General features: G+C 39.9%; 9 protein-coding genes across 10 annotated transcripts; 3 read left to right on the top strand and 6 right to left on the bottom strand.

Annotated features, from left to right (window-relative positions):
* Positions 1–3,320: 3,320 nt before the first annotated feature.
* prkg2l (protein kinase cGMP-dependent 2, like) lies at positions 3,321–21,018 on the top strand. Its single transcript, XM_079473737.1, has 19 exons — positions 3,321–3,324; positions 3,641–4,170; positions 5,599–5,765; positions 5,980–6,093; positions 6,290–6,395; positions 7,230–7,293; positions 7,387–7,464; positions 7,844–7,938; positions 8,427–8,495; positions 8,835–8,933; positions 9,011–9,161; positions 10,985–11,124; positions 14,350–14,439; positions 14,614–14,755; positions 15,730–15,893; positions 16,559–16,681; positions 16,934–16,996; positions 19,854–19,920; positions 20,035–21,018. The coding sequence occupies exons 2-19, from the start codon at positions 3,683–3,685 to the stop codon at positions 20,128–20,130; spliced, it is 2,316 nt and encodes a 771-aa protein (XP_079329863.1). The 5' UTR covers positions 3,321–3,324; positions 3,641–3,682; the 3' UTR covers positions 20,131–21,018.
* Positions 21,019–22,444: 1,426 nt separating this feature from the next.
* LOC306904184 (uncharacterized protein) lies at positions 22,445–44,436 on the bottom strand. Its single transcript, XM_079473937.1, has 8 exons — positions 44,111–44,436; positions 36,461–37,239; positions 30,963–31,127; positions 27,400–27,568; positions 26,776–26,894; positions 26,014–26,135; positions 24,505–24,608; positions 22,445–23,861 (listed from the first exon to the last, which is right to left on the bottom strand). The coding sequence occupies exons 1-7, from the start codon at positions 44,187–44,189 to the stop codon at positions 24,515–24,517; spliced, it is 1,527 nt and encodes a 508-aa protein (XP_079330063.1). The 5' UTR covers positions 44,190–44,436; the 3' UTR covers positions 22,445–23,861; positions 24,505–24,514.
* Positions 44,437–53,349: 8,913 nt separating this feature from the next.
* Positions 53,350–60,742, top strand: hells (helicase, lymphoid specific). Its single transcript, XM_079472959.1, has 23 exons — positions 53,350–53,588; positions 53,671–53,768; positions 53,869–53,972; positions 54,078–54,200; positions 54,544–54,597; positions 54,700–54,724; positions 54,835–54,896; positions 54,986–55,024; positions 55,122–55,346; positions 56,374–56,556; positions 56,660–56,803; positions 56,927–57,123; positions 57,246–57,342; positions 57,468–57,629; positions 57,797–57,948; positions 58,026–58,170; positions 58,256–58,339; positions 58,670–58,789; positions 58,868–58,984; positions 59,086–59,245; positions 59,384–59,480; positions 59,749–59,825; positions 59,947–60,742. Exons 1-23 carry the CDS (start codon positions 53,581–53,583, stop codon positions 60,030–60,032), a joined length of 2,559 nt encoding a protein of 852 aa, XP_079329085.1. The 5' UTR covers positions 53,350–53,580; the 3' UTR covers positions 60,033–60,742.
* cccdc110 (coiled-coil domain 110 molecular ruler complex subunit) lies at positions 60,367–63,361 on the bottom strand. Of its 2 annotated transcripts, XM_079472961.1 has the most exons (3): positions 63,135–63,361; positions 61,085–62,912; positions 60,367–60,791 (listed from the first exon to the last, which is right to left on the bottom strand). In XM_079472961.1, the coding sequence occupies exon 2, from the start codon at positions 62,833–62,835 to the stop codon at positions 61,465–61,467; it is 1,371 nt and encodes a 456-aa protein (XP_079329087.1). In that variant the 5' UTR covers positions 62,836–62,912; positions 63,135–63,361; the 3' UTR covers positions 60,367–60,791; positions 61,085–61,464. The 2 variants fall into 2 exon arrangements, with proteins under 2 accessions (XP_079329087.1, XP_079329088.1); XM_079472962.1 differs by lacking the exon at positions 63,135–63,361 and having other exon boundaries at positions 61,085–62,980.
* Positions 63,362–63,639: 278 nt separating this feature from the next.
* On the bottom strand, positions 63,640–71,378 carry atl2 (atlastin GTPase 2). Its single transcript, XM_079472960.1, has 13 exons — positions 71,250–71,378; positions 69,053–69,390; positions 67,735–67,869; positions 67,553–67,657; positions 67,115–67,165; positions 66,992–67,048; positions 66,217–66,309; positions 65,992–66,130; positions 65,785–65,912; positions 65,527–65,583; positions 65,383–65,454; positions 64,681–65,112; positions 63,640–64,485 (listed from the first exon to the last, which is right to left on the bottom strand). The coding sequence occupies exons 1-13, from the start codon at positions 71,320–71,322 to the stop codon at positions 64,366–64,368; spliced, it is 1,800 nt and encodes a 599-aa protein (XP_079329086.1). The 5' UTR covers positions 71,323–71,378; the 3' UTR covers positions 63,640–64,365.
* A 1,635-nt stretch (positions 71,379–73,013) lies between these two features.
* galm (galactose mutarotase) lies at positions 73,014–77,245 on the top strand. The gene is made up of 7 exons (XM_079473234.1): positions 73,014–73,356; positions 74,084–74,238; positions 74,383–74,589; positions 74,732–74,813; positions 75,053–75,203; positions 75,296–75,470; positions 76,488–77,245. The coding sequence occupies exons 1-7, from the start codon at positions 73,170–73,172 to the stop codon at positions 76,563–76,565; spliced, it is 1,035 nt and encodes a 344-aa protein (XP_079329360.1). The 5' UTR covers positions 73,014–73,169; the 3' UTR covers positions 76,566–77,245.
* dhx57 (DEAH (Asp-Glu-Ala-Asp/His) box polypeptide 57) lies at positions 76,587–87,689 on the bottom strand. Its single transcript, XM_079473233.1, has 23 exons — positions 87,578–87,689; positions 86,862–87,289; positions 86,515–86,724; positions 85,471–86,363; positions 85,188–85,381; positions 84,081–84,202; positions 83,793–83,991; positions 83,501–83,625; positions 83,283–83,416; positions 82,826–82,880; positions 82,516–82,730; positions 82,230–82,346; positions 82,013–82,109; positions 81,683–81,856; positions 81,374–81,574; positions 80,988–81,264; positions 80,809–80,904; positions 78,781–78,864; positions 78,565–78,702; positions 78,384–78,458; positions 78,172–78,306; positions 77,865–78,065; positions 76,587–77,404 (listed from the first exon to the last, which is right to left on the bottom strand). Exons 2-23 carry the CDS (start codon positions 87,260–87,262, stop codon positions 77,261–77,263), a joined length of 4,287 nt encoding a protein of 1,428 aa, XP_079329359.1. The 5' UTR covers positions 87,263–87,289; positions 87,578–87,689; the 3' UTR covers positions 76,587–77,260.
* A 7,246-nt stretch (positions 87,690–94,935) lies between these two features.
* epas1b (endothelial PAS domain protein 1b) lies at positions 94,936–150,686 on the bottom strand. The gene is made up of 16 exons (XM_079473357.1): positions 150,340–150,686; positions 131,578–131,768; positions 127,587–127,732; positions 126,427–126,511; positions 109,745–109,857; positions 109,458–109,660; positions 105,704–105,810; positions 102,395–102,542; positions 100,893–101,059; positions 100,620–100,789; positions 100,403–100,513; positions 99,501–99,961; positions 99,220–99,304; positions 98,919–99,024; positions 98,101–98,253; positions 94,936–97,997 (listed from the first exon to the last, which is right to left on the bottom strand). The coding sequence occupies exons 1-16, from the start codon at positions 150,363–150,365 to the stop codon at positions 97,834–97,836; spliced, it is 2,436 nt and encodes an 811-aa protein (XP_079329483.1). The 5' UTR covers positions 150,366–150,686; the 3' UTR covers positions 94,936–97,833.
* Positions 150,687–151,861: 1,175 nt separating this feature from the next.
* prkceb (protein kinase C, epsilon b) lies at positions 151,862–218,671 on the bottom strand. The gene is made up of 15 exons (XM_079473198.1): positions 217,699–218,671; positions 195,266–195,329; positions 185,937–186,099; positions 184,529–184,563; positions 184,219–184,307; positions 183,910–184,039; positions 183,679–183,821; positions 183,393–183,486; positions 182,896–183,110; positions 182,002–182,175; positions 167,316–167,470; positions 157,983–158,121; positions 157,267–157,455; positions 155,525–155,671; positions 151,862–153,988 (listed from the first exon to the last, which is right to left on the bottom strand). Exons 1-15 carry the CDS (start codon positions 218,044–218,046, stop codon positions 153,842–153,844), a joined length of 2,232 nt encoding a protein of 743 aa, XP_079329324.1. The 5' UTR covers positions 218,047–218,671; the 3' UTR covers positions 151,862–153,841.
* Between the last annotated feature and the right edge of the window lie 1,724 nt (positions 218,672–220,395).

Raw genomic sequence — 220,395 nt, 5'->3', positions numbered from 1 at the left:
CTTCTTTCTCTTTAATGTTATTCACTATGTGAAAGAAAACATTTTAGCACATTCTGTTCATTTGTTAGTTCAAATGAGTATTATTATTAATGTCTGTGATCAGAGGATCCAGCGCAGCTCATTGAACGTGCCGATGTGTGTTTCCAAACAAAGACATGATTCCTGATGCAAACTTTCACTGCCGTCTGTCGAGACTTTCAGGTAGAATGCTATCGCACACATTTCTGCTCATATTTGATATTTATAAAGAATGTAAATGATGGTCATGCTTCTACTGTGAGCTCAGTGCGGTGCTTTTGTGCAAGCATGTAGATATATCCGAATTAAGTTTTTACAACACAATGTTGCTTTGTAACACATGTATATTCATATGGGAAGTGATTTATATACATAAATATAAAAGCAAGTATAACAACAACAACACAGTGAACATTAAAGACTATCTTTATCTCATTTAAATTGCTCAATGCAATTTATTATAGACGGTTTCAGCTGCAACTTCCGGTAGACCTCCACAAAGAATCAATAAGAGTAGTGTTAAATAAATCCATTACAATTCATATACAATACAATATTAATATGATTCATATAAATTGAATATAAAAAATAAAGGTCAGCGTGTGTCCGTTGAAACAGTCTATAATAATCTTTATTAAAAAACATGAGATAACCATTTGTAAGATGGGCATTGAGGTTACAACACAGTGTAACATGTTAGTGCTTTAAATAGCTTAAAGATGCAAATCTAAGTGTATTTTGCAAACCCATTAAAGTACAGAACTGATCACAAACGTTGGGAATTTATGTAGGACCGCCAAGAAATACATTTAAACAATGACATTTATACTTTTGGATTTATTGTTGGTTCAGCACATGTGTAACCATCACAAAAATGATTTGTTTATTGTAACTTGTTTAGGTACGATTGTCATAAAACTAAACCTTTTTTGTTATAAAAAACATATTTCACAACATATAAGGCCAGGGTTGAGCAGACTCTTGTTTCTAAGCTCTTTTCAGCATCTTTAGACAATTTGTGTATTTTTGGATGTCCAATATATAAGTTATCCCACCCATATTACACAGAACTGCTATGGTGTGATCTAACTATTATCATACCAGGATTTAAGAAATCTATTTCTTTTAAATATGAAGCATTTCATTTAATACCAGCAGCTATGTTCTTTTGTTTTCCTTTTTAAAAACCTTTTCATTTGTTACCTAATGCAAGCATTCCTTATGTTTTTGACATCTGTTTGAAGACTTATGTCTATTATTAACCCAATTGAAATGTACAGATCTGTTACAAATGTTACAAATCTGCAAATCTAAATATGTTAAAGCAATATTTGTTCCTATTTATCTGGTTCAAGTCTAAAAAACAGTTGCATTTTCTCATTAATGGCGGACAGTTGTTTTGATTTGATGTCAAGGGCTTAATCACAAGTAATATTCAACTAAAAAAAAAGTTTCAATTTTGAAACCTCGACTATAAAAACATTAAGAAACTGTAAAATTGTATTTAAACTGTATTTCTCTTCTTTACTGTAGAGAAACTGTATATTTCTCTTTCTTTTGGTAGTATAATGAATCAGTTTTGGTGAAAATGTGACTCAATCTATGAAAACCAGGCTAAAGTCTCAAAATCTATTAGGAGATAATGAGTATCAAAGTTTGATAAAAATGTATATATTTGACATGACTTAACTCAGTCGGCATTAAAGATATCAGGGTTATTATTTCATATAATGTTCTAACATTATTTGTAACGATTTTATGTAAACAATGGTAAATCACAAAAAAAATACTTTAGCTGGGTTTTCAAATTTTGTATCATTTTGGAACCACTGTTAAAGAGGAGAATGCTCAAGAGATGTATTCAGTCTTGTGCACTTTGTATTATAATAGCATTAGGTGGTTTGTTTAAAACTCGGGGCATGTTATGATGTGATTTTCCTTTACTTGTATGCACGAGACATAGTTTGTTTCTGTGACATTTTTAACGCCTTGAACAAGAATATAATATTTGTACTGTACATCATGTATTTTCTACACACAACAATTCCCTTTTGAGAAAATATAATGTCTTGATTTTGTGTTTTGTTTCTCTGTACAGTGTACTCTTCAAGAAGTATGTGACGCCCTCATGCAAATATCCTGAATCTGTTCTGTGACAAATCCTATGAATCGCAGACTTTTGTTTTACAGGTTTTTTGTAGCGATTTGCAAATGCAATTCGGGTGTTTAACTTCTATGAAGAGTACACTTTCTAAACAGCTATTTCAGTCCGGCTATGAACAAACCACATTTGCCAGTAATCATTTTTTTATGCCAGTTCATGTTTGGATCATTCTGATCTGTCCATCACTCACTGCCTGTGTGAGCACTCCTGACCCACTGCTCACTTTATAACACATTTATTTCTAAGTTAGATACAGCAGTTGTCTTTTACCAGAACACATTTCTACTATGTTGTTGTAGAACGACAGTAAATGTAATAAAAAGGTACAGTAAGAGGGCATTTATGTGCAAAGACAAAGGCAAAGAAAAATTCAGCCACTTGCGTTATTGAGGTACAGACCACTTTGCAAGATGTAAACTGGTCCAGCATCACTTCCGTTTTCATTTTGATATAATCTTAAATGTATTTGTTTAACATTTTGATCTGGTTATTAATATTCTGTTGGTCAACCGTTTGTGGAGTGTTAAAAAACTGAAACGGAGTGGTGTACCTACTCTTATACATTTTTGGTTACAGTCTTTTAACTAAAGGATTTTTTATCATTATTTTCAATCCAGCATTGAATTAAGATGTAAATGTTTATTAATATTATTGCTGATTGTGTATATGCTTCTGTAGACATCAACAGTAACTATCGTTGTTGTTTTTTCACACTGACACTTTCTGTAACTTTAATTCACAACCTCTTGGTTCTTTTTCAATAAAGACATCCGAACTGTGTCAGTGAAATAAAGAAATAACTGAAATGCACCAACTCTACTTCTCTTTTTGGTTAAAAACTGTTCATGTTTTTTTATGTGAATTTAGAAAATTCTTACGGTGCATTTCTCACCTTAAACGCTTTACCAACTTTTGTAACGCAATATATTAGTTTACATTAAAAACATACATTATATTGTACGAACATGTACGAAGCATTAACAAATCACATCCTATATAGTGCTTTCACCGCCAGAGGTCACTAGGGTTACTGTTTCAGCACGTATTGTAATGAATGTGATCGAGCACGAAGCGCACAGAGACTGGAGTTGAGTCCGGTCCTCGGCGCGAGTGCCAAACACTACACGGTGCGCGGACAGCTGGTGAGTACTATCCATCTCTCTGTCTGCTGGATTTGATCGAATTCAATATCATATTTAAGCTCATATTTCGAATTTAGTTTGGACGTCGGGGTACATTGTAATATGAAATATATCTGTAGCCTTATTGTTTGTTCATCTTCAGCCAAATCATATTTATATACAATTACGAATTTACGTGTGTGCTCTTGCTTTATGGATTTAACTGTACTTGTTGATGTAAATCTACACAGATAAAAAAGGATTAAACATACTACGTATCGTATTCAATGTTATTTATAAGCTTTTCTGAATGAAAAGCCGTATTTTCTGATTTCAGTGGCCATCCAGTAAACAAATCTACAAGCCCAAAGGACTCTCTATGGTGCCCGGTGACTCTCTCATCATGGGGAACGGATCGATCAAAGCCTCTAGATTTGAGGAGACCTGTCTGGCCTCCAGTATAAAAGAAGCCCCTGTACGGGAGTCAGCGGAGCCCCTAAAGATGAGGATTGCCCAATTGGAGGACGAGTTGGCACGGAGAGACCAGGAGCTCCGCGCTCAGGAGAAGAGGTTGCAGAGTCTTCAAAGGGAGTTGGAGGCAAAGGTATCTCAAATCGATAAACTCCAGGATGCTATTGGCTTTAACAGCCTCGGACGTTCTCCGCCGGCCCCTCTGAGGCAGAGCTGCAGGCTCCTGAGTGTGATCAACCAGGGCTCCACCAGGTTCCACAGAGTCGCTGTGGAGGTGCATAGACGCCTTAAGGCCAAAGAGGGAGTTTCGGCCGAACCTACATCAGGACACTTCTGTCACAACCTCAGGGTGCAACACATCTCCACAGAGAGGGCACGGGTACGCAAAGACTCCGGGTAAGTGTGCCGAAAACCTTCTTTGTTTCATAATAGAGTCACTCGAAGGCTGATTCTCTTGGAAGGCGGAGACAGGAGCCTTTGTAGTGTCTCCAACACCAGAGTGGGCTTGAAAGCCTGGATTTCCATAACACACTCTGAAGGGGATGAAGTGGCTCAAGGGTACACAAAAGATGAGGCATCTGTATGCACAGGCAGGAATCATTACTGTTTTCATTAAACACGCTCTTGATGCCGCTCTGCAAATCTCCTGTGATAATTCATTCATAAAGTCCATTTGAGGTCAATGGAGAGACCTCACTGTTTCAGATGATAATGAGTAACAGACACGCCAAATGCAGACTTAGATGTTCAGTTGTGTTGTCAGACTTTTTTAAATGAAAATCTGTCATCATATGAAGAGTTTATTAGGTTTGTAAGCTGTTTTTTATTTGTAGTTATTACTAAATCAAAGCAACCCAAGTGCATTTTGAGCAATATTCTTCGAGTGCTACACTTAGAACGCTCAGAGAAGATTTTTGATCATTTATAAGAACAATATTTAAATCACGATCAAATACAAGAAAGGTCTCAACACACAGTTTGTGCACTCTTTCAGAAAGCCACATGATATCCACCCGGGCAGTGATGAAAATCTGAGATCACTTTTTTGATGGGATAGTTCACCCGAAATTGAAAATATCTCACCATGACTTACTCACTCTCTAGTTGTTCCAAACCTGTATACATGATTTTGTTTGGTTGAACACAGAGAAAGATATTTGGAAGATTGCTTGTAACCAAACAGTTCTTGGACCCCATAGTAGGAAAAATGACAATGGCGGTCAAAAGTGCCCCAGAACTGTTTGCTTTCCTACATTCTTCCAAATGTATTCTTTTATGTTCAACAGAACAAAGAAATATAAAGTAATTTTCCTACTATGGGAGTCAATGGTGACTTACAAGCATACAAATATCTTTTCATGTGTTCATCAGAACAAAGACATTTATACAGATTTGAAACAAATTGAGGATGAGTAAATGATGACAGAAATGGGTGAATGTCTATTTAAATCTGGAAATAAAAGTCAGTAACATTTTAAACAAAGAGAAGTTATAATCTCACACGTTTTTAACATGTGAGTACATGTAGACAACAGAAATGTCACATGTGCAAAAATCCACTTGCAAAATTTGTGGTTCTGGAACTCGTTCGTGTGTATATTACTGAGATCACATGAAATGTAAAACCCCCGAGATCACATAAAACATGCGAATGCGGCTAGCATACAGTATCACCATGTTGGACATAACACAAGCTTTTGTTCACGTGTGTTTCATGTGGCTTTTCTGTTGCTGCTATGTCCAAAAATGATATTCCAGTCTAGATTTCAGAAAGACACACTACTGGATTCTACAGTTAATAAACTTTTCTTCTTCTACCTGGAGCACCAAGAAACTGATCAATGAAGCCATCATGAACAATGACTTTCTGAAGAAGCTGGAGCCTCAGCACACGAGAGAAATGGTGGACTGCATGCATGAGAAGATCTTCGCTGCTGAGCAGCTGGTTATTCAGGAGGGAGAGCCGGGGAACTTCCTTTATGTGCTCGCAGGTACAGTCCGAATGTCATTGACATCTGCTTCTCAATCCTTCATGTTCTCACATAATTGTTCAGGTCAAAACAGCTTTATAGATCAAAATTCTAAAAATGACATTATCGTTTGATCAAAGGACTGCAAATATAGTAATGCTCTGCTACTGTTATTCCTGTTTTATTTCATAAGTGCCTTCTGTTTTAAATGCATTCATTTGGTGTGCTTGTTTAGAGGGTTTATTAGAGGTAATGCAAAACGGCAAGTTGCTGGGTCAGATGCGTCCCGGGACGGCCTTCGGAGAGTTGGCTATTCTCTATAACTGCAAAAGAACGGCCACAGTCAAAGGTGTGTTTTTAAAAGGACAGGGGGACATTTTCATGTGTTTTTTAAGTGTAACTTAAAGTAAATAATCTATCTACAGTTTGATTTATGAACACACAATACATGAATATGCTAATTCTTTTCCGTACCTACTTGTGTAGTGTGTATGTTGTTTAATGGGTGGCATGGAGTGGAATTGATGGTGATTGTGTTTGGTTAGCTGTGACTCAGTCTCACATCTGGGCTCTGGACCGGCAGACTTTTCAAACTATCATGATGAGATCCACTCAGGCCAGACATGAGGAGTACTTCAACTTCCTGCGCAGGTGCATTCATGCCATCAACATTTCTACATGTTTATCACAACACATATACACGTTTCTGCTTGACTGATTGAGTCTGATTATTACTGTATATTACTGTTTAATGCTTGTGGACTACTAAGGATCCCTAGTACAAAAATAAATACTTTTAAAATACAACAATTTATCTGAATAAAGTTACAATTTCTGAAGAGATTTCTTACATTTGTAAAAATATTGAATTAAACTTTATCTACTTGTGCACAATGCGCATTTCTTAATATTTAGCCGAGCACGTGTCAACTCTGTAAAAATAAATCCAGTAAAATAGGTTATATTGCAGCAGCTGGGCACCGGAAAAAAACTGTGAAGTAAAATGACATGTTTTTCATGTTATGTTACACCCAACTTGTAAATTGACAGTTTATTTCTGTAATTTAACATTGTTGCTGCCTTTAAAACAGTAAAATGCAGTTTTTAAGTGTAAAATATGATTGTAGGATATACCTTTTAGTTAGTTCTATATGTCCTTTTTTAATTTAGTGCATATACTTCAGTATATGTTTAGTTGGACCTCTCTGCACGATTCAAGTGCATTAAATACAAAATGAGTTGTTCCAATTTATTTTATAGGTATGCCACATTTTTATATCAAAAGTACAATGCAGGTATTTTTAGTGCGTACATAAATTTAAATCTATTTGCAGTATATTAAGCATGAAATAAATGTATTTCAAATGCATTTTTGTATATTTACAGTATTTTAGTCAGAAGGTTGTAAGAAATCTCTGTATATTTGTATGCACCAAAAAGTGACATGCCATTCTAAATATCAAACCTCGTTACTTTGTTTTTAAGTGTATCGTTATTAAAAGACCTGCCAGAGGAGAAACTTGCCAAAATCGTTGACTGTCTGGAAGTTGTAAGTGTTCAGCATTTTATTGTGCCATGTGATGATGGTGCATGTATATGGTCTAAAATTAAGTGTAATCGGATCACACTTATGTTTGTATAGGATTATTTTGATAAAGGGGAGTATATTATACGTGAAGGTGAGGAAGGTAACACTTTCTTCATCATAGCTAAAGGAGAGGTAAGTATTACAGAATTCTTGTAACTTTTTCTATCAATTCTTCTGACAAATGCATCACTGTAAGATCAGACTGCACTCCTCATTCACATTGTAACAACTGTAACATCCGTATTTTAGGATCCAGGTGGCTAGCACTTAATACAGATGTAAAACATCCAAAACGTATAATTATCTGATGTATTTTAGTCTATGTTTGTGACCAAATGGCATTTGTATTGAAAACAAATCTCAATGCCTACATGGCCGTACTGTACTTGTGCATGCAAAAAAACCTGATATTAATGTCCAGGAACATAGGATGTAAAGCTGCTTTCATTCATTTTTAAACACAGCCATAAAAATGTAGTGATGTAATGAGATTTTCTTTCTCTTTTGACAGGTGTCTGTGACACAGACCACAGAGGGCTTTTCTGAACCTCAAGAGATCAAGACTCTTGGAGTTGGTGATTACTTTGGAGAAAAAGCTCTCATAAGGTTTGGAAAACAATAACACATTTTATATTGCCATTATACCCTTTTCGTGGGCCAAAAACAGATGAACTGTATTGCATATGACAACAACCTATGTTGTTGTATACTGTTCGCCACGACATGAATACACCTTCAGACCGGCAAAATGTGTGTACTGAAATATCTGACCGTTCTCTATAATGTGGTCACTATTGACATCAACACAATCTGTAAACTCTTGCGTTACCGAGGCGACGATTGACGCACTTGTATCTGGAAATGACCACGAAAAGGTACTCCCAACCTCACGATCTAACAAGCGGATTACATTATCAGCACTGTATTTAAAAAAACATTTCCTAAATGGATTTGTCAGTGAGTGAACAACAGGGGGAAAAGCACACAGGAGACTTTGGTCACGTTTGATTATTTGTTGTTTAATGTTGCTCAGATAAAGTGCTCTGCGTTGTCACTGTCACAACAACATTACGTGTCTTGTAATTTCATTTCAGTGAGGATGTCCGCTCGGCTAATATCATTGCAAATGAAGATGACACGCAGTGTTTGGTGGTGGACAGAGAGTAAGTCAGAGAAATTACAATAGCTAGAGAGATTTTCTTAGTAGCATTTTTTATTCTGCAGACAATGCTTCTATGCTGTTGAAACCTATTGTTTTTTTAAATATTATTTTCTAAAAGTATTTTGTAAGTATTCCGAGATCCAAAGATAAAGAGTAATAAAATGTCAAATAAATCTATGTTCAAAGCACACAAACTGGCGATGTAACAATATAATGTGATGTCACCTTGGTTCCCTGATCCCATACACCCCATAATCTTTTATCGACTGATGTGAAATAACAACAAACTATAACCTGTTTCCCTGAATCACTTATAACACTGTCTTATGAACTTCAACAGTAACTTTAACCAGATGGTGGGAACCTACGAGGAACTACAGGCTTACTTGAGAGAGTATGTGGAACAGCTCTCTCTGAGCGATGAGAGGAGAAACGCAGCGTAAGAGCATCTCACACACATCCACAGAGAAGCGTTACATTCCTGTATGTGACTCTCAGACAGCCATCTCCACGCAGGTCTCAGTCACCTCTGTCTGAACGCGGTCCTGAAGCGGCGGAGATCAGAAGACTGAGGGAGAGGGCAGCTGCTTTGTCCTGTAGCAGCTTTCTAAAGGAACTGCAAATAGTGGCAACATTAGGCATGGGAGGCTTTGGCAGAGTGGAACTGGTAAGAGTTTACCCTTACCTCATATACCAAGCACATACAATTCTGCACATAATGGCAGTCAAATGCAGACCGGGCTGTTGTGAATTGTATTGTTTTTATTTGATACACATGCAGATATACCTACACATAATAAGAGCACATTGTTTATTAAAGCGGTCTCTACACTCCAGAATGCTGGGATGTTTCAAACCATGGTTGGATAAAATTTGCAAAAACCCAAACATTTAATTGAACCTAGAAAAGGACTAAGCTATGTATTTTTTTATGTTTTGATGTTTCAGCACCCAGGTGAAAATATAGTGCACAAGAATACACATTATTTAATTACACTTAGTACGCTTCCATAAGTGTACTTAAAGTGCTCTATTTTCACACATTAAGTTTGTACTAAAAAACTTAAAAAGTATTTTTTCTTTCATTTTTCACACTTTCTTATAGATTGATTAAGCACAACGTCTTTTTTATTTTGATGGCAATGACTTACAGCTCAAAATCGTAGCTCAAAGGCGTAGCCATCCGAATTAAAACCAAAAACTCTTGAAATATTTTACTTCGTGCTTAATGAATCTATAAGAGTGTGTGTTAAGAATTTAGAAAATACGAAAGTTTGCTTTTTGGAATTAAATTACAAAAGAAAAAGAACTTTTTGAGTTGTGCTGTGTATTACAAAGATCGTCTTTAGTACTATTAATGGTGTCTCAAAATAGCAAAGGGTTCACACTCAGATCTTAAAAAGTACTAAAGTACTGTATATTCATAAATTAATGTGTGAAAATTAAGCCCTTTATATATGTATATACAGTATAGTTCGGGCATGGAACTCTAAACAAATCGCTAATTGGCTCATTCCTGTCGTGAACGTAGAGGAATGGACGTGGTGGAAGAACCCAAGTGCAGGCAGACACGGATGAAGGGGTTAACAAGACTTTAATAAATAGATACAAAACAAACACCCTCAATGGGGAAAACACTAACCAAACTAACTCTCAAAAACTGAAAACAAACACTTCCCTCAAGGGGGCAAAAACAACCAAACAAGGAGCTTGGAAATAAACGTACAGGACCATGAACTTGTAACACACCATACAGTGCAGGAATCATCTACAGGGGTAACAAGAACAGCATACAAGTACAACGAACGAGCACAGGACTATAGACACGAGGAGGCTTTAAAGGGAAACAAACACAGGATAATTGACAAGGGTCAGGTGCGGCTACTGAAACACTCAGGGAAGGTTAACGAGGAAACGAGATGGCGGGAAACACTGACGAGACACGAGAAAGCACATGGCAAGTCAGAATCAAAACAAAGCCATGTCTTTCTCACACAAAACCTAAGGCTATGCCATGACTCCGCTGCAAGACCAAGAATAAACATGACATGATAGCGGAATCATGACACATTCCAATGTGTCTTGTATCCGAAATACGTACTTATTTACGTAACCGTATACCTGTATATGGCATTCCAACCTGTGCTCAGGATGCTGCGCGATTACGAAAGCTTATTTTATCCCTCCTCCTCCCCAGCTCCAAATCCTTCCTTTGTTTTTTTATACACTGAAGCTGAATATAAGCTGAACTATTTTTTTATTATCTCAGCAACAGCAGCAAATCTTGTCTGCCAAAATCAAGCTTATGTACAGTTCATTGCATGTCCCTGCTAATAAATGCTGTTTGAAATGATCACTCCGAGAGTTGACATGACTGAAATAAATGTACTTGTATTGAAGTGCACTTTTTTTACCTGGGCACAGATTTCCAATATCAATAACTGGTCATATTATTTGGTTTGTTTATAGGAAAATGTTATTTTCTTACAGGTCAAGATGAAAGATTCAGAAGATACAGCGTATGCCTTAAAGTGTATAAAAAAGAAGCACATTGTGGACAGCAGACAGCAGGAGCACATCTATTCCGAAAAAAACATCCTCCGGCAAACCAATTCGAACTTCATCGTCAGGTCAGTGCTTAATGCATTCACCCTGAATTGAATGTGACTGTTGATATGTCCACTTTGAAATTAAAACGAAACGTTTAGCGGACACACACTTTTGTCCTTTGAGTGCCCAGTTCAGAGCTCAGGAACCTTGTAGTTGCTGCTGTGAAGTAATAATAGACCTTCGTCTTTAATACTCCAGACTGTGTGTAACAAGTGTGGTAGAGAAAACAGATATCTACAGTGGTAGAGAAATAAAGTAATTTGGGTTTAAATGGATGCAGTGGTCCCAGTGTGCCAGTGGGTTTTTCGTCTCTTTCTGTAAAGGGGGGCTTGTGCTTTGCATGTTGCTATGAAACTCCCCTGGGAATCTCAGAGCCTGTCTTTGATTGTTTACTCTTGCTCATTTTATCGGCCGTCTGGCATTTGTGGACGAAAGGCTAGAGCTGCTTTACACACACTTCTGGCTCTTTACGAATGCTGGCCTGGTAATGTTGAATGTGAAGGGAACGAATTGCACTACGTCATATATGTCAGGGTGATTTTAGCACCGGATTCACTATCAAGCATCAGGTTCACAGATGTTTGCTGTGCCTAAATAGGGTGCTGGAAAAACATGCAATAGTTGACATGATGTGACATTGAGAGACAGACACCTTAATCTGCTGTTAAATGACTTACAGACAGGTCCGGCGTTATAGGCAGAGCAGGCAGTCCGGGTTTGGAGGTGGCAGTCTCCAACTTCCAGGAATATAACATCAAATTGCTGCAGCAGTGTTTAGAAACCAAACCAGTCTACATGAGTCTCGGCTGCGCGCACCTGTCCTCACATGCAGTGCGAGTCGAGTGACGCATGTAACCGCATATTTCTTTTACAGTCTTTGGCATAGTTTGTCATAACAACATATTGTTTTAACGCGTTTTAAAATGCTTGCTCATTTAAACTTTTTATCTACTTCTAACTCGAAGTGTGCTCACAGACGCAAGTTATCATACAGCGCAAGAACACTAGCAAGTTTTCTGTTGTGTCTTCTTGTGCATTTTTTATACTGTGAAATACAAGGTTATGTCGAAAATAGTCTGTTGTGTCTTAAATGAAAGTACAGAACAGTCGGATTTATCACTATATCTTCGCGTCGTGTCCTTTTTTCCATCGTGGGAAGTTTTCTGTTGGAACTATAACTTGCCCCCTCATGGGTTTTTCTGTTTTATTTAATAAAGTATTTTTGTTATCCCTTCCCGCTGCCTACGTATGGTTTCTCTGTCAATCCTGAAAGTAAAATGTCTACTAAGTTTTTGGAGAATAAAATGTCAAAATTTCACAATATTTATGTACAAATTCAAACAACTTACTTATTCTGACTTGTAATATTAAAATATGTAAGATAATAATACATTTTTATGTATAAAATTATATATTTGTGTAAATGGGCAAAATGTAGGATAGCGACAAACACAAAAACTGTAAATTAGGATTTCGGGTGTAATAATTAGTCTTTTAAATATTTCAGAAATTTACTTTTGTTGTAAATATGCATGACAAGATTGTTACACTGCAATTACATTTTAGTGGACGTCTTCAGGGAAAATGTATGTATATTTATTTTTCGTCTAGAAAAACAAAAAGGCAATTAAATTAAAGTTTTGCATGGAAGCAAGCGTACGCACAGTTCCCCTTCAGTTAGTCTCTCAACTTTGTGTTGAGAGACTGACTGGGGGTTTGATCTTGAAAACGTATCATCTCCGAGAGGAATTTCAAAACGCCAATGGGCTTGGAATGACACACGCACGCCAGTCCCGCCACGTACATACGGGTATAAAAGGAAGATGGCGGCGGCCATTCATTCACCCTTTGGGCTGAGGAACCTGGGAGGTATCTCTCGGTCGCTGCAGTGGTTCGGCGAAGCTTTGTGGCATGAAGACACAACGTGTCGGTCTCTCGACGTTGTGTTGAGAGACTGACTAGGAACCTATCTCTACACGCCACGGTGCTGAGCGACACTGACAAGACTAGCGAGTGCTACTGCGAGACGTAATCTTCCTGAAACCTGAGGAGCTGCGCTCGGGACCATGACGACCTATGGGTGGCCACTTCGCGGCGCAGCAGGATCTGCGTGATCGCCTCAGTCTGCTTCTGGACCGCGGAGAACTGCTGTGCCATGTCCTCCACAGTATCAACAAACAGCCCAGCTTGCAAGATGGGCGCGTCCAGAATGCGGGCCTTCTCGGTGTTGCCCATCTGCGCAAGGTTGAGCCACAGATGCCTCTTTTGGATCACCATTGTGCCGTGAACTTCGTCGCCCAGAGCGTGAAGTGCGTAACTCGATCATGTGAGTTGGGTCGGACTTCCCGCCTTCCCGTCCTTCAGCACTTTAGCCTTAAAAACCTGGAGGACTGCCATAGCATGTAGAGCAGAAGCATCCTGTCCAGCAGCACCGTAAACTGTCAAAGAAAGCTTATGAGCCTAGGACAGAAGTCTTCATCGATCCCTCCAGGTGGGCACAGGTGCCCTGCGACTGCACGTTCCACCTGGGGGATGTCGACGTAGCCCTGGGCCGCACCACCATCCAGGGAAGTCAGAGCTACCGAGCCCTCTAGTCTGGAACACACCAAGAAGGGTGCATTCCAGGACTTAGCGAGCTCCTCATGCACCTCGGGGGAAAATGGGGCTTTTGACCACTCTCCTTTTTGACTGATCCGGTCAAAAATCTAGCGCTATGTAGGACCAGGGTCTCGAAGGGACAGACAGCTGTTGGAGTAACCCATCTGGGGGTCGATTGGAAGTCTTACAGGTGGCAAAAATCGAGCAAGCCAAAACAAAATCTTGAATATCGCGAGACATCACAATTTGAGCCTGGAGATGACTCTCAGGAGTCTCAGGTAAAATATGTTTGGGAGTAGACGGGCGTTCGGAGTGATCAAAAATATGCGATAAAGAATTGGGTTTGATGTTCTTGGAACCCGGTCGGTACGAGAGAGAAAAATCTAAACGACCGAAAAAGGACCCACCGAGCCTGTCTGGAGTTCAGTATTTTAGCAGATTGAATGTATTTCAGCATTTATCAATGTACGATTATTAGCTACCTACGAAAAAGTAATGAATCACACGTAAGCGTTGTCGTAAGGAGGGACATTGTTTTTATGCTTAAACCCTTTTTCATCTTTCACCTATATCCATATTTTCATTGTATGAATTATTATCATTTGCTCCAGGAAAATAGCCCAATATATACAGTGTGTGTTTTTCAGATTGTTCAGGACGTTCCATGACAATAAATATGTTTATATGCTGCTTGAGGTCTGTCTAGGAGGAGAACTCTGGAGCGTGCTGAGGGACATGTGAGTGTAGGTTGTTTTCGTTTTTTAACATATTACAACCTGCTGTCTTTTATTAACATAATTTAATCACATGTACGGTTATTAATGATTATAGCTGAATGATTCTTATCTTGGCACGATGGCCAGTAAGGGCCAGTAAAGTCTCTTAAATGAGCTTGCTGTGATTTCATTTAGGGGCTGCTTTGATGAAGCTACGGCCCGATTCTGCACTGGATGTGTGCTGGAGGCTTTCGATTATCTGCACGGATCGGGCATTGTTTACAGAGACCTGAAGCCAGAGAATCTGCTGCTGGATGCTGAAGGCTACGTCAAAATGGTCATTTTATGTGCAGACGTTCTATATGTACTAGTGGTCAGACAGTGATTTTGAGACAGTGTTATAGAAGCCATTTATGATGGCAAATTTGTATTTAAACACCAACATAACAAAACCGACACATAAAAAACCTCAAAATTGCCAGTTGATTTATAATATTAATCAAATACATCCAACTAATATATTAGGCTAATGGTCAAAAAGGCATTTGTTGACGTAAGCCACACCTACAAATGAAGGAATGTTAATGGATTAGAAAACAAAATAATAATGGTAACACTTTACAATGAGCTAACATGAACTAACATGGAACAATACCTTTACAGTATTTATTAATTATAATTCATGTTCATTTCAGCGATTACTTTTTGGGTGGTCTTAGTCAAATCATACCACAAACTGACATAGATTTGTTAGGGGTCTGGTTACACGAGGCGTTTCAGGTAGGTCTGGGTGAGCATGCGCTTTTAGTTGGAATGCATCTTTTTTTCCGATGCTTTAATTTTTGCAATTTTACGTGTCTAATACATGCATAGGCAACTTATAACACACCAAAGACATAGAAAAACATGTGTTTTCGCGCTATATGACCCCTTTAAAGTATTAATTTTGTTTTAACACCTTTGTATTAGGATTTATGTTCAAACTACAAACTAAAAACAGTACTGCTTTGGCTTAAATGAACATGTTTCAATCAAGTAGATCAAAATAATATGTGATGCTTGTTCAATTTACTAAAATAAATCAAGTATACATAACACAATACGTACTTAATCTTTTGTTCTGAGGAATTGTGTGATATTTGTTTGCAAATGACTGTTGGTTTGATAATGTTTACATTTGTGTGTGTTGTGCTGAAGGTGTCCATGGATAAATACCGTTGGGGCCATCGTTAAGTACATTGTACATTCTGAGATCAATTCACAAATTTCCTCTTTCTCACCTTCACCTTTTGGAATCCCGTGTTTTCTCAGACTGATTTTGGTTTTGCCAAGAAGATTGGACTAGGCAAGAAGACTTGGACGTTTTGTGGAACCCCTGAGTATGTGGCTCCGGAGATCATTATGAATAAAGGTCATGACTTGGGAGCCGACTGCTGGTCTTTGGGCATCCTCATTTTTGAGCTGCTGATCGGCAGGTAATCATATTGTTGTGAAGGTCTTTTAATGTTTTTTTTATTCCCTCTTATCCTAGAATCAACACCACAGAACAAAAGGGTAATATCTCATCCCAGTAAATGCTGAAAACTGAAAATGCTCGACTGGTTTTGCTTCATTAATTGAATGCTCTCCTGTCACCATCAATTCAACAAATTTGCGCAGTCCAGTATGACTGCCGAGGCCAAAAGACAGCGTGTTTGGGAAACCTGCTCGGAAGCAATCATTGTGTGCACCAACTCCACTCGGTGCCCGTAGTGGCCCAGAAAATACACACTTCACCTTTGATGGGCAAAGCATTTCCAGACCTTCTCAGAATCAGTTCTGTAGCTAAACTAAAGAAACAAATGGTCGGCTAGTGTAAAATTAACCTTCATTGGCTCCCAGAGCATCCTTCATATCTTGAGACTTAAGTCAGCATTAGCACGGCAACAACCTTTGTTGTCTAAATGGTTCCATAAAAACCTTTAACATCTGAAGAACCTTCACGTTTCACAAAAGGTTCTTCTATGGCACGCTGTAAAGAACCTTTTAAGCAGTAGCTTAATAATATTTGTTTTAGTGACTCATCTCAACATTTTCCTTATGATAAACTATATTTGATGATGACTTTTCTGAAATGTAACATCTGCCCCACGACTGTCAGCCCCCCTTTCACAGGTTCTGATCCAATCAGGATCTACACTATGGTTCTGCATGGCATTGAGAAGGTGGACATTCCCAAGAGGATCACCAAGCGTCCCGAGGATCTCATACGGAGGCTTTGCAAGTATGACTCGTTCATTTTAGATGCATACAGTATCTATCACATTGCACTGTTTAGTAATCAGATGTAAGACAAGATTCTTAAAAGGTCTCTTTCTGTTTACCTTGTCATCATATACAATATTATGTTCTGTACGTTTAGAAATCCATGCATAGCTGTGCATGCATGTTAATGTAGGCCTATTCATATTCTTTTTCTGTTTCTGGGCTTGTATAAGAGCAGTCAGAAACTCTTACTTATTTCCCCGGTCATCAGACTCAATCCAGCAGAGCGGCTTGGAAATAAGAAGAACGGCATCATTGAAATCAAGAAACACAAGTAGGTCAAAAAATGTGAAAAATCTGTTGGTATTTACTGTTGTTTTACATCTGTGTGACTTTCTTTCTCGCATGCAATACTAAAGGAGGATGTTTGATTTGTATTCTGGCATTTTTCATACAACTAGGGAGGCACCGAAATAAAAAGATCTTGGCCGAAGCCGGATAAAAATGAAACAGTTGGCTGAAGGCTGAATACGTTTCCCTCCTGTATTTATTTAGCCACATTTTCACTATTGCATAAACTGAATGGTCAACGTATACTTTTTATATTGTTTCTTGTTTTTTAATATACGTAACACACGTCTCCCTTCTTGAATAGCGTAAATTAGGCTTTTAACCTTCTGCTGAAAGAATGTACTGTACTCTGTACCAAAACAATTTTTACATATGTTAAGCTTCTAATGTTCAATAACACTTTTTTCTGACTAAACGAAAACTGTTGGATTATTATAGGCTACACTATAAAATGATTCAAAGAGTCCATGCAAGCAATTCTGACTGACAACCATTTTATATCACATCTCTCCTCCAAACTCCGCCCACAAAAGCTAACTGTTCTCTCAGGCCACGTTAACAGGATGAAAAACGGCCTTCGCGTTTTTGAAAAGTTGCACGTACCCATGACAGCGTTATCAGAACGGTCTGCATTTACATGGATCCAGGAAAACGAATAAAAATGCTGTAGTATGCACGCCAGGCCAGTGGATGGCGATGTTGTTGTGTAAAGAAACAGGACGTGTTATAACACATGGACAGTTATAAGCCAAAAGTGCTTTTTAATATGTATATGTGTGTTTAAACGTCAATACATAGTGGAGCAGCAAAAGCTTACAGTACAGAAAGTACTATACTCGCACGACGGTGCGTAATATGAATGTCCATTATATGCATGCGCCTGACGTCATCGTTTTCAGAAAGTTCTTGCAGTTTACACAGAAACTTTGAAAGTTTGCATTTTCAGTCCCCAAAACGCTGTTTCCATCTAAACAGACGGCTTTTTCGTGTAAACGGCCAAGGTGCCATCATTTCTTTTTTGCCATTTTCGGCTGAATATTTTGGTTTCCGAACATTCGGTACATCCCTGTATACAAAAACAGTTAAAGGGACGGTTCACCCAAAAGTAAGAATGATGTCATTTACTCACCTTCGAGTTCCAAATCTGTATAGAGTTCTTTGTTCTGTTGAACACAAAATACAATATTTTAAAGTAGGAAAGCAAACAGTTCTGGGGCACGTTTGACTAGCATTGTCATTTTTTCTACTATGGTAGTCAATGGGGGCCAAGAACTGTTTGGTTACAAGCATTCTTCCAAATATCTTTCTCTCTGTTCAACCAAACAAAAAATAACTAGAGGGTGAGTAATTCGTAAAGTTTTTTGGGTGAACTATCCTTTAAAATAAACCACATTCAATTTTTTATTATACGTGAAGAACTGCCCAAAATCACTTAAATCACATAGTGAACTTTGGTACTGTGTTTGGCACCAACTAAAGTCAAAACTAAAATGAACATGATTGCAAATGAGATTTCAGAGCAGAAGATAGTCAAATAGACAATTTTCTATAATATAGCTGTGGTCAAAAAAATGCTAAAAGGCAAGCATAAGACTGCAAAACTCACAATCTATGAGTTTCTGTGACAATCATGTCTAGCCTATACAGAAATAATGGTACACAAGTTTTGCTTTTGATTTATCCAGTTCTTTTACAGACGTGGTGTTGTTGCTGGAGATAAGCAAATAGCTGCTTACATTGCTTGCACACTTGTGATGATGCTAAATGGGACATCCAGAGACCTTGGAGCCCTTGCTCTTACAGTCTCTACTGTACAGGCTTCTGTGTTTCATTTATCTGCACTGGTGAACATAAGATCCACTTCACTGATCCGTGTGTGTGCTCAAAGGTAGTCTATTGTTGAGCGTGTTTTGCTGTGTGTGACTTTTGTGTCACATTACAATGGTTAGCTGAACCTGCCTGCCAAATTATTCAAAGTGTGTATTCACAGGAGAAACAATTAGAGGCCGAAATGAGAGTCTCAGCTGTCTTCTCCAACAGAGTGTTGAAGGCATAGACAGCACGCTGGGACTTTCCTTTAACAGAGAGAGCAATACAGTGTTTAAAGAGGACTAGGAGAGTTACTCGACCTAAAGCTATACTGGAGCACAGCAGATATATACCGGGGCCCGTGCCCTAGTAAAAGGGGGTCTAGTGACGCCCCTGGAGAGGACCATCAACACATAACTGTGACTGTGGTAGCTTAAAGGGACAATTCACTCAAAATAAAGTTTTTGACATCTTTTTATTCAGACTCCTGTTATTCCACACTTGCATGACCTTCTTTCTTCTGCAGAACACAAAAGAAGATATTTGAGAAATGTCGCAGTTGTTTTGTGTCCATTCAATTGACGTCAATGAGGCGAGTGTGTTGTTCTTTAAAATATCTCATAGAAGAAAGAAAGTCATACAGGTTTGGAATAACACGAGGGAGAATAAATATTATCCCATTCATTTGAATATTGTAGCTACGTGCTGCTGTCTATTGAGATGTGTGTGAATTCATTATTATGCAGTGTTAGACATGCAGTACATTGTGTGAACGCCACAATAGAATTGGAATCTTGAAAAGCTTTCAGGTTGTAAACCTCTAGTGTTTATTTCCAACCTTATCGAACACTTTTGAGTTAAAGTCTTCAGGATTGCTAGAAACTTCACAACAGGCGTGTGTTTAACTTTGTTGTTGAAACCCAAACATCAATATGGACTTCACCATTAGGAAGTGGCGTCGGTTATGCTTAGGTTATTAGGTAAATGTTTTCCTTTGAGAGAAAGTGTCTGACTGCTGTTCATTCTCTTAGGTGGTTTCAAGGCTTCAACTGGGAGGGACTGAGAAGAAGAAAGCTGGCATCTCCTCTGAGGAGAGAGGTGAAGCATAACACTGTTTTTACACGTGTCACATTGTGTTAGAAATAAAAGAAGAGTCGTTTCTCCGTGCTTACTTTACTTTTTTCTGTTCTGTCATGTCTCTTATTTCCCCAGCTGAAAGGGCCACTGGATCACAGTCACTTCGACATGTTTCCCCCTGAGCTTGAAGAACCTCCAGATGAAGTGTCTGGCTGGGATAAAGACTTCTGAGAACAAGTCATATCTGCGAGCATTTTGTGCAGATCATCGCTTTGTTCTCAAAGTATTTTAGACCTCTTTTCTGGCCTGTTTGACTTTGTAAGTGAACAAAGGACCACACAAAATCAAGACAGCCCACATACGTGCTCAAACCTCATATCAAGTGATTGGTGAAGAATGTCTCAGAAGTCTCAGTGTACCTCAGAATGGATGTTGACTCCCTGAGCTGTTTGTTGTTTTGTACTAATGTTATGTTGGTAACAGTATCTAACATTTGACATGGTTAACTAGACAAAAGTCCACATTTAATGGATTAAGTTCAATGGAGAAACACTTCGAAACCGAAAAACGATCGTCTGTGAAATGCTTTCGAACTAAATCTGGTCCAAACTGTGCATAATTTCGGTGACCCTGTGCGGAGCAAACATGAATATTAATGAGATCCCAGTTTCATATTAAAGCGCATAGGTGGCACTTTAAAGGTCCCATTGGTGCCCGAGGTCACTGAAAAACTCAGGCATACAATATTTCAGGACACCGGTAAACATCTTCGAGCCACCATTTGGTAATAAGTATGCTCTGATGCTCCGCCTTATTTGACACGGGAAACTATACTGATTTCATTCAAGAGAAAGTCAGGGACGGAACACAGTGAAAAGAGGAGAGCAATCCCAAAGCGGTTTATTATTGTTATTATTAATGCAATCTTGATTTAGAATTTTATTTGTAGCTACTAAACACCTTTTCTTCCATGAAATATAGGTGCAAAACAATCCTCTCCGAAACTTTTCACAAAACCTTCTTCAAAAGAAATGGTTGATGTATCATCTTCAAAAACAGCCGTAAGCCAGATATTTAACTTGGAGTTGAGATGTAATATATTATTAAAAACAACCTGAGAAAATAATTCCTGTGATGTCTAATGATTTTATCATTGTATTGATTTTTTACCATTGACTATCATAGTAGGAAATTTTACTTTATATATATTTTTTAAATATTGAAACCTTTTTAAGTTTTAATAGGCCTATTTAAGAGTACATTTTGGTTGAAGTCCCATTGCTTTTCATGCTAATTGAACATTATTGAAGCAAAAAACATCTTTCTGTGATTAATAATTATGATGTGCATAATTACTTATTCATTTGCATGTTTTGTGCTCTATTGGATAATTCGGTGTCATCATACTATAGATTTTGCACTGTATCAGATTCTAGCAGTCCTTGGTGGCACTGTTGACAACTAACACAGCACTGACCTCTGCTGGTAAAGCTTTGCAATCACAAACCAAAGGTGAGAACAGATGTACTGTTGTTCTGTTGGCTGGAATGCATCCTGAAAGCAGCCCTGATGCTCCATGGACCTCACAAAATGTGGTTTGTATTCATAAAGGAGCTCAGCTTTCATAAAAAAATGCATAAGTTGCCACCAACGCATTGATTGACATAATTTTTTTGGTATCGGTAGAGAATTCAATAAAGTTTCTCATATTTGTGTAATAACACTGATAGTTTTGTTCCTAGTAGTTCAACCCAAAACTAAAATGAAGTCTTTATTTACTAACCCTCGTGCTGTTCAAAAGCCTGTATATGGCTCTTTCTTCTTTGAAACACAAAAGGAGATCTTTTGAGAAATGTCTCAGTGGTTCTGTGTCTACGATGGAAGTCAATGGGGGTCAATGTTGTTTGGTTACCAACATTCAAGATATCTTCTTTTGTGTTCTGCGGAACAAAGAAAGTCAGGTTTGGAATGACATGGGGTGAGATGACAAATGATGAAATAATTGTAATCTTTGAGTGAACCTTATCCTGTTAAAATAAAACTTGAAAAAGAGACATGAAGAGCAATGCTTAGAGCAGGGGTCTCCAGCCTTTTTGTAAGCGAGGGCGACCAAAATATCTAAAATCCTCTATAGAGGGCTACTTGTTGATAACATACTTTCAAACTTAAAACATGTGATGCCTTATTTTTACGCTCACAGAACCAAATTCCGTTTTCTTTCAGATATTTTTGCACTTGAATATATGAAAGCTTATAACACGTGATAATAATAAACTTTCATGACGGTGTAGCACTTGGCTGATCGGTATAGTCACAGATTTGTCAACTGTCTTGAGCATTATTGGTGAGCCCTGTATTTAGATGGCACCTTACAGAGTTCACGCGGGCTACCAGGCGCCCACGGGCACCACGATGGAGACCCCTGGCTTAGAGTATGTGCTGTCAACTCTTAAAGAAATCTATTTTTAGTGACTATATAAAAACTAAATATGAACACTCATGTATTTTAGCAACACATCACCAAAATGAACTCACACCAGTTAATGCCATTTAGAAATATCATGTTTTATTTATTAAAAAATAACTTTGAATAACAATGCAATATGCATATTGTATTATTCAGTCGATTTGGTACGCTGCAATGCACAAAATAAGTACAAGCCTTTTGTCTTCTGTCCTTAACCAGACAAACCAGAAAAATTCGTCAGCAGCACTCATCCATTTTCACACACATTTTACTCAATAAACCCAGAACAGTTACTACTAAATGAAACAGAACGTCAAGCAAACATTGGGTTTAAATACAGTTTCTTGGTCAAACAGGATCGTGATGGAAAAGTTTATTCTTTTTAACTAGAAAATCAATGCATGTTTCATGTGTAAGATTTCTGAAGGTGGTCTGCAAAACAGCCTGATAAACACATCATATCAAAATTGTAGTACCTCACTCAAAGTGGCAATACCAGTCTAACCGTTGGGTGAGTGGTTACATGTTAAATTTAGGATTTGATATAAGTATTTTAATTGACGGCGTAAAGTTTCAAGTTTTAAAGTTAAAGGCTTTTATAGTTCATAGTTCTTTTTATATAAAACAGCTGTAGCAGATTTGTTTATGGTAACCCTTTAGGCAACTTTTTGTTTGGTCCAATCGCTGCAGTTCATCAGAACAGCAGTAATGTATTGCAGGCACATATGGTAGAAAGTTAATATCAAAGGATAATTGTACAGGTTCATACACATTCCTCAGCGTTGAGAGAGGTGAAAGATCAGAAATGTTATATAACATCTGGCAGATGAGCTGCCATAAGTCATAAATGTGTTATCATACGGCGCGTCATTCGAGCCATGCGTGTGTATGTGGACGTAGGAATTCAGGCTTGGGAGTTTTCCTCTTCCGCTCTCATCTGTACATGTGTTTCATATCTTGTGGATTCACATATTTTTTAGATACAGTATGCACATACATACATACACAAGTCAACTCTGTGGTATAAAAGTTACACATTCCTCTTTAGGAAATACCTGTATGATAGATATACAGTAACATTAGCATGCATATTCAGCATTTGCAATTTTTGTTCATTACAAATATTTTACAATTAGAGCATATGGTAAATTGTTCCGGAATGAAATGTAAATTAGACTATACATTATTATTATTATCATCAGCATATATCATAATTCTTAATTCATATTCTCAGAATGCACGTTTCAAGTCATATTACACAGTTGAGCTCCATCAACAGATCAACTTAACACGTCCATCGACATATAAACATCCCCTGTGGTATTATGTACAAGCAAAACCAACATTTCCATTATCAGTGCTCAATTCCATTTCATTTTGTCATCTTTGTTGCATCCGTTTCCCTTTTAGTTTGTATTTCCAGGCTGGACTGCAAAAGCCCTCGCTTTGTCCTTTCATGAAAAGGCAGCTCCATGGCGGACCATCTGCTCAATTTCTGATGAGAAAACAAAAGACGAGTTAACATGTTGCTCATTCAATGTGTGGATGATATCAGCTGTACTGAAATAACACAGCAGAGAGATACAGCTCTACTGTCTAAACAGTGCTGAAACAACACTGAGCCTGAGACCGACAGTGCACAGAAACCATCTCTGAAGACTGGACAACATTAGGTGCCTGGCACCAAAGGGATAGTTGTCTGTTCTGCCATGGAAGTCTAAGGTAGCCCATTCAACTTATTGGTAAAACGTTATATAATTTGGCACGATATTTGACTTTGGCTTTTTTATTCAGTTCGCAATTTAAACAAACTTAGGATGTCTTTGAATTATATATGATGACCACAGTTGTCATGGATGTGCTGCTTGCAGCTATATTTGACTTTTATGTTAAGCATTTGCGCTGCTTGCAGCTATATTTTACTTTTACGTTTTGCATTTGCTTATCGCTTATGTAAAATTATTTAAGGACGGACGAACGCCCCCAATATACATCTTGTTGTATGTGTGTCCTTGACCATCAAACCCAAGACCTTGTCATTGCAAGCAGTGTTGTTTGAATGTAAGAACTATAGTCCGTTTTCAATGTCTATATTTCTGACTCAAAATATTATTGGCAAATTTATATTCTTAGCCTACCTGATAAATGCTACTGGGGCCACAGATAGTCCACCTTCTGATGTCCCAGAGCGATCATTGAGTTCCTGTTTATACTGGGCCGCTCTGATGACATCATATCTGGCCTGTAAAATACACAGAGGAAAACATTAGGTCTTAATAATATACCTTTCAGCTCATTTCTTCTGAATGAAGATTTTAAGCATTCTTTTCAAATTGTCAAATGATTCAATAAGTGATTTATAATGTATGAAATAAAATGTTTTATGTGGCACTCAAGCTAATGCAAATGCCCCAATAATTCAGCTTGAACTTTGGAGGAATGTCCGACCTCATTTTTTCTTAACATTACACTTACACAACATACGTGTATTGAAACACACAATCACAATCGTCTTATTGTATGAACTTGTGGTCCATATGGATCTTTCCCTCAGAATGTTTCTGTTCTTGGGAGGAGAGCACGTTCAGCATAGCTCCCATATCTCATCTAATGAGTGAAATACATGGGGAATTCTTCTACTCCCACAAGCATACCTCCGTCCTGACACTGCAGCCCCGTAACTATTAATTCTGCCTCCTTCCCAGCTAGTGTGCGCAGAATCACACCGCACTTGTGGAATAGGTTGAGGGGGAAAGGAAACCTGTTTATTTTATCCACGGGCTGTGTGACTCCCACTAGATTCCTCGAGCCTTAAAGCCGGATCGGTTTTCAGCACTTCATAAAGAGTACTTGCAAGAGCATTACTTTTTGCAGTACTCAAAATGTGCAGGTTTTCTTTTGCAAAAGCTGCCCAAACGTAATGATGACTCATCTTGCACTTAAGGGTGAATCCAGTTTTTTGTCCAATCAAATCCTGCAGAATGAGACTCCCCCAATGCAACCTACTGGCACCCTGACTGTGTTTGATAGATAAGATTTGTTTTTCGATGTTAATAATTTTTTATCTGTTTATCCTCTTCACACTTTTTCGTGTTGTATCCTGCTTTGACACAAACTCAAAAGACTGCACAGCGATTGAACTGTGGGTATCATTGTTGTCATCCATAAAATCCCATCATAGTAGAAGCTTTGTGACTGAATGTGACCCAGCGCTCATTCATCCAGCGTTGGTGCTAGTCACCGACTACCACACGAGTCCATGCCAAGACATTTAAGAGGAGGCACACGAGATTAGGAAGCCACGCTGTTTACAGTTTCAGCATGCACATGTGATGAAACCTTTATCTCCATCGCAAGGAAACATAGTGAGTCATAACATCAAAGGACCGGTCCCATTAGTACTACTTGTTTGTGATATGGTTTCCCAGAAGTTGCCGTAGCGCTCCCATGGGAACAAGAGAGGCGTGCAGCAGGACGAATTACTGTCTGTTCCAATATCCTTTAATATCAGAACTAACCATCTGTCACATGTTTGGACTGAGTTTTAGAAATAATAATAAAATATTCCCCTTATTTAGAAAACAACATTTATAGCCTGCAGGGGAGATCAAATCTGTTGTTTTGAATTCTAATGAACCAAAATTTACCGGTAAAGCTGTGGACACGATCTCTTCAAGGATCCCGAAGACAGTCCCAATCTACTCTGGTTCCTCAGTTTGGTTTTCTTCACCAGTTCTTTCACTCGACCCCAAGTATAATTCTCACTTAACTGTGGACAAACAAATACAGAATAAAGATACATGTACCATAGTATACTGAAATGACAAACTCATATAAAATCAATGTGACTGAGGCTGTCAGGCATAAAAGCACAAAAGACAGGTTGCAAACTCTGATATCTTGTTTACGTTTGTGTTTAGAATCATGTCAAAAAGCTATTGGTTCTTACGTGTCATGAACAAACTGGCCGTCAAACCAAATTTCAGTCATTGTACAATATGACAAAAGCGCTGGAATATGTCATAAATCACTAATTATGTTATGGTTCATTTAAAGTATTCTTACAGTATATTTACAGTATACTGTACAAAAATGAATTTTACAGAATTTCCTGTTTTATTTTACATAATGTTTTAAATGCTGTAAGAAAAGTAGGTTTATTTCAAATTATATCAAATATGGCATGTGGCATATGGCAGCTTCCTCTACTACTATGAACTGAGTTTTTATTCTGAGATAACAGATGTGTAAAATAGATTGGATTCAATTTATTGTCATTACACACATACAAGTACAGTGCAACGAAATGTAGATGGGCTTGACCATTAGCCGTAATTCCACATACCCTGAGTATTGAATCATGTGAAATAGTGAGTCAGAGAGGTTTGTTTATATGTCGAGTGACTCACCCTTCTGTGAGGTGCAGAGAGAACCTCAGCGCTGTCACTCAAGTACTTGGCCTCTCCCTCTGTGTAGCTCCTCCTGTTTAAGCCCCGCCTCCAGAGGGGCTGGCAGCCCATCTCAGTGTCTGTGCAGGTGAAAAGTTGCATCGATCATAAACACATATTTCTCGTATAAGAGGAAAGGACTATTATGATGTTGTGAGCTGTATCTGTGATCTCTGACCCTGATGGGTGTGATGTGAAATATGAAACATTAGCTGATACATTAACTCCAGTTTCGTGGTCACCAAGAATGCCTAAATCCCTGAGATATGTTTTTTTTTCTTATTATGTGGAATACCAGAAATTCCACCAATTGCTGAAGTATTAATTTTCCATTTCCGCACAGACTAATGTTTTGTCGCCCGCCCGGCCGATGGAATGTGAGATGGGAGGAAAACAAACCGAGAGAAGTGTAGCACGGCGGGAATATCACAAGTTTCTATGTGCCATTTTGACTAACTCTTACCTAATCATAATTTATTCCGTCATCAAACTAATGTGGTAGTTAAATAGCTCGTGTATAGTTTTTCTTTAGGTTCAGCAGTATACACAGATACATCTCAGTTCCAGGTGTGTTTGCACACTGACCTCTCACCGCCGCCCTGAGGGGGATGCGCGTGACCTCAGGGATTGTGCTGAGGTCGGACAGAGTGCTGCTTGATGCCGTCAGGCTGTGGTGGTCACTGCGAAAGTGTCTCTTGAGTTCCTGGAAAGCCAGACCGGCTGCTCCACAGCTACAGTGCTGCAAAAAAAAGTCCTGAAACAGACACGGAATAGAGTTGAGAATAAAGCAAGCGTTCTGAATTTGTTTTGTTATTCGTTGTTTGGTATGTTTTTATAAATGTGTGCCAGGATACAATGTAATAGTGCAAAAGACTGCTTTATCTAAGTCTTCAAACCATAGAAAAAGGTGCGTGTGACCTGTTGGGACAGAGATGGCTGAAATAGTTTACTTTATAAAGTCTAAATGTGTTGATGTTCACGCCCATGGGTCAGGGCAAGACCTCTGATATCACATAGTTGGCCTGTTGAATAGACATCTGTTTCAGATTTGTGCGGATTTAATTCCCTCAAACAAGTGCATTGATGACAAAGGGAAAGTAAAACCATTTTAATCGAATTGTAGTGCTTGTGATAATATTTTGCGAAGGGCTGCTGATTTGTTAATGTTTATATTACACCCTGATGTTATGATTATTGGATGTCATAGTTCATAATTCATCTAAATGTGATCTAGAGTATATCACTCTCAACCATTAAAAGCATGAAAACACACCAGAACGACAATGAATCGCTATGGGAAAACTCTGGATCTCTATTTTAGGCAGCTCCTAATGCATCATCACCTGAATCTACTCGTGGTCAAATTCGCTTGTGTCATTTCCACCAGTTATTCTTGATGCTTTAAATTGGACTGCCAGATGTATTTACAGTATAGATATGAATTGGCATTTTGGAGAGTGTGTATTACAAATACTATATAAGACCTGGTGCTCATTTTTCAAAGATCACTCAGCCTGTGAAATTCAGAGGGCAGTTTTTCTTACAATGTTAATGCCAGTCAGACTGATAAGGTGTTTCCTGAATCTCTGTTTATTCAAGATTATCCTCTTATGAGGTGGCATTACAGCTGTATTTGCATTGTTAACACTGTTAGATTGATGAGGTGAAGATGTTTTTGTTGAGGATTTGATTGACTGTTGTTGACACTTGGGCTTTACTCTCTTCGATTGATTTGAACATGGGGTCACTGATTCTGCGGAAGGTGTCCATCCATCCTAATGATTCACTGTAAAGAAACGGTATGTATTTTTTAAATACAGTCAAAAAAACGCACAATTACAGAAAAGACTTATTTACAAGGAGGATTTTTTATTTTAGTTTATTTCTGGCGCCCCAGCTGCCAGCAAATTTCCGTTTTTTTAACAAGATTTATTTTGTTAAGTTTATTTTTTAAATACGATCAAAATTTAAAAAAATTACAGTAAAAAACAACAAATTTACAAGAGATTTGTGGAAAACGTTTTAATATATATCCTTATCTCCTATAATTGTACAGGAAAAACATATTTTACGTTTCTTTCCAGTTTAGAGATTTTGTTTTTTACGGAATAAAATGCAATGCCTTATAGATGGATGAAAATGTGATCATGCTGAATACAGGCTTTGTGTTGGATATTATTTTTACTTTAATTGAAATGCTTAAAAACCAATTTACAATTAAACAGTGTAATGAATTCATGCTAAATGTCCCATAAATCAAAGCAACAGATCTGGCGTATTGTTATATCCATCCTGGGTGATGACTGAAGAGATCGGGGTCTTGGAATAACAAGAAAGATCGTAGACACTAGAATGGTGATAAGTGCACATTATACTGTATGTGTGCTGAATGCTTTTTAATGAGAACAGATGAAAGGGTGCTGTTAAGGTTTAGAGGGGGGTGACCGGTGAGACTGTTTGGTCTATTATGGTGGAGACTTGGATGTGTTTCAGCGGAGTTCCCCTGCTTTCTGATGTGTAGAACAACACGTTGCTGCCTGTTGCTCCGTCTCCAAAGACACACATCCAAGAGTCAGTGTGCTTCACAGGCCTATAATAGTTTTTCACCAGTCTGTTCATATTTTTTTTCAATAAAAGCTCTGTCTCATTGTATGAATAAAGCGATAAAATATATTTATCTCATTGGTTGATCATTGCAGTACCGATTCATAAATAGATTATTTTAAAAGTCCTTAAGAATTGCATGTTTGTGTGTGAATCAGACTGCACAGGTTGCTGTCGTGCGCAACCCATGAGAACAAAAGAACAGAAAGATATTTTTCTTATTTGTCTTTCGGAATATTTCATAGAAACACATTTACAGTAGTTCTAATATAATTGTGTGTTCTGAGTTTCTCCAAATGCTTCTCTTTATCTCTTGGATTCTTTGATGACTTTGAAGCGCAGGCCCCCACTGAGCTCACTCATTGTGACGGTTGAAGGCTTTTCCGGCCCCAGGACTCGTCCTGACAGAGCCAGTTCAGAGCCGACTGTCTGAAAAACCCTGATCCCAACTGCTCGCATTCAGAATGCAGAGGTCAGAAAGAACGTCTACACAATATTCTGTGACACAAGCCTTAAGGCGGTAAGCAGAGAGAGGACAGGACTGAATGGTGTAAACATTGCAGTGTTATGTTTCTAAATCAAGAACGTTATGCTAATCCCGATGAAAAACAAAAAAAACATTCTCGAGCAACATGCACAACTTAAAGGAGCAATGTGGAGATTGTAGCAGCCTCTAGCGGTGCGGTTGTGAATTGCAACTAACGGCTCATTCCACTCCACCCCTCCATTTCAAAACACTATGGAAATATTTATAAAACACGCAGTTTCATCCTTTGTTCGGTTTACTACTGTAGAATCGACATGGTGAATTCCATGTAAGGGGACCTGCGGTTTATGTAGATAGAAATAGCTCATTCTAATGTAAAAAGAAAGTTAATACTTCATTATGTAAGGTCTTTATACACCTCTTTAGACAAAGTTATGTATATTTCATTGCATATCTGTCAATAGATCGTACCCAAATTACACACTACACATTTAAAAAACTGAAATGTTATGTTTTTCCCTGGCTTGAAGTTTTCTGCTTTATATTTGGGCATATTGTAGTGGATAACTCTATTAGGATCTTTAAGACTTTCAGTTTACCCTTTTAGTTTAGCAAATCTGCTCTATTTGTTTTAGTTTGGGGAGTATAAAAGCTAGTGTGACTTTACAAGCATCAAACAAAACACATTTTACGCCTGATTTCATCAGTTAACCATCAGACAAAAAGGAAAATACTTTTTGTCCTGTGTATGTCAACATGAGATAGATACATAAAAACAAATGAAATCCATTTGAGGGGACATCGGGTCCTTTGAAACCATCTGTGTATGGGTATGAACTCGGCACCCCTGTTTATTGAGACACTATATGAGACAATAATCCTTCGCTCGGGGCATCGATTTGAAGTTGGACCTACAGGAAATCCGTGCTTGTCATTTCTCAGGCCCACAACGACAAAAGACTTCTTCGGGGTGAGAAGTACGGTGGAGTGGTCACACGGGTTGGGTTTTAAAAGACACATGTTCTGCAATGTAATAATGGCAGATGATTGATTGTACCTCTTTAGTCTTGATCACGCTGCCTTCCTTCTGCAGGCCACAGATCTGTCTCTGTAGTCTGAGGTTGTGTTCCTGTAGCTGCCCGATCTTCTCTATGAGCTGGCAGATGTGCTCCAGGTACCCCAGTCCAGACCCTAGTGGATTGGATGGATTTGACTGGTTTACCTGTTGTCAAACAAAACAAAGATTTGTATAATTTTGTATAATGACTGATAAACCACACAGTCGGTCTGTTTACCCTTTACATAGTTCTGTGTGCATTTCCTCGTTACGCTCCATAACAGAGCATGCTCATCGTGTTCAGCTGTTACATTGCCTTATATACCGTAATTGTTGTCTACATTTTAATTATAGAAAACAATAATGAATGCTATAAACACACTCACACCAGTCCCTAGCACTGTACTCTTGGGAAAAAAACACCCCACCCTTCTTTGAAGAATAGGGTAGGTGCTAAATAAAGGTATTACCAAACATGTTCACCGTAGGGGGTTAACCAACTTTTGTTTAACAAGTAAATAAAAGCAGTGTAAACTACATCCATACATTGTTTCAAGGCAAGTCATTTAAAGTGCTAATGATTTCACAGCAAAGTCAGTCTTTCCAACAGCCTGAGTTTATATGTGTAGTTGAACCAGAGATTGAATGATAATAGAAGCATCCAGGTATTTCTTTATCCCAGACGAATTCTTAATGGGCTTTAAAACAAATAAGATGGTTAAGTATGCACAGATTTGACCTTCATTAAAAAAGGTGCATTTTAGGATATGAGAGAGAGTACATCATTCACAATTTTATACAGATAGTGCGGCTCTGTTAAGGGATCTCTGTACTGGGCGTCCGTCGAGACATAAAGCGGGGTCCAATAGTCAAAAAGTGCATTCTAATTAAATAAAAGGACATGGAAGATCTGAAATATGTTAGCAAAGTACTGTAAATTTCATTCATTTGCATTTTTGTTTACTGACTTAATATGGTGTAGAAATTAAGTAAAACCTTCAGGTTTAAATGAAAGTTAAGGCAAACTAAAGGTCAGCTGGTCAGCTTTTACGATGTAAATTATTGGTGGGAAAAGCGTTAGGCTATTGTTAGTTTGTTGACTCATTTTTCCATCCTCGCCTGTAAAGATGCAAGTGCTCACGTTCTGCAGCACATTTTGACGACAAAAAGGAAATTTTGAACAAATATTTATGCAATCATCAACATTCCAAAAAACGTCCCAACAAAAGCAGGATGTGAGTTCAGGTCTCAGGCTTTTTTCCACCGAAAGCTTTTCTGTGCCGTTTGCGTCCAGTCCCAAATCCTAACGTTAGTGGAAACAGAAGCCAAACAATAGAGAACACGACAAAGAGCTGAAATACTAGGACTTGACATCATGACTTCCTTTGACGAGTGTGGGATCCTCAGCAAGTCATAATTTTGCTGCCTTGACCATGAACTCTTCTCATGGCTTTCTGGCAAAACTCTAAAAAGTAGCAATGCTTTTAAGGAGATACATTTTATTACATTTCTCCCTGTGTGCCATTAATAATGTCAAGTGTTTATGTCAGAATTTAGTCTAAACGCCATCATTTATTTTTTATTATAATATATATTTAGGCTATATTTGAAGGTGTTATAAAGATATTTTGCAGCTTAACATAAAGTGAAAGAATGCTGTGCAACGCTCACCAAAAAGCTTTATTTGCCTTAAGTCCAGTATAGTCAGCCCCTTCTTGTAATAACAGCTTCACAAAATAAACATTTTGGACTTGGTACAAAGTTTCAATATTTTCATATCTCAATCTTATAAACTAGGATTTCACTGAATAAAAATATGAATTAAACTAAAGCAGTTTGCTGTTCTCAAAACTAGTGAAAGTTAGTTTGGGACTTTCAAGAATCTGGCCTTTCAAAAATGCTCTTTCAGTCTTTGTCTACAATGTTTCAATGAAAGAATGAACAATAAAACGTGACGCACAACAGGCCACATACAACACGTTCTCTCTAATGGGCTCTATGCATGCGTGACTTCCGCGTTTCTCGGGGAAGAACCCTTTGCAGTTTCCGGTTAGGGAGACTTAAAGCAGAGAGAAATGGGGAAACAGAGAAAATAGTTACACTTAGCAGATGCTGTACATCGCGGCAAACCGCAGTGGTATATAGAAGTGGCGTTCTACCGTATTTGAATGTTATAACGACACGTAAACTTATGAAAGTATCAATAAATATACAGTTGAACATACTTCTATATACCACTCCGGTATACCACTTCACTATTTTCTCAGCTTTCCCATTTCTCTCTGCTTCCCAAGTCTCCCCAACCGGAAACTGCCTGGGGTTCTTCCCGTGAAACGCAGAAGTCACGCGTGCATATAGTGCATACTATTCTAAGCTTTTATAAATGTACAAACATGACCTATGTTATCACCTCAGGATCCCAAGTGACCCAGGAGAAGGGAAGACAGAGAGGTTTGGTAAAGTCCCACTCCCTTCCTCCTCACATCCCCCACAGAGAAGAATCTGCGGCGCTCGCAGGCAATTCTGCTCAGGTTTAGAAATAAGGGGGGTTGGTGGATTACTTTACTAGATGTTAAGTTACGTCTTTTGAAACACATTTTCTTGAAAGATGGTGCTTGATGTGAACTATATAAACTGAGCGACATAATCTTAATACCCTCATCAAGATACATTTACAATATTCTCAAATGGCTGAAATGTTTTGTTTGAAGCTGTTAGTACTTTACCATGACAGTCTTTTTAATTGATGGTGTGTCTTGTGGATGGAGTGTAGTTCTTTCTCTCTGCTGTGAGAATGTGCTTTTTTAACCACACACCGAAGTTCAAGACAAACTGCAGAAAACAATCACGCATGTGCCTTTGGCTTGGATTGCAGGAAAAATATTTTTCTAATTGCATAAGCCCTGCATTACCAAATTTGTGGAAAGACATTACAGTATAAACCCATTCAAGGGCGTCTGTGAAGCAGTTTTATTGGAAATGTGTTAGAGAATCTGTTTTAAAGCAATACTTTTCTAAACATGATATAATTGGAAAGGAATGAGGAACCGCGTGCGACCGCGTGCGAAGGGTATGCAAAGATATAGGGTGTATAATTTTTATGGGCATAACTCTCACCGAAATCATTGAAGTGTCAACATTTTACAGCCATTTCACAAAATATATTTAAGTATCTTAAAACAATGATGGCAATGAAGATCATAATTTCATTTTATAAAATTGAATATAACATACGTACAGTCTTTTTCCTTATTTCTAGTACGATTTTCACTCCAGTGACGGATAGGGGTGAAGCGAGGTGGGCTTCAGTTGCATTTTTACAACATCTGTAAGTTGTTATGCGATTCATACTGTATGAATTCATACGAATTAGCCACTTCAAAAAGTAAATTCCTTTGAGATCACACTGGATCGAAAGTCCAAGTTCACGCTTTCTTGTGTTGAGGGGAGCGTGTGTTGACACATCCATTCCATTTTCATTAAAAGCAACACTACATTTTCATTAATCGTAATGGATGTTATAAACCTTGTTGGTCGATATTATGTGTCACAAAACAAGTTTGCGTTTTTATCCAAGGGTGTCCTGCTAAGCTGAGAAGATATGTGTGGAGAATGTGTCAGGAGCTATTATGTCACATTTCAGGGCGTCGTCCAGAAGGTTGAGGTTGGGTAAGGCGCACGCAGCGCTGATCTCCATGCCTCATCCATCATGAGTTTAAAGCCTCACACTAGCGCATTGGAAATGTTCGCTTTGTGGATGTTTATGTGCTACAGCTGACAAATTCAACCCAGCTGAAGACTTCATGGCGGTGGAATGGGGGGGGGGGCGTTTTTCGGGGCAATTAAACTCTCTTTATTCCACACTGATGCTATATTTGCCCCTGCCTCATGCATATGTCGATCAAACTGGTTTTATTCACAGGAATCTGTTGTTTTCAAATGTTGCCTATACACATATTAATCCATTCTGCATAATTTAAAATATTTCCCCATAAAATCGGTGCAGCGAATGCGCAAACGTTTGCAGAATCCAACTGTGCCTGCGCATCAATCACTCTATTGTGATTGGCGTACACCTGGGGTACATTAAACTCTTCATTGTAGCTCTGTGTCCTCCCAACCCTCATAAGCTGGAAACAAATCAGATTAGAACCGAGAAGGAAAGAGGGCTCTTTGAAGTTCCCATGTTTGAAGCGGATGGGAAAAAAACGTACGCTCGTTTTTCAATATCCTCTTCCTCAAGCCACAGAGCTTGAGAAGGCAAGAAAATCAGCTTATTAGCTGTGGTGACAGGTAATGATGAAGGCCGAGTTTACAGCCCTGACTACCTGTCATCGCAACCCCCATAAAGTAGATCATTCGTCCAAAAAATGGCCACTAGAAGACCCAGCCGCTATCAAAGAGGCATTATTTGGGTAAATATGTGAGTAATTTGAGCTATTTGACACCTGTTTGATGCATCCAGGTAGGCATGGCCGACTGAGGCACATGACTCAGATGAGAGAGGCATTGGCTGTACCAGCTGTAATCATCACAGCCATCTGCCCAGTCTCTCAACACAGATGAACAGGTGAGGTCTGATGTGCCGGCCGCTTTAAAAGGACCGAGATGTGTAGCACGCCATACAGTAGATGCTCTCTGTACTGTAACATTGACCAAACATAAAGTTCTGTGTGTCGTTAGAAACAACACCCATAAACTACTGGTTGGGAAGGTGTACATTACATTTTCAAGAGGACAACAGCTTTTCTTTTTGCTGAGATCAATTTTGCTCAGCGAAAGGCTTTTTCCTGTTTTCCTGTTTTCCTTTTTGGTCATTGCCTGTGATGTCAATCTGAGGAAAGCCGTCATTATGGTTAATGAGAGAGGATGTAAAGGTACCCCTAAACTGCACACATTTCACTCAAACACCTTAAATTCACAGCCTGTGCTTGAGTTTGCTGAAGTTTCAAATACTTAGAACGTCTGGAAGCAATTAAGACAAATGATAAACAAAAATCTGAACATTACAATGTTTGCAAATTCCAGCAGCTGTTTTCTTATGTTTTTCATTTCTTGATTATCTTGTGATTAACAGTCATCAACAGTCATTGTGAATGTGATTGGTGGTCTGACAAACATTTTCATTTCAAAGTGGCTTACAAAGACACCCATTCTTATTGTTTTTATGAAATACACTCATTCTTATCATTTGTTCAAATCAATAAAAACATGTTTTACCATTTTTGTCTTGTATTTTTAAATTGTTTCTTACTAAAAACTTTTAAATAAAAAACATATTTTTCACTTTGAAAAATCTTTGAAAAACTAAATATTGCGGTCATAAATGCCATCTTATTGCAAAAAAAAAATTTAAATACCCCTGACCACGAGTATGAACTTCCTGTTTGATCAAATTTAAGTGTTTGCATTGAGGCTGACCATATTTGATTATGAAATCAGATGTAACAACATGACATCAGGTAAATAACAATAAAAGATGTGTAAACTGTTCTGACCTCACTTAGCCTACAGCATTCCTCCATGTACTCGTCCAGGCTGTCACTAGTTGTACTTTTCCTCAAAGGCTGATGTTGAAATTCAAGTCCTGAATTTCCTTCATAATCTTCAACAGTTTCCTTTGTGTCTTCAACCATAGCAGTTTCTGTTATTTCCTCTTGTGATTCTGTGATCTCCATGTCATCCTTGCCGTTTTCCCTGGTGTTCCTCAAGGTTCTGTCCTCAGTCCTCATTGAATTTTCTGCGATGTCTATTAAATCAACATTCAAATCCTCAGCTATGTCTTCAAGAACGGCAAAAGTATCTTGTTCAGCACATATACAAGAAGTTTGTGCAGTTTCCAAAGAGTCCAATGTCTCTTCAAGAGCACTGTTGGTGGGTACAGGAGAGTTTAGATTACCAGAGTCACATGAAGACTCTCTACTGTGGACGACAAAGCTTTGCTCTGAACCTGTTGGGGTGGATGGAGATGTTGCTCCGCTAGTCATCTCTACCCCAGAGTCCTCAGATTCAAATTTGTACAATCTTGGGAGTACAGAATCTGTAAAAATTGTGGAAAGGTAGTCTGTTTTTGATTCAGGTATGGTTGGCTCAGGCGCAGCACTGTGGACAGAGATCACCTCATCAACCTGGAAAGACTCTGTGTTATCTTGCTCAGACATTGAAATGGAGATGGCCGATATGGAATCCTCCAAGTTTAGGATTTTCTCAGGGAAGTTGTTGAGGAACTTCATCTTTGTCAGTACAACCTCATTCTCTAAAACCACGTCCCTTTTACCTGAAAACAAATGAAAAGAAAAAATTCTGAATGATGTTGGAAATTAATGTTTTGATTTGCCAAATAAATTTTTACATCTGTTAAGGGTGATAAGCGTTGAATAAACAGCAAAATATACACTGCTTGTGTGTATATTATGCAATGCATACAGTCTTATAATCTTTATGTTAAAAGCATTGGTATGTGAAAAATGCTCACTTATGTCATAGAGATCAGGGTGAAACCACATTTGACCATAGTATAGCTCTCTTTATTTAAATTATATTAAAAGTGCTTATATGCAGACATGCTTCTCTGTGCTGACAGAAGAAACCTTATCTCAGACTATAAAGCATTCTTCAGCATCAGTCATCCACAAAGAGCTCATAGCACAGTCATGTAGTTCTGTCCTACTCTGAACTTTGATCTGTATATTCTCAATGCCATTATAGGACTCAGTCACATGCCATATACATCTTCTTGCTTAGAATTGGAATGTCAGTCATATCTTACTATTTCAAGTCTGCTTGCATCTATTTTATTCACATACAGTATTACAACAAAAGTTGTGATGGTGTTTTCCATATTGTGTCGTGCATTTGAGTGAAACGGCTTTAGCGGCTCTGGGTTAAGAACCTGATTTTGTTCTTATGGAATAGATTGCAGGGTTGTTTATTATAAAAAAATTAATTAAATATTATTTGAAAAACTTAAAGTAAATGAAAAAAAAATGTTGTCTTAACGGAAAATAAAAAGAACGAAGTAAAAAAAAACATTTGGGTGTGTCCTGAAGTGATATAAGCATCTGGAAATAAAAAAGTTCAGTTAATAAAATAAAAAAATCAACTAAAACTTAAATAAAAATAATAATGTATAGCAATATAACAAGTATATTAAAAGGCGACAAAACCACATAAAACATTGTCTTTAAAGCAGAGGACTATGGGCGTAATAATGGTTCATCCCTTTGCATCTCTTATCACCTGTCTCCTTTTTTCTTTATGATGGTGGTCTCGTGATTAACAATGTTAAAACATTAACTTGATGGCAGGAAGACGTGTGAAGAGAAGCTGTGTGGGAGTCATTATGATTCACAGGAAGTATTGTGGCATTCTGAATGTGTTAGGAAGGAAATGCTTTATTGATAAAACATTTCAAGTTTTCTGAACACTTTTAGCTTTGAGTTTTCCAGAACTGTCACACTGATACAGTGTAAAATAAGATCTCATATACTGAGGTATCGAGTCCTTGAAAATTATAAAAATAATAACAAGTTCACGTGTTTCCAGCTCTCTCATAGGTCAAAACAATTTGCTTTTTGTATCGCTTTGAACAATAAGCAACCATCTGAAGCCCACCCGTATTCTGTGAGAAAGAATCTATTATGATAGCCTTTTTGTTTTTTTCAGATTGGATAACGACTGTGAAAACAGTGATAGCATTTAAATGATGTGGGGTCATTCAAACTGTGCTGCTGGCCCAGGTTTCTTCCCATTCAAAACAGTGACTGTTTTTTTGTGCCTGTCCGTTCTCACAGGCTCTGCTGTCAGAAACAACCCATGTGTACACAACACCGGGTTCTACCGCAAAGAATCATTTCATGAAATACTGTATGTTATTTTGACCGAGACCGTCTATGCCGTGCCAGGACAACTCTGCCAGTTACTTGGGGTTTTCTTTCGTCAGTAAAATATTGTTGTTCTTAAATCCAGATCCACCTGTTGCATATTAAACATCAAACATGTTCAGATTGACCGTGATTGTGTTGGGTCACAAATCATTTGATACGGCCCCCCGTATAGGGCGCGATGTCAGACTGCTCCTCTGTTTGTACAAAAGGGTGAGGCGTCTGTGTTATAGCAATCACGACACACAATACTTTACTTGAGGAAAGAATGTGCTTGTACCTAGAAGACCACACCTCACTCCTTTGGGAGGATGAACATTTACGGTGTACCTGTCACTTAACTGTGTGGAATTGGTAGGCCTACCTCTATTTTGCTGGCTAATTTATCAATATTACGTATCATTTTCTTTCCAGATCTTACCACGAGCTTAGATCTTTGAGGAGCTATGAACCAATTCTCTCAAATCTTTCCCAAGTGTAGACAGTTACGTAAAACCATAAATCCTGTAAAAAACTGAAATATTCTGGGAGCCTTGGGGAGCCAGAAGTAAACCGTAAAATAACAATTCTGTAAAATTAGGTATTTTTTATAGTGTACAGTAATACGTGTGTTCTGCAAGTTTAGCTAATTTGGTATGAAGGTCAATTAGACCGGCCCATTGGGTCAGCTTATTTCACACACCGGCGCTCTCCAGCCGAGACCACAGAACTGCTGAATGTGGGACATTTTTGATGCCACTCAGTAGGGAGCGAGTAGTCAGCATCCAAATCCCCCAAGGTTTTCAATTAACGTCCCTGAGACGTGGCTACTTGTAAAGAGAGATCAAAAAGCCCTCGGCCAGCCCCTGGCAGCCAGGAATGTAAGTAATGCTAAAGTCTTTGGTACTATGGAGTACAATGCATTCATAATAAAAAATGAAAAGTTCACTGACAGTGTTGGCTGGAATATAGAGCCACATAGTTTTAATCCTTATCTTGCTGTAATATCCGCTGAGGAGTTGATTCAGGTGTGAAGGACACTTTCAACACTGTAAGAGTATGTATACATAGTCTTAAGATGTGACTTTTTGCTTGTTTGCTCATTTTCCACCTGTGAAGCAACAATCATGTCCAACCTGCAGCAATGATTTTCTTCTAGACGTACCAGAGGAGAATGTGTTTCGCTGTGTGCAACTGGCAAGTGTCTCACATTTTTGAGCTGATAAAATAATCTGTTCACATTCAAGAAATCTGGAATCGCCTTCCGACGTCTATTTTACAGCTGCGTGGATAGAAACATTGATATGTCCGAGCTGGATCTTCTAGCTCGATGTTTTCAAGCGATGTCTAATAGTTGTGTCATTTAAAGAATTTCTTGTCAGACCTCAAACATGTTTTGTCAATTATCTTTCTTGGAACCGCAGTCTGCTGCTTTTACCAAATGTTGTTGCTGCTATTTGTTTTGCCATCAAGAATGTGAGAATTATCAAAGGGCCATTCGCGAGGATAAAATGTGAAGAATTCACTAGATGTGGACATGTTTACTCCATCTGTCCTCACGCACTCATGTTTAGCACATTTGAACACTGCCGTAGTTCTGCGTCATTGACACGAAATGATTTAGTTCTGCAAAAGTTTAATTCTCAATGACACTAGACAGCAGTAGACTGTGGACCAGTGTCACCACAACCAAAACCTTAATGAACTTCTAATGCTTTCGTTTTTTCCGGCCATGTCAGTATTTCTATGGTAAGGGACTTTTGAGCGTCAACTTATTATTACTTTTTGGGAGGGAATGTTCTCATTAGAAAGCATTTTATTAAAGGCGAATTTTGTACGTATGTTATCAATGTTTTGGTGTGTTTTCCAGAAGGAGAACTGTCTGTCAATGTTTAATGAGTTTTAGGAGTGCGCCAGCATATCTGTGACCTCAAAGCTTTGAAAATTTGACCTAAAATTCACTAAAGTTGGATTTCATGGGGTTTTAATAATAAGCTCTCTTGAAGAAACTATTGCCAATATGGAAATGAAAAAACTCTATTCAGCCCGTAATAACCCTAACAATAAGTAACTGAATATCAAAATCTAGATAATCAACACTTTTCAAGTAAGGTGCGAGAAGGTTTGTGGATATTATTAGAGGATGCTGAAGAACATGTTGTTGCCTGCAGACGAAGTCTTTGTGCTCCTGGGTGGAGAGGTCACAGGCAGACCTCTGCTATTTTTACAGCCAGGAGAATGTCAGAACCCTGTTAGCACTTGGGTGGGCAGATTGAATGACCCCGGGGGCATATAGTATGCACAAATACCCCTACCTTGTTTCCATATATGGACTGAATTTCTTTCAAGAATAATGCATTTGCATCAAAACAGATGATGTTCAAGGAACAGTTCACCCAAATATTCTTCATTTATTCACCCTCGAGTTGTTGCAAATCTGTATACATTTCTTTGTTCTGATAAACACAGAGAAAGATATTTGGAGGAATGGTTATAACCAAACAGTTATTGGACCCCATTGACTACCATAGTAGGAAAATTTGCTTTATAAAATTCTTTGTTCTGTTGAACACAAAATAAAATATTTTGAAGAATGTTGGAAAGCAAACAGTTCTGGGGCACTTTTGACAACCATTGTCATTTTTCCTACTATGGAAGTCAATAGCCAAGAACTGTTTGGTCTCAAGCATTCCTCCAAATATCTTTCCCAGAACAAAGTAAATGATGGCAGAATTTGAATTTTGGGGGAAACTGTCCCTTTAAATTGGATAACACTAAATGATTGATTCAAGTCTTTCACTTAAAAGTAAAGTGATGCTTTCTAAGTAAATTACATTAACTCATACTTTTGATAAAGAGTTAGCATTAAACATATGACTCATCTCGCACTGCTTGTGCCATGGAAGCAAATGACATGACATCCATTTGAGGTTCAATAAGAGTTTTGGAAAATCGAGAGAATATACTGTATATCTTCAGAAAACATAAAGCTTAACTGCATTTGGAACTTTTTCCGAAAATGCATTTCAGTTTTGGAAGTGGCTGTTCAAATGACCCGTTCACCCAAAAGATAAAGGTTCTCATTCATGTAATTTCAGATATAATAGCTGAACACAAACAAACAATGTAGAAAAATAAGATTTATTTAAAAAAAAATTGGGGTTGTGCTATCCTTTTAAAACTCTGAAAGTATGTTACCCCAAGGAGACACACACCGGTGTTCAAAAATGTCATAGGCATTCTTGCTCAGTTGCTCTAGGAGGTGACAAAGGCCAGATGTTGGGTTTGATGAGGTGTGAAATACAGCCGTACACCTTTTTCTCCCCTCATCCTAATCCCCAAAGCCAGCAGACATTTAGAGCCTCACACCTCCCCATCTCTCTCACCACAGTGCCAGAACATTTTCTCCCCACTCTGTCTCGTCTTCCACCAGGCCAATGCTTTTGACCCTTGAGGAGTCTTTCCAGAAGCACATTATCAATGTGAACTAAAAGTACCGGTCTTCCATTATCTTACAGCATTAGGATAAGAGAAGAATGTGCAAGAGTTGTAACATCAGTGCAGCCTTCAGGCAAACTCATCCCGCTAGCCATGGGCTCATACTCACTCCTCTGTCTTCGATTAAATTGTATATTTCGGAAATCATTGAAGTTATTGTAAGATTTGATTTCCTCAACATTTTCTCCTGCGGGTCATAACAAAGATGCTGACTTCTCAAAAGACGGCCAAGAACCTTCTAAAGTGTCATAAACATTTAAAACTGAGGAGTGATTTTCTATGAGAAAATCTTCCTGTCTCTTCAGCAAAACTTCAAATCTATATTACCCGAAACATACATCGGTGACTTCTCACCGGCTGACCTTACACATGAAGAATTCAGCTCAGCGCGGCCGTGCCTGGTTTCAGTTATGAGTCACATATAATATAAGTCAAACAGAGGCGAGGAGCTTCGCTCGTGAAGCTGTCACCACTGAAATATTCATATGTGATATCACTCTGCTGCTTGTGTTGGTTTCGCTTGAGGCTGGAACAGTTGATCACACCTGTTAAACACTATCCATCCTTTTGTCTTCATTATTCTAAGACACATGCTATAACACTATAAAACCCTTGGTTTAAACTGTCAGTTACTGAGAATCACAACTGCTTGTTAATACAGTCTGTTAATATAAAAGATAAACAACATGAAAGACCTTTGGCATTGTGTGCTTTACAAGCTTCCAATTGGAACCAGATATTACCCTTTCGAATAGCCATTTTGATTCCCTAGCTTTTTTTTAAGCATCTATGGTACATCAATGACTTTTTCAGTTGCAGAAGAACCTTTGGAAGCAACGTATTCTTTTGTCATTTCTTTCCATGGATGACTGCTTTTCTTTAACAAAATGTGTATTTAGTCGAATCTTCACATAAGAGCAAACTGAGTATGTGGCAGAGAGCGTACCATAGACTTGTGGCCACTTTTTTGCAATGTAATAAGAGTCTCTAGTGACTTTCAAACATTCCATAAGAAACTCAGAACATAATCACTATAAGAAGACCAACAATTTTGTTTAAATGGCTAATAAATGTTGAAATGTAATATTACATTTTAATTTAGGTTTTGCCAAATGATGACTCTTACTAGCCAGATGTTGACCAGATATATAGGAACTCAAGGTTACACTATCCCTGCTGTGTGTTTACAGACCAAACAAATGGTGCCTAAACTTCCTCTCATTGGGCTCTGATGTGAATTTCTTGATAATAAAGACGAATCTGCCTTCGTTGCATGCTTTTTATATAACATCAAAACACCCCTTAATGTAGATAAAGAGCTAGTTTTTGTTTATGTCATTCCAAACCTGACTTTCTTTCTTCTGCAGAACACAAAAGAGGATATTTTGAAGAATGTTGGTAACCAAAAATTGACCACCATTGACTTCCATTGTATGAACACAAAATCATTGTTTCTCGTCTTTCGTTTTCCACAGAAGAACAAGTATACATGTTTTGAACAACATGAGGGTGAATAAACAATGACAGAATTCAACATCAGCTCAACTTCCCTTAAAAGACTAAATCTTAAACACATCTACCTGTGCGACTGCTTTGATGAATGTTTTGAACATAACCCTGTCTGTGTTCAAGCTAGCACATAACACCTCCGACTTCAAATTACAGGCTGCTTAAAACCCTCCAACACCTCAGCCAGACTAATGACTACCTGTGCCGCAAATCCAGGTGTGACACAGAGCCGTCTGGAACAAGCAACATGACTCCATGCATCCAAACAAACCAACTTACCTTTTCTCCACGGTGCGAGAATGGCGAAGGACTTTTGCCAGCTGAACACCATGCTCGGTTTCCTCTTCTTAAGACTCATCTTGGACGTTCTCAACTTCAGCCTTCAGTGATAAGAGGAACAAAATAACTCCTCTCTGGTTTATTCAAGCACACCTCATACCCAAGTGCTGAGCGATCTTCTTTCTCCTAAATGGAGTGTTTAAACGTTCCAGAAAGGTGCGCAGCTTGTGGTGTATCCTGTTTTAGCCATATTGCCAGAAAAGAGCCTTACACAGAAGTGAACGTGAGAGGAGGTGACTGGTCGAGTCGTGTGCTGTCCTCTCACTGAGGAGAATGAACAGGCCGCCTCCAACAGTACCATCAGCAGCTGGAGGAGGGGGGACGGATCTCCACATGGAGGAAGGGAGGGAGGGGAAAGACTAAGGAGAAAATCTATGTGTGTGTGTCTTGGAGAGAGGGAGAGATAGTGGGAGAAGTTGGAAAATGTGTTTTGCAATCAAATGCCAGTGAATAGGATATCTTTAATTTATTCTCAGAAGTCATTGCTTGAGGAATGCAGCTCATAATGTTGGTTTGGCTAAAGCCAGCATACTAGTATTGTGCAAAGTTTCGTTTTATTTTTTGTTTTAATACAACTAACTTATACGGCTTCTAATGCTTTCAAACTTCAACCATTGAGTTTAAATATAGTTGTGACCAAGTTGGCTTTGTTTTTTTCTGGTTTCCTCATACAGGCTGAAAGTTAAAGAAATCGAAATCTGCAAAGTCTTGGACCTAACGCTGGTTCACACTGTCCCAACAAACACCGAATTCCAGCGGTTGTTTGATTTTGTAGGATTAGCGTGTTAAATCTGTTTGTTGGGTCAGTGTGAAAATGACTTGGGAATATTTCAAATGGTCCTATCCCATTCATCTAATAAGGAGATGTCACAATGAAGGTCTTTCTCTAGTTCAGATGTGGGAGTGAAAGTGAGTTTTTTCAGTGCTAAATGAAGCGTCCCATTGTTCTGGGAAAACAGGCACCACAGCAGTTTGCCACGTTATACAGATTTTTTAAAAGTTTATTACAGCCTAAATATATCTTTGGAATAGCTTTGCTTCTGACACAATGCTGACATCTGATGCCATTCCTGCTCTTTGTGTTGTTTGGGTAAAAAACAGGTGAGGACGTTGCACTAGGGGGGGTGATGGTGCGGCTAGAGATCTCGCCCTGGGCTAGAAGATGAAGCGTTCATGAGTAATTACCTCAAACAGGCCCGGACAATGCTGAGGTCTCCTTACGCTGTCCCATTGTAAACCAAATGAAGATTGTGAAAAGCCACTCTGGTTCCTTGGATTTGTAATGTCTGATGACTGCATAGTTGCCACAAGCTCATGTAAACTCTTTGTGATTCAATCATCAAACTTTTGTTGATGTTTCTTGTAGCTCCTGACCCAACACAGATCCAGAAGGACTCTAATAAAACAAACATATTGCTTTTATTGAATAGAAACCAGCATGAAGAAAGTCTCACTTGTCCTTGGTGGTTGCTTAGGCTTTGCTAGGTGGTCATCGATGGGTTTGACTTTGTCAAAAACAATGCGACGCATGGGAACGTCCTGCATGGGAACATCAGATCAGATGACTTTGGGAAATCACGCACACAGAGCGAGATAGGATGTCCAATGATACGAGAAAGTTGGATGAATATGTGTTTACTTGGGAACCTTCCATGTGATCTTTAGAGTGTCTTGTTGGTCTTGGATTCAGAAGGCCACACTCTATTCAGATTTGATGCTGTGCAATTTGAATTATTATATAACTCTGACTTTAAAATGCGTTGTTTGGAAGATATTGCGCATCTTGGGACCTTCATGGGTGTTTCAATTAGTTTACAAAGTTATATGCGGGGTATAGGAGCGTTTTCTTTAGAGAAATAAGACGTTTAAGTGGAATGTTTCAACAGGCTCGTGACCTTATTACATCATCTATTTGCAGATTTAAAGTGCAGGGGAGTGAGCTCGCCCTAATGGAAACCAGAGAGCGTGCAGGTGGGCCCCTTCTATCCCAGAAATACAGTAAGGCCTCAATAATCGGACTGTACTTGTTATCCCATTTTAAGTGACCATTCTAATTTGAACGGAGAGTATTTCGCAGCAGGTCATAAACTGCTTTTCCGTGCTAGTCGCAATATACTGTATAGCAAAAGAATGTGAACATATACTCTTAAACGATACTCTCATATCTGGTACTGTAAATGCAATTCTCTTGACTGTTTGCAGATGTGGGGAAGTAAAAACTTTCAGCCGGACGAAAATATAGGTTAATCATTTTCAGAACAGGGGCAGTGAGATATTATTTTTGTTGTATAATCCCCAGTTATTGATTTTACTTAACTTGATTGAATGAGTACAATGATTCACAATGACAATTCACAATTATTCAAAAATCATAAGGTGCTATACAGTATGTTGCAGGTGTTCCAATGTTTACAACCTTGAATGTTATTTTCTTTTAAAGGAAGAGATGATCTTGATGTCAGTGTCAGTGAGTACATTTATGGAATGGTGAGATAATTCATAATTTTAAAAGTTTGATTGCCTGTAATGAAAAACCACTCTGATACTTATCAATTTGATACTAAATGCTATAGACCATTTCATCGGGCGCTCGCCTGACCCCCAGTTCACTTCCGGTTTGTGTTTGGCAGTAATATAACTATTTACATTTTATTCTGTTTATGTTAATATTAATTTATATATTCTTTTTATATATCATAAATGTGTTGATTATACAATTTGTGGAATTTTGTTGTATGTTCATTTTATTAAATAAACAATTTGTTAAATGGGTCCTGTTGCTCGGCCGCATTTAAACAAAGCACGCGGTACACTGACATCTAGCGGTTGAGTTTGGTATCGCAGTCTACATTCAAAATATTGGAGAGACAAGTTTGGCCAAGTCCTGGTTCGGTTTCTTTTGATTATTATCAGAAATAATCTACAGGCACTCCATTGTTTGTGAATGTGTACCGGAAGTTAAACTGGGGTCACAAAAGTGCGCTTGCGTGGTAACATTCGTTTATGTTGTCGTAACAGTATGTGTAAAATACATATTTAAGTTGAAAAATCGTTCACATGGTTGTGAATTTTTGGGGGATTAGTTTTAAATTAGCATTATTGTAGGAGGAAAGCTACAAATATTTCATATGTAATTTAGGAGAACATAAAAACCACAAGACTATTACATATCGTTGCTGTCCTTTCGAAACATCATATTTCCAAATTCACAGTTTTTCCACAAATTACAAAACACTGTAGTTTTTAAATGCCAGTCAAAGTTGACAAGCACTTTTTATTGATTAAATATTTACAAAATCCTGGGACAAACATAAAAAGTGACTTATAAAAAAATTAAAAATTAAATAACGAAATATAAAGATACAAGGTTTCAACAAACAAGTTACTACTTGACGTGTCAACTACCAATCTTCTAGATACCAGACTTCTTTACATAATCTTCCACTTACAGTTGAATTAAATCCTTGTGGTTTTATACTATCTCAAATCTCTCTCTCTCAATCTCTATCATCTTGTGGGAACTACAAAGTAGTTTAACATATAAGATTTCCGTCCCTCTTTTGAGAATTGAACATCTCAGGGAGCAAAACAAGCAAAGATGTTTATAAATGATTTGAGAGTTGTATATCTTGGCATATTTATTAAATAATGCAGATTCACTGTAAGCAGAACCATATGGGCCTCCAATAGTGCTGATAAAAAGGGCATATCTGCGTGGTTCAGATGTCCAAATGTATTCCTTTGCATTGCACGTTTCCTATTTTTCTAGCCCTCATATCAGATGGTTTGCGTTTTGGTATCCCCTGCAGTATTGATAAAAATCAGAGCGATTCCTACAACCTTCAGCCACCAAACCCCATGGCACCCTGGACTCATTGTGTTTGATATTCTGTCGCTTCATTTTAATTCAAAATGTCCTTGATGAGGTCAACCACAACAGTGTATTTTCAGCTTTTACAGCTGTGAAGCCGGACGGACCCCCCGTCACGCCCCAAACACAAATTTCCCTGAACTCCCCAAACGTTTACCCTAATCTCATTTCCTCAAACTTGCCCATACAACAAAGACATCAAATGAAAAAGCGGGCATTATTTCCAAGTGGATTTTTCCAACATCTGCCAACATGCCCTCCAGTCAAAGAGGATGTGTTGTTGTTCTCTTTATTATGTTTTTCTGTTTTATTTATTATTTATTCATATATTTTGCTTGTGTGTATGCAAACGTGTGTATGCAATGGTCAGCCTAGTTTTAGGAGACATGAGCTTGATATAAAAGAGAAGGGGATGTTGACTAAACCAAGAATAACCAAATTAGGATTAATTTACTTGCCACTTGAGTAATCAGAAAAAAACGTTTCTTGTTTTGATGTCTTTAGACTGAAAACACGAGACCTATCAGCATTTCCTCCATCCCGAATCTGACACGATTACATTTAGCTTTTTCCTGGATTTTATAGGTGTTGACTTTACAGCAAAGCACTGTTTACATGGCAGAATCTGGGTCAGACTTGGAGGGGCTGTTCTGTTATCCATGACCTTAGTTATTAAATTATTCTTTGTGTTATTTTAAGAAGAACTTTAGAGCACCTTTATTAAACTTGACAAGCCGCTTTTCTGATGGCGTTGACTGGATAAAACCATGTTAGGCTGAAACGTTGACTTTTCACCCTGCAGCACTGGAAAATCTGCTTTTCTTGTAAATTTGCAGCCGTTTTCGTAATTTGACAATATTTTCAAATATTGTCCAAGCACGTTCACAGCATGACTTCATCACACCTGTTTGTACCTCAACAAGAATGAATCCTACACTTGTCATTTGATCTTTAAAGCAGCGAATAAACCTATATTTATCCTGGGTGAGAGGACAATAATGCTGGCCTGCGATCAGGATGATTTATGATGAGTACAGAAAACCTTGAAGTGTTTGCAACAAAGAGACAGACGAGTATCCACATGTGAGCTTCTGTCTGGATTGTTGCCTCAAGATGTAGAACAATGTGGGCAGGGGACAATGGAGACACTGGACACAGTAAACTGTTTGCCAATACATCTTTAAACAGCACTACATGCAACATGGCCAAAATACAATTAAGACAACAAAATGTGCATTTATTTTCTTTATAAATCAGAAAATCCTTAAGACATGAGATGATGAATATCGCAAGTTTAGAGGTCGTAATTAAAAATGAGCGAGTACAGAGGTGACAGATGACTGGCACTCTTTAAACTCTAAAATAACAGGCAGAATGCTCCAATAAGGGAAATGGGTTAATAGGTTGTTTCCATATGTTTACATTCAGCCAGCTGTCTACGATAACCTTCCTGATAACCCGGACGTATCCCCCACTAACTAACTTAACACTCCCTGCACATGTAAGAGCAGCAGAAGGGATTTTCACCCGATATGTGTTATTATTCTGAAGGAATTCATAGCCGAAAGTCACCTCCTGCACCCCATTGTATGGTTATGGCTCCTCCTGCATATTTGAGTCAATGATTTCCTAAGGTGAAGAAAATCAAAGGCATACTACATACTAAGTTGTGCTTTATTTCAGGGTTGTGTAGAAGCACCATAAAAGCTTTATAGAAGCCTTTTATGTCATATTGTAATGTTTATGTTGTATGTATTAAAACGGTATATATTATCTTATTAATGGAACAAAACAATTCGAAGATTCCACATCTTACTATAAACTGTTTGATATAACTAAACCTCAGATTAGTATTTCCTTCAGTAAAAAGTCTGTTTCTAACCATTAAAGATCCAGTGTATGAAATTTAGCAGCATCTAGTGGTAAGGTTGTGATTGCAACCATCGGTTCACAACACCCCTCCCTTTCGAAGCATTATGGTGGATACAGAACTAAGGCCGTGTTCACATTTGACTTCTTTTTTGACAAAAACGCTCGTGGCGTTGTGGTTATAAATAGCAGCCGGCTATGTTCAAGGATAGCATTTGTGCACGAGGGCAGCTTATGCTTCATAGGCAGCATAACGGAAGTCTATTGAATTATAAACAGAGAGCGTCTTTGCCATAACTAATCACATATTTAAAAACTACAATACTAATTTCTCGCAAGAAATGCAATCAGACGTTATTGAAAGTGAAAATTAAACTAATATTTATACAAAACTGTGTGCCAACGGGCCTTTTGGCTGGAATTTTATTGTGAGCCTTTTCGACCAATCACGTTCCTCGCAAGTTGTTATGGGAACGACAGGTCTCTGTCATTGGTTGGCTGTGAAAAAGTAGATTTTAGATAGAAATCGCTCATTCTAAGATAATAAAATCATAACGCTTCATTATGTAGGGTCTTCATTCACCTCTGAACACATAGTTGTATATATATATATCAAATTATATTGTATTTCTGTCAACAAAAAACTACACACTGGACCTTTAACGGTAAACACCTCATCGCCAAGGAATTATAAGGTTCTATCTGCGGTCTGAGTAGTTTTGAGATATTGAGCTTTAAAGTTTTTGAATTTCATATAGCAAAAATGATACGATAAACAATTCTCTTTTATACAAGAAAGATACAGAGACCCTAAATGTATTCCAAATGTACAATATCAGCATTTTTTGACATTTGTAAATGGTTTTTTTTGGTACATGTCAAACGCAGATAGAACCTTCTGAGTCTGAAGGTTCTATCTGCAAAACATTCATAAAAACAATACATTTTCGAGCAACACAAACAATTTACTTATAACTTTTGTTAAAACATGAAATTAGTGTATAACAATGTGTACAAAAGGTACATTTACATTGCTTTTATGAAACTTGTTTCATATTTTAGGATGCTTTTTCTGGTTCATGTTTAGCAAGGCCGTGCTAACTGTTGTATGGATGTTTTATTTTTAGAGATGGGTATGGCTGATAAATCATAATAATGTGTATTGTTGTAATTAAGACTCTTGGCGTTGTTGACTATTTGGCATTAACTGCATTATGAGAGTCTATGTAAACACGGGTATTAAGAAGCGAGTCCTGCTGGCTATTGTTATTGTTGGCTATTATAAAAAAAGAATCTCCTCAACAAAACCTCAAACAAATCAAAAATACCATGGTTTGTGCTGCTCTCGTTGATAAGAGTATCAATAAAACAGTCAACCATGAGGTTTCTTTGAACCTTTCCTCAGATAATGAGAAGTCCGGTCACATGACAAAGAAAGCTGATCCTGATTGGTCCTCTTGTGTGATTTCAAAGTGCTGATTGGCTCTTGCAGATGGAACCTTATATCACAAAATGATAATGCGGTTTCGTAGAACCTTTTTGTTTTCTTAACAAAAGTCCCAAAACGCAAACATTTAACAAAACAAACACGGCATAATGTAAATACGCTTTCACAGTACAAGAATATGTGAATAACTCAATCTTGACCAAAATGTCACCTTATAATGGAACCTTATACTTCCAAGGCGAACTTTTAAATCACTACATTTTGATAATCTGAATGAATGAAGACCTTCCAGTACATATTTTGTTCCATTATGGATGTGAGGATATTGAATTTCAGGTATGATTCGGGCAAGTTTGGCCTCAGGCTCACGTGGTGTCTGCTGCATTCATTTTCAAGAGGACGGCTGAAGGCTCACCGTGCAGACCCTGAAGAGAGCACACACTCTCTCAAAGAGAAGATAAGAGCTCTCGGGGACAGTGTGCAGAAGGGAGACCTGTCCTTTGACGAAAAGCTGTTTTGTAAATGGATCTCCTCTTATCAAGCGTGAAGAATTTCAGAGCCACCTTTGTTTCACTACTGTTGGCTTATGCTCAGAGCTGAGCGCGTACTCAAAATCAAATAAAAGGCCATAAAGCATGAGTTGACATGTTTTTCAGCAAAGTTCAATAATGGTAACCGATGGTGCATTACTGAGATTTTAAAAGACATTTTGAACGAAAGTTGACTTGGATTCATTTTCAATCCTTCGTTTTCTTCTTCTAAAAACTACTGTCTTCAGAATGAAAGTATTGGGATATTATTAGGCTATATTTAATAGTAATCGTACATGGAATGTCATTGACAAATGACTATTTCTAGATAATATCTTTATGAAATTTTTAACGATACAGTAATCCGTCTTAAGTGTTTTTGTGAAAGTGTTTACAAAATATATGTAAGAAATATATACGTTTATTCGTTCATTTTTACAAGTGTTAATTAGATAAAAGTATACTGAAAAGAAGATGATCTGAGTACATCCTTTCTCTGCCGTCCCTTTATGCAGGTTTAGTGGGCTCACCTAGTTTGAACTCGTGGAAAAAACATATTATCACCTCGCTACTGACATCTGGTGGTTAATTCAGGTCACAGCATACAGAAGACGCCAGCGCTTGCTGTTGGTATGTCCACATCGCCGCAAAATTAGGGCACCTTTCATTTTTTCTGTGGGGAGATTTATAATATTTTACATTTAGTCATTTAGCAGACGCTTTTATCCGAAGCGACTTACACATAGTTCGGGGGGCAATAAGCGATATGTCATTAATTAGGTGCTTATACAAAGTTACTAGTTTCAACAAAAGCCAGACCAATACCTGTTGAGAGAAGAGGGTTAGTGTACATAGATTTCGTATTACTTCAATATTTATATCCTAAAACTATGCAAGATAGAAAAAGAACAAGAGGTAAGTTTGTGGTGACGTTACGCTAGTCAAATAACGAAATAACAAATTGAATCCACGTCATGATAAAATGGTGTGCACCCGTCTGAGTACTCTATCAATACTCCATTTTAATTATTTGCACACTATTTTTTACAAATCCAGTAACGTTATATAAGTTTGTGTAATCGTATACAGTCCATGACGGATGCGGTCGACTGACTGACTGACTTTGTTAATTGTAAATCACCCCACACCCCATTTTTGCACTGAATGACCTGCACTTCACTTTCGCGGGAAATATCAACTAGGCCGTTTGCATATAGGCTGCCGTCCAAGGGGTTGCTTCGAAAACGTGTCTAACTTTTCACTCGTGTAGAAATATATCATACAAATTTTGTAATATTCAATCTCACAATATGTGCAAATATGTAATCGTCATTAACTCCAATGCATCAAATACACGGAAAAGAAATAATTCAACAACAATGATTGCTATGCACCCCTCTGATTCGATCGGTAGTGGTTTCGTCCGATGTGGCGCGAAACGTGTCCAGTCTCCACTAACAGCAGTGTTACGTTACCCTCGCCACGCTGTGTCGTGTAACTTCCACGGTCGCTTTCAACGCATTTTGTGCAAAAACGTGCATTTTATTCAGCGGTTTATACGTAATTTGTATTGTGTACGGGATTGTTATATGCTAGCTAGCATTGGTTAGACAAAGTTGCGCTTTGCAAGACCTTCACTGCAGATATTAGGCAACTTTTTCACACAGAAAAGTTCGCGCAGAAAGTAGCGGAAATGAGCGGGTAAGTCGCGCATATTAAACGTTATACCCGAGTATTCGTAAGAGTCGTGGTCGTACTAACACATTGCGTTACGTTTTCGCAGTGTTGTCAAAGATGAGACGCGCAGTGTTTCGCCTCATTGTCCCAAACCCAATGAATCCGAGGAGCCCGAGGGTACTTCAGTGGAGGAGCCCACGACAGGTAAGCGAAACGCTTAGAAAGTTAATCCCATATAGATGAGAGCAGACATGTGTGAGCGAATGCAAGCATCACGTGCTTTATACGTAATCTGCCTTTACAGAAAACTGCAATGCCGCAGAGATGATCATTACCAAAGAGATGGAGGAGGAGGAGAAACAACTCATGGAGGAGGGAGGGAAGAAAGAAAAGGAAATGATGGAGGAGGTAAACATTTGTTTTTTTCAAACGCAATGCTCTTGTGACATTGTCTTGCCTAGTTTTCTAAATCTCAGTGTTGATAGTAATGTATGTTGTGTGTTATGTGGACAGGCTCGACAGTCATGGCAGAAAGATTCCCAAGAGATGCGCTTCAAGAGACTTCAGCATCTTTTGGAGAAAAGCAACATTTACTCAAAGTTCCTCCTGACCAAAATGGAACAGCAGCAGCAAGAGGTGCGTTGTGTTCAAGAGACAGGAAAGAGCTGTCACGCTGCAGGGTTTGAATCCGAAATGATTTGTAACCTGCCTGAGTTGCACGGATGCAGATGTTTGTGGGCAGGAATATGTAAAACAACCAATCGAAAACAGTTGCTGCTTAGAGCCGCCCACCCACCGTTGTCAGATTGAAGTTGGTGGCATACAATAATAAATCTTATAAATCCTGTTAAGTACCTTGTATCTGCTTCAGGGTATAATGCAAAGCGGTATTATTGCCATCGATATTGTACACGAAAAGCAACTGCCTTGGTGTTTTAGATTGAGTCATAGAATAACATCTTTTATTTTGTAAATGCAGGAAAAAAATAAAAAAGAGAGGCTGGAGAAGAAAGCCGCTAGTCAAAGTGAAAAGGTAATTTTCTGAGACTGTTTGCAAGACTTCGTGGCATGAAAAAGTAAAGATTTTGACTTCAATTGCAAGCTTGACTTTGATGTGCGTGTTTTCTTTTTGCAGGGCACCATTAAAAAGACTGCCAAAGGTAGGTTTTACATATTGCCTTGTAATGTGATCCAACATAGGTTATTTGTAAATATATTCTGAATTCTGGTTATTTTGCAATGCATGTCTAATCCATTATTGTGTGTTAAGTTGAGAGAAAGAAGCGAGAGAGAGAAGAGGATTACAAAATTGCTGATGTTATGTCCAAAGAGGTGAGCATTCAGTTTTATGTTTGTTTTAAATCGACATCATAAACGACCATGTGTTGTTACTGATGTGTGTTTTTTCTCTCTGTTTGAAGGAAATTCTCTCCAAGGCCAAAAAACCTAAACTGGAAGCCGTACGATTTTTTTCGTTATTTGTCAGATGATACGTTTATGAATTCAGGTTTTTCAAAACGACATATTCTGAATGTTCTGTATTCTGTCTTTCTGAAGGATGCTAATGTATCTGTTAAACTGGAAGCTGAGGATATAGAGAAGCTGAGCGACACAAACTCTGACATTAAAGGGCGACTGTCTGAGGCTTTGCGGGAAAACAGCAAGCAGATGCTGGATCCAGAAAGAAAAGTCAATGGTCAGCCCGTCCCTGCACAACAACCCAAACTCGTCACTGGTGGGGTGATGAGATTGTACCAAGTGGAGGGCATTGAATGGCTCAGGGTGAGTGTCTTATTAGAACTTGGCCAGCAGATGGCAGCAGTTTCTTGAATTATTTAGATTATTAATCTAATTACTTTAGATTTGTGGCAGATTTATATTTGTATACACAAATGAGATCAACATTTGTGAACTTTTACAACAAACATCAACAATCTTCATCACCAACAAAAATTCTCATTGATCTCACTTTAAGTTTGTTTGGATCAGTGTAAATTAGCTTTTTGTTTGTTTTAGGGATGTAACGATTCACTCAACTCGCAATGCGTTTCAAGATGCTGATCTCTCAGTGGGATTGGTCACGAATCACAATTTGTTTTGAACAAAACGAGTTGGCAAATTAGTATTGAACAAATGCACTTTATTATTTAAAAAAAGGCACGTTTCTTTGTAAAAGAAAAAATTATTTTATATCAAATATAACAAAACCAAATTGCAAGGTTAAATTCCAAAATTAAATAAATGTATTATACAAATTTAAAAGTCTCTTGTCTTTAATATAAACAAAGACTGTGCTTTTCATAGCACAAATAAAGTAAGTCTCTTTAATACAAACAAAACCTAGCTTGAATTTTTTACATTTACAAGTTTTTTCTTTAAATATCAGCTTAGCCATGTTTTCTGGCATAAGATGAGAACTCTGCACATTTACAATGTCCCCTGCTGACAAAAAAAACTTTTGCTACGGACAGAGGTGGCTGGTGTTCACCAGTAGCTGAAATTCTTCATCTTCTGCAACAGAAAATGGCCTAATATCTTTTGCTGTGAAAACACTAATGCCCCGTGTGATCTCCGCAGCTCTCACACTCGCAAGTTTGCAATAAACACAGCGGCCCCTGCTGTTCAAAACATGAATCGCTGTTCGTTGAACGTTACAGCCGACTTCAATCGTCAAATATTTTTAACCGATTACATCCCTTGTGTCTGTATGTAAATGTGTTTGTTAACCTCTAAAGTAAATTGAAAGCAATGTCATATTACTGAATAGGTGTTGATGTGTAACTTTTCTTAACTCTTGTTTGTTTTATAGATGCTGTGGGAGAATGGTATCAACGGTATTCTCGCTGATGAGATGGGTCTTGGAAAAACAATCCAATGCATTGCACACATCGCAATGATGGTGGAGAGGAAGGTTCTCGGGCCCTTCTTGGTCGTGGCGCCTTTGTCTACTCTTCCAAACTGGATCAGTGAATTCAAGCGCTTCACACCAGAGGTGTGCACTTTAAACGTATTTGGGCTGGAAAATACCTTTCATCCTAATTACAGCAAGGTACATGAGGTTTTGATTACGAATAACTGGTCCTTTGTGTTTAAAGGTGTCTGTCCTGCTGTATCACGGCCCTCAGACTGAGAGGATGAAAGTTGTAAAACAAATGCGTCAACGCCAAGGTCCCCTAAAGATGTGTCCTGTTGTTGTGACCTCCTTTGAAATAGCTATGAGGGATAGGAAGTTTCTTCAGGTAAACAGCCTCTCCAGTTCTTTATTCTCAGCAGGATTTACCACTTTATGCTTTAAGACACCACAGTCTGTGGTGTCGTCTTGCAGATGTTTACACGAGTGAAACTTATGCTTGCTTTCTCAGCGGTTACACTGGAACTATTTGATTGTGGATGAGGGCCACAGGATCAAGAATCTGAACTGTCGGTTAGTACAAGAGCTGAAGATGATACCGACAGATAATAAACTCCTCCTGACAGGCACCCCCCTGCAAAACAACCTATCAGAGCTGTGGTCTCTACTCAACTTCCTCCTTCCAGATGTTTTTGATGACCTGAAGAGGTAAGAAGGCACATTAAGGATACTACTCAAGTTGTCCAGTATATCATCTCATTGGTTTTTCTGCTTTCTTTTTGAGAGTTGTTTTTTAACTTAACGCTTTGTGTTTGTGGTGTTGCACTCAGTTTTGAGTCATGGTTTGACGTCAGCACCATCGCATCAGATGCAGAAAACATTGTGGCCACCGAGAGGGAGCAAAACGTCCTTCATATGCTGCATCAGGTATCATCACCTTAAAGTAGAAGCTGTACATCGTCCTAAATGCCATTTGGCATAAAGCACTACCCTTTAAAGCTCTGAAGCGTTCACATTTATATCTTTTCGTTTGTTTTGATGGCATTTTCCAGATCCTCACTCCCTTCCTTCTGAGAAGACTGAAGTCAGATGTCACATTGGAGGTTCCACCAAAGAAGGAGATTATTGTGTATTCTCCTCTCACCAGCAAACAAGAAGAGTTGTACAGGGCTATTGTCAACAAGACCATAGCAAAGCTGCTGGGACAGGAGAAGGTTAAGATTGACTCTGATTCTAAAACTAAATAAATTCTGTTATCATCATTGAAGTTATGTGAGGGCTCTGATTATACTGGGAAGTGTTAGCAAATACGAGGTGTAGTTGCAGTTATGAGTGTGTTTGATGTAAATAGTTCATAACAGCCTTAAAATATTTGCTAAAGAATGATTCAGGGCCTGTTCAGCTGACGTCAAGCGGCCGGCCAAAACGCAGGACCAGGAGACCTGTGGACTATTCGGAGGATGACACAGAATCTGCAGCAGACTTTGAGAAATACATGGAAAGGGTTCAGAAGGAAATGGAAAGTCAGGAAAGGTATGTGTCACATCTTTAGTGTCTGAATTGATGTCATGAACACGAGCTTTATTTTCATACATGGTTGCTCTTCTTAGCTCTGGCCCAGTGATGGATGTGTTTATGCCTGTTGATGCTCAAATCAACCTAAAACTTCAGAACATACTGATGCTGCTGAAAAGATGTTGTAACCACGCATACCTGATTGAGTATCCTCTGGACCCCGCCACAGGAGACTTTAAGGTAATTTATACACAGGTTAACATTTAGCTTTACAGTCAAATTATCTTGCTTGGTATGAACGAAGCGAATAATGTTATTGACACAGATCGATGAGCAACTGGTGGAAACGTCTGGAAAGTTTCTGGTCTTGGACCGAATGCTTCCTGAACTTAAGAAAAGAGGACATAAGGTAAAGTTCACATTCTCTTCTCTGTAATGATTAACTGCTCTATCAGCGAATCTATCAAACTCTAATGTGTGTTAGCCATACCTGTTTTATCTAAGCGCATTGTATAATATTTGTGTGTTTGTGAGAACACATCTATAAACATCGGTTGCTGAGATAACAGCCAAAAGATATATTCTTAAAAATAATTTCCTTTATGTTTCCTGAACACTTATCTTCACATACATTATATAAAAAAATTAAACATTCTGTTCACTGGATGTCACAGTGTTTACATTCTTCCTTTTCACTAAGTGATGAATTATAAAGTGTTGAAATCTTTCTTGTGTGCAGGTGCTTATTTTTAGCCAGATGACGTCCATATTAGATGTGCTGATGGATTACTGTTACCTTCGGGGTTATGAATACAGTCGCCTAGATGGGAGCATGAGTTATTCAGATCGAGATGAGAACGTGAGCGCTGTGTTTAAAGACGTTTTTTAAATCCCTTTGGTCATTTTGAGCCTGTTAATAAGTGTGTTCTTGATGCAGATGAAGAAGTTTGCCAATGATCCAGAGGTGTTCCTCTTTCTCCTGAGCACTCGAGCCGGTGGTCTTGGGATCAACCTGACAGCTGCAGACACGGTCATCATATTTGACAGTGATTGGGTACGGATTAATGTCTTTCTTGTTTGCTTTGCACTTTCGTTAATGAATAAGAGGCTATCACTTATGATCAGTGTGTAATTTGTTCTGAATTACGTTTTCAGAATCCTCAGGCAGATTTGCAAGCTCAAGATCGGTGTCACCGCATTGGGCAAACAAAACCAGTCATCGTGTATCGGCTCATAACTGCAAATACCATTGATGAGAAGATCCTTGAGAGGGCTTCTGCCAAGAGAAAGCTGGAGAAGCTGGTTATTCATAAGAGTAAGCATTGACACCGCAAGTACTCGTACAAACCTTGGAAACAATGTCACACGTATTTTACACTGGTCTTTCTATGAGAGACTTTTAAAATGTTTTTAACGTCTGTTGATGATTGATGTCTCTTATGTTTGTCAATAGATAAATTTAAAGGTTCAAAAGCAGAACTCAAACAGACGAAAGGGTGTATGGATGTAAATGAGCTGGTAGACCTGCTGAAATCCAGAGACTACGAAAGGTAGACAAAGTTATAAATACATTAGAGAAATAGCTTACCCCAAAAAAATTATGCGATCATTTACTTGCCCTTACGTTGATCCACATCTGCAAGTTGTAAAAAAAAATGCTTGTCCATGGTTTAAATAAACTTTACATTGTTTGGAAAGACATGTGGGCCAGTAATGATAGAAGTTACATGTTTGGGTGAACTTTCGCTTCAGGCAGAGGATTGCCAAAGTACTGCAAGTTGCTTCATTCGATACACTTCTGACATGGTTGTGTTGCAGGGCAGTGAAAGGCACTAAAGGAAAGGTCATCACTGACGCAGATCTGGAATTCTTACTGGACCGTAGCGATTTAATGGGTAAATATATCTGAAAAATGAATGTCTTTCTCTGTATCATGTGCCAATAATATTGAATGTCATGTCTTACTAAATATTTTTTGTAATGCCCACCTAATGTGGATCTAATCTCTCGTTTCAGATCAAGCCAAGAAGCGTAGAAAACAGGCGAAGGATGGTGTGTTTAAGGTTATCGAGTCCAAAGATGAAGACATAAGTCTGTCCTGAACTGATTGAGCAACGTCTACATGCACTAAACATTACCTGCTGGTCTTTCTACTGTTTTGTTGATTATTGCAGCTTTTAATCAGTCAAGCCATGTAGTTCTTAACCATTTAGTAAGTTTTATAACATGGTTTTCAAACGTGGTAATTGCAGTGAAGCCACAATGGTAACATGTAAATACTGTTGCATTTATTGTCTAGTTGACTGAATAGATATGTTCCGTTAAAGCACTTTGAAAACTGAAATAGTATGTAGAATTTACTTTGTCTTCAAAATAAATGTCATAATTTTTTGTAGAATCGTGTCTATGCTAGGAATGTGACATTAGACAGTCATTGATTGCATTGGCTTGGGTCACTTTATGTACAAAACTGGTCACATTTACAAGATGGTTACTCCTTTAACAGTGTTTCCCAAAAAAGGCATACGCTTGTGCAAATATGATTTATAGAATAGATTAAGGTAATGTGATTAATACATTAAAAGATGCAGACACTAAATTTTTATCAATCATTTTACCAACTCAATCTCAAGAATATGTAATTAAACAGACAAGATAAATTATAAGAACATTGGTTATCGTGGCTATAGCAACAGCATGTTAAACCTGTAGTTTTAGTTACATGGATAAAGTATGTAACACTTCTGCGTCTTGGTGTATCACAAAAGAAAATGTGACCGCAATAAAATGGCTTTTGTGGTAAGAAGCTCATGACTGATGGATATACTCCTCTTCCATCTTTCTTCTTATGTTCTTTATCACTGTGGGGCGGAAACAAACATTCATTTATAGCAATTCAAAAATATTACCACCATAACGTAATATAAGAAAATCAAAGGAATACAAACACGCAAATGTAAGGATTTTAGACATTGTGTTCATTTAACATGTATAATTTGTAAAAAATGGAAATAGTGAAGCATTTGCACTACACTGCAAAAACCTTTTAACCTCCAAAGCTAATTTGATTTAACTCAAATTAACTTAAAAGAAACTTAAGTTCGATATGTGTTATAAACCCTACTGATACAAATATTTAATAAGGTAATCATACCATCATCAGTAGGACACTTCTTTCGTGTTTTTCTCTGTTGATTTGAAGTGATGTCTGTGATGGTCAACGGAGGGTCAGCTGCACCCATGTTGCCTATCTTCTGTGCGATTCTGTCACTGATGCCCACATAGTCATTCCTCAAATCCTCCATCTCTGCTAACAGCACCTTCCTCTCACCCTCCAGCAGGCGAATGGCCTCCTTCAGTCTTTCGCCCTCCTTTATAGTCGCCCTTGCCGTCACAGTTTTTTCTTGATGAACGGTCTCCAGTTTGTCCGAGAGGATCTGCTTCTCCATCTTGATTTTATTGACCATCTCCATCAAGGTCTCGCATTGTCTTCTCAATCCGTCCGACTGCTGCTGAGAGGCTTTATGCTGCTCCTCAAGTTGAAGCATTTCGACTCTGTTTGTTTTGGATCAATTTTGATTCTTGTTTTATGGCCTCCACCTGCTGATGCACTTCGTCTTTATCTGTCTGGCACTTCTTTAACTCTGCGTTCAATTTTTCAATCACATCTCGAGATTCCTTTAGGTTCTTCTCTTTGTCGGCCTCTTTGGAGCGAGCCAGTTGAATCAGCTCTTTGTTCTTCTCTTGAGTTTTGCACAGGTGATCTCTGAGGTTTGCAGATTGGCTTCTCGAGGCTGATAGCTCCTCCTCAAGCCTCCGATTGATGGACATCTTCCTCTTGTGTTCTTCATCCATCATCTGCAGTGTCTCTTTACACAAACCCAGATCTTTTGCCACTGCATCTCTCTGCTCCTCAAGATGTTTCTGCTTGATTAACAACTCTTGCGTTGCCTGCTGTAATCCCTTCGATGTTTTTTGTGAGCTCTTTTTCTCCTCAAGCTCAATGTTGAGTTGGTCCTTCATAGCGTTTCCGCGTATTCTGAGTCGCTCGTATTTCTCCAGTAGTGCTTTGAGCTGTTTGGTTAACTTTTTGTTGTCGTTTTTGGCTTCAGAGAGTTCCTTCCTGCTTTCTTCACGGGTATGCTCAAACTTAGCAGTGATCTTGGTGTTCTTCTGCTCCTCACATTTTAACCTTTCAGCCATAATGAGGGTATCCTTCTCCTTTTGCTTGCATATCTCCATCATATCTGTAAGTTCCTCTTGCTTGACCAGCAATAAATGGATGAGATGTTTGTTTTCCAAGTCCTTCTGTTGCAGTTGTTCCTTCACAACTTCAAAGAAATCAGGCGGTTTGCCCTTGAAAGACGATGAACCTTTGTCAATTCGGCTTCTTTCCCGACACTTCGCTATGTCTTTCAAAATGACCTGGGAAGGCTTGGAGGAAACTTCTCTTGTTGAATTCGGCCGAATCGTGTAACTGAATGGCATGTGTAAGGATTTAGATTGGAAATGTTTTTGCTGATCTGGATTTCTTTCGTATTTTGGTCCATGGATGCTCATGGCTTCTTTGTTAAGTAGATCTGCAGACAGAATTCTGTGCAGCGATTCCATCGCCTGCTCATCAATATTCCCAGCTGCATTTTGAAGCAAACTCTGACGCACTTTGAAGAATCCTTCAAGACTATCCACACCAGCCTGCGTTTTAGCACATATTAATTCTTGTCCTTTCTTCGGCTGACTTAAAAGTATCTCCTTGTCATTAGATTGCATTTCACAGTTGATGGCTTCTGGTTGATGGGTGTGCGACCTATCAGATGTGGGTTTTTCCAAGTCCTGCTGTGTTTGAACGCTGTCAGGGTTGAACTTGTGTACAGATCGTCTAGTCCGTTTTACCCCTGGGTCCATTGTTACTCCCACATAGAAAATGTCTTCACAGTACAAAAGATTTAGGACACAAAATCTTGTTTGGACAGTTGTTCATCCTGACATGGCAAAAACAAAATTGTAATAGTTTAACAACAGGAACATGCAGCACTAAATACAGACAATGGTAAGCAAATTCCTGTTGAAGACATTGCTTGCTTGTACTCTATTATTATTAGTCTCAAACACACTGAAGTGATTCACAGCTGTGCCAACAAAACAAATGTAGAAATTGAAAAGAGTTTTTTAAAGACGTTAAGACTTAAGCTAAGAGCTCTTACCTTAGTTGCACCAATTCCCGCTGTCCGAACATACTCCAACACAAGCCTACTGTGCAACTCAAATCCTATTGTTTCAAAGCTTTAAAATGCGGCACCATAGTAACAGCACCAACGCTGGCAACCCACAGTGCCTGAAAAGACGTTATAAAAATGAGTTTGAATCGAACCAGTTCCGCTTGAATGGCTGTAACGCAAGACTTTCCTGAACAAAAGCGTTCATTATTACCCCGGTGAGGCTCACTTCACACTTGTAAACACCAACTGAGATTACAGGGGTGTCACGGTGCCAAAGACCTCAATCATAGATTCAATATCTGATCTTGAAGCAATGATATACTTGAAGTTACATCTTTTAGAGTTCTGATAACTGATTAATTGCATACATGCAACGTCCAAGTAGCACAGTTGACTTTAAAAGCGCAGTAAAAAAGGAATACAATTCCTGTCCTATTAAAAATAGGAAAAAAGTAACTGCGAACACTTACTGCTACCAAGACGAGTCAGAAACGGTTTAAATATTTTAATCGTTTAAAAAATAAATTACAGGTCATTACCTTAAAAGACAAATCAAGTGATAACATGCCTTCCACATATCACAAAATGGCACAATGAAGTGCGCTTAACTTTTCACAAATAAAGGCCAAAAGAACATCACAGTCTCCAAACATGTCTCAAACCCGCCCATGATCTACATAGTAACAAGTGATATGTACACTCATTTACATGCATAAAGATAAGATGCGATCTAAAACAACACTGTACAGCCTTACGGATGGATTTACGGCTTCGGCATTCCTGAATGGCTCAAAAAAACAAGTTGCAAGAAATCGTGCAAAAACAGCAGAACAGTTTCACAGTAAATAACTGTGTGTGCTAGAAGGCAAATCTGCAAGATGGAAATAAGCTCTTATCCACTTTCAAAGAAGTCACTTTAACAGTGCAAGTGATTACCGATGTAGTGTTCAAATAGACGTTGTAGCAATTAGTTAACTCCTCTGAATTAACCCTCAACCCCAGAGAAGATCAAACCTGTAGGTAAACCTGATTATTCTACAGCCTGAATGATGGTAATGGTGCTGTTGTTTTGGTGGGTCGTGTGTATGTGTGTATAATTGGTCAGGGTAAATTATGCTGTAAACTTTGGTTAGAGTCTACATAACATCAAAGGAAACGAACACATGACAAAAGCACTGCTTGTTCACACAATGGGCAGAAAAGGCACAGCAAACTGTCAGTTGACCTTCAGCTTTGTTGTCTGTGTCAACTGATCTGTTAGTGTGGCTCTTATAGAGTTAACTACAGTCTGTCGGACGTTTTCTTGCATGTATTGTTCGGTAAGGGGCTTCAAAACCTAGAAAAATAAAAGAGAACAACATTACGATCCTGACAGAGGTGCTTCCTTATTCACGGTTTAAAGTAAATAAACCATTATGAATTACTTGCGTGGAAAAAATATCCAAATGAAATATGACTAGTATGGCGTGCTGATTTTCAAGATAAATGAAGACAGGGTCACGTGAAACTGCATCCAATATACATAACTGACCTGTTCCCACAGAGCCTCTGCTGTCAGGTCTATAGACACGCCCACTTCTCTATACTCTCCCGAGTATCTGACATACGCCCAGGCGCACAACGACAGCAGCGACACCCCCATCACCAGATTGGCCAGAGCGGCGATGGCTGACAGGCCAATGAAGCCCGTTACCGTGGAGACCATGTAGGTAACAAACATGACGGCGAACAGTGTGGCTGGAGTTCTGGCGGCATAGAAAATGTTCTTGCTTTCATTGTTTTTGACGAAGTTGGTGTACACCTCGTCCAGCTCTGTCTCTAGCTGCTGCTGGTAGCGCTGACTGTACTCCGTACCGCCCATTTTCTTCACCGCGCAGAACTGCTTGACAGAGGCGTCCTTGAGCTCATCATGATAGCGTTGGAGGTCGATGGGGGCGATGTAGGCTTTGTCCCCTCCGCATACCTGTGATAGACGAACACGCAGAATAAAAATACCCCATCATCTCTTGAACCTTCAGATCAGATGTGTGTGTTACTAATTGAATTAAACCATATCCGTGACACTCTTTACTTTCAGTTATGTAGGCCAGACTATTTTAGTTCAACGGCATGGAGTTATTTTCAGTTATATAGGCTAACTTAGCTCGAGTCAGGGTTCTGCTATATTTAAAGGCAACTGAGGTCCCACCCCATCAATCGATCCACTTAAAAATGTAGAGAAGACTCAAGTTACCTGCTCCATGGTTCTGCTATAGGTGTCTTTTGCTCCAGCGACAGCTGTCAGGTTATTCGCTTCAGCGGTTGCCTGGTTAGCAGAGACACGATGAGCATTTAAGAGCTTTCATGTAGGCGGCATTACTATTGATGTTAACCATACCTGCAGCATAGATTTAGGATGTGGAAGCTCCTCCCCTTGATATATTTTAATGTATGCCTACAAAATTAAGAAAATATATAATCACTGATCTTCACAAAGTAATGATTTAAACAAGATGTAAAATGAACAAATTTTATTGTCATTATTATCAGTAAATAATAAGACATTGGTCAATAGCAAGGTTGTGCATTTTATTGGTGCTTTTATCGATGTCGAGAGTGCAATAAAACATCGAGTATTAAAGTTTAGCAAACTGACCTTAAAATATTCCAGCAGGTCTCTGCAAGTGACTTTGGCTCCGCCGATCTCTTTCTCCACCAGGTTCTCTGGTGCCAACAATAAGGGCACTAGATCCCGCAGCTCCTTTTTAAACTCATCATTAATATCTGCAAACATACGGTTTACAATGAGCCTGCAGTTTAGATCTGTGCGTGAGCCTGTTTCACAGAAAGAATATGTACCGACCTCTCAGTCTGCCGTCAAAGTGAGGGTTGATGGCCACCTTGAGACCCGGATGTGGCAGTAGAAAGCAGTTGACGCTGGAGAAACAAGCGTGGATGTGCTTCCTAACGTTCTGCAGCTCTTCGTGTTGATTTTGTTTCACCTACGGAGCACAAAAAAGCATGAAATCGCTTTAGCGTGTTGAATGAGTGTAAATCGTGTGTTCGACTGTTGTGAACTTGATCTCGCCTGTAATCTCCGTTCCAGGAAGTAATTTCCTCCATCCAGCCCATAATCATGTTCGTAAGGGAAACACCAGTCTCTAATTAGAAATAACAGTTTCTGGTAGACAGAGAAGAGCAAGACGAAATTTACTCAAAGCAAAACATTGTACATCAAACACAGTAGATCTGGTATTTGGTTTGCACATATGGTGTTTCATAGTGCACAAACTACATAATAACGTACATTGGCGGAAATTCAGATTCTAAAAAATTATTATAGAATATTGTCACGGTTCTTCTGAAACCTTCAATGTCTAAATTCACAGTTTTTCAGGAAACGAAAAAAAACGTTACTTTAAAAATGATTAAAGATGTCCTGAACTGGCCTGTTTGTATTATTTTATAGTGTTGTCTGAGGTCTACTTATGAAGTTTGTGTGGTTTTTACATTCGAAAACATAAAAATCGATAAGTTATAGGCGATTTTCTACCCTGGTTTTAAGGCCGGCTCGACAAACGCTCTGTTTTATGGGCGTGCCGCATTGATGACTTGGAAGTAAGCGTCCACTGCTCTGATTGGATAGCAGTTTGCGTAGTAAACTTAGTTGGAGCCTTCTGTGAATTTGGTTAGACGGGTAATGTTAGGTTACACATTCAAGGACATATCCAGCGATCTATAACAAAGCAGTAGTGATGCATCGTACAGATGTTTCACTCACATAAGAGTGCGATACAAGGTTTCAGAAGGACAGCAGAGATATTATGGTTGCTTAGTATAAAAATCATATTTATTTTTTTTACCTGAAATGGTTTCTCATAGATCTCCTCCATTGCAAGTCGACCATATTCTGTGAAAAGCTATAAAACACACCTGATGTTATTGTCACAAACTAAACTAACAACATAAACTATGAAAGTTAGTACCTGGAGATGCTGTAAATCATCTTCTTGGATATTTTGAGAAAGATTATAAACCTGAAAGTAAAATGATATAGATTTGTATTTCTAGACATACAAACAGTTATTGGCCACTGTTGACTACCATAGCAGGAAATATTACAATGGTAGTCAAAGGTGCCCCAGAACCACTTGCTTTCCAACATTCTTCAAAATATCTTCTTTTGTGTTTAACAGAACAAAGACATTTATAAAGCAATTCTCCTACTGTGGTAGTCAATGGGGTCCAATAACTGTTTGGTTACAAGCGTTCTTCCAAATATCTTTCTCTGTGTTTATCAGAACAAAGACACTTACACAGGTTTGGAACAACTTGAGGGTGAGTAAATGATGACAGAATTTTCATTTTTGATCCATTAACTACACCTGTTCTCCTGGACATTATATTCATATACATGTCCATACCTGCACAGAGCTGGTCATGGTGCTTAGGGCAAAGACAGTAGCACAGTCTCTGATGGTGGATTGACTGTCAAACGCTCCCTGAGTGTCCACCAACAGCACAGCCACCTAAAGGAGCCATATCAAGGTTAGTCTTATCGACAATCAACAAATTATGTTATATAAACAAGTGAACGCCCATCCACCTTTGTTCCATCTGCCTTCTCTACAACAAACACTTCACTCCAGGCCTGGATTCCTGTTGTCTCCCTCTCGCATCCTCCCCTCCAGGAGAAACCCGTCAATGGGTCATCATCACCTCCCATCCATGACTCAGAAGACTAAAAGACACACAGGTTGTTTTTGTGAATGGCTTGAACTGACAGATTTAACATTGTGTTATGCATGTGACACAACTGGTTTTCAATGTGCAGGGAACAGAACGCAAGTTAAGACATGCCAATGATGAGAATCATCCGAAACTTGCTCTCAGCAATGATCATTGGAAGAGTTTCATACGCCTTAATCTGATTTTAATGCATGTGGGTAGCTCATATGAAATATATTTTTATTGTGTTCAAAGACAGTGGGCATTCCTGCGAAATGGGGACAGACATAAGTAAATACATTTCCATCACCTAACTTTTAAATGTGAACAATGTACATTTTTTTCTAATAATATTGGTGTGACGCTGTTATGATTATCGCAATACAAGAACACATCGATTGTTTTACATATAGAAAAAACTCCTTCACAACACTTTCCTGGTGGAACATCCTTCTTAACTCGGTCCGGTCAACCACATCTCTCACAACCTTCAAAAAACTACTTAAAACCCATCTCATCTGTGAATACTTGACAGACAAATGAAAGAAAATGTACACTAACCCTCTGTCTTTCTCTCAACAGGTATTGGTCTAGCTTTTGTTGAAACTAGTAACCTTGGATAAGCACCTATTTAACTATTGCTCTTGTATGACATATCGCTTATTGCTCCCTGAATGCAGACCTTCTGCGAGGAAAAGCTGTTTACTTCAAATGTCACGAACAGGCAATTTGGTTTATTGTTTGTAAATATAATGTCATATATGTTATTAAAAGACATATTCATAATTATTTGTCAAAACACCTGTCAAAATGATTTGCTGCATCCGGGTTCCCGTGTGTTATTAGCTTTAAGAGGTTGTTATCTGGGAATAACGAACATGCGAATGTCTCGACTGGCCAATCAGAATCAAGCATTCCGACGAGTCGTGTAATAAAAAAAAACGTTGAAGGCTGTCAATTCCATAAAAGTAACATAAAAACACGTGTTAACGCTTTGTAAATAAATCTGTTTTTCTAAGTTCATCTTCATTTTGTTAAAAATATCATCCCACTGTGGAAACTTCAATGACAAACTATTTCACCAATACCACTTTAAGCAATCAAGTTCTAAAAAAAACACCTATATTCATGTGATGAAACCTTATTATCCGTTTATTACACGGTAAAGACAGGTGTAGGAGTGGGTCAGCCCTAACCTGACTGTGCATGTAACGTAGCATGAAGTCCAGCAGGAAGGACTTGCCCTTTCGGAAGGCACCGGCAACAGACAGCACAACCACGTTGAGATCCCTGACATGTTCCTGCATCAGAATTCTTTCCAGCGCGGCTGCATCCAACTCAAACTTATGATCGTCCTCATTGGCTATCACGATCTGGATGGGTCGAGCTCCCTCCGGGACAGGGTCCACCTCGGCTTCCAGCTCCTCCTCTACAGCATAGGGTGCCAGCCCATTAGTGTTAGGACTGTCCTCTTCCAATGACCTCAACTCTTGATCAGGGCGGCACAGTAGAACATCCTCCACACCTGTCATATCTGCATGAAAACACAGTATTTTCTATATTTATGTCTTGTTCTAGCCACTGTAGATGATGTGCACATACAGTTGACTATATAGTACGACAGTATGCAGTGTTGGGAGTCAAATTCAATCTTGGCATCATAAACAGCCATATTGTTGGCATTTAAACGGTTGAAACCGATTCCTTTACTCTGACCGATTAAGATAAGCTAAATGATAACGGTTACATGTAAACCATAGCGCAAAGGATTGTGGGTAATTTCGTCAGAAAGCTTCCACTAGAAACCATTTATTAGTATTTCTCTTATCTAGCTTGATACAGGACCTAACTGTGAATCAAAATGGTCCTGGCTTACAGCTCCGGTGTCCTGTTTAACACCCACTGATACACAACTCCCTATAGTCCGACACTGGTTTTCTGACATTACAGATTTGCTTTTCAGCACTTCATAAGCAGCCCATTACGATAGTCACTTTCTATTCCAGGCGTGCGGGTCTCCGTTCTAACCCCATGCACTTAATCCATGAGCCGCGATAAGCCCGGATCCCTTCGGCCACGGGGCTAAATTTGGTCATTTTTGTGCTCGGGTTAAGACACAAAACAAACACCCTCTCCCCTTCGCTCTAGTCTCCTCGGGCACGTGGCCAACCCAACAGAGCTGGACCAGAGTCAAGCAACCCGCGTGAGCAAACACTACCGAGGACAGTTTATTCTCAACCGCTTTAAGGGCAGGAACCCGATATAATATATCCGATATATAATCAAGTATGTCATTAAAGCGGCAGACAATAAATCGTGGCAAGTTTTGGAGGGACACTGCAAGCAACTACAACTGTGCCATTCATGTGTGTTCGGCTTCATTTGCACATGTCAGTTCATTTGTACAATACAAAGAGTGTTTTGCCATAATACACAACCAAAGTCAATGCACAATTGATGTATTTTCTGAAAATACGAGTCATACATGCACATAATTACTTTTACAAATACGTAAACGTTTATTTTGGTTTATTCAAGTTTATGCTGGATCCATAAAATACGGTCAAATAAAGTTGTGTTATCTGTTCATAAACGGGCTGATACGTTTATAAAGAAGATAACTACGTGTCTTGGTCTCTGCGCACTTCAGCATCAGCACAGGGTTGAATGAACGAAGTCTCGCCCTGACAGCAGCCCCATTTACATGGCAAATTCATACAAATAGCACCACTCTTAACCTTCACCGGTACAATACAGACAATAGTACAACTTAAGCGACACGAACGCGGTGTAAATGACAACAATTCAAACAGTAAATAAGTTTCGAGAGGCGCGCAAGACATGACCGCGTGTCGCCAGCCCGCAGCCGCCGAACTAGTGAAGCACTAACTGGGATTTATGGCGGACACATATGTTGTATCGCAATCATGCATAATATTCATGTAAAGTGTATAACATGAACTAAACGAGTGTGACAAAAGCGTTGAGCGAGAAGCTTAAGCAAGCTTCAAAGTTCGCAACGCTGCAAGCCTTCTAATAATAGCAAACATATAAATAACCCGCGAACTCTCCGAGAAGACGGTGCCATGCCGGTAAATGTGCATCGACATTGTTTATCGTGCATAAACACGTTGACAACTAACCGAATTCCCGTATAAAAGCGTATATGCGCGCGCATTCGTTAAATATTCACTCTCGGTGCACCAGGCGGGTTTACCGGAGCGGGTTTACGCACACCTGGTACACTTCGACCATGACCGGATAGCACACAAGTTCAAGTCTCGTCTTTAACTTTTAAACCGACATTAAAATCACAAACAAACAGCGGCGGGTCAAGGGTGCTTTATATAAAAGGTCGTTTCGACAAGACGCGTATTGAAACGAGGTTATCACCTTCGTCAAAGTCGCGGCGTTTGCGTTTGTTGGCTGAGTAATGCCGATTCCTCTCTCCGCTGTCTTCCGCCATCTTGCTCGAGTCTCAACTCTCTCCTGCGTGACGTCACACGGTTTCTCACATACTGTACATCTCACACAAAAACTTGGATCACTTATTCTGGCACTGCCCACTTGCAAGAGCATTTTGGCAAAATGTCTGCGATTTTATCACAAGAAACATCGATGACCGATTTATGTTGTTTTGGAAACATATTTTATTTTCATTTAATTGTACTCTAAATGTTATGTTCACAAATGTAAATTCTCCTGTAATAAACCCGTTTTTTTTCATTCAGGAAAGAAACTGAGCTTTCTATTGATTCACTCCGATTTTCTATGAAGCAAAAATCTATTAAAACATTGAAAATGTGTAAATGCTTTAATATATTCATGTATATTAACAATAGCCCCCTAATGTACAAATCTTTGTTATATTTAAGTTGTATTTTATTATATACACGAATGTTTGTAAAGAATTCTGTTTGTTGATAATAAAAAAGAAATCTCACAGAAAAACTTGAAACATGTTTTCACGGGTGTTTTCAGTTTGAATTACAGAGGAAATGTGTTAAAATACCAAGTTGGAGTCCTTTAAAATGACTGCGGTGCTTGTAATATTGTTTGTAATATTGTATATTAATACGGATGGACTCTGTTTATATTGCCATTGTTTTCATGCCCTGTTAAAAAAACAATACAAATTCTAATGGTTTCCATTACAAATCCTATTGCGACCATCAGCTTTTTGACATCCACAGAACACAACATGTTACCTGAAGTTTCCAACAAAACCATTACAAGTATTATTCATGTGCTGATGTAAACTGACCACATCCTTTATACACTCTATAGAGACTCTTCACCCGTTCTAAATGACACATACTGTTTCTTCTTTGTATTTGATGAAGTGTTATATATGGACAGAATATCAAAGTGAACAAACACCACATACAAAAGCATCACAACTCAAGTGAATAAGAAAGAATGGGCTCATTTATCTCAAATGTGCTACATTTTAGGATTGGGCATTTAAGGAAAAAGCCTCTGAGGTGCAGCATATCTAGGACTGTTCTAGTCTATTCTTGGCCAGGCACATTTGTTTCTTTTTATAACTCTACGGGTCGTAATGTTACAAAAATAACCATAGAACTTCAAGAAGAAATTCATATATTTTGTTTGTATTTAATAAAATGTAGTCAACTATATTGCACCTAGTCTGTAAAACAGAGTTATCACAGCGATACAGATGAAATATCATTGATTGGGCTTTATAAGAAACTGGCAATGAACAAAATATAAATATAGCAGACCAAACCTTAAAGCTTCCATATTCTCTCAATAAGTGCCTCTGTTGGAGGCACTTATTGCTTCTCTACATGTTCAGATCTACCAAGGATGACAGTATTTATTGAGTAGATTTCTTTGCAGTATACTTTTTTGTTTAAAAGGAATTTAGAGGTATTATTTGGAGGAATTATGGATAAATAATAAAACCTTATAATAAAACGTAATTTCTGCATATTACATATACTGTATGTATCGTATGTGTAGCTAATTTGAGTTTATACTGCAGTTAATGTTTTTCCTATTTCTTAAGATTTCAAAAGAAATATGTAAGGAGGACTTTATGAACTAGATAGCATTCATTTCTTGGATTTGTTTTCATTCGTTTTAAATGGGTCACGCACAGTACTGCTCCAATCCACAGGGTGGCAGTAATTTACCAACAAACTATATGAACTTGCTTAAAATACAACAGAAGTGGGACACTACTTTGTAGTTTATTAACTTGTAAGGTGTAGTCGTGTTTTGTTAATTGTAATGAAGTAGTTAGTTACAGCAAGGTTATCGTAAAGCCCGTGTAGAGTAAGTATCAGAATGACAGAAGTGTGCAAAGAGGAGTTTGGTGTTGCAGCAGGTCTGGGACCGGTGGAGAAATGGACCCTGAGCTCAGACAGCGTCCGTGTGGAAATCCTCTCTTTGGGCTGTGTTATAAAATCCATCGCAACAGCAGATCGCAGCGGTCAAAGTGCGGATATAGTGTTAGGATACGATGACTTAGAAGGCAAGTTCTGCCATTGGCTTTCAACTTTAATGTCTTAATCACAAATGTAAATATTTTGTTTTTATGACTTTGATGATTGTTTTATGATGAGGTTCTTGTCTTCTCTCTGCCAATGACGTGACTTGATATGTTTCTGGACACTACAAAGATTCAACGGAGATCGAGTGACCTAAGACGCGCACTTGATGTGGTTCATCTAGTTTCATCAATTATTACAAAAAACCTCCAATCCAGAGCTAATAAAAATAAACAGTTCCTCCATAACCATTACTTATTATAAAACCTTATTGTAAACCAGTTGTTTTACTCGTTCCTATAACACAACTACAATTATACATAACTCTGTAACAATTAAATGTAAAAATTATAATATATAAATGCTTCTAAGCACTCATTTTTATACCATCAACAATGAGGTCTTTTCATAGGAAGCATACACATAATCATAATAAACCCATATGGCGAGTTTCACAGACTAAAATAAATGTTTCAACCCTCTTAACTAAAAATAACTTGCCCTCATATCTTAAAATATGTCTCAAGATGCACACCAGTGATGTTTTTTCTAAGGCATTTGTATAAAAGTGCTTTGAATATCCTAATTTAACCAAGGTCTGGTCTGGTCCTGGCTTAAGCCGCTGTGAAACCAGACAATAGATGAAATCTGTGGCCGCACACTATTTAAAGCTGTAACATTATTTATAACTATAAATAATATTCACTTCAGGTTATATCTCAAACCCACGCTACTTTGGTGCTGTAGTTGGCCGGGTGGCTAACAGGATAGCCAAGGGCCGGTTTGTGATCAATGGGAAGGAATCCAAACTGGCTATAAACAATGGACCCAATGCTCTACATGGTGGGCTACGGGGCTTTAACAAGGTAAAAACAGCACTTTTTTGGAACAGAACCTTTTGTTCTTTATATATATATATATATATATATATATATATATATATGTATGTATAGACACAAACTTTAACTTTGTGGTAGGCATTTTAGTTTGTGGGTTTGTGTGTTTTATAGGCAGTGTGGATGGCAGAGGCCGTGAAAAGTGGAGTGAAACTGAGTCACACTAGTCCAGATGGTGATGAGGGATACCCTGGAAACTTAAGCGTGTCTGTTACCTACAGATTGGAGAAAAACACACTGAGTGTGTTGTACCACGCACAGACTGACCAAACTACACCGGTCAACCTTACTAACCATTCTTACTTCAACCTAGCTGGACAGGTAACACCACACATACTGTACATGACGTATACAGTATGGAACAGCTAAAATCCCAGACAGACAGATCATATACTGCCTATATTCTTGAATATGAATGGCGTTTAACCATAATCACATATTTTCATTTGTCCCTTTTCCTCAGGGGACACCAGACATTTACGACCATGAGGTAACCATCTCAGCAGTATCTTACCTGCCTGTAGATGACACAATGATCCCCACAGGTAGTGTTACTGAAATCAAGCCTTACTGTCAAAAAGTCCTACAAGTATTTAAATGTTATAACCATATTCCTTTACTAACTCTGAGCATATTTGCAAATACAAGATAACAAATTACAAGCCAATGTAACAGCCCGTGTCTTGGTTTGGATTGTCCATTTAGGAGAATGTGTATATGTTTCAAACATCTGTATGATTTCGGAACTGGTTGAAACGGTCTACATCTTGGTCTCCATTTACAGGAGAAATAAAACCTGTGGAGGACACATTGTTTGACCTGAGGAAGCCTGTCCTTCTAGGCAGCAGACTACAAGAGCTTCCTGGTCCTGGCTTTGACCACAACTTCTGTCTGTGCTCACCAGGTGAAACACAGCTGGACCGAAAATGTGCAAGGTAACGTGTATAACGTTAGAATATATCTAGCTGATGGTGTACGGTTGACTCCTCATGTGTCGTAATACTTCTCTGTTCCTTGCTTTCCATAGAGTGGTGCATCCTGGGACAGGACGTGTTCTGGAAGTAAGCACTACTCAACCTGGGGTTCAGTTCTACACGTCCAACTTCCTGGATGGGACAATAAAGGGAAAAGGTGAAGCGACTTACCCCAAACACAGTGCATTCTGTTTGGAGACCCAAAACTGGCCAGATGCTGTTAACCAGGTAATGTAAATAAACAAACAGTTGTGTTCAAAATAATAGCAGTGTGTTTAAAAAAAGTGAGCAAAGCTCAAAATCTGTTTAATAACTTTTATTTCAATACACACATGTATTGGGAACAATGCACGTTCTATTTTAAATCAAAAGACGAAGAAAAAAGTATCACATTTGTTATTACTGTTAGGCTGTTCAAAAAAAATAGCAGTGTCTGCATTTTTGTTTACAAAGTCAAACATTTACTGTATGAAATGAAAATGCTTGAAGATTTAGCGTTCTAATATATTAGCAAACTAATATTTAGTTGTATAGCCACGGTTTCGGAGACCTGCTTCACATGTGTGCTGCACTACAGACCACAATTCCTCTGCATTTCTTGGTTTTGCCCCAAAACAGTGTTTTTGATGTCACCCTACACATTTTCTATTGGATTAAGGTCTGGAGATTGGGATGGCCACTTCATAACGTTAATCTTGTTGGTCTGGAACCAAGATGCTGCTCGCTTACTGCCCTGTTTGGGGTCGTTGTCTTGTTGTAACACCCATTTCAAGGGCATTTCCTCTTCGGCATAAGGCAACACGACCTCTTTAAGCATTTTAATGTACTCAAACTGATCCATGATCCCCAGAATCTGATACATTTATGTTTATTTTGGTTATTCTTTGATCCATTCCAATGGAAGTTTTCCATTTTCTTCCACGTCTTTCTGGTTCCACGTCTCTAATTGAGGTCCACACTGCTATTATTTTTAACACGCCCATTTCAATTGATGATTCAATTACACAGAATTAGCAGCATGCAAGTCATGACTGTTGGTTTTCTATTACTCTACTAGTAAAGACTATATTTGCCATATAGACATATCATTTCTACCAAAAGCAGTGATTGATCTGGGTAGTGATGTTGGACTGCTATTATTTTGAACATAACTGTACATTACAATTAATGTAAAGTGCGTCTACTAGAATAAAAATGAACAAAACTTTTTTAATGAATGACATGACTCTCCTCTTACCCCTCAAGTCTCATTTTCCTGATGTTCTGCTGAGACCGGGAGAGCAGTACACACACAGCACACACTTCACATTCTCAATAATCTGAAGTCACATGAGGCTGCAGTTTACTTCTTTACATCTATAAACAGTGTATTATCAATCATAAATCCGTAACATAGTTATTTCGTTGGCATAAATATTTGTATTGAAGTGACTGCAACAACAGACTGCTCACTTTTCACAACTGAGGCCAATTATTACCAATAAATAATTGATACCAATCAAATAATTGCAAAGTAAATATGATTATGAAATACTTGTTTCAAAGTGTTTGAACGAAAAATATATTAAAGCAAATAAAACAAATATCAGTTGTAAAATAATTGTACTGTGTTTGTATTAAGTAAACAAAGATCATTCATTTTCAACAAAGGTCCACGTTTCATTGTCAGAACAGTATATGAATCAAAACACTTTTAATTTGATTTGACGCATACAGACATGTAGACATAAATACCCCACGATTTACGTTCAAGATTCATGCTTTCAGTGTTTAAATAATTGCAATATTGTATTATTTTACTAAAAAAAACAGTCCAATATGGACTCAGGTTTTAACGGCTGTTTGTGTAAAGTCACACAACACCAAACAAGTTTCAGGCGATTCTATGATTCATCAAGCTTTTGATTTGTTTGTACTGCGATTAAGGCGTTTTTGGCAAACGTCCCACTTTCATTGAATCATGTGTGTATTTGGTAATTGTGAAAATATGATGTGTTAATGGGATGTTACAATGTGTGTTACTGTGTTGAGATGAGTGACACAATAGTGTGAATGATGCGGGACCCTCGAGGGCAGCTGATCAGATCCATGCTGGGGTTTTTGATCTTCTCCTCTAAGAGCTGATCCAACTCCCAGCGAAGCTCTTTCACCAGCTCTGCCACCTACACAAACAATACAAACAACCCAGAATGAATACTAGACGTAGACGACAAGAACAAAGTTTGTCTGTCTGTATGATTTTGATATATGTAACTTGGGGCAATTTGAGGATGCACAGTACTGAGCCGATTTGTTAAACAAATTATTGTGAATTTGAAAGTGCTTAAGGGCTCTAGATGTGCCTTTTATCATTTACATTAAGTGTCTGTGTTTAAAAGAGCGCTTTAACTTACAAGATACTGCACAATATGTGCGGTGTAAGCTGCCTATAATTTTGTGTTATTAAATCAACTTTTTAAAGATGAGTTAAAGCACATTTGTTTACATTGTGAGATGCAGTGTGCTTCATTTACACATTTAGACAAATGCAAGAGGTAGTTTTCACAGTACACAAACTATACACTCATCAAAAAGTAGTAGTGGTATATTAATATGTTATTTTGAACATAGAGTCTGTTTTACCTCATGAGACGCGGCAGCGAATCTGATCCAGCCATCGTCCAGAGAGATGGTAAACTGCCCACGTTGCAGCTCCACGTTGACCTGACCCCCACCGAGCAGCACCATGGGATACACGCACACCATGCTACAGTCACGGATGAACACTCGACTGGTTTTCACTTTCTCATGGTACACTAGGTACGGGCTGTCATAGTGCCTCACCTACACGGATTAAAACATCAGATATTTGTGTACAAGGAATGTACAAAAATACGAAAAATCTTCATAGTTCATTCATTTTCATAATTAGTATGTAAAATAGAATTACAGTAAAGTTGATGGATGAGGGGTGTATGTGGACGGCTCCGTCATTCTTGGTCATAAAACGCAGTTCCTCTGCTTTAGGCTGCATCTTCATAGCGCCCTTACTAGTGAGCTTATACTTCCCCTGAGGAGATCTTACCTAAACACACAACAACTTATTAAACACTTTCATATTGCACAACTAGTGCACTTGTTCCAGAGATTTGAGGCACTGACCTGCACTACATTAGGATACAGGGCTGCACACAACATGGCTGACATCAGCTTTGTGTTATCAGAGTTCAAGTTTGCCTTTAGGAAAGAAAAGAACATTAGTTTAAGAAACAGCAGTGTCCATGGGTTTTTGTCAGCACCATTAAAAACATTATATTTTCTGAATATATGAATGCAGTGTTACCTCATATCCTGTGGCCTCCAGTACGCCATCACTGCCTTTCGAGCTCATTTTCTCAATGACTCTGGCCTTCAGGCCATCCTTCACAAAGCCGATATCAGACAGCAGCTCTGCAAACTGCCTCTTAAGACAAGCTATTTCCTGAGAGATCACATACATCATCAATGTTATCCCAAAATGACTGACATCCACAGACAGCCAATCAGAGAGCAGTCTCACCTGTAAGCCCCGGATGGAGAGGAAGTTCTCTCTGCAATACTGATAGCCGGCATTTGAGCTGCTCTGTGTGGCATTACACCAACCCTGAACAAAACACACATGACAAATAGCACATTTAAGCACACTGTCCTTCCAAAACCTCAGATGTCCAAATTTGCTGTTTTCAGGAAATGGAAAAACACTTTTAAAGGGGTCATATTGGATTGCTAAAACTGACATTTAGTCTGTATTTGGTGCAATACAGTGTTTACGTAAAAATAAACTACATTTATTTTCACCTAGCGTGCATTACTGTTGCTCCTCTGTTCCCCGCCTTTCCGAAACGCCTCGATTTTTAACAAAGCTCATCGTTGTGAAAAGCGCTGTGTGCAATGATTGGCCGAACATCTCAAGCATGTCGTGGAAATGTAACGCCATTACCATATTCAGAACATCAGCCTTGAAAGCATATTGACAGCTGGTAAAGTCACCGGTACCGTGCGAGTTCAAGCCCGAATATGATCCAGAAGTGGATTGATCAACTTTGCCATCACGACTTTGCCAGCGGAGCGTAACTGATCGGTTCGGTAAGGTTTCGTTAAAAAAAAAAAGAAACCTCTTGAGCAGCCCGCTGTGTCAACTCAACACGACAAAATCAATAAAACATTTTGGGGACATGGATTCAGCCTCGTAAATATAAAACCATTTCTGCATTTGTGATCGTAGGACCGGCAAAAAGTTTACGTTTGAATAGTCAGTTGCAAATTCTTTTGTAATGAAAACACACAGGTCTTCATGACATGGCAGCAGCAACAACAACACTACAGCGGGAATAGACACGCCTTCTTTCTTTGGGTCTACATTTAGGGCGGTGTTTTTCAACGCTTCTCACGAACTGACGTAGAAACGTGGGGGCGTGTTTAAACGTGGTGTTTGAGGCAGGTTTGGATGAGCCTCCGATTTTAAATAAAAAAAACTCGTTTGGTTTGAGACTTTAATTTTTGCTATTTTACGTACAAGTTATAACACGCCAAAGATACAGGAAACATGAAATGGCATCGTATTGCTCCTTTAATTGATCGAATTCTGCACAAAGCACGTTTGAATATTTATCATTGGCAAGATATTTGCAAAACCTAGTGACAAACATAAAGGGTTATGAATAATAATGATTTGTGAATATATCGAGATACAAGGTTTCAGAAGGAAAAAGTAACCACTTAGTTTATTGCAACAGAATTCTTTTGCTAAAATGATTTATCAATGGAAATCTGCTCAGTTTAGAGTACTTTTTGTATTGTTAACTGAGCAAATAAATTACACAGCGTGGCAAATTCTTGTTTTGCACAACCTTTTCATAACTCATAACTTATACAATTCTGTGCTGCTAGATTTTGTGGTAATATTCATTTTTATGTAGCATCAATGTTTTAGTGTAAATTTAGCTCATGTAAATTAAGAGCTTATATCATTAATTACGGTATATATTTTTAAAATAGTTTTCCAGTTCTAGACAGTTCTAGACAATTCTAGACATTGCACCAGGAAGGTGAGATGAAGCGATGAAGGCCGACTTTGTCTGGAACTTGGTTTTTGAGGACAGTATTAGTCATAAAAGACAAAAACGATCAAATGTACACTTCTGAGGTTTTGGACGACTCATTTTTAATAACGGTTATATTAAACTGTTGTTTTGAGCTATGCTAGTACCTTGTCATTTCTGCATTCGAGAAATAAAAGCCAAATGATTAAATGTGTGAAAATATTTGTTTTTTATAAGCACTGTCGATGGAATTTTTTTTAATGTGATTTTTGTATGCATGATTGTGGGGAGGAAGGCGGGACGAGAGCCGTGACGCGGGGCCGGTGGCGTGAGTGATAAGTGCAAGCAGCTGTGCGCGCACCGGTCCCGCGTCACGGCTCTCGTCCCGCCTTCCTCACCACAATGATAAACTTAAAAAAGAAACTTTGCGAAACACAAAATAAATTGATCCATTGAGTTATCCATATACATCAAGGATCACTACATTTATCTGAGCTCGTACTGACCTTGTATGCCTGCACCAAGGCTAGATGATCACTGTTACCCAAAGCAAAACTCAGCTTCCTCTCATTAGCTTCCTCTCTTTTATCCCAGGGAGATACCTGTGAGTGTGTGAATCTCTATTAACAAAACACTACGATAAAAGTATCAGCTTCTTGTTTCAACAGAGAGTCTTATGACTTACGAATGGGCTCTTAAAGGCCAGGCTGGCCGCGATGGTGAGGGCAGGGTCCAGACAGCGGAAGATGGCTCCCAGAAGCATGAGTTTACCGATGCGGACGTCTACAGGCAGACAGGCCAAATGCCATCCGAGCGGCGTCAAAGTCTCCTTCTCCGTCAGAGCTCCGAGAGCACACAGTCGCTGTTTAGCCGCTTCCAGACTATCATTTGCAGGTGGCTCGATAAGCTGAGAGAAGACCGAGTCTAAAGGACGTTCTGCAAACACCTCCAGCACCTTAACCCTGAGGAAAAAGCCAGTTTTGCAGCAGTTTTTTTTAATAGCTGCTTTTATTCACCAAGAACTATCTTGACTCTTCACGATCTGAGCTCTTTAATCGGTTTTCGGTTCACCTCAGACACAGCTGCTCTAGAGGAACTCTCTGGATCTCAGGAAGCTGCTGTTGTGTAAGGTGATGTGTGAAGCGATGACTGGTGAAGAGATGGATGCAGACGCCCGACGCCACGCGACCAGCTCTGCCTTTCCTCTGAAGAGCGTTAGCGCGAGACTCCCACACCTCCTCCAGACTCTCCATACTGCGACTGGCATCATACCTGACACACAATCATACACCCGATATGCAATTGTGTATGTAATACAGTGGTATACACTTTTTTCTTGGTTTTACTAAACAACAATGTGATGTGTATAGGCTCTCAAACCTTTTCTCCTTCATCCTGCCTGAGTCTATGACATATACCACGTCATCAATGGTGACGGAGGTTTCAGCAATGTTGGTGGAGATGATGATTTTGGTCACACCCTCAGGTGGGCGGGTAAAGACCGCCTGCTGCTCCTCATTGGACAGGGAGGAGTGTAGAGGATAAACGACACACCTGAAAATGGAGGTAAGGTAATGACAGTTTACAACACAGTTGTGACAAACACAGATGAACTTAAAATCCTTTAGGACAGTTTTCCCAAAAACAAAATGACAGTTTACTCCAGTGATAAGTTTAAAGGCACGGTACAGTTAAAAACATCAACATCACCTGTTAGTTCTTCTGTTATTAAACATCCTGTTAGACTGCAGCTGTTCATATAACTGCTTGATTTCAGACAGTCCAGGCAGAAAGACGAGAACAGCGCCTGCGATCCACCAACAACATACACAGAAAAAATATTTTTGAACATTTCTTTGATATTTAAATAACGGTTGAAATTTCTCCAGACATATGAAGTACCACATGAAATTGGAGTTTGTTGTACCTGGTGGGTAGCCATGGCCTCCATCTACGATCCATTCTAGCAGATTCTCAACCAGGTCCAAGTTAATTTTGTCAAGATCCATAGCAGCCAACGTTCTCAGCACGGACTTTGAGTAATCTTAAAAAGAGATGTCCATTAACACAGTTGCTTACTCAAGTCAAATATACAGCATCAATTGTGGAAGCTTTCCACTCTTTATCATCACTTTAGACTAAAAGATAGACAAGAAGGGAAAAAATGAATTCACAATGAAATGACATAATCAAACTTATTTCAGCGTTCTTACTGGAATATCGGACTGTGAGCTCCGGCAGACTAAGCATTTGGTCTGGTACGGAGTCTTTGACCAAATCTTTTTTTATGAAGTTGGTAATGCACCAGCCACCATCATCGTAAAGATCTTCCACATGAGTCTGCGCTCTCCCAGTCCTGCCACTTTGACCGGGTGGATTGTTCTTCTTTGTGGAACGCCGGTATGGACTATCATCCTCAATGACATACCTTCACAACATGTAAACATTCTCTACTGTAATAAAACTTGTATCGGTGTGTAACGACACAAAACAATCACAGACTATCAGTATAAAAACATGTACCTGCTCTTAGCAAGGGCGTCTTCAAGAAAGAACTGCTCCACTGGAAACGTACGTCCTTCAAACAGGAAGTTCAGTTGTTACAAACAAATAGAAAACGTACAAAAGATCAATATTTTTGGTGACGGATCATAAATAATAAACCAAAGGATTTTTAGAAGGAAACACTAGTCACTGGAAGTCACCAAAAATAGTGTTATGGTCTTTAGGTTTGATTCTTTATAAATAAAAGCTCGTGATTTCATTCAACAGAAAAATCGACTTGCAGTTGCTATGCACTTTCAATTTGGCTAAATACATAAACAAATTCAGAAGAATTGGATAATAGAAAAATTTAACAGTAAAAGATATTAGCATGTAAAGATTACATCGTGATTTGGGAAGTACCGCTTAGTTGCATTAGTGAATAAGACACGGGGCATCTGTATGAGTCTGTGTCAGTGAGAGGAGATGAGTTTACCTGGTATGTGGATGCTGGGGCAGTTGTTGAAGTATTGTGAGAAGAGCTCTGCGTTCAGCGTGGCACTCATGAGAATGACTTTCAGATCAGACCGTTTCACAATCAGATCCTTCAGAACCAGCAACAGAAAGTCACTGTAGGACAGGATTGGATTCATGTTACCTTCGGATTCATGATCAAAAATGGTGCTGTTGTTTCAATGTCAGCATTTTACAAACCTCTCTTCTGTTCGCTCGTGAACCTCATCCACGATCACGTGACTGACTCCACCGAGCTCAGCATCGCCTTCTAACATCCGCAAGAGGACACCGGTGGTGCAGAACAGCAGTCTGGTACATGAAGACTGTCCACAAAAACATTCAGTAACTGGATGATGTAGTTTAGTGGTAAAGCTTGGGAATAAAGGCCCATTTTAAGTAACTTGTAGATAAATACTTGAGCCAGTATTTGCGTCAAATATTTTCCAAGTAAATGTCAATGGTGGATAAATGTAATAAATAAAAGTGTTACCCTGACAGTCTCCAGACGGATCTGGTAGCCTGTAGAGTGACCCAGGGCTTCTGCTCGCTCTTGGGCCACCCGAGTGGCCACAGTGATGGCGGAGATTCGCCGTGGCTGAGTGCAAATAATGTTGGTGACTCCATCCGGCCTTCCAGTCTGGAGGAAACGATCCAGGATAAACTGGGGAATCTGAGTTGTCTTTCCACACCTGTGTTATCAAGGTATGTTCACTTGTCATGTAAATAAATTGTGGTGCAAAAGGTTTGAAATAGAAATCCTGCAGGTCATCTCTCTTACCCGGTCATTCCACTGATAACGAGAACCTGACTTTTATCCAAACACTTCAGAATGTCCTCTCTCTTCAGCCATACTGGTAACTTCTGCCTCTGCTCCTGCATAGACGTGTACCGCCTGGAGGACTGAGAGAAAGACATTTTAAGAAATGAACTGAGACATTTCAGACTGTTAAAGGCTCAAAATGTGATTGATGGGAGTTGTCCTTCTATGGATTCAAATGTTGTTGGAAACATTTAGCATAATGCGTGAACGAAATATAAAACACGGTGGTTTTTGGATACTTTAAATGCAAAAATCGTACATATTTTGCTTTTAATAGCACAAACCTGTTATATGGACTCACAAGACGAATCGTTTCACTAAACATGCAGAGAGCAAACTTTTAAGGGCTATATTTGTCAACTTAAAGCTTGACAGCCCAAGTCTTTAACTTTCATTATATGGAAGAGAGAAAAACATACTTTTTAAATGTCCACCCTTCTAATGTTACAGAAGTCGTGCAGGATTGGATATTGTAGAATTACATGAAGGGATTTCATTTTTGCATTTGATAGTTTTATCCAAAAAAGATAACATTTATTCCTATATGTAGCCTGTGCATTCTTTGGGAATCAAAACCAGAACCAAATCCAATCCAATGAAAATTCTGTCATTATTTATTCACCCCTTCGCCATTTCAAACCTGTATGACTTTCTTTCTTCTGCAGAACACAAAAGAAGATATTTTGAAGAAACTAGTAACCAAACAGCACTTGCCCTCATTCACTTCCACTGTATACACACAAAACCAATGCAAGTGAATGGGGGCCAGTTGACAACATTCTTCAAAATATCTTCTTTTGTGTTCTCTGGAACTTACATAAATAAACTACAGCATCCTGCTCCCACTAGTAAAAAATATATAAAAAATGATATCTGGTGTCAGAATAATTTGAGACATACAGTATGTTATGCAAAGAAGAGATGTTGTTTGAATGAGGGATGTGATGTTTCTGTTTTTGATGGCATATAAATCAAAAAAATGACCCACACAAATAAAACATTTATTATAAACACTGCAACTTATAAAAAAATATGAATAGTAATTTTAAGTGACAGATGTGTTACCTGTTTCTTCTTAAACTCCCTGCAGAGTTTCTTGTTCTCTTGCTGTATTTGCTCAGCTTTGACCCCAGTCTTCTTCACCATCCTCTTCCTCAGGTTAACATAGCTCTCAGTTTCCACTGGGATACTTTCCTCTTCGTCTTCATCATCCTCCCCTTCCTGCTCATCGTAGATATTCTCTCTCAAGAGGGCTGCATCTAATTTCGTACAAATTATAGTTGAAATATTATAATGTATAATTTAAAAGGAAGTATCTTGATCCTACACTCTTTATCCAATCCCTTACCTTCCTTTTGTTTCGATCTGAAATGTGTGCTTTCTATAGTGACGGTTGACTGATCTCTGTTTGCCGTATGGGTCACAGTGATGCTGTCCAAGACATTCTTACTGCGGACCCTCGCTGGAGCGGCAGTGGGAGGAGCCAGCACTGGAGGTGGAGCGCTGTACTTGTGATGAGTAACTGACATCAGCTCTCTGACAGGTCCATCCTCCTCCAGGCTGGAGATGAGGGTGTAGACCACCGGCTCACCCTCCTGTGCCGCATTTATGGACTGCTCGAAAAGATACTCAGTCACGCTGAGGCGACCCGCGCCTGAGAGCTTTTCATCAGTGGTACTGAAGGCAACAAGTGGTGGTTGAAAGGGGTACAAGGTGCCTGTCTGGAACCGAATCTCCAGCTGGTAAACGGGAGGATCTACGCTGTTAAATCCCGGTCTACCCGGTCCAGAAAAATCTCTGGAGGTGCTGGATTCAGTCTGACGTTGGTGCTTAAACTTGCACCGGTTTCCGAACTTACAACCTGCACCTTTCAAGTAAAACCTACAAATCTGATTGGACCTCGACTGCTGTTTATGATTGCTGGAGTCTGAAATCTTCTTCCGCCGTTCTTCCAGCCAAATCAAATCGAGATTAATAGTCCAAACACGACTGCTGATGCGCTCGGAGAAGCGCTCCCCATAGATGGCGGTCAAAGCCAGTGCCTCTTCTTGTCGCAAAGCTACACACTCGTCCTCTGATGGACGGTCAGATGTCTGAAGGCTCAGGGCACTAGACCCGAAGCGTTCTGTGAACATTTGGGAGAGGAGGAGCTCTAATGTCGCTCCAACGTCACCAGGCCCACTTTCTTTTCCAGTTCCAGCCTCCAAAGCTTGTCTACTGCGCTCGCGGTCAAAACCATACCTGCAACATAAAATATTAAATGATGCATCAAATCAATCTTCAAAGTACATCCGGACCAGTGTTATGTTTCACTACATTTATTTCAATGTTTATATATATATTTCCAGGTGTGCAGGTGCAAGTAGATGCTTGCATTAGCAATTGTCTGTACCTGCAAAGAGTGCCCAGAGCAAACAGGGAGATCACTGGCTCCGGTTTAGTCTTCTTCTCCTCGTCTGAGTCCTCCATCCGCTCATATTCCTCAGCACATTTAACTCCATCATCCTGAGTCGACCAGAACTGACCTTCCTCACGATGGTCCAGCTCATCATACTCCTCCTCCTCTTCGTCCTCTTCCTCCCCTACTTCATAATCAGAGCCGCTACATGACAAGATTACATTATTGAAGAATACATGCATCTTCATGTCTTTACTCGTGTGTTCCCTCAGTGACTCATAACTTCTGTGTTTATAATACAAAATATCAGAAACTATCAGGTGTTAGAAAGGCAACCTCACCTTGCGTGATACTCTGGGTTTTGAAGTTCCCGCAGCAGTTCTTTGACCTGTAGCCTGTTCTCAGATGTCATGTGAATCTTCTGTAGAGGCAGTTGCCCTTGTTCTGGTCTGAATCTCTCTCTCTTCGGTGGCTCCTCCTGTTTTCTGGGAGGCCCTTGAGCTCTTCCTCTCCCTCTGAGACCACCACGGCCAGCTCCTGAACCTCTGAATGAGATGGGTTTAAGTGACCGCCTCGGTCCCAGATCCAGGCTGAAGTCATCTCCATCATCCCAGTCTCCAGTGGCAGTCTTCCTGCCACTACCACCACCACCGCCACCGCCACCACCTCTACCACCGCCACCTCTGGGTTTATTAAAGCGTCCTCCACCCCGGTTGGGTTTAGTCGCCCTCCTGCCACTCATCACTTCAGCTCCGTTTCAATGTATCTTCTATCAAAGGAAATATACACTTTCACAAACCAGTTATCATGAAAAGCACGAGCTCCTCTTAATTGTAAATCTGACATTTTAACTATTTAACGTATACATCGTAATGTCCAAGACAGCAAACATATTCACCCAATGCGTAGACATACACGAGTTCAGTAAGCGCGGCAGCAGATGTAGCCTACTGTAAGTTATCATATAGAGCCGATTCTGCACATTGTTCAGATAGCTATAAGCTGTATCTTAACTCAGTACATTCGGGCATAATTAAAACAATGTAAGAACACTCACCGATCATATCTGACGCATCGCCGGTATAACATGTGAGTCATATGATTGAGTTTCGATTCCGCGAAATGAAAACTGCAGCAATCACTTAAAGGCGGAAACCGCTAATGTGTCAAAATAAAAGGCCACTCTGGACCAAAATAAAAGCTCTTTCGTTTTTCATTTATTTGATCGCTCTTTTATAGTTTATAATATTCGTGAGCAAAACGTTTTGTTTGTTTTATTCAGATGATATAAATACGTGAATAATTAAACGTGCAAATAAACAAATATGTTACTTTCTTACATACTCGATAGTCATTTAATCTGCAGTTTATACGCCTATTTATATCCGTACAAATATTCTTAAATATTTGACTGAAACTAAAATATCATATTTATGAGTAGGACTGATATACATTTTGAGTTTTTATAGTTCCTTAAAAATATATTATATTCTAACAGCTACAAAGGAGATTCTTAACATTTCGGTTTTAAGCCACATGTTTGTTGTTTATGGTGTTTGCCTGCCCGGTACACCCGATACACCAGCTTTACAGTTAAAAGATCACTGTTCAGGTGTTCCACATTCTTTAGTTTTGATAGATGATGTAACTCTTCAAGAAGCCAGATAGGGGAGCTGTGTGAATGCTGTCTGTGTCTGGCCGAAGCAAATGGATTTATGAAAGATTAGTAAGTGGGAAAAGCTCATAGGAACAGTAAAGGCCGGCAGTATTGTTTTGGATTCAATTGCAAAAGATACAATTCATGTGGACATGAATACATTTACATATAGTCATTTATTGACGCTTTTATCCAAAGCGACTTACAACGAGTTCGGGGAGCAATATGTGATATGTCATTAAAGAGCAACGGTACATTAGGTACTATTGTACTATTAGGTACTATTGAGTAGAGCATCTTCATTTGTAATGCACAAACAAACAACAACAATAACAAAACCTACACAGGTTGCACACACTGTTGCTCTCAAGTGTACTTCATTTATCAGGCCACACCTAACCAGCAAAGTGGTCCTTTGCTATATACTGCCCACGCACACATCAACATTTAGGCTATACAGTAAAGTACAGTCATTTTTTACCCTGTTTACACTTCAGATTGGATGGACGCGACATAAATCATCTTAATATATGATTGTGGTGAAGTACAAGTACTAGGAGACGGATGGACTGTCTGAGTTGAATGATGACTAGAACTAGAACAAACTGGAAGTTGGCCATATTCTCATTCATTTGAGTAGTTTGTTCTATCACTGCAAGTCTTTGTTTTAAGCTATGTTTCTTTTTAATGCCTTGCGGATACCCTTCCTGCTTTCCTCTGTTTTTATACTGATAGACCGTAACCTTTCGGGTTTCTTTCATTTATATTTGGTGTTTTCCTGACACAGGGCTGAACTTTGAAGAAAGGGGTCAAAGGGTGGGTGGGCTTAGTCATTTCTGTGTACTTTAGTGTAAACAATTAGTGGATACACACAGTAATGACTACCGTGTTTTGTTCAACTTTGGGCCCGAGGGCAGAAGAATGCTAACAAAATGTTTAACTAAACTGTTATTGAATGATGCCTCTTTTGGTGGAGCTTCTTTGAAACTGTGGCTTCTCAAGCTGCAAACCTCCAATGCTCAAATTTCCTATCGTGCTACACTTTAAGCATCGTTTTTGTATATACAAGTTATTCACTAACCGCTGCTTTCATGTAGGACGATGTCTCTTTAATCAACATTTCACGTATAGCAGTTATTTCAGTCAAGTGTCTGTTGAATTCCAGCAAAGTCAAACCTCAGGAGTGATCCCTCAACAGCATGCAAATGGTCTAACACATAGTATAGAATATAAATGTTAATAAGTGGTCTCTTTTTCCAGAGTTACAAACAATTAACATGAACTATTTTAATAAGAGTGACAACCACACAGTGCACCTGTAATGCTGTTGCCCAAAATACGAAACTTGCATGTATTCTTGATCTAAGTGCAGATTAAAGTCTTTAATAAATCAAAACTTGAACGAGAATCCACGACATAAAATAACAAACAGGAAACCATGACAAAGCAACTCATATTCAATTGAATAATGTGCACCTGACACATGAAACTTCCGTGTGTGTGTGTGTGTGTGTGTATATAGTGCTAGAAAATAGTATTAGAAAATAGAATAAGTATGTCCCAAATCATAGTATGTTGAAATGAGTATCAAAGTACCCGGATGTTCTTAGACGTCATGGCGTATAGGACACCTGTAGGGCATCAGTCTCTCGTGCAGGTTCGAACCCTGTTCTGAGCAGCTTGGAGTTGGTATGCCTGCATGTCAAAATTAAATGTTTTTTACCTTTATCGCTTCATTTCTGCATGCATGTCTGTATTTATTATTTCGTTATTCGTGCACTTTATTTATACACTTTATTAAGTCATTTCTCGTCGTCCATAGAAAATTAAGCTCTGATGTAATACACGTATGATGGCTGATGTAATTGATGTAAGGAAGGATGAGATATAATTTGATACATTTAATTCACTGTAAAGAAAATGAATACAGTTTTAATAAAAATGCACAGCGAAATGACAAAATTCCACTCGGGTCCTAAATTGCTCTCCTGAAATCAAAGTACATCCCTATGAATGAATGCAGACTCTACACACACAGTATCCTCTATAAAAGCAAATATGCCTGAGATGGTCTCTTACACTGTTTGTCAATCTCCCAAATGTGGAGGGAAGCTTTGAGAGAAGCTATAGGTGGATGATATCATGGAACCTGGAGGAGGAGTACATATCAAATGCACCCCGATAATATGAAAAGAAAAAGAATGGTGACATAACTGTAGGTTGGCATAGACTAAAAGGCTTTTGCTCCATCTGTGACTCAACCTCCAATTAAATTACTGATGCCCCGCTTGTTGCAAACTGGAAACTTCTTGATGGATACACACTGGCTGTCATTCAAGATGAGCGCAGATCCGCCCACAGACTGCTGGGTTTTCTGGGACACCAAGCTCTCCGGGTGCGGGACAGGCCGGCTTGTAAGAGACAGTGTGACAAGGGCCGATGTACGACATACAAGCCCAGTAAATTATGGTAAAGGATGGTACTGTAGAGTCCAATAATAAAAAAACAAACACATTATACTGAAATACAAATGAGCACAGGCAATTCAGAGTCTTGTTTATTCTTATTACTAGTGTCCCAACATGCTGACGAACAGATTTTTCACTGCTTCTGGCTGCATTGCGTGTAATGTTCCAATAAGACAAGATTGACGACTGAGTACTGTCAAAGAGGAATGGTGGTTGGACAAAGTCCCGTGCGATTGGGAAATGACTTCGAGGCATTTATCATTTGACATTTCTGAGAACACTGAGCGTTGCATTCTCAGCATATTATTGTGCATGCAGCCATGCACTTCAAAAATAATAAATATGCAGTTGTTACCTTTGAGGTGAACTGTGTCTGTTCTGCGAAATGTGGCACCAAAGAGATAAGAACCGTTTTAACAGGTTTCCCGACAAACGATTGCACTTGTCCTCCGTTAGTGAGATAAACAGGTGTTCCAACCTTCACCAAACCAACGCCATTGAATGAGTTAACGTTGAGATGCTCACTTGTTATAAAGAATGAAGACGTAAATCAATGAACCTGTTATAGGGGTATGTTTTATATATGCACTGGAGAAAATGTCCGAAAATGTTGAATAAACTATTTAAAATATAGTTTTTAACATGTTTTATTGTTTAATTGTGGTAGTTATATAAAAAGCGAATTTAATAATAATTGTCAATGTTAGTTAATGTCAATACAAATTGTTCCTGTTAATTTATTGTGCATAACCTAAAATGTTTTTATTAAAGTCCCGCTGCATTCGATAGTGTTATCACTTAAATCTCCTCTTTCAGCATATGTGAAAGTTTTTTCCTGTTCTTCACGCCTTAAAACGACTTGAATGTAACTCTATAACCTCGCTTTATTTAGTATACGCGGATTTATGAATATGCAAATGAGTCCACGCATTCATTCAATCGCGTGAGCTCAGACTATCGTTTATAGAGATGCCTCATTTGATCTTGCTTCATCTGATCTTCAAATATTGTCATATTGAAAATCACATTACATTTATGCATTTGGCAGACGCTTTTATCCAGAGCGACTTACATTGCATTGCACTGAACATTTTTTCTAAGGATACGCAATCCTCTGGTACGGAACCGTGCACGGCCTTGGCATTGCTAGTGCATGATCTAACCACCGAGCTACAGAAAAGCTTGTAAATACATAACTAAATAATTAAAAACCTCACATTTCTCACTTAAGTCATATTTTGTTATACCTAAACCTTTCCTTTTAAGTAGATAAAGTCATAAAAATGACATTTAAAAATGCATTTATTTAAATCAAAGTTTTATGTGCAGCCCACTTTAGGTTACCCCAATTTGATATCGTAGCTATTTCTGTTTATCATATTAAAGCCATGTTAATATTACAACATGATTTGCTTGAATTGGAAATGCAGACTTTAACCGTGAATCAATTGGAAATGTGCGTATGTGGTTTGGGTGTGTTCATGTGGAAATGACTTTCATTATTTGGGGGGCTTATTTCTCAGCCAATTGTGTGATACTCTTGGTAGGTGGTGTTTTGGACTCTTCAAGAAGGAGGAAGTCCCATGGCCTGAATTGGCAGTCGCTCCCATTTTCCTGCGCTTTGTTTTCTTATACACTATATAGATCAGAAATCTCTGAATCAACGGATCCAAAAATGAAATCTTTGTAGTTGGGGAAAGAGTGGAAGTCTGGTTTTCGTAAGGAGTCTGGTTCTCTGTCCATGGGAAGGAAGAGGCACACAAAGCCTTAAGGAGGGAGGGGATTGTTATGGTTGAGATGCAAGCTTTTGCCCCCCCCAGGAGGGTGAAGTCAGAGCTTGTGTCAGCATTCTAAACAGTGGCATTGCCGAGACAGACCGCTGAAAAAAGACTCCAGGGAACACAGAGGAAGAGAAGCCTCTCATCGCTAAACTGCTTTGCTTGTTTTCCATCATTTCTTCCACTGTTTTTTTCCGCTTGTCATTGGTTCCAGAATAAATAATGATGAGGCATGCGTTTGTCCTTTATGGGGGGCAGATTCTTTCATTTACTCCTGCATGACTTTCTTTCTTCTGCAGAACACACAAGAATATATTTTGAAGAATGTTGAGATGCAAATGACATTGAGTTCGATTACATGGACACAAAACCACTCGAAATATCTTCTTTTGTGCTCCACTGAAGATGACATGAGGAGGGTTACAAAATTGATGATTTTTAGGCTTCTCTTCAACACTTCCCACAAAACGTTTCGCATAGTTGACGAGGTTACTGTAGTAATACACTGTTATAAAAACTATAAGTAATTTAAAAAGATTTACAGGCACATGTGTGTTAAAATGATGTAACGTTTTAAAGGATATCATGAATAAAACAGTATTACATCCTTTGAATAATGTATTTTCTTCTACCCTAAAGGTTCTCAGTAGGGATGAGCGAGTACAGCATTATCTGTATCTGTATCTGTATCTGTTAACCATATGAATTATCTGTATCCGTATCTGTACTCGGACTGGGCGGGGCCTAACCTGGAAGTGGGCGGGGTTTAACCCGGAAGTGGCCGGGTTGTCTTGAAAGGGGCGGGGCTTTAACCAGTATGTTATTTTTAATCATGCAATTGCTAGCAGACGTTAATAAAAATTAGATGACCAGCGGAGGGAGGGAGAGAGTGTGTGTAGCTAATTAATTTGAAATATTATAGTTTTATACGTGAAGTCAAAAAACTGGTTAGTCAGCAGACGGTTAAAAAAAGAAAAAAAAATCTCAGACAGGCAGAGACGCAACGCTAGTCGCGTTCTACCAAGCACCACGTCTGAACAAACCCCACGTTTACCAGAACTCTACTGGTTAATAAGTACTGCAGAAAAAACGAAATAAAAAACAAACCTGAAGCTGAAGAAACCCTAAACGTTAACGGAAAAGACCCGCGAACCTGAGTGACTGAGGGAGAGACAGAGAGAGAAAGAGAGAGAAAGAGAGCTGTTCTGTGTGTGAGTGAGTGAGCAAATCTGTATGTGTAAGGGAGGGGCGCTGTGACTAGCCTATCACAGAACGCAGACACAGTCAGCTACCCAATGAGGATTTTTATTCCATCCGAGCACAGATATTGACTCGTATTACTCGTATAATACTTGTACTCGGCAAATATGCTTTATCCGTACCGGATACTCGTTTCAGCCGAGTATCCGGCTCAACTCTAGTTCTCAGCGTGTATCATTAGCTCAGTGAACATTATGTGGTGTTAATGGTAGGCCAACAGATGTGTTGGAGGTCTTTGCTGCCACATTTTGTGTTTGCTCAAACGTGTCCACCTGTGCAAAGACCGGGAAACTGTGTGAAGCAACCTCCATATGTGTCCATTTGCCTGTGGAAGCTGGTGGGGATGTGCGTCACGTTCCAAACAGAAATAACAAGGGCAATAACAAATAAATGAGAAAGGCGGTTGTATTAGGCAAAAGTCCAACAGACATTTTAGTACAAAAGTGACTCCACGTGGACGAGAAGGTTTGGTGTGTCTGTGTGCCTACGGGTTAGCCGAGGACACTGTTTTTTATTGTGTTTTACCTGAATGTTAGTTGACTCAAAGTCTGAAAACAATAAGTGAAGATTTTTTTATAGGGGGCATTTACAGAAATGCATTGACAGTACAGACTTTATGGGTTACCATTATTTTTTTCTAGTCATGGTATTACGTTGATACTAAAGTGTTTTTTAACATACATTAGATATTATTTACTAGGTCTTTTTTATAACAAGTTTAAACTATTCATGTTCTGTGTTGTACCCTTTTTTTTTTTGTATTTTTTTGTTTTTCCCCTGTAAAGCTGCTTTGGAAAAATGCAAATTGTCAAAAGTGCTATATAAATAAAATTGAATTGAATTGAATACTACGCCCCAGAGTATATTTATTTGGTCGGTCTTCGTGTACAATAAGCAGAGAGAGCCCACTTGGATCTTGTAAACAAAAGCAACAACACACGATGTAAACACCATAAACAAACAAACACTGTCAAGACACTGCAATTTTACAGTTTTATTTTACAGATATGGTAAAAATGTCAAATGTCAGAGTGGGTGGGTGCAGATAGTCATGAAAATATGTATGCGAATGTATTTTTGGGAAATCTTTCTGTTATCCTTCACATTTTTCTACAAAAATATGTCAAAGAAATAGACTTACCACTATTAAATGTAATGAAAATAAAAACATGATTTCTTTTGGAATATTACAGTGTAGTAATCATCAAAGGAGACAGCATTTCTACTGAATGAACACAAAGAGATCAGCAATGGAATTTATATGCTTTAATAAGATATCAGTGCAGAGATACAACTTCGTATTCGGTACAATTTCCAATACAGTAATGTCAACAATATTCATAACAACAATAATAATGTCAATATAAATCTAGAATGTTAAAATATGTACGTACTTGGTTAACGTGACTAAAACATCTGTCATTTTAATAGAGCACGCGCTGTCAAAATAAACCGCTTGTTTAATGAATCAGCACCCTAATGTTGTCCTTAAAGTTGTAGAAAAAATTAAAATAAGGTCGAAGTTAGGACAGGCTCATTTGAATTTCAAATGTCTTTTTGTCTAGAAGGGTATGAGACTGGTGAATGAAAAGCTGCAATCTGCACACACTCAGAAGCTCTCAGATCAAAACCAACATCACGGCTGCACAGTGAGAGAGGGCCGCTGAACTAAAGAGTTTTTGTGAGACTTTTACTTTGGCATTGATTTCTGAAAAAAATTCAATACATACATATAAAGCATGGCTGTTTATGTGCGACATTGCTAAAGGGGCCGGGCCCATCGGCACCTACATTTATTTGTGTTAAGGCACCTTTGCCACTCGTTTTAATGTGAGATTATTGCCCTCATTAGGTATTGATCAAATAATAAATAAGGGACTGTAATGCACCGACTTTACTTTTCTTACTCTAGATGTCATTTCTAAAAGAAAACACATCAAATCTGTCATGTACTTTATTTATTTCAATTAAAATATTTCTGGAAAATATGCATAACTCTATGTATACCTAACCACCCCAAACAACCATCTTCCCCCCCCCCGAGAGATTCATATTTCTCAAGATGAGAGAGATCTGCATCGGTGGACAGACTGAACAATTACAATCTCTCCGTCTGTCACTCACCTCTTATACATCTGTTATCGCTCTACATGTATTGTCTATATACTAGAGTTGTGTCTACTGTAACTGTCTATCATGGTTTCAGATAGACTGTCCTGAAAATGTAAATATATTTCCATGATCTAGTTTTAGATCTCTTCCTTGTCTGTGACATTTGGAGAGCTTAGTGTTAATGGAACAGGTCTAAGCTCACTATGACATAAGAACTCAAATTCACTTTTGTAATGGAACTTCATTTAAATACTAAACAGTCTGCTTAGCTGAATAAGGCACATGCTAAACGTTTATGAACAACATAAAGGATCTGTCTGCACGTGTCATATTTAGTTATAAAATTATATACATTTTGCATAAAATAAATTTGATGAATCTTTTATCATCGGGATACTTTGCACTAAATTTTCAATGTTTTCAGGTCAAACGGGAAACATTTTCCTAAATGTTCTCATTGCTATGATTGTTTTGAATTGCTATAATTCTCAGTGTTCATTATTATTGAATTGTTGTTACTGCAATTCAACAACGGCTGTACTTACTATAAAAGTGCCACCACAATATATAGACAAACCATCATTTTCTTCTATGATCTATTTTTACAGGGTTATTTAAAGGCAATATGTACTGAGCATCTTGGGATATTTTTGTGGGTTTTGGGGGTGATTGTCATTCACATTTCTATATTTAGCAATTCTTACTTTTGGTTTTGGGGTGAAGAATGGCCCATGTGTGTATTTGACAGGTTTCGCGACTTCATACCCCATCCTAAATAAGCTTTGCTCAGTTGTGCATGCTCACAAACTGTCGGTGAGCATCTCACACGGCTAATCCACCACGAATGAACATCTCCAGTCTGCAAACAAAACTGTCTCTTTGTACCTTAAATTGTATTTAATCTTTGTCACGTGCCACTCTGTTTCCACCAGGGGTTCAAATTGAACAGAGGAGGCATGAGGATGTGTTTGGTCGTGTGTGTGTGAATGTGTGTCTAAGCATAACAGAACATCAGATCTAAACATCTGTCTTTATATTACTATGCCAAACTAGGATTCAAATAATATAAGCATATTAAAACGGAATGATTCAACTTTAAAGACAACCTCAGAGTAGACGTTAAAACTCAATTACAACGAAGACAGTTAATGCTATAATGTAAGCGTGAGTAAAACTGCATGACGCATGTAGCTATGTATGTAACTGCATATGCTACATAAGGTGTCTAAAAAAAGAGTCGGGGAAACGTTTTACTCCAATCCTAACTTTCAAATCAAATTGTACTGGCCTGCCAATAAACATAGTATTCATTTGCATATTTGCAAATAAATGCCACCGTGAACGACCACAGGACACGAGCACTACAAACTGTTTTTTACTATAAGGACTCCGATTCACATCTACTTAATAGACAAGACAAAGTACCAGGACAAATAAGCGCTACAACACGTAACTTTATCATCAAAGTATAGAAATCTATAGTAGAAATCTTAAGATTAAAGCTTTGCTTTAAATATGTATGTGTACAGCTACTTGTATTTAGAGTGGTCTTCAGAATAAGGCAATAAACCGACACAAAAATGAAGCCACTAAATGAACAAAAAAAGGCACAAAAATCATTCCAACATGAGCATTGAAAGTGGTCAGTGACGAAAAGGCTTAATGTGTCAGAGGTAGGAAAGTTAGAGCAAACTGAAGAAATTACAGTAGATAGATTTACTTTTGTGTTTTTTTCATTGAACGATAGCGAGAAAGACCAAATGAGAATTTACCGAAGCTGGCCAAAGTCACAACGCAACAGTTAAACTCCTCCAAAAATACTTATGTCATTCAGACACTTTCTTTTAACTAAAAAAATAGTACATGTATATAATTTATGACGATGTAGACAATAAAAATAGACTCAAAGCTACAGTTGCCGTCTATACAGACTCTGAGAGACTGTGTATAAGAGTAAATGTGCTAAGCTGGGATGGTTACTATCAGCTTGACGATAGCGAGATAAGCTTAAGAAAGACTGACTGCATTTCTGTTCACTTTACAGACTGCTTAAGGTGGCCTGGTCTAATGCCTTCAGTAGGTCACGACCCTGGAGCAAATGAAGACTTCCTTGCAAGGGGACATTGACCTCGCAGTCATAACGTGTCAGTTCAGGCAGAGAGTAGGTCCCGAAGGAAGGCCCGATCAGACGACTCGCGATTCCTGCAAACACAACCAATTCTGAGAATCAGTATCAACAATGGCATACGTGTGCTGATGAGAAATGCAGATATGTTTGTCTGTTGTTTCAACGGTATGAGCTCACCGTCCATTTTTGAAGAAGTCTGTAAGTTGAAGTCTCTGTATGTGGAGCATTGCTCTCGATAGCATTTCGTTGCGTTCTGTCCGGCCTGATTACCTGGATATTGTGTCTTCCTGTGCTGGTGGTCCATGCCTCCACTATGGGTCATGCCTTTGTCTAAGTAAAAAATATTTTAAATGATTATTTAATGTTAAATAACTAAAATGATACACTTGCCGTGTAATAAGTGGAATAATGTACAGACAGATTTCTGTTATATCACGAATAAACCTCCAAAGTGTATTCACGACCCAACACGAAGAGCTCACTGTAAAGTCTCTATAATATTTTGGTCTATAGTTATGGCTTGGTCCTGCCTTAATGTAAGTTCATTTTGCCCATTCTATCATCCGGCAGATGAAAAAGTAACACCGCACACTTATTTTTCAACAAGCAACAGGATGTCAGGCGTCATGTCGTTAGCACATTTGTAGGCAAGGTTATGTTCATAAACTAATATTTCAATTTGAAAAACGTTTCTGTTTATTGAAATCAATTGGCCTAAAATATATTGGCCAAAAATATTTTGTTTTTATGTAAGGCACTTAAGTTAAAATAATAAACAAAACTAAAATAAACATACATTTAAAGTTAAATTTGGTATAATCTTATATAGAAACATTCAAAATAAACAAACAAATAACAAAATGAAAAAAGCATATTAAAATTGCTAAAACTTTAACGAAAATTTACGCAAAACCTAAAAACAAAACTTGTAAAATAAACAAGAGTTATACAAATTATAAAAATAATTTTTCATTGTATAAATAAAGTGTTGATACCTGATAAAGCGCTATTGCTGAGAACGCTTCTTTCCATGACGGCACAGTTCTCATTCTTAAGTCTCTTCCACATTGACTGATGTGACTTGGTGGACGCTGTCTCAACCTGAGTTACACAGATAACATTTGTTTGACTTTGGAAAATGATGTTTGAACATTAATACAACAAAATCTTTGAAAAACATGTTTCATATTCCCTATGAGAGTTGTAGTAATAATAAAAAAGTAATTAGTTGAACGGTAATGATTTAATTTAACTAAATCTAAATCTATTTGGATTTAACAGTAAACGCGGACAAACCATCGCCATCTGTGTGAACGAGCGCTTGAAGTTGTTAGTGAGACCGAGTTGATCTCTGTAGTTCTGTGCAAAATTCTCCATGGGTCTGCAAAACAAACATACGTGTTATTCAGACTAAACGCTAAGACTTAGGTTCAGCACATTTTTTTAATACCGAATTAAGTGAAATACGTTACAGGTGAATGCATCTTTCAGCACCAAACACATAAAGTGAATAAGTGGTGTGCATCAACTTTATTTGGTGGTAACAGTTACACACTTTACTTTCGAGTCAGAATTACCTTTGCATATAATGCGGCATTCGATTGGGTGGCATGGTTTGGCAAGAACGCTTTGCAGCTAAAGGATCCATCATTCCCGCTTTGTGTAATGGAGGGTCAGGAGGCCACTGCAGATTTTGACGCCCTCCCATAGAAGACAGAGGGGTTCTGGCTGGATCGTGATAAGGAGGCATTTGCATGGGCCCATGACTGTATGGAAGTGCTTGCCATGACTCCACCGAGCCTCCACTGATGGCCTGCTTTTCTCCTCCTGAGCTCATGTTAGGCTGGAACTGTGGAGCTGAGGGGGAACTCAAGGGTTGAAAGAGACTGGTAATGTTGCTGAGGCTCGGCTGGTTAGGTCCCAGGGCTCCGATGTCAGTGGAGGGCTCGTCCGGGCAGATGGGGTTCAGCTGGAAGTCCTCACCGTCCATGGGGATGTAGGGAGCCAGCGTCTCCAAGTCCAAATCACTTAGGTCAGTCTAAACAGTATTAGAGAGATCAGAAGTTAGGAAGGTCACATTCAACGCTGGATTTGTCTTGACTTAACGAAATGTTTCTTTGGCTTTATGATTTCCTTTTTGCTCCCAAGTTTCATTTTGATAATCTGCACTTTACTACTGTAAATACAGCACAGATACTTTGAATTTTTATGATTGGATGGTTTTCTTTTAAAGCCACGCACAAGTTTCATTTGTGGTTGATTGACTGGTATGTTTTGCTTTTGCTGGTAAGCATCAGGGTGAATTTTCCACTACAAATCCAATGTGGTCACATGCATTTCTGAATTCGAGTAACTGGATCACAAACTATTTGGGCCCTCTTGTATCTATATTTAGCATTGTCCACCAAACCGTCTCTTATATGGTGGTAAATACCAGGGCCTGTGTGATCGAAATATCACAGATTGAATATCTTTTAACCTCTTGGTTGTCAGACTTTGTCTCTTGTGTGTCCAAGGAAAATAGTTTTTCGGTGAGCTCCACCTTCAGATCATTGTCCACTGTGCTGTAATAATCATCCGGGCAGCTAGGCTGTTCAACAGAAGAAACACACCATCAAATTCAGCAGATGAACGTTTGAATAAAATAAACAAAATATGACAGTGTTTGAACAATGATGACAAATAGTCTTGTTTACCGTCGAGCAGGTGCTCAGGGTGGGAGTGGCACTGCTTGAAGGCGGAGCTTGAGGCACAGAGAAACTGGCGGCCATTTTGGGCAGGTCTCCAGGGTAGTTCTTCTTATGGGAAGGCTGAGAGGCAGGAGGAGCTTCGCTGTATAATGGGAGCTCCTCATAATGGGGCTGACCTGAGAACGAGAGAGGGAATGTCATGTCGTTGCGTCAGACTTGTTTTGAGCCACCTCTCTGGACATTTACCATTAAAAAACGCTATTTTCTTTCGGCTCTCACCAAAGTTAAGCGGGATAATGGTATCACCAGGTGTAGGTGCCAGCTGAGTCAGATCATCAGGTTCTTCTTTTAGTTTGGAGAAGTGCGTTTCGCCTGCCAAGTGATGACTCTTGAAAAGAAACTCAGTCTGATCCATAGAGAAGATCATGGAATTCTCCTCAATGTCACTAAGAAAAGAGAGCAAGATTTATGATTTATTAGCTCTTGTGCCTTTATCAATAAAACAGAATAAAACACGTGTTTACCTTAATTTCAGTGCTTATAACGCATTTTAGTGGGGATTTGTTTTAAAACCCTAAGTATTCAAATTAAGCAACTCATTATGCCCAAACATCAAATATATGGATTAGATCAAATATTGTATATTAATGGTGTAAAGGTGTCATGAACTGGCCTTTTTTTATAATTTTATACTGTTATACTACTTATGACGTTAACATTGTATTTTTAAAATAAAAAATCAGTAAGGCTTAGTTGGAGCCTTCTGTAAACTTGGTTAGACATAATCAGGACATATAAAGCGATCTCTAACAAAGCGATAGTGACGCATCGTACATATATTTATACTTACAGCATTGCTTTTTAATCTCTCTACAAATCCAGCATAGACATGTGCCTTGTTTAAAAAGGAATCCACAGTGAAATGAAGCGAACAAACGCTCAATGTTTTACCCACGTGAGCTGGAACATCTTTAAAAATAAACTTCAACCATGCATTCCCTAATATCAGAATCCGAAGGAAGGGACTGTGTTCTTCCACAACCAGGCGCTGCCCAATATGTTGCTTGTTTGTTGCTTGGTCGTTCTTAATAAAAATAAGAGTGAAAGAAGTCCTCACTTTTGCACATTTGACACGGGGCTAGCCTTTCTCAAGAGCCCTTCGCTAAAGTGACAGGATTGCCAGATCTTCACAGAAAAAAGTGTCACATACTCACAATTATATATTAGATAATATAATAATAAACTCATCAAATAAATGATTTTGAATGATAAATGAATCAATAAAATGATTATTATAAAACTGATAATAAACTAAATAAAATAATTAGAATTGTAACGACTTTAAGAAGAATTATTCAGTAAGGAAGTTCAAGAAAAAATCTATTAAATATTTTTGCATAATTGATATAGAAGCATATGCCTTCAGATCAAAAGAATAGTAAAATCATGAGACACATTTCACTCAAGTGACCCTAAAATTGAACATGTACTTCGCATGTATAGTCGCCATTTACACAGCGCAGTGTAAAGGTCTTATGTGCGTTCAACCAAAAACAAAACCTGCGCTGATAGTCATGACAACGGCAAAGCTCTGATGTCGCGCTTCATTTACACAAAACTTCACTCTTCAGTTGCTGCATTGCAAGCGCTGCTGTTGGAAATGTAAACATAGTTTTAAAATTCTGTTGGTTTACAGGTGTTGATGAGCAGAGAAGAGAAAGTGCTTTGGTCCAGGGAATCAAACAAAACACAAGCTTTCCCACGTTTCATTCGGGCCTCACCTCAGCACGTAGTTCACACACACAATGCACTGTGGTTGGGAGTTACGACTGTTGTAGATGACGGTACCCTGGGTCTCTACCCACACGTAACCCCCATGCTTAGCCAACATCCGGTACTGACCGCTCACTGCCTGGCCTTTGGTGCACACTGAAAAGGGAAGAACATAGCGCCGTTCAAAATACACTTACTTTTATTCAAAAGAGTGCTTAAATACACCATTTGTAATCATGAATACAAAGTGAACAAGATGCAGAAATGCAATGACACCAGGACGACTACATTTAAACATTTCAACTAAAGTTTCCATTTTAATGACTTTAGGGTACTTTAAAGCATTCTTTAAGTTGCCTTCCAAGTAAAGTTATTTCATTAAACAAACGTATGTTAACTAAATACACATTTCGAACATTGATATTTCTTGAAATACCCCATATTTATAATGCATTTTTCCATTTAATTGTCTTTTTCTGTACTGTTTTACACCTCGGTTCAAGCTCGTGGCATGTGAGGCCTTTGGTTGCTCTAAAACATGAAGACAGACAGCGGGACCCATCAAGGGAACGCTAACACAAGCAACATACATTCAGACAGACACACACAATAAAGGATTGCTAATCTGGTTTTGACAGTCAGTCTCTCTGGCTTTCGCCCTGGACTCGGTCCAAATCTGTCGTGGGAAAGCGCTGGTTGCAGGTCATGCGGTTCATTCCCGGCCTGTGCATGCACGACTCTACAGCGACTTATACGACTGTGCATGTGCACGGAAATCATAAAAAACATCTTGTCTCTAAGGAGCCAGTGGCCTTGAGTGACTATCTAGGCTATGACACATAAGGAAAGTGCTTTTGAATGTTTATACACGTTCTCTGTGGAGAGTCAATGGGTGAATTCTCTACATTTTCTTTGCGGCGGAAGTAAATAAAAAGACTTAATCAATTGAGCCCAGTCAAACATGTATATAAAAAGTGAATATATATAATGTTTTATCAGGCCATTTAATTTACATTCTGATATGATCAATTTAAACTACAGAAATAGTCTGATGTGTTGAATGGTTTGTTATGTGTCGCGGTTCGGATGGAAAAAAGCCAAGCTGGGTGAAAACCTGTCACCCGGTGATGCCCAGCTTCTCAGGGGCGTAGCGTGCGTCTTTTCTGTACTTAAGCTCTTTGCATATACAATCCGAAATATTCGTATGCGTTTATTCGTTTGGCGTTCATTTGTACGGTGTCTCTGAATAGTCATAACACCTCTCAAAACGCTTGTTTCGCATGTGAAAAACACAATAAATCGAACCCAGTCCGAAATATTTGATGACGGTGGCAGTGTGTAAATGTGATTGACACGACGCAAGGTCGTATTTTTATTATTTTGGACTCAATGCGCAATGGCCTTCAGACTTCAGAGCAGGAGAGTGAATGTTGCCATCTTCACCACCCGGGCGGAACTGGTTAAGGAGAGCAGAGGAGAATCGGAATCGTGCGACCATGTAGTGACAGAAATGACACGCCACAGTGTAAATCGCAAAACAGAATGCTATTTAGTTTGTTTAAAAGAACAAGGTAGACATGATCTAGAGGGAAGGGAACCTTAAATGACTTCTCATGTGATCTGGCACTATATAAAATACAATTGACTTGACCTTCAAGAGGGACAGGGCGCCCTAAGGTAATGGTGGGGGAAGCAAACACTAGGTTTTGTTTTAAGTGAAACACACGTCCTAGTTAGGCTCATGGCAGATTAGAGATACATTCATTTTATAGGGGTACTCCACTTAAAAATGAAAAATTCTGTCATTATTTACAAGTGGTTCCAAAAATGCTTTTAGCAACTGACATTTCTTGGCCACCATTGACGACCAGCCAAAATTAAAAAAGTAGTTAATGATGCCATGGAACTGTTTGCTTTTTTATCTATAATAAAACTAAAATATTATATTAATTTTAAAATTTGCAAGAATACCATGTCATCATTTTAGCCATGTCGTCGATATTGGATCAATATCTACATTTTTCACTCATGATTTTTATTTTATTTTGTACATTGTTTTATTGAATTGTATTTTTATAAATAATAATTGGTCATCCTTCATGTTGACTGTGAGTTTTGCAAATACTTAATCTGTTTAAAAGACGTTGTTATCTTTCACAATGCAGTGTTTATTAAAAATGTTTTTTCCATTTCTTAAGAAAGTATTTAATTCCTGCGTTTTTTAATACTTTATTTAATTTAAATCAATTCTTATACTTAAATTATGTTTTCCTTATTTCTAAGTCTGTCTTAAAATACTGTCTTACTATCTAGAAGCTTTGCAACAATTGTAAAAAAAGCACTTAAGAAATAAACATTAATTCAATCGAAATAAAGGACACAGGACTTAGAACTTCTGGGCTGATAAAAGAGCAAATTCTAAGCAATACGGTTTTCCTCTGGGCACACAAATGCGCAGTCACCAGGCAGCCACACCTAATCCAGATCAACAACTTCCTTATTGTCTAATTACACGTTAACGTCACTGTGGACAGAAGCCACTCCACTTCAGCATCTGATTAGGGAGTAATCCGGGACACCTGGCTGAGCCGAGGAGCACCATCCCTTTCTACCGCTGGGTTCTTATCTCTTCTATCTCCCATAATGGGGTTCAAGATGTCCTAATGGGTGCTGCGGTCGTCCCTAATAGAGCCAATCCAATAAGGCTCTTTTGAATCGTATTCATAACTCAAACATGCATGCCTAATGCAATTTGTCTGAAATGCAATTTGACTCGGGGTCTGGCGACCTCTGTATATATATCGTTTTTTGCTGTGTGCGGATGGTTGGTGTTTGTGCGAAGTGACAGATATTAGGTTTCACCTCTGCTTAGCAGGAGAGAATGAAATCCGAAATGTAGAAGCAAATGCAATACGGACTTCCATCTAAATAATAATTTTAGGTTCAATACATATAAAGTGTCCATTTGTTTCTGTATATAAGTGTATATGTACACTTAGTCATGTTGTGAAGTTGTGTTTTGGGTGCGCATGTACGGTATGCTCCCGTGCTCAACTGATCTGTTGGCGTTTCCTAATCGGACCATCAGCACCTCCCCTCTCTAATCGGCTTTCCCTGTTTAACTCACATGGTCCAGTTTGATAGACTATGGACGGAGGCAATGCCAGTGATTACCACCGTGGCCACGTTAAGAGTGTGTGCAGTGTTAGTCATATGATTTTACATGTGAATGTGATTCCACTAGCACACCGTTTGAGGGAGAGTTTCTTACACAATACTTTAGAGAGCTGAATGGACTAAAAATGAATGACACATACAGTTCTGGTGGCTTTTGGTGACATTGTTGGAGTCCAGAGCATGATAGAACTCATAGGCAGATCGACCAAGAAGATCTTCAGGACTGTAGCCTATCAACTCTGTAACTCTGGAAAAAAGTGGAGATAAAATAAACACACACAAACGCACAAAATTATATAAATGTACATGAGCTTAAAAATGTTAAGTCATTTTTTTAATTTATTTTATAGCTACCTGCACCTTTATTTGCACTTTAATGTGTCTTTTATTCTTTCCGTTATGTTTTTGCTTCCATTGTGTTATTAGGAAATTTTGCATTATATTTAAAGTAAAAATGTTAAGCTGTTATACAGTGAAAATGTGTGTTTGGTGTATTGAACTAATCCGTATCATAACGTTACATAACAGCAGAGAGCTACAGGTCACTGACTCTATATTCATGAGTGTGTCTGTCTGAAGGCCTCTCTTCATTACAGAGCCTTTATTCTTCAGTCTTTGAATCAGCCACCTCTGAGCCGATGAGACACACACACAGATTTCAGCTAATGATTTACTAAATCTACGGCAAGAGTAAAATGAGGGGAAAAACATCAAAAGCTATTTTAAAATACAACAAATATGTTATATAATAAGAGCAATGGCCTCTGTTTCTTTCCATTGAGCTCCACTTGGGGCTTCAAAAATGAAATTACCATGTTTAAGATCAATTTTCATAATAACTCTGACATCATTATAATGACCATAATTACCACAAGGTACTTGAAAACGTCTTGGTTACGGATGTTACCTCGGTTCCCTGATGGAGGGAACGAGATGTTGTGTCGAGACTGACAGAATGGGGTTTGACTTGAGAACCTATCATCTCTGATTATACTTTGAAAAGGCCAATGAACTTGGCAAATGGGACAGCACGCCAGACTCCGCCCCATACATACGGATATAAAAGGAAAGATGCCCATTCGTTCACCCTTTTGGGCTGAGGAACTTGAGAGGCACCCTCGTTCGCTGCAGACTGACAGAATGGGGTCCCTTACGAAAACGGCACAGTGCACGATTTCCAGCAGAACAACACTGACCGGCCTAGGCGAGGCACGAATGAGCGTCTTCGCGAATCTTTACCATCCAGTGATGTAGTAAGACATCAATTTGTGTGACCACGACGAGAGGTTCCTACTACCGGCCGTACAAGCGTGGCCTTGCTACTCTAGATGCGAGTAGGCTGCCCGACACCTTAAGGAGCACTGGGAAGCGATACCCCCTCGCCTGAGGGGGGGGGGGGGGGTTGGGGGCGCTACGGAGACCACATCTGCTAAAGGGAGATAATACTTGGCATACCTACACGGTCTCATCAGTGGAGAGACCTCATGGAGTAGTAGTGCAGGGCCCTAACCAGGGGTACACAGAAGCGGTGGAGTCACAGGTTCGCCGACAGGGGAACCAAGAGTGAGAAAGTGTCAGACGGGTCTCCCAAGGAGGGGAATCACTATGTCTGGAGCACTAGCCCAGATACAAGGGTTCACCTTGTGAGGGAAACTCACATATACTGGGCTTGAATACGAGCTGCTCTGTCCGGTTCGTACCCCTGAAGTGCTTAGTGATGGATGGAATGCCTATACTTCGTCCAGTGGAGGAACTTGCCTGAAGAGAGGAGAGGGCGCTTCCCAGGAGTATGCCCAGTCGCCATCTGTCTCACTCAAGACCGGGTCCTACACCTGTGCGAAAAAAGGCTGGACACAGCCCAACCTGCAGCTCTGCAGATGTCTGCCAGAGAGGCGCTCTGAGCCAGTGCCCATGAGGAGGCTGCACCTTGGCGGAGTGAGCGTCACGAGAGGACACGACAGGGAAAGGGTTGGAACTTCCTCCAAGGGGGAGCGCCTACAGGTTCCCCACCTAGTCCCAGGCAGGAGTGAAGGGGGCTCTGGGCATGTGGCCAGGTTGGGGTCTAGCCCATGTGGGGTGCCCACATCTCTAGGCACCCGCTGGACACGGAGAGTGCATGCTAATCCCTTACCCTCCTGATGGAGAAGACGCGTCTTCATCATTAGAGAGAAAGATTGGGTTCTCGAACGGGGCCTTACGCAGGCCCACCAGGAACATGTTAAGGAGGGTACGGATAGCGGACGGGGGGGATGAGTCCCCCCACGTGCCCCTTCAGAATCTGCTGATCGGGTCATGCTGCCCAGCACGACACAGATCGGGGCACTCTGTGCTGCGGGAAGCGCTGCAGGGCGAGTAGAGGTGCCACTTATAGCGACAGTCGCCTAGTGGTTGGAGCTCTTGCCCATGTTCACGAGAGCGGGAGACAGATCACTTCTCATCTCCTCGTCCCGTCCAGGGTCCAGACATTTAGGTTCCAGAGGTCTGGTCTCGGGTGCCAGACCGTGTCCTTCTCAGGGGAATCGGTCAGGGGGAGTGGCCCTCAGAGAGTGTGCTCCGAGAGCCAAGTCTGGTTGGGTAAAGTTAAATTACTTTACTTTTCTCCAGGTGACAGAAGTCAGAGTTCTGGAAAAGCATGCAGTATATTCTTTCAAATGCAAAGATTTTAAGCAATGAAGCAATCTTCACCTTCATTAAACACATCTTCAACATAATATTATTTCACCTGAGCTCAGAACCTGCAGCAGGCTTGGCCGAAAAAAACGCCATTATTCAACACGTGATGCACTTTTTCTTGAGGACGGATTAATTTATACAAATATATTTTTAAATAAAATTGTGCAATTATATAAAATACTATTCCACAGTGAATATATCACTCTTTTTATATATTTTTTATGTTAAGATGATTAGTCAGTACCTGTTCAGAAATTGTTAATTGTTTTCTAAAAATGTTTTTGAATTAAATTATTTCAATATAATTTAATTTCAATATAATTTAGTTTAACTTGTATTTTCATATCAATTGTTGGTAATATACATATCATCCCATTATTTTAATCACTTAGCACAGATTGTGTTTTTTGCAGTATTAAATACATCATCACGTTTCTGAGAATGATGTTAAAACAACATGTCAAAGGATCACTCAGCAGGGAAACAGGTTTAGTGATGTACTCTTATGTTCTGTTTACTGTATGATTTCATCAATCTATCTATGTCAATCTATAGAAACCTTGACAGTCAACACTCTGAACTGTGTGTGTGTGTGCAGGGAACAGTAAGATCTTTGTCGGATGTTGTGAAGTTTATTTTATGGCTTTCAGTGAGTTTGTGTGTTTGTTTAAGTGTAACTTCATAAAATTAATATATTGTGATTTGTGGAAACTGAGACCAACATATCAACAAAATTACAGTTAGAATTTAAAATTATTCAGTCTATTTTCCAAAAAGCATCTTGTGTATTTCTGTGCATGTAGATACAGAAATCTCACATATGAAAATCAGTGACATTTTGATTTTCATAATTTCACAGTCATAATTTGCTTACTTTTTTCTAGCTATAAATCGTACTTTAAATCCAAAATGAGTATTTTTATTTGTATTTATATGTTGTAGAAATCTTATATACAGTACATAATAATTAGTCTGACCTCTTGACATTGAATCCTAAAGTTTTAAAACCTTTCATAATCCTTCATCTAAATTGACTTTTACTTTCTAAATTGGCTTACTTTGTACAATATTCATAAAAAGTGTTTAATATCAAACGTCTGCAGTACTCATCAGATGATGTGGGTTCATGAATGAGTGCAAAGTGTGTCATGTGATATTACAAACATCTCATGTGATATTATTACATCTAAAGAATTCTAACTGTGATGGTGTGTGTGGTACCTGTCATCACAGTAAGTAAACTTCATGTCCATGCTGTGGCGACTCAGAAACGTTCTGCTGTCGAGCGGCATGTCGATGTTTGAGGGATGTGGGATGGGCTCGCACATCATGACCACACAGGTGAGCGGCGGCTCCTTAAAACCACACAGCACACGCGTAGGGCAGCCGTTACACACCTTCAGATGCCCTGTGCAGTGCAGCACCTGAAAGAACAGCCAGTACCTTCATGAGTTACAAATATAGTCTGATTCCAGATCAGTGCTCCTAATGAAAGAGAAGTTATTCACCTTCCAGCTGGCTGACTTTAGGTTGACGGTGCGACCGCGATTCGTGACTGTGCATTTCATTCTCATGAAGAAATCCCTCTCTGTGCTTAGCTCTTTGCCTTTCTTCCCCATGCCTGAAGATTAACACACACAGGGTCTTAGGTAAGAAGTGATCAGGAAATCTCAGAAAAAAATTCCTAGCCTTCCCCTTAAACTGAACAGATATCCTTTTCTATTAATCAAATTTCAAAACATGGTTTTACAGCACTTTTAATGTCTTTCAATCATTAATTTAAAAATAAAAGTTTTAAAAGCTTGAACAAAATAGTTTTAATAATCTGTACATGTTGTTCTTATCGCACTGTTTGTCTTTCATCTTAGCCTCATGTTCTCGCACAAGCAAGGAATGTTAGTTGGAATGGAATAGTTTGACCAAAAAAGAAAATTCTGTTATCATTCCCTCAATGTTGTTTAAAAGCAACACTACTTTACATTTTCTTTGGAAAATTTCCTAGCTGCATATTCCATAGAATGAAAGTCAATGGGGACCAAGTTTTAAAATACCTGTCAGCAAGTATAGATGGAATTGTTTATTTGACCAATGAAGTGTTCAGGGAAAGTTGGACAAGAACCAGATTAAACAATACAACGACTGACAAAGGACAAAATAAACAGTAGGGATATGTCTACATGTGATAACAAGCGGGCAAACAAGGAACACATGACAATAAAAAACACTGAACCAAAACTTAAAGAAACTAAAAAAAGATACAAACTGACAAAGGCAAACAGGAACTCAGGAAAACAAACTAAAAGTACACACAGTAAAACCATAAACAAATCATAACTGAACCCCCCCTAAAAGAGCGGATTCCTGATGCTCTAAAAAACAAAATACAACAGTCCAGGTGGGTGGTTGAGTGGAGGCGGAGCAGAGAGGACCTGGGCAGTGGAGCAGAGGCAGAGGCGGAGCTGATGAAACTGGGGCGGTGGCAAAGGGGTGGAGTCAGCAGCATAGTGGGGGGCAATCAGAGTAGGACCAGAGACAGAGCTGACTGGGCTGAAGCCGGCGGCAAAAGTGGCAGAGGCAGAACAGAGGGCAGCGACCACAGCAGAGGCAGAGCAGATGAAGTAGACTTTCCAGCAGGTGGCGAAGACTCTTGGGTTTGATTAGACTCAGAAGCAGACTCTTGGACTTTACCAGACTAAGGAACAGACTCTCAGACTTGACTAGACTCAAAAGCAGACTCTTGGGTTTGATTAGACCTGTCTCTCTCCTCCCATTTATTGCAAAAACACTTGAAAGGGCAGTTTTCAACCAGGTGTCTTCCTACCTATCCCAGAACAAGCTACTGGATGACAAGCAGTCTGGCTTCAAAACAAAGCACTCCACGGAGACTGCACTGCTATCGGTCACAGAAGCACAGCGGCTAGCCAAGGCTCTAAATCCTCGGTCCTTCCAGACCCATCTGCAACGTTTGACACTGTCAATCACCAGATACTGCTAGCACACCCTGTCATCTCTAGGAATCTCAGGCTCTCCTCTCCGCTGGTTCAGATCCTTCAGGGTGTCATGGAGGGGCTTGCTGTCCACCCTCAGGGATTGGTGCTTGGATCACTGCTTTATTTCCATCTACACGACATCCTTGGGATCCATCATATGGGCACACGGCTTCTCATATTACTGTTATGCTGACGACACCCAGATCTACATCTCGTTTCACCCAGACAATACCACTTTAGCAGCTCGCATAACAGCCTGCCTAGAGGACATCTCAGCTTGGATGAAAGAGCATCACCTCCAGCTATACCCGGCCAAGACAGAACTACTTGTGTTTCCGACACACCCCACGGTGCAACACGATCTCACCATCCAACTTGGCAATACCACAATCACTCCTTCCAAAACAGCCAGTCATATTTGATGAACAGCGGTCCTTCAATGATCACATTGCAAAGACAATGCGATCATGCCGATATGCCTTATTCAACATTAGAAAGGTTAGACCCTATTTCACGGAGCATGCGGCACAACTCCTTGTCCAGGCCCTGGTAATCTCAAAGTTGGACTACTGCAATGCTCTCCTATCTGGTCTTCCTTTAAAGGCTATCAAACCCAGATCAGATTCAAGTCGCTAATGCTTGCCTACAGGACTATCACTGGATCTGCACCGGCATACTTTCACACCCTCCTACACACCGTCAAGAACCCTGCGTTCAGCAAGCGAGCAGTGTCTTGTATTGCCTTTTCATGAGGGCAGAAAATCTCTTTCCCGCTCATTCTACTTCACAACTCCTTCCTGGTGGAACATTCTTCATAACTTGGTACAGTCAACCACATCTCTCACAACCTTCAAAAAACTACTTAAAACCCATCTCTTCTGTGAATACTTATTCATGTACAATAACCCTCTCTCTTTCTCTCAACAGGGATTGGTCTAGCTTTTGTTGAAACTAGTAACTTTGTATTAACACCTATTGTTTATTGCTACAGTATGGCATATCGCTTATTGCTACCTGAACTCTTTGTAAGTCGCTTTGGATCAAAGCGTCTGCTAAATTACTAAATGTAAATGTAAAGGTTGATTAATTCCCTCACAGAAAAAGTCTATCAGGGCACGGTCCGGAAACTCTGACAGAAACGCAACGTTTAAATAAGTTCTGATGTGGTCCTCGAAACAACGCTTACCCTGGCGCAGGTTGATGAGGATAGCTACTGGGTCCATGATGGGTCAGTCGTTCTGTAATGAGGAGGGTTTAACAGGGTAATCGAAGCAAGGGTTGCAGATCCATTTGCAGATTTGAAGTAGTTTATTAAATGATAACAAAATAAAGATCAAAACAAAGAATCTCGTAATCCACATTGCAAACTGAGAACTAGAAACATAACAAAAGATCTAACAGGACAAGAACCAGATTAACCCAATAAAATTGCCGGGCTAGTTTCAGGGCCGTCTCTCTAACATAAAAATTGTAGGAAATTAACAATGATAGATCTTGGAGACGAGTTTGGTTTCGGTCTTGGGAGCAAGGCTCTGTGTGCACACTGAATTAGAAGATAGATATCGAGTCACAGTTCTTTCTTGAGAAGTGCATCCACGAACTGTGTGACTGAGCTGCCATCCTCCGCTCCCTACGGAATTCCATAAATTAAAATGTTGTTCCTGAGTAACCTTGATTGATTGTAGGTCAACTTCTCTTGTATTTCTCAGTTCTTTCGGAGTGTTGTCAGTAGTGCAGCATTCGTTCTGATAGACCATGTCTCCAGCTGTTCAGGTGACGTTTTCTGTAATTCTGCCTCGTTGTTTTTGCATTTTGTTGATTCAGTGAAAGTTTTTAATGTATTTCTTGCTTGAAATGGGCGAATTATCCTTGAATTCTTCTGTACACAATCTCAATTCAGTCTTCATTTCTTTTCTTAAGTCGCTAATTTGTCTGCCTATAGTTTCAAGTCCGATCATTAGCCTGCTCACCTTCGGTTAGTTCAACTGCTCCCTCTTTCCTGTCGCCGTCCTTTCAGACGAAGCACCTGCGTGGTCAATCATCTTTCATTTTTGCTTCCCTACTCATTATAACTGCTCTGCCGCCATGTTAACCTGAAGTTGGTTCTCAAACTTTTTCATTTTTCATTGTCACTTTATCACTTTGCGGCCCCCCAAATAAAGACTTACAATCTTAAAGTAAAAATTTGTATTAAAACAAAAACTTTTTTGCTACCCCTGCTCATTATAATTCAGAATGCGAGTTTAGAATTGATTATACAACTACTGATTATATAACTACTGATTATACAACTGCTCACGCCACCATGTTAACTGGAAGGCGGATCTCAAACTTTTTCATTGTAAGCCCCCCTTTGTGTAGAGTGCATCACGTTGCGGCCCCCCAAATAAAGACTTATAATCTTGAAATTAAATCTAAAGCTAAAATTTTTATTAAACAAAAAAAAAAATTCAAGTTAAACAATGTTGGAACATCAATTATTTTGGTCGGTGGTCTTATTTTTCTGATGTTTGATTGCACAAAATCTATGGCAAATTTCTACATTTCATAAAACCCCTGGATCCATCTTGGGGCCAACCAGTTTGAGAACATCTGCTTTATGTCATTGATAGAACAGTCACAAACGGCAGCATGGTGCCACTGTTCATCACATGCTCATAGCGGGTGATGGAATAGCAGCACGCGAGGGCCTGCATTTGGATACACGACCAAATGACAACACCGCCCTCGCAACAACTCCATCAACAGAGCAAAAACAAAATTAGGCGACATGCTGCCGGCCGCAACATTCTATCATAGTGAAGGAGGCAAACACCTGAAATAGCAACACTGCAACTTGACCTCAGTAAAACAATGCGAGCAATGAGTTACAGGAGGCACGCAAGAGGGCCAAGGAGAAATTAAGGAAAGGAGGTCAAATAAAGCGTAGCGAGAATGAAAGAGCGAGGGCTTGTAGGTCGTATAGATTTAAAAGGCATGATTGTTTTTTCTCCACATAACTAATCTTCTCTTATGAATCTGTGTGTTTGCTTTGCATTTGGCCTTTACAAAGTTGTTTTTGTTATTTCGGAAAGTATGTTTTCATGAAGCGATAAGCACGTTTCTTGAGAGGCAACTGTGCAAGTTTTCAACTCCCACCAGGTCCTCTTCCTTCCATGCTAAAAGCACTTTTGTGAAATGCGTATTTAGAGGAATGTGTGATCTCATGGGCTCAGTTTGAAGATCTGAACCCTTGTGCTGCTCTCAGATCTGTAATATGTGCTTTCACACTTACAGAGTTTTTACTTCAATTAATTTGGATGGTGTGAAACAGTGAACTTTACTATTATTCTTAAATGTTAAACAGTAACGTTTTGATTTGATAGTGTCAAATAGCAAATAAAATTACAAATGATTTATCCCATCCAGAATAATAGTTTGTTTACATAATATATGTCTGGGTACTGTGCATTTTAATTTTGTATTTATATAAACATACATGTATACATATTTTAGAAAATATTTACATGTTTTTATTTATATTCACAACTCATTTAAATTAAATATACATGCTTTTCTTAAATATTTGCATGTATGTGTATATGTGTTTATTAAAGGCCCCTTATCAGCCCTTTTACAAAATGTTATATAAATCTTAGGAGTCAACAGAATGCAAAATACACCACAGATCTTTTATTATTATGTGCCCTACCTGTCCATTTTACCCTTTGAGGAAGAACGTCTCGGTTACGTATGTAACCTCTGTTCCCTGATGGAGGGAACGAGACGTTGTGTCGAACCGACAGATGGGGTTCGCCCCTGAGAACCTATCATCTTCTGACTATTTTGAAAAGGCCAATGAAATTGGCGAATGAAATTTGCATGCCGGGCTCCGCCCCCGGATATCTGGGTATAAAAGGGGAGCCGGCTTGCTCATTCATTCACCTTTTGTGCTGAGGAGCCTGAGAGCATATCACGATAGCTGCAGCGGACGGCTAGTGTTGTGGCATGAGGGACACAACGTCTCGTTCCCTCCATCAGGGAACAGAGGTTACATACGTAACCGAGACGTTCCCTTTCTGTCGGTCTCTCGACGTTGTGTCGAACCGACAGATGGGGTTCCTATTGAAAATGCCACAGCACTAAGCCGCGTCACAATCTCTAGCAAAGAGACGTTGACCGGCCTGGGCGAGCCAGACGCGTGAGCGCTATCGCAAAATTTGTAACCTTCCAGTGGGCAGGCAGGGGCTCCCAGAGCTTTTGGCAAAGATGAGTAGCCCCTGCCCTCGGCCACCACAGACGGAGGCCTTGTTCTCTAAACGAGAAGCCGTCCGGTACCGTAGGAATACTGGGTAAATGCTGTTCCCTCAATGTGGACGTGCGCTACGGAGACCACTTCCCACCATAGGGGGGAATACAGTGGAGACACCAACATGGTCTCACCAAATAGGGGAGAACTCATGGGAGGTATGTGCGGAATGCCGCAAGGTGGATGTCCACCTGGGGGAGGTCATGGGTTGCCACGCGGGGAACCACCTCATGACGACATCTCAGACGGAACAACCCTAGTGGGGGGTTACTACGTGTGGGGCACTAGGTCCGGTTAGAGCTATATGTAATAACTCAGCTTGATACCCGGCCATAGGCGGCAGGGATGCTCCGCCAAGCCCGCCGCCCTGAGTGCTTATTGATGGATGGACTGCCTATTCTTCACCCTTGGGGAAAGAAGGGAGGCAGCCCATAGCGCACTGATCCACCTAAGAAGGGGAATGGCGCTATGCGCAGGCGTACGCCCTACGACCGCTGGTCTCACCTGTTGGCAAGACTCGAGCTGCCGGTTCCCCACGGAGGTTGCAAGCCTCTGCGAGGTATAGCGTAGCCCAACCCGCAACTCTACAGATGTCTGCCAGAGAGGCGCACTGAGCCGATGCCCACGAGGAGGCCACACCCCGAGCGGAGTGTACCGTCACTCAAATGGGCACGGGCTAGGATCGGCACGCCGTAGTGACGGCGTGTGCGATCCAGCGCGACAACTCTCCTCGGAGACAGCACTCCCGTTGCTGACCACCATAACAGACAAGAGCTGCTCAGGGCCTTGTTGCCCTCCGTGTGGTTCGAGTAGAGGCGCAATGCGCTTACGGGACACCCCACGTACAGGTTGGGTCTTTCTCCCGGTGTGGGAGCGCTTGCAAGTTCACCACCTAGTTCCCAAAGGGGGGCGGCGGAACTTTGGGCACGTAAGTCGGCCGGGGTCTCAGGATCACGTGAGAGTCACCGGGCCTGAATTTTGGCAATCGGTGGACACGGAATGCTTGCAGGTGCCTCACCCTCTGGATGGACTCGAGCCTCAGCAGGAGAGCCAACCCCTCTCGCAGAACGAGGAAGGGGGCTCTCCGCAGGGCCCGAAAAAAGGGGACCGAAAGGTCCACCTTAAGGCCCCAAGAGGGTACGGGGCGCGGACGAGGCCTTAGCCCCTCGCGCCTTAGAGGAACCTAATAATCAGGTCATGCCGCCCCAGAGGCTCACCAGCAACTGGTACGTGATAACCGCGACAGCGGGTACCCACACTCCAATGTGGAAGGGGAGAATACTCCCCAGCCTCTCCTGCAATAGGACAGCACATTCCTGAGCGAGCAATTCCGCGGGTCTTCTCCTCGAGAAGAGCACCAGGACGAGAAGGGGCGCCACTTTAAAGGTATCCAGCCTTGTGGGCATGGCCCTTGCCTGAGTGATAGTCTCCACCACTGTGGGGGGTAGATCATCCAGGAACTCCTCGTCCCATCCAGGAGCCAGACCCAAAGGGCCGGCTCGAATGCCACAACGTGCAAGGAAGGAGGCGTTTGGGCGAGTTGCGATGACTGCAGCGAGCGAATGCCACTTTGAGGTTTAGTACGCTACGCCGGTCGTGCTGTCCGGGCCAGTATGCTGGCTCTGCACGAGAGGCCGGAGCCTCATCAGTGCAAGCAGGACAGCTAGCAACTTGAGGGCAGTGATATGCCAACGCAGGCGGGGGCCCGTCCAGCGACCCGACACTGCGCGCCCGTTGCACACCGCACCCGCACCCCGTAGGGAGGCGTCTGTCGTTACCACGACCGGCCTCAAGACCTGCCCGGGGTAAGGATGCGACGGCAGCAGGCGTAATGACGATACGCCTACTGCCAGTGCGCCACGCTCTCCAGGGAACTCATCTCTGTAGTCAGTGCTGTCGCGGTCCCATGTGCGTCAACCCGAGGGGGACAGGCCACCCCCGAGGACACCATGCCCAGGAGCCTCTGAAACTGATTTCAGGGGACCGCTGGCTGCTGCCTGAAAGTTCAAGCAGCTCAGCACTGACTGTGCGTTCTTCGAGAGCGAGCACGCCGTCATGGAGACAGTGTTGAGTTCTCTACCAGGAAAAGGGGAGCTCTGCGCCAGGGAGAGCTGCTCTTTTTCCCGGCTGACCCGTTACTGACATGCCAGCCCCTCGACAGTGCCGAGGGAACTGTACATGAGAGTATGCGGTCAGTTGTCATGAACCACTCCTGGCGTCTGACAGACACCAGGACGCACTTCTGCGCCTGAACGGCAACCTTGCAAGGTGCTGCTCAAGGTATGCAGCGACCCCTGGTTTTGGGGATGATGAAGTGCAGCTGTAGAAGCCACTGGACATCTCGGCCGAGGGGACGGTTCGATCGCCTTCGCCAGAGGGGTGGCAGCCCCGGCCTGGAGCACGGGAACATCCCTGCCTCTGCTGAGGTAAGAGGATGCTCGAAGTCCTGGCGGAGGTCTGGCGAACTGGATCGAATGCCGAGGCGGACCACACTCCCAGCCACCGTGATGGTTTGAAATGCTAACCAGGCACCCAGGGACCTCACAGGGGGGGCTACGATCTGCTTCATCAACCCGCGGGGGTTGGTTCAATGACTAGCAGTTCTGGTCCCCCTAAATCACCTGCCAGGCGGTGGCACAGCTCGACGCACCCTCGAAGCGAAAGTGCTGAGGGCTGCTTTATACTGGCCATTGCGTGCCGCCACGACGCAACGTTGAGTTGCCGAACACCATCTTTCAGAGGGTGAGAGCGGCTGCAAGTGGGACCCAGAGAGAGACCTCTCCTTGTAAGAAGGCGGGCACTAGGCCCCCGGAGGGGCCCAGAAGGTGTTGGGACACGGCAGTCCGACCACCCAGCGACCAAGGCTGGGTCGGGCCCGATGGTTCAATCTCTCTAGGTGGTCCTTCTCTCGACGTCTTCCTCCGGGGGGCCACCTGCGGGGCACCAGAACCGTAGTCGACGCTGGAGAAGGCCGGGGCTGCTGGGGGGCAGACCACGTGCGAGACCCAGCCTGCGCTGCCACCGTGGTCCCCGGAGGGTCAGTCGGTGGCGGCACTACTTGGGTCGGTCTTACCCCGTGGGGGTCTCTTTAGCGCCCTGGCCTGCAGGATGGCCATGGCGTAAGAGTGGTGGCAGCTTGGCCCACGGCACTGCCAGCCTCAACACCAGAGATGTCGAGACCTTACATGCCCTGGAAGGTGAGTCTAGGTCAAGCTCCCCAGGTGGCCGCCGTCTGCGGATACCCGCGACTGCATGCTCCACCCAGGGTGCATTGACATAGTCCCTAGCTGCCTCCCCGCCTCGAGGGAAGAGAGGGCGATAGAGTCAGCTAGACGGAAGCGCGCCGAAGGGGGCGCTCCAGGTCTTACTGAACTCCTTATGCAGCTCGGTAAAACTTGGCACTTGAGCCGGGCACGGCTTGGAGTCGCGCCCGGACCCAATGTGCGAAGTACCCAGCCGCGAGCGCCAGGGCTGCGGTGCACCGCAATCCGACACTCACGGCGGTCCGAGCGAGCATGGCTGACATCTTGACGTCTGCTCTCACCTGTGCTCGACCTCCCGAGGGAGGGAGCTTCAGGGAATTGCCAGAGTCTGATGCCAGCAGGTCGCGCTCCGATGTTGCAAGAGACACCTCATCTCCACGGCTCGTGTCCGAGCGCGTGGCTGAGGAATAAGATGGCTTAGGACCATCCTTGGGGAACTGCTAAACAAGCGAGACGGGGCGCGAGAGGTCAGCGAGCCGGCCGGCTGACGGATTAACGCTCACGTCCCCACATCACCCTCGCTGCTCGCCGCTGCTGACGGCAGGGCCGTAGCCGCTGTGGTCACAGAACGGGAAGCAAACGAGGTGGTGGCTGGATCTTGACAGAACATAGCCACCGTGACGCAACGTCTGAATAGCCATCCGCCCGCAGTGCGGGCAGGACGAATCCACGAGGCTGCCATAGTGGTCGGACCCCCGAACACCTGCGGCAACCACCGTGTCCGTCCCCGTCCTCGATGAGTGCACTGCACCCAAGAGATCAACGGGCAATGCCACGCTGAGGAAATTGCTCTTTTAGAAAAACACCTCTGGAACTGCCAGGACGCCCAGGGGAATCTCCGCTGCATTGCGTCGTATAATTCGGCAATTCGAAGAATGTCATCAGATGCGAAGGCTCCGAAGAACAAAAGGTGAATGAATGAGCACGCCGGCTCCCCTTTTATACCCGGATATCCGGGGGCGGAGCCCGGCATGCAAATTTCATTCGGCAATTTCATTGGCCTTTTCAAAATAGTCAGAAGATGATAGGTTCGCAGGGGCGAACCCCATCTGTCGGTTCGACACAACGTCGAGAGACCGACAGAAAGGGAACAGGCTGTTTTGGTGTCTCTTTAAATGCAAATGAGCTACTGGTCTCCACCCCCTTTCCAGCAGAAAGCGCAGGGCTGTGTGAGCCGGTGCTTCCAGTAACAACAAAACCGAAAAGAAGCAAAATCTTTAAAAACACATGGTTTTCGATAAGTGAGAGTATATAAGACAAACACGTTATTTGTTTAAAGAACTGAGCACGCTATTTTCTGAGTGAATGCACAAACGCGGTACGACTTTAAATCCAGCAAATTGCTCTTATAAGTGAAAGTTAACATGATAAACGCAGCATATCTAAAAACGTCTCGGTTACGTATGTAACCTCTGTTCCCTGATGGAGGGAACAAGACGTTGTGTCGAAGCCGACAGATGGGGTTCGCCCTTGAGAACCAATCATCTCTGACTATTTTGAAAAGGCCAATGAAATTGGCGAATGAAATTTGCATGCCGGGCTCCGCCCCCGGATATCCGGGTATAAAAGGGGAGCCGGCGTGTCCATTCATTCACCTTTTGTGCTGAGGAGCCTGAGAGCATCTCGTGACTGCTGCAGCGGACGGCTATTGTCGTGGCAAGAAGGACACAACGTCTTGTTCCCTCCATCAGGGAACAGAGGTTACATACGTAACCGAGACGTTCCCTTTCTGTCGGTCTCTCGACGTTGTGTCGAAGCCGACAGATGGGGTTCCTATGGAAAACGCCACGGCACTAGCCGCGTCACAATCTCTAGCGAAGCGACGTTGACCGGCCTGGGCGAGCCACACGTGAGCGCTATCGCGAAATTTGTAACCTTCCAGTGGGCAGGCAGGGGCTCCCAGAGCTTTTGGCAAAGATGAGTAGCCCCTGCCCTCTGCCAACTCAGACGGCCCCATTAGCGAGGGCCATCCAGTCGTAGGGCTACTGGGTAAGCGCTGTTCCTTCAATGAGGACGTGCGCTACGGAGACCACTTCCCACCCTAGGGGGGAATACAGTGGAGACACCAACATGGTCTCACCAAATAGGGGAGAACTCATGGGAGGTATGTGCGGAATGCCGCAAGGTGGATGTCCACCTGGGGAGGTCATGGGTTGCCACGCGGGGAACCATCTCATGACGACATCTCAGACGGAACCACCCTAGTGGGGGGTTACTACGTGTGGGGCACTAGGTCCGGTTAGAGCTATATGTAATAACTCAGCTTGATACCCGGCCATAGGCGGCAGGGCTGCTCCGCCGAGCCCGCCGCCCTGAGTGCTATTGATGGATGGACGGACTGCCTATTCTTCACCCTTGGGGAAAGAAGGGAGGCAGCCCATAGCGCACTGGTCCACCTCAGAAGGGGAATGGCGCTATGCGCAGGCGTACGCCCCACGACTGCTGGTCTCACCTGCTGGCAAGACTCGAGCTGCCGACTCCCCACGGAGGTTGCAAGCCTCTGCGAGGTATAGCGTAGCCCAACCTGCAGCTCTACAGATGTCTGCCAGAGAGGCGCACTAAGCCGATGCCCACGAGGAGGTCACACCCCGAGCGGAGTGTACCGTCACTCAAATGGGCACGGGCTAGGATCGGCACGCCGTAGTGACGGCGTGTGCGACCCAGCGCTACAACTCTCCTCGGATACAGCACTCCCGTTGCTGACCTCCATAACAGACAAGAGCTGCTCAGGGCCTTGAAGCCCTCAGTGTGGTTCGAGTAGAGGCGCAATGCGCTTACTGGACACCCCACGTACAGGTTGGGTCTTTCTCCCGGTGTGGGAGCGCCTGCAAGTTCACCACCTAGTCCCAAAGGGGGGCGGCGGAACTTTGGGCACGTAAGTCGGCCGGGGTCTCAGGATCACGTGAGAGTCACCGGGCCTGAAATTTGGCAATCGGTGGACACGGAATGCTTGCAGGTGCCTCACCCTCTGGATGGACTCGAGCCCCAGCAGGAGAGCCAACCCCCCTCGCAGAACGAGGAAGGGGCTCTCGGCAGGGCCCGAAAAAAGGGGACCCACAGGTCCACCTTAAGGTCCCAAGAGGGTACGGGGCGCGGACGAGGCCTTAGCCCTTCGCGCCCTAGAGGAACCTAATAATCAGGTCACGCCGCCCCAGAGGCTCACCAGCAACTGGTACGCGATAACCGCGACAGCGGGTACCCACGTTCCAATGTGGAAGGGGAGATTACTCCCCAGCCTCTCCTGCAATAGGACAGCACGTTCCTGAGCGAGCAATTCCGCGGGTCTTCTCCTCGAGAAGAGCACCAGGACGAGAAGGGGCGCCACTTAAAGGCATCCAGCCTTGTGGGCACGGCCCTTGCCTGAGTGACAGTCTCCACCACTGAGGGGGGGTAGGTCATCCAGGAACTCCTCGTCCCATCCAGGAGCCAGACCCAGAGGTCCGGCTCGAATGCCACAACGTGTCCAACCCCTGCGAGTAGGCCCTTCGCCAGGGGATTTGGCCAGGGGGAGTTGTCGTCAGGAGTATTAGCTCCGAGGACCAAGTGTAGTTGGGCCCGTAAGGCGCAACTAGCAGCACTTGATACTCCCTTCCCAGACCTTGCACAGGACCTGCGCAATGAAGCTCACTGGGGGGAAGCGTAGTTCCGCTTGTCCCGCGGCCAGCTGCGCGCTAGGGCCTCCGTGTCGACCAGGGAGTGACCAGCGGCACTGGGGGGTGTTCAGGGAGGCAACAGGTCCACCTGTGCCCGCCCAAACCACACCAAGCCGGCCGCAGTGGTGGAGTCGTCACTTCGCACGAGGTGTCAACTGACGAGAGAGAGCTTGGCTGTCTGGTTCAGGACACCCGGTGGGCGTGTGACCTGCAGGGGCCTTGCCACCTGCTGTCTCCACTGGAGGCTGCGCGCTAGGGCCTCCGTGTCGAGGGGGTCCTCGTCCAAGGAATGCCCAGCGGTACTGGGTGGTGTTCAGGGAGGCGACAGGTCCCCCTGTGCCCGCCCAAACCACACCCAGGCCAGCCCGCAGGGGTGGAGTCATCACTTCCCACGGGGTGTCAACTGACGAGAGAGCGCTTGGCTGTCTGGTTCAGGACACCCGGTGGGCATGTGACCTGCAGGGGCCTTGCCACCTGCTGTCTCCACGGGAGGAGGCGTTTTGGGCGAGTTGCGATGACTGCAGCGAGCGAATGCCACCGTGAGGTTTAATACGCTACGCCGGTCGTGCTGTCCGGGCCAGTATGCTGGCTCTGCACGGGAGGCCGGAGCCTCATCAGTGCAAGCAGGACAGTTAGCAACTTGAAGGCAGTGATCTGCCAACGCAGGCGGGGGCCCGTCCAGCGACCCGACACTGCGCGCCCATTGCACACCGCACCCGCACCCCGTAGGGAGGCGTCTGTCGTTCCACGACCGGCCTCAAGACCTGCTCGGGGTTAGGATGCGACGGCAGCAGGCGTAATGACGATACGCCTACTGCCAGTGCGCCACGCTCTCCAGGGAACTCATCTCTGTAGTCAGTGCTGTCGCGGTCCCATGTGCGTCAACCCGAGGGGGACAGGCCACCCCCGAGGACACCATGCCCAGGAGCCTCTGAAACTGATTTCAGGGGACCGCTGGCTGCTGCCTGAAAGTTCAAGCAGCTCAGCACTGACTGTGCGTGCTCGTGAGCGAGCACGCCGTCATGGAGACAGTGTTGAGTTCTCTACCAGGAAAAGGGGGAGCTCCGCGCCAGGGAGAGCTGCTCTCTTTTTCCCGGCTGACCCGTTACTGACATGCCAGCCCCTCGACAGTGCCGAGGGAAACTGTACATGAGAGTATGCGGTCAGTTGTCATGAACCACTCCTGGCGTCTGACAGACACCAGGACGCGCTTCTGCGCCTCCCGAACGGCACCCTTGCAAGGTGCTGCTCAAGGTATGCAGCGACCCCTGGTTTTGGGGATGATGAAGTGCGGCTGTCGAAGCCACTGGACATCTCGGCCGAGGGGACGGTTCGATCGCCTTCGCCAGAGGGGTGGCAGCCCCGGCCTGGAGCACAGGAACATCCCTGCCTCTGCTGAGGTAAGAGGATGCCTGAAGTCCGGCGGAGGTCTGGCGAGCTGGATCGAATGCCGAGACGGACCACACTCCCAGCCACCGTGATGGTTTGAAATGCTAACCAAGCACCCAGAGACCTCACAGGGGGGGCTGCGATCTACTTCATCAACCCGCGGGGGTTGGTTCAATGACTAGCAGTGCTGTTCTCCCCGGGGGGAACGGCTCCGCTAAATCACCTGCCAGGCGATGGCGCAGCTCGACGCACCGTCGAAGCGAGAGTGCTGAGGGCTGCTTTATACTCGTCATTGCGTGCCGCCACGACGCAACGTCGAGTTGCCGAACACCATCTTTCAGAGGGTGAGAGCGGCTGCAAGTGGGACCCAGAGAGAGACCTCTCCTTGTGAGAAGGCGGGCACTAGGCCCCCGAAGGGGCCCAGAAGGTGTTTGGGACGCGGCAGGGACCGCCCCAGTCCGACCATCCAGCAACCCAGGCTGGGTCGGGCCCGATGGTTCAATCTCTCTAGGTGGTCCTTCTCTCGACGTCTTCCTCCGGGGGGCCACCTGCGGGGGCACCGGAACCGGAGTCGACGCTGGAGAAGGCCAGGGCTGCTGGGGGCAGACCACGTGCGAGACCTCGACGGCCGAAAGGCGGCCGGGTCACAGCAGGCCGGTCTGTTTCTACACTGTCAAAAGGCTGCTGGAGCAGTCCTTGACAGCGCCACCAATCAGCCGACCTTGCGAGAGGGGAGTCGGGAAAGTGGCCTTTCTCGACTTCGCCCCCCTGCGCAAGATTGGGTCCGAGGCATCTTTCCGGGCCACTGATGTGGACATCGTCCGACCCAGCCTGCGCTGCCACCGCGGTCCCCGGAGGGCCAGTCGGCGGCGGCACTACTTGGGTCGGTCTTACCCCGTGGGGCTCTCTTTAGCGCCCTGGCCTGCAGGAAGGCCATGCGTAAGAGTGGAGGCAGCTTGGTCCACGGCACTGCCAGCCTCAACACCAGAGATGTTGAGACCTTACATGCCCTGGACGGTGAGTCTAGGTCAAGCCCCCCAGGTGGCCGCCGTCTGCGGATACCCGCGACTGCATGCTCCACCCAGGGTGCATTGACATAGTCCCTAGCTGCCTCCCCGCCCCGAGGGAAGAGAGGGCGATAGAGTCAGCTAGACGGAAGCGCGCCGAAAGGGACGCTCCAGGTCTTACTGAACTCCTTATGCAGCTCGGTAAAACTTGGCACTTGAGCCGGGCCCAATGTGCGAGTACCCAGCCGCGAGCACCAGGGCTGCACCGCAACCCGACGCTCACGGCGGTCCGAGCGAGCATGGCTGACATCTTGACGTCTGCTCTCACCTGTGCTCGACCTCCCGAGGGAGGGAGCTTCAGGGAATCGCCAGAGTCTGATGCCAGCAGGTCGCGCTCCGATGTTGCAAGAGACACCTCATCTCCACGGCTCGTGTCCGAGCGCGTGGCTGAGGAATAAGATGGCTTAGGACCATCCTTGGGGACCTGCTAAACAAGCGAGACGGGGCGCGAGCGGTCCGCGAGCCGACCGGCTGACGGATTAACGCTCACGATAATCCCCACATCACCCTCGCTGCTCGCCGCCGCTGACGGCAGGGCCGTAGCCGCTGCGGTCACAGAACGGGAAGCAAACGAGGTGGTGGCTTGCTCTTGACAGAACGTAGCCAACGTGACGCAACGTCTGAATAGCCGTCCGCCCGCAGTGACGCAACGTCTAACTAGCCATCCGCGCGCAGTGACGCAACGTCTGAATAGTCATCCGCGCGCCGTGCGGGCAGGACGAATCCACGAGGCTGCCACAGTGATCGGACCCCCGAACACTTGCGGCAACCACCGTGTCCGTCCCCGTCCTCGATGAGTGTACTGCACCCAAGAGATCAGCGGGCAATGCCACGCTGAGGAAATTGCTCTTTTAGAAAAATACCTCAGGAACTGCCAGGACGCCCAGGGGAATCTCCGCTGCACCGCGTCGTAGAAATCGGCAATTCGAAGAATGTCATCAGATGCGAAGGCTCCGAAGAACAAAAGGTGAATGAATGGACACGCCGGCTCCCCTTTTATACCCGGATATCCGGGGGCGGAGCCCGGCATGCAAATTTCATTCGCCAATTTCATTGGCCTTTTCAAAATAGTCAGAGATGATTGGTTCTCAAGGGCGAACCCCATCTGTCGGCTTCGACACAACGTCGAGAGACCGACAGAAAGGGAACTGAAAACATTTCATACACAATGGTAATTCAAAGTGCTTTACATTGAACATAGGTGGGCTTTAATGCAAAATTCATATGCACTGTGTAAAAACAGACTTCTGGATGTGATTTATCACGATTAATCATTTGACAGCACTAAAATCAATGTAAAAAAAACAGCAGAACAAAAGAGTAAAACATATTTAAATTGTATTTCTATGAAAATACATTATCTATAGATTTAATCTAGGTATACTTTTAGAATTCTTCGTTTTCTCCATTTCTCCATGTCTACTTAGCTGGACTTTCTGTGTCATTCTCAAATGTGTTTGTCAACATATAGCAGAATTTAAGGGCGCGGTGTTAAACTAGTTGTGCTAAATAAATCTTAACTTTGTGAGAAACGACATACCGGCTTTGATGCTGAGGTTCTCGCGGATCTCCTCGTGGTCACAGGGGTGAGTGAAGTCGAAGATACTCTGCCCTGTTAGTTCCACCTTTAACCAAAGAAAGAAAGAAAGACCGATGCTGTTATTTCCTTGAACATCACTTACCGCTTTTCCTTACACAGGTGATTTCACGCTGCTGCCAAGATGATGTCCAGGTCACATTTCACCACAAATTCAATTAAATTTACTTACAATTCATCTTATTTTAACACTATTAAAAGCCTCCGGAGACATTCCTGCTGATGAACACACATAATGTGAGATGAACAGACATAATGGATCTTTTACTCATCACAGTCTATCTGATAACACATAGATAACAGGCTGTAATTCTGGGAAACAGCAGCCATGTGTGAGGAAGCAATCATTAGGCCGTAGATAAGTGTACGAGCCAGAGGCTGAGCTTCTGCACAAGTATGAAGAGCGCGACACATCCTTCCACCCATACAGGCCTTGAGGGAAACAGGCTTGTGCCGTGGTTAATAATGGCATTTCATCGACCTATGATTAAGTGAACCCAGAGGAAATGTACACTATGAATGCTAAAGAGATCTGTCTGCACTGTTACTTTAAAAAGCAATATGTTATAATGTTCATTTTTAATAAATAAAAATGTAAACGTATAGAACAGAATTTGACTGTTAGTCCGCTGACATTCCTTTTCATTTTCTCACAGTCTTTACATTTTAATTTGACCAATTGATCTGTTCTTTACTTTAGCTTCATCCTATGCTGTTGTTTATATTTTGTTTTATTTCTTAAATTATAATACGTAAAAAATTATTTCTATAGAACAGCATTATATTACTACTCGGTTGACAGTTTTTTTCGTTTCCACCTATTACTATTTAATGGTAAATATATACTTTAGTTTAAAATATATTTAGTTTTATTGTATTTTATCGTAACATGTTACCCCTGTCGGTGTTGGTATTACTACTGGACAAAAAACATTCAGCGGTGCGTTTCCCGAACAATGATATAACTCGCTGGTTGGCCACCATAGTACGATGCATCGTTGGCTAAATTAATGATGTAGTTACAACTGTTTCCCTAAACTGTAGGTTTAAACGGTTGATGCAAACAGGTTTTGACCCATTTCACTAAAACCATCCATCCGTACCTGTGTGAGCCCCAGACATTTTTTTATGTTTTCCGATAAGAAGATCATGTCTCCATCTGATGTCACCACGGTAATGAATCCGCCCAGTGATTTCAAATACCAGCTGTCCATAATTCTGTCCATCTTTGATGTCTCCGTGGCACGGCCTGCAACATAACACAAGAAACTGTTTCACCATAAAGCACATGTGTGTGTGAGTGTGTGCATCTTCTTTTGCTCTTAAGTCCTTGGTTGAGGTCCAAAACAAACAACAGCAACTTTATCTTGTTACTCTGAACCCTCCCTGCAACACTGACCTCGGTTCTGTCCCTGCCAAACACACACCAACATGCACTACAAATACCCCCATACACTGACACACCACCCAGAAATGTATTTGTTTTCTTTTTCTCACAGTTTACATATGTTTTGTCCGTCTTTTAATTTTTCTGTTGGATGACTTTATGTCACTTCTGAGGTTTCTTTTTGTTGAAATTCAGCATACACTGAACTGGAATGGCCACAATACATCTATAAACTCTGTTGTGGAATGGTCTTTCAGCGGCTGCATCTTCACTTTATATTGAAAAGTTGAAAAGACTATTTGTGGCCTACTGTAGATCTGGCCAAGGACCAGGAGGGAGGTGGAGTCAACCAGGACATGGAGAGCACGCCGGCTCCTCACCGGGGGGTCGGAAGCCTGTGATTGCTCCAGTGTGCTTCCTCTAGATAAGAAACTTTCTCAAGGCCCATTATGAGGGGCTGGATTCGGGCCGAGCCCAGAGACCGTTGCCGGAGATGGTTACGTCTTTGAAGGAATTCTTACGCCACGGCTTTCATTTCGAGATGAAACGAAACTGCACCCAAATTCGGGATTAGAAACGGGCCATCTGGGCAAATTTTTTTTTTTGAAAATGTCAACCTTACCATGAGCTTTACCGTTTTTATCGTACTAACAGCACAGATATCAGCATTTGGTTGTTCAAATACCCATGTCAGGTCTCTCTACATAATAGGTCTATCATCCCTTCTCCATACATTAGTGATAAATAGAACCACATTTTGGCGCTTCAGTGGTTCTTTGGGGTGACTGAGGTGCTATTTAGAACAACTGAAGAACCATACAAAGACTTAACGGGTTCTTTATACAGAAATGGTGCAATATAGCACCCCGGTCACCCCAAAGAACATCTAAAGAACCACTGAAGTTCCAAGATATGGTGCTATATAGCACTAAAAGTGGTTCCTCTAGGATTACGAGCAAAGAACTACCTTTAGTTCTATATAGCACTATTTTTTTATAGTAAATGGTCTACAGAAAAAAGGTACAAAATCTGTAGCAGGGATGGTACGTTATCAAAAAGTACACTTTTGTACCTAAAGAGTACATATAAGTATCTCAAAGGAACATACTGTAACCAAATGAATACCTGGAACTTTCGCAGGGTAACATCCTAGTACCAGGTGCACAGTTTTTGTACTTTTTTTTCAGTGCCCTTTGGTAAAAATCATGGACTCGATATCTTAGAAACAGGTTTGACGTAAACGTTCACATAAATCTAAAGACCTCTGACCCTTAAACAGTAGGCCAATGTACTGGAGGAAATGGCATGTCATTCTGAGAAATTCCTTAGCAAACAACAGGCAACTTGCCACTTGTGTTTTTGCAGCCTAAAAGTCACAATCCAGTGTTCGTCTTCATGGGTTAAAGATAAAAAAATGATACGAGCCGGAATAGAATAATTATAGCAACGGTGAGTCATAGATTGTAAAGAGATGGTATCTGCCGAAAGATCTATTTCATAACAGGTGTTTTTGAGCCGCTCACACATGGAAAGAGAGATTCAGCGGGTGAGTAAATCAGTGAATCTATATCAGTGGATAGGGGAGCGGCGATCTTATGTAAAATGTGTTTCCCATACACCCTCAGCGTGGGTATAGTGATGTTGAGAAGAGAAGAAGGGGATGGATGGATGTGTGGCGCCAGGGCTCGCTTGTGTTTTGGCTGGCTGAAGATGAAGAACGCCAGGCTTAAAGAAAGCACCAATCGTGGATCTCACAGACCAGCTGATAACATCTGATGTGTCATGTCAAACTGACAGGGCTGCCTTTCAATCTCCCTCTCTCTTCCTTTCTGCATGTACCATGCACTTGAACACTCTCTAGTCATTTCAAGTCCAAAGCTTCAAAAATGTTACTTCCCGCAGACATAACTGCGAGCTAATTCTGTTCTCTGTCGTCCAAACACAGGGAGGAATGTTAAATGCAGGGGCTCCTTTTGTCCAGAATCCGGAGAATCTAATTTTATAATCAAGACTCACAAACAATGCGAGCACACTCACATCCTTTCGCCTCCTCGAGTCAAAGAAACCTCCAAAATAAATGGAGCAGTGCAGTGGGCACTCAAAGGGACAGTTCACCCCGAAATGATAATACTGAATGTTCTTAACTTCATGTTGTTTCATAATAAAATAAATGAATAATTCAAAGAAAATTGTAAAGAAAATAAACTTGAATCAAAGTGAAATAAATCTGTTTTATGTACTATTAATTTTTTTATTAAAATGTCTATTTCATGCAAATTCATTCAATGTATTATCTGTGTTTCAATCCAATTTACATCAGTGATGGTTAAGTTAAGGGCAGGGGTTTCTATAATGCTAGATTTTTGTATGATTCACATCGTAGAAAGTCATACAATTTAGTAACTGGGTAACAAAAAGTAACAAACTCCTTTCGATACAAGGCGGTCTATATCACCAATTAAATGTATTGTCTGAAAACATACAGTAACATTAACATTTAGCTTAAAGTTATAGGTCTATCAGTTTAACATGCATAAATGACAGCGTTTTAATTTTGTGGTGAACTGTTTCCTAACACAACATCTATACACCCAAACACGTTCATATTTTCTGATGCTTTTCGTGCCTGTTAAAGGTTTTCATTAAATTGATATGCTAGCTTTGATTTATAAGATTAGCACCTACAGACACACATAATTAACCCAGACAGTCTTATAGCAGGTTCAATATTTACTAACATAATTATAACTGTACATAGAGCGCCTGCCTGTTTGGTATTACACATCAATACATTTAATACAGACTGACAACACTAGCACAATGTTTATTCATGATCTGAGCTAATGATGGTCAACCTCGATTAGAGAATTTCGATTATCATCATAGCGTGTATTTGAACTTTCTACTTTGACATGATGCAAATATATAAATAGAGCATCGTCCATCTGTTTTGTCCTAACAGCAGCTCTCGATTCACAAGTTTTATAACATTTTATGGAAATAGAGTGGGGAACCACTTTTAGTGCTATATAGCACCATATATTTGGTGCTTCAGTGGTTCTTCATTGGTTCTTTGAGATGACTGAGGTACAACTGAAGAACCATACAGGGGCTTAACAGGTTATTTTTACAGAAACTGTGCAATATACCATCTCGGTCACCCCAAAGAACCTCTGAAGAACCAATGAAGCACCAAGATATGTTGCTATTTAGCACTTCAAGGGGTTTCCCTATGATTACGAGCCAAGAACCCCTTTTAGTTCAATATAGCGCCAATGTTTCTAGAGTGTACTTCAATAACATGATACAGGGTTGTGGATTTTTTGCATTAATTTCAGAATAAATGAAACATCCTTATATAGACTATACAATAAGTATAGTACAACTTAACATTTGTATATAATTTAAAATAAATCATATTAATTTAAATGTATATTAATATTAAACCGTTCAAATTTTGGACACACCTGCATTCATGTATATTTTTAAATACAAAAACTTATATATTTATTATGTCCTGATTATGAGATACTCAGATGTCATTTAGCATGTGAATGAACATATGAACAATCTTAAAGGAGAACAATTGTGCCAGGCTCTGGTGTTATGCATTTAGACTATATTATAAGAATGTATATATATACATATATATATATATGAATGTCCTTGTGTGATTTTCTGTGACTGTGTGTCTCTGTATGACACACCTGATTCGAGAAGTTTACGTGTCCGCAGGGAGCTGATGGCCAGTCTCATGATGGACGCTTTGTCCAGGTGTGAGCTGATGCTATGTGGGAGGGGCAGCTGATGGGCAAGTTCATAAAACACCTCTGTCTCTTTACTGCGCCTGCAGCGCGCCGCATCTCGAGACTTCTCCTTACGACGGTCTGAACTGCATCTACACACAGACAGAAAGAGAAATAAAGAGTAAGGGCCGTTTAAACATTACCTGCTTATGAAACACCTAATGATGAGTTATTCGTTATAAGCGGTTTATTTACAACCCCAAAGCTCAAGTTCTGAGGTTTTTTTTATGTAATACATTACACAGCACAATATAAGTACACAAAGCACAAAAAGTAAATCAAACAATAGTTAAACAAATTTAGACGTAATAAAACCAGTGTTGTTCATTTTTTGGTATGTTGGGGGGAGTTGTGCTTAATAGATTTAAATGAAATCATTTAATAGAAATATCACGTTCAAATTTCATGTTTAAAGTCACTATGAAATCTAAACTAAACAAAAATCCTCGCAATTTTCGTTTCATGACGACTTTAAAATAGACGGTTTCAAAGTGACAACAAACAAACGTTACTGCGCATGCGCGCGTTCATGGACCGCACTTAACTTCCGGTAGACATTTCCAAACAATAGAGTGCCTGTAGATTATTTCTGATAACAAGCATGAGAAACCCAGAAGAACCATTCCCAAAACCTCTCCAATATTAGATACCATACCATACGGTGCCTTACGGTTTCTTTAAATGCAACAAAACTACTGGACCCATTTAATAAAAATGAACATCCAACAAAATACAACAAATCGTTTATTTAATACAATAATTATACAATAAAATAATAATACAAATTAATATTAACATAAATAAAATATAAATGTTAAATATGATTAGACACTAGCTGAACACAGACCGGAAGTAAACTGCAGCCCGGCGCGCGCATCCGATGAAGAGGTCTATACAGTTATGTAGCATTTTGGACCAATGAGTATTACAGAAGTAATGTATATAAATCAGGCAACCTGTCGTGGCATTTTATACATTATTCTCATGTTTAAAAATACCCACCCAAACCTGTCGTTGCTATCATAAATGTAAAACAAATGCAGTAAATACAGTTTGCATTGAAGTGTCTGTAAACAGAGACATTAAGATTCACACATTTATCTTCACTCCGAGTGTTTATGAGGCTTCAGAGAATAACGGTCTCTTTGATAGTGCCTTTGATAGTCTTTCTCATTCATCACAAGCTGCAGATTCACAAACCAGAACCTGAAAACTGAGGCCATGGAGAACAGCCCAGTGTCCCGCAGCTGCTGAATCTACACACACAAAAACACACTGGTATCCTTTGATCAGCTACATCTACTGATTAAAATAACACTAGTGTCATCAATACCCTCACTTTCCTGAATTTGATGAAAAACTGACAAATGGGCCAAGCATTATATTACCTGTAATACATAAACCAACATACCAGTAAAATAAACAGTCATACGTTATGTGTTTTATTTATTCTAGTAAATCTGGGGGGTGTTTACAGAAAAAACTAAATAATTCGATGGTTGACCACCATAGTACGATGCATCGTTGGGTAAATTAACAATGTAGTTACGTCTGTTTCCAGAAACCGTAGTAACTCTGTCAGAGATCCATTGTTAGAACCGAGTACGATCAGCAATCTAGTTGAGTAATGACGTCTACTAATAAATACGTTCAGATTGAATTCATGTCAAATTCTTGCTGTTAATATTAATAACACACATTGCTTTTAAGGAATACGTTTGTTTTCCCATTTTTTTTATCTGTTGTATTTATTTCCCAATAATTTATTCATTTATAAGTGTCACCCTACTTCATTATGCCCAGGGTCCTAGTGTCATGACCCGGGGTGAGACAAGGACAGAGGACCCAGACGCACACAGACATTTAATAATAAATAAAAAAAAAACCACGAGGGGGTAACATAACAAAACATGGATGAATAATGAAATGACAGGACTAAGACTAACTACACTAAAACAAGACTAAAGTTAACACTAGACATGAACTACAACTTAACTACGCTGGAAAAGACTTGACCAGGCACAGGAACTCACCACACAAATCACAAAGAACCACAGCACAGGACAGAAGACAGAGGGGCATTAAATAAGCGAATCAATCAAGAGGGGAACAGGTGTGGGGCATGAAGCAACTAACAAGCAATAATGATTAAACGATAGGAAGGGAACAGAGATGAGACCAGAGTGTATGGCAAGCCATAAGGGCCAAAATCACTCTCTCCACATTAAACATGAGGTTCTGTCATGATCCTGCCACTAGACCAAGAGAAACATGACACGATGTGGCAGAATCTTGACACCTAGAGCACATAGGTGATGTCCCGACTTTTAAAAAAACATATTCTATTTTCTTGACAAACTAAAAGATGTAAAATTGTATTTGTGTATATTTAGAATGATCGGTATGGAAGCTATAGACCTGCAGTTCGACCACTCAACTTTGCGATGCTGCTTGCGATTGATTGTTGGAACGATGGTTTTGGGAAACACTTAAATAGTTGAACTACGCTGGAACGGCAGAACATGCGACCATAGTTTGCTAACCATGCTTTTGGGCAACGCATCCCTGTCAGTAGAGGATGGGTCTCCACTTGATTTCAAGTGGGACATTACTGTCCGCTTAAAGCCAAAAGTGAGCAAAGGCTCAAGTGCTTATGGGAATGATCTCTTATACATCCTGCATTTAATAAACAAAAAATGCTCCCAAATTAGAACACATCTGCTCCATGAGCCATGATTTATTGGAACTAGAATTTATTGGTTATTTATAGTTGTTTGTTTTTGTTTGTCCGTTTATTGCCATACAACCAGGGCCAGTGGAATATATTCCCACAATTTTATTGGGCTACAATAAACTTAAGATTAAGTAGAACTATTTATACCAGGGCTGTTAAAGTTAACTCGTGCAATATTTCAGCGGTGTTTGGTAATACGGTTCACCATGATAGTGAAAATGCACGGTAGTATTATTGCTGGCACGTCAAATAACCGTGAAGAAAAATGTGCCTTATCTTTTCCTTTGATTGGATAAAATAACACTCTGTTTATTCTGCGTAAAAATCATGCACTCGCGCTCGGATGTAAACAGCCTCACATGGAGAAGAATGGGGGAAGGCGGAGCGATGCCGTCTTAAGGGGAAATATGAGTTATGTAGCTAATAATGTCAGTATGGAAGAACAATTATTTCGATTTGAAGTTGAAGATAAAACGCAACACAATCGTATCTTGCCACAGAGTGCTCCTTTTTAATGTCTCGACTATTAAGTTATAGCTATAAGCAATGTAAACCCAAATGCCCAAAATAATCAAATTGATTAAGTAATGTAAACTTATTTTTATAAAAAAAATTCTACTAAGTTAAATATTTTAAGTTCCCGAAACACATTCTTACTTTTGAGTAGAGTTTTTATTAACTTGGAGTTTTAACTAAAACTCAAAATAATCACATTTTCTCCTTCAATTTACTTAAATGTAAGTTCAACACAACTGGTCGAGAAGGATTTCCAATTCCCAGCATGCTTTGCTTCAGACTGCATTGGAAGAGTCCATTTTTAAATATGATTATTTTATGTGTTTTTCAGTAAAGTTAAAGACTTGTTAGTGTTTAATGTTCACTTATCTTGGATATTTAGAAGAGTTTAACATATTTCTCAGTTCTGTGGTTACCATTGTTCAGAAGAGTTGTGCATGTGCTTAGGCTGTGGGAGGCATGTGCTGTGTCACCAGTGGGCAATGACTTTGCTAATGCCAGTTCTGAGATCAATATCTTCTTGCTCAATTTGGGTTGCATAAATCAAGGTATTTGAAATATGCATATTAAGATTAAGAAATGTGTGAAATAAAGATTTTGAGAAAAATTTGTTTCGTTAACTTAAACATACATCTTTGTGGTCTTAAATTCTGCCTACTTAATTTTGTGAGAATGATGGATTAAAAATGTAAGTCACACCTACAAACACTTATTAATAACCTTAATTTAACATTCATCAAAATGTGAATGTTCTGCTTACTTTAACCAAGAACTTCTAAAACTCAAAAAACATTTGAGTGTTTGCAACTTATCCGCGTTTACAGTGTATCCTACTGCTTGCTATGTGGAAAAAGCATGACTTGGCACTATTGTCGTACTGACATGTAATTATTTAAAATGAACTGTTGTGTCAGTAATAATGGCCATTTAAATATCAAGCCACGAATATTATGTTACATATGTATTTGACTATGTATGTTAAGTACACTATTGTACAGCAAGTAATTGGGCATCTTTAGCTTCATCATCACCATTACATGTTTTTCACGAACTAAAATATAGTATGGAGTAGAATATGTTTTATCATGTATAATTTTGCTTTCCTGTGGCTCAGTAGTAAAAATAAGGCGCTAGCAATGTGGGTTCGATCCCAGGGATTGCACATACTTAGAAACAAATAGTAGCTACAATGCATTGTAAGTCACTTTAGATAAAAGTGTCTGCCATGCGTGAATGTAATTTAATTAAACACCTTACAAATTATAAGATGTACTTTCTATTATTTCTTATTATTGGATGATATTTGAAAAAGTTATTAAACTTGTTTTTGATCATCCCTTTCATCAATTACGCCACATAAAAATCTCTACGGGGCAAAGGCCTCCACTTGACACTTTTTTCTTGAAAGCCTGCTTTTGACACATTCATCTAAATAAACAATCTTCAGTTATTACCGTAGTCTGAACTGTATGTATGACTGTAGTTTTTTTGGTCAAAACTTTATACAAGATTTACCATGCTCTCCTGCAAGTTGACATTAAGAACCATTTAAATTAGTTTCAGTGTTTTTCATGGGCCCTTTAAGTATGCTTCAGTTTCTTAGCTATAAAAACTGTATGAAATTTGTCATTTATTTCTGTCCTCGAAATTGACATTGAGAACCTTTTAAACATATTTATTGAAATATCGAATGAATGATTTTAAAAGATATGAACTTCTCGGAGGCAACCACCCGACGTCCGAGGTTTAAAGGATTAAATTCCTTTAATGCATGGCTAGGTGTGGATTATCCCATGCATACAGTATATATGTACTGTATATAGAAATAAATACAGTATATAACATTTTTATTATAACATACAAACTTGTATAGGGGGCGAGATGCAACAAGTGCACTGAGTGAAAACAAACTCGCTCAGGCTAAATAGATTAGCCATGCACACTGGTATGAGACCTCTGTGTGTCTAATATACAAAAACATGATAATCCCCATTATGCTTTATTTGAGCCTTAGGAACATTCAAATAAATATGTGTATGCTACAGCCATTTTATGAGACGTTTAAGCACGTCTTTGTCATTTAAAAACAAACAGATTGTTAGAGCTGATGCTTTTAGTTATGGCCAGGTCAAAGCAATGAAGTCCCTTATTTGCCAACATTAACAGAAACAATGCTTTTATCCTTTCTTCCTCTTGTCCTATTTAGAGGAACATAAACAGGTACCTGGCTTGTTTCCATGGGGACTGTGTTGAGAAGATTGTGTTCTGAAGTGAGCTGGCGTGGATGTTTTCCTTTCCTGTCCTGCATCCAATGCAGACATAAATCAAGACATAAATGCGTAGCTATGATGCCAATAATTGTTTCAATGACCATAGACTTTAATAATGCCTCTGTGAACAACCTCACACGTTCAGATTTATTTTCATTCGCCAAAGAAGCCTTGGCAAATAGAGCAGAGCGTACCATTCTACATTTGCAATACAAAGATTTGCCAGGTGCACATGCAACGACAAAAACAAACATATTAACCCACTGAACCATTTCTTGAGGTATCAAGTTTGCTTTTATCTCTCTTACAGATAGGAATATTTTCAATTCTTGCCACGACAGTCCACCTTATTGTTAGCGCACAAGCCCAGAGGACACCGCAGGACATTAAACAATAGAGAAGTAGCGTTCACTCAGGGCATGAAACGTCTAGTGCACTTGTTGAACCCTCCGTAGCAGACGCGGATGTCTCCCAACGAGATCATACTGAAGAATGGCTATGCGCTATACAGACGTGCTCAAATTTGTTTGTACCCTTACAACTCATTGAAATAATGCTTCATTCCTCCTGAAGAGTGATGGAATTAAAAGCTATTGCATCATGTATACTTGCATGACTTTGGTATGTCATAGAATAGTGCAAAGAAGCTGTGGGAAGAGATGAATTATTGCTTATTCTACAAAGATATTCTACAAATGGCCTGAACACATGTGTTGGTACCCCTTAGAAAAGATAATACATTATTGGATTAAGCAAAGCAAAGCAAAGTCTGAGGAACGCCGAAAGAAAATAATAGACAAGGATGGTAAATGTAATTATATGTTTACATGGACAGCTTGGATGCTATTGCTATTAGCATCTAGCACGTGAAGTTAAAACCGGATAGCACTGAATGACATAACAGAGTTTATCAATGATTTTCAGTACTTAAATACCTTTACACAAAAAAATTTGTATGGATCTGATCAGATATCAATAACACAGTTCCCGGTTAGACACATTTGTTTATTTGTCACATGGCTCTGATATGCAGGTTTGCTGAAAAGAAACAGACATCGCTTGGCTTTTAAATGGTATTGTTTAAATACTGAATTGGTTTGTAACTTAAATGTTGATGTTTTTTAATAAATGTTAACGTTCTCACTTACGCGTCATTAATACTAGGCTATATGTATTTTCTCAGGTTCCAGTAGGAATCAGATGACAGGGGAGATCAGCGAGAGGACGACATGTTTCAGAATGATGATGATGACGACGATGACGTCAGAGAAGCCACAAAGTTTAGGAGCAGGGGCCCTTTTCAATAAGGAGGTTCAACCAATACCTAGTTAAAATGTGAACTGAGTTGAAATGCACCGAGATGCGAAAACTTTTGGTTTCAGAACAGCTGATTTCAGTGAGTTCTATCAACTCTGGGTAGGCTTACCTTGAGTTAAGCGCTTGCATCATAACTACGACAAGCCATTATCAATGGAGCTCCGATATGACGAAAAGGCCATGACAGATGTTATTGATGTTAGGAAGGATGTGATATTTTGATATCTCTAATTCACTGTAAAGAAAAGTTTTAATAAAAATGCACAGGGAAATGCCAAAATTCCACTCTGGTCCAAAATTGCTTTCCTGAAATCAAGTACATCCCTATGAATGAATACAGCCTCTTCACATATAGGATCCTATATAAAAGCAGTCACTGAGATGGTCTCTCTCTCTGATCAAGTACACCACTTGCGCTTTAAAAGGGGGAGGAGATGGAAAGAAACTCTGGGTTTGCCAAAGAAAACCTGCTCCTGACCAGGTTAGGTGCACAGAGTAAGTTACCTCGCTTTTAGAAACGGGCTTGAGTTACCCCGCTTTCTCTGGTTTGACATACATCACATTCTGCAACAGAAAACCCAGAATTTCCCTCATTTCCGGGTTAATATACTCAGAGTTTGCACTAAACCTCCTTTCTGAAACGGGCCGCAGGACACACGAAAGGATAGTGTGACCTTAAGCTTTCCAAGGATCGCAGATGAAGTTGTACTGTTAAACCACAAGAAATATGAGAAATGGTTAAGAGGGATAACATGAGAAGAAGAGAACTCTTTTGAAAGTATAGTAGTTAGCATTTTTACTGTGTATTGTGAGAATTTCATATGATTAATTAATTTATAGATCATTCATTTTAATCACTTTAAATAGTAAAATATTTTACTTTACAATCTTCCAATATAAAACCTAATTTAAACCAAAAAGCATTTGTTTGACGTCTTTAATTGCTTTTGTGTTCGTATTTTACTTGACAATTTCTCTGTATCAGTTATTATATACAAGCTTTCTTTAATTGATCACATTTAAATAATATAATATCTTCAATGTCATGCACACACTAAGAACAAAGATATGGATGGCTGCACAAGCACATATATTGCATATTAAGTACAGAAACAAATATGTACAGTACATAAATGTCTAAGTATATATTTATATAATTATTATTTTTATTTGCATTACAATCTGTACAAATAAAACCAAATAAATGTATCCACAGTGTTAAATTGATTCTTTAGCATCAGCTAATCCTAGCGCTGTCACCAATAGACAATATGATCTTCAGTAGCTGATGTGCTGTGGCTCGATGGCATCTGCAATCTTAGAGATGACAACAAACTGTAGTACACACACTGCATTTGGCAGACACTTTTATCCAAAGCGACTTAGATTTATCCTATACATTAATGCATAAGTATGTGCAATCCCCTGGGATCGTACCCACAACTTTTCGTTGGTAACGCAATGCTCTTACCACCAGTACCAGTTAATGTTTAAATCCTTACGTGTAATAAAATAAATCCATGTCCATGATTTTTAGAATTTCACTAATATATATCACATATCACATTAATTCCCCCAAAAACGAGTGCTGGTAAAGCACATTTGCTATGAGTGAATACCACACGGAAGCTTTTCCGCCCCCTGAGATTTTACTGGAAATACGTAGGCTGTTGAGTCCATTGTTAAAGTCTCATTAATGACAAAGATTTTGCACAAGTCTACCATCACAAATCTTTAAAAATGTAGCACAACTATTTTTTTTTATCGAAAACCAATTCATTTATTGCATGTGGTGATCTTGGTTAGTTACAACCAAATGGCAAATACACAAAAATTTTGGTTTTTCAATCCATGGTTGCCTAAAATATGGACAAACCCAACAGTGGGATTACTTTCAATTAACCACAATGTTGGGTTGGGTCAAATGTTGACATTTTCTAGTTTAATTTGAACCCAATGGCTGTTTTTGTTAAAATTTCACCAAATAATAAGCCCATAAACTGTACTACGACACCTTCTAGTAACTTTCAGGTCATATGTGGCACATCATCAACACATTAAACTATTGGCAACACATTAAACTATTGACTAGTAGGTGTGTGATTTGTTTGTAAAATCTCTGTTCTGTTTGGCCTATTTCCAATCTTACTCCAAACTAAATTTCTGTCAGTGAAACCTAAAGCAAGGAATCCTTCTCTTTGCGTGACATCAGCTAATTTGTCTTCTGACATTGTGGTGCAGTTGAACCATACAGACTATGCAAGAACTTAAAAGCATTTAACAAGAGAGTGATAAAAGTCAGCTTGTCATGTGATAAATGTCAGCTTGTCATGATGAAATGTTATCTATTCTGGTTTGACAAATGAGCTATAAGCCCGAGTCCTGCAGCTGAAATATGAGTCGCCTTCACAACCAACAGAAGCCATAAATAAATACATTAACAACTTAGCTGAATTGTTGACTTGGAAAATCAGTTTGAACTATGTTTAAGAAGGTCGTCCGTCCAGGTGGATCTCTTTGCATGCAAAGACGTGGTAAAAGACAAAGTGCTTGCACGGAATGGGAGTGACTATAAACACACAACTCGACGGAGTGGTCTTGACCTATCCAGGCATGCAAACAATGACATGCTACCTTATGGGTTATGACTGCAGGGTCGGTCATTTTCCTTGCGTGAAATGTGCTAAATTAAGCGCTGTCCCCTCGGCTATTCCATATCGGTCTGATCGGTCGAGTTTGTTTGTGACGGCCAGGGCCGCTGCTAGCCATTTTGGTGCCCTAAGCATAATTCCATTATGATCCATTATGATAAACATGGACTTACCTGCAAGTGATGCACGGGCATCATCTCGCAGTTTCTTCTTCTTTCTTTTCTCTGATCCTGACTCCTGCTGTCTTTTCGGGGCCATTTCCAAATAAGTTGCCTAGGCTACCGTCTGTCAAACTGCGTCAGGCGCACGCGCGATCAACAGGCACTGCCGCGCGGACCGTACATGGGCGGGTGGTGGTGTGGATGGGGTGATATGGGATTGTTCGGCCGTTTTTTTTACATATACATGGCTAAAATATGCCTGCCTAATTATTTTTCTATAGCCTAATGAAATAATATTAGATTAAAATTCATCAGGCTATTTTTGGTGCCCTACGCACAGTGCGTGATGCGCGTGGTGGGAGCGGCGGCGCTGGTGACGGCATATGACTTTAAAACAATGTCAATATATTTTCATTAGCCTGGGGGCTGTCCCGGAAAAAAGTTTTTCCCACGCTCAGTGCTGGCGTTCGACCGGGCACCCAGAGTTGAAAAATGCTAAATTTGGGGCAGAACGCTGTGCCTGCAGCAGACGTTTTGAGCTGAGCTCCTACTTTATGAAGGTCTCTCTGCAAATCCAACATAGACTCCGAGCTCCTGCGTCTCTCTGCAAATCCAACATAGACATGTGCCTTGTTTACAAAGGAATCCATGGTAAAATGAAGCGAACAAACACTCAATGTTTTCAAAATACACTTCTACCATGCATTCCTAATATCAGAATCCGAAGGAAGGGACACAACCAGGTTCTTCCACAACCAGGCGCTGCCCAATATGTTGCTTGTTTGTTGCTTGGTCGCAAATAAAAATAACAGTGAAAGAAGTCCTCACTTTTGCACATATGACACAGCTTGCGGCTCCCGAGAGCCCTTTGCTGAAGTGACAGGGTTGCCAGATCTTCACAGAATAAATAAGCAAATAAAGACAAGACGAAAATAAAACTTAAAATGCAAATTGTTTATATATTTTATAAGACCAAAAAAATCTCAAAATGCTAGGCTGACCATTTATTAAGACCTAAGTGCCGAGGCTTTTTGATCTAAGACCAAACAACTAGCATAAAAGAGCATATTAATAACGCAGCGCACATCAGCGGTTTAGTTTAAATACTAAATAAAAAATTGCCAAAAATTGCACGTAAAAGCACATAGGGGCTCCACCTCTTACCAGAATAAACTGTAAAACCTGAACTAAAGAATGTATTTAAAATAAGCAAAATATGGATGAATGTGTCCATGTTCTTTCTTTATCAAAGAATTTCTAGAGCATGACATAAAAAAGCAGCAATTTTCGCCTTGCACAATGAATCTTCATGGTCGACATACATATGACCTCAAGCATATTACAGATTCTCTCCTCTACGTAACAGCGTGGCATACTAATTTAAACCGTAAAGTTGAGTAATGCAACTGGTGCATGAATGAAGCAAGATATGACTTTAAATGATCCATACAAAGCACATACCTGGCATGTGTTTTGATGCTGTAATTGACACTTACAGAAACGACTGTCTTACACCGCACTGCAAGTCTATCATTCCTCTTGAATAAGGAATTCAACTAACAACAGGTTAAAGTTCACCCTTTGCAACACATTTTGATTTGTTTTAATATGACATATTTTACAGTTAAACTGGATATTGATCCGAAAAAAATTAGGACTGTACTTAAAGATTAAAATGTGGAACTGTTTGGATTGTTACATTACAAAATGTGATCAGGTGGTTGAAGGGGAGGGGTTGCCAAATGGGCGACTGACATCAGGTGAAAAATATAATATTTTGTAGAAAGGCATTTTTTCTTTTTTTGCTGTAATAAATCATGTACAATAATATCAGTCATTAAAGAAATTATGTAAATGAGATATATTTTGAGCAATTAAGAAACAAAAGCATAAAAACTATGGTTTAAACCCAGAAGAATTCTAGCTATATGCAGATAAGCATCTCCACGCAATGTGTCTATCTAAGCGTGTGAGCAAACAGTCACACCACAGAAAGTCTCTTACATCTTCCAATCAAATAAAAAACGTCTTAGTTATGTGCCTCTCAGACTGTGAATCATTGTCCATTTGAATTCCATTGAAAGTTTTGTGAAATACCCTTTTGTGTTCAATAGAAGGAAGAAAATATGGGTTTTGAATGGCATGACATGAAATGAAAGGGTCAGTACTGACAGAATATTCATTACAGGATGAAGAATCATTCATTACTGGGTTTATAGAGATTTAACTGAATGTAAAAACAAGATGCCAATAATGCAGCCCTCACCTGTCAATCATTCTTTGAGCACCTTTCTCTCCCCACGTTCTCTCTGATTGGTCAAAGATTTAAATGAACTTGTCAGGACATGTCCATATGCCCACTAAGGCCACGTTAACATGATGAAAAACAGAAAAGTTTTTCTTTTGCGTTTTTGAAAAGTTTCACGTACACATGACAACGTTATCAAAATAATCCGCGTTTACACAGATTCGCAAAAATGACTTAAACGCTGTATTACACATGCCAGAAACTGGTGACATCACTTAGTAAAGACAAAAGTCCCTGATGATTGATTGACGGGTTTATGGAAGGCGAACTTCCGTCGCTAAAGAGACCATACAATACAGAGCGCTGCATTTCTCCTCATTTGTAGTTAAGAGAAGCGTGCAAACATACACAAACAAGATGGCGAAAATTTTGGACATTCGAAAGTTTTCCTTCCATCTTCTCGTCCTCCCGGGTCTGATCCAAAAGCGCTGTTTAAAAACCCTTCTTGAAAACGGTCTCGTGTAAACGGCCCCTAAGGCAGAGAAACCCAGGTAGAGGTCTAGGTCACAGTTATCTGCTGTCCGGTCACACGACTATTTTCATAACAAACAGCCCCATGCTTTGGGAAACACAGCAGCTGCATGCTTAAGGTCCAGCACAAACCCAGAGGCTTTATGAGGGATACTTCACCCAAAAATGAAAATTCTGTCATCCTTTACTCACCTTCGAATGGTTCCAAATTTGTATAAATGTATTTGTTCTGATGAACACAGATATATTTGGAAGAATGCTTTTAACAAGACAGATTTTGCCCCCCATTGAGTACCATAGTCAGGAGAAAAACAATGGTGGTCAAAAGTGCCCCAGAACTGTTTGCTGTCCTACATTTTTCAAAATGTCGTCTTTTGTGTTCAATAGAACAAAAAAATTATGAAGTAATTTTTCCTACTATTGGGGTCAAGATCTGTTAGGTTATAAGCATTCTTCCAAATATATTTCTCTGTGTTCATCAGAACAAAGACATTTATACAGATTTGGAACTGGAAGGTTTTTGTGATCAGAGCAAATAGTGGAGATGAGTAACAGACCGCACCAACATTCTGTATCTCACCTCTTAAATTGACTTTAGGTGGCCAAACTTTTTTTTATCAATTTTAAGGGATAGTTCACTCGAAATGTAAAATCTGTGATTTAAGACTTAACACTTGTGGTGTTGGCAATTTTCAAGGTTTACAAACAAATATGAACTATATATGCTGTCTGTGTTGATTCTATTTAGGAAAAAGTAAATATTTTGTAAGTAAAGGTATTTTGCATGCATTTATGTGGTTCCACGAAATCCATGAACGTTGGCTGAGTAACAAACAAGCAACGTAGTCAATCTGTTCTTCAATCGTTTCATTTCAGATTTGGGATATTTTTTAAATAGAGTAATATGGATATGAGCACACTTGGTCTTCAAAAATAAACATTAACTTTTGTTTATGTTCCATAGAAAAAAGAATTTTAAACAGAGATCAAGTACATTAGAATAAAGAAAAATAGAATATTTATTTTGGCTAAACTATCCCTTTAAGAGCCAAAAATTAAAGAGGCTCGTAAAAATAAGTTAAATCAACCTAACTAATGGCATTTAATAAGACGACATAAAGCTAAATAAAACACTTATTTATCTCTCATCACATATTTTATTCAGAGTAGTGTCCAGCCTGTAAACTCTTTTCAAGTCCATATTGGACTAATTCTGTTAATCGGTAACATTCTGTAACAGTGGACAGGTTAAGGTTCGTTCGAACAGCAGGCCTCAAGTTTAGGTTACAATTTCCCTTTCATTCTAATGAGACACACCATTAAAAGTCCTGTTCCTCCAGCTTACAGTCTGACTTCTTGTCACTTTGGTATTTCAACACAAACAGAGAACAGAGAACAATACAGCCCAGACTAATCTCTGATCCTTCAGGAACAACAAGTTCTCGAATACCGCAAAAAAATCAAAGCAGAAATAAGATCACACAAATAGATGGATTTTGACATGCATACATCAGAGGACGGTGGTGGACATAATCATGCATAGTGATGCATTTCAACATTTTATTATTTCAATAATATTTCTGTATACTTAGCCCACTGCATTTAACTCTTCAAACATACAGACACAGTAATGGCCTAAAGTGATTATACAAGTGTATTATTAAAGATGCATTATAAATATTGTATTCATGTTACGTAGTTGAACGTTGGAGTTTCAACCGAAGCTCAGCTTTGAGAAGAATTTATACAGACCTCGGGGTGAACGGCCTGTTGTCAATTACTCCTTACATAGTGTACAAACCCTCCGGACATCACTTTTGGCCTATACTCACACAAGCAAGTAAGTCTAAAGTGAACAAGAGATGATGCTGATTGTCTTCTTACCTATCATATCTGAGCTTATTTACAATATTTATCTAAATAATTCAAAAGCCTGATATACGTTTAAAGAAGCCCTCCATTTCTCATTGACTGATGTTTACAAAAGGACAACACTTTTAGGGACGCACAATTAATTATCGGCCATATTGATATCTGCCGATAAATGGTCATTTTAAGGTTATCGGCCGATAATACAATTGATGCCGATATATTATAAAGCATAAATCAAAAATAATTTCCTCTGGCTAAACTTATTCTTCTGCACGCTGCTCACAGTTAAAATACAGTACAGTACAGTATCTTTCTGTTGTGATCATTCACTTACTGCTATGAGTAAAAGATTTTTGATGTAGGCACAGTATAAAGATAAAGTATCTATAAATGTGTGAATTATTGGAGCAAAAGCATATTGTTTGAATCAAACTGCTGTCTGAATGCTGTCTGTCTTGAGACCTGTTAGACATGTGACTATAAAGCTATATTCTTTATACTCACATGCAATCAATGCTTTCAAATAAAGCAGTTGTCCACTTTTTGCCTTTTGTTTTAGTCATAGGGAATTTGATATCAATATTTAGATAGTGTGTATCGACAATATATCGGTTATCGGCTTCCCATGATAAATAATTATGGGCCAAAAATTTACATATCGGTGCATCCCAATTATAGGAAATCACACAAATGACATAGTGAAGTAATGAGAACCAAAACAAGGATATTGAGAATAAAGTTCACAAACAGCTGACATTAGAAACATGTGATGTGACAGTGAATTATGCTGCAGGAGGAAGAAGGGGACTGGTTAACAGGAAGTGTCAAGAAACAGCGGTCTTGGGAGGTGAACAATGCAAAAACACTGGTGAAGACCAGTGTGATTTGAAGAAGACAGAAGAGATACATTATAGGACGCAAGAAAAGGGAGTAATATCTTGATAAACAAGAAAATCTGAAAACAAAAAATAAGCTCCCAGACTGAAAGCGATGCCCCGCACCCCTGCCGTTAGTTGAGGATGGGGTGCTCTGAAGTCTCAATTCAGACCATCTCTAGAGATCCTGTCACAATAAACTGCTCTTTTCTGTTTAGACAAGTCGTACAGCTGGGAGGCTCTTTGAATTTCTCCACCAAAGTCTCATATCTTGTGAAAACAAAAGCCTTAACTGCCCACATTGGTCCAAATCTACTCAAATGCTCATCGCTGATACTCAAACGTGATACAAAGAGCAAAATAAAGGAATCCCACTGTGCACAAATTTCTTTTTTCAAAACAATTCGAAATTTACAGATTTCCTTTGAAATCATGAACCAGATTCTAAAAGTTGCCTGTAATATTTTAAACACGGTGAAAATAATGTTTGTAACGAAAACAACATGAGAATATACAACACAAAAAATAAACGGCAATATTTGCAGACTTTTAGTTTGTAAAATATGGCACAGACAGATGTACAGTATCAGGTATCATCTGCTTCATTCAAATTTGCAATTTTTCAAGAAATGGAAAACATATTTAACAAGCACTTTTTAAGACTTTTTATTGATAAGACATTTGCCAAACCCAGTGACAAACATAAAACATGACTAATAATAATAATTTTGGCAACAAAAAATAACAAAATATGGAGATACAAGGTTTCAGAAGGACAGCAGCAAAAAAATGTTGCCTGATTCAGAAACTCTATTGAAACATTTGTTTAAATGTGTCAGCTTCAACAGTTAAACTCTTTCCATTTAGAATAATACAGACTGTTCTATGTTTGTTCTATGAAATTGCTGTCTTTTTGCTATCTCTGTGCATATCATGCAAATGTGGCGTTCTTGTAACTCAGCTTACATGACGCAGCAATGCCAAGGTCATGGGTTGAATTCTCACGCTACACACATATTGACAAAATGCACTGAAAAACGCGTGTCCGTGTATTAAGCATGGGTTTTGGGACACACCCTGGCGTTCTCTAATTTACATAATTTCCCTTGCCTGCTGTACCGTTGTATAAAAGATACTATCACACAATTGTGCTTTTATGGCCCTATGTTGGCAGCCCACTTAAATTACCGTTCAGCCAAATAACTGCCATTCTCACACAGCTATAATATCACTCTTGCTCACTTAATAGTAAATCCCACCAATGTCAACAGAAAAATACTATAGTGCAAGTATGGCAAATGTCTTATTTTGTTTGTGAAGTCCTCATTCTAATGTGCATTCTGATAACAGTATCACTGAGTTGTCAACACCAAGGTCACCAAGTATCTTCCTTCAAATCATTGATGTTAAATGCAAAAAACATGAATCTTTATTCATAAAACTCTGGAGGGCCTGATTAGTACCCCACAGTCCTGGTGCAGGTAAGTGGTTTTGTGGCAGAAGAGCTGAGAGCCTGGACAGAACAATTCACAAGTTGCACCAGGCGCACGGCCAGCTCTCGGCCCGAAGCTCAGGGAAGCTCAGTTAACAGAGTCCCTCACAAAGCACCGCTTTTCTCTTCGTAAATGAGCCACTTGGCCCACTTGTTTTCTCTCTCAGACGCACAGACCGAATCAGAAACCAAGTCTGATGATTCACGTGTGACGTAATGGACAACAATGACAAAAATGAAGGGAAAAGGGTACCTTAAATGACCATCAGAAATGACTTTGCAAGGAAGCGCAACAGCAACCAATATGGTTCAAAGACTGGTTTGTTCCTACCGGCTTGCAGTTTCAAACAGTTGACAATTTTAACCTATTTAAACCCATTTACTTACTGTACATGAATGCATTTTTCAGACACTTTAATCCAAAGTGACTTTTATCCAAAGTGCATTCAAGCTATTTTGTGCTCCTCTGGATTCAAACGCACCCTTTCTTCATGAACCCTACAGCATGAACTGTATACAAGGGGCTTTGTACGAAGACCCTGGCTATCTTTCAAACATTTATGAATACAAGACACAGCCCGAGGGTCAAGATAATCGTTGTCTTGTTGAAAGTAAACAGCCAAAACATACGGAGTAGACAAGCACAAACAAATACACACACCATCTTTAATGGTTCTGGTGTTTCGGAAGACATCTTATGTGTCTCGTTGTCTGTGATCATTGACAGGCAGTCGTTTAGTTCTTACGGTTGAAGTCTTGTATCCCTCCTGTATGAGTGAGATACCTTCTCTTCATTTGAGTTCAGTAGAAATGTTTGTTTGTGTTCTGCCACCCCGAAACTCATCAAGTAAGTAATAGAGAGCTTGTTAGGGAAGCACGGCAGGAGGACGAAGCAGATTCGAAGGTGCTCTGAGATAAACACAAAAAGGGACAGACGCACCACTATTTCTATCACCCTTATCAAGCAGCCCAGCTCATGTGAAATTTTTTTTTAAAATGTATTTTAGAAATAAGATTTTTGTACAATACAGTGTATATTTCAGATATTTAATTTTCTTGATACTTTTTCTTTTTTATATTTTCATTTTATGAATAAATGCCAATTCATAAATACCGTTTTCTATGCATTTTAGAAATGTATTTTAGAAATAAGATTTCTGTAAAATACAGTGTATATTTCAGATATTACATTTTCTTGATACTTTTTCTTTTTTATAATTTCATTTTATGAATAAATGCCAATTTATAAGTACTGTATGCTGTGCATTTTATAAATGTATTTTATAAATACGATTTTGGTCAAATACAGTGTATATTTCAGATATTTAATTTTCTTGATAGCTTTTATTTGTTTTATTTTAATGGTATGAATAAATGCCAATTAAAAAATACAGTATTCAATGCATATTATAAACGAATGGTATCTGCTTTTCCGTTTATTTATTGCAGGCTACTACAGCTATTTAATGATTATATTAATTTTGATAATGCTAATAAAGTTCAAAGTTACATTTTTTACAACGTACAGATTTCAGATTAGATTATAGTCTGGTATATTATTCTACGCAATACAAATCCCTCGTGCATATAACGTCGTGGCAAATAGGCTGTACTTCCAATTCGACAGGACAATAAAACGATATATTAATCAATAAAAACAAATACATCATTATTATTATTATGATAGGCTATATTACTCAAAATATGTTGACCAAAAATTATTAGGATATTTAAGAAAACATTTTAACGTCACTCAGTAACAGTTTATTATCAGTTTACCTCATGTATGCTAATACACAAGGCAGGGCGCCAGGAAACTCGAACACACTGTCACAACATCTTAAATGCAAGCAATGCTATATTTGATATGATATCAAACAGTGAGACGGTGAATGAACTTGAGCACCGTGTCCGTCGTTCACTTGTTGCTCAATAAAACTTAAACGCGCAGCACGAGTTACGCGCAGTCAACAAGCAAACGTAACGTTAAACTCACCTCTTCTTCTCCTTTTCCGCTGTCATCTCGTTCTCAATGTCACCGTTCCCTTGTAACCTCCGAAGTTCAACACCGGTCCGATATCTTCGCGAAGAGGAACCACCGTCTGCTCGCTTTAAATACCCCAAAAGACGCACAATTTATCCTAAAACACACTAAAGTCCATTTCAGAAGCGAAGAAACAGGTTGAAAGTGGACTGTACAGTCTCAGATCACTGCCAAGGATCGCACAGTCTTCCGCACGTTTAAAATCCACGGGCTCAGGGTCCGAATATCCTCGCGCGCTTTGAGGGTCAGCAGCGAAGTCGATCCACAGCCGCTGCGCAGCGCACAAGGTCAATGACAGTAGAGCAATCAGTTTGAGCTCTGTGATTGGCTGCTTCTGCGAGTTGGAGACGCCCACCCTCAGAGCAGGACTTCAGGGTCCGGTGGGTCTTACTTATCTAAAGCTGCGTTCTGACTTCATTCACACGAACCAGTCCGATAGTCGTGTGTTTGTTGAAAAGGAACACGCATTTCTGCAAAAGAAAGATGTGCAACCTCTGAGAAGGGAGAAAATGTAATGAAATATAGTATTAATATTGTGGTTTGTACCACGAGGATTGATGGAAATCCTGTCCATCCCTGAATATGTGTACCTTGAAGCAAATTAAAATATGTTGGTTGCTTTTATTTCAAAATTATAACATTTTTATAATAAGAAAATTTAAAATGGATTTAAAATTGCTTTTCCGGACATTTGATATTGATAACATTTCTGAAAAGTCTTTGTGTCAGAGAAACACTGAACGTTTCTTAAACAAGTTTATTAAACAGAATGTTAATATTCAACATAAAATGTGTATTTGTTAACATTAGTTAATGCACAGTGAAATAAAATAAACGGTAATTAATACTGAGAAAACATATTGTTAGTTCACATAAGCATGCATTGTGTTAATAAATGGAGTCTTGTGGCAAAGGACTAATATCTTTTGTAGATATGTGATCTGTGCGATAACGAGACCTGTGTTCTTTTACTTATAGTTATTATCTATAAGCACGATTTTTCTCATGGCAATGGATTTCAATATCTTGTCCTTTCTCCTGCCCCTTCGCATTAAATACTATAATTATGCATTTCATTATAATTTCAATATTCCTGAATAAGGAATGATCACTGTCAATAGCAACATTGTATGGTGTCTTATCTGGGAAACATATTTCTTTGTTGTGCTCATGTTCTGTCTCTTTGTGGTCATCACAAGTAAACTAATAACAAATTCAAGTCAAATAAATGTTTCATGTCCATTTATTAATTTGGTTAATTTATAGCCGTGTAGGATAATGTATATTACCTGCTCACTATTGCAAAATAAACCCCTACGGGATGATACGAGGCCCGGCATGATCCTAATCATCCTGTCAGGTTTAATTTTTCAATAATGCCCGACTGACTGAACATTACTCATATGCATTCCTAGTTATTATTTATTATAAATAAATTAATAAATAATTACGAACATAATCATTCACAACTCTTGTAGCATTCTGTACAAGTACAGTTTTATTCTTAAACAAACAAAAACATTTGAGTGGGTAACTTCTTTATAGCCTCTAATCTGAAATTTTGAGACCAGTTTAAAACAGTGCTTTGTTTTAGACATCTTATTTAATAGGTTACAAACCAAACAATGCACATTCACATCCTTTGAGTACAGTAAATTTGGCACACAGTAAAATGAGCACAATGATGTAACAGTAATGGATGGCAAAGATGTCAAATAAAAAACACGATTTACTGTACAAACGAAGCTGCACAATACGATAAAAAACAAATACATACACATCTATGATACTTACAGTGACATAAAACACTTATATAACTTATATTATTATGCACTGTACCTCCGTATGTATTGTATGTAGTCCGTTGAGATACACAGATTCACGTTTAAGCAGTGAGGTACTTTTTCAGGCATGAGTTTGTATTTGTTTAGCTTGAACTTGTCAATGTGTTTCCTAAGTAAAGTCATTCCAAAAACAAATCGAAAGCCCACCCATCCCATAAAAATAAAAAAGTCCACATCACTCATTAAGTCTGAAATTACATTGTGAAGTGTGCATCAGGGCACAGGTATTTGGCAGAAGATGCACAAGAGAAGCTTCTGTTAGTGAACTCCATCCATTACATGTGAGGGTGAATAAACATCCTTTAAGGCCAAACATGCTTTAAGAAGACAAGAAAAGTGAAAATAAAGACACAAATGACAGAAATCAAGCAGAAGACAAACTGTGAACTGTCAAATATACATTTGAAATCGTCAACCGAAGCATGGTGTTGGCAAGAGAAGATAACATGAAATTTACAGAAATAAAAACAAAAAATAAATATTTGTAAAAAAAAATGTATAATAACAATAAAATGCTTTTAATTAGCCTGTAACCCTAACAGTCATAAAAAACAGATGCAACACCAAGCACTTCATAATCAATCATAAAGAAACTTGGAGGCAATTCTCCACAATAATGTTTTTTTTGCTTGTTCAGAATGTTTAAATTGCCTCTAAATATTTTGCCACTGAAGTTTATTTTGGTCACCAGTCTAACTAGATTGTATAAAGAAAAGTGCAGCAGAAGAACTCAAATAAAGGACCCTTATATCACAAGGTTTCACAATCCAACAAACCAGGTGTACAATTATAATTGGCCTATCAGCAACTGGCAGCGGACAGACAAACCAGAGAAAAAATTGAAATGCCAGACTGTGGCACGTACACAAAGTATTGCACATTTTCTAATAATACACAATAATATCATATGCATAACCATGCAATAGATGATTAGTCAAGAAGTTCACAGGCTAACAATCCGAAAGACGTGATTGGCTACAGCCCTCACCTATTCATATGTATTGTTGTGTTGCAGTGAAATCCACAAACGTAACATCCTAGCAACAAGACAATCCAGTAATTTAATAAAACACACACCCACACACAACATGAGTTCGTCAACACTGCTATTTCAAGAAATGTGAGGTGGTCACATGACAGGAGTTCCTAGTCTGTGCATCACCTTTCTAGTACCCTCCAATCACTGGCAAATGGATCATCAGGTGATCGCAGCGTTGAGTGTTAATATTCCCAAGACACGATCATCATTTCCGATACAATCATTGGTTCTTTACATTTGGTTTTTGCATTTCCAAACTGACATACAGTATATGTGCAGAGTCCATGGAGACTTCAAGAAGAGGATTTCTGGGCAAAGAAATGGAAAGTTAAATGACCTTCTCCAAGGTTTCCAACAAGCGAACTACTTGAGTGAAATGACCTCTTTCTTTACGGCTCAACATCACTCACAAGCTCAGTGTTGTACACCCTTTAAATAAAGATTACTCATCAGTCTTCAAGTGGTTCAGCAGGAAATATTGACTCTCTTTTTTAAACTAAAGCATCATATTCTTGATAATGCAGTGAACTCAAGGCGTTCAGTACTGCGCGGGGGTCGTAGGGTTTACGGTTTAAGACAGGGTCTCTTCGCCAAAGTAGGAGAAGCCTTTGAACTCTTCCTGGTTGATCTGTTTGATAATGGCATTTTCTACTGGCGTGAGCACCGGGTCCTCGCGGGTGAAGTCCTGGTCAAAATTGTTGACGTCTCTTTTGGTTTTCTGTGGTTGGAAAATGAAGAAAATACCTTGTGAGTGATTAAGGCATTTTAGGGCAGTAATGCACAAAACCCATGCTTGTGCAGGCACATACAACCATGAGTTCACATACTTGACATGCATATCTATAGGACAGGGGGTCAGCAATCTATTTTGACATGTGCCTATTACTTTTCTTTTTTTTTGCAATCAGTATATTATCCAACCCATTGGTGATTTGGATTTTCACCCTAAATAAAAAAATCTTTCTATTTGCAAAGAACTAGTTCATATTCACTTTTGAGCAATACAACAGTAATATTTCTACATGTAGATAGGAAAAGTTCAAAAATATTTTGTTGAAATATATCACAGTTGTCATGTATCTTGTCATGCTGTCAGTCTTTCACATTGCTGTTGGATGACTTTATGTCACTCCTGAGGTTTGATTTTGTTGAAATTTACCAAACAGACACTGGACCGGAATGGACAAAATACATCTAGAAAAGCTGATTAAATGAAAATTTGGAATTGTATCTTATTTTTTCTGAGGCTGTACAAGTTTAGGAGACCCAATTCTTCAATTGACCTTTCGGTAAGCCACGCCCCCTTAGTTACTGTTGCTAACTCGGACAAGCAACCGGAGTCTTTCAATGGCATCTGTCAGTGTGAAACCCTTTCTGAAGCTGTTTTGGTACATTTTGGAAACACTCTGTCATCAAGGAGAATTCAAGTGGGACTTAAATATGCCACGGAGGGATATATAAATAAATTTAAAATATTTATGGTGGATAACCAATTTTTATATAATAACACATCACAATGCAAACAGGAGAAGCCTCATGTACCAGTCGTCACGATCGCAGATGACAACATCTAGGATCAACTGTTCAGGTACTGCAGGGTAAAATTCAATTAATTTACATTTAACCAGTTTAATATGGAGAGACACTGAAATGTAGACCTTCGTTTATGACCTACAATGTACATGCTGTGAGAACAGTTAGCTATTTAGGTTTATACATTAGCATGGACTCCCTAACTTAACTGGTTTTAGCCAGAGATACGATACTGAAGCACAAGATGACATTAACCATCTGCAGATGGAAACTATAACTTATAGTGAAGGTATGTCGACAAGAAAATAAACGTTTTTGTCTTCACTGGGATTGGAGTTGAATCGGGTTACTGCGCCCACATTTTTGTGTGGGTTTAGGAAATTAAATTGAATTGAATTAAATTCCATTCCTCATCCTCCCAGGACACCTGGAATTAGTGTTACAAGCATCCCAGGCACATAGTTTTGAGCTTTGGATCTTACAATGTTTCTCCATGACGCCGAAACCTAACGTTGTCCGAGTTCCCGTCCCCCATGCAACTCATATTCAACTGCCATTGGCTCATCTGCGTTTGAGGGGAGGGGCTTACCATCAATTATATTGCGTGAACAAGTTTAAAGCACTGTGAGTGGCCTCTTGATACAAAGGTTGATACCACTTTTGAGTGTAAAAAAGACCCCTCAATAAGACATAGGGGGCCTGTTTCACACATTATACTTACAATGCGTGGTTTGAAAGGCGGCTTGATCTTCCTCTGTTCCAGCTGTACCCAGTCAATCTCTTTAAAGAACGGATGTACTTTAATAGCTTCCTCAAGTCCTTGAGACACAACGCAACCCAGTCGCTTACTGGGACTCTTTGTCATGAACTACAAAAAAAAAGAAAAGAAATTAGTGATGCAAAATACATGGCCCTGTAGTGCTGTAACATTCAACGGAAGGCATGTGGAAACAGACAGCGGATCATCATGATGTGGACTGTGTTTGTTACTGCATGTTAACTCGAGATGGTCAAGGATGATCTGCGTGATGTATCAATGCATCCTGTGGAAGCAGGACCTGAGATGACCCGGTCATGTGACCAAAGTGCCAGTAAGACGGATCGCAGAGTGACATGATGCTGTCCAAGACAAACAAGCTGCCTTTCCCACCAAGCTTTACAAATGGGCAGGGGACAGCCAAAGTAAATCTTAGACATGTGAAGGAAAATGGGAACACACGGAGAACACAGTAAACAACACACAACCACACACACACACTTATGTGCCCGGACACTAAGAGCGTAAAGGGAAGTACTTAACCAAACATCAGGATCCAGGGAATAGGCTATACAATTCAATTGACCAGTTTTTAAGTGAAAATATAGGAGAAAACAACAATACTCGTGAGTAATGCAATGTTCTGGATAACCGCTCTGTATGCAACATGCTCGTACTGTTAAAGAAATGTGACCGATCCAACCGGTGGTCCTCTCACCCCGAAGGCAGACCTCTGAGATTACACAATCCACAAATCCAGCAGGGAACACAAACAATCTGTTCTTTTCCCACAAGTAGTGTCAAGCTCTCTTTTTCCTTTGCTCTCTCTCTCTCTCTCTCTCTCACCACTGAACTAATCACAACTTTTCTATGGTGTAAAGTGAGAGGATGAAATACAGCAAAATCAAAGTTTCTGTCATAAGCATGCCATTTTATTCTCAAAGCTAAATTGTTAAGAATGTCTGAGCTGTTTTTTCCCTCTTTATGAAAAGCACTGGACATTTTGAGTAGGTGCCTTTTTTTTTGCCTCACATTTTTGCATCAGATTTTTTTCAATGAAGTCAATGAACAGCACACACATTATAAATGACAAAAATATAATGTATATTGTAATTCGAGGCCATATCTACCACAGATGGTCTTATAGAATGTTGAAACTGTTTGTCTGAAAACTGGTTATTAAAATCCATTTAAGTCCCCGTGAAACGGAAGTTACGATCGTTTTCAATTCCGTATTCTGACACATTTCCGAGTGAAATGGAATTTCAAAGGAGAAAAATAGTGGGCGTGGCTTCTGTTCTTTTTGCTGCAAATTGATTGGATGTATAAAGACAGCTGTTGCATTTTGCAGTCTGACAATTGAAGGGGAGGAGTTAACGGATGCTCCGCCCAAGCCATCTAATTGACATCATTCGAGATTCTACTGAAGTTTATGAGGGAACATGAATTTTAAGAAGAAAATGACCCACATTGACGGGCTATTTACTATGAACGCTGCAATACTTCATGAAAAAATAAGAGTTGTAATTTTCGCTTGTACTTTAAAAAAAGATTTTTTTAGAGCTTTGATGATATCAGTGGGAAAGGCGCAACATGTTCACGATGAAACAGAGAAGATGCAGAATTCAGAATTGAGAAAGAGAAGAAAGTAACAGGTGTAACGGTTAAAGATCCAGTCATCCACATGAGTAAATGTGAACATGTACCGCTTTGAGGATGCTGACAGCATCTTTGCTGAGCCAAACGGGATAAAGGACGTCATCGTGGAGAATAGACTCAAAGAGGTCGTCTTCATTATCTGCTTCAAATGGAGGCTGACCGGCCATCATCTCGTACATGAGCACACCTAGAGCCCACCAGTCCACTGACGGGCCGTACTCCAGCTCTTGCAAGATCTGCACACCACAGAGAAGAACATATATTTGTTTTTGTTAATGCATTACAGCTAACATGTACTTACATGTTTTAAATCTTAGGTTCAGGTTAATGTGAACATTCATTAAAACATTTTGTTGTAACTATTAATGCAAAGTGTAACATATTGGTATTATGTAACAAATAAACAAATAATAAACAAATCATTTTGCTCATTTTTAATTTGTGTTTGATAAGAGTTATCAAATCACATTTATGCATAAATTAAGTCATAAATGCATAAATTGTTTTAAAAGTACACAAAGAAATGTTTGACTTCAAAACATTATGCATTTAACAGGCCGTCAGCTATTCACATTTACAGTATAGGTATTGGAATTAGGCTACCCTTAAAAAGCTATATTGGCCTTCCAATAGTAAATAGTAAAACAAAATTGAAACTCCAAAAGGAAAATTACGCAAAAATAAAAACTAAACTTGAAGAGAAGTATGAAAATATCACATGTTGATTGAACATTTGTGTTTTGGAGAGTGTGAAATACCGGACCTCTGGGGCAATGTAATCTGGCGTGCCACAGAACGTTGTGGTTGTGATGCCGTCCAGAATTCCCTCCTTGCACATGCCAAAATCTGCCAGCTTACAGTGACCCTCTGCATCCAGCAAAATGTTGTCTAGTTTCAAATCCCTGTGAAGAAGGCAAAAGCAAACAAATCCATGAATCAATAAACCCTGACTGAAATGATTCACCTTTTCAATGAACCGTCAGGAAAATGCACAAATGGGATCGTCCACACAATTACAATGAATAGTGAAGCTGTTAAGCCTTACAAAGGCCGTAGAAATAGCCTATCAAAAGAATCATGCACTGTATATCTGTGAGATATGAAGCACGGAATCATTCTGCACAGTGTATTGTATTATATTATAGAAGATTTATTTAATAAGAATTGTTTGTCTACATTCCATGCATACTGTCGTCTTATAGAAGCAACAAGTAGACACAGATTTAAGTGAATGAAGAGTTATAATAAAGTCTGTTTTTCACACAGCTAAGGAGACCTGGTATATAAGCACAAATTGTCAAAACCACTTTTATGACAGTACCTATTCACTTTTATTATATTAAAAGCAGCTCTCGGGATATCCTTCAAGTTTAGTGTTCCATGGAAGAAAGAACGTCATGGAGGTTTGAGTGGTCATGAGAGTAAAAAAATGCCAAAATTCTCATGACTGAGTGAACTATTAATTTGAAGAGAAAAAATGGTGACATAGTAAGTCATTGTATTCAATTCTTTGAGCTTAAGAGAAGTGTATTTTCGTAATTACATTAATAATACTAATGATATTGGTAAATTGTATTCAATACATATAGAATATAATAAACATGTTACTGCATGTTTCCGAAGGCGTACGCAGTTGGGGTATATACTGTAAGACTACACTACAGTATGCAGTACACAGCGTGTATCCGTGCACAGTGGGTCTGTCTGTGTGAATCTGTCCAGCGCAAGAAAGAGAGAGAGAGAGAGAGAAAATAAAGGGAGAGGGAGGGAGAGAGAGGGGGGTGATAAGGTCCTACTGATGAAAGACAACAAGAAGATGGATGAAACCAGTTGGATTGGGGTTTGATGGTTGATTGCAACAAGAATGTCAACATCACTTCAGGATGTCATTCAGCCAAAGGTGTTTTTATAAAAGCCATCCTCACTGAGAAGGGAGGGGCGCTTCAGACGCCTTACACAACTGTTCTCTTTCAGCAGGACACGTTTCTGTTTGTCTGAAAAGTTGGCGTGAGTGGGTTCTTTCACCACTGTCTTTCCTCAACGAATATGTTTAATCGCTCTTCAAATGCAGGCGTGTAAAAATGGCTGGTAATGAATGTTGGTAATATGTGCGGCGAGAGACCCACTTCCCAAATGTTTCACTTTTGATAGATGAACTGTGCCTGACTGTGCAACCTGAATGAATTTTTCTTAATTAGGTAAATGAGTTGAAATGATTGTAAACAAATATAAATAATGCACATTTTGTGATGAAAACATGAAACATTAAAAGACACTAAAATGTAATAAGGTTATGAAACGAGTGGGACGGTGAACTAAAGGCAGTTAAGAACTCTTTTGGTATTTGTTGAAAAGCATCCCAGAATATGCCGCATAAAGTTGTTTAACAGCTGTAATCCAGATAATAGATCTAGATATCCAGATAAATGTAATCTACATTGAGAAAAAATAAATCAACTTATCCCTTGAGTGGGTCTGTGGGTGCCAATTTCAGTGTTTCAATATGTTTGGAATGAATTGCTTTTTTAACCTCAGACATTTATGTTTTTATAAATAAATTAGTTGCATTTCGTTACCCATCCAAAAGATTTTTTCTTTTTCACAAAAAAAGGAAAATGTATTTTTTCATAAATGCATATCAATTTAATCATATTGACCATAAATATGAATCACATATGCTTTTTTATGTTGTAATTGGGACAAAGTAAATTTATGGGTCTAAATTTACTAGGCTGCAGATTTACTAAACCCACGAGCACTGGCTGAGTAACAAAAACATGAATATCATAAGCTTGAAGATATTTATAGCTAGCCTACCGTATAAAGATGATTTAGATTATGTCTTTTTGTCAATGCAAAATTCCAATTCTACAGAACTAACTAATAAAGTATAATTTCTGTAGGTTTTGTAGAGAGACAGAATGTACAGTAAGTGTTCTGCCCACATGTTCTGTAGTTCACAGAATATTCCAGCATGCCAAAAGAGGTTCACACTTATTATTGTTGTATATTTGGAAGTAGCCGTGAAGGTTTTCCATATATTAACTCCCTTCGGCAGATGTGGTCTCCATAGCTTCCCCCCCCTCAGGCGAGGGGGTAGCACTTCTCAGTGCTCCTTATAGTGTCGGGCGGCCTACTCGCCTCTAGAGTAGCAAGGCCACCTCCTGTACGGCTGGTAGTAAGAACCTCTCGTCGTGGTCACACAAATGTATGTCTTACTGCACCACTGCCTAGGCTGGTCAGTGTCGTTCCCCTGGAAACCGTGACACGCCGCATCACAGTGGCGTTTTTGACAGGGTCCCCATTCTGTCAGTCTTGACACAACGTTGAGAGACCGACAGAAAGGGGATGTCCCGGTTACGTATGTACCCTCGGTTCCCATCAGGGAACATACAAAACCGAGACATTATTCATGATAAGTTTCATGTTGTTGCTACTGTAATTTAAAAAACATAGTGTTTTCATTTTTTATAGGCCAAATGACCTTCAAAAGCTGTTTATAAAAAGTTTATAAGGATACCTTTACAAAGAACATGTATAAGAAAATTCAATAACATCTTTTATATTATACCAATAACAACTTGACAGATAAACACAAAGAGTTATACAAGGATGTAATTTACATTTTTTCTATTTGGTACAGTACATTTTTAAAGAACATTATGACCGACCGAGAGAGAAAAAAAGATGGCAAGAGGGAGCAGACCTTTAAAGCATTTCCTGTGTTTTCAGTGAATCTTGAGGAGATGTTTTCCATTACATACACAGCAACCTGAATGTGCTGAAACAAAATCAGCATGATTTTGTACACAAGCTATTCCATTACCACACACCCCAAAAAAACATGCGGATTTCATAAAATAATTTCATATAATGTTAATATCAAACATTTATAACCCATTACTGATATTAGCACTAATGAAAACCATATATAAATAATCAAGATATCAATCCTTCCTACACACCCAGAATTATTTTAACCCTATTTGATAAAACATAAGATTAATAGTAAAATGTACTCATACATCACTGCAAGTTACATAAATTAAGTATTTATTTATTTATTACAGGAGAATTGTTTTCTTTGCTCTCGGCTAATGCATTTCAGTCATGAGATGAACACACAGATAGGCTACAGTATGTTGTACAAAAGGGAACAGCCCCTATGGCCTTAAGTTTCCTATTTAGGTGAAAGTTCAGGCAGAACACATACAGTAGATCAGACGAACAGATCTCAAATACATGCATGTGTAAGGTATGGGAACAGCAGTTTGCATATTCCCTGATAAGCCCCCTTGAGTCTCGAACGCTTTTGTAACTTTCATATCCTGGCAACAATATTGTTCCATGTCACGCTGCAAGCATTATCCCAAAAGAGCCACGGGTCGACATAAGATGTAAAAACAACAACAAGAGCAACATCTAAGCCACCTGCTCCTCATCTATTTATAGATGCACTGAATCTGAACAAACAACCATATACCTGCCACTGGAAATCTAAGGAAAGTCAAGCTCAAACACGTCCTCTTTAACGGGATGAAACTGCATCAAAACCGCCACCATGTCTTGCTCAGATAGGGCGGTGAATATTGGCCGGCACATTTTGTTCCAGAATGTTTTGTATGTTGTGCTGGTATGTAAGTCAGGTCACAGAGAGGCTGCGTAAGTTCACATGGAGAAAAAACACAGGCCATGTTCTGACACGCAGCTTTTGCCAGCCGCCTACATTGCAGGGCTTTCCCAAAGCCAAGGGATGCCATTCAAAACCAGACGAGACCAAAGAGAACATTATCAAGAATCTTTATTTACCATCACAATAGCAGGGCTGCTGGAAATTATGTCCTTTTATATGATATCAGATGGAACGCCTCTGTGACTTGATTATAATCCCAGGGGAGGCATCTGAGGTCACCACAAAATCCACGTGGATAACCAGTGATCCCATGTGGAATGAATATTCACTTCAATAGTTCTCAGGGTGGGCTTTTTTAAGTTTCTAAAATGCGCTTTGTTTAAAAAAAGTGATACAGATTAAGCATCATAACATCCATTGCCCTGGAAAATTATAATTGAATGTAGACCCAAATTGGGTAACATTTGTTAAAGTCCAACTATTAGCACCTATTGTACTATTGCTCTTTTATGACATATCGCTTATTGCTCCCCGTACTCTTTGTAAGTCGCTTTGGATAAAAGTGTCTGCTAAATGACTAAATGTAAATGTACAGGTTAATGGCCAACTACTAGGACTTCTAGGGCAAAATTGCTAAATATTGGATGATTTTTAAATAATCAATATTGTTATACAAGCAATCCAACATGAATACACGTGACAACTTGTTTAGCAGTGTTCACCTGACAGCAATTGCAAAAATGCTGAAAATGTAAATTTAGTTTTGTACTTCTGACATAAATGAGAAAAAATCCACAAAATCAAAACTTAGTAGTGACATCAAGTCATCCAACAGCAATCTGACATACAAAATAAATGTTTAACTTTTCCTAAATATATGTAGAAATAGTACTGTTGTATTGCATAAAAGTGAATATGAACTTGTTTTCTTTGCAGTATTTGAGGTCTGAAAAAATACAGAGAATCTGTTTTGTTATTTTCACCTGTTACTTCAGTTTTTATTTTCTGCAAATAAATGCAAATAGAAACAATACGTTTATTTGAAATTTGGAAGAAGTATTCTTAGTTGTTCACAAAATAAAAGGATAATTTTACCTTAAACACATAACTAAATCCAAAAGAACTGAAAATCATTTTTAAAACGGTCTCTTGGTTTTTATTTTATTTTTAGCTTTTGTGACAACTAGCCCCCGTCTCCTCTAAACACAGACACAGTGTCTTGTGCCACAAAAGTCTTCAGGTCTCCAGAGAGACATTGGTGTCCAAGATAACACATTATCTTGTGATTGCTATCTGTCCAGTATGGAGGACCTGTACAATTTATGCTTCCCTTGTTTGTTCCTGTGTTAGGTCAGAGCAAGATTGCACAGGCCCAATCAATCAATCAAGCAATCTCCCAGCATGCTTTGCACTTAAAGTGACCATGAGGAAGGACAGAGCACTTATCCCTAGTGTGCAGTAGTCCAGCGCTCCCATTATCAGGTAATCAACACAATCGGCGCCTGAGATGAATCTGAACTGTATGAGTGGAGGTTGGGTGTATGTGTGTGTGCGCTGTTATTCTTATAACTCACAATAAGCCATTCATATTGTCTGAATCACATCCTGTCCACTTTCCACTTTCTTGCCAAAGAAACATCATGTTAGCGCTGTAGCCGTAAACAAGGGGTCAGACGGCTGTGGGTACAGACACATGAATGAATGTCATGGCAGCGCTCCAAGCGCCTGTGTTCTTAAATAGAACCTGGACATGGATTGCATGACTTCCTGTATCAGTAAAACTGCCGCTCGTCTGTTCAACTGATGTGCTTGTGCCACACATGACTTCTCTCATGACATATTGAAGACCTTCTGACTGACTGGACGCTGAATAAATCAGTACATCAAGTGTCATCTGGCAACTGTTTATCAATGTGACTATTACAGCATCAAACAGAGCAATCTAGCAATCCTCGATGAACAAATCTGAACAATTTAGATGCTGAAATGAAATAGGGCGACTGTGATCACAAGCATTTAGAAAAATGTTCTGTGTTGAGTTGTTTTAAGTTTATTTTCCAATTAACAAACGTTGAATTTTGTGTTGTGTTTAAAACCTGACAAATTCAACATATAGAGGCAGCAAGCTAAAAAGTAAATAGTATCCCTTGTTTGTGGGTTTGTGGGTCAAGTACCATTGCATTATTTAGTTTTTAATTAATACGTCCATTGAATTAATGTCAAAATACCGTACTATATTCTAATTACAAGCAATATGAGCAAATATAGTAATATATAGTAAAGTTAAATACAATTTATTAAATTATTTATTCACATTTATGAGTGAGGGTGCTATTTTTTTGGCCTTCTAAAAATAATATGATATGCAAGAAAAAACACAGGGATAGTTCGCCCAAAAATGAAAATTCTCTCATCATTTATTCGTCCTCCTTTTTTTAAACATTTGTGACGTTCTTTATTCTGCAGAACACAAAAGATTATGTTTTGAAGAGTGCTGGTGACCGAACAACACTGAACCCCATTCACTTCTATTGTATGGACACAAAACCAATGCAGGTGAACGGGGCCAGATACAACATTCTTCAGAATATCTTAAGAAAGTCATACAGGTTTGAGATGACAATGAGGGTGAGAAGCAGAGCCGACCCTAGACTTCTGGGGACCCTAAGCAAACCTTTGTGGGGGCCCTTGTCACGGTTAAATATGGATAAACATGACAGGGAACTGTAAACTATGAGAAATTAAAATTGTTATAATTGTTTACCTAAAGTAACACGTGGTTCTGGAACCATCTAGCTGTTAACACGCAAATGCGATGTGTTTTTACTAACCAAATGAGTGATCAACAAAAACAAAACATGATAAATATAGTTTACTCATGAATGTTAAGCATACGAAAACACATCAATAAGTCTCTAAATATGATTACAGAAAAATGACATATTGTCATGGGCAAACATACAGTGGATTACAGTGGTGTGCATTATAGCTGACAACCACATGAACACCGTACAGCTGGTTTTGTGTCATTCCCTTTAAACGCTATTGACGTTAGAAATATGTATATTAATGTGTAGCCTATGTAACTTTGGAGACGGTCCCTAAATTCAGACTATCGAACGTCCAATGTCAAACCAAAGTGGAGAAATACTGAATTTGTAAATCTGTCCTTGCGTCATTTGGCAAAACTAAATAAGACTTTGAAAAAGTAAAAAAACACATGCCCTTCATGTTCTTTTGCGCTACAGACGGATAGCTCTTTTATAGCCATGGCCATATGTAAACATGCATCATCACATCGCTACATGATGTCCGAGACCTATTATGTCAAAGTTATCAAATAAATGAAGTATTAATCCGCAAGTTATAAAAATAGTCTGTGTATAGGGAGGAATGGCTCTGGTGAGAAGGCTAAATGATGACAGAATTTGACGATATCCCACAATCCTGTGTGTGGGGGTTGGCAGTTAATTAAAGAATATTGACACATAATAACCATACAAAAATGTCATCATTTGGAACTTATTAAACTTTCAATTTTCATTTTAACAGCTTACAGAATTTGTTTTAGATCCTAGGTGTCTCAAAAAAAGCTCAACACATGGTTAAATTATGATTTGTTTTTGACATGTGACATATTTTACAAGTCTCATTATTGAACAACAAACCTTTTTGTTAATTTGTGGGTAAATAAGAATAATCTCAGTGTAATAGAAAGCGCCGGACCTCTGTTTGACCTACTCATCTACTTTCATGAGAAACCCCCTATTTCCTTCAGCCTCTGAAAGTCTGGGTTCAGGAAGACCGGGGTGGATTTAATTCAATACCGCATTAAACTCCAAATGAGTTTCTTCCTGCCCATGACCAAAAAGAGCTCAAAACCAGGCTGAGAATGGGTGGGTGAGGAAACTCACAGGTCACCGGGTTCAATGAGGACCAGAAAGGGTGAGAGGAAGACGGGGTCACGATGACTTGTGCTCTCAGTGTTATAGATCCGTTCTGCATGTCTTCGGTATAATTACACTTTTCGATTGAACTTGAAAATGCATGTGTCAGCGGTGTGATGCTTACAAAACTAAACATTTACCGTGTGGTAAAATAATGAAGTAAACTAATCGCAAATTATTACAGGGATTAAAGATATAGATCAGCGTTTACACCAAATATTCAAGGATACCTGCAAAAGATTACAATCTGCATCAGGAGCAGCAAGGGGGGGAGCAAACTGCTAGCTGTGAACACAAAATGGCAGTTCGTCCCGTATAGGCTTCATTCAGATTAGAGAGACGTATAAATGTGCTGCTATTATGTATGTGTTTGTACAAGCATCGCACCGATAAATGTTTCTCCTGGGTGCTCAAACTGACAAGTTTGACAACCTCATGTAGGATGTTGGAGGACTTAATTTTCCCAAGTTTTTAAAGGTAATGTGTTATAGAACTTTACAGCTAACATAGTCGTTCATGAACAGAAAACGTACATTTGACATCTTGAGTTGGACAGAGATTGATGATCAAATTAATAATTATACAATTATTGGCCCAAAAAAGGTTGAGAACCACTGATACAGATTATCAACATTTTATTTTAATTTATTTTATTTGTATTCCATTATTTTAGGGAAGATGAAGACACTATTTAAAAAGGTTAGCCCATTATACATGGGATTGTTTAAAAAAACATCCTAGGATGCATCTCATTTTCCACATTTTGAAAAAATAGTACAGATTGAGTAGGTGTGTAACATTTAGCCCGTTGGTGCAAAAAAGATTTACAAGCGAGCCTTTGAAATTATGTTTGAAGTCGGTTGTATGTAAATAATTCATAAATACATTTCTGGACAGTAAGGCCAGATTCCACATTCAACAGAAGCTAGCACTGGATCAGACCCATCCCGAAAAAGTTCACCCATCCAGCCCCAAAGCACTGCCCGTTGTGTGTGGTAAATGACACACAATTGAGAGTAAAAACAAACTGTCTGGGAACGAATAAATCATTGCACATAGCTCATCAAAGTAAACAACCTGAGGTAAACAAGGCAGACAAGTGCTCCTGTCTCTAGGCAAAACTGTTACTAAAGATACAAAACTCATCTCATGTAAAGCAAACTCTATTTGATTTGCTGAAGGCCTAATCTGTGTAGGGTTGCGTGACAGCCGACTGAGAAAATAAATGATCTGGATGGTGGATTAAACTGAGGGAAAACACTTGGACCGGATGTTTCTTTCCAACGATGGCTAAAATCTGAATAAAGCTAGATTGTCTATTTTGGGCGTACAGCGATATTTTGGCTATAATGATATTCTTTTGCGTTGTGTTTGATATCATTTAACAATGATGCTGTAATTATCGGTGAGAAAAACAGAGCAAGAAGGGAAAATAACATTTGAGGTTTAAGATAGGACTGTCTGAGTGTTCTTCGACTAAGGCTTTATAATGGGCAATTGACCTACAATGTATTACCTGTAAATGACCCCGTTTTGGTGCAGGAACATGAGAGCTGATGTCACCTCGGCGGCGTAAAACCGGGAACGAGCTTCATCGAATTTGCGTGAACGTTGGATCTGGAACATCAAGTCTCCACCGTTGACATATTCCATGATGAAGAATAAACGGTCCTGAAGAGACAAATAAAAGATGTGTTCATCGCATGCTATTTTTATGAGTTTTGCTTATTGTGTTGGAAATGCAATGGTTGTGAGTTTGATGAACACATTATGATGAAAAATTATATCTTGGATGCACTTGTAAGTCACTTTGGATAAAAGTCATATAAATAAATGTTACTGTAAAATGTATTCAATGTTTAATAAATTTGTTACAACAAAACTACAGCGCTAAATACACAAAATATAGTAATGGGCCATTTACATTAAGGGACCTTGCTAATTGCAACCGACAGCTCATTTCTTTCCACCCCTCCCTTTCAAAGCACTACGGAGGCTGAGAGAGGATTAAGATGTCGTTACGAAATGTTTTCTGTAGAGCAGTTCATCTGGGTTACTATAGATACAACATGTCAAAAACATTCCATGAAAGGGGACCCGTGGTGTATTAAGATAGAAATAACTACTTCTAAGTTAATAAGAACACAACACTTCATTATTTTAGCTTTATACACATCTGAACACATAGTTATGTGTAATGATTCTGCCTCTCCTCGTCTTGGTTTTCGAGTCTTGTTGCAGGATCATGTCAGACCCATGTGTTTTATGTGGAGAAAGGGCATGGCATTGTTTAAGTGTTTAAATCCGATTAAGTGTTTCGTGTAATCCTCCCGTTATCTTCCCCTTAGTGTTTCAATCCAAGTCACCTGCCCATCACTCTCCCTGTGTAATCATCCCTCGTTAGTGTTTCCCTTTATTTAGCTCCAGTTCTCTCTGTCCCTTGTTGGTTCATTGTTCCTCCAGTGTATGTTTACCTCGCCTTCCCTTGTGTTCCGGATACCTTGTTCCTGTTTGCTGAGGACTTTTTATTCTAAAGACCTTGTTTTGTTTTGTCGCCATTGAGGGAGGTTTTTGGTTTTAGTTCTTGATTTGTCCTGTTTTTTCCCCATCGTGGGATTTTGTTTTACATTAATAAAAGTTTATTATTTAACCCTTCATCTGCCTGCGCTTGGGTTCTGTCCTTATTCGTGACAGTTATGGATATTATTTTGCATTCCTGTCAATAGATCCTCCAAAAATCTACACACTGGTCCTTTAAGATGATAACTTGCTGTTCACATGGATGCAGATGACCTGCTGTTGTTTTAGTTTTCAGTGCCAAACATCTTTTCTTTAAAATCCGACTGATCTCTCTAAAGGCTGAAAGGAGAAGTGAAGCATATCTTGCCAGGTTGTTCAGAATTGCAACATATATTGTAAGTATGTGTAACAAAGATCAATAAAACGAAGGAAGGAGGTGGGAACCGGCGAACATAAAACAAGCTCCCTCACGGTTGACTGCTGGCCATACAAACACACTAAAACACAACATAACGTCAAGGCCTGGTCATCTCTCGCACTTCACTGTTGTCGCTCCTCTCTTATGCTTCTGGAGCTCCTCGGTGACAGATGCGAGACCGGTGCACACACAGCTGACACTCGTTATCATTCAAGTGACCGGCCTTGCGCCTTTTCCTCACGGCTCTCGTCACGCCCTGCTCGCCACATACCCCCATCGCCCCTGGCAGCCTGGGGGGTCACTGCGCTCTCCTCCCCTCCGGGGCCAGTCCAAGTGATTGCAGCACCTGGGGGTAGGGACAGCCAAGACGAGAGAAAGAGGAGACAGAAGCATGAGGAGCGACACAGGCGAGAGAGGAAAGAGAGGGAAAAACATCCTGGTCTGGATCCCCGGACACACTGTCGCTGGCAGCCGGCGATGATTCCTCCAGCTGAGGGCAGCCGTCAGCGAATCCCCCGTTCCCTGCTCCTCCCTTCTAGGCGAACGGCGGCAACTCCTCTGCTTCCTCTCGAACGGCACCTCTTATCCTGGTATGAAACTAGACTCTGTTACCGTCACAGCGCACCTCACGAGAGCCACCCTGCTCGGCTCGGGTGCAGTGTGCAATGGGCAGGCAGTGTCAGGGTGCTGGGCGGGCCCCCACCTGGAGTTAATTACCTGGAGTTGCTGACTGCTTGGCTTGCGATGAGGAGGCCCCTGCCTCTCATCCAGGGCAAGCACATGCTGTTACCTAGACAGCATAGCTGCCATAGCATACGTCATCTGCCAGGTGGCTCACATTCATGGTAGATGTTGCAACTCGCCCGACGCCTCCTCCTCCGGAGTCTGAAGTGGGTGGTGTCCCTGCTGGCCTTTTTAAACCTGAGCGACCTCAAGCAGACAGCCGACGTGCTCTTTCAACAGGTCACGCTCCTCAGAGAATGTCGACTCCAGTTGGGAACAGTTCGGGCCGGCTTTGTCCTTGGGGAAGGGGCACGGCCTTGCACCTGAGACCAGACCTCTGGAACCTGCGGTAGGAGGTGGTCTCCATAGCGCGTTTCCTAGTGCAAATTGCGCTTCCTAGATCCTCGGCTTTGGAGTAACAAGGCCACCGCCTGTACGGCCGAAAGTAAGAGCCTCTAGTTTTGATCACAAAAATTTATGCCTTACTACACCACTGGATGGTTACGATTCGCGGGGATGCACACTTTTGACGCGCATAGGCCGGTCATTGTCGTTCCGCTGGAAATCGAGACACGGTGCAGCAAATTCATTGGCCGTTTCAAAGCATAATCTGAGATGATAAATTCTCAAGTCAAACCACATTCTGTCAGTCTCTACACAATGTCTTTTACCCTCCATAAGGGAACCGAGGTTACATCCGTAACTAAGACGTTCTCCATAAAGTCACCACTTCTTAACCGATAGCATCTTTAAACGGTACATAAAACCCATGTCGCACTCAACAATACAAAACAACATTCTGAAGTTCAGACTGTTTGGCAATGTTTTATCGTTCATCAGCTGTCAAAATTCTGCATCTTTATAATAGTAGTTGTGTCTGATTTTCTCTAAAATTATCATTGTCTGTAGTCTGAACAGCCCTGAAACAATTTTGGAAACATTTGACATGACCTTGAAGAACAAGTCAGTTCAGACTCAGATCACCCATGATTTTTTAAATGCTAATTTGAAACAAATGTCATTTTCAATTCACAGAAACAATGCCAGAGTGTTTCAATACAGAATACAATACAATAGTTAAGAAAATAATGATTTGAACTTTTTAAGTATACTACAGTATAAAAGGCAGAACACTTCTAAAGGAAATACATTTTAACACATTACAAAATCCAAAAAACTGTGCACAAGGTTAAGACTATTCCATGCCTCCGAAAAGAATATAAGTGAAGGGAAGTCAAAAATCTGTGGTAGACAACACATGCCTGCTGATCACAGATCAGTGAGAAACGCACAGCCGTTCTTATAAAACATGAACCCGTTGCCCTCTTCCGCAGAATAGAACACAACTCATTATCTTCGGTGGGTCATGCACATCGTTGCATAGAATCAAGATATAGATCGTACCCACACTGCAGGTCCAGCTATGTGACTCATGTCCTTGTCAGCAGACGTACAGACTCGCTGAAATATGTTGCCCTGTTTTACAAATCACTGTGATCACACACATTGTTCCAATAGCTGCATGATGGTAACCATCAGGAAGAACCTGTTTGCTAAAGTAACTCAAGCATATACAGAACATCTTGTGGGATTATTTGCACTATGAGACGTTACATTGAGGTGAATTCTCCTTTAGAAACTATAGAGTCAATCTTGAGTATTTAGACAGGCTAGTTGATACACGTCAACAGTTAAAAAACGCTTAGACAAATTCACCTTGAAATTAATGTAAATTCAATTCAATTCAATTTTATTTATATAGCGCTTTTCACAATTTGCATTGTTCCAAAGCAGCTTTACAGGGGAAAAAATGAAAAAATAAAACCCCCAAAAAAGGGTAAAACACGCTACATGGTGTTTTATATAATAAATTAAATTATTCCAGTAAATAATATCTAATGTCAGCATCTCCTGGTGGTTTATTTAGCATATGTTGCATTAAGTGAATGCTTGGCTGAAAAGATGCGTCTTTAATCTAGATTTAAATTGGGCGAGTGTGTCTGATCCTGGAATAATATCAGGAAGGCTATTCCAGAGTTTAGGTGCTACGTATGAGAAAGCTCGACCCCCTTTGGTGATTTAGTTATTCTAGGTGTTATCAAAAGTCCTGCGTTTTGAGATCTTAGAGAGCGTAATGGGTTGTAGTGTGATAGAAGCTCTGTTAGGGAGGTAGGGGCTAAACCCTTTAAGGCTTTATAAGTGATTAAAAGACCTTTAAAGTCAATACGATACTTAATGGGAAGCCAGTGAAGGGTTGATAACATTGGGGTTATGTGATCGTATTTTCTGGACCTGGTTAGAACTCTGGCAGCTGCATTCTGATTTTGTTTATTAATGATGCAGGACAACCACTAAGTAGCGCATTACAGTAGTCAAGTCTTGAGGTCATAAATGCATGAATAAGCTTCTCCACGTCAGCAACACATAGAATATTCCGTAACTTGCCAACATTTCTTTAGTGGAAAAAGGCTGTTTTTGTGACATTTGAGATTTGACTTTCCGCTTTAAACTTTCCGCTTTCTTTAAAAGTCGGTCCAGTGAATGAAATTGAATGGCCTCTAGTTGTTAGGTTGTGAATTGCATTCACATTCTCACTTCTGACTCGTCACATATTATGCTCGATCAGCGTCACTTTTTGACGCACAGTGTAACCCTTTTGCCGTTGTTTTACCGACGGAACAGGTCATTTCGTTGGCTTTGAATGTGAAATGGTATTGGCCCCTTGATCGACTGCATCTAGCTAATGTTCCTGTTTATTTTTTGAATGAACTTTGTGCATTCACTGACACGGCATCTTCATATAAAGTTATCTTACGGCTGTGGTGCAAAAAGGTCCGCGACACGTGTTGTTTGTAATACTTTAACATTGTCTTTGCTTAGTTTGTGCAATAAAAAACTGAAACTGTACTTTTATTGGTGTGTTGTGTTTCATATGGTTGAGACGTGGTTAGGTTTAGGGAGGGGATGGGATGGGGTAAGGTGCTCCAAAATACTAAAACCACAGTTTTGGAAACCTGTTTGAAAACAGCAGTTACTTTTTACAGATTAATTTAGTGTAACTAAATGTATTAAATGTATCAGTCTAAATGTAAATGTATCAGTCTAAATGTCGACAAGGAATGATATACTTGGACTAACCTGAAGCTTATCAGTGGGTGATATTTTTAACCAGTACTGGTCCAACGCAACTGCCTCAATTTGGTGATATGAAAATTGGAGATTTGAAATCCCGTCTTGGAAAGGGGTTCGAAATCTTATGCAATTGTATGGCAGGCTGCCTCGCCTTGTCCCTTTGCAATGAAAGCGAATTTAAACAGGATGCTGAAATAGTTTGTTTAAAATGTGCCCAGAGTCACAGCAAAGGCCCACCCCATCAAATGCCAATAAACATTTCCTGCCTCTAATTAGAAATGTACAGATACTGGCGTCCCCGCGCCGTCCAACAGAAAAGGACTCGATCGACGGATAACCGCCAAGACCCAACAAGCAGATAGTATCATCTGGGTACTGCATTCTAAGAGCAAAGTCCGTACTTTTGTTAAGAAGAACTGTAAAACTGTACATCATGTAAAGGGATGAAGTGAAACAGTGTTAGTTGGCTGAAGTCAGGCCTCATTTTTCATCCTGGTGTATGTAATGAGTGTTTCTCAATGTGAGATTAACACACTCCGCTCTAGCTTGAGTTTGTGAAGCTGATAGCAACAGGAAATAATTATCATTTCAGAACAGAGTGTATTGTGTGTGTGTGGCCCTGGAAATTAATCAAGAAAGTTTATGCTTAAGTCCAAGATTTAGGAATAAAGTATTTCCGTGTAAGTCAAGCAGTAAAATGGGGTCCAAAAGTGTAAGACAACTAGTAAAAATGCTTTAGTTTTCAATCTTCTTTCAAAGTTAATACACTTTCTTCTTGGCATTTGGTATGTGTCACAAAGTTGTACCAAGCTATATTCCAGCATGATTTTAAAAAGTTTAGAAGAGGATTTTATATGCTTCAATGAAAGCAAAGAAGTCTGAACAAGGCAACGGATTAAATAAATGTCTTCAATGTGTTAAATATGCAACATTTACATTACCTTCCAGGGCTGTCAAACGATTAATCGCATGCAGAATAAAAGTTTTTGTGTACATAAAAAATGTATATATATATATATATATAAATTCTGTGTATATTCATTTTGAAAACATACACATGCAACAGATACTATACAAACATTTATAAAAGTTTATTTACAATTTCAATTATTGGTAAATTTAAACAAACACAACTAAATATTTCCAAAATAAATACATGTATGTTTAAGTTTTTGTGTTTATAAATGCAAAATGTATATGCACAGTACACAGACATATATTATGTTAGCAAAAACTTTGAATCTGGATGCGATTAATCGTGAATAATCGTTTGACAACCCTACTACCTAAATTCATTTAATTCATATTAAGTTTTATTTAATAACATGTTGTGATAGGAAAAATTCCAGTTATCTAATGCCAGTATGCATATGTTTCTCTTGACCTTACACAGCTCTTAATTAGATTTTTGAAACTAGTCAGAAATCTAATTGACAAAATAAAGACGCAAATATAATTGTCCGAACTTTTATTACAAAACTAACATTTAATTTACTAGAAATATTTTTTTATAAATAATTTTGAATAATGAAATAAAATGAGCCCAAGATATATGGGAACTCCTTCAATATTGCTTAAAAAGCATCACAGGGTGAGATCTCAAGATGTTACCTAATAAAATGTCAAAAAATGCAACTTGACTATTTTATTTGATTTCTCTTCCTTCTTTTTTGAGTCACATTTCTGAATAAAAAACTCTACATCTCTTTCTTTTTAATGCGTGACGTTTAGGTGAAAGTGAATTGTTGATTTCTCTGATCTTTCTGGTTCTCTCTCAAAAACCGTGCTCTTTCCGATCCAAATCTCGAAGCTGTCAATCAATAAATAAATATCTATATAACATTAAAAATAACTCATGAGTATAAAAACATGTCTTTTGATTTAGTAATGCAGTTCAAATCAATTCATCCATCGTTCACGACAGACATGATATCTGAAATATGACATAAATATGCAAAATAATGTTAAATGTAATTAATAGATCTGTGCAGTACACTCTGTGATGGTGTATTTCAATTCAAACACACGCACATGTCTATATGTAAACAATGACTTTAAACAGGTGCCGTTCCCTTCCAAGGACTTGTCAGTATTTCTGAGCAGACATTCACGACACTCGTCTGTACAGCAGCGCTTTTCCTTGTATAAAAAGAGAACAATACACAGGGCTGATGGATGTCTCTTTACACAGCTTTAACTTCTGAGACCCCGGCCTCTCTCTCCATCATAATGATCTTAATTGCCCTATTTGTGTGCTTTTTCAACTACAGTATGTGCATGTCAGCGTGTTAAATATAAAAAGCTGTGTTTGAGAACACACGGTTCTTTGAGGAATGTTTATGCAGAGAAAAGCTTAATACGTTGAGAGAAGGGTGATGAAAAAAACCTGAATGTCGGGAAAGCATGGCTAAGCGAGTACCGGAGAAGTCAACACTGTAGGAAAAGAGGTATAAGATGTTCCACATTCACGCAGAAGCATAATCCTGTATACTTACTTCAACTCGGTTAATATATAAACATTATGGATTTCTTTATATTTCTTTATACATTTACCACGAGTCATTTTGAAAAAAGACAGAAAAAATAAGGATGTAAATGCCAATCTGTTTAAATAACAGCACTTATGGATATTATAAAATACTTTTGTATTTTATGGCTCATGATGAATAAAATCACACTGAATAGTTACAATGTTATGCGAACGGAAAAAAACTGTATTCTTTGCTGATAAGCTTTTTAAAGGTTAACATGACACATTTCAACTGCCTATTTTGTTGAAGATGATGTACAAAAACCAGCTGTTACACAAGAATTGTATTCTTTTCAAACTATCTCTCTTCTTTCATCACTCTGTAAATCCCGTGATGATGTGGTAACAGATGTCTTCATAAAAGAGACAAATCTCTCTCCGCACAAAATGACCAGGAATCCAAGTGAAAAGTTGCAGGGCTACTAGTCTTCTGCAAAACATTCCTCGTCATTATTAAATAAAACATCACAGATAAAAACAAACACGATGTCTCCAGTTCATCCATCACTCATATGTATTTTGTTAAACAAACTCAGGGTGGATTTAATCTGTTAACATGCGCCAACTATGGGATCTATGCTGATGGTGTGCGTTCTGTCTTTTTCATTTTCTGCCATAATCCAGACCTGTATGTTTGTGTACACGGATGTCGCAATGCCAGCGACCACAATCTGACGGCCATTAATGGAGCAGCAAGAGAAATGTTTAGACATCTGGGAGCAGTCCAAACCCGCTGCCAAACCGCGGAGATGAGCCAAAGAAATAAAGATGTCATTCCATGACCTTTATTAAGACGGTCGGGAGAGTAAATTAACCAAACTGGAACAAAGAAAACTTAATCCGAAATATATTTTAGGCTCTCTCTTTCTCTCACAGCCTGACGTTTGTCATCCTCGTACGTTCCCATAGGCTGATTGTTTAATGTTATGTACATAGCTAAGCTGTCATTAGGTGGATAAGAGCTCTACTGAGATCCTGAGGATGATTGCCGTCTGAAAACCATGAGGGAACTTTGGTTCATTAACAGTGGACTTTCTAAGAAATGCATTTTATGCCTGCACCTCAAAAACACGACGTCGCATGTGAAACACTGCAACACATTAACAGTTTCGCTTTTCATAAGGTTTTTGCAAATACTTTTATTGAAAGTGACTGTGATGGAGTTTAATGTTAGAAAATATACTTTTAATGTATGTTTAGAGTAATATTTATTTGGGGGGTTTTATGTGCAAGTAATACACTTTCCTATTTATTTTATGCATTTAAAGTCAAAGGGTTTGAAATGACTAGAGGGTGAGTAAATAATGACAGAATCTGTCCCTTTAACAAATATTTGAATTAAGTCTAACTGTTGTCCAAATGTCTATATATTTGTACTGGATTTTGCATATTTTTTTTCAATTAAAATTCGAAATCATCTTTTTCTTCTTCCCCATATTTTTTAAAGCTTTAATTCTGTAAGTATGTCTATTTAAATTTTAGACTTCACGTTTTCTTTGGATCAGTTTATTTATTTATTAGTTGATTTATGTATATTTTAGTTTCATTTCCAGCAATAGTGTTATGCATTTGTGCTTTTATGTCGTTTTATTATTATTATTAATTGCTATATAGGTTTCATTTATTTATATACATTTTTTAGTTTCCTGGTATTTTAGTGCTTCAAATTTCCAAGTTTCATTAGATGTTCATTAAACGTTTCTATTATAACATTTATAATATGTATTATGTATGTTAGTTTAACATCCGCCTGCCCAGGGACTACGGGTGAAAATTAGCTCTTGATCTTAAACCTGGTACTAGGCATCTCTCCCCTTGAGGTTACTGTTTATTGTACGCTGTCCCTGTTTCTCTAAATAGATAAATAAAAAATAAAAAACGTCTATGTTTGATTTAATTTCAATTAACAGGCATCTTTTAATTGTTTTAGTTATCTATAATAACACTGCTTTGGATGTTATGGGTTACGGCATAACTCTGAGGTGAGTATATAAGCGTTACATAAGAGATCCGAGATCAGAGCACGACCACACCAGTAGGGATGTTGAAGCTGGTCTGAGGAGAGCAAGTCTAGGCAAGGGCGTCCTCAGCAGTGCCTGATGGCAAATTAAAAATTGAGGGAACATGAAATGGAGCGAGAGAGCCAGTGAGCATGTCAACAAGAGGTCAGCATGCCATGCTACGTGTGAGGCAACAAAAAGCTGAAGAGAGGAGAAGGAACAGAGAAGAGAACACACACCTGCATTCATTCACTTCAAGATCTGATTAAAACGCCGGAGACCGCGTGTCATCTGTGTCCAAAAAACAAATCTGGGATGAATGTCAAATGTTTATTTAATCTGCGAGAAATTAATTTAAATTACCAACAAAATGTTTTTTGGCCAAGACACAGAATTTCTGCCAAATGTCTTTCGTATCTTACTTGATGTAGATATCGTAACTAGGTACAGTATACTTTATGTCAGTACAGTTAGTATGTTAGTATTCGGCGAAATGGCATAGCAAATTTCTGGTCCAAGTAGGCCAAAGCAATAAGTGTGTGTGTGTCTGCGAAAGAGAACTGAAAACAAAACAAACAGCATATGGAAATGAGATCAGGCCTGATAAAGATCACAGGCACATTATGTAAGGCTAATGACAATCACCTCTTTCTGCTACAAATAAACAAAAGAGCAAAAAGTCCGCTCCAAAACGGAAAAATATTGCAGACATATCTGCCAATAATTCTATATATAAACATGGTTTAAAGACTACACCTTTCCTGTACCGCACCGCATTCACTTACATTTGTATATTTTCATAATCAGATGTAGCCTTCGTATCCGACTGTTAAACACTTAAAAAAAGTAACACAAAAATATAATGCTAAAAGATAGAAATCGCTCATTCTCAGGTAATAAAAACATAACGCTTCATTATGTAAGGTCTTTATACACCTCTGAACACATAGTTATGTATATTATATTGTATTTCTGTCAGTAGATCCTCCTAAATATTACACACTGGACCTTTAAGTCTCAAAGAATTCAAACACAAAATCTAATTTCTCTTTTATAAGAACAGAAGAACATCATGTTGGAGTTTTCTGGACGGGTTCTCAGTGAGATGCTGTGAATTCCCAACACCTTATTTCTTTGCTAGAATAGTATCTAGTGTGACCACTACTCGGTTAAAATCCGTATGGCTGATGAAAAGACTAAGAATTGGTTAAAGGATGACGCAATAGCGCTTTGGATGACCCAAGTCTCAGTACCGGATTGTGTTCCCGACTCCTCTTGCCCTCTCTGCCTCTCACCCCACATTTGCAGACGTATTTTGACTGTGCTGTCTTATTAAGCTATAAAAATGAAATGTCATCAACTTGATTGACATCATGGAAATACTTTCTGATCTCTCCATCATCACTTTACAGGTAGATTGTTCCAAGCATCTTGAAGGTGTTGTTTTCATGTGATCTTGTTTTATGTAATGTTTCGTGTCAGGCGCTTGTGTTTCTGGTTCTTGCATCTGGTTTCTTGTCTTGATTGTTGCAAGCTATTCGTTGTCAGATTTTGTCTTTAGTAGCTTGTTTTGGTTGGCGGCTTGTTATTTGTCGTATTATTGTTCTGAGGTCCTCGATTAATTGTTTTGTTCACCTTGTATGTGCGTGCACATCCACACATTTCTGTTGTGTATTGGCTAGATGTGCAGTTGTTCTTCTATTATTTCTGTATTCGTGCTGTTTCTTTGTTTGGTCTTCAGTTCCTCAGCCTCCAGGGTTTTGTGTTGCTTTTCTGAGGTGTATACTCAAGACAGTTTGAACTTTCATATCATGTAAAACAGATTATTTCTTCTCTAATGCAAACCTTCAGACAGTGTTGGGTGTACTAAGTAATTGGTTACTCTATTTTTCCCCTTGAAAAAGGTATTAGTCTTAGGTATTGTAATGTAATTACAGTTACTTCTGATGTAATTGAACTAAATACAGTGTAATACATTATTATGTAACCTTTAATGTTTCCTTCTCACATTTGTATACTTTGGTCAGTAATATTAATAATCTGTGTAGTTATTTATTATTTATTTTAATAAACTAAATAAGCTGTTTCATCTGGATCCCTGAATTAATTCTAATCAAGGTTGATGTAGGATATAGAAAGTCATTAGTTATAAATATAAGTAATGAAATACAATTTTTTCAGAGTTATTTACCCAACACTGCTTTCAGATACACTAGTCCCATGGAACGTTTGAGTCCAAATCCCATAAAAAAATTTGAATGAACGAATTTAATATAGATTTTCATCCTTCAAGCTGAGTTTGTATCATCATTTTAGCTGTTGTAGAAATTCTGAAAGGTTTACCAAATGTTTTCTTGAAGGTTTCTTTCATATCCAAATGTTTGGTCAGAGCAGGTTTTCATATAAAATCATCATATGTTGTTTTTTATTTATACCTTCTCCATTTTGTTGCATTTGCTTTTTAACTGGTTCATTGCAAATATTTTCCTGAAATGCCTTTTTCATACAATTTCACTGCATTTCCAATGTGACGACTTACCCCATATCTGAAAGCTGCCCACTATACACTATTGGGTCTTTTACACCTTCCGCCAAAAATGGTGCAATAAAAATATTATTTTCAGCAGCTATTAAGCGTCACCGATGAAACATGAATAGCTACTACAGAGATGTCATTTCCTAATTCTCAATGTGATGATCGATTCAGTAAAACTTGTGAGTGGCCTAGCGATTTGGGTACATGCTATGACATGTTGATCTGTGGCGCTTGAGTTTCTATCCAGGTAGTGACAACCTGCCCCCCATCACTTCCTGTCATCGTCATACTGTCCCCACAATCATAAATGACGAAGCAGCCGTGACCCTTTTCCAATGTCAGTAAAAACGTCTCCTCATCATCCTCGTTTTCTCTGTCAAGAGCTTTGTGAACCCGTGTTCTCCTCGTGCACCCTGCAAAACGCGTCTTTTCTCCCTAACTAGCTCTCTGGCTGTGGCCTCTTCCCCGTTCCCACCCGAGCCCCTCCTCTTCTCCACCTCCTCCCACTTGTGACTGCTACAAGGACACAATGTTCCTTTTGCTTGTTTGGGGAAACTGCAGAAGTAAATAAATTAGAGCAGTGGAGGATGCCGTCATGATGGCTGTGTCCAGGTTTCAGAGGAGCAAAATAAACATGATGTCCATGTGAGGTTAGCTCTGCTGTCCTTAAACACTGGGCTCTATCTGAAAGCATTATCACACCAGCAGCACACCGGGAGAGACTAAAGGAGAATAAGGACACTTGAACTTTGTCTGATACGGGCTTATAATAGACCGTTAAAGAAATGTTCCTTTCCCTTCTGTGTCGGGGAACACTTATTTAGGGTCCTTAACCAAACACAAAAGAGAATTTGTGTGTGTGTGTAATAGGCTTCAACGCTCTGCTGATCCAGAGTTAAGAACACGATAAAGGTCTCATGAAATGAGATGATGTGCTCACCGTGTTTATGTACTTCCATTGGAACGTTTAAGTAAAAGAGCTTTTTTTAAAGAATTTCGAAGATTATTTTAATTTTCCAAAACCGTATTTGTTTACATTTACTGTAGATCAACTGGTTGAATATGGCGCAAGTAACATCAAGGTTTGATATCCCAGGGATTGCCAAATTGAAAAAAAAATATCACCTCGTGACAAAAAGTTCTACCGTTTGCATAAATGTAATAGCCAGGAACCATGATGGCTAATATACATAAGATAACTAAAAGAAGTTTAATAAAAATTGTTTTTAATATAGTACTGCTCTGACGGATGTTTAAATTATGTCCACAGCAGAGAATCACTAAATGTTTAAAAGCAGCTGATTCTTAATACTGATGTTTCCTGAACAATCGACGTCCGTTTCTATTTTTTGTGAAACGTTTCCTGCTTTTTTGGAGCCATTAAAGGCTTGCTTCAACCAAAATGTAAATTCTGTCAACATTTACTCACCTTCGAGTTGTTCCAAATGTGTATACCCCTGTTTTTTCTGATGAACACAGAGAAAGATATTTGGAAGAATGCTTATAACAGATCTCAACACCCATTGAGTCCCATAGAAGGAACATTACTTTATCATTTTCTTGTTCTGTTGAACACAAAAGAAGACATCTTGAAGAATGTAGGACAGCAGACAGTTCTGGGGTACTTTGTATTTTTTCCTATGGAGATCTGTTTGGTTATAAGCATTATTCCAAAAATCTTTCTCTGTGTTTATCAGAACAAAGACATTCATACACCTCTGGAACAGCTTAAAGCTGTACACTGATCTACAGAAAAACCCTTCGGATCCGCCATAATCTTTGTTTCCCCCCAATCTTCTGTATATTTTTGACCTGTTCAACTGATGAAGGAATTCATCTTTTTTACACTGAGGACGGTCAAGAAACTCACACACAACTATCACCAAAGATACAAACATAACCTCCCGCTCAATAAGTCAACACAATACATTTAAAGTCTCTTATTTTTCCAGATTCTGCAAGGTCTATGTAAACTGTGTTTTAAGGGCTACATTTGGTGCATGGCTTTAGGTTAATTCAAGTTTTTTTTTTAATTTTGGTAGCTTTTTTCAAAACTTTTTAAATTTATATTTCTCATCAGCAGCCACTACAAGAAATGATTAAAATACTATATATAGTACCATTTCTGGCGATGAGTGGTTATTCCCCTCTACCGATAAAGAGCTTAACTGCTTAAAAGAAAAGCGTATCACTGTAATATAATGCAGTCATATTACATCTCCATCTAGTGGCAATCCATTATATCACAATTTCGAAGTTCGAAGAAATTTTTTTGATGGTCATTATCACTCAGGTTTCTAAACAGATTCAGAAGAAGGAATAGGAAATACTCGATGTTCTTACCTTAGTCTGAAAGCAGCAGAAGAGTTGGGTCAGGTAAGGGTGTTTTCTAGCCAGGGCTAGGATGCGTTTCTCAGTCATAGTGCAGTCCACGTCATCGTCCTGCAGAATGACGTCTTTCTTCAACACTTTCACTGCGTAAACCTCATCTGTGCCTCTTAACTCGGCCAACATCACCTGTACAAATACACATTCACACTGCACTTAAGTGAAGGCCCCTTACTAGACCAACAAAAAACTAAATCCAACTGCTGACAATAAATGATTCAAACAATGGATTCCAAGAGCCAAATCTGAATTAATTTCTTTGTTCTGATGAACACAGACATTTGGATGAATGCTTGGAACCAAACCGTCCTTGTACCTTATTGACTACCATAGTAGGAGAAATTACAATGGTAGTCAAAGGTGCCCAAGAACTGTTTGCTGTCCTACATTCTTCAAAATATATTCTCTTGGGTTCAACAGAACAAAGACATTTATGCAAATTTGGAACAACTCAAGGGTGAGTAAATGATGACAGAATTTTCATTTTTGAGTGAACCGTCCCTTTAAGGTAAGATTTGCACTTTTAAAGGAAATACCAGTGCTTGTGAGGAGGCCAAAAAGCAGCTTAGGTAATCTTAGGTTTAAATATATTCACAGCACTTAAAATTCAGTCATTTGGGATAAATTACTTGCAGAATTTTAACACTTAAGGTCTGAACCTGAATATTTGACGACTATCGGTGCTGCTTTGCAAGCACTGTAGAATAAACTGATTGTAATGCCAAGACAAAACTGAACAGCTCCTATTAAAATGAATGAAGATACAATTGCAGCAGAGCTTCACACGCAAGTGTTTGATAATTATTAATTCTTAATAAATATTTATATAAACAGAGACTGGAGCTCCACCTTGCCGAAGCTTCCTTTCCCGAGCACTTTGATGAAGGAGAAGTCCTCCAGACTCATGTGCTTGACCTGGGCCGTCCTCAGCTCTCCGTTCTCTCTCTTCTCCCCCAAGTCCTCTGTCTCTCCCTCGTTCAAAGAGGAACACGGAGCCGTATTCAGCTCACCGCCTCGATGGTCAAACGACAGCGCCTTTCTGATGTTCTCCAGATCCCTTATGTCTGAAGAGTAAAAACCAATATCAGATCCCACACGGTACCCACAATACTAAATAGAGATCCTACGATTTCAAACTATATTAATATGAATTATAATATCGTGCACTGAGCTGTTGCATTTAACTTTGATAACGTGAATAGGTGACGATATCTTAGTCTTGTGTCAGCCACCACAGTGCGTCAAAAAGGAGGGGTGAGCGCTGGACTGAGCCGTTGGCTACATTTCATACGCTGGACCTTTAAGACATCTGCAGTGATTTGATTGGTTTTTATATGTGCGCTTACCCTGGTCACACGGTGAGGTGGGTGCCGATTTGGATCGGTCCTCTTCTATCTGTGGGGATATGGGTAAGGGGTGTGGCTCTGGACCCTGAGAGATCTGCGAAAAACAGGTGAAGTCATCTTCACAAAATGATCTTTCCTATACCTTATTGACCCTTAACTGCTTTAACAGGCCATCGATTGCAATTAAACACATTTCAATGGGGGTTTTTGACCTTGAACGCTCTCGCGTCTACTTCTCTAAAGCTTCCGGGGTGATCATATTATCCCTGAAGATTCATCCACTCACCTTTTTTCTCCTCTGCACGTTGCCGGAGAGTTTATCTGGAGTGACTCCAAGGTCGGACAGCACCTTAGCGATGCCCCTGGCGTCCACCCCACAGTTAGGAGCTACATTGCTTTTACAGCGTTTGTGTACATTCATCTTACAGACTGAAATAAAGAAAGAAACATGTCAAAAGACATCAGGATGTTATTAGTTGTGGCAACAATAGGTTCATTCCCAGAATGCATTGGAGACCTTTGCATTGAAGGCCTTGCCGCAGTAGACCCCACAGCAATGAGCCGCAGTGGTCGCAGAAGGTGAGGACTTTATAGTTGTGTATACTGAATTTATGAGGCATGTTGACGCTGAAGCGCTGCGATCCCACCTGCAGGGGGAGGTAGAGGATCACAAACATGCTTTTGCAGCACGCAAGCATTTTCACAAGGGGAACAGATGCAATACCAAGTACTTTGATATAAAAAAGAATACAAAAGCATATATCATTTGCTGAGAGTTCATACTGAAACAAATGAGAGACATCTCAGCGTGCTTTTTCTCTCTCACCTCCTCTGTGGTGTCGTCCTGTTTCTTCAGACCTGCACATTTTGTGATGATCAGCTCATGACAGCGTTTATGAACCACACAGGTGCACACTAAAGATCACACAAACACACACAGAGATAAGTCCTCGCGTCTCACAGTATTACTGTGTGATCACAGATAACAATGGTTGGGCTACAGTCTGGATATAGAATATTAGGAGGTTTTCTTCCACATCTGCGCTTTTCTTTATTTGGCTTGTGAGATTAAGGGGACAGCTATCAAACCCTTGAGTTGATATGAAACAAATCAAATAAGAAAATGGTGTACTCACCTTGGCACTGATAGCCCTGCTTTCCCAACACACCCCTGCAGTGAGAGAGAAAGATGATCAGATACTGTATAATACCTACTGTACAGTACTGTAACTTCAACATAAAGACACCAGACAGCAAATGGACAGAACCAAACAGGACTTTATTTATCAGTCTTTGCCAAGCTCAATATAAATACAACGGATAGTAATCTACACCTGATATTAATAAATACAACCCAGTTCAAGTTTAGATTTTCTTTTTTGCCTGCCAACCTGTGCACGAAAACATCAAATCTTAGCATATACAAATCGGAATATTCTTTCTATTTGAAAATATGGTTTTGTGTTCATAAGAATGCAGAATTGTTGTTTACTTTTAGGACTATATGATGTACATTAACATTATCCCACTTCTGTCATTTATCACTGTGATAAATAATTCTCAATAAAGTTACTGGCCATCTGTTAAAGGAGCAATGTGGAGATTTTAGCAGCGTCTAGTGGTGAGGGGGCGAATTGCAACCATTGGCTCACTGCATCCCTTCTTTCGAAGCACTACGGTGGCTGACACAGAACTTAGATGCTGTCGCGTTTTCACTTCTTGGTCGAAGGAGATAACGTATTTATGAAACGCATTCTGTAGAGCCATTTGTCCGTTTAGGGCTACTGTAGAAACAACATGGTGAATTCCATGTAAGGGGACCCGCGGTGTATGTAGATACAAATAAAAAGCTCATAATAAGGTAATAAAAACATAACGCTTCATTATGTAAGGTCTTTATACACCTTTGAACACATAGTGATGTATATTATATTGCATTTCTGTCAATAGATCCTCCTAAATGTTACACACTGGACCTTTAAGTAACATTTTATTTATTTCTCATATCCAATATTTGCATTTTGTGCTTGCCTTGTGTTTATTGTAACTGTTTGTGCTATCCAAGTACATTGTTTAAATACACTCTAGAAAGCACACACAGTCAAGTTATAAGCATGCTAGTAGTGATCTGCTTAATAATATAAATAAATGTTTCATGACGCATGTATTGTTTTTCTGTTCAAACAGAAGGTCTAAAGCTTATCTGTTAAAACAGCCGTATTATTCAAGTTCCTCGGAGCGGCGGGACGCAGTGTGTCTGAGCAGGGCTGGGGTTTAATTTTGCGCAGTGTGTAGGAGGATTTGCAGCCGCATGGAGAACGGGCCAAAAAGCCTCAATAAACTCTTATTGCAGCGTCACTCTGAGCCTCTGGGCTTTTCCTGTCGTTGCTATGGCAACTTGGCCAACTGAGGGGAAACCACCCGTGAACGGACCTGCGAGGAGGGACCGAGTAGATTGGTTTTGTCAAAACTCAGACGCAGACACAGCTGCACGCTACAAGGCTTTAAGCCACGGCCGACGGTAGCCACAGGTGCGAGACTCACCAGATGAAGTCACGGCAGTGCGAGCAGTACGTGGGCTGTCGCAGGTATGTGGCCATGAACTTGTGTCCGTTGACCTGATGCACCCTCCTCCGGACGGCTCCCTGCCTTTTCCTGGGACGCATGCGCTCTCGGAACACGCGCTCATCATTCTCGCGGCTTCTTGCTGCAAAACATGCAAAAACGTGATGCTTTAAAATCACAATAGTGCACAAATGTAATATTCTGCAAACAATTATTAACACAACCTTACGCTCTAAAAAAAGGTTCTTCTCGTGCCATAGAAGACCATTTGGTTCCATTAAGAACCCTAACATCTAACTTAACATCTAAGCACCTTTCTGTTTCACAAAAGGTTCTTTGTGGCAAAAAAATATTTTCAGCTTATAAAAAAGTCAAAAAGAGATGGTTCTTTAAATAACTTTTGGCTGAATGAGGAGCCAATAATAGTTCTTCTATGACAATGCTGAGGACAACCTTTAGAGCATCTTTTGTAGCTCAATTAAAGGTGCATTGTGTAACATTTTCCAATGTGAAAAAGGAGGCCAGGTCTGACGTTCGGCCTCACATACACTTATACGTGATACGAGAGGCCGTGCAGGGGCAGCGATCGATCCAGCCGTGGGCACTACTGTCACATGGGCACAATATTGAAAAGCTGTCAGACGCTCTCACTAAACCAGCAAACAGGGCCACGGGGGAGGAGCTACACTCTTGCACTCTTATTCTGTGAGGAGAACGTAGAACTGTGATCACTTCTGAGCATTCCCTAGTGTCAAAGTATCCGTCTGCTGCAATCATACGCCCCCCCTCTCCGAGACAGCGAGAGAGAGGGACAGAAAGAGAGATAGAGGCAGGGCTTGAAGAAAAAAAAACCAGTTTGCCCCAAGGTATAGTGAACCAACAGTCATGTCCTGTTGTTAATAAAGTCACTGTATGTGTATTATGACTCTCTGTGGTCATTGAAAATCCAAATGAAAAAATTCACCCATTCATACGTCATGGCGATCATATTCAACCATCCCCATATGTACTAGTTGGCTTCGTAACTCTGTTTCCTCTCCACCAATAAGCTGGTGTGTAGTGGGCGTTCTGGCGCAATATGGCTGCCGTCGCATCATACAGGTGGATGCTGCTCATCGGTGGTGCTTGAGAGGAATCCCCCCTTCGATGTAAAGCACCTTGAGTACCCGGAAAAGCGCTATATGATTGTAAGGAATTATTGTTTTGAAAGCTGATGCATTTTTGCCAACCGAATCAAAGACGAGCAACACTTTCCAAATTGCAAATACCTTCTATGAACATTAGCTTTGAGAGACAGACGAAGATCTGATGCACCAGTACACATCTCGTCCTTTCAGATTAAACACACATTTCAAGTGCGATAAAAAGACGGGTGATTAATAAACAGCCTGCACAATTTTTAACAACTCCAAGAATAATACCCATGAGCCTCTGTGAGATATGGACTGGGCTTGATCTGTGGCAGAAATGATCAAGAAATAATTGCCCCTGTATTTTTCTTAATATAGGAAAACATACTACAAACACGCGTCAAATACTAGATTCATTTGAATTAAAATCCAGATGTCGACAAAATTGCAATAAAAAAAACCTAAAATGTTAATCAAAATCTAAGTTCGACTTCAACACAAATATACTTCTCTTTATAAATACCTGTACCATTCTAAATCGAGGTAAGGTAAGAACATTGAATTTTTGTGTCTGCTCAATAAATGATTTTCGTTATTTTGATCAAAAAAAAATATATTACAAATTGTACATTTATGTTGTTACTTAACTATTTCTCTAATCCCAGCCTTATGTGCAACTATACAGGAAAGTCCATCATTCATTGGTTGTTTTAGCTCCTTGAATGCATCTTTGAATAAACAGAGTCACCCCTCAGAGTAATGCCATAAACATCTTAGAAGACCTCTGTATAGTCGATGTCCCTATATGATGACATTTAGGAAAGGTTTAAGGGTCAATTCTGATATAATCACACAAGAACTTGAACTTGCTCCACAATTGTGAATATCCATCAGCTAGATAACATGACTCTATTTGGTTTACATGTATGCGTCCATATTTATTGCTTTACCGTGTATATACAGTTCAGATACTTTCAGATTTGCTGTAGGGAAAAATTTCACACACGCGGTTGTGACACACACTGTTGACATCACATAGCTGAGACGACAATGAATGAATCATCACATACAAGCACACAGACAGACAGACAGACAGACAGACATCCGTTTTCAAATCAAGTGCCCACTGAGTGCAATTGATGTGCTTTGCTATTTAAAAGAACCCTCTGTAGTGAGCTTGACTGTAGTTTGACTCTAAATCACGAAGTGACCATGAAATATATGTGCGGAGGTTCGAGGGCTGGTCCCGTCCTATTCACCATCTAAGGACAATAGGGCCGTGTAGTCTGTGTAGTCTCACAGCAGACTGAAGTGAGGCTTTCTCATCTGTATCACCCACATCCTCCTCTCAACAGCGACAAATGAGAGAGAGAGAGAGAGAGAGAGAGAGAGAGAGAGAGAGAGTAGGATCAGTCTGCTAATTTTTCAGCTCTCTCTCTTTAACACACTCAGTGAGGGTGTAGTAAAAAAACACAATCCATCACAGACGGGCTACAGCCGCACAGCAGGGTTAAAACGTCATATGAAATCAAAATGTACCCATTTTACTTTCTCATAATGGCTTCATGTTTTTTGTATTATACTGTGTGTATTAGGCGATGTGACTGTATTTAACGCAACAGATTTTTCTATTCTGTGTATATCATGGTTTGTAATAATATTGTTGTTAATTCGAGTGAGACGCTGCACATGAGACGAAGAAACAGAGAAAGATAAACACACAGATCAAGAACTCCCACATCTGAATGCACAAATGGAACGTATTATTGAAAAAGATGCAACATCTGTGATGTGACAATTGGGCTTTCACAACTATACTAGAATATTCAATTATCTAATATTTGTTAAAATGACTTGAATTGTGAATGTTGTCCTTAAAGCCAGAAACTGAAAATGCTGTCATCATTTACTCATTCCAAACCTGTATGACTGTTCTATAAAAAAATTATTTTGAAGAATGTTGGTAAACAAACAACATCGACCTCCATTGACTTACATTATATGGACACAAAACCACTGAGGCATTTCTCAAAATATCTGTATCATATACAGCGTTTGTTTGTTCGTTTGTTTGAATAAACACTGAAAAAAAGTTTATTTTTAGGTGAACTCCCATTATAGCTGCACTATGATGTTTGTGCATTTGTGCATCACAGGTCAAAGTTCGAGACTATAGAAGGTCTACTCAAAAAGTCATTTAACAGTGAAAGACCTTCTGGTTTTATTATAACCAGCATTACTATATTTAACATGTAGTCACGTCACATACACAGAGGGTTTTCAGCATGTAATTTATGACCTTACTTTCACCCCAAGCCCTGAACAGCCACCATCGCTTAGCAACAAGCAACAGCTGCCTAGCAACAGGTGGAGCCATGCCCCCGAGGGTGTGGTGCCCTCTGCCTGTCAAACGAATATAAGGCACATTACCAACATCATCCATCGCATGAATGTCCCTCGGCTGCCACATAAACCAATTCAGTCTAACGCCCTGAATCGTCTTCTAGATGTCTATCAACCGAAAATATGATGACGCCTTCCAAAAAAACAACAGCATTTTAACCCAAAAATCACCTTTCGTTATTTACTAATCCCCATGTCTTCGTTATATACTGTAGTATACACTATCATACACTTAAATGGTTGCAAAAACAAACAGAAAATTGGCAGCCATTCCCAATAAGGTAGCCTGGATGATACATTCATCTGTGACTTGCTGTTTTAGAAAACATTTGAAAGACACTTTGCTATAAAATGAAACGTGCATTGAGGATAACAAAGCTTGTGAGCAGGACAGGTTTTTGCAATAAAACACATCATCTCTGTTGAACCTGACTCTGAGGACATCTACCTTTGATCCACCCCCTGGGACACCAATGCGCCAATAAACACTTGTATTTTTCCAAAGTGTGTGACTCTGAACAGTAAGCTGTTTAGTAAAGGGCAGGCCTTTAAATCGCAGTTTTAAGGAGCCTCTGAGGTGTTTCCACAATGTTTTTCTGTGCTGAGACTGAGACATAATGGGTCAAATTCGAGGCAGACTGTTATCTAACTAGATATCTAGTGAGCTTCAAAAGACATAAGAAAGGTAATAGAAAAGCATGACATTTTAATTGTTTACACTGTTGTCCATGTGCTAGAGTGAGAGGGTGAAAGAAAGAATGAGGAGTAAATAAGACAGAAAAAGTCTGTATATGATCAATGCCCCGCAGCTACACTTCAAAGTCACCTCAAATACCAAAGCAGATAAAGACATCAAGCCAGGGACACTACAAAGGTGACATAAGACCTAGAGAAAACAAAGCCAGCACACACACGCACATAGAAACACACAGCAGGGGGGCACGTAAGTAAACATGTGTTTTATCGAGCTGTCAGAGACACGCTGGTTTAGATAAACACAGGTGGTGTGTGTGTGTGTGTGTGTGTGTGTGTGTGTGTGTGTGTGTGTGTGTGTGTGTGTGTGTGTGTGTGCGTGTGTGCGTGCGTGCGTGCGTGCGTGCAGCAAACCCATCCTGCACTAAACCTGCTGCACTTTTGAAGGAGAACATGTAAGTTGTGTAAGAATGTAAGTTGAAGAGCATGACATTGCAAATGATGTTAATAAATCAGATGTGTAGAGTGTGTCTCTATCCGGGAATACTGCCAGTCTAATTGAATACACTTACAGTAATTCAAAACATTAGAGCAAACAGATCCATACACGAGCAAAAGAGATAATACAGCCTATTATACACTACTGTTACACACTATATCTTATATACACATTTCTACAATGTCCTTGAAAATCACCATTGCATCAACTGGATGAAAGCATTGGCTTAAAAACATGCAGATGCCATCTTAATACAATACAATCATGCATTTTTAGGTCTCGTCAGCCCGGAGCCTGTTTCGTCGGCCCAATGGGGAAGAGCGGGGGGCAGAAGAGCCGGGAGGGGCTCTTGCCAGAGGCCGGAGTCTGCGTCCGTCTGCCCAAGGGGGAGGACCAGGGGACGGGGGGCCTGCCGCTGTCTCCTTACCAGAGGCGCCACCAGGCTGGCCGCCAGGGGGGGCGGGGTCTAGCGCTCAGGACCACCGCAAGGCACCGCGAAGGAGAGTACCCCGGCTGGTTGAGGACCGAGCGGCAGAATCTCGGGGACCGGACTAGAATTTTTACATTTAACAAAACTTAATCAAATAAAACAAACAATAACACGGAAGTAAAGGACAGGCAGCCACCTCACGGTAGACCGACGGCCATGAAACATAAACACACACTTAACACATGTCCGGGCCCGGTCCTCTCTCATCAACACCCCTGCCGCCTGCCCTCTTAAACTCCCGATCCCCTCCGTGAGATATGCGGGACCGCTGATTCCAACTATCACTCAAAACCAACTGAATGTCAATTCCTCCTATCTTTAAAGGCAGCAAAGCAGATTTAAGAACACACACAGACATGTGGAATGCATCAGTCAGCACTTTTTGTACTACAGAGGGCAGAGAAAAAAAGGACATGTCTGTTTTTATTACATTGAAACACTGGGAAAGTCACCCGCTGATAGCCCGTGCTGTCTGCATTGTTCACTCAAGGAATTATGCAAATCAAATCATTTTGCACAGCACATTTTCCATCTTTCAGATCAGAATTTTTGTTTTTTTAATATAGAAGTCCAATATGAAAAGAATCAATGCGACTAAAAGGAACAATTATTGAAATGCAGCCCTACTTTAGTTTATTTAACAGGATTGTGTGTGCGTAGTGACTGTGGAGCAGACTTTTGTGCTGAAATGTGAAGACATGTGAACCGAATGCAGATGATTTACTGCAGTATTCATTATTACACAGATCTGTCAGTGTGTAACGTCTCGCGTATTCAGACCTTAATCCTGAAGATTCGCGATGAATTCTTATTGCCACCTATGTAAATACGACTGCTTACTTCTTCGATCGGACGGCGTTGTGTTTCTTTCCAGGCGGAGTGTTTAAGAACACGACACGTACGTCTCCCCGAAATCCGGCAAGATTCAACCCATCAGATGACGACTCCGGACGTGCTGAAGTGTTTGCAGAAAAGTGCATCAGACATTCAGTTAACGGTCCGTGGGTGTGACGTCTAAGGCTGAGACTAGTGTTTAACAAGCACCACTGGATTTATAGCTGTGATTCGCTCAGTTTTATTGTGGAGTGACTCGATTGAAACATCACCGTGAACTGCTGCCCTTGACCGTCTCCCCTATGACTCACTTGATCTTGTGTCTCCAGCAAGTCTCCATCGGATGTCTTTGTACCCCAGTGTCTATGAGTCTGTGAGAGGCAAGTGATGTTGAGCAGGACTGACGCAAGGCAGACAGACAGAGTCTTTTACTTATGCATTACAAATTCTGATATTTAAGCAGACGTCTGTATTTAATCTCACAGCTGTCTTGAAGAAACAGCTCAGTCTGATGTTTCCATATGTGGCAAAGATGACTCTCTCTCTCTCTCTGTATTTCTCTATCAACACTCATGAAGCTCTTCTCATCCAGTCCGATGCCTCATCCAAAAAGACTAACAGTGCTCAGAGTGTGTGTCCTTATGCGGTCCTCATAAGCTTCAACAACATTAGGGCTAAGTCTGAACACTAGGTTTTGTTCGCTGTCATTATTGATTTATCAACAACTGAGTCTCTGTGGTCATGCTCAGGTGACTTCAGGCCAAAGGCTGAAAGGCCATTGGTTGTGTGCTACATACAGTATGTGTACTTCAAGAGCTCAGACACTGGCAACACGTCGCTAGTAGACAAACACACTGAGGGGGGTTTTCTACGACCACAAAAAGACAGACCCAACGCAGACTCCACAGAGTCCAACATGCACTGTAAATACTGTACCGTTGTGTTTTAAGTTTTCTAAACATGACAAGAGTAATAAAATAACTTATCCAGCTGGGATCTGGCTTTATAGAGGCTAAATCAAATCCTTTATTATCGGGTACAAAGCCCCCTTGGAGAGACAATAATAGAAAAAAAGAGCTTTCCAATCCGACCCATGGAGGCTTCTCTCCCAAATACAGTTCCAGGAACAAGACGGCCTGTTTTCTGAGGAAAACTAAAAGAACAAATAATGTTTCATGTATGACATTTACTTCAATGATATGACCGAAACACTGACAGATCTGAATACACTACCGTTCAAAGTGGAGGGTCAGTTCACTGAAATGTATTACACTTCTGATCACTAGAGATGGCTCTGAGACGCATGTAAACACCAAGTGTAAATACGATCTGTCTGGTCTGACCACTTGTGTAAACAGTGTCTTAGCGAGCAATATGTGTGGTGATCTACGGCCTGTGGTTTGGTGTGCCACTTTCCCAGCCCCTCCGCTGTTGCCCTGCGAAGACCCCGGCACTGCATTCCACATAACCACGTGACCTACTGTCAGCCCTGGGATCAGTTTCCAACAGACCAATTGATCAGTGACAAAACGGTCCAAAAGCAGCCAAAAGCGCTTCGTGTGCACATCCGTCTGATCTGAAAACCCAAGGCCAGTACAGAGCGGACGTGTGCCCACATGAGATCTGCACCTGCAAAGTGCAGAGGAAAGCAGCAGATCTGCAAATCATCGTGTGCGAAATGCACAAACTTTCGAAAATGTGACTTCAAAGGCCTTTTAACTAGAACATTCCCCTAAAACGCGTCAACTTTAGAAGTTGTTTATCATCAATAACTATAAAACAGGAAAATGAAGCCACAGTTTGGCAAACGCTGATAAATGCTTGTCTTCTGTCACTCTTTGATGACTCACCCAACTTTCATATGGAGGAAACGTTAAGTATTCACTTCCTGATGCAAACAGCGATTAGAAGCAATAAGTCACATAAACTCGTACTTTCCCAGCAGTGAATTGAATGGTAAGGGCAACATTTCAACACATGCAGGTGTGCGGCAATGAGCTTTTCAACAGCCCGTTGCCGGTCACCGCTGACAGGAGAAATTATTGTGAAATGTCTGGCTAACATCACTACCGCTGTAGGGGTAACATGAGACTGTACAGACGCAGGCTGACACGAAGCATCTAGATCAGTGTTCGAGACAAGAGGTCATATGCACCACCTCAAGGGGTAGAAAAGAGATGAAGGAGATCCTGAACTGGGCCATCTCTGATGTGTGTCCAGGAAAAAGTAGCGGTATAATGACAATGATTGGGGAACATCTGAGAGATTGTTTGAGTAGAATTAGGCCACGCTGGATCTGGGTCCAGTGATCATGCAGTACACTGAGGGCAACAATCATATGACTCCCAAATAGAGAGAGAGAGAGAGAGAGAGAGAGAGAGGGGGGAGGTAGGGAGGGGAATAAAGACTGTAAAGAGCTGTTGAATTAAATATGCAAACAAAACTGGAGTTTTTAGCGTTGAAAGTTCACATGTTGGAAAGTCAAAGTCTTATGTATTGTATGTGTCTTCATTTATATTTTGGACATTTGTTTTGCACAGTTAGGGGACAACCTTGATAAACCGTGAAAATTACATAAAAATGACTACAACACGGGGGTCTCCAAAACCCAACAATAACTTTGCTATTTGACGGAAGCGCGCACACGTGATCAGGTGCAATCGAGCGCTACATGCGCAGGGACTTTATTTATTAACATAGGAATCACAGTAATAGTAAATGAAAAAACCCACATAGATTTAATAACACGATAAACACTCCTCACGACATTAAAACGACAATAAAAACAAAACTTCAGTATATAGAAAGAAGACATCAGAAAATAGAAAAATGTTTATGACGCGATTGCGTAGGTCCATTAGGGGATGTCAAATAGGTCTCTTTGATGTCAAATTGAGCATGCTTGGAATATTCAGGATTATGAGTAATGTAGTATCCATGACAACGTCATGTTTACGTAACATCAAGATATTTGAGTCATCTTAATCGATTAAGAGATAAAGAACGAATGACTTATTTTAGGGTGGTTGCAGTTAATGCTTAGGCAAACTATGGCATCAACCCTAGTACCTGTACTTTTCAGGAGCTAAAAAGAGAAAAGCAGAGGAAGTAAAGCGAGCTCACAATACTTGAGTATACTTTTTCATGGTCTCGCCTAGTGCCTCACAACCCCCGGCCCTGGTCAAACCGCCTTACACGTCTTACGGTAAAATGCTGAATGTAATAAAATGATCAGATCTTCAGAATGCTGTTGTCTTACCTTCACTGGATGATCCAGACAGGTCAATAATAACATAAACCTTTCCCTCTGGCTCCAAGTCTATCTGCAAGAACAATCAAAGAATGAAGGTTTTAGAAACAGAACATCTTTAAAAATATTTAGAAATCTCAACACATGCTCAATGAAAACATATGTCACTACATGAACACATCTCAAACAGCTACTATATGCTGGTGTTTTGTTTGATTTTCTTTGTCAATGACTTCGCTGAAATTAACGGACCATGAAAAATGTTTATTATATTCTATTTATCGGAATTTACTATTTATAGGTATGTGTTTAGGTAAAATTATAAAATTTGTTTCTTTTTGTGAACTACTAACAATATATTCCCAAATTTCAATTAAAAATGTCTTTTTGCATTATTTTTGGAGAAAATTTAAAAAGGAGAAACAGGTATAAGTAAATCAAAAGATGCTCTGTATTTTTTCAGACATAAAAGAAATGCAAAGAAACAAGTTCATATTCACTTTTAAGAAATACAACAGAATTTTTTCTATATGTATTTTGGAGAAGTTCGAAAATATTTTGCATATGATAACCTTGATTTTTATCACAAAAAAGTCTTGTCAGTCTTTCAAATTTTTGTTTTTCAAATGAAATTTTTTTGTCCATGTAATAAACAATAACACATTGACAGTGAATTTTGACAAATATATAAATGAATTTAATAGACGTTACACTACAAAAATACTGTAATGGAACTGAAATGAAACAGAACCCAAATGCAGACAGCCCTCGACAAAAACATTTTATTAGACATGAAGACAAAACATAACTCAAAATCCCTCAAGAGGGAAAACAAGATGACAAAACAACTAACTTAAATTATGTAGATCGGGGAAACAGAGACGAGGTAGAAAACCGTCCAGCACAGCACAGCGAACACAAGCGCATTAAATAGCAGAGGAACAAAAGAGGGCAACAAGTGAAGGGTGTGAACTGATAATGGGATAATGAATGACGAAGAAAGGGGGCGAGGCTAAACGCAAGACAGGAGAGCACATGGCACAAAGAATCAAACAATGACCACGTGCTTCCAAACACAAACACAAGACATGTGACTCTCATGATTCTGTCACTCCAAGCTAGAAACACAACCACAAGAAGGGCAGGATCATGATAAATACCTATAACCTCTTGATCATTACGTTTTACACACTACCTATGGAAGCCATACTCAATAACCTTAACGAAAATAATCCAGCCCACATGGTCAAGATGGAACAAATAAAATGCAGAGTGTGTGCAGCAGGAGAGGAAACAGCACGGCGTGGTTGTGAACATGAGTCTTGTGAGGATTGTGCTGAGGCTCAAATGGCCCATATTAGAGGCGGTTCTCCTCTTAGCGGCTAATGACAGCCGAACGACTGCTCCATCAAAACCAGATTACAGCAGGAAATGGAGGGAGGATGTGAGGATGAGTGGAGAGATTTCTACATGCTGTGAGGATGTGTGTGGGAGTCGGGTAAGAGGCAAGCTGTCTCATGTTAGAGCAGTCGACACAGGTTTTACACAGGATGCACCAGTGCAAAGGAAAACTGCTTGCAAGTGCACTTATATAATCACATGCAAATTTCACACCCCTAAACCAAAGACCCAGCATGAAGGTAGCCGAGTACAATAGCTGAGATTTTTTACACACTTATTAGAAATGACGTACACCTTCAGCCGTGCCTATTGAGAATGTGAAGCTACGTCACGCTGTGTTGAATGTTGCGTCATCTTGGGAGGATCGTGGCTAGTGCGCTAGTGTGAATATACAATTTTGTTTGTTAAATAAATAAATAAATATAATTGTAAGCTCGTTCTTGCTTTATTGCAACAAGGGTGGTTGATTCGACCATGCCCATGGGCTTTTTATTTTGTTACACCACTTTTTGCCTTTAAAATACGGCATAATACAACAACTTCCCAAAAGCATTGTCTGTTATCTACCCACAGCTTACTGAATTTATGAACATTCAAATGTAACTATCAATTTACAAACAAAATGTGTCTTCGTAAGCCCTACAGCTGCTGTTCAGATTTCTTTCTGTATGCTGGAAAATAAGATTCAGTATTATTTCTGTCAAGATTCGAGACCTTTAACTGATCTGGAGTCAGGATACTCCAAACATATTTTTTAATTCTACAACACAAAAAAATTATAATGAATTACTTGGGTTTAGTATGAGATGTTATACGGTACAAATCCACCATAGGACGTTTGTTATCCCGAATGACCCCGCAACCTTCTCCCTTCCTTCCACTTCCTATGATGTCATGCTGAGGCTGATCTCTGAACGCTCTGCATCCCGCAGGTGCTGCCACACACCAAATATAGCAGCTAGTCACAGCAGGAAGATAGAGTGAGTGAATGTTTGAGTCTGTGCGTGTTTCTGGCACACATGTCTATGTGAAAAACATTGTGAAAGTAAATGTTTGCGCTGAGCTCGGTCTGTAATGCCCGAAAGAGTAATTTACACATTTGTTGGTGAAAGAAATGAAGGCATAAATAACTCCTGACCCACACTAATAAGGCACTATTAAGTGATGACAACGTTAACATGAAATACATACCCCAACATTCAAAAAATATATAAAATGTTTTGTTGATGAAATAAAATGTGTGTTTATAGATATAGAATAATTATTATTTAGCAATAATAATAATAATAACATGACAACATTAATAATAGTAATAAAAATAATAATTCTATTACATTGTACAATTATAATTAATAAATTGTGAATATTATTTATAATTTTGATGAAACACATGTACAGCACAGTCAGTGGCAAGTTACTGAACCAGTAGAGAGGAACTGTGAAATGAAGATACCATCCAAATGTTCCTCATTGTACTGTATACACAGCACACTGATAAGATTTTTGCAGAAGCAATGAAGCAACTTTCCTATTATGATATCTGTCACACATATACGCCCAAAACCACACACATACACACGAAGATGAACTGCTTGGCAAAATTGAATTCGTCTCACCCGGCTTCACACCTCATGGCCCCACGTGTTTAGATTAAACTGACATATTTCGACATTTCGCTGAGGCCATCTCTAATGAAACCCTGTAGAAAATCTTTTAAATACCTCACGTGTTTCTCATAGACAGCTGTGAGATCAAATGATAATAATCACATCGTGCCTCTTACTGGTGCGCAGATGTTGCACGTATACAAATATAGCTTAAATGTGATGTGTCAACTCTGAAGAGCCAGAAAAGAAAAACCAAGGTAATAGTTTGCAACCAAAAGTCACAAGATTTTAATAAATGTATCATCTAATTCTTCCCAAACCAAACCATTTATGAGTAGCTCTATATTATTACTGTACATCAGTCGTCGTCTTTTTGTAACTCTTTTCAAACTTTAAAACAGATATTTGATTGAAAGTGACATCATAATACTGTCTGGCCCTTGTTTTTGTGTGTGTCTAAACATGGCCTGTGAATGGACAAACTCAACCTAGTAAATCATTGACAAAAAGACAGCTAAAGGTACAGTCACTTTGACTTCAACCCCAAACATGCCACTTTTGCTTGTATGAGATACAGCAAATTTAAGAACAAATGTTATCGACACACACACACTAACACAATCTATATAATACGAATAAGGAAATAAAGATGCTTAAGTATTAAGAATGTGGAAAATAATCATCAGTGCTGTTGAAACTGTATATATGAGAGATGTCAGAACAAAGAGCCATGTCAAAAATAAGTGAATAAAGGATGAAAAGTATAGAGCCGGTGAGAGGCCACAGCTGTTGGGGCAGAACACAGAGATGTGTTGTGTTTTATATCTCAGATGACACTGTGTCCAACCGTCTACAGAGTGTGTTCATGAAAGACCTGATACACACCAGACCTCTACAGCTAATTGAGACCCCACTGAAACACACAAACACACACACACCCCTGGACATAGAAAAAGAACATATCTTCAATTGATATACTCTATTTTCCTACATCTACATAAAAAACTATCATGCAGCAACTTAAAGAAACAGTTCACCCCACAATAAAAAGTTTATTATCGTGTAATCATTAATTAACAATTTATTTGTTTAATACTTGTATGTGACTCTTTCTCCTTTGAAACACAAAAGATATTTTGAGAAATATGTTTTTTTTCTCAGACTGGGGTCCATTTTAGTTTGTTTACCAACATTCAAAATATCTTCTTTTGCGGTCAGCGAAAGAAGGAAAGTCGTAGAGGTTTGGAATGACATGAGGGTCAATAAATGAAAAAAGAAATACATTTTTTTGGGGTGAACTATTCCTTTAATGTGTACAGTAAGTTCCCTTTCTATTGGTCTCGCGACGTTGTGTCGAGACTGACAGAATGGGGTTTGACTTGAAAACCTATCATCTCCGATTATACTTTGAAAAGGCAGTTGAACTTGGCGAATGGGAGGTGTGCCCATTTATTCACCTTTTGTCTTCGGATCTACGACACAGAGCAGAGGAACTCATCCTGGAATTTTGCGACGTCGCCTGGGCGTTTCAGTGTCTGGTCAGATGTGTCTTCAAAGTGTCAAGGTTCTCGAGTGGTGAGACATGGAGAGAGGACCCAGGTGCAGGCAGCGGGTAAGGGGTTAATATATTTTAATAATAAATAATAAAACATAGACCCACGTGGGGGTAACAGAACAAAACAAGGATACAATAACATGACAGGACTAAAACTAACTACACTTAAACAAGACTTAAATTAACTTTTGCCATGAACTACAAATAACTAAACTAGAGTACAAGACACAAGAACTCACCACACAAACCACAATGAACCAGCACAAGACAGAAGACACAAGGGCATTAAATAAGGGAGCAAATCAAGAGGGAAACAGGTAAAGGGCATTAATCAATAACGAGGGTAACGAGAGGATGGGAACAAAGACGAGACCGGAGAGAGAGTATGGAAGGCCATAAGAACAATAATTGTCTTTCTCCGCATTAAACATGAGGTTCTGTCATGATCCTGCCACTAAACCAAGAGAAACATGACATGATGCGGCAGAATCATGACACAAAGAGCATATATTTCTAAAAGAGCAAATTCTCCTACAGCGTGCACATGTCACTAGGCATGTGTCTTGGGTGCAACCGCCCCATCCTCGAGCCAGACAGGCACGATATCTGTGTCACATGTCTGGGTTTCCAGCATGCTGAAGAAGCGTTCGTGGTAACATTTTACATTTACATTTACATTTATTCATTTGGCAGACGCTTTTATCCAAAGCGACTTACAAGTAGTTTTTTATACAGTGGCACATTACTGCAGAGCAATCAGGGGTAAGGTGTCTTGCTCAAGGGCACTTCAGTCATGACCTGCTGGCACTGAGATTAGAACCAGCAACCTTCTGATCACAAGCCCAACACTCTAACCATTAGGCCACAGCTGACCCCGTATTTACCCCGTACAAGCTATCTGCGGCAGCGAGCGGAGGTGGTGATATGGGAGTCCCGCGGGCGAAAACCCATTGCTGCATTGCCGCGGACCGTCCGGGCCCCATCACACTCACTGAACCTGTCTCCTATGGGTGTGCAGAGGATGAGATGTCGGTTGCAACATCGGGTGGTGACTTTCTGACTTAAGATGCTGAGGACTCCCTGCAGCTCCCGGCTATGGCCAGTCGTGCCTAGGAATAGGCTGACGCAGAGATGTCAGCCATGCTTGCCCAGACCGCAGTGAGCATTGGTCGACAGTACAGTGCACTGCACTGCCTTCCCCGCAGCTCATGACCGGACTCTTGGTATCTGGACACGGAACACGGGCAACCACGTTCCGCCCCGGTGTCATTTTTCCGGCAGTGCAACTCAAGTTGCCTCCGCCCTTCACGCCGTGGGCATCCTGCAGATCCACGAGGCTAAGCAATTGAAGCGGTTAGATGAGGGGTAGCGCTTCCCAGTGCTTCTTACGGTGTCGGGCGGCCTACTCGCTTCCAGAGTAGCAAGGCCACCGCCTGTACGGCAGGTAGAACCTCTCGTTATTGTCACAAGAATTGATGCCTTACTACACCACTGGATGGTTACAAATCGTGAGGACGCTCACTCGTGACTCACCCAGGCCAGTCAGTGTCGTTCTGCTTGAAATCACGATGCGCCACAGCACCGTGGCGTTTTCGACAGGAACCCTATTCTGTCAGTCTGAGAGGAACTCCAGTTCGCTGCAGCAGCCGGCGCAGCGCCCGTGGCAGTTAACGGGAGTGCCTCTCAAATTCTTTAGCCCAAAAATGTGAATGAATGGGCATTCATTCCCCAGGTTCAATGGCCTTTTCAAAGTATACTCAGAGATGATAGGTTCTCAAGTCAAACCTCATTCTGTCAGTTTCGACACAACATCTCGTTCCCTCCATCACGGAACCGCGGTTACATCCGTAACCAAGATGTTCTTAATACAAAACATTTGGGATTGTTTTTAAGTTTTGGGTCATCCATATGTTTACTGTTACCCATTTTGCCATTTTACCTATTTACATATAGAGACTTTATCTTCATGTCAAATATTATTTCCTTTTATTTCTTTTGAATTTCGAGTGATATGTGACCTGGGTTCACCCAAAAACATCACTTACACATTCACAATACATTGCACACAAGACTCTACACAAGACTGTTTACTGTAGAACAAGAGTCCAGTGCCAGTGTGTGCGTGTGTTAACATGTTTACAAGCTTTGGTATGTGCGTTCAAGAGGCGACAACCGTATTTCAAATCAGAGACCTAGAGTTAAAAGCATTCCTGACATGCATTCTGTCTCTTTGTCTCTCTAGACTCCTTCATGACTGTTCACATTGTACACTCACAGGAAAGAGCCATCACAAGTTACATGTCTTTAATATTTCAACTGCTCCACATTTGAGCAATGTGATCAAATGGACAGGAAACGTGGAAATGTTTGCTTCTTGGATTTTTCTTGGTGTTTTCAAAAGTTTCCTACTGTACTTGTCAGTATGCACTCATATTGGCCAAAGTAGCTGCATTCAAGAGTCAAAATGTAAATTTCAATATGAAAGTGGAAACAAATTCAATTAAAAATGTTCTTTTGCTGTGCTTTATATTCCCACTGCACACTTTCTATTTTTGTGCCTTTTTTATTTCCTTTTTAAAGGAACATCAAGGACAAGATTACCTGAAAGGTTGTCTGAGCCATTAAAAATACATTTTTTGTTTTGGGACAAGAAAGTTGGTATCCGAACAGCACAGCCCCCCATTCACTTCTATTGTATGGACCCAAAACCCCTGCAAGTGAATGGGGGCTAGTTAACAACATTCTTCAATATATCTTCTTTTGTGATATGTGGAAGAAAGAAAGTCATACAGGTTTGAAATGACAAGAGTGTGAGTAAATGATTCTGGGTGAACTATCCCTTTAAGCACCAATTGCCCTTCATAGACTGCATGTCTTCTAGTTCCATTACAGGCACTATTACGTTCATGTAAATTTACTTAGGGAACAAAAAGAAGTCAGAGATCGCATCACATGAGTGTAAACTCAAACCATGCCGTCTGAGACCTCCACAAGACCAACATCTTCATCTGTCAACTTCAATTAGAGCCCCTGTACTTACAAATGCACCCATATGAGCACACAAACAACCTTACAAAAGAAGGCCTTCGTGGATGCTCTTCTTCTCTTTTTTTTCTTGTTTTAAGTCTTTGGGGACTTTTCCGAGTTATTTTGTTATTTAAGGAATGTGAACTAGAGGAAACATGTTCCTCTGCTCAGCACATAACAGGACGGTAGATGGTGCGTTTGTCTTTCTCCACAATCTAGAAATCTAGTTGGAGCTACAGCTACAAAGGTTTGAGTAACGGGTCAGGTTTTAAACAACACATTATTCCTCTATGATGAATGAAACTAAATTAATAATTTCATAGTTTTCAGGCGGACATCTCAAGGTCAGATTTTGACAGAAACCTAATGCCCTGGTATGTACAAATGTGTCTGGTTGTCTGCCAAGACATGTTTCTGTTCACACCTGGTATTTCTATGGTGTCTCCTGAAACAAGCTGGGATCAGATTTTGTCAAGAATTTATAGGCTTACATGGCCAGACCTGTGACTGCGATAAAAGATCTTTCACTGTCCTACTGTCCAAGAACCGCCCACTTAGACAGGAAGCGCTGTCTGACAGACCAACATGTAAAGCAATCAATCACAGTTTGTATTGTTGTAAAGAGCTATTTATGGGCTGGTTTATCAGACATATGTTACAGCATACTGATAGATCGACGAATTTTTTTTTGAAGAACGCTGGTAACCAAACTACACTGGATTTCTCAAAATATCTTCTCTTGCGATCCACAGGAAGTGTCAAATACAGGTTTTGAAAGACATGAGAGTGAATTCTATTTCTGTGAACCACCACTTTAAAATGTAATATCTGCTTTAATGTAATATATCATGACATGATGATTGTTTGACAAGTTTTTTTTAAAGGTTTATCAGATAAAGCACACCACCGACGCTTCCCATCTCCAGCTCTCCTTCTGTGGAAATCAACAGTGATAAGCAGTCTTGATATCGTTTAATACCGCCTCCCCAAATCTCGCTGGAAAGTAAATGTGGGAGAGTGAAAACAGGAAGCCCAGGCTACCGTGTGACTCAAACGCACCGCTGGTATTTTTAGCTGCGGCCCGGCAGTACCCCGGCCCCTGTTTCCTCCGGGGGCCACCGGGAGGATACTACTGTCCACTTCTCTGTCGGGACAAGGCCAAGATAAGAAAGGGTCCTTTCAATCCAGACGGCTTTTATATCGGTCCTGTCTGTCAGTAGTAGTGGCCTTACCCCAGTGTCATTTCGAGGAAATAAATATCAGACCACTGCTATGTGAAGGGTCCTGATACTGCAGAGACAAACACTCAACAAAACTGACCTAATGTTGCAAAAATGATTGGTAATATTCGGCAACATTTTTAAGGATCCTGGTCCAACCCAAAGCTTTTTATGGCAGATGGTTGTGACTGCATATCGCACAATGGTAGAAATGTGAGAATACAGAGCCGGATGTGACCCAAATGCACCTGCAAATTGTTACGAGACTTTGGTTGTTTACGGTTGTTGAGCAAAATCACAACCTGCTGCAGATTTGTGACTCATTTTATCAAATTTTCAAGTTGAAACTATGCATGTCATACAATTTGTTTTAATGTTTTTTGCTTTTAACTCAAGTGTTACACTCATGACAGACTTTTCTATTGACATAAATGCAATATAATATATATAACTATGTGTTCAGAGGTGTATAAAGACCTTACATAATGAAGTGTTATGGTTTTATTACCTTAGAATGAGTGATTTTCATCAACATACACTGAGGGTCCCCTTACATGGAATTCTCCATGTTGTATCTACAGTGGCCCTAAACAACCTGCAGAGCGAGTTTCATAAATATGTTTTCTTCTTCTGGAAAGAAGCGCATCCAGTGTGGACAAAGTTTATAATTTCTTACAATGGATTCTATTGTCATTTGTCGCGTCACATCGTACAGGTCACATGCCGTGTAGACGGGGTATTTGGAAAGAATTACCTAATTCATTACTCTTTTAAAAATGTTACTTTGTTGACAGAACCAAATTCAAATTTATTGTATCATAGTTTAATATAATAATTTCATTAAGTTGTATTTCATTTGCCAGAAAATGTTTATGGTATTTAATAGTCATGTGGTAATGCTAGATCCATATTCAGCCAAGATTACTTTAAGCGCTAAATATCTGTGGTGAGGAAGGCGGGACGAGAGCCGTGACGCGGGGCCGGTGGCGTGAGTGATAAGTGCAAGCAGCTGTGCGCGCACCGGTCCCACATCTTATCTCGGAGGAGATTGGGAGCTTAAAAGGACGATCGGCAGGACTGTTGATGAGAGAGGACCAGGCCCGGACATATGTTTAGTTTGTGTATGTTTTATGGCCGGCAGTCGACCGTGAGGTGGCTGCCGGTTACTTCAGTGTTTATTGTTTATTTAATTAAAGTTTTATTGTTGGAATGTTCGCCGGTTCCCGCCTCCTTCCTTCCCTTCTATGGAACTTTATTACATTGGTGCCGAAACCCGGGAGGAAGGAGGGACATGCTGTCAAAGAGCCCTCGCTGCCGAGGGTGATCGCGGTGCTGAGGAGTTCGGGCAGCGCGGACGAGGGAAGTCCGCGAGTGGCTGCCCGAGGTGGTGGTGCTGGATCGAGAAGTTGGATGGGACGAGGACCTCGCTGCCGTGCTCCTGGGTCGAGGTGGGGTGGCTGCTGTCCAGGAGGGAGCCAAGGCCCGTTCGAGGTGGGCCGAGCCTGCTGCCAGCCGCCATGATGGGGAGGAGCAGGGAACGGAGGACCAGCTGCCCTCAGCTGGAGGGCCATCGGCGGCCCCCAGGGGGCGGAGAAGAGTTTCTCGGCTGGCTGAGGACCGAGCGACAGCGTGTCAGGGAACCGGACAATTTTTTTTCTTTTCCTCTCTCCCCTCTCTCGTCCCTGTCGCTCCGGGGGCTCCCGTCACCGTTCTTTCATCTCGCCGGTGCATGGCACCAGGCGCTGCCGACTCCGAGACTGGCTCCCCGGGGGGGGAGTAGGTACAGTCTCGGTGGTACCCCCCGGCCTGTAAGGGGTGATGGGGGTATGTGGTGAGGAAGGCGGGACGAGAGCCGTGACGCGGGGCCGGTGGCGTGAGTGATAAGTGCAAGCAGCTGTGCGCGAACCGGTCCCGCATCTTATCACGGAGGAGATTGGGAGCTTAAAAGGACGATCGGCAGGACTGTTGACGAGAGAGGACCGGGCCCGGACATAGGTTTAGTTTGTGTATGTTTTATGGCCGGCAGTCGACCGTGAGGTGGCTGCCGGTTACTTCAGTGTTTACTGTTTATTTAATTAAAGTTTTATTGTTGGAATGTTCGCCGGTTCCCGCCTCCTTCCTTCCCTTATAACGAACTTTATTACAATATCCCAACAAATGCTATCTATGCAAATGCTATTTTTGAAAGAAGAAAATCAAAGACAGGAAAAATACTATACATACATTTTTTTAAATACAATACCTCTAAATAAAGGTTCCTGACAAATGCTTAAACAAATACACACTACCAAAGTATTTGAGTAACATCAACTGTAGGCTTGACGCAATGCTCAGTGATATACAGCTTCACTTAAGCCAAAACAAGTTCCCAGCTGGTTTCAGATAAAGCTAATGCAAGATCCCAATTTCATAACACATGATTCAATAAAACCATTCACCTTTCAATAGCATGTTAGGCAATCTATTTATATTAAGAGGTTCATATTGAATCATCTGGAGGTGATGGAGGTGCATCTCTATCACAGCAAACTGTTCTATTCACACCACTGATTAAACTGGATCTGAATGAATGAACAAACAAATGAATTTCGTTGTTGAACTGCATACAGTTCATTGGCTGCATTTATCAATTACAGATTGGTGTATAAATTCTTCGATAAAACAATCATGTTTTAGCGGAACAAGAAAAATAAGATATTTTGAAAAATGTTGGTAACAGAATCGTTGGTCCCCATTGATTTGCATTGGTTTCATGTCCGTACAATAGAAGTCAACTGGGACCAGTGGTTTTTGGGTTCCAACATTTTTCTAAATATTTTCTTTGGTGTTTTGCAGAAGAAAGAAGATCACACAGGTTTAGAATGACAACAGTGTGAGTAAATGATGACTGCATTTTCATTTTGAAGGTGAACTATTTCTTTAAACATGACTAAGCAAAACTATCTGCTGCTGGGAATGTTCACAATCACATGTCATAACTTGTAGATGGTGTACTGAAACATAAAAGAGACTTGCTCAGGTTGTATTGAACCAGTTAAGGCGGTAGCAGGCACTTGAATGTGCGTCATATACTGTGGATGAAGAATTGTCTGAGATCAAAAGCTATTTCAAACTGCCTCAAAAGAAAAGGTTGCTGCGGCCCTGCAGTGGCAGGACAGTGACCACCAGAGTCAACCCACCTAATTTCTCAAGTGTTTGGCCAAGACTCTAGTTTACTTATAGTTTAAAATCAAATTGCTCTCTTTAAAGGTGAAGTCTTCTGTGGCATTACACAGAAAAGCAGAATAATAATGACTTATCTTAGACAGGCTTCTCAAACACTCGTGTAAAAAAATACTATATAATTTTTCTTTTATACAACTAATATTAATTTACTTTTGACTACCATTGTGATTTTTCCTACTATGGCAGTCAATGGTGGCCAAGAACTGTTTGGTTATAAGCATTCTTCCAACTTTCTTTGTGTTCACCAGAACAAAGAATTATATTCAGATTGGGATTTTTGAGTGAACTGTCCCTTTAATGTGTTGAGATTTGCCTTACAGTACAATAACTTGTCTGTTGGCATTCATATGTCAATGTTCAATATCTCCGTTGATTATGTTCCTCATGTATTTAAACCCCATGTTCTCCTCAGTTCTTGGTCTGCTTTTGTTTTGTTTCGTTGTGTTAAAGAATCCCGTGTTTACTTTTTTGGATTTCTACTCCTTTGTTGTGCGAAATATATATACATACACATCTCATCCATGACAACGTAGAGAAATGCAACATTTGAATCCTTGGGCCTCTGTGCACGCGCAACCTTCCCTCCAACACACACACTTACCACAGTACAGGAAGGTATTTGACCTTACTTTGCTTTCCGATAGAAGTACACATACATCATTATACCATCGCACTTACCACATGATTCATTAACAATGCTACTCCAGACATGAAACGCAACAAGCCAAACACAGCAAGACCGTTTTCACCAAAATAACACGTAATACAAGTACAAATCACTATAACACATATGTATTATGTTCGACGTCCCCTGTGTACTCTTCAGCGGAATAATGGAGCGGGCTGCACACACGGCAGACACTGCCTCCCAATCTGATCATAAAACCAACACAGACTAACGTACACAATACCAGTTTTAAAACCGGTGACTTCAGCAGACAGTAAACAGAGATTCACCAGCAAATAAACTATGATTATAATAAATCTTAATATTAAACCGGAACAGTGAACTAAACGTATGGAACTAACAGTAGTAAATTGCCCATTTATCTGATAAAATGTCACTGTTATGCAGAATAACAGCAAATATGCACAATATGTTAAATTTAAGAATGACCAATGTCTCATATAAAGCCAAGCAACAAAAACAAAGGTGTGGCATGATCCTGCCTCACCTTGTCATGCTTTTCCAGCCTTGTGGCAGGATGATGACAGTCCCATATGTTTTGTGTGGAAGCACATGGCCATTGTTTGTTATGATGGCCATGTGCTCTCCTGTCCCGTCTCTACCCCGCCCCCTCATCTAGCTTCCCGCCTGTAATTATCCCCTCCACCTGCCTAGTGTAATTATTCCTTGTTAGCTCCACTATTAAGTGCCCTTGTGTGGACTGTTCTGTGCTGTTTCGTTTTGCAGTTATACTTCCCTCTTGTCCTTGTTCCCCAATGCTTAGTCCTGTCTAGTTCCTTCAAAGTGTTCAATTTAGTTAATCCTGTTTCTCTTGTTTTTTTGCCCCCTTGTGGGAAGTCTTTGTTTTCAAGTTTATCTTTCTTCAGTTCTTGTTTTACCCCATTGTGGGTCTTTTGCTTTGCATATAAAAGTTTTGAGTTTTGTACCTGCTGGGTCATGGTAAAATACGCTATGCTCCGGGATGAGCCAAGGCCTCAGCCGGAGTCAACTTTACGGCTCCATTGGCTGGCACTGGGGGCGCTGCAGCCTTAGCGGTCGCAGCCTTGAGCACCTCCGCCCTGTCCGCCTCAGAACCTGCTGCTTCTCCCCCGTCAGCTGATCTCCAGGACAAGCAAGGAAGTAGGGAATCCTGGGGTAAGACTTCGGACTCCTCCTCCTCAGAGCTGGCAATTCCCCCTACCGCTTCTTCCCAACCCACGGTGGGATGGTACAGCCTAGGAAGAAGAAGGGGAGGGAGGGGACTTCTAGTCTCCAGCCACAGCCTTCTCATGGGGCTGTCCCAGGGGCAGCACCCCCACTGTCGACCCATATGTCATCTGCACAATCTCTTGTTCCAGTGGCTGTGTCAACACCCCCTGTTCCAGCCGTTGTGTCAGCTGCAGCTCCTCCAGTGTCGGCCCACGAGTCAGCTGCAGAATCCTCTGTTCCGGTCGCTGTGTCAGCTATAGCCTCCAGTGCGGCCTATGTGTCAGCTGCAGCCTCCCCTGTCCCGGCCGCTGTGTCATCTGCAGCGCCCCCAATGTCCACCCATATGTCCGCAGAAGCATCCTCTGTTCTAGCTGCTGTGTCAGCTGCAGCACCATCAGTGTTGACCCATATGTCAGCTGCAGAATCCCCTTTTCCGGTCGCTTTGTCAGCTGTAGCCTCCCCTGTCCCAGCCCAGAATATTTGTGGGTAACTAAGTGGGTATTTATGATTATAGATTGAAATAAAATATGTAACTACAAATTCTTTTTTACCAAATAAAAAAAGACAACAAAAGTCATCCATGCACACTACACTGGAAGCTTGTCTGTCATTGCTTGGAAGATATTCATTGCGTGATATGTTGTCTTTACTGTCATAAGAAATGTACAAAAGATGTCACTGGAGTTGTACCCTTTCAAAAACCCTTTCATACCAGCTACAGCTTTTGATTGTACTTTTTCTTCGGAAAATATGTATTATCGAATAATGTGGCAGTCATAGTAAGAGTTTAACAGTCAATTGTCTACATTGATGGAAGATAGCAGCAGATAGCAGAGGTTGAAAAAAACTATTACATAACCCAATATAAGGAAAATCATGGGGGTGGGGTTTTTTAAGTTTACACAGCCAGCAGACCTCAGCATCCACATTTCCAACTGGCCCCACCATTGAGATTTTGGTCAAAGCAAATGGACATGAAAAGCTCCTGCGAAGAGCTGCCTGGGTTGAACAACATAACACTAACGTGCCCTTTAGAGCTAAATAAGCTTACATGTGCAGGCATGAACCAGGAGCGGCTGTCTTCGAAGTAGGTGTGTGTCTGTGAAGCTTGTGGGAAAATGAGTGATCCTTGTAGAAACTATAACCAAACATCTACAACCTACTCGCACGTTCACACGAATTGCTCCGAAGTTACGCAAGCGCTGCCTGTCTACATCTGTCCCACAGGCAGATGATGTTTTTCACGTGCTAACCTACACTTCCCTGTTTTGACACACGTAGACCTGAACAGTCAGGAATTGTGTTCGCCAAGGAAGCCAGACGTGGGCCAGTTGAACCAGCCAGGAAGTGAGTAAAAATTTTGCAGTGTTGTAGACTATTAAACTGGTATGAACTGTAACTGTATGTATGTACTTAATATTAAGAGAAACGTCCGACCAGGCTGTGTGATTTGGGGAAAATATTTAATTGCGATTGTTTTTGACAGACATCGCGATTGCAATTGCGATTTAATTAAAGTCAAGCTTCAGCTCAAATTTTGTCAATAGTGCACAGCACAGTATGCAGCGTTTAACTGTGGTATTTAACTGTCACTTGCATTTAAAATCAAATAAGTTTTTATAATACAGCAACACGTTGTCGAGAAAGGGCAAACCGCAAATAGTCGCTCTATAATATAAATGTTCTGTATTGTGATTTTGTCCAATGGTATTGCATTTATAAATCAGGATTTTAGCAGCAGTGTACACTATTATAGTTTGCATTAAAACAAAAGAGTTCGGTTCCAAAAGTAGTTAACTTTCTAAATAATTATAATAAATAATATTTATTATATTCAAATAAAACTATTATTATAACCCTTAAATTTGAGATTTTAAAAACCATTCAGCGCTAAAGTATTAAAAAAGTTACTGCCTGTTGCAATTGAGCCCATTTATACCATTATCAACTCGTCAATCAATCTAGGCCATGTCCCTTTAAACTGGCCGTCACCAAGCCTCTTATCAAGAAACCAAACTTAGACCCCAATGAACTAGTAAGCTATCTTCCTTACCTGTCTAAAATACTAGGAAAAAAGTAGTGTCCACTCAGTTATGCTCTTTCTTACAAAATAATGACATGCACGAAAAATTTCAGTCAGGCTTTAGACCGCATCATAGTTCTGAAACTGCGCTCATTAACATTACAAACAACCTGCTTATGGCATCAGATAAAGGTAACATCTCACTCCTAGTCTTGCTTGACCTTAGTTCTGCGTTCGATACTGTAGACCATAAGATACTTCTAGATCGCTTATACAATTATACCGGTATTGAGGGACAGGCACTACAGTTATTCAGATCTTACTTATCAGACAGACATCAATTTGTCCATTTAAATGGGGAATCCTCAAATCTAACGCAAGTTAATTATGGATTACCTCAGGGACCGGTTTTAGGATCCTTGCTATTCTTCATATACATGCTGCCCCTTGGCACCATTATTGGAAATCATGGAATTAGCTTCTATTTTTATGCATATGATACTCAGCTATACATATCATCAAGACAAGATAATTCTTCCCAGCTATCCAAGTTGGCAGAGTGCATCTATGATATAAAACATTGGATGACTAGTAATTTCCAGAAATTTGTTAATAAAACACAAATATTACGTATCGGACCAAAGACACGTTAAAAGAATATTTCAGATTATAACCTGCAAATTAAAGGCTACACTGTTACACCAACAGATACAGTAAAAGATCTAGGTGTTATATTTGCCTGCAACTTGTCATTTGGAAATCACATCTCAAATGTCACAAAAACCGCCTTGTTCCACCTTAGAAATATTGCCAAATTACGAAATATTGCATGTGTTGCTGAAGCAGAGAAGCTTATTCATGCATTTCTTACCCCAAAAACTCAACTACTGTAATGCAATACTTAGTGGTTGTCCTGCATCATCAATAAACAAACCACAGTTAAATCAGAATGCAGATTTCAACCAGGTCCAGAAAATACGATCACATAACCCAATTTTAACATCCCTTCACTGGCTACCCCTTAAATATCATATTGACTTAAGGTTAATTTTATCACTTATAAAGCATTCAACAGTTTAGCCCCTACCTACATAACAGATCATCTATCATGTTACAATCCATCACTCTCTCTCCAAACTCCAGACTTTTGAAAACACCTAGAATAACTAAATCCACCAAAGGGGGTTGAGCTTTCTCATAAGTAAACTCTGGAATTGCCTTCCCGATACTATTCAAGGGTCAGACACACTCTCCCAATTTAAATCTAAATTTTCAGCCAAGCATTCACTTAAAGCATAATATGCTAAATAAATAATAATTAATGAAATAATGAACAGCAGCTATGCTAATTATTCTCTTAATGACCTCCTTCCCCACCACAGATTACTCCAGGCCCAGATGAAAGTCATACGTCCATCCCTAACTAGAGATTACGCCAGCTCCATTTGAAAATCCTGTGCCATCCTCCTGCGAGAGCTTGCGGACTAACTGACCATCCCAGCTCCAGCCTAGGCAATTCCATCCCCAACCAAGAGCAAAGACGGACTACTTGTCGCATTAATGCTAAATTTACATCACATAACAGCAGTTCGAAGTTATACCTGCCCTCAGTTATATTATGCCATTACTATTTTGCTTATAACATTCCTCTGTTGTCTCTTCCTATTTTTCATAGTCATTTACTCAAAATCTGTGCAGCTGTGACACATCAGAGGGGACCTGACCCTCCCGACTGAGACTGGTTTCCCCAAAGTTTTTTTCTCCTGTAAAGCTGCTTTGGAACAATGCACATTGTGAAAAACGCTATATAAATATATTGAATTGAATTATTTGCCTAATATGATCGATCTGACTCTGCAGAAGCCATAATCCCTCCTCTCTCTCTCTCTCTCTCAAGCTTTCTGTATCATATTTTTCACATAGCAGCCTCATGCGATTAGCGAATCGCAACGCCTCACATCGCGATTCGATTTTGATTAATCGCTCAGCCCTGGATTGTATCAATGATGCATATGCATGCATATGATGATGTGTACTTTTACATCTTAAAGGGACAGATCAAAATCTGTCATTATTTAATTTAGAGGAACACAAAAGATTATAGAAATGTCTCAGTGGATTTGTGTTTATAAAATGGACGTCAATGGGGGCTAATGTTGCGTGGTTACCAACGTTCCTCAAAATATCATAATTTTTGCTCTGCAGAATTTCGTTTTGGCGAATAAGAACACAATGAAAAGTTTCTTTATTAGTTATGTGAGGCAAACAAGGTTTGAAACATCAGGTGTATCAAAGCTAAAATGCTCAGCTCTGTTTCTGTTTGCAAATTGTAGGCAATAAAGATAAGTGTAATATTATTTGAGTGCACTGCACATTACTGTACCAGGCACTTCAGATTTAATCTTACTACGTCTAAGAACAAATGGTGCAGACAATTAAATACAGATACTGTATAGATTAGTATTTAATTGTCTTGAATGTTGAATGATAGCCCGACGTTCTGAGCTTCACTGTAGACAACATAACATATTTGCCTGTCGAAAAAAGCCAACACTTAAACTCACTAGGCCAAGCTTGGTGAAACACATTCATCCAAGATGGCTTTAAGCTAGAAAGTGATTGGATTACATAAAGTGGTTTATGTCTATATCTGTTTCATATTCATTTCAACTCTACTTCAACTAATATGTCCATGTCCTTCAGGCAACCTCTCTGAATATGTGATTTGTGTTGTGTAAATAGGTCGGATCAGGATGTCCTTCATCTTCACACAGATGTAAATATTTCTGCCTTTAAAAATAAGGAATCCTGTGCCAGTGCAATCTAAGATGGCAACATAAAAGCAGACGATTGTAGCGACACCACCACAGCGGAACCGATTATGGAACATATGATCATAATTCAGATCTCCCTCTGTCCCTGACTACAAAGAGCAGAACATCCTCTGGGGCCAAACCCATGTCATATACTGTCCTGCACACCTGCCATATTAGGAACATTAAAGGGACAATGCTGTACAGATAGTGGACATCTATTAATATTCAACAGAACTATTCTGTACTCCAGGGCTATTCACTACGTTTGTCATGGGGCCAGTTCATGAAAAGCATCCCAAATGAGGGGCCGGGAAGATGTGGCTTGCAATATGAGGGATGACACAACAACAACAATAAGAAATCAGTTCAATCATTTTTTTCTGTTTACATTTTTCTCAATTCAGTGTTTTCCGTCCTTTACTATACAAAAGAAATATATTTGCCCACATGAAAAAATACTTCAGTATACCACAGTATTCGCTTATAAACTATAACATGCAGTAGATACATTGAACCATACTGAGAAAAATACCAATAGAAATTAAAAAATCTTAAAATCTACTTAAATAATTTTACTAGCAAATTTACTTTAGTTTACTTAAGTAAATAAACGCACTCAATGGTTGAATAATAAAAAGAAATCAAGAGGGATGGTGGGGTAAAATGTGGGTGTGTTATAAGATATACAAGTTAACCAGACTCTTATTTTGACGGGTAGCCGCAAAGGCTGTTTGACAGTTGCTTTTCTCACATGAAACAGAAACAGTTCATGTGTACGCTGCTGCTGCGTTGTTGCTAGAAGGGATACAGCTATGCCCGGAAGTGGTGCAAAATCTCACCATATAATTACAATAAATAACATTAGCTACACAAACCCTAAACCTAATAAAAAATATGAATGAACTGTTGCAGCGTGACATAAATTATGCGGTACTGAAGTGCGAAAACCCGATGGAGGTAGCTGTTTCTAGTCAAAACCTATGTGCACGTGTTCTCTGAAAGCTCACGCAAAACAATTGCAGATGACATATTTAAACACCATGTGAATAGTTTGAAAGTTATTCATGCACAATTTGAATTTTTTTAGCTGTTCGGTGCTACTTTCTGGTTAAGTTTGCATTCTGTGCAATTCCACGTCATACATTCCTGGATTCCGTGATTCAATCACATCCTGGCCCTAAATATGAGAGCCTGTATGTTGTATTTTTATATTTTTGCCCCATAAGACCAATATTTTTCCTACATTTAAACATGCTGATGTTGTATTTTAAACTGCACAACAACAACATCTGTGCATTGTAAGGCGCCGAAGCAGGATTTTCTACACTGAAACAGGTTCACTTATTGTATTTTGAAACTGCATAACAAACTGCAACCTAAACTGGTGCGGCTAACCCTCTGACGCACTATTCTCCACCCCAGGCTCTTACCTCTGTACTTTCGAAATGGTGGTCTTATTCGTGCTAGCAAAATGTCAGGAATGAAAAAAAGTTCTCATCCGTCTTTGTCCTGTTCACGGTGTCTCACAGAAGAGACGGCTTGCGAGTCGCGTGCGCTTTTTCACACGATGCTACCTGAAGGGCTGGAACGAATTACATCGAGGGCCAGGTTCGGCCCACGGGCCGCCAATTAAAGAGCCCGGTGTACTCGTTCTGTATTGACATAGCATACTACTCATTGATAAAGCGTTCTATTACTGATTTACTGCACTTGACTGAACTTGAGACATCTGGACAGGGCACGGAGGAAAGAGTTGATGTTTGACAGGTGTCAACACAAAAGTGACACATGAAGAATAATGTATTTAAGAATAATCATTTTTTGTTTGAGAGCCATATCAAATAAAGTTGATCACTTTTTGAAATGCTCATAAGTCAAACAAATAAGTCAACATTTTTCTTTAAGAATTAGGAAAAAACTTTCATTGCCATACAGTATATTGATATGTTGTGTGATACACTGTTAAATTTATAGATGCTTCATGGTGCCATAGAATAAACCTCTAAATTGTTCCATAAAGAACGTTTAACATCCAAATAATCTTTCTGTTTCACAAAAGGTACTTTTTGGTGAAAAAAAATTCTTCATATCATATTATAAGAAGGGAAGAAAGAGATGGTTCTTCAAAGAACCTTTGACTGAATGTTCTTTGTGGAACCTAAAGAGGTTCTTCTATCACATCGGACTGAAGAACCTTTAAACATTTGAACATTAAGAGGGTACACTCTTAAAAATAAAAGTGCTTCAGAGGTTCTTCACGATAGAAGAAACATTTTTGGTTCCACAAAAAACCATTCAGTCAAAGGTTCTTTAAAGAACCATCTCTTTCTTACTTTTTTATAATCTGGAGAAATATTCTTTGCCAAGAACCTTTTGTGTAACAGAAAGGTTCTTCAGATGTTCAATGTTCTTAATGGAATCAAAAGGTTCTTCTATGGCATCGAGAAATCTTTTGAAACACTTAAATGCTTAAAAGGTTCTTAACAGCGATGCCATAGAATAATCTTTTTTGGTTCCGTCCAGTCAAAGGTTCTTTAATGAACTATTTCTTTCTTACTTTTATATAATCTGAAGAACCTTTTCTGAAAAGTTAAACATTAAACGTTCTTTATGGAACCAAATTGTTCTTCTATGGCATCAAAGAACCTTTTAAAGCACCTTTTTTAAGAGTGTATGGCATATAAAAATACAGAATGATAATCTGAAGAACTTAACTGAAAAGTTCTTAAGATGTTAAAGGTTCTTTATGGAACCAAAAGGTTCTTCTATGGCATCGAAGAACCTTTTAAAGCACCTTTTTAAAAGTGTATGGCATGTACAAATACAGAAAATACAGAATGACTTCACCAGATGATCAATTTTAGAAAAATGTTTTCTCATTAATAATAAAAAGCTCTGTTTCAATTTATGCCATTTCTTGTACAGCTTATACTACACTTTGTGCCCAGGAGCTCATAAATCTGAGTAAATTAAATCCTATAAACAAATATAATGCTATTTTATCATTTGAAAATAAAGTGAAATAGATATACTATATAATGCACGGTATGCGACTATTGGGGTTGGACATTGTACACATTGCAATGTCGATTCGAATAAATATTGTGCAGCCGCACTGTCATATCTTAAACAGTCTAAAAGATTAACCTGATGAAAACAACAGCCTTTTTATTTCACACTGAAGCTACAGTACATTGTGAACATTGAAATGTGCAGCTGGTACCTTCTAAAAGACCTGATTACAAATCAGTTTCATCACTGTAACCTAATATTCCCAAGGACACATCAGTAATATTAAATAGCATTTGTGATCAGCCAGTTCGGTAACACTCTTTCAGGTTAACCTGACATGCATGCCATACCTGCCTCACCATGCGGCATCAGGTTGGCTTTGCAGATGCAGATATATTTATGACAAGCAGTAACACCGTCTCTATGCAACAGGGGTTATCTGAGCATTCATCTGAGGCCTGGCTTTACTGCAGAAATGATGCAGGTGGCATCAGAGCAAGAGGAAAGCAACACAAACACACACACACCTGCTGCTTGCGCAAGACCCCAGTGATGTCAAGAACACTGAAGGGGAGGCCTGTGCTGCTCACACTGCAGTATGTTGTCGTTTCTATAGTTGAGAGTGAATGTGTGTATTTACTGTTCAAACATTATACATGTTTATAAACAACTAACATTACCCAGTCCTCGAAGTGTTTGCTGCCGTTTTGCAGCAATTCCTCGAACTGAATGGTGCAGTTGGCCACAAAGTCGTCGTAGCCGATCGGCGCGTCGTGAAACACCGACAGCTCGATCTTCCGGCCGTCGTGCACCTCCGTCCGGAACTCATCGTGCCAGGCGGGACTGTTCGTCCTCTGTTTGGTCGAGGTCTGACCCACGCGAAAATCGTCCACGTTGAGGGCGATGTACGTGTCCAGCAGAAAGGTCTGCGTCTTGGGTCCGACAGCGTGTCTGAGGGACCAGGCTGTGGGCTTTAGGTCCAGAGCCTCGCAGATCTTAATCTTCAACAGACCGTTAAAAACCACCATGGCGTTGCGATGTCAGCCACTTTCCCGACAATATTCCACTTCAGCGCCTGGTTAATACTTCAACTGGTGTGGGCTATCTCACCGTCCACGACCGGTTTGTTTTGTCCTTAGGAGATCCAAGCCGAAAGGGAGTCGGTGATCTATGAACACCCTACATGTGGTCTCTCCAAACACCGCTGGCGAGATAAGTTGGTCAGATGCAACGAACCAGCATTCCACACCTCAAAATATGCCAGAAATAAAAGCTTGGTGTCCTGAGAGCGATCCGCGATCCTCTCTCATGTTCCCTCTTCTGGCTGGAGCACGGGATGCGTCTGTCCAGCCAGATCTCCTCCGCGAGGAAAGTTATCCGTCTTTACATTCAATCCAAACAGGAGAACGGTTGTTTTTAAAGGTTCCGCACTCTTTCGCTTCTCCCAGGATCCGTCTGTATACTCGGTTTCCTGCAGACCTGCCTCTTTTTCTCCCGACTGTGTGTGTCTGAAGGTTGCTGCAGGAAATGCGCAAAACACGTCAGTGGGTGAGAGCGGAGAGGGCTGAGTGCGGCACCGTACCCGCTATGTGCTCAAGCATCATCCACAACACGGCTGCTTTTCGCATCGTGCGTGCGTGTGTGTGTGTGTGTGTGTGTGTGTGTGCGTGTGTGCGCGCGTGCGCGCGTGTGTGCGAGCGCCATGTGTGTGTGCGTGTGTGTGTGTGTGTGTGCTTGTGAATACAAAGTGGTGATAATTACTCCTGGCCCAAATGATTCAATGCAGACAGAGTCGGGTCTATGTTCATGCACTGTCAAGGAGCGGATATCTAGCTACATGATTTCGTTTCATTTATTATTTTTGATCATACGCACAACTTATTATTAACTGATGCGCAAAATGGGGCGTTTTCCACTTTTCAATTTTTCTTTGTTTTCATTTTCTACGGATGTTGACAATGCACTGCCATCAGAAAAATGTATATTTGACATTGACCTTATGTGACTCGTATTGAGCTACTGCATATAGTCATGTATAATATGTTGTTGACATGTTTAATTAGAATGTTTAATATAAACTTGCGGTGACGATTTTATACACATGCAAAAGAAAGAGAGAAAAGGATAGAAAATGAAATATATGAAGGAAAAATAATAGAATGTTAAAATTTATAATAATAATAATGTATTAAAAATATTTTAGTTTATTTTGTTAAAATATTAATAGTCCAATCGGAAGTCTGAAGAACACAACTCCAGCACGTTGTGACCCAGGGTCAACTATTACTATTAGCCTGCCAAAAGCGCCACCCTGTGGATGGAATTTCTATTACAGCTCCTATGATACATCCAGGTTTAGATAGCTATATTAACAAAATACGCAAAACCTGCTATAAATTATATATTGTATTTTTTTGCGTATTGTTATTCAATGCTTAAATGATATCCGAAAATATCTTCTGCAAAACCACAAACAATGTATTAAACTTGGTTGCATCTTTGTTACACTTTCTATTAGATTGCTTAAGGCAACTGAACATTTGATTTAAGAAAATTCTTTGCTAGGACAAAATAAGAAAACGATTAAAACCTGCGTCATAATAAATCAAACGTAGCATTCAGCATATTGCAGGCCAGTAGATGGCAGTGTCCATATACGTCTTTGGCTTACATCTAATATGTTTTTTGCCTGTCTTTTACAAAAACTTTATTACATCATCATTTTGGCCCAACATGTTATTATTGATTCAAATGATTATATTACATATTCGCTGGACATGGACGTGCATATGTGACATACTATATTTTTATGCCACACTATTTGCTAAATTCACATCACAACAGATTAACAGCTGTCTTCAATTTTAGGGAATGCAATTATTAATCTATTACTAATTATTATTGAGCTTCCTTTCTGTAATAATTTTTATTTATTTATTGGCAAAAACAACAAAGCAAAGATTAATTTAAATGAGAGTTGGAGTACTTGGTGTATTTAAAATGATGACAGTCTTTGTTAATATGTAAATGCTAAAGAAAGGCATAAAATTGAAAAAACTCTCTATTTAATGCATTCAGCACTCAGGCCATAATTTATTTGCTCTTTCTGAGCTCTTTGTCTTTTTGTCTCAGCCACAATAATTAGATGAGTGATGTCTGCTACAGGATGAATGGCGATTTTGTTTCGAGACAGGGACATTTCCCTGGGGCTCATTCTCAGCCTGCAACGACATTGGTCAAAGATGTTCTAGCTTACACTACATGGCCTCACATGAGTCTATCATGCGGTGTGACTCCAAATGATGACATCATCAGTAGGAGGAAAATGAATGCCCCTTTGAGACATTGATAGTGGATGGTTTATGAGTGTGTGGGCT

Source organism: Barbatula barbatula, assembly GCF_947034865.1.
Source record: "Barbatula barbatula genome assembly, chromosome: 14".
Classification (NCBI taxonomy): Eukaryota; Metazoa; Chordata; class Actinopteri; order Cypriniformes; family Nemacheilidae; genus Barbatula; species Barbatula barbatula.
The sequence above is the reverse complement of the archived record's forward strand: the minus strand, read 5'-3'. Positions and strand labels throughout refer to the sequence as shown.

Bases quoted from the DNA above. Each gene is read 5' to 3' on its own strand.
- prkg2l (XM_079473737.1), top strand. From the start codon at position 3,683: ATGGTGCCCGGTGACTCTCTCATCATGGGGAACGGATCGATCAAAGCC. The intron at 8,496-8,834 runs GTAAGTCAGAGA...GAACTTCAACAG, and splicing joins TGTTTGGTGGTGGACAGAGA to TAACTTTAACCAGATGGTGG. The intron at 16,997-19,853 runs GTAGGTCAAAAA...TCATTCTCTTAG, and splicing joins ATTGAAATCAAGAAACACAA to GTGGTTTCAAGGCTTCAACT.
- cccdc110 (XM_079472961.1), bottom strand. From the start codon at position 62,835: ATGGACCCAGGGGTAAAACGGACTAGACGATCTGTACACAAGTTCAAC.
- hells (XM_079472959.1), top strand. The intron at 55,347-56,373 runs GTGAGTGTCTTA...TTTGTTTTATAG, and splicing joins AGGGCATTGAATGGCTCAGG to ATGCTGTGGGAGAATGGTAT. The intron at 58,985-59,085 runs GTACGGATTAAT...TTACGTTTTCAG, and splicing joins TCATATTTGACAGTGATTGG to AATCCTCAGGCAGATTTGCA.
- prkceb (XM_079473198.1), bottom strand. From the start codon at position 218,046: ATGGTGGTTTTTAACGGTCTGTTGAAGATTAAGATCTGCGAGGCTCTG. The intron at 183,487-183,678 runs GTGAGTGGATGA...TGTTTTTCGCAG, and splicing joins ACGTGCAGAGGAGAAAAAAG to ATCTCTCAGGGTCCAGAGCC. The intron at 183,111-183,392 runs GTAAGCGCACAT...TTTACTCTTCAG, and splicing joins CACCTCACCGTGTGACCAGG to ACATAAGGGATCTGGAGAAC.
- epas1b (XM_079473357.1), bottom strand. From the start codon at position 150,365: ATGACAGCGGAAAAGGAGAAGAAGAG. The intron at 109,858-126,426 runs GTATGTCGTTTC...GTTAATCTTCAG, and splicing joins GAACCTCAGCATCAAAGCCG to GCATGGGGAAGAAAGGCAAA. The intron at 99,305-99,500 runs GTAATTCTGACT...TTTGTTTTGCAG, and splicing joins ATGCCGCATTATATGCAAAG to ACCCATGGAGAATTTTGCAC.
- atl2 (XM_079472960.1), bottom strand. From the start codon at position 71,322: ATGGCGGAAGACAGCGGAGAGAGGAATCGGCATTACTCAGCCAACAAA. The intron at 69,391-71,249 runs GTGATAACCTCG...GTTTTCATGCAG, and splicing joins ACGCCGCGACTTTGACGAAG to ATATGACAGGTGTGGAGGAT. The intron at 65,113-65,382 runs GTAACTTGAGTC...CGTCTATCACAG, and splicing joins ATAGCAGAACCATGGAGCAG to GTATGCGGAGGGGACAAAGC.
- galm (XM_079473234.1), top strand. From the start codon at position 73,170: ATGACAGAAGTGTGCAAAGAGGAGTTTGGTGTTGCAGCAGGTCTGGGA. The intron at 74,590-74,731 runs GTAACACCACAC...CCTTTTCCTCAG, and splicing joins ACTTCAACCTAGCTGGACAG to GGGACACCAGACATTTACGA. The intron at 75,471-76,487 runs GTAATGTAAATA...TTACCCCTCAAG, and splicing joins GGCCAGATGCTGTTAACCAG to TCTCATTTTCCTGATGTTCT.
- dhx57 (XM_079473233.1), bottom strand. From the start codon at position 87,262: ATGAGTGGCAGGAGGGCGACTAAACCCAACCGGGGTGGAGGACGCTTT. The intron at 83,626-83,792 runs GTAACACTTTTA...TTTTGTGGACAG, and splicing joins TCCGTCTGGAGACTGTCAGG to TCTTCATGTACCAGACTGCT. The intron at 78,865-80,808 runs GTCAGTACGAGC...TGTTTTGTTCAG, and splicing joins CCTTGGTGCAGGCATACAAG to GGTTGGTGTAATGCCACACA.
- LOC306904184 (XM_079473937.1), bottom strand. From the start codon at position 44,189: ATGAGTCTTAAGAAGAGGAAACCGAGCATGGTGTTCAGCTGGCAAAAG. The intron at 27,569-30,962 runs GTACAATCAATC...TGTCTGTTTCAG, and splicing joins GCGTGATCAAGACTAAAGAG to GACTTTTTTTTGCAGCACTG. The intron at 24,609-26,013 runs GTAAATTTTGGT...TGTATTTTACAG, and splicing joins TCGTGTCCACAGCTTTACCG to GCCAGATATGATGTCATCAG.